The sequence below is a fragment of the Eleginops maclovinus genome, chromosome 9, assembly GCF_036324505.1.
Source record: "Eleginops maclovinus isolate JMC-PN-2008 ecotype Puerto Natales chromosome 9, JC_Emac_rtc_rv5, whole genome shotgun sequence".
Classification (NCBI taxonomy): Eukaryota; Metazoa; Chordata; class Actinopteri; order Perciformes; family Eleginopidae; genus Eleginops; species Eleginops maclovinus.
Genome location: NC_086357.1, coordinates 8613185 through 8901542, shown reverse-complemented (window position 1 = coordinate 8901542; position 288358 = coordinate 8613185). Strand labels below are relative to the sequence as shown.

The following is a 288358-nucleotide window of genomic DNA, read 5'->3' as shown; positions in this document are numbered from 1 at the left end:
ATCCAAGGTGCAGGATCACCAAGTCTGCTGGCGGTATGTGAAAGGTGAGCATTGCTTCTAAAACAGCTTGGACAAAAGGGTCAGGGATGCAGTCTGGCCTGCACGTGCGCAATAACTGTGGTCGATGTTGGACATGTGCATCCCAACACTGCAGCTTCTGCAACCCGCAACATTCAAGCAAACCTCTATGGCTAAACCCTCCACTGAACAAGTTATATGGAAAGAAATTATTGTTTTAGTGGGTTAATATGGAGGCCACCTACACACCTGCCCAGAGGAATGTTTTATCAGTATTGCATGTGGGGGGTACCACCAATGGCATCACTTACATACCTATGATTCCAGCCGGGGATGTGGCCAGTGGTGCAGAAACCTCCACAGGTTGAGGAACAGTCAACACAGGAGAAATCTTTCCTGGTGCAGCAGTTTTCTCTCCTCGTAGAAACCTGCATCTGTGCATTTCATCTGTAACATATAAAAAAAAGAAATATAACTGAAAGTGAGGAGTAAAGTAACTGACACTTGCATGCTTGCCTGCATATCATCTGCAGATCTGTTTATTTGACAAGAATTTCCAGATGGAAATGAACACCTTTGCTTTTTCTTATCGGAACAGAATGAGCATGAGCGAAGAATAGTCCTCAGTAATTTATTATAAAGGGATTAAAAGTGTTGAACGTGTGTGCAGCTCTCTGTCGCACTCTCTCTCTTTCTCTGTTTTTCTCTCTCTCTCTCTCTTCTCTCTCTCTCTCTCTCTCTCTCTCTCTCTCTCTCTCTCTCTCTCTCTCTCTCTCTCTCTCTCTCTCTCTCTCTCTCTCTCTCTTCAGACTGGATGTAGCGGTCCCTCATATCGGGGCTCTCCGTTTACATTATTCATACGGAGGAGGGTGTGACTTGTTGGCTCTTTTTTCCGCCTGTATAAAACGGGAAGTTCGCGTAAAAGAAAATACAGATGGAGAAGGCTAGCCGGCTCGCTGTGTCACAGAGAGTCCCCTTAAGCCGACGTGACAACTCACATACTGTCCCTTTGTGACCAGCTTCATAGGCAGAATGCCCGGTATCTGCGTGCTTTGTCTGGCCGCCGCGCTAGCTGCGTTCACCCGGCTGGCAGGCACAGTGGGGCCGGTGGTCCGCTGCGAGCCGTGCGAAGCCAGGGCGCTCCTGCAGTGCACGCCGCTGCCCAAGGACTGCACCGAGCGGCTGAGGGAGCCCGGCTGCGGCTGCTGCATGACGTGCGCTCTCGGTGAGGGACAGGCGTGTGGAGTGTACACAGCGCGCTGTGGCTCCGGCTTGACCTGCCAGCCCCAGCCGGGGGAGAGCCGACCCCTGCAAGCTCTGCTGCAGGGACGGGGAGTGTGCTCCAGCGCCGCGTCCAAAAAACTCAACAGCATTCTCATTCCAACGCAAAAACAAGGTAGGTGTTTTCTTTATATTTTAAATAGTTTGGGAATTATACTGTTGTCTTTTTCTGTGCGTGCGTAATTACTGGGTGTTGTGTTGTTGCGCTCTCTCCATGAGTGGTTCTCTATGCGGGGTTCCATGCGCATGTACGAAAAGAAAGTGCGTAGTATTGATAGTGGAAGTGATAAAGACTCGCATACTGAAGATGCAATGCACAAATATGCGCAAAATCCATTCTGTGGGCTGTTTTGCAGCCTGCCACAACGTAAATCAGCACTTTAGTCGTGGGGTTTTAGAGGGGAGGCTTGACATTGCACAGTGACGTGTTCGCCTGTGTTTAACAGATCCCATAGGCTCTTGAAAGTTTTAGTGGATAACACCAGCGGGGTTGGACGTTTACGCAGCAATGTATCGTTGCTTTCCCACAAGGAGGAAACCTTTTCCCATTTGTGCACTGATTTTGATATTGATGCGTTATATGTAAAATACAATGTAAGGAATTAAAAGATTGTCGTGCAGAATGTTTGTTTAACAGTAAGGATAACACTGCTCCATGACTCTGAGCAGGCACAGTACACACACACACACACACACACACACACACACACACACACACACACACACACACACACACACACACACACACACACACACACACACACACACACACACACACACAGGCTCCTTCAAACCAATAGTTAAGGAATGCCACATACATTCAGTAAGTATACAGTATTTAGCTGAGGCTGAGCCCAGACCATGTCCTTGTCTTCTGTAATGTCCTTTTTTTCCTTCAAGGAAAGCTCATGGATTTGTGTACACGGCATGAAAATATGTGCTGCTGCTTTCCTGGTCCAGAATGTTGGCCAAAACATCTCGACTGTGTGGCAAAAGAGTAAGGGAGGGGGCAATGTCCCTGAACTCCCTATAAGCAACCAATACACTCAATCAGGTCTTAATCATTGAACTCAAAATGCTCATGTGGTCAATGCATAGCTCTTTCTCTGCTAATATTTAGAGACCTTTTATATTTGCATGGTGTTTTGTGTGAATGGATGCATGCTGCTCGAACTGGTGAAACGGCACACATGCCACCTACATGTGAATACACATTTTTGTGTGTTTAGGCACTGCTGACGTCAGGCCTCCAGGAGCCTCTGTGTGTTTTCTTCTTCCTGGTTATTTGTTTTGGCCACAGTAGCATGCGGTGTGCTAGCACACATTGTCATACACTCACACATGCTTATGCATCCACTAGCACGCACACGCACACACACACACACACACACACACACACACACACACACACACACACACACACACACACACACACACACACACACACACACACACACACACACACTTCAGTCCTGCTTTTTCATTTCCTGACATAGCCTGCATATTTAACTTCCTCTCTCATCCTCTCCTGTCAGTTAATATGCATTTTTAGTCTTTCATTAAACACAAAAATAATATTATTTCCAATTCAATAGCAAAAAGATGCAATTTAATGCACTGTTATGGCTTGACAAGCAGAAGACAATAAAAGTCAGCCGTGAGACAGGTTTCAATATGGATTAAATGCATACCCTTTTCTAGTAACTCCCCTGTTGAAGAAATGTGGGAAATGATCCCAAGCGCCCCTGATGGCGAGAGTGTGTAAGTACAGCCCAGTGGTTTACACCACCATCAGTCCCCAGCTCCAGTGCAGCCTCTCCTCCCAGACATTAACAAGCTCTCCTCACCGCAGTTTGTGCTGTTTACCCCTGTGCCATTATACAAACAAATTGCGTAATGTGTTTATCTAAAACGCCCCAGACTTCCTAGAAATGTTATATAAAAGTTTATATTGACAATAAAAATTAATGCTTGCAGGAATCTTAAAAAGGGCTCAATATTTTTGTCCTTGTTTATGGAAGTTTATGGACATTTTTTGAAGGGTTCCGAAAACCCATGTGACCCAGGTTTAAAGAGCATGTGTTGGTCTCTGACGTCGCCTTGTTTTAGTTGATGCTGTTGTTGACATTCATGTTGTTATCCCAAATTCTGGAGAGTCTGGGAGACTGTAGAGCCCCACCAAGTCACTAATTGATCAGGTGGTCACAGAGAAAGGGTGGGCTGCCAGCCTGCCTGCCCACACGAGCTACACCCCTAAATGTCCGTCCACCACCCTCACCGCAGCTCTCGAACACAAAATCTGCTTTGAGTTACAATTTAAAACTGTGTTTGGGTGTGTGTGAACCACTGCATGTGTGTTCCCATCATCCTTCTGCCACTTCAGGACGTCTCCAAGCTCAGTTAGCTCCTCCATCTTTGGCCTTGTGATGATGTCACCCAGCGGGCGGCACATTGCGTGTAGTTTGGTCAACTCCTATATAAGGTAGGAGTGTTTAGAGCCCCCTCCTCTGTTCCCAATCGGTCAGATGGTCCCCACTCTGTCTTTAACGATTTGACAGTAATCTTTGCCAAAGGCTAATAATATATCTGCTCCCTCATCTCCCACTTTATCTCTTACTGCCCTAACCTCGTCCTCTTTTAGCCACAATCCCTTATTTCACCACCCTACAGATAAAAACGCATCCATATCATGTTATTCTCCCAAGTGTCCTTAAAAAGTCTTGTTCAGCCTCTGTGACTATATCATTTGGTCTGCATGTTGTGGAAATTTGTGGATATGAAATCGTCATGTTTCTGTTTATTTTCTTGGCTTCAGCTCTGGCTCCAAACAGCCCACAAAGCAATGAGCTAACTTTTTTCTCTTTTAAACATGCCTATCTTAGGCACTCAAGATTCTCTGTTGGATAAAGAGACGCAGGCTTTTATCATCCTCTAGAACAATGTTTTATTGGAATAGTAAAGTTAAATCATTGCTGAGGGGATGCTGTTAAGGAAAAGAGTCACAAAATAGAGATTTATTGGAAGGATTTAAGGTTTTCGGAAACCTTATTTTGCTCTCATAATACAAAAAGATGTTATTATTTTTTTCTGAATCAACACCAATAAGGACAGTTGTACCTCTTTTTTCAAACCTGGTCTGGATTGACAATATTACTACTAAAACTGCTAAAAACACTTTTTTAGGCTTTTCGTACATGCGCATATATATATTTTTGTTTTTATTTTTGTGAAACAAGTGATTCTACTTTTCCAGCAAATAGGAAAGATAAAAGTATTTAGGCAGTATGTGGAGTCCACACTGGCGTAACACAAGCACTTGGGGCCCCCCTGCAGGTACTTAGACTGGGGCCCCCCACCGCCACCTGCCACGGCCTCCTTACTACTAGCCTACTCCTACTTCTCTCTCTTTATATATATATCCTAATATATATATAGGCCTGTGTGTGTGTGTTTTGATTGCATAAAATAGTGAAAAAGATGCTGCAACTCAGCCCCTGACATCCCATGCCCATTTAATCCATAGGCCTATATAGATGTTTTGTTAACCCATTAATATTCTGTACACAGAGTAGGCTATCCAATCCATTTATTACATATAATTCTAACAATGAAACAGTCAGCAACAACAGTCAGCAATAAAAGTAACATTAATGATGATAAACAGAGCATTTACATCTTTGGATACGAGTATATGTGGGCACTCCTCCTAGCGCACCTATGAGCGAAGTCTCTAACCACACCGTTTAAATCTAACTTGCGAGCGCGCCTGTTCTCTATAGAAATGATGGCTAGGCCCCGTAGCCTATCTTGCGACATAGTGCTTCGCAAGTATGTTTTTATCAATTTTAGTTTAGAAAACGACCTCTCTGCTGTTGCAACGGTTACGGGTATGGTCAAGAACAATTTTATAGCTGTGGCAACGTCAGGCAGACTGGACAATATGGAACTGTGTTTCACAAAGAGAGTGCGTGCCAAATCTTGTACCCCACCACGTTCAATTTCTTTTAGAGCGGGTAGTAATGCGCTTCTAAATGACAGGATCTGATCAGGAAAATCAGCAGATAAGTCGTCATTATATTGCGCAGCCAGAGTACTTGCTGATGCATATAACTCACCATCGGATTTCGAGATGAGTTCCTCGGGGCGTAAAAACCCAAACCTTCGTGCCACTTCTCGCATGCTTTCAAACCTGCGACCCACCTGCGCAACGACTATGTCTAAAGTGGCGTAGAAGACCGACACTTTAAAATTCTCCTCTGCATTCGTAAGCCTTTCGTCCTCACACAATTCGTCGAAATAGGTTTTCGTACGCCTGTTGCGTTTCTCGGGAAATACAGGAGAGATACCCCACAATTTGGCCAGGTCTTGGGCAGCTTCTTTGAGGCTGTCATATTCACCTCTGAGTGACGCAAGGCTGTCAGACGCACTTGAGAGATACTGGCTTGCCTGTAGTATGTCCACGTTTTGTTTTTGGAGATGTTGGGAAACAATGTGGACTGACTCAAGAATTTTACCCTGTATGACCGTTTGAAACACAAATTCAAAATTTTCCATGCTGGCTTTGAGACCAGTGGCCTCCGCGCGTTCTTTGGGTTTTTTGGACAGCAGGGATATTTTAGTGAGCGCTTTCATTACGTCTGGGTAACGAAACCGAAGGGCGCGCACCGCATCATTTCTGGATGCCCAACGTGTCGGGCATAGACGTTTAAGAGTTGGCTGCCCTGCCACTTTGAACTGCACTTCCAAAATTTCCCAACGTTTAATGCTTGCGCTGAAGAAGTCATACAGTTTCTCTACTGTATCGTAGTACGCTCTCACCTTTGCCACATTCTGGCACGCATCGTTTAAAACTAGATTTAGATTGTGAGAAGCGCAATGAACGTACATTGCATTTGGTTCCCTATCCGAGATTCTTTTTTGTAAGCCAGAGTAGACCCCGCTCATTGTGGCTGCGCCATCGTATCCCTGTCCTCTGCATTTATTGACCGAGATTCCTTTCATCTCTAACAGCTCGAGAATAATTTTTTCTAAGCCGTGTGCGCTTTGGTCGTGGACTGAATGGAAACCCATGAAACTCTCGTGAATTTGCACGTCTGAGGGCACATCATTGTCATCTTTAGGAATCGTGACATAGCGGAGCACTTGGCTTAGCTGATCCACTTTGGAAATGTCTTGTGTTGTGTCTAATATGACCGAATAAAATTCTGCCTCATGGATTTCTTTCACTATTTCGTCTAAGACAGTTTGTGCCATGATTGAGATCATCTCGTTTTGAATTTTTGGGCTTAAGTATTTGATTTTACTTTTACTTCTGATCAACTTCTCCAACACGGGGTCGTAACGCGCAAGGAGTTCGATGTGGGCCAGAAAGTTTCCATTATTGATTTCTCCTAGTTTCTCGTGGTGCGCACGGAAAGCGGAGTTACAGGACGCAAGGGTTAATGTAACGTCAGCAATCCTTTTTAAAACATCTGACCAAAAACTAACCTCACTTTTGAAATCAGATGAAATCCTTTCGTCGATGGTTACATTTTGCTGCCATGTATCATACACAACACAGGCTGACAAGTGGCAACGGGCATGTTCGTGCTCTCTGATCTTCCGCGAAAGACCTTGCCAGTCATTAATCCCGGTTGTCCATGCCAAATTATGGCCCACAGACGTTCTGTCACCAAACAACCAACAACACTGGCAATACACACGATCCATTTTAGGAGAGTAACACAACCATTTGCGTGATATCTGTGTACCTTTCTTGGACACACGGTTATAGTACTCTTTAGAAAAGCACCTGCCTCTAGCATCCCTCGGATAGGGGCCTTCGTATTTGCATGGCCCCTGCTTTATAATCGATCTCTTAACATCACTGTCAGAGATGTCAACAGGGAAATTAGCCCTGTCACTAGGGTAAGGATCAGAAGGCCTATCAACAGCGCATTCAAGATCAGAAGAAGTCCCACTCCCAACATTCTCGCTGTCCCGGATTTCTTCTTCAGGCCCCGTAATGGTCTCTCCCTCAGTTGAAGAAGAGTCAACGGCACATCCAGAGACATCTTCCTCACCTGCGGCTGCGGTACACGCATCTCTGTCATCAGCAGCCATCTGATGCACGGCATCTCCTCCCTCATCCGATGCACCTGTGATTTCAGCGTCTTTTCAGGCTCTTTATTTAATTGCCACAGGCTATTTACTGCTTTTCAATAATAAAAAACAACAACTTTGATGCTTTGTCTTTATGAAGAAGAGTCAACGGCACAGCCAGAGCCTCACCTGCGGTATGCCTATCTCTGCCATCAGCAGCCACCCGATGCACGGCATCTTCCTCATCCGATGCAGAAGGGCATGCGCCTGTGATTTCAGCGTCTGTCTGATGCGCAGCGATCCCTCCCTCCTCGTCTGCTGCTAACCCTTTGAAGAGTCCGATTGCATTTCAGAACTTATTTTGGGTTCTCACGGCCATGTCACAAATTCTCCGCAAGTTTTTAACACAGACGCCTACGAGGGAGCTGTAGGGGCCTACATGTTAGCTTAAGACATTTCTGGACGGATGGATGAAAATCCAATTCCCTTGCGTTTTAAATGAGAGAAACAATTAGACGTTTTACTTAAGTATTTTTTTCTCTTTGTTTAATTGTCACATGTTATTTACTTCTTTTCAATACAAAACGTAACTTTGATGCTTAGCTTGCATGGAGGCTAGTGGAGGCTAGAGGCTGCCTCAGGCCACTGCCTCGTTTTACTGTAACTGCGCTAGTTTTTTTTTTCCACGACCCTACCTGATTGTGCATCCTGAAGTGGAGAGTTAGGCTGCACTCTCCCAAAAACAGATGAAATTTTGGGCAGTGTGGATGTAAATTCATCTCTTTTCTTTTTGTTTTGTCGCTTTTGAGCACCACTTTTTTCTCTGGTGCGCTTCATTTCTGCGGTGAAATGGCGCGTAATATTAGATCGCATATTTCGTGCATTGAATCATATCGGGAGACGAACACGGGCCCCCCCTAGCGGCCCGGGAAAGCTGTATACAACACAGCTACTGCTTTTACAATGAGCTTACAGCTAAAAAAAAAGAATGGAGAGTATTTGAATAACTTGTACTAGTAGACACAAACGAAGAATAATTAGAAGTGAGAATGAAACAGTGACTCATTTTCACAGTTTTTTTTAACTATACATGTTTATCTATACATTTATCTAAATATGATCAGTTTAGTAAGCGATGAGGCTGATGCATTCAATAGCTAGCTAGTATCAACCTCGAACTCATCAGACTAATATTACCTCAGTCTAAGACAAGTAAATACAAGACAAGCTAGCAAGTTTGCTGGCAAACTAGGCATGAAAAGTGAGATGACGAACGATAAAACATTTTAAAATACGTTTCTTCAGACTTTCATAAACAGAAAACACATCTGATTACCATCTTTGTTACTTGTGCACAAAATAGCTTTCACCCACAGACGCGGGAGCTTGCTTTGGAGGTTGCGAAAGTCACGAAGTGACAGACATTTCCATAAGCGGTAACGCGAAAATTAGCTTTTTTGAACGTCCCATACAGACCAATAATTAAATGTTACATATCTCTGAACATAAAAGTGCCATGGGTTTACAATCCATTCAAATGTCGTTGATCTGGCGATGTCTTACCAATTTAGAGAACGATGAGGCTGTGCTAGTTATAAACCAACACTTCTGCGACATACGAAGACTTTAGCTAGTCAGAGCAAACAGGAGGATACTAATATTACTATTTTGAATAGGTATTTTTTATTTAGACTTTTCTTACATCACTGCCATACAAACGTGATGATTTGTCATCATTGGTGCACAAAAATACGGTCTCATCCTGTGAGAAGAGATGTGTCTGCTCTGATTGCTAGCCACGACGGCATCTGAAACACTGTAATCTTCAGGCGATCAGTCACAGTCAGTAGCGAGGTTTAGCTAAGAAATACTTCAGAAAAGTCAATGACAACACACCCAATTTCCGGGTTTCAAAATAAAAGTAAGTTGTTCATGTATCCACTGGCGCAGTATTATTTCATGTAGTGTCTTTCAAAATTGCGGCCGGCCGCGGCCGCTCTAGTAGAAATCTAACATGCTGTCGGCGGCCGCTTTGGGGTATAGAGGTAGGGGGCCCGTTCTCATATGAGGGGGGCCGGGGCCCCCCCGCCTCGCGGGGGCTGCGGGGGTATACTTTACGCCAGTGGGAGTCCAATGTAATCTAAATTTGACAAATGTAGGCTAAATAGTTGTTTTAGGGACTCGCTCTAGGGTTATGTAGTGTAACTGCCTCAAGGACAGGAGGATATTAAGCTAAATGTCATAGGATCTGATGCTAATTTGGGCATTGTTCAGTACCAAGCATTTGAAAGCTGATGATTCACCTTTACCGTTTCAGATAACGCTGGAAATCAGGTAGAAGAAGGCTGTTTCAACGCAACCGCGACGGTGACGCCTGGCATGGCGACCGTGAAGGGTGGGCACAGTCGGGGGTCGATTGACAGCAGGCCTCCGCTGCACAACAAGCTAATCCAGAAAGATCAGAACAAGAAGACTCAAAGCTTCAAGGTGGAATCGGTTTCAGGGGGAGCCAACATGGATATTCACAACTTCTCCCTGGAGAACAAGAGGGAGACCGAGTATGTAAGTCACACTAAGAGGCAATGAAATGTCTGTAAAGTGTTGCTACTTGAATGATAAACAGTAGCAGTAGATGTTCTTAGAGACCTGCTACAACATTTAAAAGTCACACATTTGAATATAAACTTTATAGTGTTGGCCTTTTGAAAACAGAAATCATGAACATTATTACACAAAAACATTGAAAAAAGAGCGTCCTTAAAAAATCCATAGCGTTATCTTTTAATGTTATTTGCTAACTAACTAGTTAGCTCCCATCCTAACGTTACAGTACAATGCATTGTGTATCAAGAATGGACTTTGAACAATCAACAACAGTAATATAAATACAAGTTTAGTTGCGATATGATAACTGAAACAATATAAAGCACATAACGTTACCTAAAGAACAGAGAGTCGCAGAGAGACTGAGGGCAGATCGGTGATTTGCTAGCTAGTTAGCGTTAGCTGTCGAGCTACTATTTAGCAATATTTATCTCGACACATTTTATACAAAAACACATATAATTAATAAAGGGGGTCGTTACAAGTCATGAGCATCACATTGTCTAATAAACAAGTGTCTGATACAACATAACCTTGCTTCCTTGTTTGCTAGACTAGTAACCTCAGTGACGTTAGCTTGAAGTAATTATCATATTCGGACAATGCCAGCCAGCATTGGCTTGTTAGCATGTAGGCTAACTTGTGGCCGACTTTCATCGATTTTCTTTTATATTTGACAAGTTCTAGTTCTTTACCTGAAGTTTAGCAAGCCGCTTTTAATAATATTTGTTGTTGGCAGTGCAGCCTAGTGGGCGTCAGGATACAGAGACACCCCCATTATCTTTGACCTGACATGCATTGATTATAACCTATGCACTGCATGTGACAGTATTAATATAAAGGTAAACCAGATTAAACCATCATTAAAAAAAGCTGTGAAATGTTGCCACTGCTATACTATTTCTTACATCTAGTCTTTCTTTAAATCACCCAACGGCACTTAAATTGTTCAGAAACCTATATTCAAAATTGTTCAAGGCTGTCATTAAACAATTATCAGCTATCTCTATAAACATTGTCTAAAACATAATTAATACATATGACAGTTTTGACTTGAATTACTGTAGTAGAAAAAGCCCAGGTGCAACCAATTATACTAATGACCATGGGTGAATGATACCAGGAACCTGAAATCGAGGTAGTTAATGAAAAATATAAATTATTCATTTGATTATTTACACCTGTACATCTTTGGATATTGCATTTTATTTAGGTTATTGGGTCACAATTTCTTTTCAAAACAGTTTCTCGACTTAAAACTATTCCTGATCCAAAATCAATACTCAGTTCAATACAGAAGGATGCTTGATACAGGATGTAGGTTGTGTGGCATGAAAGCAGAATCAAATTTTAAATTTGATAAAGTTATTAGAACTGAATGCAATAAAGTAAACACTAAACAATCTAAACTTCCACAAATAAACACCTATAAACTATCTCTAAATTAGTGTCTTAAATTTATAATATCTAGTTCCAGAAGAAAAAAAAAATCTTCTCTGAATCTGTAACTCCTGTAATCTGTAATTCCAAAGCAAACTAAATGCTGCACACAGTTTCTACTTAGCGTATAGGTTTGTTGTCCATCAGTATCAATATCTAGGTTATTTTACTTTTTTTTAAAGGGTTTTGAAGTTGATGTATGCAAGATCTTCTTAGAGGATAGTCCCAGTTCCTCTTTTTAGCACCAACCTCTGTCAGTAGGCATTACACCATATGCTATTTGCAGAAAGCAACCTTCATTTGGCGAGAATGCATACAGCTGTCATCCTGTGGTAGATGATTTGAATGTAGCCTTCAAAAACATACAAACAGTAAGGGGAATCTCAATAAAACATTGCTCTGCAGACCAATTTGTGGTAAAATACTCCACAGAGTACCGTTTTAAGTTATTAACTATCATTTTTAAACAACATCATTTTCTAAAAATATTAAGCCTGTACAAAAAAATAGGATAATCACTGCAAACCAAAGCTACCAAAATTACCAGACACAATTTGGGGACTTAAAAATATATACTATAATGGAAACTTATATATCTCAAATGTTTGATTGAAATCCAGACACCTACATTCTGTTCATCATATATTATATACTGTGTAAAAAGATGTTAAACATTAAATCAACTTAAAGGGAGAGGTAATTGGACATTCTTATATCACTATGAACTGCTATAATTGCATGAACACTCATGTTCTTCATGTTTGTGATGGTGTAAGGATGAGTGTGTAACAGTGGCGTCCCCGGGGTGTGTTTGCCGTGTTGCTAGGGGCCGTGTCGGCGGGAGATGGAGAGTATCCTGAGCGATCTCAAAATCAGCAACGTGCTCAACCCGAGAGGTTTCCGCATACCCAACTGTGACAGAAAGGGTTTCTACAAGAAAAAACAGGTGAGTGGCTCTCTATACTGTTTTATATGTCCTTTTCACACACACATTTCAACACACACACACCTGCTGACATGGAAGTAGACCCACCGCATGCCTGAACACTTCCAAAGAATCCTCAGCGACTCATCCCACCCACCCACCCACCCACACATGCACAATGCCCCTTTTTTTTGCAGTACAGGTTGCCTTGACAGCCACATCAACACTATATTATCAGAATGGCTAATAACCATGTATTACTCTCCGGTAAATGCACTGCAGCCGTCTGACTCATGCCTCACAGGAAATGAAGTCGGTCAGGTGTGTTTGTGGGTGTGTGGTGTGGGAGAGTGTGGGGGGTAGGGATGTAAGAATGCGGTCTGGGAGTGTGTGTGGCACGGTAGATGTGGCAGCAGGGGAGTGTATGTATGGCGCTTGTTTGATGGCGGTAGTTTTGGTGAGGGTGTGTAGGTGTGGGGTGCTGTTGGTGAGGTAAAAAAAACAAACAGGCTGTCACTGGTTTAGTTTTTCTTGTCCGTTGTACAGCAGACTTGGGCCACCCAAGGCCTGCTCATTTGTAAGACTGGGGGGAAAAAACGTGAAGCTAAAATTCATTTGGAGAAGATTGGTTGGTGATGTGCTGACATGGGGGGAGGAGGGGTGAGGCTGGGAAGGTGAAGGGTGAATTGGAGGTGTTGTGGGACATTACTTTGACTTGAGGCATGTCAAATTGATACCACCGTCCCATTTCCTGAGATTGGGAGTCTTATCGGAGGGCTTCCGTGGAGATAGAGCCCGTTCTGAGAAACGCATGAGTCACCAAATAAAATAAACCCACAAGCACCATGACTCAGAGACCAACTCGAACAATAACACACACAAAGACACACACACAAATCATTGCTCTTTTCCAGTCTCAAAAGTGAGGCTTCGTTGTTACTTTTTATTAAAATCAGAATCTTCTTCTGTTCCTGGATTACATCAACAAATACCTACAAAGAAAGTGTCAGTTCTGTTCTAAGCGTGTGTGTGTGTGTGTGTGTGTGTGTGTGTGTGTGTGTGTGTCTGTTAATGTGTGTGTGTGTGCAGCAGTGTGCCAGCCCTTGTCGCCCTTTTCTCAAAGGGTTCGGTGGGGTGCGGGGTGTTGTGTTAAATCCATCCGAGGGGATGTGCCTTCACGGTGTGTTGCAGAGATTTATGACCGGAAACACAGCGAAGAGGAGACCGTGTGAACCGTCTAGGGTGACAATACTGTGAAAAGAAGGGAGCAAGGGGGGAGGGGGAGGTTGGAAGGAGGGATGAGGGGGTGGATGGTGGGTGAAGGACTTTGCAGAAGAAAAAAGGGGCATAACCATACACATGATACACAGGATGCCTCAGTATCTTAAAGTGAAACCACGCCCGAAATCTTTTAATACTCAGGCACTGTTGAAAGGTGGCTGGTAAGAGATGGTAGGTTCATCTTTCATGGGGACCTTTTTAACCAAATTGTACCGGGAATTAAACTGGGAACTAACCAAGGGGTTCCAGGAAGGAAGGATCAACAGGAATTAAAATGAGAACTATACATAAATCCCTTTGTGCTTTCCTGATAACAGATTAGATAACGGTAAATAAAGGTTAAGTGTTTCACAGACGAAGGAACAATACCATATATTCATTCTGGCAGAAAAGAAAAATGTGTTGCTTGTTTCCTACAGTCAGGAATTTGGATGCATTTCTATCACTTTAACAAAACTTACTGCACATGGTAAATTTAGCAACAACCTTCTATTGCTTTTATATTGATCTGATCATACGCATACATTTGTTGGTCTTTGATCGGGAGACGAGTATAAGTTCAGCAAACTCTGAAACATTAGTTGCTGGTCAACCAGACAGTACTAACTTCCAAAAGAGTACATTTCTAAGATAATAAACTAGAAATAGGTTCATCTGGTCAAAATCCAGAAAAACGCAAGAGTTCGTATAAGGTTTTTGGGTTCCTGGAAAAGATAGGCTGCATATTAGATGAATGATAGATTCAAGTTGTGATTCCCAGAAAAAGAAAAAGCACAAGCACACCACATCTGCAGCCATATTTGGCAGCCATCGCTCAGTGGGTAAATGGGTGTCTATCAATCAGAGGGTCAGGGGGTCAGAGGTTCTATCGTCTGCCCATAAGCATGTATACAATATTGAAGTGAATGTAAGTCATTTTGGATAAAAGTGTCAGACTCTCTGCATACCCTGCTGTCATTTGTAGCCTTCCCATTTGGCACTTGTGACTATGTGCGCATTATCTGGGTTAACTAAGAAAATGTAGGTTAGAAGCAAAACATGCCACAATTATGTCAAAAGTTGTTGCAACAAATTCTGCGTTGAACACATTTTCAAATATTTTCTTCTAAAAAGTAAATATTTTCCCGAGTACCACATTAGGACACCAAGAGGTTTAGTCCTCCATAGAAAAAAACTCATGATTTGGTATCAAACATTTGGAGATTCCTCTAACAATCCCATTTTCATTCAATGACTGACAAGCATTTTTGTACTGGAAACTACCCAGAAACCCACACATACGTCCTCTGAATGCCCTCAGTCTTTGGATTGCTGTTTCAGACACTTAAATAAATCTCAACGCAGCAGACATATTTGTTTGTCACGCCTGCTTCGTCAATGGTACGCGTCACATTCAATTAAATAGTATTTATTTAGGTCCATAAGGGGGAATTTGGAAAGGCATCTAGAGCAGTACTGCGAAAATATAAGAAAGTTATAAAGATAAGTAAACAGGCAAGAGATGATTGAATAGTATGATATGAGATGAAATCATAATGTGATCTAATCAGCCTGTTGATGGCAATATTTCATCTTAAAGCTTTTATCTGCCAGAACTGATGACACGCTGATATGTTCCTAAGACTACTCTTGGACCACTATTAAAATCCATCATAATGTACATGACAGAAAAATGTATCAACATTTAAGAGCCACTTTTTTAAGACTAGTGGGTATTTTATTTATTGTTTTACCAGAAAGATGGATTTGTGGTAAAATATTGTTTTAAGAGGTCAACTATCATGACAAGCAGGTACGTGTGTGTGCTTTCCAGTGTGTACGTTGCTAGTAATATGAGTGCTGTAGGAGAAGGTTGGCTGAGCAGTGTGAGCCCTACCTCGGCTACAGGGAAACCTATTTTTAGCAGCAGTTATATGAATTGGCCCAGTATCCCAGTTCAGGCCAAGCATGCCCAACACTGACCCACTCATTACACCTCTCAAAGTCTCACACTCACTCTCACTTCTCCTCCCTCTCACGCACTGTCACTTTCAGGCTCTTATTCATGATTTCACCCACCCATCATTGCCCCCATTGTGGCTCGCCTACAGTCCTCCACCCGTCTTTTCTTCTGCCTCCCTTCTCCATCATTCTGTCCATCCTGCCTTCCGCCCACCTGGCTTTCTCCTTCCTTGTTTGGCCAGGAATTACCCTGCAGAGGTTTGTGAATGGAACGACAGTGTCTGTGTGTGTTTTGAGAGGAGGAGTAGGAAGAGGAATAGGCAGTGGGTTAAGGATGCTAGCCAGGTGCCTGTATACCCTTTATGCCTCCTCCCTGGTGACAGTGGCAGGCCCATAAGGAGTGACTTATTGAGCGTGACTCAGAAGAATCTGTGGAAACGTACACACCGACCACAATGGCTTTATAATAACTGGCCAACCTTCAGGGACCCAGACAGCTATTTTCACTCTGTCTCTCTCCCTCGTTCTGTTCCCTCCCCGGATTTCTAATCCACATCGGCTTCCCTCTCACTTGGGGATGTGGAGTCTTTTTTTTTTTGTTGAGCTTTGGTTGTTACATAATATTGAGAGTAGTATTTTTTATTGTCACAATGAGTTTACAGACATATGTCAGTGTATGAGTTGAGTTTTGATACCCCATCATGTAATGTCGCTTCAGCTAATCATCACTTTTATTATTGCCTAATTTATCATTTATTTTCATTTAATCATCGATCAAGATTATATTTTCAAGAAGCAAGGGTTATTGTAACAACATGTCTGTATCTGACAAAAATAAATACAGTTGTAGGAATATTTGACTATGTATTTTAAGACTATAGTGTATAAATGGTTAAATCGATGCCTGTCAAAAGTTGGGAGGCTCCTTATTATGATACGATATACTTTATTGTCTCTGTAAGGAAATTTGTTCTGGACTTGGTCTGCAGCTCCACAAAAGAAACAACAAAATAATATATACATAGTACCGGATAAAACCTACATATACTCAGTTTGCACATACAAAGACAGACCTACGGACATTGGCAATGGCGACCTATGGCACAAACCAAATGGCCAAGCTTAATGGACATTGGCATTTGGCAATGAGTGTTTGTAACTGTTCAGCCTGCTTTGAGGAACCCTAATTTTAATTAAACAATATTAATGTTGAAATCTAGTTTTTTGTTCTCAGTTGGTAACAAAGGTATTCAATTCTAAATAACAAGGCGCGCATATTCACATTACAGAAGCTTTAACATGCTAATACGTGTTGTACCATCTTTTTTTGCAAGTCTGGTTTATATTGATTCTTTTTGCTCCTATTTTAAAGTTTGTATAGCTCCATTCTTCTAAAACAAACAAATTATTCTGGAGCTTAATTCACTGGGACTCTCAATAAACAATCTTCTTTTTTAGAAAAGTAATATCCTGCAGCGACTCCCAATGCAGTTAAACACACACACACACGCAAACAGATGCGCCCTATTTTACACAAATTCATATATATGTGCACCCATACACACACACACATACACACACACACACACACGCACACAAACACGCTGCATTTTATGAGCTTGTGTTTATCCTGTGGTCAGCCGAGGCTCTTTTTAATGTCCGTGAAGCCCAGCGGCGCTGCTATTAGCTATAAAGGCCGGCATCACAAGAGCACGCATTCATACGCACAACACACACGCATACACACACACCCCATAAAGGTAGCATTATGAATGTGCGCTGTGGATGAAATGGGCTCTTTTAGCGAATGCAATGTGGACAACGCAGGGACAGTGTTGGGGTTGTAAAGATGAGAATATGGGGCCCAAGCCTGAGCTGACCCCTGAGCTGAGGTTCATGTTCTACGCTTTTCAGATCAGTTTGATATCCCTCCAAAAAACCTGTGTTTCCAGTGTCAACTACTCACTTTGCTTTTGAAGGTGCTTTGAAAAGATTTGCGTCGTGTTTCGAGGTCACTCGTGAAACAGTTTCATAACATAAAGAAACAGCTGGGATTTTTCTAGAAAAATATAGTACGAGGGCCCTAATGTCATTTCCGGTCAACATTATGGCCCCGTCCACTTTACTGCAAAAATAATGCATTAGAGCGAGGCGGAAAATAATAGTTTCTTCATGTTTAAAAGCTGCTGAGTCACATATTGCACTTCAAACAACAAATAAATCCTGAGCTACAGTTTCTTTTCTTCCTCTACAGAAAAAAAGGAGAGCAAAAGAAAAAATCCAATTCAGAAATCACAGTTTCAGTGTAAGCCTGCTGCCTGCCACTCATCCCCCGGCAGACCCACTGGACATCAATCCACTTATTTATTCAGAGCTCAGTAAAAACAAAACTGTCCATGCCGTCTGACGCTCTATTCGACAAAATGTTCATATATGTGGAGGAATTATACAGTTTTTAACGAACAGAAATATTGTTTTCTCGCATCACTTTAACATTTTACGTCGGAAATCAGGATTTTGGTATGAGGGCGCACGCCGAAAGTAAGATGGCGCAGCGCCACTGTTAATCAGTTTGGACAAAACATAGAAATATGTAAAACGTCTGTTGTGACTGCAGTATGATTCCTGTGTAATTTTGATGCCAAATAAAAGTGTCAAGAAAGTATAGTACAAAATTCCAAAGAAAAAAATGAGTTACATGATTGATTGTTAACATTTAATTGTTTATCTATTGTGCAATTGGATCAATGATGGGATCCCTTGTTGCCTTAACTTAAACACCAGGATTACTGTCTTTATGTATATTAAAGAGGCCCTATTATGCTTTTAGGGATTTTCCTTTCCTGTACTCTGTTATATATGTTTTTGTGCATGTATTTTGTCTGTAAAGGCTAAAAGTTCATTGCATAAGTAATGATTACAACTGTCAGTCTTCGATATATACAAAGTGAAATCTAGTCCTCAACCGGAGGTTTGGCTGTCTTTGTCATTGTTCTTCAGTGTGTTGTGTATGTGTGTGTGTATGTGTGTGTGTGTGTGTGTGTGTGTGTGTGTGTGTGTGTGTGTGTAGTTTGTAGATAATGGGTAGTAAAGAAAGGATTGCTTGTGATGACTGCTAATAGTTCACAGATGATAGAGAGACAGAGCGGAAATTCAAAGGTAGCCAAGCAACAGGGGAATGCGAACGTTTTGCTCTTCCTCTCCCTTCCGCCTCTCCTTTTGGCTTTTCAACCCTCCTGTATACACACACACACACACACACACACACACACACACACACACACATATACACACACACACACAAACACATACACCAGGCAGGACTCCATCATCATTAACCAGAGCAAAAGGAACACAATGTTAAGCTCCTCTCTGCGGTCGCGTCCACTGGGTCAGGGCTAAAATAGAAGCTGGCCGCAGACTCAGACGATGGCACCGTGCGGGGGATAGAGGGAGGAGAGGAGGGAGAAAGAAAAACCAAGTAAGACAGAAGATTAGGAGGAGGAAGAGAGGTAAGAAAAATGAAAAGAATCTCTCGATTGATGTGTGTTGGTGTGCGAGAACGGGGTGTGTCGGGCTGCGTACTTGCCCCCAGACTTCTGCAGTAGTTGTTGGTGAGGTATTTTAATAGGCCTCAGTCTCTATAAAGCTGCCTTTGATCATGCACTCAGGACACACGTGGATATAGACTGTGCCGGAAACAGGCACCTGGTCACACTCTAAAGCCTGTCTTTCTGTCTCTGTGTCATTACAATGCTGTATGAAGTTTGGGCTTGGCTCTTGGAATTCCAATTTCAAGAATGACTTTGAAATTTAAGTTGACTTTCAGATTTATTTTGAGGTGTCTACTCCCACGTCTGATAAGCTGTGTAGACATTATAGTTCTTAATACAACCTACTGCATGTAAAAAGTGCTACATATCCTACACCTGGTTACCCAAGATGCATAGTCCCCACTTCTGTGCTGTCAGTATGTTGGTAATCACTGCTCTGTTGTTTGATTTACTCCGTGTGAAACCTCAAATTGTTTTATACATTAAAGCAAAGTTTATTGCGCTTTACAGATGTTATACTTAGACATGAGACTCTTATGCAACTCTGGTCAATACCATGGATTGAAAGCAATGTTGACTGCTGCTGGAAGATGCAACAGAAATGGCAGTTTCTAATGTTGAGTTCATCAATGTAGACCAAAACACCAGCGGCTTATTGACACATCATCGCAAATCACCATGTGTCGGTAAAACGTACTTATGCAAACTTCGTTGTGCTACATCCGAGCTGGTTTGATTCAAGAATCCTACTGCCCACAGGAAGTTTCCTTAAGCAAGACACTGAACCACATTGCTCCCAATGCATGTAAAAAATGTAAATGAAGCACTATAGCCCAAGCATCTTGAAAAACAATGTAACACAAGGATCTGACACGATTCACACAACCGCAAGGGGTCATTGAAAATAGTGTACTGATGTGACTCCCAAAACTACCCTGACTTCAGGCAGTCATTGGTTTCGCTTCATTTCTGTACATTATGAAAATGAGGAGCACTCTATCAACTAGCTTGAACTGATCCATCGCATTGACCAATAAGTCTGCATTAACTCTGGTTAGTGTTAAAAAGTTATTGCATGGTAATGTAGATTAAGTTAGGATTGATTTGAAATCGCTCCACTGCCTTACCTCGCAACAATTATGTATCATGGACAAAGGGCAGTGTAGTGTGAGCATTCAGTACAACTCAAGCCAGTTTCAAGAGTCTGCTAAATGATTGTCATAGTAAACAGAAGTGAATGGCTGCTTCTGAGGCCAAGTGGTTTTTAGTAAATTGGTTTGAATGGGTCCTTTATACCTCCAAAGTAAGCACTTACACCCCATAGCCATTGTTGCGATTGAAATGCAGTGTTCTTGTGTACAGAGCCAAACAAACAGTAAATACTATATACACACTTATGGACTGCCCCCTGTGGGACATGTGATATCACTGCACACTTGTATGTGCTCCTGGGGGGTATGTATATATACCGTAGATACAACTGTTGTTTGTGTGCACCTACATGTTTGCTGATGTGTGTTTATGCGTGCACATGCACCCGCGCTCGTGCACGTGCGGCCAATAATCAGCACCAGATGATTTTGAGTGTCTGCCAGTTTCCCAGAATAGCAGCGACGGTTTCCTTGCAGCCCTCCGACTGGCCTTGGCAAATATTTTAGCAACTCCTTGTTTACCTTCGCTCTCACTCACTGAGTGTGTTCCTCATTGCCCCGCACCGCTCTATCGAAAGAAAGAATCTGCTTTTTCATCGTTTACCCCCACTGGTCAGGAGCACATGGGCCTGATAAATAAACAGCTCACAGAGGGGACAAAGTTGCACCACGTGGACGCCTAGCAGAGGCTCTATCACTTTATATCTTGATATATTTTTACCATCATCTTTCACATTGTGAGCAGCTGTATCATCTGCACTTTAAAGTTCCTGCACATAAAAGCTGGGAGGCAGCTCTAGGCAGCAGGGCATTCCTCAGCATGATCGATGTGATATCTACTTATTAAAGTTCTGCTGAGGCACGACTTGGCCCCTTGACAAGCATCCAAAACCTTGAAAGCCAACACAGAGAGCAATAAAGCCATGTTGAAGGCTGCGTTGATAAAGCTGTGTCAGGGTTATTCCTCACCTTGGAAACACTAATCTGTTTTCACATGTGTCTCAAAGTGATAAGTCCTCTGCTTCTTGCCAGTTCCTTCTCTCCCTGCATTCTCAAAACTCAAGATAAAAGTAATGTTTGTCCAACTGTCTGTGCAAACCTTCTTGTTGAAGGCTCCACACGTTAATCTCGTGTTGATGAAAAGCAAACAAGAAGGACTAATTGTTTTTCCTCCTCTTTATCTTGCAGTGCCGTCCATCAAAAGGCAGGAGGCGGGGCTACTGCTGGTGCGTGGACAAATACGGGCAGTCTCTTCCCGGCTACGACGGCAGGGAGCGGGGCGAGACGCAGTGCTACAACCTGGAGAGCAAGTGAGAGGACAGAGGGACGACAAGTGGACGGAGGGAGAAAGACAGAGAACAAGCAGGGTGGGGGGGAGAAAGAGCCTAATTTGCTCTCGCATGTAGTTTTATGTAAACATTTTGAAGGGGGCTCTTGAAGGATTTTAGGTCCCATTTCTGTCAGAGAGCTCGGGGGAGGAAAGTGTGGAGCACAAGCCTTCTGTCCATCACAGCTATCTGTCCTGTGCTTTTTAAGGAACCTTTATTCTTTTCTTTAAAGCAAAAAGCTGAGAGAGCAGGGGGAGAAGGAGAGAATTCTACCATCACGACTTTTCCACTCACTTTAAACAGGATGACCCGAAAAAAAAGAAAAATGCAGCACCACCTTTTCTATTGTGTGTCTGTGAGTGTGAGTCAGTGTGTGTCTTAATGTGTGAGCACCCGCATAACATACGTGTGCACAGCTGCATGTCTGTGGCGTGTGAGTATGTGAGTTCCCAAAAGTGTTTTATTTCTGTAAATAACAGTCTTGAGATCCAAGCCCTCCCTCTGCTCCATTAAACAATGCAGAAGAAAATAAAAATGCTCTCTGGCTCAGGGTCCATTTTGAAGTGAAGGATTATGGGATTGGCTTCTTATCTAGCAGCAAGGGTCCTTCTTGTTGCCTTTGAATTGCCCTGCTATAGGGAAGAGAATAGAGGCAAACAATGCAGTTACAGTGCCTTGAAAACTGACCTTCCCATGCCTCCCCTCCCCTTCACCCCCTGTAGTCGTCCAATAAAGGAAAACTTCACTGAAGAGCTACCTTTTGAGAATCAAATACTCCTTCACCACAGTATAACAGCAGATTTAATGCATGATCCTATATGAACAAATCAGGTGAAAGAATTTGGAACATACTGAGGGCTCCCATCAGCAAGTGGATTAAGATGCAATATGTGCCAAAATATAACCACGTCTGCAGACATCTGATTTGCTGACCACATCACTGATATTTTTTTTCATAAATGGCCGCAAAAACAACAATCTAAAACAAAAAAGTGCATTACTTTTCCTAGCATCTGCTAACTTAATGCCAACAAGACGCAACACAGTGATGCTACGGATACGGCTAAACGGATACTGTTTGCTCAAAATAACCTCACCTGACAGCTTAGATGCACACTTTGGATTGACAAATAAAGCAGAAGCAAAAAATGGTAATTCAGCCTGACCATCAGAGGCACAGCCTTCAATGTCATTGGTAACGGGCATCGACTATACATCACAATGCCAATCCAATGCTGCAGGAATTAGTCCTAGACCAGGGAATGAATTACCATTTTAGCCTTCCCCGGGTTTCCTTGTCTTGAAATCGAGATAAGATCGGTCAGATTCTCGAAATAAGGTCCATACAAGATACGAGATCCATGCACCACTGTATTGAGTCTACTGTAACTAAGGCGAGTATTTCAAACTCAAAAAGGATGGATAGGTGAAATGCCCACATGCCACCCTGCAGGGATAAGTCTTCTGTCTCTTTCCCACCACCCACTTTCCAGTCCCTGCCCCTCTGTTCCTCTAGCCTTGTGTCCCATGTTCTTCCTCGTCCTTGTCCCATGTCTATCATCCAGCTCCGGTGCTGAGTTCCTCCGATCCTAGGTGTCTTTACCCCCTATGTAAAGCTGTGCCCTTGTCTGTGTGCCTGATCCTGTCTCCGACCCACTAACCCGAGCTGTTAGTCCCCACTCCAGCACCCTGCCACACCTTTTCCTGTCAGTGGTGCATCCTGGTGTAGTCTTGTTTAAACGGGGCAAGCCTGGTGTGACCGGCCCACCCCGCCGCAGGTGCCAGCTGCCCCTATGCTACAAGCACAAGCACTTAAAGCACTTTAGCTGCGCCGCTACTCGTCAATGCATGCAGTTAAAGACAATTGGACCTATCTGCATCTGCATACCTTTCCTTCAAGGTAATGTCAGATGAATCAGTGTGATACTGTAAGAAAACAATAATAACCCAGGGAGGAAGGGGGGGAATAGGAAAAAAAGCTACACCAGGACTTCTGACAGCAAACTTTGCAAACACCCCCTCAGAATTTGTTCCATTCAATGCAACTATTTTCTTTTTTTTTGTTGTTGTTTTCGTAACTTTGGGGAAAAAAACATGCTTGTATGATCATATGCCAACAAATCTCCACAAGGTGGACACAGCACCAAATATGCATTCACACAAGTGGTAGGGGGTCTGAGGGAGGAGGCGGGGTCCTCCCCGAGGAGCTTCCTGCCCGATGCTCTCCCACATCCTGTGTAAAGACTTGAAAAGTGGAGAGAGTGCCGACAAAGAATGCTCGCCCAGTAGCTTGGTAGCATTACATCGGCCGTACACCTCCTTTAATAGAGCGCAGCAACTTAACAACCAACTGTTGGTGCTATATCCCATCTATTCAAAGACTTGATGTAGGGGAGGAACATACATAAAAATATGTTTAAGCTATTCCCTCCCTAATATTTGTAAGTGTGTCTTTTTATATATATTATATATATTATTATTATTATTATTTCCTGGCCAGCTAATGTGTCTGACTAGACATCATGTACAGTACTGAAAAATAAAAATTATTTATCTAAGAAAGAATTATAAGCTGATCCAAACTAGGTTTTCTTATGAACAATTCAGTGACTCACCGATTGCACAGCAAAGTCTATTTGATTCAGTGTATTTTGGGGAATATAATCACTAATGAATGTTTTATTTTGTAATGAACCTTTTTCCTTCTGTTGCTCAGCAGGGTCATTTGTAAGCTCTGTGCCCAGCAGGCGAGGTTTCAGCCTCAGGCAGAATCTGTTTCAGTCAGGCACTCAGGTCTCTGGTCATCTTAGTTCACGGCTTCTTTAGGCCAGTGAACCTCTCACCTCTCCGTCAGTCACTTCTCTCCATGCACACCCAGCCATCCCGCCTCAGTCTGTCAGTGCAGAGCCAGTCTCACACTTCTGCAACGTCACTTTCTTTATCATCATTTTGTTTCTCCCTGCTGGTCACGTTAAGAATCTCTCTGTTCACGGGTAAATGTATTTTTGTTTTGTTTTTCATTTCAAGTTTATCCTTCAAAGAGTTTTTTTGATTCAAGCTTTTCATGATACTAAACTAGAAATCAAACAGCTATTGTTTTCCGAGGAAGAAAATGATTTTGATTCAAGATATAATTTGTATTTAATGTCTTTTTTTAAATAAAAAGTGAACACATTTTAACATGGCGTCTCTGATGTTTGTTTTTGTCCCTGCATGACTTTTTAAAATCTCTTAAAGGTTTGATTGCATGACTCCTGTTGAAGTCCTTGAATGCAATCAGTCTTCCCTCAGTCTTGGAATGTGTCAATAAGGATAAAGCAGAGGTTCAATTTGTAAAGAATAAAAATAAATCTGGTGGTGCCATGCAGGCTGGCAGTGGGCACGAGAGGTTGAGGCGAATTCCTGTGCCCGACCAAGGCAAACACAGAGCGGGTCAAAAGGCAGCACCGTGCTGCATGTCCCTGCGAACTGCCTAAAGTTAGACAAAGACCTCCACTTTAGATCCCCGTGATAACACTGCACAAAAACACACCCAATATAGAAAGATGTGGTGCATGGGTGCATCTGAACGCAGACTTTCATAATCATGTCCTGATGAAACTGTTGTGATGTTTATGGTTTTTGCCACCTATGGATGTTTGTGCAAACCTGCCTGAGGTGAAAGAGAGGCCAGAGAGCACATAGCTGAGGTTAATGTTTTTATTAAATATATCACCTTTTTTTCTTCTTTACATTACATCTCAATTACAAAAGTGTACATACACGTGTGTGAGCAGTTAGTCACTTTGGAATAGACTCACATAAACAATAATTCTCTCTCCAACAGCAGCATGTAGGTTGAGCAGAGACGCGCTCTTTGTGGTCATGTGTTCTTGGTCAGAGAGAACAGCGACATGAAGTAAAATAGCAAGTCTTTTTTTGACATGTATACATCAACACAACTGACGGCAGACACATAAATATCAGAGGTAGGTTAATGTAGAAATACCCGTGTGAGAGGCGGCCCATGGGAGGCACCGCCTGTCATGCTAACTGCAACCCGACGGAACCATGGGAAATGTTTTCTGAGTACTGTTTAAGGTCTGAGAGTTTTGCATTCACTGACAAGAGCTGATCGTGTGTCACATAAGAAAATATAAAAAGACAATAACAACAACCAAAAAAGTCCATAACAATGGCAACAATGTGAGAATGAATCATAAAAACAACATTTAGAAATACTTCTAAATGACTTTTGGTCACTCAGTGCTTTTGTTCTTGCTTGGTTTGTCACAAACCAAACCTCCAGACAACTCCTTTAAGGGTAGAGCGAGCTCAACTCAGCAGTGGAGTTCCTCAGGGCCAAGACACATATATACACTTTATACACCCATAAAAATAATAATATAATAATAACAATAAGGCAAAAAAACAATATAAATACTAATAAAATAATTACAAATAACAAATGAAATAATGTTGAAATAAATAAGGCTGAAGAATAGAAGTAAATGCAACAATATTAAAATCTTTCAGAAAAACAAAAATAGATTTTTTTTTTCTCTTTGGGACAGGTGTTTTAAGAGGAGGGAGGGAGGGGGGGAGGGGTTTTTGGGTGGCTTGGATCCAAAAACCCAACAATGACAGTGTACCTGAATTAAACACCACCATGGACAGGATCAATAAATAAACAGCTATCAAAAAATGGAACAAAAATCAGTGGCTTAATTCTTCTTATAGGTTTTTTGTTGGTGAGATCTTCATCAGTGGGTGATCTCTTTAAGGGCACTCGGCTTCAGCAGGCAGGTCGGTGGAACCTAAAATCTTCTTTCCGTTCCAGGAGTTCACACACCAGCATCGACCCCTCTGTCCGTCCAGAGAGGATTCACACTGCAGGAGAAACACAAAATCCTCTTTAATTCAACTGCCCATGTGTCTCTCTCTCTCTCACACACATACACACACACACACACACACACACACACACACACACACACACACACACACACACACACACACACACACACACACACACACACACACACACACACACACCGAACACACAAGTGCAGTCATGCAGCACTAAATGGGTGACATCACACTCCAACAAAACACACATTGTGGAGGTGCTAAACAAATCCCTACCTGCATCACACACACTCATGTTTTAAACTGTGGTTGACATAATCTTGGCTCACACACAACTTTGCGGAGTCATACACACACTCACACACTACATTTTGCTGAATGTACCAACCTGTTTGGGTTTGTAGAGCCCGTGTTTGTCACAGTTGGGGAGGTAGAATCTGGTTAACTTGTCTCCTAACTTCTGCTGGGATTTGGCAATTTTATCCAAGGCTCTCTGAAGCTCAACATGACAGGGCCCCTGTGGAGAGGAAACAGGCAAGGGAAGGGTTAACCAAGTGCCAACACACAAATGATAATGCTTTAAGCACGTGGGCTGACATCAATATAAAACTTGTAATAACATGCACCCCCACTCTCTCTCTACCTCATCTCCTCAAACAGCACACGAGCTCCCCCGTGTGGTGCACGAGTTATTTCCCCCCTCTAAACGTCCCCAAAACTTTTAGCAACATATTGCACACAGGGGAATTTCACGGAATTACAACAATGGTACTGGTGCTGGGCTCTCACCTGTTCCACCAGTTTCTTGCGGATGGCTACGAGTTTTGCTTTCATGCTCTCCTGAGCGTCGGCAGCACCCCTCGGGTCGTAGGGCTTACTGTGGCCGGGGAGGTAGTGGCTGGAGCTGGGGTCCGAGACGATGGCTGCGTTGTCCATCTTAGTCTCTGGCTCTCCCTGATCTGAGGAAGAAAATTAAATAAATCAAGCGGCACTGAGTGGATGTAACTGTTATCAGACTTTGGGGATTGTGATAATCAGGATTTTGACGTGGTGCTGCACATAATGTGAATCATATAGGCCTACCTTGTGTCTGGGGCTCGGGGGTCGGCTCCTGCTCAGTGCTCTCCGTGCACACGGCTTGTCCCCGGGTGAGGGAGTGCAGCGGCCGGGGGTCGCCGGGTCTCGGGGTGCACCTCAGTCCGGAGCCGCACGGCGCCGTGTAGATCCCGCACAGCTCCTCAGTCTTCAGGGCACAGGCGAGGCAGCATCCACAGCCGGGTTCCCGCAACACCTCGGAGCATCCGGGCGCCACCGCTGGACACTGGCTCAGCTTCTCCGGAGAACACGGGGCGCATCGGATCGGCTCTGGCCCCACCACCGGGGACCCCAGCGTCCCTGTGGCCAGCACGGAGCACAGCGCTGCCACGATGTACTTCAAATGTAATCCAGCCATGGTCAACACAGTGAGCTGGATATTAAATATAGAATATAAAAATGTAGAGCAAGGTAGAGAGGTTGAATCAAAGGTAAAGAAGCCGGATTCCCACGGTTCTTGCTCAGTTGCGTCTTGCGTTTGATTTTGGGAAAATGTCTAACTGTCCGTTGCGCGCAGCCGTATTTATAGCCGGGTAGTGTTTGACGCATCCGCGTTATGAATGATTTCTGAAAAGAAGGTGTGATGATACGATGGGCTGTGATTGGCCCGCCTATGTCCGGTAGGGCAGCTCATTTGAATACACCACTCACGTCAATATTTATTTTGGAACAGGCAGTGCTTGCACGTATCTCAGGCGAGTGACGACACCACTGTTTGATGTTGCAGTCAAGGACCCTCTTTTCTCACCCGGGTGATATCCCAAACTACTTTACCCAGCTTTGCCAGTTTACAGGAACAACTCAGGCTGGCACTTTCTTACTGTTTGTTTCCAGCATTGGAAACGGTCATAGGTGCACACTCGGGGGATTTTAATCGATATCATGGGTGAAGCAGCTCCTTGTTTTCCCTACGGACACAAACAAGCTCCTCTTTTGAGGAACACTGTTATCCATTCATTACGGGTTTGTTCTGTACGACCTTCTTACACAACTTTGGGGGAAACTAGTAATGAGCGCAAATTACGCACACCCACGATGCAAGCCCACTAAGAGAGCCTCCAAATGCATTCGTGCATTACAGAGGACATTAGAAAACCAACTTTTTTCGAAAAAGCGGCATAAATGAGAGTCGCCGTTTAGTCAAAGGGCTCGGGACTCAGTAGGGACTCTGTGGTATGTGATCCCTCTCTGCCCCACGCGTGCGCGCTCGGCCAGAAGCCGGCTTTGGACTCAGTCCAGGAGATGTCCCGTTGTAATTACCCGTTTCCTGGGATAATAATAGACCAGAGCTATGAATGGGGGCTGCGCTGACATGACCACAGACACGTCCCTATGCCTGGCCACTCTCTGGGGGCTTTATTGGTCCCCCCCACGCGGGACAACGTGCACATTTTTACGGCCTGCTGCAAAGCATTCGGTGTCCTGACCCAGTCCCTTCTTTCATATAATGATGCAAAACAGAATGAAAACTCTATTATGAAAGCAACTTCTTCTATTTTCACATTTTCAGTAATTAGAGCGATTTTTTTCTGATACTACGAGTGAAATCAGCTCCGTGCAATTGCTTTATAGTATTGCATCATCTGTCAACTGGTTTTAACAGTCACTCTCACGTGATGCCCAGATTTGTATTCCTCAAAGCCCCGTGCTAAATAAAGCCTATAGTGTAATCTGATGTGGCGTGAGAGCATTTCCTAGTGCCACTGTCACACATTGACATATTCATCTGTGTGTTAGGATGAATTCAGTCCAATAACACAATATAAATTAAGTAGACCTTTTACTCAAGTACAGGTACTCATTTGGCTTTGTCTGCAACTTTGTACGTGTATTACACCATGAATCAGAGGAAAACATTATATTATTAAGTGTGGAAGCTGCTTGAAATGTTCAAAATAAGTCAAACCTGAAATTAGTTTTACGATTAAGATACTTTATTTAGTCTTTTAACACATATTACTTCAGTTCTTTTTAAACATTTCATTATATCTTGGGGCCAAACAGACAAAAATAAAGTATGATAAGAAAAATGTCTGTACGTCTGTATGTCAGACAATACAAGGACCACAATCTAGTGTTTGTATGACCTCATAAAAAGTTAAATATTAAACAAACAAACTATGTAAAATAATATTTCATATCGAAGACATTTAATGACCACAATGTCAGACTTTCTTTATTTAAAAAACTCACTTTGAACATTGAGAGAAGTGTGCTTGCACGTTAATGTATCAATCATATTAATAAAACAATATAGTATTATAATATTAATAATTATTACTTTTATACCTTAAGTTGGAGGTAAAACTGCTGTTTGGCAGTACCTTAAACATCTCTGCACATTGACTACATTTACTTTAGCGACTAACTAACTTTTAGATCAACTTATAGTTATAGTAAGTGAAATGTAGTCGTGTACACATCTAAAGTACACAACTACATTAAATAAAAATGCCGTTCAGTGCTTGAACTTATCTTATTTGCTGTTACATTACAGCAAATACACATTGTGTGCTAATTGCTACACATAAACGTTTAGACTTAGACTTATAATACTTGTAGACTTTTAGTTAGGAAGGATTGTGATAGTATGTATACCCGCTTTGGTAATATTTGAGTTAAAAATGAGTCACTTCTTCTACCACCGGTTTGACGGGCTAGAGTGTATTTTCTATTAAAGGTCAATAACAAAATTTTCTGTTGTAGAAGAACAAAGTCTGTTGAAAAAATGTGGGAGATGAGGAGGTTGCCTGGCATTATCACATGTTCTGAACTACCTCACATTCCATTACAGGTGTGTCTTTATGGCTGTACCATTCCATGGAGGAATATTTTATACACGTTGTCCCCAAAACTGTCTGTCTATACAACATGTCCTGAGCCAAACCAGCGGAACATCTGAGGTCGAAGGGTTTTTAATGAATCCCATCTATTTATAATTCTTGTGATGAATCCACATGTGCTGCCAATACAGCATGTCCAACAGGATGTCCACATTTTAGTTTTTTCTCTCTCTCACTCAACTGGAAGGCCACAACGGCCTCATTCTCATTGTGAAAAAAAAAAGGAGTTGACAGCAGAAGGAAGAGGTACTACTATTTCACTTAAATACTCCATTACATTTCAAAACCAATGGAAATATTATACTTTGCTGCATTTATTTGATATGTATTAGGACTCTAGTATACAAATTAATAATATAAAAATGGTGAAGGAAATATGTGGATCCCTAAAGTTGAGTAAAATGTGCATTATTTTATTATTTTTATCCTACATTACACGTTAAATTCATAGTACAAGACTGGATTCAAAGTGTTTATCTTAAGGTACCATGTGAAAAAGAATGCTAGATTTACACTATTTCAGAATTGAACAAATGTGAAGTTATAAAGAGTACTTTTTAGTCATACAACACTTTAGTAAATGTAATAAGTTACTTTGAACCACTGTGTTCTGCAATCTGCTTTCTTTTATGTAATAGTGAAATAAATGTTGGTGTTAATACAGTAAAACAAGTAAACATTGAATTACTTACACCAGTAAATTAGAGTCAGAGACTAATAGTTCCTTCTTTGAATGTACCTTCTCATATTGGTATTGCAATTTTTGTAAGGTTTGATTTTTGAAACTGTTTTTTCATTTTCTGCACCAAAAACTGAAGCATTCTTTGAATATTAAACACTACTTTGCAATTAACACCATTCTGATTGTAATTTGGAAATACTTTGAAGTTTTAAGTTAAAATTGTATACTGGCATTGATGTGTTTTCCTGATGCAATATGTTTGTCTTAGGCTGCCCTGAGTTGAACTGTTTTTATAGGACCTACTCTGCGTCCTTGTGAGGGAAATGTTGACTCCAGTGCTGCCGGGAGCTAAACATTTATTTTCATTGCATCCAATGTACAGTTCCACTTTTATAGACATTACTGTGTAAAGTCTGTCATGATATGACCTTACTGTTGAATGACTGTTGATGTATAGTCTGTGTAATAAGCAGGTATACGCCAAGACAGCTAGGCATGAGGTGTCAAAACATGTGTAGTGTTCTCATGGAGGAGCCCCTTGCTGTCAGATCAGAGAGGCAGAGTTATCTGAGGTCAGGGACAGACCTACTTTTATCTAAAAACATGTACACGGCGGGATCAATCAGAACACCAAACCCAAACACGAGATCCACAAAGCTCTTGGAAAGCTGCTGAAGGGTTTGTGTTTTGGAGAGTGATGATAAGGGAAGGGGAGGGGGGTTGTTTCCATCCCTTTCAGATGTCACATGATGGAGATCAAACAGCGCTTGGCATTGAACGTCCCAACGCTGGAATGTTTACCTTTGACAAGAGCACTGGGAAAAACAGTCTTGTTGTCTCAGGAGCGGCTCACACCCACACACAAAATCCCACCCTCCATGTTCCATTTATGGGGATTTAAACCTTGCCCTTTGCGTCAAAAGGGGGGGCATCTTCGACAGACGAGCTCAGAAAAACAGGGTTGTTTGAAATCACGCCCACCGAAAGAATGCACACCTGCGTTAATACTACACAAGCCCAGAGGCTCTCTGAGGTTAATGGATGAATGTATGTCATAAGGAGAGGTTCAACTTCTAGTGTTACACTTAACCGAGGTGAGTCAGGTGATACATATGCTCTCAGTCAGCAAAATGGAATTGAGCCTCATTCATTTCATTTTTACTATCTGTAGTTTTCCTACTGTGACTAGTCAAAGTTATTTAGAAAAAAGGCCACTGGCAGGGAAGAGAGTTACTGCTGGATAGGAGGGAGCGGCTGGATTAAGCACTCATGTGACTGGGACAGGTGGAAAAGTTGGAGGGCATCCGGTGGACAGGTAGAGAATAGCAATAAAGGGGGAAGTGGAAAAGTGGAAGGCTAAAGATTTGATTTAACCTGAGATTTTGTAGTTGAACCATTGAAGTGTTATATTTAATGGACAACATTATAAAAAATAAACACAATACTTTCGCCACACACTTTGAAAGAAAACACACATACAATTCTCATGCTTCAGGACACACATTGGACAGCTGGTGGCAGGGGGGCAACGTCCAAGCCTAAAAGCCTGCATTATCTATAATATCCACTAGGGGGCGACTACTCTGGTTACAAAAGTAAGTCAGATTTTATGGAAGTTGATGAAAAGAGGAACCTTCTTCTTACTTGATTTTACTTTCTCAGTCAAAAAAAAATCTTAATTAGTTTAAGTGTTCTTCAATACATTATTGTGTTCATATTCTAAATGATAGTCCCATTTAGAGTTAAATAGAGTACAAAGAAGAAAATGCTTTTACACTGAAAAAACTGAAAAGTTGACTTCAATAAACTGTATTAGGTTACTTGAAAGCAATACTATTAAGTCAAACCTAATATTTGGTATTCAAGTGTAATGGTATTGCTTTAACCTAACCTAATTAAGTTATGTGTAATCTGTTGACATAATACATTTTAATCAAAGTCAACATTTCCTTTTTTCACTGTAGGCGGGGCTAACTTATGACTTTCAGGTCTGTACCATATGGTTTTGTCCAGTTTTATTTTTTTAATTGTTTTTTTCTTAGAAATTAAACCTTTCCGAAACGTGGCTTAATTTCTTGTTGGGTTTCTTTTAGCATTTTGCATGTCTAAAAATTGCTACGCCCTCTCTTGACACTTCTAGCATAGCTTTGTGTGTTTACAGAAAGACTGTACAGTGCAGTTTGAACAGCTTAATGTTTAAGGACTTAATATACATTGAAATACATCATGTAGAGTGAGATTGATGTACATGTGAGGCTGGGAGCTCTGAGTGAACCAGTGTTGTCTTCGGTCCCGGGACACGTAATGTCCTCTCCCAGGGTCTTGAATCAGCGGCCAGGAATGTGATGTGAGTGGGCACAATGACGCTAATCCCCAGCAAAGTTGTTCTTTTTCCTCTCCTCTCCCTCTCACAAGATTTCTTTAATCGGATAATCCATGTCTTATTGAACAGGCAACGTAGAACATAAAACATGGATCGAGGTCTGGGAGAAAAACACTGAAACATAGCCAGGGTTAGTTAAGGTGTAAGAGTCTCGAAAAACTCTGAAATTGTGAATGGTAAAATGGATTTATTTGTTAGACACCAGCGTCCCTACATGATGCATGATGCTTCACATGTGTCTGTATGTTTTTGGAATAAGAGTATATGTTTGCGTGATTGTGATTGTACACTTGTGTGTGGGAAACCCAGGAAATCCAGGCTCCCATGCACCAGCATCTATTGTGTTTAGTTTCCTCCTCTCTTTTTCTAAATGTTTGTGTGTGTGTGTGTGTGTGTGTGTGTGTGTGTGTGTGTGTGTGTGTGTGTGTGTGTGTGTGTGTGTGTGTGTGTGTGTGTGTGTGTGTGTGTGTGTGTGTGTGTGTGTGTGTTTAGCTGCAGTGCTTCCCTCTTTCATTGTGGCTCTAATGAGAAATAGGAGGAAGTCCAAGCCAGAGGATTGCACTTGGCAAAGTTAACTGGAAACAATCTGGTGATTAGGTCAAGGTGTTGGTAGGGTTTACCATTATTATGTATCATGCAGGAAAATTAAGATCTCTAATCATACACACTGTTACTTCCCCCTCCCTCCTCCTCCCCTTTCCGCCCATCACATGTGTGTCTGAAGATATTTGCCTTGCTCACAATAGAACAGTCTGTCCAGAACATACACATCAAAGGATTCTGTGCAGTAAATGAAATCTGAAAGCTCTATACAGAGAGGGAAAGCTTAAGTCGCCACTCTGTAATGTTGACTGGATTGACTCTCTCTTTGGCTCCACTTCAGTTCACTTTCAACTTCATTGTCCCCAAGAGGGGCAGATAATTGTGTATCATGAAATTGCACAGATCATAACAAGCACATAACGAAGTTCAGATTTTTTAAGGCACCATAAAGGTCAGTTTACCAAAAATCACAGAAACACAATCTTGTGGTGACTTTTGCTACACATTTGATGGCGTCCTGCTGTGTGGATACTTATAGTTTTATGTGCTTGAATTTGAGACTTTCTATTTACTTTTTAAACTAAACTTTTTCTGCAATCCAGACCTGACAAAGCAAAATAAAAACAGTTTTAGATTTAAATACTTTGAATTCCACAGATGCCCCAATTGTAATGGGATGGAATTAGATATCTCAAAACCGGGACAAACTAACCCCAGATTATATTTGTTATGAAATTCTAACAGGCCTGAGGGAAAAAAAAGCTTTTATGTAATTTTAGCAAAGGGATGTCCTATGTCTGTCTACACATGTCAGTCTTTAGGTAAAATCATTGTTCTGTTAGTATAATTTTCAAAGGGTTTATCGCTTTACCTCAGGTCACCGTGATCTGCTCTGCTGAGGAGGTTATTATGACATTTTCTGCGTGTTTTAAGGTGTTTTCTCTCAGCACGTCACATTCCATCTGCGTGGACGTTCAGAAGAGACCAAACATGCAGAAGCTGTAGCAGAAGGTTATTAAGGGTCACTGCTGTTCATGCAAAACATGGAGTTCATTGACCCTGTGTGTATGTGTGCTGACGTACAAGATGGAGAATAACACTGTTCCACTTGGGAAATCTTTGAGGAAAAACAATCTTATGGGAGGATGTTTTTTTCTCAACTAATCAGAAAAGAGCAGAGTTTTGGTTTTCGGAGATCTCCAGAAGACTTATGTGTTGACCTCACTTTTAAATAAACTCTGTTGCAAAACCAAATTTCTCGGAAAAACATTTTGGGTTCTGTATTCTGGAAGCATTTGAGTGCTTAATCCATGCATATGGATTTGATCAAATCTAAAATACTTCAGGAGGATGAGTCATGTGATTTACCCATAAACTGTGTTCTGCACCTGACAGTCTGAAAGGCTTGGGAGCCAAAAGTGAAGCTAATACCTATGAAACTGCAGCTGATGTAGGACTATCCAGAATACATGTTTTCTGCATCGTGGGTTTGTAAAAAATATCCAAAAGCTCGTAATTTTATTAGTATTACTAGCTCAGAAATTATTTAGGGAGTGTTTGTAAATATAATGCGTTGCTTTACTCTAAGTTCAGAGCAGTGGTATTGAAAGTTGTCGATGGTAATGTTTTCTCAAATCACACACAGCTATGCGGCCCCCATGGGAAGTCATGGCAGTAACCGTGAGCAGTAACTAGCTAGCTAGTTAGCAACGATCGTTTGCGGTACCAAATCATTACAGACTGCTCAATAAACCCTATAACATCAATAAGGGTTCTTTTTTGGCACAAGTATAGTGGTGTGTTACTTTAATAGTTAAAAAAAAAAGCCACATGCATAATATTTATTTGCAGAACTGGAGAAACCACGCTGGTCTCATTGCTTAGCTGGTTCTTAAATCAAGATGGCTATTATTGAGTGCAAGTGTTCAGTGTACCACGCACATTTTAGTACCTTCCGAGTACTTAGGCCTATAGTGGGACACCCTTTTGCACTCAAAACAACAAGTGTAAGTTAAGAAGTACACAATTTGAGACACGCAAATCAATTAAACCTTGTTAGCCTACCTAAAGTTTGAAACACTCTAAATTACGAAGGGTCCTGTTTGAGCCAAAGTACAGCCTCAAGCTGAGTGACTGCTATCTAACACACCCTATAGCGCTGGACTTAAATCTGTAGTAAATCATTAGTTTGAAACTTGCCGGTAGTTATTTCACAATGTGGAAACATTTTAAAACAACCAGTAAACTTGGCACTCATAATCAACTTTGGACTGGTTTTGTTTGGCGGATGCTTTTGACCTGATTTTTAAAGTAACTTTGTTTCAAGTGTGTTAGACTAGAGCTGTCACTTCGTCTAAAAATTAGTTTCTGTTCATTTATGGTCCCTCCACTAACGATTTAGAGACAAAAGTTGGTCGTGCAGTGGGTCAGACAGATTGATTATTTAAGATTGTTGCATGTTTGATTGGAATTTTGAATTTCCTATAGAATAATAATTAGATGATGATGACCAAAGCTACAGTCACCAATAAAAAGGATTTATTTATAAAGCCGTTAGTTACTTTCAATTTTATAAAGGTTTTCTGTTGTGGTACCAAAAAGCCTCTTGTAGATTTGAGTGGCAGAAATTGTTTGACAGTTCAGGAACTCAGAGAGCAGGGCTTCTTTATTTTCCTGGTGAGAGAGTCCTGTTTGTTCTCAAGTACATGCTGCAGACTTAACACGTGTTCAGCTGAAAGTTTACCACTCCTTTGGCCTCACTCACACACAAAAATGCACTTACTTAAACACAGATACAAACAGAGATAATCAAACAGGCGTGCAACTGAAAAATGAACATATACAAAGTCTTGCAAAAACACAACCCCACTGCATAAGTGTGCAGTGGGGTTGTGTTTTTCCTCCCACGCTCAAGTGTCCAAATTCCAGTAGGTTTTTACAGTAAGGGATGTTATGACACACGGGATCATTGGGTAAGCAGTGCGAGGGAGGAGCGGGGGCAGTTAAACTATCGCTAACCCCCCGGTCAATTGGCTGCTTCACCACCCCGAACTCCCCTCGTCAGCCCCTGACTCAAGCTGCTGATGGACGGCAGTTCAGCTGCAACACAGCTAAAAACAAGGCCCATTTCCGCTCGCTTATCTAGTGTGTGTGAGTGTACGTTGTCACTTCTGAACCGGGCGTGTTTGATTATATCTTAAAATCCAGCAGGTGGTAAACACACACACACACACACGCATGCACACACACACACACACACACACACACACACACACACACACACACACACACACACACACACACACACACACACACACACACACACACACACACACACACACACACACACACACACAAACATTCGCTGAACATTTATGGACATCCTCTGAAGTGATTGCACACAATCAGCATGAATCACAAAGCTATTAAATGAACAAGAAGGAGGCCGACTGGTTTATCATTTACTCATTGAAAAACACAACCCCGTGGTTTCGTGTCAGGGCAAGATCTTGTTGTGTTGCCATGACGACCTGTCAATCAGGATGCTCCATATGCCACAGCACTTCCAGCTGCTTTTCTATACACACACCAGCAGCAAACAACCCCACACACAGTTTCACATCACTGATGAATGTTTGGAAGTCGGTTCTTCCTGCTACAGGACTTAAAAAACCCCTTCGCACTCAGCGCGACACAAAACAGACACAATGATAAGACCTAACGTTTGTTTTGCTTTCTTTTTCCTTAAAAAAAACCCTGTTTGCTTGTTAGATTCCTTTGTTGGGGGCTGAAGTGAGACAGAAATATGTATAACACACTGAGGTACTGACACATTTCTCACACTCCTGACTCCTCCAGTGTATAGAAAAGACTAATCAGAGAAATAAAATAATTACTTGTTTTGTACCAGAATGTTCAGCTTTTTTTCCTGTTTTTCAATCAACAGTCATTGTTCCTTTTAACTAACTTAACCAGAGCAGAAGTTGTTTTAGAAGGCACTGGGGAGAGGATTGACTCATTTTCTAGTTTTTTTAAAGGACGGATCAGTCACGTAGTCATGAATGATCTGCGTTTTATGGTTATTTTATTGCATTATTGTTTTGTATCCTTTTTTATATTTATTCAGTGTTGTGTTCTGTATGAAAGAACTTAGGATATAAATACTGTGGTGTGTGCCATTGGTCCATAATATGTAGTCGCCATTAAACATATTTAAGTGATTGTACAGGTAGAATAGAGTAACAGTTTAATTCTATTTATCCGCTGAATTAGAGACGTCTCTTTACCAAAGTAAAAATATTTTTGGACTCAAGGGCGGACCCAGAGATTCTCATTCCCAGATGTCATATCTAAGTTAAATTGTTTTAAAATCTGCAGACTTGTTTTTGTACAATCTTTTTACAAACAGAGGAGTTGCCCTCATAATGAAGGTTTAAGGTCGTTCTACATTATAATGAAACTGTGCCATTTGTTTTACTTTAAAAGGGCTGTATCAGGCATATACTATAGCCTAGTTCTTATTTCCACCATTAGGTCTTTGAAGTTTACAGTACGATAGTAGCTCAGTCTGCAGGAACTTGGCCTGGGAACCAAGGCATGCAGGTTCAAGTCCCAGAATGGTCCAAGAACAGAGTGTGGACAGATACTTTAAGTGGTGCCAGTTCACTTCCTGATACATTAGCTGCCCACTACTCTGGTTAAACACGTGTGACCATTTAAAAGTGTATTTGATTCAAATTCTCCATTTGCATTGATGATGTTTGAGGACTGTTGCAAGCGTTTTCTGTTTAATGTTTTGTGTAGGAAAGTTTAAATAGCCGTGACTGGTAAACCTTTTGCAAACCAAACATGTTTCTATCCAGTTTGAAAGGATTTCACAATGTGCTGTTCCTCTCACACACTCAGGCACTAACAGTGATGTGACGGGCGACGTTAATTAACCGGGGTTAAGAGCGGGACATCAACAGGTGTGATTAATTACACGAATGATGAGCCAACTGCAGCCATGATTAATGTGACTGACTACACCTGTGCTTTATCGACTACTTAGTGTCAAACTGTTAGGTAGGAAAAAAATGCTAGTTGACATACTTAACCAGAGATCTGTTTTGGAGTGGAGATCACATTTGTGAGACAGGTGGTTAATGTGTCTTTTGTCAAGCAAGCAAATGCCCAACTGCTGTCTCTTTTATCACATTTAAGGTCAAACTTGATACATCAACTTGAGCCGTTTCGAAAAGTTGATTTTACAATAGGTTTTTACAGTTTTTTTACACACTCAATTGTTGAAATGTGTCTTTCTACCTCAAAGGAGTTATCTTAAATCTCTTCCAAAAATCACATTTTAATAAACCTGCCTTTTTGCAGTTAATGTTTAAATGTACCATGTCATTGTTATCTTCTTCACTATATTGTGGCTAACTATTTTGTTTTTGAACTCCTATTTTGAACATGTGCCCCTTATCAATCTTTACTTGCACTGACCAACAGCGGTGGTAGTTTTTTTATCTACATGTATGTACAGTATCTGCTGTCCAAACACACACACACACACACACACACACACACACACACACACACACACACACACACACACACACACACACACACACACACACACACACACACACACACACACACACACACACACACATAACACCAGCAGGAGGCTTCTTCAACAACAGACTGACATTGACCCCGGTGTTGTTCCAAACTTACATCAGCCCCTCTGTTTTTGTACTGTTACATAACTATACAACCAGGTTTGATGGCCTCTCGGTGTGTGTGTGTGTGTGTGTGTGTGTGTGTGTGTGTGTGTGTGTGTGTGTGTGTGTGTGTGTGTGTGTGTGTGTGTGTGTGTGTGTGTGTGTGTGTGTGTGTGTGTGTGTGATAACAAACACAGAAAGAGTGCTTTTTACTCTAGAGGACACATCCCCCTGCTGGCTTTATTTTTGTAATCATAATACGTCAATATCATCGCAGTGCAAACACTTAGTATAAAATATCATCTTTAACAAAAGGTACATTCACATAAAACATCTCAATAAATACATCTTCAACAAAAGAACTTAACAAATATCGGGTCATTCATAGTATATCTCTGAAAAAGACTCTACAATGTACAATAATAACAAGTAATACCTACATATAACAATTGAAACCCGTATCATACAGTATGAAAATATCCAATTTACAGGAAAAATATTGTACACAACTCCTTTCCATCAATTATTTAAAGCAAGTGTATAAAAATCCTCGTATTTAATCTCTTTACAAACTCAAAATAAGCATTCAAGCTACTACATAGTAAATCTATTTTAAATATGATAAATAGTACAACAACATCATTTCAGTTCAGGTTACGGTGTTAAATAAATCTCTCCAAAAAACGACACTTTCCATCATTTGATCATTGAGTTACAAATCTGCTCAAGAACAGCTGTAAAAATACAGGCATTCAACAAAAGGAAATCGACAATATCGTAGCCACACATTCAGTTGTGCTACAGCTCAACACCTAAAACTTTGATATGTTTATGAAAATAGGTTGGCACATTTGAAAACCAGCTACCTGTTGACTACAGCAGGAGCGGGGAGGAGGAGAAGGAGGAGGTGGGACCCCCGTCCTGTTGTCAAACCACCCTGAAAAAGTCCTTTAAAAGGTTTCGCACACTAAGCTCATTAAGAAGATACGGGTCAAAAAAAGCACCTTACATTCAAGAGGACAGCTACCGTTAGCGCATGCATGAGGACTACACTAAAACAGAGTCACCGTGTGACCGCTGCTCGGCCTGTATGAATGTTCCATCAAAGCATGCATGTAAGAGCCACAGGCTTGCAGGCAGTGCATGCTAGAACAGATTAAAGGATAGTTAATGGCTGTGGTAAGCCGTACTGTGAGTTGCATGCTATACCATGAAATAAATCATCTAGATTTGTATGAGGAGGCCAGACACAGAGGTTTGGGTGTCTCCTCATAAACAGCAGTTTTCTTCTCTCAACCAAAGCAGCTTTAAGTTCATAAAAAAAAGTAGAACAGGATTTTTAAAAACAATAGAACATATTTCTTAATATCAAGCACGCAGAAAAAATGTTTCTCTTTTTTTAAATAGAATCCCACGAGAAAGGAATCACACTCACACAATACAGAAAAAAAGGATTTTCTAAGTCATGCTTCAACTCCACGGAGATACACACTGGTGTGGCTAGCTATGCACACTCTATTGGCTACATACACTATTAGGTCAAACTAGGATCCAGCTGGCTACATGCAAGGGGCTGAAAGAGGAGACAAACCGCTTTTATTGCTACACTTTGACGAGGAAGAATCTGGAAGTCAGGCATCACAGGGAAACAGACAGCGGACAGGACTGAGGTGCAGCAGTGGCATCATGCACTTAAAGACACTGAGCGGCTCGGCTCAGGAAATCAAGAGTTTACCTCATGTGCCATCCGAGGGTACAGGTGGAGGGGGCTCAAACGTCCAGGAAATGATTGAAGGCAATGCCCTGTCGTATTTTGGCGAGTTTATACCTTCAACTGCCATTTACAATTATACATTTGGCTTCATCCACTTTAAAAACATATATCTCTTGGACTACAATGCCCCTGTAATTAAGTCATCTGAGTTGGTTTCCAATAAATCAATCGAAAAGGCAACAAAAAGATGGCAAGAAAATCTTTGTGAGGAGTGCTTGCTAAGGCAACAGCACTGATTTGGTTTGATACTGAGAGAAAAGGGTCAGCTAAAGTTGTTAAAGGAATTTGAATATGTGCTTGTCGTTGCGAGAGGCTTGCGTGCTACACTAACAATTGTGCAATTGTTTTTATTTTGATGCTTATTTAGTTTGTTAAAGTTGCTGAAACAGTTCTGGGAGTCGACCCTAACATCGTGAAGACACCCCTTGGCCTTTGATTGGTCACAAAGCAACGTGGCAAAACTCTCCCTGGATCCTGTTCACGACACCCCGCAGCGTGAAACAACAAACAGGTTTCGAGTGAGGAGAGAGAGTCTGTTCGAGACTCCAGTCGTAAACGCAGTGCAGGCCTCCCATTGTACGGTCAGTGTCTGAGATACCTCCCACAGACAGTAGAAGAAGAGTCGAGGTCAGCTGGTGTTATTCCTCTTTTTAATTAACTCTTCATTCTATCTCGCCATTTTTCACCTCCACTTTTTTTTTCTGTATTTCCACTATCACCATGGAGACAGCATCCATCACAGCATTGCCGTGGGGACAGAGGGCAGGTACCTTGTGATGCTGGTGGAGGTGGTCGGCTTGGCCATGCCGGGGTTCGGGGTCCTGGTGGTGGCGTAGGTGGTAACAGTGGGGGCGGGGCCCAGCCTGGTGCACACGCTGCCTGGGTTGAGCCCACTGGATCGGCGGTCAACGTTGGTTTGAGACGGCTTGCTGCCATGCCTGCGGCCTTCCAGGAAGTAGGTGAGCATCTGACCCTTGCCCTTCACGCTGACCTGGCCCCGGCAGACAAAGTCGTAGTGGTCCGTGATGAGACGATGGACGTCTTCTGTCACCTGGAGAGGAAACATTGAAGAGGAGGCGAATCAGCAAAAATGATCTCAAATACGGTACAATGCTTTCACCCAAAGCAACGTAAAGAACGACTTGATATTTAAGAAAAAAACACTTTATTTATGACTAAAAGATAAGAAGATTGCATCTGTTTACCAAATGTAGCACTACATCTAGTGGTAAATCTCACTTTTCTTATTTGTCATTTCCTCGCTCCTCGTTCCTCGGTCTCACGGGAAGTTGACTTTTGTGCGCCATCTTAAAAGGCTTCCCATTTGTGCCCGAGGACTGAGGATCGAGAAGCGAGGTGCGATAACCGAGGAACCACCAGATCATCCTCTGGTGAAATCCTCAGCCACTCTCCCTGCCCCCTTACAGTGTATCCGTCACTGATCGGACACTGCAGCGCATGCACTGATCTGATGCTTCTTAGCATGAGAGCAGTTTAACAGTGGAATGAAGACATTAAACTCAAGGGAATCACTCTTCAGTTTGTACAGTGTTTTGTTTAAATGAATGTATCATATCTGAACAACAAAATGGAAAAAATCAGTTTATTTATTTTGAACCTTTTTCATGATCCCCAATTCCTTTTTATTATGAACACAATACAACTGAAAGAGACAGATTTAATATCTGTCCAACGGAACAGCTTTTTCGTTTTACATTTTCAAGAATGGCTTTTATCTTTTTTTGAAAATGAGTTCTTATTTCATGAAATGTATTGGGTCTACAACAAATGGATGTCGCTTCACGTGACACTCAGAGGGAAGGACGTCCCATTGCTCTTAAAACTAATTTCCTTGCTTCCTTTTTCTTTGCGTGGTTTCCTTGCATCTCACTGTGCATCCCTGGTGGGAGGGACTAATGCACAAGGAAAAGATGCAAGTGAGGGACGCAGGGATGCAAGTTAAGAGAAGTGAGATCTACCCTAAAGAGGTTATCTCAGCTTAGCTTGGCATAAAGACTGGAAACATGTGTAAACAGCTAGCCTTGCTTTGTCCAAATCTCAATTAATAACAGTTCATCCACCCACTCAGCACTTCTGTGGTGTACCAGACTGTGTCACATATGGTGTGAGACATTGGTACAAAACATTGTGACTTCCCCTTAAACAATCAGACTTTAGAAAGCTACAAAGAGGTCTTCTGACAGGAAATAGTTGCAAATAAAAACTGAACTGACATGTTCCTACTGCCGCAAATTGTAGTCTGTCTTTCGGTTATTAATCGTATGCTTTTTGTCCAGGTCTCTCTTGAGCCTTTTTTGCTGGGGATATTAAGGAATATTAGAGGACCACAGTGTACCTGTATCTTTCCTTGAACTCCAGTGCTGTCCATCCTGCTGGCTACGTTCACTGTGTTTCCCCAGATGTCATACTGAGGTCTTCTGGCTCCAATGACTCCTGCCACCACTGGACCCACATTGATACCTGGACAACAACATGAAGGGGGTGAAAGACACATACAGAAGTCTTTTTTATTAACACACAGTTTTAGGCCGGTTTAAACTGATGTGTATGTATATTAAATGTTTGGTTAGGATTTTAAAATGTCAGCACTGATTTTAGGGTTTCTGATTAGACACAAACACTGGTTTCCTGGGTGAAAGTCACACAAACCAAATGCAGTAACATTGAATGAGAATGTATTTTAAAGCGGATCAAAGGTTGAATGCTAAATTACACATATGTGTACAGTGTTACTCATTACATGACTGATGTCCATGCAAAATCGATGTTGTTGCTTCATCTTTACAGTCACAGTTCTGCAGGTTATAGACATTGGAAAGCACCATGGCACACGCTTAGTTGAAACTAGGCCAAACTTTATTGTTATCCACTTTCTGGAAATGCAGCAATACGCAAATCACAAAAAGTTGCGTTTCTGCAATGGGGGTTCGGCCAAGCACGCACACACACATATGGAGCCCCGCAGTCCGCAGACAGGATGGCACTGTGTACACCAGACTACGCTGGGATTAAACAAGTGCTCCTGCCGCAGGCTCCCCACAGGATACCCAACACAATGGAACCCAGAACTTCAGGTCTTGATGTGACGAGCTTCCTGCAGGGAACGCTCTTTCTGTGATGCACTTCCCTTCAAAACTTACCGGCACTGAGCGTCAGTGGTGCCCAGTGCAATAGGTCAAAAGCTCCAGCGCCAATGTTTATGTAGACCAGTGTGTTGGTGCATGTTTGTGTGTTTCAGCTCACCCACTCTCAGGACAAAGTCGTTGTAGGACTGGTAGTTGATGGCATCCAGGACGTCAAACATTTCGATGGCGAAATCTGAAACCGTGCATAAATGTGAAGTGATGGACTTCTTCACCTGTGAATCAGAAAACACACAGACATATCAGGAAAACACACATTTATGCACATACAAGCATGTTCACAGCCAAGGTAGGAAGTGATATGACCCTTCAGATGTGTTTCCCTAATGTGATTATACACACACAAAAGCACGTACCAGTTGTTTTCTTTCAAAAGTGGAATCACCTTTGAAAAAGTTCAGAAAGGGCTCTTATGTTTGTCAGCTTTGCAGGATTTAAAGCATTTTTACGAATGTGAAATATGCCGATGCCACAGAAGCTTGTAAATCCTCACGGAAGATTTGTGGCTTGAAACGTGACAGCATTGTAAATATTAATACACAGGAAATAGCTAGCTGCATATACTAGGCCTCTCAATGCGGCCGAGTGTACTTGAAACCTTTTTGAAATGTGCACAGTCCCTGCAAACACTAGGGGAAAGTTAGAACAGGATCTTAATATTGCTACGACAGGTGTACCTTGGAGGCAGTTGTAGGAACCAGCCCTACTGCAGCCATGTATGTACTGCCAATTGTCTTGATTTTCTCGATATCCCTGTAGCACTCCTTGTCCATCAGCTGGAAGGTGGGAAAAAAACATAAAAACAAGGGGGAAGCATACTACTGTTACTAATTTCAAATTGGAGTAAAGTTTCAGTTTGTATCATAGGTTGTCTTGGCAAAATGTAATATTTTGGCGGGTTTGAGTAAATGAATGCTTCATGATGCTGATTATAGATTCAAGCAGGCCAAAAGTCATCTGTAAGTAATTCCTTAATTTGGAGGACTTTCCCACCAGCAACCATTGCTTATTATGGTATGCTGCGTTGATAAACACAGTATGTTTCTGACCGTTGTGGCCACAATGTAATCTTTAAAAATGATGTTATGGAGGTTATATTGCACCAGAGCTTTACCCAAGATTCTCAAAAGGCCAACATGGGGAAAAGATATACATAAAAACTGATTTACGAGGCATCATCAAGAATGTACTCACCTCATCAAAGTCAGCGATGATCTCATTGAGCAGCCGGAGGCACTCGACGCCCATGTTGTTCCCGTCCAGCTCGATGTAGAAGTCATTGAAGTTGGCAATAGAGGCAAACAGCACTCCGACCTGAGCGTAGGACTGGTAGTACAGATCCTGGAGGGGAAAAACAATTATTCAAAACTGTGGGAAGCATTAATTAAATTATCTGTTTGAGGTTTTGGTCTCTGATAAGTTTGTAACCTTGAAAAGTTTTATTTTTGAATTTAAAACAAATTCTCCTGAGGACAAAACTCAAAGTGCTCTGTGGACTATCGAGACTAACAGAGAAAGATACAATGCTTTTTTTTTAATGTCTTTTTCAAGTGCTGTCACACACAATTGTATTCAATATAATTGTACATGGCTCAGTCCAGAACTCAACATTTAAACCTGTTAAAAACTACATACGGCCCTGCCTTTATAGGCAGTCTTTCCTATGGTAATTGTAATGAAAACCCCTGGAGCACGGCGTCGAAACACAATGAGACATGGAAGAGCTGGAACTTGATGTCAAACACTGAAGATTTATTTGAATCTGGCCCGAGGATGGACAAAGACTTTTGCTGCAGACACAAAGAGACACAGACAGGCCTAACCAAAGCTGAAGATTTCTCACCCAGTCGCATGTATTTAGCTCTATCAGCTGACGCCAACAAGCAGGAATAAGGAGACAAAACACTGAGAGCACAGCAGGCCAAGGTCACAGGCCTGTGCACAGTGAGGGCAGTAAAACTGAAAAACTAGGTCATAGTAATGGGCCTAGAAACATATTTCCTTAACAGTAATTAGGTCTCTTTAGGTCAATAATTATGTGTTTTCCATGTGTTCTTTTGCAGAATTATAGTTGTGTTATTCTTTTACATTGGATTCATACAATATTTTTTTGCAATATATTTGACATCCAATTTCATACTGTGGTGGACATTGTTTTAACTACTTGCAGTTGTAAGAAAAGAACATAAAAGACGGATGCATTGCAGCTGACTGTTCAGATATAAAAATGATATAAAGCGCTTCATTTTCACATTGTCTGTGAGAGCAAATTCAGTAAATTATCAAGAAATACAAAATAAAAGAACCAAAGAGAACTGGGACCTCTTTGGTTTCATTTAAGTCACTAAGTCCAGCTGCAGACAAAAGGCACTGTAGTTCCCGATGCAAGAAAAACAAATATTCTTTTATTATGTTGGAGCAGTGAAACTATGGATTCCTGGCAGCAGAGTCCCACTGCGCTGTGTTATGAATACAGTGTACGATGAACTTTAGCCCAGAGAAAAGAGAGGAAGCCTTTCTATACACTGTATCTGTGAGCCCTCACCAATGTGCCGGAAACTTACTTCCTGACTTCCTGCTCCCAGTGTTTACTAGTCTCAGCCTCAGATGATCCCTGCACCGTCTGATGCACAGCCCTCCAATTGTTGAGGGATAAGGACCACCTACTTTATCTTTTTGTTATTATTAGCAAATCACATGACAGGTCCTAAACTAACAATGCAGTTAACCTTATAACCAGCAGTGTGTGTTTGTGTGTGTGGCCTAAGCCTATGACTGATGCCTCCATGGACATAGAGCTGCAGTGTCGTCCAGAAAACTATTTAAAACTAAAAGCGACAAATTTGAATGAGAAAATAAATATCTGTTGGGATGGAGTCATGCAAGAGGCTATTTGTGGGTACACAGTAGACTTGATTTAATCTCATCAAGTGTTCATTGATGATAACAGAAAGCCAAAACAAAGCTGCTTTCATGTTTTAAGTGTTGATATACTGGTCATTTCAGCCCAGGATTAAATACTTTGGAATATTTGATATACAAACTAGGGATATAGAGTTTCAATCCGAAGGTTTGTGTTGAAAAGAAGCTGTCTATGTGCATTATGGGAAATGTAGGATCTGGCATTTTTAGGAGCTTGACCCACATTTGGGACTGAACAGCTCAACCTCTGCTGCCTCTGTTTCGACCACTCTCACAGCTCCCAAAACTTACAATATTAAATCCCTGGCTTAAATATGTTGCAGTTTTCTAAAAGAAGTACAAAGTTTTCTTGCAGGTGCAAATGTTGCATCATTAAAAAGAACCTTGTGGTCAATGTTCTTGTACTTCTTGAGCTCATTATGCTACCATAGTTCTGAGGTTTCTTTTTCGTTGAATTAGGGCGTGCCAATTAAAGCTGTTTACTAATCTTAGTTATCTTCTATTTACACAAAATGTGCAATCAATGCTTTGTACAATACAAACAAGTATCCCCTTGCAAATTAATGTAACCCTGTATGATAAAAATTCACAATTTTGTTTATATTTGGTAATGCTATAAGCAGACTTTAGAATATACCATCATAGATAGAGAACCAAAAGAAAAATGATTTTTGGAGTTTGCCACATTTTTGACACAAGGATTTAAAAAATGAATACAAATGTAATGCATATTTTATCTTTTAACAGTAAAATGTGGGTCTGATTTTTTGCCTTGTGAAAAAAACTAATTCTGTAGCATGGACAATCTGTACACAGCTTTAGAGTTTACAACTGAGCTTGTACTCATGAGGGGCTTTGAATGTCCTGAAAAGATGTATGTTTTCATCACTTCTTTAGAAGAGGGGGCCGAGGAAAGAACCAGAGATCAGTGGAGGGGATGTTCATCACTCAGTGGACGCAGACACACAGGGCTGTCAGCTCACACCTCCACTCTAACACATGGCCAGGTCAGGCATCGCCCTTGTCCCAAACAGCTGGAATATTTTCCCACATTAATACTCAAACACTTGCTGGGCATATGTCTTTTCAATATGGGAAGTTCAAACATAAAGCTTGTAACTGTCAATTGGTTGAAAACATACAGATTTTAAACACCTAGTTTTAAAACAGTAGACGCTGGCAGTATTAACTGGCTTTAGGACCAGTGATCATGCATAGCATTACTCTGTGCATAACTTCAGAATTCAGTGGTACTGTGGGTACTGATATACAGTTAGTACTCCTTAAATCTGGAGCTGGGGATCACTATCTGCATCAGGCCATGTACAATATTTATATCATATCTAGTGGGTTTTAGCACTCCAAAATACACAAACCAGCATGCCAGCATGCTATTTGTGATGCTTGTATTAAAGGTATTACAATATGTTATAGAATATAGAATGTATAGTGTTATGATATTGCTCTCTCATCATTATTGAATGTTTGAATTTGCTCATATTGGGTTTTCGTTGTTAATGAATTAATATACAATATGTTGTAGCTCATAAACAGTTAGAGCTTTCATTATTCATATATTTTTGACTTAATGTATGTTTTTGTTTTATCTGAAAACCAGGTTAAAAAAGAACAACTTGGCCCCGGCCGTGGGGCAACTGGCTGGGGCACCTGCACCGTACGCCGGCGACCCGGGTTCGATTTCCGACCCGTGGTCCTTTCCGGATCCCACCCCGACTCTCTCTCCCACTTTCCTGTCACTCTCCACTGTCCTATCCGATTAAAGGCAAAAAGCCCCCAAAAAATATCCTTAAAAAAAAAAAAGAGCAACTTCCTTGTTTATTGGGAAACAACAGGATGTTTTTGCTTGAATCAAACACGTTAACCCTGTAAAGACTAACGCTCCTTCATGTTGGACGAGTAGTGGCATGTCTGTGATGCTCACCATGTTCCTGGGGTTCGACATGAGGAAGTGCTGAGCCACATGAGCCGGCAGCAGGTTGAACAGGATCCTCTTGTTGTCCAGCTTCACTTTCTCCATGTCCCCTCTCTCCTCCTCGGCCTGGACGCCAGCAATAAATAGAAATCAAAGAAATATGAGTTGTTATGGAAGCATACAGGATGACAGGTAGATCCAAATTGAAACTGATGCTCTATTTTCTAAATACAATGAACCTTTATTGTGGCTCTAAGCTCAGAGGCAGATGTAATTGCCTATCCTTATCACTAGAGGGAGATAATGATTTGCAAACAAGACAACATTCACTGTCATTCTTAAAATAGAAACATATACCCTGTGAGGATCCACACAAGACTATGCAAACATGCAATTCAAACACACACTGAATTAATTGTGTATTATATAAAGCTTTTCCTAAATACAACCGAATCCTAAACTCTTTTCCATTGCAGTTCAGTGAGAATATTTCAACCTGTTTTGATCACAAATCATCTTGTTTTTTGGTGCATTTTTGCGGGGTATTTTTGTTAATTGTTTACATAGAGATGGGTATATATCCAAATAAAAACAAACACATGAATACATTCCACAAGAGATCAGAACTAACAGGTAGTTGCATATTTTGGCTTCATCAGTTATTTAATATGTTATGTTCTGACACAGCGAGGAGCATCTGTATAAAATGAACAATTATCTGCACCAACTGTATGATTATGCCTACACATATAAACAAGGTCTAAATTAACATTCTAATGTCAAGTTGACCAAAGGATTTTAACAGGGAACTACTTTTATCAAGACTCCATGTTTCCCCTGCCAATAACATTAAAAAAATAATTATAATTATAATAAAAAGAGAGCTTAATAGATATTAGATTCTTATGTAGCTAACAATATTGATATTTAAAAGACATTTAAAATGAAAATAAATAATGGCTGACATTTTTTATCTGCATCTTGAAACAAGGAAATAATATAATGCTGCAGTAGAATTAAGAATAATAAGACGTGATTTTAGAAAAACCAGTTCATTTGCCTTGGAAAACAGCTACAATATTCTTATTGGCATAAAATATATACAACCTTTTTTACAAGTATATTTTAAGTGTTTAGTTTATAGTGCACTTTATATTTGAGATTGTTTTTTTTACTTCAGATATCGAACCTTACCAAAAACACAATTTGGGGTTGAGTGTCTTGCTCAATGAAAACATTGAGCTGTAGCAGAACTAAGGATTAAAAAAAGCCAAATAACCAGCCAATCTGAGCTACTGTCATCCCTTGAATATTACGTTACATCGTATTTACAGAAAAACACTGGACATTTTTCATCAGGAATAACCCCTCATAGATGCAAGAAGATTAATATTGAAGTGCTCATGAGCCCCATGTGTGCACATACAAACCTGTATGCAAGTATGAGTAGTAACATAGGTGCTCCCTTTACAAACAGACATACCTGAGTGGCCCAGAGATAGTCGAGCCGCAGCTTCAGGTCCAGCTGTCTTGAATGAAGAGCCAGAGCACCAGAAAACAATAAGGCAGCCAACACAGGATCGTAGCCTCGTGTGTGGAGAAAACCTCCTCTGAAACACACACACACACACACACACACACACACACACACACACACACACACACACACACACACACACACACACACACACACACACACACACACACACACACACACACACACACACACACACACACACAAAATGAGTTTTCTGAGGTTTCTTAGGCTAATAAAAAATGAAAATATGAACATATTCAAAATTGGATTAAACAATGAATCTACACATGCAGCTCAAGTCTAACCCCACAGCTTGGCGATAGCCGCTGGTTTCCATGACAATGGTGTAGGTGACAGAGAGGAGGAGGAGCAGGAGGATCTTGGGGAGCGAGGACACCCGGAGGTAAGGGACAAGAGTGAGGGTGCCCGCCACACAGGACAGCAGGCCGTAGGACATGTTGGAGCAGGCTCTGTCCGCCGCGGTGCTGTTGGTGTCAGCGAGGACCTCCTCCACTGTGATGCTAAAGTTTGTCACCACTCTGCCCCAAGGAACACAAACCACCTGGAGGAGAGGAAAGAAAAAGTTGGTGGGTTATTGTTTGCACAAACCATGTCACTATTGGGTTGAGTTTCAAAATGTTACACAACTGATTTTGCAATAAACAAAGAAATCATAAATTGTAAAAGGCTATCAATTGATATATAAAGAAGTTACAAAGTTTGAGTCTGCAATAGCACATGGCTGTTAAATGAATTAGCGATTGGAGTTTAAAAAAAGAAAATAGACCCTTTTCTGCTGCACTATATTACAATCGTTACTAAAACTCATGGAAGTCAATGTTAGCATTCTAACAAGCTAACTAAAACTAAAATTGTGTAAAATGGTACCTAAACATGTGAGCACTGTGATTGTTTATTTCTTTATTATGGTCCCCATTAGCACTAGCATAAATATTGGCTACCTACCAAGTATAGGCACACAAAGCACAGCAAACCAGCATTGTGAGCATGGTCGCATGCTAACGTTAGCAACTAGCTTTAAAAGTAATGCTGTGGCTTACATTTTGTTCTTCAGGCTCTGGGCTAAAAAAAAACGAATATTATACAAGCCAATATCAAATAATTATCAAAGACTAGCAGGGGCTGTCCCTTCCCTACACCCCTGCTGCAACACCTTCTCTTATATATAATTTTACACTTAGAGTAGTCACACACCCACACACAGAAACACACACACAGTTGAGCCTGACAGAGTTCTGGGGATGATGCTGACATCAACCAATTTGCGTTTAAAATATTTTAATGAGTATTTTACAGTTGAACAATAAATGTTTTTATTCTTCTGAGACTCTGCGGCACCATCTGCTCGGCTGTGACTCTGCCAACTCATCACAGCAGAGACTTGAAATGACAATTAAATCGTGACACTGTTTCTAACGCAAATGGTTTGTTCTCTATAATGCAGTAGGAGGTTTAAGCAATTGTCAGCAATTCATACATATTTTGTAATACAATAACATGCACACTCATGGTTTTGATTATTATGGGGGTATGACATTTACATGAAATCTGGAGAAACCTGGTTTTTCACGTCCACTGTACATCATCTTATAGGTATTTAATCATCTACAATTGACAAGTCATGTCTCTGATTAAGATTTTAATTTAGGTTGATAAATAATTGAGTAAATGTTAAATAAACACTTTATGAAACTACTTTAAATAGTTGAAAACGAACAAAAAAACTTATATTTGATCAAGTTAATCCTGATCTTTGTTAAATACTATTTTTATCAAACAAAAAAGTAACTTTACCTAAGGTCCATTCACTTTCATGTTTTGGAGCTTTGACTGCATGTCTTGGTCTTCCTTAGAGAATACATTTAACATTATTATTTCTCAGTGGTGGAAAGTCATTAAGTAAGTAAGTAGTTTACATATTTGTACTTTACTTGAGTATTTCCACTTCTGCTTCTTTTTATTTATACTTCTACTTTAAACTTTCGGAGGCAAAATGTCCTTCATTAATTTTAACACTCATAGGTACTAGTTACTTTGTACACAATAAACAAATGATATGCTGATAAGGTATGCAGTACTGTACTACTAATCTACACAGTATGTAATTATTCTGAAACGGATCATTGTGCATACTTTTATGTTTTGTACTTTAACTACATTTTGATGATAATACTTGTGTACTTCTACTTTTTGAAATCTACTATATCTATCCACTTAAAAGACAAAACAGTGAAATCTAACTCAAGTTTTTGTTCTTTCTGTCATTGCCGTGTTGTCAAGGTCACACATTCACACTCAATTTTCTTCTTTATTTTGTTTCAACCCAGTTTGTCATCGTAAAGTCCTTTGAATTGACTATCCTGCGAATTTTTTGTTGTTAAATTTGATATACTGTAGACAACTACACACTTACCACACAGGCCTGGGTAACAGAGTATGTGAGCAGAGCGAGGAAGACACACAGCACCGTTCGGATCTGGATGTTGAGGCAGCCCGGTTGGCACTAAAACCAGAGGAAGCAGAAAAAAGGGAGGTTAGAAAATAGAAGGGGCAAGGAAATAAAGCACCTGTTTATCTACCTCAATAGCAGTTAATTTGGACACATCATTAGCCAGGAGTGGAAATTAAATGAATGTGTTTTGTGGTATGGCTCTTACGCGCAGGTCCATTAGAGGAAACGCTTAAAGGACATGATGACAGTTCAATGTAGCATAACACAGTGTCATATAAAGGGTATGAAGAAGAAGAACAAGATGGCACGGTCCGTCGAACCAACCTGGCAAATATGCAGTATGTTATGAAGTACTAAGATCTTTCATAAAAGTAAAATTGGAAATACTCAGTTTTAAATGACAGTTCTGCATTTAAGTAGCTAATTTAAGATGTTTATCAAAAAAAGTAAATTAAATAGTACAATATTCCCTTCTGAAATGTAGCGGAGTAGTAAACATAAGTATTCCTTATGCCTTGTTATAAACTGCGTAAAGAAAAGCTGACTAAACATTCACTGAGTTTTCTTAAATCTTTATCTAATAATCTTTTGTTTTCCAGAAGTAAGTTTAACCAGGAAGTTGAGTTTAGAATAAAGTGTCACATAAAGTCTTTGTGACTTTGATCGTACAATTTCTGATTTAAAAGTTGAGAATGAACAGTCTAAATGTTCTGTTTGGGTAATGTAGTGCAGAGACAATTAATAGATAACTCAGGTTTCAGAAAACTAATGGGCCAGAATATTGATCATCATTTACAAGTTTAAGTCAATGTTGTAGTCGTAGTGTTATCTTCCTGGTTGAAGCTACGATCCTCCATCTTGGTACTAGAACACTAAATGTGAAAAACACGGAAATTAGATAGTATCTAGTTCAAAAAGACGTCATCACTGTACTACTCCATAAACAGTATGAAGTCTCTGAGCAGCACCCTGTAGGAGGAGGTGTAGGAGTCCTACCTGAACACTGGTGAGATGCAGATACATGACACAGGCCACGTGGAAACACACACACAGCACCAGCAGCAGCAGCACCAGCATCCCCCTGAGAGAGCAGAGGAGAGACCAGAGTGAGAAGGGCTTTCCCACTTTTCCACCGACTGCAGTAAAAACACCTTCCTTTTTAATTGTCACACTACACCAGAGCACGATCAATCCAATTACAAAAAATGGACAAAATGCAAATGTGGAGGAGTGTGTGTGTTGGTGTGTACATACTGTGGGATCATTAGCAAATAGATAAGGCCAAACAGCGCAGCAAGGATCAGAGAGAGAACCACCGCACTGATGAAATGGTCGTCATACACCTGGTGATACTAAGAAAGGAAAGATCAGAGAGGAAAAGCCAACATAAGAAGCTTTTCTCCATTCTTTTATGTGTATCTGGTTCTAGGTAAGAGTAGGTCAAACATCCTTCTCCATGGAGAATCATCACCATGTTTTAACACCAAAAGTGGGACACTCTAAGAACATTGTTTCAAATGTAGAGTGTGGTTGATCCCTTGTTGTGATCAGCACTTTTTGCCCATGACAAAAATGTTCTTCTTGATAAAAACTAACATTGTAAGTGTTTGGCAACCTTTGCAAAAGAACAAAAGTGAAAGAACTTTTTCAAATGGAGTTTAAATGTTAAAAATGTGTCCTCTGTGGAGATAAAACTCCAGTAAAACTGTCTGGCCGGAACATCTCAAGGCGTATTGAGGAGTTTAACATCTGTAGGCTTAAAACTGGGGGTTATATCAACATATTGACCCAGGGAAACATGTGTTGCACAAAAAATACAGTATTTGAAAGATAAACAGTCATGTTCTTTTTGCATTGTGGCTTGAACATGCTTCTCAAGGCTGCAGCAAATGGGCATGGGGAACAAATGCATGGTGATTTTGGGTCGCTTCTCAAGCCATAGTAAAAGACTAGGACCACAACATTGAACATTTAGCAGCAAATACTTTGACCTTCATGACAATTAGTAAATCCAAATATAGCATGATGATTAACACAACACCATTCTGGGGGGGAAATGGAAGGGAAGTCAAGTTATGTGAGGCTTAATATGGTCCTGTTGGTGGCAACGATGGATCTTTTTTTAAATGCGTGTAGGGTTTTAATTATTGTGGTACCACTTTTAATGTAAAGATCGCGCACACACACACAAACCCATCCCTATTCTGTGTCTCCTTTATGACTCTACCCACGCAGACACAGGAGAAAGATATCACGTGTGCCGCTCAGACGTTCCCAAATCATTATCTGCACCCCCCCCTGAGAGGGTGGGTAGATTCCTCTCTCTCTCTCTCTCTCTCTCTCTCACACACACACACACACACACACACACACACACGCACACACACATACACACACATGCGTGGGAGGGAGGGAGAAACGGGATAAATTAGAAATTAAAGGCTGTGTAGGGTGTGTATGTGAGAGAAAAAGAGCGGGTGGGGGGCTGCAGTCACGAAGCATGATTTTGTGTGATGAGGAAAGTATGCCTGTGTAAAAAACCCAAGTTTCTGTGCAGATGTTCAGTTAGGGATTCCTCACCCTGCGCTCCCTGTCTCTGCTCCTGTAGAACAGGGTGATGTAGTTGAGGTCTGTTGTCTCGGACTCGGTCTGCCGCGCCTCGATGAGCCGCCCGATGTAGCGGTTGACTCGTGTTCCTGGGGAGTGCTGCACGGCGGCGGCTGAGAAAGAAGTCCGACTCCTCAGCTTCTCTGGTGCAGTCCGCAGGGCTCTCCGCTGTCAGACAACAAGAAGACAACACAATCAGTCTCTGCAGAGGCAAGGCCTGTCTGGTGTGTGACAGTTGGCTGGTGTGAGGAATACCAATGCAGATTTTGAGAGTTCAGCTTTTCACCACTGTTAGAATCTTCACAAAAATCCCTGGAAACCAGTGGAAAAGCATCTGTGAGGCTGCAATGCATCAAACAACTAAATTGTGTGATGTAATTAGGACAGATAACCTAACACATCATCATCCTCAGTCGTGTAGCTTTACCTCTGTACGTCTTTCCCTCTTTGAAGATTAAGAGCTAAACTGTTGGATAAAGTAAGTTCAAGTTAATTCATATAGTGCTTTCAAAACACATCTGTGTGTACACTAAATATATACAATACAAACAAAAAAGAGAGCCTTTTTATGACATTTCGTAGTACTACTCGTAGCTACTGTACAAGGTTTGGCTACAGTACACTGACAAAAAATGCATTCATCAAGAAAAATAAAACAAGTCTGTAATAAAGGGGACCAAATCAATCTTAATTCTAAAGCAAGGATATGTCTCAATGGACAAAAATAAACTAAATAAATCCATGTTATAAAGTTAAGAAAAAAAGGAACTTCATAACCTGTGGAACCTGAACCTTGGTCTGAGGTCATACTGTAACAACTTATATGGTGTTGTTGACTTAAATATGATAACAGACTTGGAGCTAATGCAAGGAATGTAGGCCTATGGTGCCTTTACACATTTATGTTAACAAGTTAGAACATAAATGCATGGACACATTTCGTCTGGTTGGAAAGAGATAGTCCTAATTGTTCCTAATTGTTGATAAATGAAAAAAGTACATATAATTAATCCAGCCATTTAGGATATATCAGATCCTTGACACAGCATTAATTTAAAAACACTTTCTTTACTGACATGTAGCCTATTTGTCCTAATTCATTAAATGAATATCTGTTCAAATTAACTGTCCCTGTAAGCAACCAGTGAACAGAGCCCTGTGAAAATAGTGACGATAAATGTAATCAAATACACCTGTGTATGAGAGCTCACACCTGGCTAGTTCAACTGACAGGAATAAGGCTATAAAAGGCTAACTAGACTAGCATCAGTATTTTATGCTTTCAACGCTTCTGCTTACATTATTTTTTCTTTTATAGGAACAGCAGCAATGTGAGTATATATCATTTAGCTTATTCTGACTATTAAAACAAGCTGTAGCCTTAGGTGCTTTAGACAAAGCTGAAAGTGTCTTGTGGTAAACAAGAGGGCATGTTTACCTGTTTAAGTTAGAGAGATGACAAGCATCTGAATTAACTTCTCGTAGTTAATTTAACATGCCACAACACTAAAGTTTCAGGCAGTAATTATATAGGAAAAAAATGCAGGAAGATCCCCCTGTTGCTTCAATGCTTTGTATTTTAAAGTAATGGCCATTTTGGGTTTGATATAATCTCATGGTGTTTCCAGGGGAGATGCTTTTATGAATTTGGCTTGATGCCATAAACAAAATAAGGCCAAAGTTAAAAATAAACACAATTATGAGACAACACATTACTCAGAGTAGCACATTAGAAGGACAAAAACGTAATTTCTTATTCCTAAAGCTGTCAGTGCTGTTCACCAGGGACATAATGTAAGACTGTTTTAAGAAACCATACAGAATGTTATTATATGTGCACTATCTGTCATAAAGCAAGCACATGGTGTACTTTCTTTTATAGTTAAAGTAGTACCAGTAGCTATTTTTAGAGGGGTTGTCAGTTCTCAGTCTTACTTATAGGTATTTGACAGTTACAGAATTATAATTAGAGCGTGAAGTATTTTTAAAATGTACACCTGCTTCTACAATATTAAATGAAAAAGGCAGCACTTTCATTTAATCATCCAGCCTCTCTGAACATGACACTATGGTTATATAATTACTGTTCTTGTTCTACAGTTTGTACATCCATCTTCACAAGTAATTTGGTTTCATTTAAATCCTTAAAGTCGGAAGGTGTTTTTCATTAAAGGGTTCCAGGAGCTTGTTTAAACTTGCAACAGCATAAAGTAGATTGCTGCACTCAGGAGGAAACAAGGAAACAATGCTTTTGACACAGTTTGAATCAAGCTGCTTTGTACAAAAAGGTAAACAAACAAAAAAAGAATTTTTGGATTAAAGAAGTTTGAAAAAGCACTATTTTGCAAGGCAGTCCCATCCAGTACTTCCAAAAGGGATGTGCCACTCATCTAATCTGGCAAAATGCATAACTTTCATGTGAAGCATTTGGAGCCATATATAGTGCACAACAGTTGCCCCTTATATTACAAATTACTATTCACAATATTAAATAATATCACAATACCTGCCACAAAATGTATGGATAATTTAGGAGGTCCTAGCAGATATTGAAGCACTTCTCCAGCAGTTTACAGATTGAACCGCAGCACTACATTAAAGAGCTGCAGAGTCTTGCTTCATATAGAAAATCTTTATTTTAATTTAACTTTCAACAACTAAACGAGGAGTTTTTAGTTTTATTTTTCAGGTCATGAAAAGCCTCTATTTAGATTATTTATTTTTTAAAGATTAAATATTATTCTGACCAAATGAAATGCTGTGTCATAAATCTGTTACAAAATGCTGTGTTACAATGCTAGGATTTTGGCTAGTTGGACGGATTAGGCTAGCATGCTATTTCTGACAGGCGGACCCTGTGATGCCACAACACCAATCATCAATCACCAAATCACATCACAACAAGGAACCAACCAGCAGCACTGTGATTGCTGCGGGAAAGCAAATATACTCACAGAGATAATGAGAAACATATGAATAAGCAGTAGTGTTCATTATTGATTCATCAGTGCATTATTTGATGGATTCATCTATTAATTGTTAACTCCATATAATGTCAGATAATAGTAAAAAGTGTTCATCCCAGTTTCTTAAAGTCCAAAGGGATGTCTTTAAAATCAAACATAATTGCTACTTTAATGTGATGTAACACAGAGAAAAGAAGGAAATCTCTAAATTTAAGAGATCTGAAACATATTTGACATATTGTTTTTGACTCAACTATTTTAAAGAGTTGGTATTTATTTTTGTGATTTATTTTTAGTCGCTACAGCTCTCCATATACACAAATGTACACACACTAGCAATGACTTTAAAATATAAGTTGCTCATGATATCTATTGCACCCAACAAGCACTGCAGGCATACTGTAGGACTCAATGTTTCGAAATCTAGAAATCCAGATTACAGTGTTGTGTGTGTGTGTGGCAGATTAGGAATCCGAGCAGGATTTCTCCTCATCACAAATGGACATACAAACCCATTAAAGGGATTTCTCCCACTACGTAACCCAGATATATTCATATCTACTCTTTACAGTAGTAGTACCCACGTGCATGCACATTAGAAAATAATGGTTTGTATGCGATACAGACTCTAAATACCTTGTCGTCATCATCGCAGGACATGACGTTGGAGAAGGGGATCTCGGCCTTGAACATCTTCCTACAGTGCATCAGCTGCACCAGCAGATAGCACACCGTCTTGAACTTCATCCTCTTGGCTGGTTTGATGTCTGACAGAATAAGACCTGGGAAGATCTTGAAATGAGGAAGAAGAAAATTAGATGATCAGTAAAACATAGAAACACTTAGTAGGTACATAAAACATTTTAAGGTTTTCATTATCTCCTGGAAACATATATTATTTCATAACATATTGTAAAGAATTCTCCATTCACGGTGAAAACTTAAACCATGGCTATTTTCCACTCACCAAAACGGCTTCCTATACTTTAAGGGTATGTATATGTCTTTATGAAAATGTTCACCGACCAAAAAGCTGCATGCAAACAGCTACATAATGTTGTGTATTGCATCTTAGAAGGCAATGTGATGTATGCTAATGATGTTTAGCTTTTTATTGCAAATCAGTTAGTATTTAGAATGTAAAGCCTACTTAAGCTTCACATGTGTTAGGAAGTTGTTTGGCATTATGTTTTGTTTGTCATGTTAGCCATTGCTCACATGTTAGAATTAACTTTGAACTAAAGCTAAAGCTGAAAAGCGCTCACTAATTTGTTTCAAGTAAACCTGATAAATGTTTAGGTTGGACAAGTGAAAATGTTGCAAAGACCGGAGAAAAGAACGACCTGATGAGAACTCCAATTTTAACGTGCTTTGGCAGAATTGTCTCATTCATATAAATAAATAGGTTTGAGTGGGATTTTTACAGTGAGTGTGCAAAGTGAGTGTGTGTGCGTGCGTGCGTGCGTGCGTACAAATACTGAGCTGCGGATTTAAAATGCTATGAGCAGGCACACTCAGCTCTCAGGCATATGTACAGTAGATAGTGATATTATGCCAGCTTAACATGTGGCCTCCCTACCTCCCTCTCTGCCTCAGAGGATTAACTATTATAACACTGATAGATGTGTCATCTCTCCAGTAAGAGAGAAGACCTGCAAAACCAGAGATGACAGTGGCGTACTTTGCGTCTGTGTGATGGCACGATGAAAAAGGTTTCAATTTGATGTTTCTGTAGGAAGGCATGTCTCTCGTGTCCGAGGCCCGGCTCCACCTCGTAGTCTCCATTCAAACACTCCAGGGTGGTCTTTGTGATGTGCACCTTGCTGAGAGCACAAGCAGAGCAGAGGACGCAAGGCAGTTAGCAATGAAAGTCTGATACTAAGGTCTCAAATCGTTATCCCCTCATTATTTTCCTCCGCATAAAAGCCCTTCAGCTGGCTCAAGATTCTTCACAGCAGAGAAATGTTCATGCTAACGACTTATTTAATCTGGTAACCAGTCCTAAAATCGTATTACTTCACTTGAAACAAGACCAAATTGAGCCAATGCAGTGACCTAATTTCACTGCTTTTTAAATGTAAATCAGCTTGTTACTGTACATGAGATGTCCCGAATGAAGGATTTATTTAACACCAGTGGTCTGCTTTACTCTAATCTGCGGTCTTTAAAAAGAAATAATCATGATGCTGCATCAAAGAGATGTAATTCAATGCAGATAACAGTTTTAAGAGCAAATGTGATATGTCAAATACATCATCAAAACATTCTAAATTTGGCCAAAGCCCAAAGATATCTCATATAGTGTTATTGCATTTCCCCAACACATTACATTCTGACTTCTCATAAGTACATAAAAAGATCCCATAGCTGTATCTCATAAAAAGAAAACATATGCTTATGACAACCTTACTCTAGATAACAACATCTGTATCTGAACAAGCTCATAATTAAGAAAACCGTCTTATATTGGATAAAGATCTTGTAATTATGAGATGTTCATGGTGATGCTATGTCATTACACTGCCTCGTAATTATAAGATAGCATCTCCAGTTTTTCTTTCTTTGGTAAATGCAATGTGCCTCTGTGGTTTTATACATTTTTATTAGGTTGCAACTACATAAACAACATCTGACAGGTGGCTAAATTCATTTCAGTTTTTGGTGTTTTCTGTGAATTTGTTATATATTTGTTTTATCAATATAAAAGTGATTAAAAAAAAACATGTAGTGTTCCTAAGGGTCATATGCAGAATGTAAACATTTCCCTGCTGTTACTGCTGTGAACAGATGCATACCATCATAAGCCTGTATTCTAGCACTGTTGCTGGGATACTGTGTGTGTGTGTGTGTGTGTGTGTGTGTGTGTGTGTGTGTGTGTGTGTGTGTGTGTGTGTGTGTGTGTGTGTGTGTGTGTGTGTGTGTGTGTGTGTGTGTGTGTGTGTGTGTGTACTGTGCCTGCTCAGAATCCAGTTTCAGTGGGTGTAAGAGTCAGCACTGACCCAGGCAGCCCTCCAGCCTCCATCACATTTGCCAGTGTGACATCATTTGACCAGACGTCATACTGCCATTTCCTGAGGCCCAGCACGCCACACAGCACCCGTCCTGTGTGCAGACCCACACGCATGTTCAGATCCACCTCCGTCGCCTCCACCACTGACCTGCAGGAAGGTGGAGGGGGGGAGAAGTTTAATCTCAAAACCAAGAAAATGTAAGGTTTGCAAGATCAAAAAAACAAATGACATTCCATCAGCTTCAGTGCAAATTAGCAAAATGCTAGCATGCTAACAAACTAAACTAAGATTGTGAACAAGGAACTACCTAACTTATAATTTTAAAAGTGTTGGCTGTCAACTGACTAATTATTTATGACTATACTAGATTTTTTATGTTTGAGGTTGAATATATCACTTTTTTTAAATGTGTATGTGGCATCACACACTCTCATAGTCATTACTCTCCTAAAAAAGGGACTTAATACCCTTTGAGCTAAGTGGTAGACACTACTAAAGCTATTGTTTAAGCTAAGGTTGCAGTACTTTCTTGCGTACTGAAATTAAAACCACTCTGGAAAGTATACACTGTGTGCCTGTATGTGTTCAGACCACCCTCAGTGCCCTGTGTGTTGCTACAAAGAAGAAAGAGCATGACTTTTCTTCTCCAGTAAATCACTACAAAAAGCTCGTCGTCACCAGTGAAAGGTCAACCACTTCAGACGATGTTTGTGTTTATGTTTACAGGGTGACGGAGAAGAAAATTTGGCCTGCCCATCAGACTGAAGGAGGGATGTCACACACAGGCACACAGGGAACCCAGAGAGGTATGAGTGTGTGCAGCTGCACCTGTCTGCTGAGATAAAAGACTCCAACAGCAGCTTCCATCCACTCACACAGAGTAGCAGGGAAAGAACATGACAGGTGGGGACTCACACGAGGAAAAGAGGTAAAGGCTCTGGGTGTCTGTTGGGGGAATGGGGGAGGGGCTATGCATGTGTGTCTTTGTGATTGCAAAATTGTCACAAATTGAATTTGTCTCAGTTTGCAGACTCACAGGGATGTTTCCCACATTGCTTTGTTGTGTCCAAAAAACAAAAAAAGGGTACCTCTTGCTGCTGAACCAGTCGTACTTCATGAATGACAAATTAATGTGTTCTGCATTCATATTGAGTAAACTTGTTTTGTAAAGCATGACCAATTGTAAATTGTACTCTGTCAATTTTTTTATTGATGTTTACACTAAGTGCTGTAATCGCAAAAAAAATGTTGTATTTTTGTTGTTGTTCATTTTAAATATCTTTTAATTGTAATTATAAATGAGAGTAAATGTTTAGCTGTCTACGCAAAATCAGGACCTAAGAATTGCCTTGATAAATGTGTCTATCAAAAGTATTTTCACAAGACAGCAACTTAACAGTGGTCTAAAAATCGAAAAGTGTCTGTCTGTCTGTCTGTCTGTCTGTCTGTCTGTCTGTCTGTCTGTCTGTCTGTCTGTCTGTCTGTCTGTCTGTCTGTCTGTCTGTCTGTCTGTCTGTCTGTCTGTCTGTCTGTCTGTCTGTGTGTGTGTGTGTGTGTGTGACTCACGCGATCGTGTCAATCATGTCCAGTCCCATCTCCACACAGCAGTGAGCATGGTCTGCTTTGGGTTGGGTCAGTCCTGACACACAGTAGTAACAGTCCCCGAGGATTTTTATCCTCCTGCAGTGATTCTCCTACAGACACAATTAGACGGACACATTCTTGTTGTTGTCGTATACAGAGAATGTTAGTTTTACTACTAGTACACAGTAGAGTCACAGCTGCTAACGCATTGGCTGTTTTGGTGGTAATGTTTGTCGGTCAATACAACACTTTGCTGAAATATCTGAATTGCCCTGAAAGTGTCCAGGATCAATTGCTAAATCAGATGTTCGCTTACATTTTCCCTCTCACAACATCATCAGGTTAATATTTCAATTTGTTTAAAGGGGCTATTTATGATCTAATATCTGCAAAAGATTCATTTTCAACATCAGCTAGCTTTAAGTTTAGTGAAGCGTGACTACATGCAAAACTAAGATGTTGAACAGGGTAATAATTTATACCTGCTTAACATAAGCATGTCAGCACTGATATGATGAGTTTGTCAGCATTATGACATTAGCAGCCTCAAAGAGTTTCTAGCATGGCTGTAGATTGTTAGCCCTGAACCCATCGTTCCCTCAAATACTTTATTTTGAAGCAAACTTCCCCAAAATAATTGATGAACAAATTCTGTGTTCAACATAGCCTATGCTTGCGTTCCTCTAATTTTGTGTGCTTTTATGTACCATCTTTAATCTCAATGTAGTGCTTTATGTAAAGTTGATATGCCAGGCTGAACACCCATGATGTGCGTTCTGCTGGTTTCCTTTTTTTTCTTTTAACGCCTCCAGGCTTCAACTGGTAACCCTGTGTTTAACGTCAGAAAGCTATGAACTGTGGGAAGCTCCCTTTCTGCAAAGTCTGCAGAAATGCGGCCTTACAGAAAGCATGCATAAAGGGCTGTCCACGAGAGAGTCCTCAAGCCCTTGACAATTTGACAGTGGGCCAACCCTAAGCACTCATGGACTTTGGCACTGACAGTGATTCTGTGTGTATATTAGATTTGGGTCGCAGTATCGTGTTTGTCAGTAGATCTTACAGTCCATCATTGAAAGTAGTCAAATTCTCTGGATCTGGATCACAGACCATTGCTATGTTTTAAACTTTTTCTTGCTGGTGAAAAGCAAAATGAGTTTAGGGCAACCGTCTGAAATCGTGACTTGGGCCATTTCCACATGTAGTGGTGGAAAGTTGCTCGCACTTAACATAAAGAAAGAGCTTACTTTTATTCCTGTTACATGATAACTGTATGTACAGACACAGCAGGGATGCCTCATCTGCATCTCTGCTTGTGTAAATCAGAAGTATGTACTTGCGCAACCATGTGTGTGTTTGCAGTTGAGGCCAACTCTAATTGCTCCGACATGCTATTGAAGTAGAATCCCTCCCACACATTCCCAGACAGATCCGCTATTTGTCACATAGCACATTGTGCACAAACTCCACAAACTAAGACACAAACACCAATACCTTTATGACACACACACACACACACACACACACACACACACACACACACACACACACACACACACACACACACACACACACACACACACACACACACACACATACACACACACAACCCCAGTTACATGCATACATGCTGTACAGGTACCTCGGTTTAGTCGCACATGCAGGGTTTCCATTTGGCGCTGTATCACTCATAGTCATCTAAAAATTGTAATGGTAGACCCTACAAAGCTTAGCCTGCAGGCACCCTCTGAGTGACTAACACACGCACATACACACATGCACACACACACACACACAAACGTACACTCACATATACAAAGGCTTCATGACAACTGCCGTGTAAGAGCCAGGGATGAGAAGACAGGAGACGGGGGTGCTCTGGTTTTCTGCTCACGGGAGCAGAACGATTCTGGCGTGGGAGGATATGAGAATTCAGAACGTGGATGATTATCCCAGCACTAGGAAAAGGAATGGAGTGTGTGTGTGTGTGTGTGTGTGTGTGTGTGTGTGTGTGTGTGTGTGTGTGTGTGTGTGTGTGTGTGTGTGTGTGTGTGTGTGTGTGTGTGTGTGTGTGTGTGTATGTGTGTGCGTGTGAACAGAAATGAGAGAGAAATGATCAGCTGACAGAAAGCCATGTCTCTGGAGAAAGGTATCATTGTGTTCCCGGACACACGCTGAGGATTTTAAACCAGCTGATTGGGGACAGTTGGTCTAATTGGTGGAAAAATCAATGTTCTCAATTTGCCGTGTCTCGCTACAGCTAGTGAAATTTCAGGGTTAAGCGAGGCCTGCGTCTGTTATGGTTATGTTTAGGTTGAGCCTTGGGGTGATAAATGTGTTGTGTAGCGTACAGCAGTCAGACAGCTCAGTAGTTGTGACAGAGCCTGTTTGAAAGTGAATTTCTCTCTCGCTAACACGACAGGGTATAAATCTCAATTAGGATGCAGCTGCAGCCACACACACATACACACACAGGCAGACACATGCGCAAAATATATCCTCACAAGGTTTTCCTTATAATGGCTTTGTGAGTGCCGGAGCACTGATAGCAGGCCACAGATCGCCTTGTATCTTGCTCTGTCGGCCCCCCTCTTCTCTCTAACTCTCACCCCGCATTAAGCCATGACTGATTGCTGAGATGCAGAATGAACTCAAGAGTGATAATCCTGCTGAGCATGTGACTGTTGTGTGTGCATATGTGTGCGTGTGCATGCAGAAAGAGAGAGTAAACTATCTGAAGAGATATCTTGGCTGGGAGAAGAAGAGTTCAGTCGAGTGGCACGCTGAACGCTGAGTGGGAACACGATGTAACCGACATTATGGAAACAATTAACTTTTGTTTATCATCAGAAATAAGATCTATTTCATGATCAAACCATTATATTATGTTAAATTAGATGTGAACATCTGACATACATCTGACATACATATGTCAGATGTATGTCAGATGAAACCATGTGCATAACAAACTCTGCAGCTAGCTGAAGACACACGTCCACAACGTATAAAGTTGATGCTGTTGATGATCGCAAACAATTACACATCCACAATCATTATTAAAGATGCAATAATGGATGTTTTGACACAATGGAGCTGAAACTGAGAGGGAACATTATACAACATTTTACATTTCCACTGGGGTTGTGTTTGTTGCTACCTCATGAATGTAGTCCAAATTCAATTCTACTTATAGCTCTGGTTTGGTCTCCACCAACTCCTGAGATGTTACACTTTAGCTGCTTATTGTTCTGCTTTCTCAAGCAGTCAATCCTTTTGATTGGCGAAGGTTACATTCTACCCTATGTTCTCGACAAAACAATCTGAACTCTATGGCTACTTAGTTGCTCACTGCATTTATTAGTGGATTGAGCTTGCTCAGAGAAAGATCAAGGAAAGTATCTTTTATGTTCTCAGGGCTACACTTGACTGCAGGTCACATTATGATAACAACTTAGGCAACTCCATCTGCGGATGAACACCATGACATGTGCAAGTAGACATCAGAAATAGTACTTCACCACAGGGGTTATAAACTGTGTGTGTATTAGTGTGTATGTGCATGTGTTGAGGCAGTCTTAAGCCGACTGTAATGCGAATGATAGAACTTTGTGTGTGTGTGTGTGTGTGTGTGTGTGTGTGTGTGTGTGTGTGTGTGTGTGTGTGTGTGTGTGTGTGTGTGTGTGTGTGTGTGTGTGTGTGTGTGTGTGTGTGTGTGTGTGTGTGTGTGTGTGTGTGTGTGTCTCATGCAGTATTAATACAATAGTAGTCTAGCGGCAGATAACCTATCACTCATGTAATCTCTTTTTCCCATAAACAACACCACACAGGCTTATTGACTCCAATGTGTGCAACAATTCACACAAAAGCTCCTTATATCAAGTGCAGTAGTCCCAGTAGTGCTCCTACACACACTAACAAACACACACCACCTCCTCAGGTCTTATCTCCGCTCTGTCAAAGAATCAGTTCACTCATCTCTCCCTCTCTTCCAGTTCATTCTCGTTCTTGACCTTCATCTCCTCCTCCTCCTTCTCCTCCTCCTTCTCAGTCCATCCAGCTTGACTTGCACCATTGGATCAATATATGGCTTGGCATAATAAATCAGCTGCAGAACTTAACAAAGCATTTCATGTCCTAGCAGGCCTTTTTTGTTTCAGACTGTTCTCAAACTTCTGATAGCATTGCACTGTAATTCATATAATGTATATCCCACAAAAGCAATCTGCTGTTTGTGTCCCCTATGAAACCAGGATTGATTACTTGTCACATAACTTCCAAAGTAAAGAAGGGCCTTTTTCCTTCTGTGGTTTTTAACTTAAACCACAGAAGGAGCTTTATTATGCTTTTTTTAGTTTTTCATTTGTTACATACACATGTTTATGCATGTGAATGGTCTGCAAAGGCTACAATCCGTCATAAGTTCACACCAGAGGGAGTTTCTCTCCCACACACTCCCCCTCTGCCTGACACACCTCCATTGTACTCCTTTGTTTACTTCTGTAACATAGTGACATCACTACGTAATACTCATACTTTTATCGGCTGGAGCTCCAACACATTGTACGTGATTGGCTGGTGGTGATTGAAGGGGCGGGACATGTCGTTGATCAATCACAACAGAGCCGGACAGCTAACCAATCAGAGCAGACTGGTCTCTGGTTTCAGAAAGAGGGTGAAAAGAGGTGCTGCAGCACATGCATTATAAGAAAAGTAAAGAGCTTTTTGAATATGAAAGCTTGTAGAAATGTCACAGTAGAGGGACAACTGAAATTATGAAACCGGAAAATTAGCATAATAGGGCCCCTTTAATGTCAAAGTATTTTCCTGTGAAGACAGAAGTTTATTTTGAAACGACTGAAGGACAGCAATGCCAAGACTCCACCGATACGTTGTAAATATTTATACCTGTGTATGAATCAGCTTATACATTTTAAAACATGCAAAAGAGAAGAAGTTGTTGGCACTGAAAATCTTTTATATCAGGCTCCCTTGAACAATGTACAATGAATATGTCTAAAAACAAAATTACATTTGTAAAAATGTCAAATAAGAAAAATTACAATGTAAAACATAAAGTAAGAAAGTGCAGTAATCCCAAAGATGGTTTAAGTCATCTCAGTACGTGGTTATATTACTCCTACAGCCACATTTAAAGCCGCTTTAATCAATATTTTAATACAAACAATAGCTGAAATGACTGTGTAATGTGAAACGGGGTTTCTTGCTAACTCTGCAGTTCCCTTCAGTCCACTGCTGTGGTTTTAGTGCCTTCAAATTTATAGCTGTCAGCATTCTCGTTAGCAGGCAGCTGTTTCATCATAAAACTGTGCAGCGAACCCCCTTTACACTACATTAAATATTACAGTGTGGAATAAAATGTAAGAGTTTGGAATCAAATCCTGAGAAGACTATTTGTATAATAATTCAAACCACCTGTACATGTTTATCTATTTTAATTACCTATCAATCATTGGAGATGCGTCACTTGAGAAAAAGGCTATCATTGAAGCATCTAGAAGCACCCTGATCACAATGTGCTTGATTATCCACTTATTTTCATATTTTAATTATGAAGCACATCCACTAAGGGGTAGCAGCGGGGGATGGGAGAGCACTTACTGTTGCCAGCTCATCAAACTTCCCGAAGAGTTCGTTGAGCAGCTTGACCAGTTCCTGAGCAGTACACTGAGAAGCCAAGCTGGTGAAACCCACGATGTCTGCAAACAGGATGCTGTCAGAAGGAAGACAAGGAGGAGTTATTATCTGATGTCAAGAGCTCTATATGTCCTGACAGCAGATTTCCTCATGTCCTCAAGGAAGGAAACTACTCTTATTCTTCTCCCTTTTTCTGAAAACAAAATACCCACAGGTCACACTGAAGCAGAGAAATTAACTAATGGCGATCAAAAGCGAAGCAAGAGTACCATAATTGAATCCCTGATAAGAGGAATCGTCTTCTCGGCCAAGCTCTAAATCAATTACAGGTCTGAATTGCCTGCTGCTGTAGTGGGGATGAGGATGGTGTTGAAAGCTACTTAGCCCCTCATTAATTTGCTCAGATGGCAACCAAACAAGGTGTTATGGATCTTATTGACATTCAGTCTAAACATAAAAACCAAAAATCACTGCTCCCAGTGGAGTAACGCATCAAGGATAAAGCCGTGTGCAGAGCTGGGTAGGATTTGTTGATACTGATATCACAACAATATTTATTGCTGCTGTTTTACTTTAGACAATTTCCCTAAAAAAACCTTCCTGAATTTTCTGATCTGAGAAACTGTTTAAAGGATGTCTACATTTTAACTCAATGCCCATCAATGCCTTCTCCAAAGATTTTATCCGCATCTCAAAGCCTCTTTTAGCAGATGGAGACACCACAGTTGGTATTTCCATGACAACAGAGCAAACACTATGAAATTTGTGGGATGCAATTGAAACTGTGGAACGAGCTTATAAGTGGAACATTTTGTGGGTCAGCATAAGGAAGGTTTGAGCTACCACTTTGGACTAGAAATAAATATTTTAACAAAGTAGTGAAATCTTTTTCTCAATATCTACAGCTTCACAAGTGTAATTTGAAGAGTAAGATTATAGTTTACGTATATATAGATCCCCACTTAAGTAGATTTCCATCTAGTGGCATCAACAAGTCAACATGTTAATGACTTCAGTACTTTATGACCAAATACCAGCCAATGTTACATGCTAAACTAAAATCCTGATACCACACACTATACCGTCCATGGCTGCTACTTTTGGAACGAAAGCATTGTCGGGCCAAATTTGTTTTTGTTTATCCATCAAATCCAACCTCCTCCAATGACAAAATAGTTTTGCTTTGCTCTTGACAGACAAGAGTCATAATTCCCAAGGGCCATTAGAAGGCCATTAAAGGGCCTTATGGGCGGTGGGGGCAAAATTCGAATGGATTTGACTTGGGAACCGGAAGGTCACCGGTTCAAGTCCCTGCAAGATCAAGTGCTACCAAGTTGTCCCTGAGCCAGGCACCGTTTCCTATACTGCTCCTCAGGCACTGTACATATGGCAGCCCATTGCTCCTAACACTAGGACGGGTTGAATGCAGAATGTACATTTCCCCTCAGTTTGATGATTAAGGGTTCCTTATTCTTCTACAGGTCTTTCTCAGGTGTTTACGTTGCGTGTTGGAAGTATTTGAAGAAGTTGAAGGTCTCAACACCAGCAGTTATGCATGGAGTTTGCCTCAGTAAATGGTCTGTAATTTGCAACATTCTGCTTGAAAAAAGGGGCTATTTGATCAAAGAGTAGGTTAACAAGATGTATCCCAGAGATCTTTGCTCACTTTACATTTTGCATTAATTGGAGTTTGGGAATCATTTTGGTCGATGCTATACAAGTACTGATGTTTGAAACCCAGTAGTGTGAAAAGAGAGGAGCATCGTGATAGAGTTGCCATGCTCTTTTTTTTTCAGTGCGGTATAGTTGCTCAGGAGCCTGATGTATGCAAAGCCAGGATCACGACTGCTGCTCGACAAAAGAGCTCTGTTGTGTGATTTGTCTCTGAATGGCGGTGTTCTGCAGGTTGTGCTGCTGTGTGGTCGGTGAAGAAGAAGAAGAACAAGAAGAAGAAGAACAAGAACAAGAACAAGAAGAACAAGAAGAACAAGAACAAGAACAAGAACAAGAACAAGAACAAGAACAAGAACAAGAATAACAAGAACAAGAAGAAGAAGAAGAAGAAGAAGGGGATAAGAGGGCAGAAAGGTGGTGGTGGTGGGAAGGGGTAGGCGGGGGAGAGCAGACCGGTGGCGAAGCTAAATAGGTATGCGATCAAACGTTCTCAGGGCCACTTCAAAGAAGGGCCAGATCGGGGAGATGTCACGCCCCTCCTCTGCAAAATAAAGCTTTTTTTCTATCCCCATGTGCTTACGGGTACACGTGTGTGTTTGTAGCGGCTCCTTGGAGACAGGCGGGAGCTGGCTCGCTGGGTGCAGAAGCATGATGTTTGGCCAAGTGCCAATGCAGCAGCAAGGCTGGTGAGCGGGCGGCGATGTTCCCGAGCAGCGTGGGAGCCGAGCGGATAGACAGACATAGAGAGAGGGAGAGTGGTCTCTTGACAGGAGTGCTGTTGACATGCTACCTAGCCCTACACTCCCACACTCAGCAGCAGTGGTACAGCTCTCCATGTCTCATCTCTGCCTTGTTGGATTGTAATCAGCTCAAAGTCAGGCCAGGTTCTCATGCTCTGTAATGTTGTTTTCATTACAAGTGCAATAGAGGTGGCTGCTGAAAAGGCTGATCATTCACAGGGATAGGGCTGCCCAAAAATGATTGTTTTAAGTATTAATCATCTTTAGTTCAGGACTTTAACAAATCACCTGATTAACTAGTTATTCATTATATTAAAAAAAAAATATATATATATATATATATATATACAACTTACAATAATTTAAATCTGAGAAAAAACTGCAAAAATAGAACGAGAATGATATCCTTCTTTCAAATAAATAAATGGCAAATCAGGGAAAGATTATACAGTCAATACATTGTTTTGTCTATAAGATGTCTGGAAATATGCGAAAAAAGTTTTCCAGAGCTCAAAGTAATATCTTCAAAGTCTGTGTTTTGTCCATAACCCAAACATTTTCAGATGTAAAGGCTATATAAATCAGAGAGGAGTAAGTCCTTGGACGCTATAAACAACACGTGTTTGGCTTTAGGATCACCAACGTCTTGTTAACATCCGATATATATTCTGAGGTTACCCACTGACAAAAGCGGCCTGCTGTAAGAGTAAATCAGAACAGTAAAGTTCTATCAAAACAGCTACACAACAATGTGCTGAAACTGTAAAGCTCCATAATGCTAATGGAAAAGCCAAGAGGATGTGATGAAATATGTGGTAAAATGTCACCAACGTGCTTCATAGTTTTGATATAGCCTCAACGTTACCTCCACTGGTGGAAAACTCCTGAAAACCAGTAGATGTATCTTTAGAAAATACCTCCTTAAAGCATCTAAAAATACACTTAACAGTCACTGCTTTACAGCATTTCTAAATTCACAAATATATCTCCAACAACACCAGAAATGGCTAATGAGGAGCTTTTCTAGTCTACAGGTGTCGGCAACAGCGCTCCGTCCTTCTCCCTTTAACCTTTAAGTAGTTTAATTGCGTCTGCCTTAATGGCTAACTTTAATAGCTCTTCTTCTATTCTTGACCCTGACGTCACAGACGGTGGCAATAGGATCAAAACACTCCGCATACCTCAGCGGTCCACAGTTGTCATGACACCCCCGTACCTGACATTGTCATGACGTTGGATGTAGATCTTGTGAAAAATCCGCTCAGGCGGCTTCAGAAAGTCCTCCTTCATCTCCATAGCAACATTCCTGGGCAGTAGGCTCATCAGAAGACGCTCCTAAGAAGGGAAGGGTTAAAACAGAAGAAGAAGAAGAAGAAGAAGAAGAAGAAGAAGAAGAAGAAGAAGAAGAAGAAGAAGAAGAAGAAGAAGAAGAAGAAGAAGGAGGAGGAGGAGGAGGAGGAGGAGGAGGAGGAGGAGGAGGAGGAGGAGGAGAAGAACAGTTAGAACTTTGAACTGAACATATTGAATGTTTGTATTCATGCAGCATGAAAAAAACAAATGAAGTATACTCCTTTGTCTATGACATATGTTAAGTGATTATTCAATAAACCTAGGAGTCATTTTGGTTGCATCAGTTGAATGTTGAAGTTGTTTGTTGGCCGTCGTATAGCTCAGTGGGTAGAGCTGGCAGCCATATAGGCCTACCAGGTTCAAATCCGGCCTGAGTCCCGCATCTTCCCCTCTGTCTCCCCATTTCTCCAACTGCTCAAACAGGATTTCTTTGATATTCTTTGTTTAATAACATTGTAAAGTTTATTACAGCTTTGACGCGTCCATAAATTACCATAACATACCATTGCAATTCAACTTTATCGAGGAATTTGGTCACAGGTGTTGTGATATTTCATTTTCTTCATATTTCCTATCCCTAGTATCTGATTGTTGGCAAACTAAAGACACTAACTCGTCATTCAGGAAAGTATGATGGGTATTTTCACACAATTTTCCAACATTTTATGACTAACAAAGAAAATATTGAGCTGATTCATCATCTAACATGAATATCATCCCTGAACCCAAACATACTCCATTTACAGTTGTATAAAACAAAACAAAAATCCTCAGAGAACAAGATTAGAAATAAAAAAACATTTGCCATTTTTGCATTCTAGCTTTATATGTACCTAAATTGAAATCTATAGTGTAGTTGAAATAAGTGGGACATCTGAAAATGGGTGATTTTGCCAAACATAGTAAGGTTAGGTTTAGCTACCCGAATGCATACTGTGGCCTTTAGCATTAAAACAGGTCCATCCACCTGTCTGACTTACACAACTTTACAAAAATCTGCATGACCTCATTCCTATAGGAAATACTGGAATAAACCCTTTAATCTATGAAACTCAAACTGAAGTTTATTTGGAATTTCAGTCTGAGGAGTATCGTTCATGAATAATCAAAATGAGTCCTTCCTGCACTTGTCTGAAGTAGTGACTAACCAGATCAGCATATTTGTTTCTGTGTGTGTGAAAGGTCTCAGTTGCAGCAGCATTAAGTACTCTTGAAACTCTTGCAGGATGTCAAACGGTTGTGATTGCACAATGAATCATCAGGCGGCTCTGCTGAAAAGTTGTTGAAAAGCAGGATATAAAAGCACCCGGGGCTCTCCGGTGTCTCCCTCCGACACTTTCACATAACACGTCCATTCACACAACTGCTCCTCAGCCATCAATGAGGAGCGAAAAGCAATTTTTAGAAACAGCCATCACAGTTACCGATAAAGGCTGTGTTTGTCCATATGTGCTTGAGCTTTACCTAAATGTGTGTGTGTGTGTGTGTGTGTGTGTGTGTGTGTGTGTGTGTGTGTGTGTGTGTGTGTGTGTGTGTGTGTGTGTGTGTGTGTGTGAGGTGTAAAAAATCAGGGTAATCTCAGTTTAATGTGTTGTTGTCTTAATAAAAAATAATTGAACCTGCTTTATTAAGCTCATCCATTCCTCCTTTCTGACCGTGTTATATTTCCCATTTCTCCGATCTGTCCCAGGCTTAATTCACTGTGTGCTCTGTTAGATTCTGCCTCTCCTCATAGCGGTTTATTATTAATGAGCTCACTTTCAACCTCATTAAAAATTAATATTCCTTGTCTTCGAGCTTTACAACAGAGGGGAATTCCCACAAAAACTTCATTGAAAAACTGAACTGAGGGAATCCAGTTTGTTTGGACAAAGTATAATACGAAAGCTTAGTCAGGAAAAATGAAGTGTTTTTTTTCTTTAGGCTTACTGACAACACAAAAACACAGAAGATTCGTAACATTTGTTTACGAAATTCAAACCAAGTTTTAAAAAGGTAAATATATCAATGAAAACAGAAGGCAACAGGAAGGCAAGAAAGAGTCTACTCCTACTTCTGTTAGTGATATACTAGATATGTGGATAAGAATCTAATTGATGTTTATGAATTGTTTATATTGTAATAATGTTTTGGGGGGATAAGTTGAAATGCTAATATTTGGTTTTAACGTGTGGTATGTTTAAGCATTAAAGTTTATTTTTAAAGTTATGAAAGTCACAGTCGTTCAAAAAAATGTCTTTATTCAATGTTCACTAGCTTTTTGTACGTGATTTACGGTCTTCAGCGTACAAAAGTACGAAACCCATTAAACACTGTAAAAAATAAGACAAATCACTGAAGTTCCACATAGAGATAAGACTTTTGGGGCAAATTAGTTACGTTTACTTTTTTTTCAAACCTATTTTAATCTTTGACCAGTAGTTTTGGGCACATAAGCATAATAGTATCCAACTAAACCATAGACTGGGGAAAAGGATTTGTACTGTACACTTTGTCCTCATCAGCTCAATGGCTGCTTAAATTACTCGAAAAAAAGATCATAAGTAGACCTTAAACTGGGACTGATTTTTAAAACTAGGTCTATTGTGAACTTTTGATGGTCGAACACAACACAGCAGTGCTAAAAATGGAGCCATAAACATAAGGAAACGAAGACTGCGATATGGTTCAGAAAAAGCTAAAGCTTTGTGGTGGGGTTGATTTGTTGCAGTCACATTGGCCAACTTTTTGTATCCTTAGCACTTATTAGAGATGTCACTGTTTGAGCAATAGAGAAGGAAACTACGCATTGCCTCTGCGCTGTGAGATTACTATTGAACTGAGGAGTCAATTCACCACCCAGACATTCAGCGCATAGCCCTCACATGTGCAGGAATCAATAAATCCTATGGATCCGGCTCAAAGCACAGACCCGCGCAAACATCCGAGTGATAACCAGACCTGTTTGACGGTTGAAATTCAAATCCGAGACGTTGTTTTTGTTTTGTCTCTGTGGACAGCAAACTGGTTGTTGGCTGGCTGTTGATAAATCCCAATCAGGCTTCTGTTTGTGTTTCACTCACCCAGATAAACTGTGACCTTTACTGGAGTGGGGAGGCCATGAAAGCAATCTGCTTGTGTAATTACCTGTCAGAAGGGAGCCTGTTACTGCTGGGGGAAACACAGCATATCATCATCCAATCTACAAAGCGCAGGTGGGAAGTGTGCGCTCACCAGTGTTGTGTAGAACGAAGGTGAGGCGTGTTCGGAGGCATATTACACACGTGGGGTAATTAATTCTCTATGTGGTGTAGGTGTGTTCATAACAAAGTGTTTTGTGTGTTTAAGTTGCCTCATTGTTGCTTTATTAAGTCGCTCCGTGAGTGTGTGTGCACGGAGAGGGGGTGGAAAGTGTGGCGCTGTTGCATGTGCCACAGTAATTGTTCTTTCCTTAAATAGCTGCTGTCATAGTAACTGTGTGCCTGTGGGCAGGTTGTTAGAATACATTGGCACCTGAAACCTTAAAAAAAAAAAAACTTTGATGAACATATGGGTTTAAGATGAGGTGTCGATGCATCACATCTCACTCTGTTTTTATGCATCCGTGGTTTTTGTGGTTATTTTGTGCTAATTCACCTGCTTCTCGTTCTCATCCTCCAGCCGCAGCCTCTCCTCGATGCAGTTGCGGGCTTGCAGGAAGACTTTCCTCTGGGTGCGTTCGGTGAGAATCCTCACAAACACCCCGGACAAGTTGACGCTGGTGAACAGCACCGCGTTGGCCACCAGCTGCACACAAACAAGAACAGACATGCCACATAAAGCTGTCAGCATCTGCATACTGCATGTGAGCCGGAGGGAACACACATGTCCATATGTGCATTTCTGTATGCAATCATACATCCTGGCTGGATTAGACCCCACAATCCTTGATTAATCCATAGGATGGATTAAATGGCAGACATCCAGGCCAGCAACATTGATTACAACATCACTCATACTGTAGGTGCGACTTAAAGAACAAAAGCCACACAGTGGAATGGCTGGCAGATAAAGTGCATTATTGATTAATGATCAAAGACTATTGATCGTCGCAAACAGTTCATTTGGAGGATGAGCTGTGGAGCCAATCTGTGACGTTGATTCCTCAGGGGTCAGAGGTGAAAGATCGGAGAAGAAACACTCTCATCCGAACCAGCAAGATGGATGACACAACAAAATACCACTTCACTCTGGTTGATTGACAGGAAAAAACTAATTTGAAGTTAATTTCTTCAGTTTTAATTGTAATGTTTCAGAAGGATTAATGTTCTCGGGTTGAACTATCGAATGAAATCTGTTCAGTAAATAGACATAGCTTGTCTTATGCCAAAAATTGTTGTGAACTACTCTATTATTGGACTAGCAATCTGGAGATGTTACATAACCTGGATACTTACTAATTGAATGATCCCTTTTACCTACGAGCTCTGGCACAAGGACCAGCACTAAGTTGTGTTTCAGCACTGGCAGCTGGACAGCTCCTTGTCTGCTTCATTACTGAAAAGTGAAACGTTATGCTGCTTTCACTGGTACACAGTATCCTGAGGCTAACATCGGTCATTGATGCTGTTTTTTTTTTAACACCAGGGTACACTGCATCATGCCATGAGCATGCTGTTTCTTGGCACAACTTCACATTCATACTTTAAAGCCCAGCTGAGCCCTTCCAACTTGCTCAAGGGTACTTGGACTGCACTTTTTGAAAGAAATGGAAGCTTAACAAACCCCCTACTTAATGTGATTCTGTCTCAAGTGAAAGAGCTAAGCTTTAGTCAACAGAGTTGGGGGAGTAAGTGAAGGACAAAGCGGGTTGCAGGTGCTGCGCTTACCGGTCTCCACAGTTTTTGTTTCCTCCCCGTGAACGATGTCGCGATCACAATGAAGTGAGACGTCGCCAGCATCACCCCGAACAGCACCGCGAGCAGCGTCCGCACCGGCAGCAGCACGTAAGCCACGAGGGTGACGAGCATGAGCTGCCACACGCCTTGCTCAGGGGCAGCGGCGCTCATCAGCTCCGACGTGCCGAGCGCCAGCGGGAAGGGGCAGCAGAGCAGCGCAAAGGTGAAGCTGAAGAGCAGCGCCAGCTTCGCGATCTGTTGCAGCTGCGTCACCTGCAGGTACTTGACGTTGGTGACGATGAACAGCGACAGGAAGACCACGCAGTGCACCGGGTAGGAGCCCTTGGACAAGGTGAGGCGCGGGCTGGAGAGCAGCTCCACCAGGGACAGTGACGATGCGGCCACGATGAGCACAGCCAGCGCCTTGAGGGTGGCGGTCTGCTCCAGCTTCAGGTTGTAGTTCTGGAAGAGTGCCTCCAGCTCCTGGCTGTTGAATTCGTCCTCGCAGGCGACGGCGCCCAGGCGTGCACCGGCCGGGCAGTGACTCTTCCTCCGCCGGGTCTTGGCTCTTTCAACTGGCATCCCTTCCATGTTCCGGCCATTCATGAAGCGGGGATTTTGCGCACGAGCCGCTCAACTTTTCGGTTTCTGTCCTCCTCCGCTCGGGAATCGAACCGGCACCCTCTCCCAGTTCATGTGTCCTGGATGTCCGAGGGTCGGGCTCGGTGTCAGAGGAGGGGGAGAGGGTGGCAGTGGAGACAGCAGAGCAACGCTCGCGCCCTATCCACAGGTTGACGATTGTTAGTGTGTCGTCAGGAAAGTAGCCCGACCAATGTGCAGCACGCGCCCCTCTCTCTCTCTCTCTCTCTCTCTCTCTCTCTCTCTCTCTCTCTCTCTCTCTCTCTCTCTCTCTCTCTCTCTCTCTCTCTCTTTCTCGGACCACCCGCGGTGCTTCACGCCGGTTTACGGGTGATCCTGCTCCATCCGACGCGCTTGTGATCAAAATCAAAACTGCTCACCAAGAGGCTCGGGGAACAGTCCTTCCAAAAAATAAATAAATAATTGACAAATCTTCCCGGGTTTACTTTCTACCCCTCTTCCTCTCCCCACTGAGACGCGCAAACACACAAAGCCTACAGTAAATATTAAATACTCCCATGTGCTTCTCCTGCTTTAATTTGGTTTAGTGAAATGTCAGTGGTTATGTGAAGACAGCAGCAAAACAGCGCTGGTGATTTCCCCTCACAGTGTCTGCAGTCAGAGCTGATGTAGTTCCCGGCTAAAAATAGCCCAGCTGCACCGGTGGATGGTCCAATATAGCAACAATTTGGTCTTTCCCGCATCTCTACCCCTCATATATGTTATTGCACAGTCAAGTGCTCAATTCAAGGAGAGGATTTGCAGAAAAAAAAACACTAGAGAGGGAAGGTAATAGTCTGAAGGCTAAATAAAGCACTCTCTTACCCAATGTACTGTGAAAATGTAAGAATGATGACTTGCATGTTAAAATGTGATGTACCATTGTTATAAATGAGGGCATGCTTTGTACATATTTGCATATTTTGAGCATGCATTTTTGGGATGTTGTGTGCATTTCTTGTATTATGCTGTTGATGTGGCTTTAAGTTTAAATTAAAACACCTACAAGAATGAATCTGGTTGCATACATCATATCCTTATAGAGAAAAAATGCTCATCAGTGGAGAGTGTAACTCAGTATCTCGAACCAAGAGCAGACTATAAATATGCAAGTGACAACTTCAACAAAAATCACTCAAAAGAACTGTGGATTAAAACATGGGAAATGAGGGAGGGATAAATGGTCCTCAAAATAGCAGCAGCTGCAGCAGCAAAATGCAATAATTGGCATTGAAAAAAGTCAAAAAACATGTTATATAAGGATATAATGAGCAGGCATATTCAGGATAACCAAAAATATGCTTGTAAAAAATTGAAATGAGTCATACAAAATGGCTAGTTTATGTGCATTAGTTTTTTTTTTAAACATATATTTCAGTTTAAGAAGTCCTTGAAGTAGAAATTAATTAGTTGTAATAAATACAAATAGGCCTCTATTATAATAGGTGTATTAACATGCTATATTAATGTAGGAAAACATGGAGAAAAGATAATGATATGTGTGAAATGCATAGGAGATTAAAATCAAGATGGAAACAAAATATATATACTGTCATTAAGTAATAGTTTACAGCTAATTACTTGAGGATGAAGATGTTTTTACAGTAATTCCTGCTTCTCTCCGCTTTACGTCAGTGTTAATTGTGTGATCGGACAAGAGGTCAAAAATAACATGCTATCAAAGTGATCAACAGCTTCTCTTTAGCGCACATACAAACGTATAGGAGACAAAAGCAAGTATTTTCGTAGCCTGACCGGTGACCTTGCTTTTTGTGGCTGAGTGTTTCTCAGATCGTGAAGATCTCTGAGGTAATCAATGAAGCGGCTCATCAATGAAGAAGTCAATGTGAAGCACTTTGAGCCCTCCTAACAAAAAAGTCACTACATCCACACAGTCAATTACTATGTGGTCAATCTACTATCGTCCAACTTGTTTTTAAATCGATGAGTGGCAGGGGCTGGATCACAACGGTGAGAAGAAAGACAGTCTGACCTCAAAACAACCATTAGCACTATTTGGTCACTTTCAAGGGTTTATCATTCCAATAAGCAGCCATGATTTACAAGTTAAAATGTGTAAGAAATCATTTGAACAAAAGTAAACAACAATAACAGATAATTTTTCACAAAACTAACATTACTGTGTTAGCTCAAAAAAACACAGCCCACATGAAAATGATTCAGCATGGGAACAAACCTTATTTTATCCATAGCACTCACTAAAGCTCTCTGCTAAAGTACTTTGAACTGATATTTCAACCTCTGCGGTCTGAAAACAATAACAGCTTTGCTTCTCTCTGTTCTGCTTATATCGCAGACATGTCTGAGCTAGACGCAACCTTTGACCCCATCAACTGTTTTGTTGGTCTGATGTGTTTAACTTGTGAAGGTCCAGAATAATGGGAAAGGGAGTTCCTAAGTGAAATATTATATTAACAATATCAGGTTATAATGAAAACATAACTTCTATCCCTATGTAAACATGAACAAACTATGTACTGTAACATGAGGCCAAGGTTATTTCCCTTTTGACAAAGTAACGTGATTTTAAGTGGCTTTTTGTAATTTCTTTAAAAGAACCGAAGCTCTTGTTTTACTTAAGCCCTCTTTTTCTGCGTATTACATTATAAGTGTGCGATGAATGTATAAACCTAAAGCAGAAAATAGGCGTTTTGTTTGAACCAGATTAAAGTTGTGCTGATGCTCTGAACCAATATACATCCTGCATATATTTAGATTCCTTCTTTTTCCTCCAGAAGCCTCATTAAAATGATTGAAGTTAATTCTTGACTTTGAAAAAAAAAGTTTAAACAGTCCCAATACAGTAGCTGGAAATGGATTAATTTGTTAAAGTTGTAATGCACTTCTATTTCCATGTCAGTAATGAACTTGAACTACATATGATGCTTGTGCGTGTAAGGGAATATTTTGCTTAGGTGTTTAACCTTTGACCTACTTCATTCTTTTCTCCTTCCTCTGTCTCTATTCCCATGGCATAGTCCTTTGGCCTTGGGGCTGCTGTAATCTCCCTTAAGGAGGGGCAGCTTGAGCACTTTGTTGTTGACAGTTTCTAACCGAGCACACGCTGATATGAGCTAATTTATTGTTTAGGGACATCTAGTAGCCCTTCTTGTCTGGAAAGTAGGTACCCTGACATACATTATTTTCTCATGCTCGACAGCTTTACTTAGATTGAGGATCCATATTTTTCTAGTCTCGCTGATGTAGAATGTTGATTATACACTCTGAACTAGTTAAAACCTCGTATTGTAGTAGAGATCTTCAGAATTGGTCGGGCAACCGCTCTGTCAACTCGTGGCCAGTGTTGGGCAAGTTAATTCCAAAATGTAATACAGAACATATGACTTATTACTGTCTTTTTAAAGTAATAAGGTACATTTCATTATTACTGTCTCCGATATGTAATGCGTTACACTACTTTTTGTTACTTTCACAAAAATAACTCATTAATTAAAGCTATCTATCTATCTGGCAGTTCATGCTGAAAATTAACAAAAGAGCTAGAAATTAAATTCATGCTGGATATTAATCTCATGCTCCGTTTAAGTGGGCTGAATAATATTCGATACCGGTAACATGACGTCACTGTTTGTCATTAATAACATGTTAGTGGAGCTTCTGCGCGGCCCTGTAACCTGCTGTATATGAACGAGTCTCTATTGCAAAGTTAGCTCACCTTGTCGTTGGTGTGTTAACGAGGATTTTGCTGACAAGCTTTCTAAAAGCCGGCGATTCCACAGAGGACAGAGCATATCTTCAACACTCTGCCACGAGTCTCTGAACTTCAAGCAGTATAGCAGACGGAGAGAAAGTTACCTTCTGTTGTTTCGGCCTGCGCGCACTCGTGTCTTTTTCTTTTCTTTTCTCCGAGCCTGCAGCTCTCAATCGCGAATCTGTTTCTGCAGCTCTCTAAACCAATAGTAAACAGGCTTACTGAGTTACTATTCTACCTGCACACTCATTTCTCTGGTGTCGGAATGTCTCGTGATGTTTGTGAATTCTTAAAAAAAACAAAACACCACATCATTTCGGATTAAAATGTGTTGTAACTGCGTTACTGAGAATTGTAACGGGTATTATATTGCCAAAATGTCAGAAGTAATGCGTGTTACTGCAAAACATTACTGTATCTCTGTTACTTTTGTAACGCGTTACACCCAACATTGCTCGTGGCTGCAGCACATGTCTTGTCAATTCTCTGGCCTTTAACTTCATAATAAGCCTTCAGTGTTTGCCATTAAAGTTCCAGCTCTCCCGTATGTCTCTCTGAGTTTCATTTCCATTGCTCCAGAAGTTTCCATCACAGTGCATCCACATATACTGTACTGTATGGGTTTAGCTTTATTTGAAGGGGTGTGCATAACCATACTTGACACCTCTCAGGACCATGAATGAGTCTTTATGAATGATGGTTTCTATTTTCATTACATTTCTTTTGGCCAACTATATAATATTTAGTTAGGGGTGATTAACAAATTACTCAAGGATTCATTCATGTTAATGACAGGGGTCAATTCATTGTGATGAGAGAGTTATGACAATGTTCTGTCGGCCTTATGCACATCCCTTCAAATACATTTTTACCATCTCTTTGGGCAGCAAGGTATTGAAAATAAATAAACAAAAATGTTGTGTGGACTGTGTGCAGGACTTCTTTCAGACTGGGCCTATGTAATATTTGAAATATTTAGGGAGGATACATACAGCCCTTCCAATTTGGACTCAACAAATTTCTGTTTAAAATGACATTGTCTCTCTGATATGCTTCTACAAACTGAGGAGGCAGGTTCCAGCAATGACTACGTTTATCTCATGTCTTCAGCCTCATTAGATTGTGTTTGTAGGACCAAACTTTATTAGTGTCTAATTTAAATGCGCTAAATTTCTCTCCAAGAACATCTCTTATCTGTGGAAAGAATCATCAGCTGATTTCAATCTGGTTTATAACTCTATAATTGAACGTTAAACAGCTTTAAGTTGTTATGGAATATCAAATAGAGCATTATGTCATATCCACAGCAGCTCATTTCCAAGAGTCTCATTTGTCCTGTTTAGCATCATACCTGTGAAGTCAAGTGAAATATAGTGAAGTGATACGGCAGCCAGGCAGTTCTCTCTCTCTCTGACCCTCTCTCCTGAAGTAAGTGACAGCTACAGATTTTTCGGACCATCCTTCCTGCCAGTTTGCCTTGACAGTCCCCCGTTGCCGTGGCAACAGAGGCAGTAAGGCTTGCAGTTGTGACTGATACGCTGCTTAGGTGTTTCCCAATCTGACACCCTCTCTCTCTGTCTGTCTCTCTTTCTGACTTTCTTTCAGGTGCTTAGAAATGATGAGAGCAGCTGATGTGTTTGTATCTGTCTGCGCTGCGGCGACACAGCACCCTGCCCTGTCGGCTCGTCACGCTCACTCAAATTTCTCCAAATTGAGGCTCTGACATCAAGGTTGTGCAGATGAAAGCTTCTGAGGTGAGTAAACCACACAAAAACATGCAAAGACACAAGGTGGTTGAGTGAAGGAGGGGGTAGACATTGTGATAACTCTTTGTGGTATAACGTTGTGTGTGGGCATGTGTCTAGTAGGTAAATCCTTAAATTGGTTAAAAAAAGAGATCTAAAAAAAAGTTGGAAAATGTCAGACCAAGTCTAGCAGCGGCCTCAAAATTCCAGCTTTTATTTGTCAGGCCTCCAGCTCTAATAATCCCAGCCAGGTGATTTTGTGTGTGTGTAAGTGTGTAGGACGGCAGCCAGTTGGCAGGGAGACATAGAGACAGATAAACGGGACCTTAGCAGACTGAGATCCTCAGCACATAAATAGGAGCCCTCCACCGGGGCGATCCACTGCTGCTGCAGTGTTGTTTGTATTCATGAATAAGCTTGCTTGCTGCCATTCATACAAACACAATTAGCTCTCTGGTTCTGGAGGACAGGCTTAGATGAACACAGAACCTAGCTCTCATGCATAAAACACTGATATCCCTACAGCTGCCAAAGGACCTCATGAACCGCATTGTCTACACAACTGCTGTGCATAGCTTAATAGCTTTGTTCTTACACGATCTTAGCATGTTTAACACCCAGAAAAGGTGTTAGGAAAGGAAAGGAAACCCACATGTAAAAAAACCTTTAAAGCTGTTCTTGACACCTCTTCACTGTTGCTTTAATGTATTTTTAAAGTGCACAACTACTGGCAGATTGTAAGTATACTTCCTTATGCACAAGATGAGAGAGGCACAAAAAGAGTGTCTAGGCTGTGTGGTAAAGTGTGTGTGTGTGTGTGTGTGTGTGTGTGTGTGTGTGTGTGTGTGTGTGTGTGTGTGTGTGTGTGTGTGTGTGTGTGTGTGTGTGTGTGTGTGTGTGTGTGTGTGTGTGTGTGTGTGTGTGTGTGTGTGGTATCTTTGGTTGCAGTGAATGTGTGGGAATGCTATTGAGAGATATTTTTAATTCTGTATGTCAGCTCCTCTCATCTCTCTCAGCAAGATATGTCGAAGGGAAGCTGAAGAACATTTCCAGTGCAACTATTATTTAAACACACACTCACACACTCGTGCAAAATACATGCACTTTCAAAACTCTTTCATATGGCACCAGTTGTGTTAAAAGAAGCCTGCCAGATTGTCGGCGCTTTTTATCAATTTCCCTCGGAGTGCCTGAGAGGGAATTGTACATGAACACTATTAAATATGAATATGATCCTGATTGGATGAAATTCCAGATGAATCCAAATGACTGATAAAGTCTTCTGCAAAAAAAACCCAACCTTGAATCTGATACCAATGGTGATGAAAAGGGCCCATGCTCACCGCTTATGAGAAGAAATAAACATCTTCTGGTGTTTGAAATAAAAAGGAAGCTTTTAATTCTCCCGACACCTCCGAGCCACAGTGACTTAATAATACTTTACCATACGGTAGAGAATGACTATAACGATTCCCTGTGGTGCGACATTCGTCAACCTAATGACTTCCATGCCTCTGCTTTTAGTGAATAAAGTCACTGTGGACTGCAAAGTGGGATTAAAGTCATGCCAGTGGAGTACACCGCAGGATTTCTCTCAGGGAAAAAGGTAAATGGATTTTGCTCACAATCTTACTGTCAGTGAATCTTGAGAACAAAAGCAATCTCGCTGGGTATATGTGGCTACCCCTTTAGCATGAAAGCTACTATTTGACTTGCCAGACATGACAGATCTACAAATATCTAAACTATTAAAATGATGTTCTCAAACCTCTGTTGACTAGTACATTATTAGAGTCACGGCTGATGAACATTTGGAATGGATCCCTTGGGCGAGTCACAGGAAGATTAAAATGATTCCACAAATGATTTGGTAGAAATGTGCGTCTGAAAAGGGAAATATGTCAGACAGCTAGGTGACAAATCAAACCTATAAACACATACACATTATGTATGTATTCATATTATAAAAGTATGAAAAGTGCCTTTTAGGTTAGATAGCTTCACTAAGGGCTTATTAAGTTTGGTAGTTCAAATTATGCTGCATACTATCACACATTATTATTTTAATGAAAGGGGCTTTTAGTACTTACATACTTAAAGTGCTTTTTATTGCCTAAACTCTAATACTTTTAGTTGGTACATTAGCATTTTTGTAGTGTAATATTGCAGCTTTTAGTAAAACATTTGAATACTTCTTCCACTTTTGATAACCACCATGTTGTGGCAGATATTAGCTACCACCTATATACTACAAATGAATTGGGAAAACTTTAGTCTGCTAGAATCCACCTAATTTAGTGTCTTCACAGCGGGTGTACCTTAAAATAGATGAAATGATTAGCAATATGCTACACCCGGTTTAACTCAAACAAGACACTGAAACTTTGAAGTTGATGTTGATCTAACATGATTTATGTTAAGTGATGCGTTTGTTCACAGCTGGTGAACTTCAGATACTGGTCAAATCAGATGCTGTATTTTCTTTAAAGTTACTTAACACAGTTGGGAAAAAGCCATGCTTGTTTGGAAAGCCTGTCTGTAAGCACCTTAAAGTAGAAGGTCTAAGTGCACAGATAGCGGTACAAAAAAACTAAATAAATCATTAATCAGGTGCAGATGTTTAGAAAACAGTCTGCTTGTTTTTTCTAATGATCACAATTGTTTGTCCTTACAATGGTGGCACCTGATTAGCAATATGGATCATTTTGGAGAAAATTGGCAAAACACATACTTCTACAGTTCAGTTGAGAGAGACAAATATCCCTTTTTATATGGAATCTCAATATTTTAGAACAGTACAACAGCACAATGTTTAAAAACAAAACTAACATAAATCCTAAATCAAGAGCATCATGAACACCAGACTATATGTTAAAAAAAACAGGTAAGCAGGCTGGTATGAATCAGGTGGAGATTCAAGCAAATTGAAATTCAAAGGATTGGACTGTCAAAAATTAGTATCACTATTGTTGTCCTATTTCTTTTGGTTCCCTTAAAAAATATGAAATTAAAAGGTCAATCATTTCAAAACTGTGTGGTGTTAACAGCTTTTCAATAAAGGTGTGAAATGGCACTTTAAACAATATTTCCAATTAATTACTATTCTATTTTAATGCCATTATTTACTCACCAAAACACTGCATTGCTTAACATCTGAAAAACATGGCGACATCGCTACATCAAAATCTGACAAGGAAAGAAACTGGATTGTTAGGACGATCAAGTGGATGAAACCCTCTTTATTGGTCAAATGCACACAGTGAAATCTGTCCTCTGTATTTAACCCATCCTAGGATTAACCCAGTACTAGTAGCAGTGGGCAGCTATTGTACAGCGCCCAGGGAGCAATGCGAGGGGGGGTGCTGCTCAAGGCACGCACCATGGCAGGGCCCAGGAGGTGAACTGGGACCTCTCCAAGTAGCAGTCCACATTCAAGTCTGTTCAGGGACTTGAACCGGCGACCCTACGATTCCCAGTCCAAGCCCCTACTGACTGAACCACTGCCAGACCCTGAAAAACACATGTTGTTCTTATTATGCAGCAGTACACAAATACACAAATAAAACAAACGAGGTATATTTAATAAGGTAAGAATCTTTCTACCTCGTAGAGAGTTTTTAAAATTGAAACAGCCAAAGCATTTTTCCTCACAAACTGTTAAGAGAAGTCTAGATCAATAGTTGAATTTTTCAGATGAGTGAGAAGGATATGGTGGATCAATGCTGGATCGCCGGACAGAGAAACGCTTGGTGACCACATTCTCGGGTCAACTTCCCAACTTGACACATCAAATATTCAGCAGCGGGTCGGTGACACTGACTGAAAGCTCAGGACAAAAAACACAAACCACCAGGTGCTGTGTGTGTGTGTGTTTCACACTTAAAACTCGAGCTATCTCCCTACAGATTATAGCTGCACTCGTTAAATATTAAAGCAGCAATTAATTATTGATCCCAATCAATGTTTGCAGATCAGAGCTCTCAGCTGGCATAGGAGGAGCTAATGAGTGGGGGCTGAAAAGACAGCAGCACTATACAGCAGCAAATAGCCTCCGGGGGGCTGAGGATTAACCGGTAGCTCGGAAGTTGCCGGCCAACATTTAATGTATTTCCTATATTCCTATTTCATTGGAATTAATCCAATTCACCCAATCCCAATCTGACAGAGTTTGCATTTATTTGTTTGTTCAAATCCTTTTCCCTGTAATCTTCTTCCAAATGATATAATCCAATTCAGGAATACTTTTACAAGCAAAAAACTGATCAAAATCCAGCCTCAAATAACAAACTTTCAAGTAAATGTGGTGGAGGGGCCTCTTTTTTTGTGGATGTGAAAAAATAAAGTGTTATTTTAAGATTAGGGAAAGATTGCTAAAGTCCCTATATCAAACAATCATTGCGAATCTGTAACACCACTCACACTCAAGTATCCACATGAAAGTAACCTCTAATCATATAAACCCAGGCTGGGTGAAACAGAAACAGATCATTTTGTTGATTGAACAGATGGAAAACGTACTACTCTACTGAACTCAACCTGAACAAAGCTAACAAAAGTCAGAAGCTTCACCTCTTAGTCACTGTTTCATTTCAAATCTAATGTGCTGGAAAACACCACAAAAAATGTCTCCTCATCCACCTGCTGTATTCCTCTGTCTGCTTTTCCTGAGCACATGCACAAACACATTGAGACACTCTCGGGTAGAGCAGCTGTGAGCCCCACATCTGATTATGTTATGACACCAGGCAGGAAACACAAGTGGAAGCGTGCCTCATCTGAGTGTAAAATACACAGAGGACGAGGCTGCTCCATCAAAGTAACTGACATAACTAGTTTACATCAGTGCTGCTTTACTGTGCACAGGGAACCAAATTCACAGATTAGCGCAGTGGAAACTTGCAATCTATAAATTGGTTTGTTTATGTAGTAGAATTGTTATTGCAGCCAGCTGGTTTGCCAGCCTTAGTTGTATCTGGGCGTCTCTGAACCCCGGGGGCTACAGCTGATGATTAGCATTTACATAATGAGCTAAATGTTAGCTGCTGCCTTAAACTGCTACTTCTCAGCTGTAGGGGGCAAGCTGACCTCAACATAAACAATCAGGACAGCTTGGGGATCAGGACAATGTTGAAGTTCAAAATATTTGAAATATGTATGAATTCTATTTTTAGTGAAGTCTTTTTAAAGAAGAAGTCTGGTGATATTCCGTTTTTCATCCAAGGTAACAAGAATTGATGCAGCAATGTTCATGAACATGAACACACAAACAATGTTTGTTTATTTATTATATTCAATCCCAGACACACTGTCCTGCTGCCACAAATACTATATACTATTTAGTTTGCTTAAAAATGGCCCTATCATGCTTTTTAGGGGTTTCTCTGTCCTGTAGTGTGTTATATAGGTTTTTGTGCATGTTACCCAAAGTAGAGGGAGTTCTCCCCCCACCCTCCCGACTGAAAAACTTCCATTTGACTCTAACATAGACACATCACTATGTAACACGTGCGCCTCTATTGGCTGACACTCAAACACATTGTACGTGAGATCTCTAAGCAGTTGACCAATCACAACAGAGCTGGCCAACTAACCAATCAGAGCAGACTGGGCTCTGGTTATAGACAGAGGGTGAAAACAGGTGCTGCAGCACAGGCAGTATGAGGAAAATAAAGAGCTTTTTGAATGTTAAAGCATGGAGACATGTCACAGTAGAGGCAGACCTGAAAATGAGCAGAATAGGGACGCTTTAATAAATTATTGAGTAGAAATATTTACTTTTAACACTCAATGGATTCAAAAGTTTTAGGATGAGAATCGCAGACAAGGTGGCGAAGTCAACACTTTTAGAGGGCAGATTGTTGGTTTTGGACTTTTGAAGGGATTTGTTGACAATAACAAACACATGGACTATCACCGACCTTGGCCAGGGTCACCCAGACCTAACTCTAAATTATTGCTATAGTGTCTGGTGTGTTGTGGACATTAAAACAATAATTTGCAGTGTCTGAATATTTCCTAGCTGGGACTAATTGCCAGGTAACCCATGGAGACTCCAGAAAGTCTCCAAGAAATAGTCCTACACTAAATAATTGGCACAAGCACGATATTACCAAAAAATAAAGGCTTTTGGCATCAACAATGTATTTACTGTACAGACAACTTCCAGCAAGAAAGGGCATCCATGTAAAACTATTCTTTAACAACCCAGATTCTCAGAAAGAAAGGAAACAGTACATCCCATGTCCTCCATTTCTTTTTGTGCTCTATACAACACACAAATTCTCCTCCTCGTCTTCGACTTCCTCTCTGTCGCAATCTGTCCTCTGAAAACACAGACAGCTTGCCTGTCCGCCTGGAATACACATTTGGATCTGCTTGTCACTTTACATCTCCATTGTCTTTGTGTCCCCTCTCTTCTCCCCACCTCTCCCCATGCTCATAATCTCTCTGTGTCCATCTTGACCCCTCTTATATGAGAGCACGCTCACAGATAGACATGTCCTGCTTTCAATTCTTCAGGCTGGGGACCAGGGGGATGACCGGCTCTAAATCTAAAGAGTGGGGGCTATAAAGGTAAACAGTGGCACGCAGAGCAGCTTAAGAGGCTATAAATAGAGCGATGGAGCAACAGAGGGAGCAAGCAAAGCGCGAGCGAGAAAGCGTTGCTTACGGAATAAAAATTGCTCCCGACAGTCAGGGATTAGTGCTTCCCTGGAGGATTTTCACTCCAAAGCCCAATCTGGGACGATTGGGAAGAGCACCAGCCTCAGTCATCTTAATTCAGTTAAACCCTGCCCAGCACGGACAACATAGATGCTTGTGTGCACGGAATTGTACTGAATTTGACATTTTATATACACACGCATGCCTAGTGGGTAGGAGCATAAGGTGAAGAAGAATGAGTGGGGGGTGTTTGAAGAAAAAATGGCAAAATGTAAAGCTGTGTGTTTTGTTTTGGTATAATTGAAAAACACAAACACACAAACACACCGACACCGACACCGACACCGACACCGACACACACCGACACACACCGACACACACACACACACACACACACACACACACACACACACACACACACACACACACACACACACACACACACACACACACACACACACACACCGTGAGCCTCATTACCAGCAGATTACTCAGCACCTGATCCTGCTAAGCTTGTTAAACAACACTGTTCTGCATCACACACACACACACACACACACACACACACACACACACACACACACACACACACACACACACACACACACACACACACACACACACACACACACACACACACACACACACACACACACACACACACACACACACACACAGACATACACACACAGAGTGAGGAGCTAAGAATAACTTTTGGCATACAGAACAAAACAGCGGAAAATATCCTTGACAGAAGAAATGGCTGGTGTCACTGATGGCACTGACAATGAATATGAAAGACACTACTTTCTGTCATTTTCTAATGTTATTTATAGATATTTGGTCACTGCGACACAAGAACATCAACACAACAGAGACTGTCAGATACACCGCCATGTTTAGCCCAGTAATGGCCGAACACAAGACATTGCTCATTCACAACTTGGTGTTGCAGTGTGAGCAGAAAATGATGCAGAAACAGGGACGTTTATATCACTTCTTTTGCCTATTACAACTTGTTGTTGGTCCTGTCAGGTGGAAGACTATACTCGATTTTATGTTGCCAAAAAAGCAACTTCTGATTTAATGGAAAGACATGAAGCCTTGCCGTAATATCACCTTATGAAGTTGTTTTTGCAGAATGTTTACATTTTCAGCAGAGATCCCCATCCCATTGTGTTTGTGTCCAACTGAGGAATATTTGTCCTAAAGTAATTCTCCTTTTAGCTCTAGTTTGGTCTCCACCAAAATACAGTATCTCTTGAACTTTCTCTGATTGGTTATGCTAACATTCTCACTTGTTTGTGGATACAGGAACAATGCTAACTCAACTCTTACATGGTGGTGCTCGTTAAACTAAATCATACTGTGCGCGTGCGCCTGAATTTCAGTCTGGGGTGAACTTCATTGTAGGGTTTTAAAGTGATGACATTGAGAAAATTAAGAAAGACATCAGGACATTTAGATAAGGATGTATAAGCAAGGAGAATTTCTGAAGAGAAAAAACATTTGTTGAAAGTATGGAAAATTATGAAAATAATGCATTTTTGTAAAGATATGATATTTAACAAATTAAGAATAAACAAATGTTTAAATAATGGTGGCATTTATAAAACGTACAGATATTTTGTCAGGTCCCACCCTCTTCAAAGTACCATTTGGTGGTAAAGATACAAGAAGACATACTCACTCATGCGCATGCTGTATATCCTACAAATTCATACTACAGATCCTCTGGTTGAAGTTGTTTCTTATCTATAGAACATAAAAAGTACACGTTTCCTTGATCAAAGTTAATTAACTTTCACAGTTTTTCACTGAATGAATTAAATATGATGTTCCAGTTTATGAAGAAGTTGGCAAAGATTCTCTATTGAATAAACGAGATGTTAGACACAAATTATTCTCACACACACACACACACACACACACACACACACACACACACACACACACACACACACACACACACACACACACACACACACACACACACACACACACACACACTTTTAAATATGACTCTATATATAGTAATTTCTACAACTTTTTCCACGATCCACTGTTTCTTTGCATCTTATTTTCTCACCTTTTAACAACCCTAACGGCTACAGAAATACAGTAAGTCAAACATGCGGCCTGAGGTGATAATTCTGAACAAATACTTTTAAATGTTTGTATAAAGTAAAGCTGACAAACTCCTGGGAAATCAGCTACACCCTCCAAGTCACAAGGACAAACACGGGCCCCTGTCCGTTAGAGGTCACATGTGGGCTTGTAGCTCATAAAGCTGGTGACGAGAGGGACTGCGGAGGCGGGGGAATGTTACCCTACTGACGTGGTCGCTGGTAACACTGTGACATTGACGGACATATTGACCGTAACCTCGCTCTGGCCTTGGCTGACGAGGACGTCGTAATTCTTCTCTTCATTACAACCGTTGTAGGTTCACACCTGCGGCTGACTGATGGACAGAGGGGGAAAACGTATAGCTTCACTTATACCTAACCATGTGACACATTTTTTTAAATTAATATAGCATTTTTTAAATTGATTGTCGTGGCGTAATTATTCGTTTATAGAAATATTGGACAATCCTGGAAGAAAAAGGGTGCAGACAGTCTGGGTTTTCTTTACACTTTTCAAATCTTGGTGGCCTCAAGGCGGCATAGTTTGTGCACGTGTTGTTTTTTTTCCTCTTACTAGAAGTGACTAAGTTCAAACGCAGGTCAGGGAAAGGCCTGAAGAAAGGGAAGGAATACCAAAATGAAAAACAATATATTAAATTATATTAAAAAGTCCTGCATTGGAAGGAAGTGATTCTTCATCGGACCGTATGCTGCCCTGTTAAGTGTGAATTGAAGTCCAACAATAATAATTATCAACCTGTTCGAGGTTGGCTAGTATTGGGGACGAACTCTCCTTACTTCTGGCCGTTGAAATGATACATCCGTGGTTATGTCCACTGAATTTAGCAGGAGTCATCAAACCTTGGAAATGCATTTTTGCACATCCAGGTTCTCTTGTTTCAAAGATTGTAGTTTAAATATCTTTTTGGTTGGAGTCCTGAAAACAATTTATAGAAAAATACAAGCGTAAGAGATTCCAACACTCTGTAAATCAAGTAGATAAACATCAGTAGCTACTCCTCTTTGAAATTTAGAAGCTTAAGTGTCTTAAAATAGACAGTCACTGATAATTGGCTGTATGAGACTACAGACACCATCCGAGACATTACATCTAATCAGACTTAACACGATGAAACCTGTCCACTCTGCGGCAAGTATATTTACTGCTTATTTGGGGTTAATTTGTTAAGTTAAATGAGCTCAATTCTACTACTTTAATTACTGTACAGTAAATGTAATGCTACAGCTAGCTTATTTTAGCATTTAGACTGAAAGCAGTGGGGAAACTGTCCCCTAGCTTTTCACAAAGGATAAAAAACCTGGCTTCCAACTCCTATAAAGCTCACAAATGAACACATTAAACCTTGTTTGCATACATTTCGAAAATAAAATAAGCGCAAAGACTACATTTTACCGGAGTTTATTCATGAAAAATTGCTTTTAAATAATCATTCTCCCAAATTAGCCAAATATGCGAATACAGTACAGTACAGTTTTCGAGGACAATAGGGGTGGTATATTTACAGATAAAGTGTTTGTATTTTCAGACTCATTACATTCTGACCTACATTTTCCTTACATTGCTTTTCTTTTCCACCTTATTTTTCTCTTGGTCTCTCACTGACAGGCCTAGCTGGCAGTACGACTCAGATTGGTGTGAAATCTCCGCCTAACAGGCGGGAAATTGGCTCTGTTATTTTTGGAGCAGAGTCATGGGGGACCGTCGGACCATCATCCTCTCTCTAATGAGCAGGTGATGGAGGCGTAGCTGTGGAGGGAGAGGGGGAGAGATTCACAGCATCTCAAACACACATGGCAGATGAGAGCGAAAAAGAGGCTGAGAGAAAGCAGAAGAAAGAGAAAGAAAGGAATGAGATATATGTGATGAGATTAGGTGTTACGCTAACATGAAAATCAACATCAGATTAGCCCAATATTAATTAGCTCTCGTGACATCCGTCGCTCCTGCAAATGAGCCCTCACAGAGCTAACCTGTGCACAGTGTGTGTTTCAATAAGTGCTGAGATGATTGAAGCCTGTTGGGTGTTGCTGAGGAGGAAGGAGCAGATTCCATCTTTAGCATGTCGCATATAACGAGGAACATATAGATAGAGCAATGGTTCCTACGCTTTTTTCTATAAAAAAGGGCTACCCCTTATGGACATCCCCTGTTACATCTCCAAATGGATATTAAAGACTATTAAAAAGTCTTGGTAAGAAATTTTAAAAAGAAAACAATATTTGAAAATGAATCTATGCCATTTTTCATATGGCTTATAAAAATGCTACTTACTAAAATACAATATCCAAATTATACATTGGTCTTGGCAAATTTAAAACAAACCCATACTCAACAGAGGGTGATTTCACAATACCACTGGAATAACGGGCCTGTCCCTCCTGGGGACAATTCAGCTGGAGGAATGTGACTGCATTTGTCTTTACTGCTGCTCAAAAGACTAACTACTCTAATCACACTGCCTGCTGGAGTTCTTGTAGGAGCGTAGTGGCAAACCACTTTCCCATTTTCTGGAATTGTCCCTCCGTGGCTTCATGTAGGTCGACAGTAGCCTTAAGGCAGATTTTAAAACGAAAATTCATTTTAATTTCAAAATGAAGTACCTTGGTGATCTAGAAGGGCGAGATAAATACTTTTAGATTATTTGAAGATAAGTTAAACTTTTGTTCAAGTCTGTAATAAAACAATACTCGCATGCAGATCCGTAGTAAACGACAAAATAAGTGGAACGTTCAAGCCCCTCTGGAGGGATCAGCACGTTTATGACCACTATTGGCAGGATTGAATCCATTACGAATCACTGGGGAAAAATGTGTTGAATAAATGAACCTCAATTTGATAACGAAAAAAAAATCTAATACATTTTGAATTAGATCACTGGCCGATACACAAATTGCAACACCAATTTGTGGATAATTTATATTGTTTTAAATTAGCTTAGCATCTCAACAATCTTTCGATATAGCCCCTGGTAGTCAGCTCCAGAACCACTGGTTGGGAATCACTGCAATAAATTAAAAGTCCCATAATGCACCATCCCATCTTCAGTTAGCAGAACAACGCCTACAACAGAGAACATAAAGAGGAATTAACATTAATAAACACTCCTACACTACTGCCATCACCAGCACACTGCAGTGTTAAACTCTGATCCTTTGTGATTCAGACATGCATATTCAGAGGAAGCTCTGCGGAGACACCATTCAGTTTTCAAGACTGCATATTTATTCATTTCATATGCATATGCAGTTTAAAATCACCTCCAAACCTCAATATACATGTGACAAATCCTTCGTCTCCTCATGACTCAGGGAGTGCACAGTCACTGGTTTCCCTGGTTTTAATGGAGCTTACTGACGCCCACTGGAAGGCATCATACAGTTTTCACCACGGTCCATAAATTCAGACAACACTGATATAATATACACACACAAACACACACACATCACATATCTGGCAGAGCCCACAGATCCTTCAGAGCTGTAGGTGTACTGGCTTTCAAAGCAGAAGCTAAACACTGCCCCCTACAGTCTGATGTGCAGTAGTCATTCCATGTAAAAGGATTGATAAAGTTGGCGTGTTCATATTTAATCCATATATTTAGCTATTTATCAATGTGACTGTCTTTTTAACATTTCCTTTTATAAACAGCACAGTTCATCATTTTGCTACGAGTCAGGTTTCACAATTGTAACTCTTCATCCAAAATTCTGCAAATCCAAAGTCAGCACAAAGCACTGGTGTGATTTAGCGTGTTAGCATTAATTGCTACATTGTTGAAATTCAATGTTGGAAAAAATGTCCTCCATCAGTTTGAAAGTACCAATGAAATCTTTAAAAAAAAGTAAAAGTCCTGCCTTCAATTATACCAAAAATGATAAATTCTACTTAAAATACCAAAAGTAGTCATTATGCAATATGGCCCATTTTGGAACATAGATCTTAAATAATTGTATTATAAACATTAACGATTTAATGTGTTTATCACTTTAATGTTGAACTTGATTAAGGTGGGGTTTATGTGAATATACTGCTGGGTAGCTTACCTTATAATAATTCATCATAATGTATAAGTTGATTTATATGTTATTTGAAAAAAAACAGAATCTGCAAAGTAATTAGTATTTAAATCAATAAAATGCATGTAGTGGATTAAAAGCATTTCCCACAAAAAGTAGTGAAGTAAAAGCACGAAGTAGCTTAATGTGACTTTAAAACTTTACTAAAGTACAGTACTTGGGTAAATGTACTGCTGTATTGCTGTTATTTTTCCTGAACCCTGTCTCCTCACATTATATTATTATTTTTGGTACCAATAAAGTCCTCCAGTGTTACACAGTGTAGTCTTTGTGCAGCTGATGTCCAGGACTCATTTTTGTTCAGTCTCGTGGCGTTCCAGAGCAGGGGGTAAGGTTGTCCCACAGGGGCCGTGGAAATGGAACCTTACACAAACAGAGAACAAGAAACTTGCTGTGAATTCAATCAGTGATTACTAATGATGTGTGTGTCTGAATTTGTGACAGCAAATGAAACACACTTGAAGCGCATTGTGGCCGGCGTGTTCTCCATGTTGAATTCGGCCACATGGACTCCTCTGGCTGCCACCTGAGGAGCAAACATGGCTGCTGGATACACAACGGATGATGTGCCAACCTGCAGGGGGAGATTTTATTGAAAATATATTTTAAAAAGTGAATAATTCTTATTGTATATATTCATATTTTCTGACATTTGCGCGTTTCTCTGTCATTTGCAAATTTCACCTGCTTTGTTTAATAAAAGTGTACAGCTTTTATCATTTTCAAAAGGGATATATTGCTTTATTATTTTTTCAAATAATAAAGCAATAATGTTAGACATAAATTCTCGGAACAACTAGTCATGTTTTTAAACTATTTTTATGACATATATAAAACATTTATAAAAGTTAGATTAAAGTGGCAAGTACATTAGTTAATTTGGCAGTGGTATTGATGAACAATAGTTTTACACACACACACACACACACACACACACACACACACACACACACACACACACACACACACACACCACGAGGCAGAGGTCACAGCTGTCCAACACTTCCTCTGCACGGGAGAGGATGTCTGAGTCCAGAGTCTCTCCAAACCAAACCACAGCTGGTCTCAGGAGACCGTGACAGCCTTTCTGCTCACACCTGAAACACACACACACTTTGTCAAGACAAATAACCTCATTTGAAAAGAGTGCAGCTTGAGAACAAAAAAATCATGTGTGTCTCTTACCTGGGCAGCTGTTGAACAGGGATCTGGGCGTCCTCTGTGTCGGGGTCTGGAGCTCTGAGGATGCAGATTGTTAGTTTAAAAAAAAAAAGGGTGATTACACCAAAATACAACTTAAACTCTGCCTTTCAAAGCATGTTTCTTATTCTTATTATGAGAACATTGCTAGTACTATGGCTGTCTTTTTAAAATGTTTTGCCTTAGATATTGACACAATAACAACAAGAATATCGGATGAAAGACAGAGAAACAGAGAAAAATGAAGATTGTCTGAAGATGAACATATTATCACTTAAATTATTATGAATTTAATTAACTTATTCGTATTCATCGCTTCAAAGCAGGCACACCTTACCTACCGTATACGATTTAAAATGTACATACCAGTTTTAACATGATCTGTTATGATAATTATGTTGAACTCTAGCCCAGGACTTGCGTCATTGTATCCACGAAAGGGACTAAATTGATTTGTAGAACATTTCAGCTTTTAAAAAACATCCATTTTAAATGTCAGATAAGTGACAAGTGACATTTCATTGCGTTCACTGATTTCCCTTTTCACCGCCTCATCAGGTGTTATTTAGCTGCTGACATCTGCCAGGCTGAAATGGGACTTTTTTTTTTCTCTGGCATTTAGTGCTCAAATGATTATGATCAATATCTCTTCGGACACATTTTTCATATTGTTGAGGAAAACAGTCCAATGATCCAAACAACCCCAGATAAAGCCTCTTACCCTTTGCCCTTCAGAGCGGCACAGATGGGGCTATGGTAATTGGTGGCTTCATGACTGCAGCTCATACAGCGTGTTTTAAACAGGCTTCCTGGATTAACAACACAAGAGACAACAGAACAGCGCGCAGACAAATTGTCAATGGATTACTTAAAAGACAGAAAATTACTCAACACATTTTTTAAATTAATTGATTTTTGTAATATGTCAACTACAAATGCCGCATATTAGGGAGTCCAGCTTCTCCAGTCCACTGAACCTAAAACCCTAGACTTTTTTTGTAATGTGTTGTTATTTTATGGACTCGTAAACATTAATTACCGTTTGAAAATAATAAGTGGATCAACCATTATTGGAGAAAAATCAAGTGAAAAGATGGAAGGACAAATAATAAAAAAATATATTCACTTAGTTAATTACCCAATAAAATGTCAGATTAGACTGAAAAGTGACCATTTCCCAACATTGGAGGGGCTCAAATGTTCTGTTTGGTAACTTATAGCTAAAACCAGTTAATGTTTGCCCTTTGAAATGTTTTAAGTACAAATACATATGAATTTTTAATTATGCAGTAGAATAGTTAGTATAGATTACTGAATCCATGCTGGCATTAGGTGTCTTGAGGGTGTTCTACTTGCCGTGAAGTTCCAGGATGTTTTTGGATCCGGCATGGCGGTGGAGCTCGTCAATATTTTGAGTAATTACTGTCACGTTGCGCCCCTGTTTGCTAAGTCGCTCTTCACACTCTGCAATGGCCAGGTGGGCGGGATTGGGATCTTTTGTTAGCATGACCTCACGGCGGTAATGGTAAAACTCCCAAACACGGGAGGGGTTCCTAGAGAAGGCCTCTGGAGTGGCAAGTTGCTAAAACATGAGAATAAAGTGAATGTGAATAAAGGTTTGATAGTACTGACAAAAAGTATCTGCTGATCAATTATTCCCTGGGAAAAAAACATTACCACCAAAAGAACTTCACATTGTTTTTGCTTGTTAAAAATTAAGGCTAAATAATGGAAAGTCAATGTTGTGTTTTAAGATTATTGACGACTCTGACAATGGCACAAACAAACTTTTTCTATATTGCAGTTTTTCGCCAATTCAATACAAAGTCATGATGTAGGATACCAAGTTTCATATCTTTAGATGGGCTGTAAGCTTCACAACAGATAAAAACATAAGGGGCTAGTTGGTCACATATATGATTAACAGATAAAAGATGTTCTCATGTCTCCTGCCCTAGCAATAGTGGACTCAGAAAACATAAAAACTGATGGAGGAAATGTATGTTCAATTGCAAGGGAATATGTACACTTAAAACTAATGCATTCTAATACAACAGTCCTGCATTGAATAGTTTTCAGTTTTGGTTGAAAAAGAGATGCTGAACATTATGATATTTCTGTAAGCTGCACTTGTGTTGCTGACATAATGATTTGCATTATGACGTTAGGTGTGTCATCCAAGTTTATATCAATATGGAAGGCTAAATAGCAGAAACACCTCTATGATTTACTAGTGTACTTGAATACCTGTGCTTCCCATTTTCTCCAGTAGCCTCCTGCTCCTCTGAAGGTGGGGACTCCACTCTCTGCACTCACCCCTGCTCCGGTGATGATAGCTATATTTTTTGCCGTGGAGAAAGTCTTCCTGAAAGCTGCCAGGTCTGCACAAAACAAGCACAGAAACTTAACTCAATGCATAACAAACTAAACTATGGTTACATGGATTTGTGGATGATTAAAACATAAATAACTCATCAGGATGAGAATGTTACAAAAGCTGTGAAAAAATAAACACTACCTGAACTAGGTCTCGCCATGATTTGCCAGCCCCTCTGTATTTTCAGGTGTCCATGCAGGGGAGGGTTTAATAAACCTCTGCAGGTGAGCTGGAGCACAATCATTCGGTTTGGCTTCTAAGAAAGAACAATATGACACTATTCACAATAGAAATTGTGCCTAATATGTTATCAAAATTAAAATGTTTGCATAAAACGCTTTAAACTTCAAATCCTTTCAAACTTAATCAAACTTTAACAAAATGAGCAATGAGTTTTATATCAGATATGTCAATTCCGGCTGCCATCTTTATTTGGATGAACACAAGAAAACAATATATTTTTGTTTTTCGCTGCTTTTCCAACAGAGGATGTTTCGATGAAGCTTCAAATGCATTTAAAATTCATGTATGTTTCATCAAATGGCCACATGGAGGGTTTCTTCAGAATTTGACTAGTTTATATCTCTCACTAAAACATCTGCTTGTGTCTGTCTCAAATGTAAAAACGACCAGTGACTAGCTCACAGCGACTTCATGTGATCAATAAGGAAAATATGACGTTTATAAGGCTAAAAGGTTATCTGAGTTAACATGAAGAAGCACACTGCTAGCCGGCTACTTCATTGTATTTATGACAGTGAATGTAATACATTTCGCAATACAATACTATACGAAAGCTGTCATGCACAATAAGCAGGGACCTTCCTGAGTCTGTTAGCTGGCATTAAATTATGCTAGCTAAGCTAACAGCCTGTCAACATGTAGAATGGAAGTTAACAGGCTAACAGGCTAGCAGTTGTATCCAAAGAAACAGCCACGGCTTCCCAACCGTGTCAATAGGCTGTGAAGATTTAAATGGCGTGCACATGTTTTATATTTCCCTGAACGAGTTGAGCAACAACCTGTTAGATGAGTAGGTTGCTAACTAACTAGCTACCTGAAGCCAGGACCGTCAGCTGGAGGAAGCAGGAACTGTTTGCTCTGCAGTTTGCTCTGCATCTGAACTTAGTGGATTGGTTTGGCTGTTAGGAAATGAACCTATGAAGAGGGACAGCGAGTTAAATAACAACCCACGGAAACAGGATATGACCAGCAGAGGGAGCATTTGTACCACAGTAGTATTTCACTGCATGTCTTATTTATGTTGTGAAGGGATCATACACAAAAAGTAAAGTCAGTGCAAAAAGTAAAAACACAGGCCCATTGTTTATTTATTATATTTGTGTTTGATTATTACTTTGATATTGCAGCTGGTAAGGTTTGGGCTATATATTTTTGCACAAGTGATCATTTTTTATACATTTATCTGAATATCTTTTTATTTTTATGAATCAGTTTATTATTCTGTCAAATAACAATGACACAACGCTAAGACAAGTTCCCAGACTCAAAATTGACATAAAATTGCACATTTGTTTAATAAACCTTCTAAAACCTAAAGGTATTATGGTTGCAATGATATAAAACAGAGACAATAAACGCATCCTAATATTCAAGAAACGGAAATAGCTTTGCATCATAATTGCCATTTTAATCAAACATTGATATTCATTACATTTCTGTCATTTACTTGTGTTCATTAATTGTACATTAACTTAATTTTTCCTATGACACACAGAAAAGTTTAATTTGTTTATAAAAATAGAATCAGAACACCTTATTTATCCTGGGAAATTGGGGTTTGTGTCAGTTGCTCCATTTTAGAATGAAAAGAATAAGAATACGAATATTTATACATGAAGTTGAAGAAAGAATGTTCAAAAGGAAATCTCATCAATCGAATTAGATATAAACATAAAAAGTAAATGTAAAAATATAAAAATATAAAATCATAAATTACATTTTAAAATGTGGTAAAAGTGGGATTTTTTTTAATGGGACAATGTGTTCTGATTTGGAACTTGATCAGCATGTCCAGAACCAGAGGACAATAAATAAGAAAGATGCTCATCCATCCTACCACCTCTCTCTCCCCTTCTCCCCTCCCTCCTCAGCCATACAACGGCGCGCCCCCCTCCCACACCGTCTACCCGGGCGGGTGCACGAGTAGCTGCTGCTGCGGCGCCGTCTCTCTCGCAGTCCCGCCGGTCGCAAGTGGAAGTTGCCCGGCTGGCCGAACATGGCGGCGGCCCCGGAGGAGGAGGTAGACCGCAGACCGATCCGGAGGGTCCGTTCCAAGAGTGACACGCCTTACATTAACGAGGCGAGGATCTCTCTGCACCTGGAGACAGGTAGGCAGCCACGGATGCTGTTCTCTTCTTGTCTGGGTGTGTTAGCAGGGGGGGCTAAGGTAGGGACTTGGTGTGAGAAATTGCTTCATCGAGTATAGTGACAGTTCCCACGCCGCAGAAGCAGCAGCATGACTTTGGGCTTTCATTGTGCAGCTCTGACCGTATACCCATGGTGCCTAGCTACACCTGGTTTGATGGTAACCTCACAGTGACTCACGCACCGGGAGATAAGCCGTGAAGAATTTTCCTCCAAGGCTGGCTATTATTTTGCATGTGTGTTAGGTATGGGAAAGCTAATTAACCCTTTATTGGACTATTGATGGCTATTGCTCCATCCAGACTCCGCCTTGATCGTCGGCTGCAGTAAAATGCATGCAAACTTGGCCGCCTCTGGCTACTCATTTAAAATGCAGTTGTTGATGGTATTGCATTTTGGAGAAGGGTTAGGAATGGCATGCGAAATATTTGCCGAATGTGGTGGCCTTATACAATCCTAGTTTGTGTGCACAAAAACACGGGCAGATAAGTTATTGTTTCCTTTGTTGCCATGGTCACAATGGGTACGCTGTCACGAAGCCTTGATAAGCGGAATGGATTTAGGGCTAGATCTATTCATTTTATTGTTTTCCTGTTTTATGTTATAACAAGATGATCCTGCTTTGACAATCCCTCCTGGTCCCTGAGGGAGGTTTCTTTAATATCGCATCAGTGCGGAGCTGTCCACTGCCCTTCGGTGCTGAAAATGCCACCGAGCAGAACACGCGCACAGAGCCCGGAGGATCTGCATGGAATCGGCATTCCTCTATTGCTGATCATCCACGTTACATATATGAGAGATGTTTCTCTTCTTTTAATGAGCTACTGCATTTGGATTATGGTCGACCCTCCCCCAGAATTGGCCGATGTGACAAATCCCAGTCACATGGTGTATGTAGCCTGGCAGGCTAGGCTAGACTTAGGTCTAAATTTCCTTTATCCGACTGATGCCAACTGTAGAGAATTACCCTTCCTGGCTATTCTTCGCCTTTACTTAAAATCCCACAAACGTAAAAAAAAATGTAACATCTACTCTGTGTTTAGCACTATACTCAAATGCATAGGTTAATGTGTAAGATGAACTAATTTTATTTAGAGCTACTCTTGTTTTTGCCTGCACATTTGAGAAATGTATGTGGAAAAATCAGCCTAACATAGATGCTAATGAGCTCAGAAATTACTCACATGCTTCCTCCTTTCTTTTTTTTTTGCCGGTTTAGACCTTTATGACTCATGGTACAGACCCACCTACTTATAATCTCTCTCAGCTGCCCTCTCCTTGGCCTTCAATACTCTCCCTCTCCATTTTGTTCTTTAAATGCAACACCTTCTCTTAGCAGGGTATCAGAGCCTCCCCAGTTTGAGTAACATTATTCTTTCTTGGAGCTTTGTGTCAGGCATGGCTTGAATCGGCAGGAGGTGGTGGTGTTGGTGGTGGTGGTAGGGGGGACTCTGCTATGTCTTGCTCACAGTGCTGCTCCTGGCTACTAGCTGAAAAACAGAGTCAGGCTGCAGCTGCTCAAGGCTGATGTGGCATCATGCAGAGTGCAGTGGGCACTGCCAGCTTTGCTAAGAGAGGGATATTTGTCGTCAAATCTTCTATTTCCTTGCTTTTTCCTCCCCCCAGAAACATTTATTTTGGTGTAATCTTGCATTTTTTCTTCAGCCATCTGCCCGCCCACTCCCTTGATTCCCCTTGACTTCATATGTGTGTGTTTGTCTGCTGTTGTTTTGCATAAATCCAGCCCACACTTTTCTTAGACGCGTGTCACCATTTATATGTGACAAATATCAATGCCATCTTCAGTGTGCATGTGTGTGTGCTGGTGTTAATATGCATGCTTGCCTGGTGTACGTGTGTGTGGGAGGCTGTTTGCATATGAGTCTTGGATTTAGTAAACAAGACTTTATCACCCAGGCTTTTGGCAGCTCTCTTGAGCTCGACCTTCCTCAGCCACATTCAGTGCTGAACTAATTTGCCATGAATGAACAATTATCACTCTTCTACTTGCTCTTGTTGGACATTAAGCCTTAATTGACCTGATTTATTTGTATTACAAATAGTCAGGTGAGAATAATTGGACATTTATTGGCAAGAACTTGCATTTGTTACCCTCCTAAACCCAAATGTTGTCTTCCCATTTTCCCTTAAGTGGCTATGAAGGTAACAACAGAATCACACTTATAATGTATCTTCTTGTACCATTATTTCATATGATCTATATTTAGATTTTTTAACTTAAAAATACCACGTTCATTCTCTGTTTTCTACCTACAGTCAATATTAATTCATTTTAACCCCAACCTCAATTCTCCCTTAGCCTTACCAAAAATAATTTCACAAAAAACCATGCACATGTAGGTTTGGCAACTGATCCTAACCAGACTCACATCACAGTGATATCAATCATTTTTAAAGCAGTCCTTAATAGGGATTTTAGATGCAGAATGGGGTGGCTGATCAGAAAACACTCATTTTGGGATCCACTGTCAAACAAACAAATTAGTTGTTAATTTTGGTAGAGATTGAAAAGCTGCATCAATCTATTTGCATACACTAGGAGAAAGATGAATGATTAATTTGCTGGCAAACATTTGCCTTCTGCACACACAATTTGAGTCTGATTTTCACTTTCCTTCTCGCTCTGTCCTCCAAAGCCTGTCTCTTTAGCTACTAGACATTCCACTCTTTCCCCAAGAGAGTTTCTAATTTTGTTTGTCCACTGTTTTGGGCAGGACAGGCAGAGTAGTCAGAGTCAGAGCTTGTTCTTTAATAAAAATATTCTTCCTGTTGTGGTTAATGATAACATATCGCCCAATGTATCTGCCCCGAGAACTAACCAATATGTTTTAGCTTGTATACATTCCTACTTTTGCCAATAAAAAATGCACTTCAGGAATTGCACTACTGTTTTGGTTCTGGTCTTCTTCCTCATGTTTTTTGTGTGGAGCATAAAGGACTAAGCCACAACAGCATTTTGTTGTGTAACTCGGTGTTGCATAATGACAATTAATGATCTTTGAGGCCTTTAAAACATCTGCCTGTTTCCAAAAACAAAGCTGATGAGATGGGATGACTGATGTGAAACCAAAAAAAGAAGTAAAAAATCTCAGTAGTGCTCACAGTTGGGAGAAAAATACTCTGTGGGTTTCAATGTATGCAGTTCACGCCAATTAATGACACCAGATCCATTTCAAAGGCTGTCTTTTGGCATTCCTGTTGCGCTCCATTGTTTAAAACCAGTCCAGATCCGAGGCAGCACCGCTCTGCTCCTGCAGTGTAAATCCAGGTCAGCTCAGTTAGAGCTAAGCCCTTCTTACAAAGACCAAGACGCAGGCATTACCACGCTCTCATTCAAACACAGAGAACTCTAATAAAGACCTGAATGAGAGACAGAGACAGAGCTAGGTAGGAGGACAACTTGGCAGGATGGAGGATTTTAAATTATGGCAACATGAAGACTGGTACAGTGAGCTGTCGCGAATATGGTGGGAACACTGCACAAACACACTACCTCTCACAATCAGAGTGATACTCTTTTGTCTTTCTCTGATACACATACTTTAAAACAGCTTTCTGCATACATTATCTGAGGCCTTGAGCAGCAGGAAGGCAGAAATACCTGGGCAGAATACAAAAAGGGAGACAGGGAGGAATCTTTAAATGCAGAGGAGTACTTCCTGTCTCCCTGCCACCCAACAAAAACTCCCTCACTCTTCCTCAGCTGGCACACGGGTTCATCCATTCAGCTCAGACAAGCTAACCATTGTCCCAAAGAGAAAAACCTGAGCCAGGGAAGAAAGTGACAATGAAGAGAGTGGAAAAGTCTCTGGTGTGATGTCACAGTGCAGGAGCATGTATAAGTGGGGATTAAAAGGAAAACACTTGGCACAGTTCAGTTTTATTGGTGTTGAAATGGCGATGACAGAAGATTCTAGGTCATAAAGAGATTCACAGTGTCTGTATGTTGATACATCTGGTTCATCATACTCAAAGGAAGTTTAATTCTTATTTATAATTTGGTTGTACCCACTTTCCCTTTTCCAGAATTCTCACAATGTTTTTGCAAACCTCACACCACATACTATGAAATACAGTAGTATGTAATCTATTGTAATAATCCACTGCATTCACTGCAATATATGTGCAAACAGGTGGCAATCAAATCAATGAAATTTTCTAGTAAACAAAGGTTGTGTTTACATTCAGCCTTACTTACCAAAACGCACTTTATCTGATGTGTTGATGCAATTCCTTCCTTGTAAAACATTAGCAAAACTAAAGAACATTTTCCCCATGCATTGTTTACATCCATGTTAACTTGCCAGCAGTTTTCCTCAATGCCTTTTTTGACTTGTTTGGTTGATGTTACTTTTGCCTTTTTCTTTTCACTAACACAATGAATCTTCCCATAATAGTACAATCTCTGAATATTTTTAAAGCCTTCAAACAATGTGTCTGAACATAATGCTCTCTTCATCCAGATGCCAGAGAGGGCAAAATAGATCAGGATAAAACCAGTCGCACATGAAGAGAGGACCTTTAACATTCCTGGAATTGGATTGAGGACTTTCTTTTTTTTTTACGGGTGGAATTTCCATCATCTTTGACGCCCATCCCTGGGCCAAACACCTTAATGTATCCCAATTCAGTGTGGATCTGCTGTAACAGCTGTCAATCAAGAAAACACATCCCCACCATGTCATTTTTTAAGCCTTAATACATTTTAATGAAACAATAAATATGCTACACTTAAAATGTATTTTTAAAAATAGATTACAAAATAAAACAGCACTCTAACCCTTTACCATTTTTGACATAGAACTTTACTTTACAACTTTAAACTAATCCTCCTCATCATAATTTACATCTTTATCTCCACAAAGATTTTTGTTATATTTATGAACAAAACAAATACAAGTTCTTACACGTCTTGCAGCTTGTTATTGTGAATGCAGTATTATCCTTATTTTTGGCCGACTCTGTTTTCCTCCAGCTTGTTTAGTAGGTCGTCCGAGGGCTGTTCATATTTGTTTTAAATGTGCCTCCCTGTGATTCATCCCTGGGCACTTCAGCTGCGGGCGGTAGCTGCAGGAGCTGTCCTCAGGACTGAACAAGAAAAATACACAACCACACCACAGAATGCACGCAGAGATATCAGGCAGTCGATTTGTTTTTGTTTTTTTCTCAAAGACGAAGTATGTATCTGCTGCTCAGGGTGATTAAAACAACAAAAAAACGATGGGCAAACAACCACCACTACCGATAAAAATCTATCTCATGTGACTCACATTCATAGTCAAGCTAACGTATTGACATGCTAACTTATCATTTAATGAGTCTAATGGCAATACAGCTACTGTAGCTAACTTAAGCCAACCTAGCTCGAGGGGTAGCCCGGCTTTGAAATCCATTCTTTAAACAATGTATTTTTTAAATAAGTTTATTAGCATGGTAAACGCTAATGGGTGTTATGAACGCATTAGCTTAGTGGTCGGCATGTGCCACAGGTTGAAGTAACACTTACAGTAGTAAGCTGGATCGATACTTAAATATCACACTGTATCTCTAGATGAGTGAGTGATTGTTTAAAATAATGAAAATCTAAATCCGTAGTACTGTTATTCAAAATAATTGTGTGACATTGTTTAATTATTACTTATCCTCATGACATGTGTAGCTATTTTGGCCTAATTCATTCATATCATCCTGTGTTTCTCTTTGTTTATAGCAAATAGAAGAGGCAAAACGACAAGTGACCAATGAAATGCACCGATACCTTGATTACAGGTTTTCTGGGTTAAAACATTTTAAATAATGTAAGAACACATTTTTAGACATTGTAATGCGAAATGCTACATATTATACCTTTTAAGTATGCAGTATTTCTGTATGGTGAAGGCCACATACAGGAGACAGAGAGAGAGAGAGAGAGGGAGAGGAGAGGGGTGACTCATATCCCGGTGATATGCCAAGTCTCATATTCACACATTAGCAGGAAGGTACACACACACACACACACACACACACACACACACACACACACACACACACACACACACACACACACACACACACACACACACACACACACACACACACACATACACAAACAAGCACACACACAAGCTCCTACAGGCTCTACTGTTCTGTCACTTTGTATTAAGTCAGCACGCAGCGGGTCCAGTCACAGAGAGGAGGGGGAAGGAAAGGGGAAAGGGAGGGACGGACGGTGCTGAAAAGTGAATGGCAGTGAGCGAAAAGGAGATAAAAAAACTGTATGAAGACGAGAAAATATTGAACTTTGTGTTGCCTTCAAACTCATAGACTTGTTTTGTCTTTCCTCATCTCTTCATAATTCATTCAGCGTTTTAGCTGTGTGTTTGATGCTGTTTTGATACTAAAAATATCTCCAAACAGGCGGAGAAAGAAAAAGAGACCAAACCAGACCGCAGCTCGTGTTGTTATAAGAAAGGTCTAAATCAACATATTTCCCATTTTTACTTAACCTGTTCAGTTTTATCTATATTGTCCTAAATCTCACTTGTCCCTCTGTCAATAGACCCTTGATTTGGACGGACTTCTTTTTTTAAGGAAGCGCTACAGAGGATGAAGAGTATTAAAATGTCTTTGATTTCCTTAGAGTACTTTCACTCTTCAGCCCTAGATTTTGACACAAGTTATACTTGTTATATGTGTAAGGTAGAGGGCTGCCAGGAGACCTTATTCACATACAAACTAGAAGTGAGAATCGTTTTATAAGGAGTTTCAGTCATCACTTTCAGACCTGTAGGAAACACTGATGCTTCTGTAGCTCGCTGTCTCCTAATGGGCAAGTGTCAATCATAGCAACACATTAAATAAACCAAAATGAATGTATCAGTTGTTAATTGGTTAATCTATCCATAACTGTTCCACCACTTATCTTGATCAGGAACATGTTAATTGTTTGAGTAAAACACAAGGAAGGCTTGTATACGGCTGTGAAATATTGACAGAAATGGTCAATATGTGTGGATAATTTCCAACAGACCCAAGTAATTAATAAAAAATGTTAGGCCTCTTTGTTCCTACAGGTTTTCCATTAGTCTTTGACCTCTATGACGGTGAAAAGGGATTACATTGAATTAATAGGTGTTAGGAATAAGGACACACCGGCGAGACATCATAGACAGTTTGGATGTTTATGTAATTTGCCTCTTCTGAAGTGACGATAATAATGATTATTGAATGATAATTTTGTCCATTTTAGTGTAGTTTATCCACTGGCTATACAGCTAACTATCTAGAAAACACTGCATCATGTGAAGCCTCTTCCATCCACTCGTAACAATTAACTTCTGTCACCAACAAACACCCAGAGCTTCAAATTTGACAAAGCAAGTCCTTCGGCACTAAAGCAGGCCAGCATCTTAATCAGGGAGTCAGTGGGTGGACAGATGAGCTAATGGGAAAACAGAGGTTAAAGTAGCAGAGTGATGAATATTAAATGGAAAAGGGAGTCTGTTTCGGACTCCAAACAGCCGGTCTCCACCTCTCCCATCTCAGTGGCAGAGTAGCGCATTAACTTTGCACACTAAATCTTTGTCAGGACTGTAGTCTCGGTTCGGGGCCGAAATTAGCAGCATCATCATCATCAGAGGCCGGAGGATGATTAATATTTTTTCACTAATGGAGATAGAAGCGCAGATGGGATGAGTTGGTGATATGTGGGGTAATGGATGGTTATCAGATATAGAGAAGAGGGAGGGTTATCGTTAATCAAACAGACAGTAATGACCATGGATTAAACCTCTTAACAGAGGAGGAACATAGTTTGGGGTTGAGATTTTAGTCCCTATCCCAAAATGAAGGAGGTGAATGGAATTTCATATGTAAACCCTCTACAAATAAATACAATTCTTTGGAAAACTCAGTGAATCTTTGAAAAAACAGTGAGGTGTTTTTTTCAGGATACTTGAAAGGCAAGTACTTTAGTAGGTAGTAATTTCTATGAAAATAGTACCCAGCGTGGTACCAGCTAACACTAATGCTAACTAGCTAGCTAGCTCAGCTTGTTTAGCAATGTGCATTCACAATTCACGTTAGCTGGGATATAAATTGTGTTCCTTATTTTGACTAGCGAAAAACCAGTTTAAAACAAATAATTCTTAAAAAATAAACAGCCACGTGTTAAGTACTACCTAACACGTATACTCTGATAGTGACTCGGTTGTAGTAACACTTTGGTAGCCAATTGTCAATCCAAGGTAGCAACACACTGAAACATGCCCTGCTTTATCATGTATTTAACTCTAAATGATACCATGATTTCCCAACCAATCATCATGCTGTATTAATGAGACTTTGAATTGAAATTGAGACAATACAAACTTTAGGAACATTTTTACTGAGGTAGTAACGAGGATAAGGGAGAAGTCGTGTCATTTTCTTATAAACTTCTGTATAATCTGACTATTTTTTGCCTCTGGTTAATACACCACTTGCAGGCCATTAGAAAAAAAGCAACATTAGGAAGGTAACATAAATTAATATAGTGAGGATCCTATTCAGGGGCACTAAAAAGCTAATCAAATGCAAAACCATGTTCATCCTTAAAAACAATCCCATGTACTGTACAAATATTCTACTCTGTCATTTATGTGTTGTCTCCTGATCAAACTGCAAGAGTCAGTAAACAGAAGTATTCTGGCAGACTGGACCACCATGGAGATGTGACTCATTGCTCAGGCAGATGAAATTGATTCAAGACATCTCCGATAAGAACATCTGATGGTTTGCTGTGTGCAGCTGTGGTAAGCTGAGAAGTGGACGCTTCATGAGAAAGACACGCCTAGAAGATAGATGCTGTTGGACAGGATGATTTATGGTGAGACAGACGTAAAGAGCTCAGTTGCTCACAGATAGAAAATAATGTGACAGCTGTGCACACCACAGGCCATCTCAGTGACGATGTGCTGACATCTATGATGTGACAAGCACACCTGTGGTCTCATGTGTGTGCTTGCATTTGTATTTCTGTCTGTTCGTGTGTGTTTGAGGTCACCAGCACATTGAGCTGTAACTTGCCAACCCTTTGTGCCCCCTTTTAAAAAAAACAGCCTTCCTGAGGACTGAAGATAAATGACCCCCCATCCCTACTGCACTTTTATTTCTTGTGGCTCTTTTTAAGAGAATTTAGGGTTTCAAAACTAGATTAACAAAGCAGGGGCTAGGTTGAAATGAGAGTTTTTGTAGTATGAGTGAAAATGACAGAAAAAAACTATACTGCCATGTAAGCATTTTTATTTTAAATAATGTTATGGTTTGAAAGAATACAAGTTTAATATTACCTCAGTCATGACTGCATTGATTTATGCTCCAGCATTTAAATTAATCTTCTTGTGTGCTACTTATCAACTCACTTTGGACCATTATTATTTGATGACATACGGTACATAACAAGGTATCGCTTCATGAGACATGTTAGGATATACTGCAGTATGCTATACTATACTGGGAGCTTAAACCTTTAATCTTAATGTTTTAGTTAAACTTTCGTCTATGTGAATAAAACTCCAAGGTTATTTTAAATAAAGGGGCTTTATAAATGCAGTCCATTTACAGTACCTACATATTAATATTGACAGATGTAAATGGACTACAGTCTACCAACCACTGAAAGCGTTCATCAAAGTTATCTCAGCTTGGGTTTTCTGTTTCAAATAGGGCATGTGGCAATTAAACCTCAGGAAGTCTCTGAAGATTAAAGGCAAACAGATCTCAAAGTATGGGTATCTTGCCCTCTGCTGCTTTGATGCAAGTAGTCTCTTTCTCATAAATCCCCCAAACTTAATGCAATATTTTGTCATTCTACATAGAGTTGGTTTATGTGCCCTTAGCAGCTCTGTGAGGCTCTACTCAAGCATTCAGTTTGAGCTAAATGCTAACATGCATACTACTACATTATTAAAGTGAAGCAGATGCAATGTTTTCCACGCTCCTGTCCTTTTTTAACAGTTGATCCGACACAAAATCAGAGCTGAGGCTGACGGGAAAGAGATTACATAGGAATTGAGGTAAAAGTAGAAATGATATAAGCAAAATGTGCTACTTCCTGTAAGTTAAGTGTACAATAATCAGTGCTCTTCTTTGTCACGTAATATGAATCATACCTGCAAGCATATACCACCCTGGTTCCTAGACACAAACTATAGGCCTAAGCCTGTGTATAAGAGAGGGAGACTATAGATGTATTGATCGGCCCTACACCAGCAGTGCTCAGCTCTCACATCTCCTCCTTGGAGTAAGACACAACAGTGAATGGTACAATGATTCAGGCCAGTCATCAGAATAGGAACTGTGATGAGTTTAACTCTTTAACTGCCTTCTGTAAAGCAACTTTGTGTGAGTAGTATCATAATTGTCCCTCCAGTGCTGGTTGTTACTGTAATCTGAAGGCCTCATACTCACTCCTTACAGGATACTTGTCCACTAAACTGCTCCCCTTTCATCTTGTGATACAAAACCTTTCATATTGAAATGAAAGCCTTTGTGACTCATCATCTGCAGTGGGGAAAATGCAGCATATGCTTACTGTATGATCGTACTGTTACATAAAAGATATCAACACACACATTGTATGTAACTGAAACGTTTAAAAACAAGCCTTAAACACACACTCGGAGGCTTTGTGTGCTTGTGCGCCCCAGCTCAGTGTTGTATCATGGAGGAGATAACAGAGTCGGTCATGATGAGACGCATACTCCTCCTCACCAGTGTGCACCCCGCGGCTCAGTCTGTCACCATTTGTAGACACTGACTAATTAATTCCCTCCTTATTACTAGTGAGTGAGCTCCACCTGCTGTCAGAAACATCTAACTGCAACCTCTGACCCTTTGTTGGCCTCTGCAGAAAAAATAACTAACAATGTCTCACAAGTATATCGGGTTGTTCAGTCAGTTGTTCTATTATGACTTTCCAAATTTGACTTGCTTTTATCCCTCCAGAATCTGGAAGCTGGTACTGCATTTTTAATCTAGCTGATAGCATGAGATGCAGTAAAGAAATGTTTCAACATGTGGATTGAAGCGGTGTTTATACTAGCATAGATAACAATGAGAAGGATGTTAAAATGAAGTGTAGCAAAACAAATTAATCTACTATTTTTCACCCTTGCGTTCCTTCTTTTTCCTGGAGTACATAATAGTAAATACAAAACAAACGTCGGACTTCTTACTCCTCAGAAGTGTGAACTCATTGCTTCTGTCTCAGGTTATCCTCATTGGTTTCCAATAAAGCCCAGAGTTGATTTTAAGATCCTATTGATTCCTGTTAAGACTTGCTGTGTGCGTGTGACCTCGTATAATTGAGCTTTTAACCCCACATGAGTCAGAGTACAATTTAAGGTAAAATGTCTTTAACTGATGTGAATCAATACTTTTTAAGAAATGTTATTTCTGCTATTCTTCCAATATTATATTTGTATTTATTTACCAGGAACACTTTTAAATTTAAAAAGAATGTATAATACTTATGAAAAAAATAAGGGTGACAACTTTGTTCTTTTGGTAAGTCTTTTTGTTAGAAAGAAATCTGTAAGATCTTTTGATTAAGGGATCGAAACTACAAGCATTAATGTAATTGTTTTTCTTTCAGATTAATCATTAAAACGACTTTCAAATTTCCTTTAGTAATCTTTGGTACATACTGTAACTCAGTAGTGTTACCATTAATCCTTTATTTATGCACTTTCTTTTTAGATATTTTACTATTTATGTGCGAAGCAAAATTGTGTTTTTTTGTATTTCAGTTTTTTTCTTGCCAGTTTCCTACATATTCCATCCGAAATGTTTTTTTTTTTATGTGCCATGCCATCTTTTTTTTCAAAATCCCTCTGTATTCCTTATCCCCCGGTGCTTCAATCTCATTGGCTATCACTGCGAGGTTGAAGCGCAATGGCGATCCATCATTGGCTGAATCTGTAAAGGATCTAAAGTGCAGCCAACGAGACAGACTAAAACCGGAAAACAAGGAGGCCTTCAAATTAAAGTGTTAGATACATTATAAATAGACGATGTGTCAACATGGGATTATTCACATTGGCTAATGACTAACATATATTTCCTCGTTATTAACGTTGAGTGCTTTAAATGTACAATTGTATCATTAGACTTACACAATTCTCTTTAAGAGCAATTGAGGGTGGGGGAATGAGCAGAGACCCATAACAGCAGCACTGACCTTAGTTATTGTTACCTTTATATGTAAATCTAAATGAATGAATCGGGAATTCATTTTAAATTGAATTCGCAGAATAACAATGATAGGACAACAACTGTCTAATAGTTGATGGTTTGCACTGCCACATCCATTTTTGTGATTAAGCTTTTCAAAAAAAAGTTGTATTTTTATCTCTTTGCAGATTGTTATTGCAGATGGTAATCTCCTGCTCTAGGACAAGAAAGTTAGTCCACCCATAAATATTCTATGACTTCTTTTGGATTGCCATTTCAATGTAGGCTACATTAAACTACAACAAATAAACAGACACTAAAAAACAATGCTTTGGAGAATGTAATCATTTCTGCTGGACTGTTGGGCCTGTTTTCAGTCAGCTGTAGCGTGTACATAATGGTGTATATGTAGTAACAGTTTATTTAAAGTTGAAAAAGTGCTTTTATTTTGTTTGCTAAAACCGGAAGTCGTTTTTATGATGGCTGACTTGTTAGTAGAGGACAAAGCAGCCAACCAGTTGAAATCCCTCTCCACCGGAGCAGAGCACAGGGCGAGAGGGTCCTGCACTGCTGTACAGCTGAAATATGGCGGGCCGTAGAGGCGACGTGATGTGTTCATGGTCCGGATCTGCTGCCAGCGAAAATCCATTTTCAGCGGCGTCCGAGGAGCAGAAACCGAGGAAGAGAAGCAGACCTTTCTGCCTGACCAGGATGAAGTCCCGCAACATCTCCTGCAAACAGCTCCAGCATCAGCCCGTCGTGCACAACAACAACATGCCTTTCATGATCCACTGCCAGATTGGGAAAGAGATCAAACACATCTGCAGCAACTGCCGGGGAGCCGAGCAGCGGCACGGTGAGAAGACACCTTTCAGCTTGCTAGGGTGAAAGGGGAATATTAGAAGGAGGTTTTACTCTTCTGGTTTTAAAATGATGATTGTCATATGCCGGTGGCCGCTCCCTGACTGCCGGGGGGAGATCTTTTCCACAGTACCGGGAGCAGCACTCAGATTAACGTTAGCCCTGAACGTTGCTTGTAAGTAACTGTATTCTCTCAATAGTCACCTTTAATGTGCTTTCTGTTTTTTCAAAAGTTGTTTTGTTATTTAATTAAGTTAATGTTACTGTGGAGCAAGATTTATTTTTGTGTCGTTATTTGGTCCACTTTGGTCCATCCTCCGCAAGTAGGGATGAAAATGATAGTGATCCAATTTCTATTTAATTGGAAAAAGAAAGCTGTCCCCAGTCTTAATACTGTCATGCAAAAGATTATTGAAACTGCAGTGCTGGGTACAGATCACAATTGTTAGAAAACGTATTAAATTCAAAATATTTCAGTATTAGTTACAGTTCCACTCTCCCCCACATTTCAACCAGCCAATTTAAGTAACTTAATTACTTAATTGACCAAGAAGTCAATGCGCTGAACATATTGGCCGTCATTTTTATTGCCCATGAATCACTCTTTTTTTATATTAACTAATTATTATTTTTTGTCAATAAAAAGGTCAGATATTAGCCCCACTCAAGCTTGTGGTGACATCTTAAAAATCTGTTTTGTCCAACCAACAGCATCCCAAAGATGTTCATTTTATAAATATTCAAAATTAAACAGCTGGAGCAAAGGATGGATGGTATGTTTGCTATAAAAATGGCACAAACTATTATTAGATTATCAACAATGCCGGCAATAACTTCTCTGTTAATGGACTAATCAATGTCGTTGCAGCACTAGCTAGTGTCGTCATGCTCGCAGTATCCATGGCTACCCTGACGAGCAGGTTGTAAAATATTGTCCAGTCAATCAAGCATGATTTAATTTGAAAATGTGTTTCCAGTATTATTGCGGGTCAACAGATCAATACAGTCACGAAGGAGATTGCTTATAATGAACTGTTGATAAAAGATTTTAAGATATGATTATTATAATCTTGTCTTCCAAAACTACACCCAGTCAATTTAAAAGTCACAATCCTACAGGACCTTAGTTGGGGCTGCAACTAATGGTTATTTCTATTTATTCTTTCTTCTTTAAAATGTAAAAATAATGTGCAAATTAACAGTTCCCAGTGCCAAAGGTAACATCTTCAAATGGCTTGTTTTGTCTGAAAAACATACTAAAGCCCACATATTTTTAAATTCATATCATTTAAAGAGGGAAAAGAAGCAAAAAGTGACATTATAGAACCAGAAAACAGTACATATATCATACATTATGTGAATATACAGTTGTAAAATTAGCTGACATTTCCTTTTAAAGAAATTGTGTGGAACTAGCAGTGTCATACTCAATCTTAGTGAACTGTTAAGCTATAGATGCTAATTTTATTTCATTAAATGACAAGTTGATATGATTTGAAAATTCTTCACACTGTTTTCCACCTCAGATAAATACAGACATGTTTATTATTTATCACCTCGTCAACTCAAAACCCAGTATTGATTTATAACAGCTCATTCCCAATAATAAGATTGTTAAAAAAACAAAATAATGAAAAACATGAATGCAACTGAATGAGTCAGAGTGGATTACGGCCTTGGCAGCATGTCTGTTGTTCTTCTGCTCTGAGCTTGTTGTTGAGTCAGTTTTGTTGTGAAGCAGTGGTAAGAAAAACAGTCCCGGGGTCTGACTGAAAGAATGTTTCCCTGCGGTGTGAGTCTGAGCCCCCTGACTCACTGCTGCTGTCACTCCACAGCTGGGAGGCTAGCAACACAGACAGGAGGTCTTTCTCATTTGTGCTATTTGCTCCTTGCTCCATGACTATCCGGCTTGTGACCCACACAATTTTTAAGGAAAATCCAACTCCAAAATTGGATCTCGAGGAAGAGAGGATGCTTAAACTAGGAATTGAGCAAAACCTAGGGAAACCTTAAGTCCGTTTTAAAGAGGACATATAATGCAGATTTTCAGGATCATATTTGTATTTTGTACCTCTACTGTGACATGTTTACATGCTTTAATGTGCAGCATCAATTATTTTCACACTCTGTCTGAAACCAGAGCCCATTCTGCTCTGATTGGTTTGCTGTCCGTCTCTGTATATGGTCATTATGTTACAGAAGAAAAGATAGGAGTCCAATAGAGGTAGCAGGCAGGAGGGGAGTGTGTGGTAGAGAAACTCCGTCTGGAGGACATGTTGTGATTTTAGCCTTTGCAGACCATTTACATGCACAACAAGACTTATATAACACACTACATGAAAGGGGAAACCACAAAAAGCATAATAGGGCCCCTTTCAGAGACAAAGATCAGTAGGACTAAAAACAATGCCCCCTCAAAACACCTCAGAAATGACAACATCTCATCTCCCTGGAGGATCAACGCTTGAAACACATTTCAAATGTTTTAAACCCACTTGACCTGAAGAGACTTCATTTTTAAATATTGTATTTTTTTTTTTTTGCTTTAACAAATGCAACTCTTTTCTTATGTGTCCAGGGAAGGTTTGTGTGTGCTGTCTGCTGATATTCACTCAGGGGTGCTATACAGATCTGCCACAGGGACAGTTGAGGAGGGGTGGGTTTGGGGTAGATGATGTTGTTGTTGAAGGGCCTCTCAATGGTGGTTACAGATTTGAACTGACATCCCACTTGTAACAAGGCCACCTCAGGGCTGACATCTCCTCCTGTCTGCAGCTGCTTACTGCTTCACTTTGATTTGTTTTGACCGTCCAGTCTAACCAAGCATTCAGTGTTGCCATCTCTCAGTACTTGACAGTTGTTGAAACTCAGAGCTGCAAATACATTTTGGACTGATCCAAATAACTATTGATTCAAAACCCAGCCACAACAGAAGTCAATTTGTCTTATTGGTGTCTAATTATTATTCTGTTAGTTAGAAGGCTGTTGCAAAAACCATTTGACAGATTTAATTGACACTCATTTCCCTGGTACAGGAACACTTTAGTAATCTTAGGTGCATACAGTAACTCAGTAGTGTTACCATTAATCCATTTCTTTATGCACTTTATTTTTAGAATTTTACTATTTAAGCGCGAAGCAAAATAGTGTTTTTTTGTATTTCTGTTTTTTTCATGCCAGTTTCCTACATATTCTATCCCAAGCTTATTAAGGTTGATACAAGACATAGAGGAGTAAGCCAAGTTGCAGCTTTTTTTTGATATGCCATGCCATCTTTTTCCAATTGACCGCCATGTTCTTGAAGCCATTACATATTTTAAATACATTTCCTTTTAAAAACAAGGTTACCATTCCATATTTGTTGGTATTTTTAAGTGGCAAAACAGCACAGAAGAGACAGTTTTTCTTTGAAATATGCTGATGTTTTATGTGAATACGTTTTCTTTTCTGAAATCCAAAATCAACATGTATATTTGGTTGCATTTCAGATTTTAGGATTGCATTTAGTTATTTTTTCTGCACACCTAATGAACCACTGTAATGAGTTAAGTATTTCGACTTTAATGTCGCATTCACACCAGCCTTGTTTAGTACGGTTAAATCGAACCCTGGAATGTTGAACCCCTTGGTGTGGTTTGTTTGGGTGGGTGTGAACGCAGTCCGAGACCTCTGATGTGAACCGACTCTGCTTCCCGAAAGGAGGTGATCTAGGGCCGCTTGCTTGTGAATTCAGGATCGGTTCATCACTGGTGTGAACGCAGTGAAAAACGAACAAACTTCCGTATTGTGTGCAACAAAGAAGCAAACTGTTAGGTGTGAATGTGAATACTGTATGTTCTCTTAACTTCAGTGTGCATATACGTCAAGGTACAGCAATGTACTTTTCATATTCCTTTTCATTAATGTAGACACTGCTTGCAAAGATGGTTGAACCTGTTTCTGCGATCTATTTGTCTGTGTTTGTGTAAACGTGTCTGTTGATGCTTGTCTGTGTTTACATCCAGAACTGCCAGCTAAAATGCTTGCTTCCTGTTTTATTATTCATCGCGTCTGGCACAGGCCTTCTGCCTTCATTGCTTATAGTCCGTCTCGTACAGCAGAATGTTGCGTGTAATGGGAAAGGTAATTCAAATGAAAAACAGCCCCCAGTGTGATTACTTTCAAACAACTCCCTGTAGGGCCAAGAACCACAGTTCAGAGACAGAGAGTAAAATGGAGGAGGGAGAGAATTGAAATAAAGAAGTAGAAATTTGTCATGGATATTTATTGTGACACATGTTGTTTACACACTGTTCATGTCCTGCTTTACTATCTATTTTTAGTTCCTCTCTGTCAGGGCGGTTTTTTCTTAATTTTGCTCATTGAGGCTTCTCTGAGGTAGTGTTCTCCTGCTGTCTAACTGTAATGAAGAGCAATCCAAATAAGCTTTACCTGACTTGATTATGCACGGGCCCCTGGGAGAATGTGTCCCTTGACATTTGAATAACAGACCAAGTGATCATCTGTGTTCATTAACTGTGGATTTCCGAATCAGAATACTTTATTCAGCCTGGGTCTTGTGACAGTAGCTGAAAACAAACAACTTAAATACAAATATTTGAATAAACATAAGAGGTTAGAGTAAAAATGTGCATTTAAACATACATATTATATTAAATACAACTTTGCAAATTTGTGCCATTTAAAGATGAACTACTATACATTTGAATACAAATATTAAATCCGATCATTTGTTAAATGTGCAATAAAAGACCAAAATTATATTAAATACAAATATGTATATAGATGAGAAAAATAAAGGAAAAAATGTGCAATAAAAAGATAAAATACAATAAAGTAACACTATTTATACAAACATTTTTAACTTAAATGTGCACATTGTACAAAACATAAATCTAATAATATAATAATATATATCAATATGTAAAAATGTTTATATTTCAATATATGCAGAAGTGTGTTTTATAGATAGAATGTATTGCACGGTTAAAGAGGGTTATAGCTGCTGCCTTATACATCTTGGGTTTATCTAACCAACTGTCCTCTAATTTTAAAATGGCTATACGAGGATTATTGCAGTTTAAAGATTAAAGCAGTAGGTAGACTAGATTTACGTGTCAAGGGAAATATAACAGTGTTCGATTGATTTCTTGTCACATGAGGAGTAATTAGATGAAATACAGCAGGAGGGCATCTTGGATTATTACCCTATAAGGGCTGCAACTACAGATTATTTCTATTAACGATTGGACAATTAATCGCTTGGTCTTGATTTTTGTTCCATCAGTTAATCGTTGAAGCTATATATTTTTTGTGAATTATATGAAAAATACCAGATAGTCTGGTACTGATAATAAAGTCTGCTGTAAATGGGTCATGGATAAAAGAGAAGTGACCTCCACTCAAGTCCAAAACATATTTTTGTTAGTGTTGTTTACCTGCTTATGGATGACCTTGATGTTCCCGTTGTGTGTTCCAGCTGAGGAGGTGGAGAGGCTGGCAGCCATGCGCTCTGATTCGCTGGTCCCGGGCACACACACACCTCCCATCCGGCGGCGGAGCAAATTCGCCACCCTGGGACGTCTGTTCAAGCCCTGGAAATGGAGGAAGAAGAAAAGTGAAAAGTTCAAGCAGACCTCTGCCGGTGAGAAGCAAAACATTTCATCACCCCGTTCCCCACCGCCCCTTCCCTGTAGTATCTGCTTCACTCAGTCACAGTCGATAAATGTCTCCCCGTGGTGCCTCTCAACAGGAGCATGATGGATGGAGCTGCAGAGCGGGGGGTAACATAGGGGCCACAGCAGTGATCTATTATGTTTGATTATGGTTATGTAAGGCTGGTAAAGCTCCAGGAGGCTTCTGATAAGCCTATCTTGGTTTTTACTACATGGCCTGGTTCTAAAATGACCTTTTTATTAAGTTAGATGTACACATTGTATAAATGATGTACATGTTACACAGTAATGGACACCACAGGTTGTTTAGAATAACACTAAGATAGCAATAAAAACAAATGTCTAAAATATACATACAAATGAACTCAAAATGAAATAAAAAATGAACACAGATCTAAGTAGTACTATAAAGTAGGATATTGTATACACATTAGGTGTTGGAGAAATGGTTCAAGTCCAGTAGTGCAATAGAAGCGGTGGATAAGAGAGTTATCTGCCAGCCAGAGGGGAATTATTGTACAGGGTTATTGCATTGGGTAGGAATGTTCTCCTGTACCTGTCCTTGTGACAGCGGAGCTGGAGCTGTCTGTTGGAGAAGGAGCTCCGCTGTCCTTCCAGCTGCAGGTGGAGAGGGTGGGTGGGGTTATCCATGATGTACAACAGTTTGTTCAGAGTCCTCGTCTCCACCACAGCTTCAAAACTGTCCAGTTTGATGATAAACTCTCTTTTTCCCCCCCAATTTTACGTCTATATAACTTAAAAAAACTTAAATAAAAGCTAAATATCTCAACTAACATGGCATTTAACAACATCTTATTATTGCAAATACTTAAGTTTTTTATTTGAATGTTTTTTTTACCTGAGATTTCAATTTTTTTATGAAGTATATCATAATAAAAAAAAACAGTGTTACAAACACCTTAACGGGAGGACATTAATAAAATCTCATAAATTTAAAAAATAATACACAATAGAGGCATATTCACAAAACACCATGGAAAACCAAAGACAGAATCTGAACAATCATCTAGTTTAACATTTAAATGACTACATGATTTTAAGTTAAGTCACGTAATGAAAGTAATCTTCTACTAATTTTCTGGTTAATATTTGTGCGTCTACTGTGGAATGTTTCCATGCTTTAAAGTTCAAAAAGGTCTTTATTTTTATCATAGTGTCTGTGCTGCAACACCTCTTTTCACCCTCTGTCTGAAACCAGAGCCCAGTCTGCTCTGATTGGTTAGCTGGCCAGCGCTGTTGTGATAGGCAGTGTTGTGGGTAACGCGTTACTAAGTAACTAAGTAACGCGTTAGAGTACTCTAATTACTTTTATCGAGTAACGAGTAACGTAACGCGTTAGTTTCGTGCGTTCGGTAATCAGTAACTTAGTTATTTAAAAAAAAAAAAAGTAATCCGTTAAAATCCCGACTGCAGCCTGCTTTTTGTCAGACAGTTCTGTGCCACCTGCGGATGTGTCAGCGGAGGCGCAGCGCTGTGATGCGTCTGTGCCCTGCTGCTGACCTACATTACCTGTGCGTGTGTGAGCGTCTCGAACCCCCGGGTAGATGGCAGAGAGGTCAGCGTTTTAATCGTGGAAGTACGCACATTATTTTCAATTCACCAGCGAAAAGGACAAGAACAACATAACGGTAAAATGCACTCTCTGTGTTGTTGAAAAACGTTTCGAAAGTCTTCTTTTGCTACGGTTCAATCACTACTTTGAAGAGTATGTGAGTTTAGGCCTGTGATACTTGAATAGTATTTTCATAGTTCAGCTATTAGGCTATATTTGTAATTTGCCTGCTGTGTGCCAGTGAGCGATTTTATTGTTCGTTTTATTCGGTATTTTTGTTAGATCGTTGATTGGTCGTTAATTTAAGCGCACGTAAATGTATGCACTTTCATAACTGCATCATATCGGCTACCTGGGCTGGTACCAAACGTTAGGCAACTCCTGAATTTTGATCACATGTTCTGTGATTTAAAAAAAATAACAAATAAAATGCTATGTGGCATATAACTGACTGTCTTTCTTGTTATTGTTATCCTGCAGAGTTAATTTGGTTGGATGATGTTATTGATTGTCAGGACGTCTCGGTGCATTTAAAGTAGGCTGTTTGTCTGCGTCTGTTAAGCTGCAGCATGTGCGAGGCGCTGCAAACGGCTTTTAATTTTCGGTAACGCAGGAGTACTCTAACGCGTTACTTTTATTAATAGGTAACGCTGTAACGTAACTGATTACTTTTAATTGATAGTAACGTTGTAACCTAATTAACTAGTTTCCAAAGTAACTATACCCAACACTGGTGATAGGTCAACCTCTTAGCGATGTTTCGGTAATGTCCCGCCCCGTAGCCTATCACGTATAATGTGTTGAAGAGCTAGTCTATAGATGCGTGAGTGTTACACAGTGATGTCACTTTGTTATAGAAGTAAACAAAGGAGTCCAAAGGAGGCATCTCTGTATCTCTACTTACTCTACAGATTAAAATGATCATTATAAAATATGATGTTAATACATGATGATGTATTATAATGGATGAAACTGTCTTTGAAGTCATTTTGATTTATCTATGAATATATTTGTTTAAAATCCACTAAAAGTAATGTTTTCAAATGGCCAGAGTACTTTTGATACTTAATGAATGATTTGAAGACCATACACTCTGTAAAAGCTAATTCACACAAAATCCATTTGCTTTATACTGTTGTAACTAACTTTTTGACATAAGGCTGCACAGTTTTTCTCAGTGATGCAAACAGCTGTGAAGGTGCAGTTGACTGTTGATTCACTGCAGCAACACATTAGCTTGAAGTGGCTGTTGTCAGTGGGCCACTGTGTTGTCTCTTCACAAAGATTATCTTGATGTTCTGAGGAAATGTGGATGTTAGTTCATATGTCTGTATGTTCTCATCTGCAATCTGCGTCAGTAGTGATCCGTGAATCAGAAGAAAGACTTTGATTAGCTCGTGGAGATGGAAGCTGTTGTTGTTTCTCAGCTGGTGGAACGCTCTTTACATCCTGTTGTCGGAGAGACATAAACACGCAGCAGAGAGGCTTCCTGCGGACAAGCTGTTCTCCCAGCTGTCTCTGCAGGGCGCTTCCCCTTTCTGTATGCTAATAAAACACAGTATACATTTTATAACACACACAAACACACACACACAGGTAGATGCATGGTGTGAGCACCATGTGTACAGGTGCAATGAAGTGTATGGGTTATTGAAATATAATGTATTTATATGGGTCTGGGGGATATGAAGGGTTTGCTGCAAGTAAAACAATCATCTTTAAAATTCACAAAATGTTAAATTCAACATAAACATAAAAGTGAGGAGTTGCCTTTTGATGCACTAGGAAGTAATTGCATGAATGGTGCAAGAGAAATAAAAACACTTTGTTTGCCGCCTTGTGTTGATTATTTAGCAAAAATATAGATAAAAATGTCCTTGTAAAGTTTCTTCCTCCGTTAATATATCACATATTAGCGAGATACGTATGAAGACAATTTTTTTACATCATATTGACGAACACAGTATGAAGCAGCAATGTAGAGACAACTAAACACGATCTTAAAATATATTTTAAGATCCCTACCTGCCCCTAATCCAAGTCACCACTGGTAGTACACAGTTATTGTTATGCATTGACCTGCTATTTCTTCAGATTTACACAAATCTTTTTATTACTACCATTACTACTACCTTTAGCATTAACCTGAGGTCTTTTGGTAATTGGCTGATTGTTATCACCAGGTGTTTTTATGTGGATCATTTTCCCATGTCATTCATTCAGTTAATTAAATGAAAAGTACTCCAGGTATAAAAAAACTCAGAGGCAAGAATGATTAATGAGCGTCTGAGATAAAAATAAAATGCCTCCTGGACAGATACTGTCAGAAAAAAAAAATCATTCAATTTATAATTATGATACTGAACATTCCTTGAACTACACGGATACACTGAAAAAAATATGGAAAAAAACAAAGGTGATGGGGGTGAAATGCTATAGTTATAAAGATATGAAGAGGTGGTGAGGAAAAAAAAGAAAAAATAATGTACATTTTCAGTTTCCAACCAATACAGGATGTCAAGAAATATGCAATCCATCTCCAACACTTTATCGTATTAAAATGAAATGCCAGGATAATAAAACAAATAGTGGTTTTAACTTACTCTCATTCTCAGACCCAACCCCTGAATATACAGTGTCACTGTTATGTTGATCTTCTATAAAATGTAAAAAACATGGACAGAAATAAAGGAGACAAAGTTCAGATGCCAGGGTTGTATCTTAAACTGTACGTAGTCATACAGACGTAATGTTTGGTCCAAACAAAAAAATCAGCTGCCACTTCACTCACACTGATGACGCTCTGAGTGCAGTGCAGTCGGCCTGAGGTCTTTTTTAATATTTATTTATCTGTTCAACGTCATGTCTTTTCTTCTCCCTCAGTGTTGGAGAGGAAAATGTCCACTCGCCAGAGCAGAGAGGAACTCATCAAGAAAGGAGTGCTGAAAGAAGTTTATGAGAAAGGTGAGGGCAAAGCATAAAGATGGGATTCACGTGTGAAATAGTTTGAAATGCAAAGACAGGCAGGTGATTAATCCATGTGTTCAATTTATTTTTGACAATTTAGAATTTGTAAAAATAAGACAGCTTTTCCAGATTTGATTAGTTTTACTTCGTCTCATATCCTTTTTTTAATAAGTTGTGTCCGAGCAATAACTCAGTGTTGTGATTTAAAATTAGATGTTTTTTTTTACATTTATGTCGATATGGTAACCTTATACGAGGCGCATTTCAGAGAAAATTGGTTGTTATTTACATCTCTATAAAGGATTAAAAACATGATTTATACTTGCTACGGCTGCAACGTGCTAATATTTTCATTATTGATAATCCAGAATTTCCCAAAAGCCCAAAGATATAGTCGTGACATTGCATTTGGGCTTTTGGTTCAACGAAACAATCAATTAATAATCAATGAATTAGAGAATAGCAGACAATCCTCACATTTAATGCGCTGGTTCCAGTAGGTCTTTGTTTTTGTACGTGATAATTTACTGCAATGATTAAGTGATTATAGAAACTTCTGGTAGTTGGTCTTTAATTTTTAATCCAACCTGTGTCATCCATATATTTATTTATTAATCATAAACCAATAGACAGTAAGCTGCCGCCCCTGTTTCTGAAATTCTACCTGTCTTCTATTTCCCGTTTTTTGAGTATCTTCCTCCTGTATCCCGCTCTCTCTCTGCACAGACGGCTCTTCCCCGGCGCTACGTCAGGAGGTGAAGATGGAGAACGGGCGTTCCCCGCTGCTGGGCTCAGGCCCGTCAGAGTCTGAAGGTACTGAGCACATGGAAGGAGCCACTGCAGCTGTAGGTAGGAAAGAGAGACTCGCCACCCTCGTTGCCTCGTCTCTCACCTCATATTGTAGCATCTCACTGATCTTATTTATTTCTACTTCCTATCCTCAGGCTCTCTGGAGTTTCAGTTGCCAGGTGATGGTGCGGGTCAACAGGACCATGCTCAGAAGTCCACTAAGAAGTCTACTGTGTATCTGGCTGACAGCGCCGAATCATCACCACTGTTAAGACCTCCTACGCTACACAAACAACCTCCTGCACTACCGCCCAAACCCTTCACCAGGCTACCTAATCACATAACAGGTACGTTGCTCTTCGTGCACGCTCATATCTGCGTGTATATGTGTCCATGTCTAATCCTCTCACATCCCTCCTCTGTGCGCAGATGGCACCCCGGTGAAGTTGCCGTGCATGTCGGCCAAGTTATCTCCTCCTCTACCTCCAAAGAAGTTTGTGATCTCAGTACCTGCAGGGAGCATGGAGCCCACTCTGCTCGCCTTCCAGAAGTGCCCCCCTCCCAGCCATGCTCCAATGGGCGGGTATTCCCAGCAGTATGGGGCGCTCCACCCCCCCAGGCGGATCATAGAGGAGCTCAACAAGACCCTGGCCCTCACCATGCAGAGGTTTGAGAGGTGAGGATCAAATGGAAAGTTAAAATCCTTGACTTACACTGCAGAAAAATATAGCTGTGCCTGTGTGCGTGCGTTTGAACAAAATATACAGTGGGGCAAAAAAGTAGTTAGTCAGCCACCAATTGTGCAAGTTCTCCCATTTAAAAAGATGAGAGAGGCCTGTAATTTTTATCATAGGTATACCTCAACCATGAGAGACAAAATGAGAAAAAAAAATCCAGGAAATCACATTGTCTGATTTTTAAAGAATTTATTTTCAAATGATTGTGGAAAATAAGTATTTGGACAATAACAAAAGTTCATCTCAATACTTTGTTATATACCCTTTGTTGGCAATGACAGAGGTCCAACGTTTTCTGTAAGTCTTCACAAGGTTTTCACACACTGTTATACACGCTGGTATTTTGGCCCATTCCTCCATGCAGATCTCCTCTAAAGCAGTGATGTTTTGGGGCTGTCACTGGGCAACACGGACTTTCAACTCCCTCCAAAGATTTTCTATGGGGTTGAGATCTGGAGACTGGCTAGGCCACTCCAGGACCTTGAAATGCTTCTTACGAAGCCACTCCTTCGTTGCCCTGGCGGTGTGTTTGGGATCATTGTCATGCTGAAAGACCCAGCCACGCTTCATCTTCAGTGCCCTTGCTGATGGAAGGAGGTTTTCACTCAAAATCTCACGATACATGGCCCCATTCATTCTTTCCTTTACACGGATCAGTCGTCCTGGTCCCTTTGCAGAAAAACAGCCCCAAAGCATGATGTTTCCACCCCCATGCTTCACAGTAGGTATGGTGTTCTTTGGATGCAACTCTGCATTCTTTCTCCTCCAAACACGACGAGTTGAGTTTTTACCAAAAAGTTCTATTTTGGTTTCATCTGACCATATGACATTCTCCCAATCCTCTTCTGGATCATCCAAATGCCCTCTAGCAAACTTCAGACGGGCCTGGACATGTACTGGCTTAAGCAGGGGGACACGTCTGTAACTGCAGGATTTAAGTCCCTGGCGGCGTAGTGTGTTACTGATGGTAGCCTCTGTTACTTTGGTCCCAGCTCTCTGCAGGTCATTCACTAGGTCCCCGCGTGTGGTTCTGGGATTTTTGCTCACCGTTCTTGTGATCATTTTGACCCCACGGGGTGAGATCTTGCGTGGAGCCCCAGATCGAGGGAGATTAGCAGTGGTCTTGTATGTCTTACATTTTCTAATAATTGCTCCCACAGTTGATTTCTTCACACCAAGCTGCTTACCTATTGCAGATTCAGTTTTCCCAGCCTGGTGCAGGTCTACAATTTAGTCTCTGGTCTCCTTTGACAGCTCTTTGGTCTTGGCCATAGTGGAGTTTGGAGTATGACTGTTTGAGGTTGTGGACAGGTGTCTTTTATACTGATAACAAGTTCAAAAAGGTGCCATTAATACAGGTAACGAGTGGAGGACAGAGGAGCCTCTTAAAGAAGAACTTACAGGTCTGTGAGAGCCAGAAATCTTGCTTGTTTGTAGGTGACCAAATACTTATTTTACCGAGGAATTTACCAATTAATTCATTAAAAATCCTACAAAGTGATTTCCTGGATTGTTTCCCCCATTCTGTCTCTCATAGTTGAAGTGTACCTATGATGAAAATTACAGGCATGTCTCATCTTTTTAAATGGGAGAACTTGCACAATTGGTGGCTGACTAAATACTTTTTTGCCCCACTGTACATTTGAGTGCAGCTTTTACTTTGAAATCTCTTTTTAAAATTGTCATTGCCAAAGTTTCACAATAAAAACGTAAGTTCCTTTTCATCACGCTTGGTTACGGCTCAGCGATGTACCAATATTTTATTGAAAAAATAGACTAGATATTGGGTTTGGTTTTTCCTATCCTTATAGGGCATTATTGTTACCTGTTCCAGGTTCAAAATGCTGCTTTACAGTAGAAGTATAAGATTTTTTAATTTGATTTTTTTTACCCACTTCATCATAATATCTAATTACTGATGATTTTCAAAAATGTCAGTGTATAAATATTTGGGGAAAGCACTGATACTCAACTATACAATATCGATATCTTGGTAATAATAATAATATCTTCCCCAGCTCTACCCTTGCTCTGTTATTAATTAATGGACCCATGAAGCTCACCCCCCCCCCTCCTTTCACCAGCTCACTCCTCCATCATCCATCAATATGATTGGTTATCTGTCTACTTGTACATTCGCTACCAACCAGCCTCTACTCTAGGCAGGTTTGTGGGAACGGTTCCTGCAAAGCTTTTTTAGGATATATAGCTGTTTGTTTTCTTTTGATTAGGGCCTGAGCAACGACAGAGTCGGAGCAGCGAAACCTAACGAACTCCTCTTACAGATTTAATCCGATCCACTTCAAATTTGATCAGTAATCAGGGCGGTGGTGGCAAGGTCTGTAGGGACTTGGCTTGGGAAACGGAAGGTCACTGTTCAAGTCCCAGAGAGACCAAGTGATACTGAGGTGTCCCTGAGCAAGGCAACGTTCCTTACACTGCTCCCCGGTCGCCGTACATGTATGGCAGCCCACTGTTCATAATACTAGGATGGGTCAAATGCAGAATGTCATTTTTCCCTCTGTGGGATGATTAAGGGTTCCTTCTAACTCTTTTTGTTTTTCTTTTTCTTCTTCTTCTTAAAAACGTAAGACCATTAGGATTAAATTCTTTAAAAGCTTTCTGTTACACGGAATGCAACTTGTGCTTGATAAGAGTCAGGGCCTGATGATATTTACAGCTCTATTATGAGCCCGAGTCATAGCGCCACCTGCTATCAACAGGAAGTCAGCCTTTTGTGACAACCATCATCCAATTTAAATGAAAATGACAATGTTCAGTCTACACGTGGTAAAGTGCAAAATACAGTTTTTTAAGCGTGGGTTATCGAGCGCAACATATAGGACACCAAAGGTAGGGTGCCACTTGCCACGTGGTTGATTCGGTGGCACACACACAGGTAACAGAAAGCGTTTAGAAAATATAGGGTTCAACAGATCTTTCTTCAACAAACAATGCAGTTATCACGGCATTTCCCTGCTGCATTAACTGCCATTCTGTAAGGACTCGAATGTACGAGGGCTTCTTCATTGCTGCTTGCAGCTTTAATTTTACACTGTTATAACCTTAACTGCTTTGCTTACCTCCTCCGACTGAGCGACCAAATGGTTAATGTTCCGTTCGTCTGTTTTCAGACTTCAAGGCCAATGATAAATCTACAGACACGCATGATTCATGGTTCCATGGGCTGTTCACCACGTGTCACACTCGTCCGTATAGCTGCTGTTATTTCACACCTTCACGCAACATTGACCTTTGCCCTTTCCCATCAACCTGCAGCTCCATGATGCACGCTGTTCCCACGGTCATGTTCGAGTGCGACGACGACAAAGAAAACCTCCGCAACGAGGCGGTCTACGAGGACCTGCCCGAGGAAGATGAGGAGGAAGAAGATGAGGAGGAGGAAGACGAAGATGACGAGGACGAAGAAGACGAAGATGACGAGGAAGATGATGATGATACATTGTTTACAAGTAAGCTATTTTTTAAATGTATTTGGAAGTCTACCACCTTTCATTGTTAGTTTTAGCTCACATTATTCAAACACATCACACTAAGCTTTGAACCAATAATACTGTAACCAGAAATGCTTTTACAACGTCAATTTGAATCATTAAACAGCAAGCATAATGTATTGTGTGTGCATATGCATGTTTGAGTGTGTGTGTGTGTGTAAACATATTTCCAAGTGCACTCGTCGCAAATAACTTGAAGCACTCTGAGCTGCAGTTAGTTACCATTGATGTGAATTATTCATAGCACAGCCGCAATGTGTTTATGGTTTATTTAGGGTATTTATTTTACACAATAATATAAACACAACATATAATGTATAGGGAAAGAAAAAATGTGCTAGTGAAAACAAAAACCAACAACAGGTTTATAAATAAGTGTCACTGGTAGGGAAAAGGTCAAACAATATGAGCAATTGATTGATTGTGGATAACATGCAACAGACTGTCAACAGTTGATTTGTTTTTCACCAACCTGTAAAATATCAGTTTTATTAGTTGCTGAATGTTCGCATATGTTAGCCAGTTAGATGCTCACTGTTTTTATCAAAGCTTGTTGTAGCGTTATCACCAATTCAAAGCTAATACATTGAATAATACTTGATGAATTCATGTACAGTATATATGAGACCTGAACAGACAGGGAGCAGAACAGTTTTTGGTGTGCAAATTAAGTGCAATTTAACAGCGCAAATTAGGATAGTATACTGCTGAAATATCAATTAAGTGTTGTTATTTTAAAGGTTTTTTTCTACTGCTTATTATTTTGGATTTTGTCATCAACCCAGCTCTACAGTATATTGGCGTTTCTGAATTTTGAATCCCACTACAGGGCTGTAAAACCCCAAATAATGGGCTAAAGAGGCTAAAAAGCCACATTGATTTACTTCCAAAAAATGACAAGACTTATACGTTTCTGCTTTCTTTGACGAAATAAAAAACAGTAAATGGAAATAAATAACAACAGTGGTAAACAACCAACGCAATGATGTTAGTGACTTGAAGGAAATCTATACGTGAGTACTGATACACCTCATCCATTTTGCTCTATTGTAGGCACACTGGCCATGAAGGTGTTACGAAAGGACTCTTTAGCCATCAAGCTGAGTAACCGTCCAACGAAGAGGGACCTGGAGGACAAAAACATCCTGCCCATGCAGTCGGACCAAGAGAGATACGAGTCTCGACAACAAACGGCTACCAAACTGACCAGGTGAGCTGCTAGAAACACACATGCAGAGACTCTCCTTCCACTGTTCTATGAGATATCACACTCACTTAGTCATGTGACCAACATCACTCCACACGCAGGTCCGGGCACCCGCAGAGTGCTTTAACCCATGTTAGCTGTGATAGATGCGACCTGGCTGCTAAAGGGAGCAGATGATGGATGGTGAGTCATAATGCAGGGAGGGAGGGAGAGAGAGAGGGAGAGAGAGAGAGAGGCAGGGATAGAGAAGGTGAGGGAGAGAGAGCGAGAGAGAGGGAAGCAGCCACGAGACAATTGAAAATTGATAGTGGGGAATAGTTTTTTGTGAAATAAGCCAGTTAAGATACAAGAACTTTTCCCAATCGAAGCACATAACATTATCTCTAATCATTCATAATGGTACATTGTTAGAACTCCGCAAAAAACAACATTTACTTACACAAAATAGCTGAATACTTTAATATACATCTTGTTCAAGTGTGCAGTATAAGGAAGTGGGGGAAAAAAATACACCTGCTCAAAACAAAAATAAAATGATAATGAGACATTGGTGTTCAACTCATGATTTGTATTGATTATTTTTATTTTTTATATTACATTTTAGAGCATACTGACGCAGGAAATCTTCAGACTGAAAGAAAACGCATACCTACATACAGCATATCTTTACTTCTCTTTTCTTCTCACTCTCTATAAATCATCCTACCGACTGTTTGACTCGCTGCTCCACCTTAGAGATGGATACAGTTGCCTTATAAATCCACAAAATACAACCTCGTAAAAAATGACGTCCCATGCACAGTCAGCTTCTCTACCTGTTTAAGATGCTGCATAAATCTCGTACAGTCATGATTATCTGACACGTCTTTATTTTTTCAGACGATTAAGTCAACGGCCGACAGCAGAGGAACTGGAACAGAGGAATATCCTCAAACGTAAGTACATTTACACACCGTAAGATCAACTTTTATTAGTATTAATAATAATCCCAGTGTGTGATGACCCTCGCGTTCTCCTTCCTTCCAGCTCGAAACGATCTGGAGGAGCAGGAGGAGAAGCGGGAGATCAAGAAGCATTTGTCCAAAAAGGTAAGACAGAGGTGGAGATAGACACCTCAGTGTACATGATGGGGGGGGTTATCTATTTATGACCCTTGCTAGAAATATCAATGTGGTTGCTGTGGTGACCAAACTACCACCCTTCAGATTGTTGCCCATTCTAAAAGGATAATATTGTTATGTCGCATCACTCTGTTATTGTGTGTGTTACCGTGTGTGTGTCACCATTTCACAAAGGATATGTATTGATGGATGAAGCCACTTATCCGCTACATAGATTTTATGTCTCTGTGGTTATAAAAATGAGAATTTGTGTCTCAAAAATGATTTAAATAGTCATTTTTTAAATAATCTCCCCTATGGTTCTGTCTAAATAGGATATCTTTGAAACTATAGATTAAAGAGAATGTTTAAGAGATTTATAAAAATAAATCTCTTAAACATTCTCTTTAATCTATCTATATATATATACTGTATATATGTAATAATATGTGTAGTAAATCTAGAGGCTGTTTAAAAAGGTCAACATTATTGTACAATAAAATAAAGATGAAAGAAGTATGCAACATCTGAGTGCACATTTATTTATTATTTAACTTGTACAAAGAAAGAAATACGATTCACTTTATTCTTAGATTTTATTTATTTTGAAAACATAATTATATTCACACAATGGTTTTCCCTTTCTTTTTTTTATTCAGCCTAGGTATATTTCAATCAGTAGAGACTTCATCTCTTGTTTAAAGAACATTTATTGACACATGCGCCATATGATAGAAATGTTAATAGTCTTTGGCGATAAGACCCCGATCCTGATTTCGTATATATCTTAAGGGGGAAGTGCAGCCATGACTATAATAGGAAAAAATATCTGGAGGTGTGATGAGGTGTGGTCTTTGGATTAGCTGGGCGCTGCATGTGATGACTAGAGGGGGGTGGGGTGGAGGCAGGCCGCAGCATAAAGAACTGAAATCACAGCTGACTGCAGGAGAGAGGAGAACGATTTAAAGTTTTGAAGCACGATGATAGCCTGCTGGAGAATGGGTTGAAATGTGATTGGTTAAAAGAGATCACCCATGATGAGCCGATTATATGTAGCTGTGGAGTGAATGAACGTAGACCCTCCTCCCTTCTTTCTCTTTGCACCCTGTAGCTCAGCCAAAGGCCCACAGTGGAGGAGCTGAGGGAGGCGAAGATCTTGATCCGCTTCAGTGACTACGTGGAGGTTGCTGAGGCTCAGGACTACGACCGCAGAGCAGACAAGCCATGGACCCGGCTAACGGCTGCTGACAAGGTTAACCTAACAAACGTGTACAAGAAAACCAGCTAATCATTTACTCCCAGTTGTCTGTGCATACCGTCTATACTGTGGTTAAATAAGTGTTTCGGTGTGTGTTGTTCAGGCTGCCATCAGGAAGGAGCTGAATGAGTTCAAAAGCACAGAGATGGAGGTGCACGAGTCAAGCCGTCATCTGACGAGGTAAGACAGGTTAGGGTTTATGCTGTTCTCCATGTTTAATGTGACACTATTTCAGGATACACAAAAAAGTCATTGTAAAGTCATTCCCAAAAATGACACATAATACTCTAGTAAGCCTTAACAATCATTATATAGTATGTGATAAATATGTCTTTTTTCTGGTATTTGAACATACTTTACTATTATTTCAATTCATGATATTTTATATAACCTTTTTTTTCAATCAATCAAATCAACATATTACACTTTTATTTTTTACAATTTATGATTTATTTCAACCTACAGTTTAAAATGTTTTCACATACTATACATTTAAATGTTTTTGAAATACATACTATTTAAAATTCATAGTAACTTAACCAGACTATCATGGTGAAAAACAAAAGCATTTCTATGAAGTTACTCATTCTCTTTGTGGTTTCTCTGCAGGTTTCATCGGCCGTAAGATGGATCAGTCCGACCTGTGCTTCTCTACTCACACACCAAGCCTCAAGTGTTCGGACTGCCACCTGCTGCTCTCTCACTGACGGACTGTACCTGAACACAGCGTGTGCTGCGGCCGTCACCGGAAACACTTCAAAGTACAAATGGATCAAACTCTCACCTGGATCTCCTCAGTGGAGATTTTACACACTTCTTGATATTCAAAAGGGTTTCATTTATTTTAAGATGAAGCCGCAACTTGTTTACTTTGCAGCACTTTTGTTTCTGAACAAGGCGCTTGAAATCAAACACAGAATCTGTGCCAAGGAGGTGAAGATAGGACTTTATTTATCTTTTTTACACATGGATTGTTTACTTGCCTTTCACCATAATGTCACTCTCCTTAACTGGACTGTATATCTTTGGCTTGTGTTGGCACTGTATTATTCCACATGAAACATCTCAATGATCGTTTCTCATTTTGCCAGAGGAATTAGAATCTGTAGGCAGCTGCATCTTAAGCCAAAACCCAAAATATACCCATAATTCTCTTTGCAAGAAGGAAACAGAAAAAGTAACCCAACACAAACACACATCAACTGAGCAATAACCTCACAGCCTCATTGCTTCATGTGTTAACGGGCTGCATCCAAGAGCTCAAAAATGTTCTCACACTTTTGATCCCCACTTTAAGCCAAAGCAACTTGACTTGCTGTTGACGGTGCGATCTTGAATGCATCAAAGAATGACTGCTGTTGAGAGTTCAGTAACTTACTGTGTCACTGTGCCTACAGTATTGTTTACAGGGATTTGAAAGTTGCCAAAATAACTTGTTTAGTTTGATACAGACTATCTGTCGACACAGTAACATGTTGCAGAATTACAAGAAACCAGGCTTTTTCTTCTTTCATGATTTCCTTTTTTATTGTCTGAGACCAATCTCTGGTGGTACAGAAAATGTAAACCCTGCCAGCTTACTTTTCATGGTTTACAGTCCACATTAGCTCAATGTATTGCCAGTTTTTACCTTATTATGGGGAGGAGTTGATCGTCGTGTCTGAGTGAGTGTGTCTAAGTACGAGCATCGGTAATATTACTGTCTCTTGTACGTTTAAAACTGTTCTCAGAATTCTAAGACTTGTAAATAGCAAAGAAAGTAAACAAGACTTTTCAAATGTTTTTTTGTAAAGCAGAAAAACTGCATGTGGGTATTAATTTATTGTCTTCTATGATGTATGCTGTTTCTTAAAGAAAGAAACTTATTAAATAAATAAGTTTATGAACTCTGCCTTTTTTCTTAACTTATTTTGTGCATCCACTCTGTATAGCAGCTGTTTTAAGTGACCTTTCCATAAACGGTTGATCGTATTCTTTGGGGAGGGCTGTCTTTAATTGGATTGGCTCCCCAGTCTTCGGGCTTATTAAAAGTAGCCAATGATGAGTTTTCTGTTCAGTCATGCAGAGACAAATCCATAGACTCAGTGGAGTTAAGAGTTTGTGCTTCATCTTGGGACAGCACCTCTCCAGGCCCAGATTTGTGCAGCTATACAGCGTGCATCGGAGTGCCGCAGTATTTGTGCCACAAGTCGATGGCTTTAGTCACAATGGCGTCTGTGTTCTCCTGCGGTATCTAAAAGAGGAAAAACACGTGGTGAGGTTTTACAAGGTGACCTAAAAGAGGACAGTGCACTTCTCTTTGGTGTTGCGCTGTGGTTTACTCACATTGCACAGGAACTTCACCACGCCTTCAGGCCGTGGGATTCCCATCAACATGATCTTGTAGCTGAGCAGAATCTCCAGGGCCACGAACACCAGGATCTTACAGGAGCCGCTGATCACCTTGTCCCACACCCTGACAATAATCAGAGGGCTCGGATCATTCAAAGTAGGAAGAATTTAAGGTCAAGCTTTAAAAAAATTCTCCTCGTGGAATTAACAAACAGGTGAGTGAAGAAAAACGAGACCTTTTTAAAGCAGGTGCCAAATTAGGTAGTAATGTGCTGAGGACTTTACTAAACATTTGTACTCTTAAGTACAATTTTGAGGTACTTTTTCTTTGTATTCAGAGGCAGATATTGAATTTCTGGGCTACTTATTTTTAGGGGTACATTATTATAGCTTAAGCTCCCCGGCAGTAGAAAACAAGGTTAAAATTGTCCCCACGCTTTTTTAGCTGCAACTATAAAGTACACAATAATGCAACAATAATTCTAACCGAATAATATGATGTATATTATTGTATTATAAATTCTGCATAAAACGTATTAACCTACCTAAGTATATTTTGAGGCTTGTTTTACTTGATTAGGAATTTGAGTACAGTAGTTTTTAACTATTGAGCTGCTAATTTCACTTCAAATATACAGTATAGTATACAGTAAAGTACTTCAACCAATAGAAATAATTTTGAATTCACAAGCTTAAGGTTCTTTAGATGTTATGATTATTAATGCAATATATATACTGTTTATTTGATTATAGGTCCAACTACCCGGCAGTATACATTTGTTGAAAACAGGTCCACCTTTACCAGCTGTACCATTAAGCGATGAACACATTATTGGATTTATAATCTTAATCAATGCATAACACACAAATGTGCACCTTTTTAAGTATATATTGTTGTTTACTTTTACTTGTAACAGATCACTGTTAAACTGTATCATTGCCACTTTTACTTAAAAGATCGGAATAGGTTCACCACTGGAAATTTGGTTCAAAGACCTTTCAGCAAAGACTTAAATTTGAACAGTCAGGTTTTGCACTTATCAGACTGCTGAGGATGGAAAAGCATGTGTGTTAGCCTGGTGAAAGTGTGCAGACGTCCGGTGTGCGATGTGGGCAGTGAACGCACCTCTGCAGGCTGGACTCGGGCAGGCAGCCGGCGAAGCAGCGTCTGAACCAGAGGCTGTAGGGCAGCTGAGCGAGTGCCCCGCTGTTTTTCAGGTGGTTCAGCAGCCGAGGCTCCTCCTGACTCAGGTAATGCTCCAGGCTCTTCGGCTGCAACAGGAGGAGAAAACAAAACCTTAATTTATCACGAAGCTGGTATAAAAAAAGTCAAATTTAATAAAGTAAATGTGTGCATGTTTCAATTTTTTGAAACAAACGTTTTACTTTATACATTAAACGTAACACTCACAAGGTGGGGTACAGAGTCTCCAAACTTTGTGTTGAACTGATGGATGAAACACTTGATGAGCCAGTAACAGTCAATAGGATTTTCTGCGATCTCCTCCATGGCTCGACTGATGGAGAGGAAGTCCTCGTTCTCCTCGTCCTGAGAGGAGAAAGGAACACACCCCGTCATTATTATAACATATCACAACATCATTCTCAAACACACGTTTTAAGAGATAGCAGGCGCCTTATTACTCAATATATGGACATTTTTCTCTAAGTGCGCTTCATCTTACCGGGGCGGAGGTCTCGGAGCACCGTGGAAGCAGCTGGGTCTCCAGCTGGGACATGCGCAGGTAGACGTGGGTGGAGGGTGTGGAAGTGTTGATGTATCTCATCACCTCCAGAGCCTCAAAGATGTCCCGGTACTGCTCCTTCCTGTAGCCTCCTACCAGAGTGTGAGAGTCACTGTGGGGGGGTAAGATCCCTGCAGGAAAAAGGTTTGGCATTATCAGTATAACATGCACTTATGGTAGTGCGAGCCATTACTGTGATATGTGTTTGTGTTAGTCTTACCTAGCAACACCTTCCACACATGGATCCTGTACATAGAGGGGAGGGGGAACCTCTGACTGAAGGTGCTCAGCTTTTCTAGATCTGTTAGGTACATGAGAAAAAACAATGGTATAAAAACAAGGACTGACTTACAGAAACCAGATCCCAACCACAAATATAACTGAACTAGGCTAGACCTGGCGTCCCATCCAGGATTTTGGCTCCCCCAGGAGAAATCAGCGTTATTATTGTCAATGTGCAGGTCATAGAGGTATATTAAAACAATGTGTAGGCCCGAACATATTTCAAATGTAAGAAGCTGTGAAGAGAAGAAACGTTATGTATGAGACAGGCGTGACAAAACAGCCTATCAGAATAAACGCAGGTCTTTGAACTAACTGTGTGTGTGTGGACCCGGTTTCGGAGCAGCAGGCCTATATAGTACAATATGAATTGTGATGTAAAAATATTCACGCTCTGCCATATCTCCTCTTCTGCCTGTGTCTCTCAGGGCTGACCACCAGGCTCACACACACACAGTTAGTTCAAAGAGCTGCGTTTATTCTGATAGGCTGTTATGTCACGCCTGTCTCATACATAAAGTTTCTTTTCTTCACCGCTTCTTGCATTTAAAATATGTTCGGGCCTACACATTGTCTTAATATACATCTATGACCTGCACATTGACAATAATAACGCTGATTTCTCTCTCTCATATATATATATACAGTGGGGCAAAAAAGTATTTAGTCAGCCACCAATTGTGCAAGTTCTCCCATTTAAAAAGATGAGAGAGGCCTGTAATTTTCATCATAGGTATACCTCAACTATGAGAGACAGAACGGGAAAAAAAAATCCAGAAAATCACATTGTAGGATTTTTAAAGAATTGATTTCAGATTATTGTGGAAAATAAGTATTTGGTCAATAACAAAAGTTCATCTCAATACTTTGTTGTATACCCTTTGTTGGTAATGACAGAGGTCAAACGATTTCTGTAAGTCTTCACAAGGTTTCCACACTGTTGCTGGTATTTTGGCTCATTCCTCCATGCAGATCTCCTCTAAAGCACTGATGTTTTGGGGCTGTCGCTGGGCAACACGGACTTTCAACTCCCTCCAAAGATTTTCTATGGGGTTGAGATCTGGAGACTGGTTAGGCCACTCCAGGACCTGGAAATGCTTCTTACGAAGCCACTCCTTCGTTGCCCTGGCGCTGTGTTTGGGATCATTGTCATGCTGAAAGACCCAGCCACGCTTCATCTTCAGTGCCCTTGCTGATGGAAGGAGGTTTTCACTCAAAATCTCACGACACATGGCCCCATTCATTCTTTCCTTTACACGGATCAGTCGTCCTGGTCCCTTTGCAGAAAAACAGCCCCAAAGCATGATGTTCCCACCCCCATGCTTCACAGTAGGTATGGTGTTCTTTGGATGCAACTCTGCATTCTTTCTCCTCCAAACACGACGAGTTGAGTTTTTACCAAAAAGTTCTATTTTGGTTTCATCTGACCATATGACATTCTCCCAATCCTCTTCTGGATCATCCAAATGCCCTCTAGCAAACTTCAGACGGGCCTGGACATGTACTGGCTTAAGCAGGGGGACACGTCTGGAACTGCAGGATTTAAGTCCCTGGCGGCGTAGTGTGTTACTGATGGTAGCCTCTGTTACTTTGGTCCCAGCTCTCTGCAGGTCATTCACTAGGTCCCCCCGTGTGGTTCTGGGATTTTTGCTCACCGTTCTTGTGATCATTTTGACCCCACGGGGTGAGATCTTGCATGGAGCCCCAGATCGAGGGAGATTAGCAGTGGTCTTGTATGTCTTCCATTTTCTAATAATTGCTCCCACAGGTGATTTCTTCACACCAAGCTGCTTACCTATTGCACATTCAGTTTTCCCAGCCTGGTGCAGGTCTACAATTTAGTCTCTGGTCTCCTTTGACAGCTCTTTGGTCTTGGCCATAGTGGAGTTTGGAGTATGACTGTTTGAGGTTGTGGACAGGTGTCTTTTATACTGATAACGAGTTCAAAAAGGTGCCATTAATACAGGTAACGAGTGGAAGACAGAGGAGCCTCTTAAAGAAGAAGTTACAGGTCTGTGAGAGCCAGAAATCTTGCTTGTTTGTAGGTGACCAAATACTTATTTTACAGAGGAATTTACAATGAATTCATTAAAAATCCTACAATGTGATTTCCTGGATTTTGTTTCTCATTCTGTCTCTCATAGTTGAAGTGTACCTATGATAAAAATGACAGGCATCTCTCATCTTTTTAAATGGGAGAACTTGCACAATTGGTGGCTGACTAAATACTTTTTTGCCCCACTGTATATATATATATATATATATATATATGTATATATATATATATATATATATATATATATATTAAATTATATTAAAACCATCATTGAATGCTTATTTCTCATTGCAAGAAGCAGAATATAGCAGACCATCCTTAAACATCATCCACGTCCCTCAGCTGAAACTAAGAGGGGCGGATTTGACAGTGCACTCTTTTTAATAATAAAGTCCTTTATATTAACTAAATATAAATTATAAACAATAGCTGCATCATCAGAAATATTCTGGATTATTTTTCAAATTAATACCAGTTTGACTTTTTTTTCATGGGGCTTGCAAAATAGATACAATAACTTATTTCCTCAACATTTTGTTCTACTCGCTCTCGTTGTTCCTGTATAATGACAAAGGATCCTATTCTATTCTTTTGCGCAACAATACATGAAATGAAAAAAAAGAAAATTTTAATTTTTGGGACATTCACTTGGTGACGGTTCAAATAGTGTTTGGAATAGTTTGGGTATAGAGGTGAAAAGGTTAGTCTGGTCGATATGCACTCTTCTGAATGCAGCAATGTCAGCAAGCATGTGAGCAATGTTTAAACACTAATATTGAACTGTTACCTACCAAGCGGATTATCCTTGAGCAGTATTTCCAGAGACTTCTTCTCCTCCACTCCTCTGAAGCCCACTTTCTCATAATATGCGGAGCGAAAATTTCTCTGGGGGTCGTCAGCCATTCTTTCACCTGGTCAATGACACCTAGACAACATTTCCAAAAACCTTTAGCGGGCACATTTACATGACATTGTCAGTGGCATATTAAAGAGGCAAAAAAATGAAACAGTCCAATACATTTAATGTATTTCTTACTGTTATTTATTTTGAGAGCAAGTGGTGGAGTGAATCAAGTACATATACTTACATACTTTACGTAAGTACTAATGTGAGGTACTTTTACTTTAAACTTTTATCCAACAACTACAGGGGGAAATCAAAGGGAAATGTACTTTTTATTGAACTACATTCATTCGTCATCTCTAGTCACTTAATACACGCAAGCATGAATATGATGACACATTTAATGGTCCCTACTTCACATAATATGCGAGACTGTGCTGTATTTTCTATGTATTATTTAATTCGTTTAATTACTTAGTGGTAGGGGATATGTTTCCAAATGTTTTACTTGTACTGGTAACTACGTGCAATGTTTTTATTTACAGAGTGGTATTATTTTAACTAAGTGAAGTGTCTGAAGAGCAGGGGGTGAATATTTCTTTATGCTAATACACTATGTTAGCGAATGTGCAGTTGATGATAATTCAGGGATACAAACATAGAGTACTCCTACCTTGCACAGGTGTGCTCAGACGACTGTAAAGGTTAGCTTTCCACTAGTAAGCTAACTTCATAGCTTCAGGTACCGAGCTAACGTTAACGCTAGCTATAGATACCCACAAGTACGAAGCGTTTGTATCTGTAACATTATCGACAAGATACATATGTTTTTAGACATTTAAGCGGACGCTGTCGTAGCACTGCAGATAAATGCTTCATGTCCAAAAGTCACGTTTAGGACTGCTAGCTACATGCTAACCATAGTTGTTGTTATCAGGACACTTCCGGTTAGCCCTGTCGAAATAAAACGCGAGATGCCTTTAATGATCCCGCGAGAGTTTCGCAAACCAGAGTTACCCTTACGATTTGGAGAAGACAGGAATGCAATCCTTTCTCGGGACATATCTACAATAAAAAACATGTCTTTACACTTATAGTGTATGGTCTAAACCTGTCAAGCAAATCATAAAGCTCCCAAATACATATTTTAAAGGTATTTTCAGAGCAAAGCACGCATTTTCTTGACCATGTCCACGTCCCACCACTGAAGGGGGCTCATAGGGCATCATTGAACCTAAGGGTTTAGTTTTGTTGTACTTAACTTCTGGATTCATGCTAATACGAACATACCTTTTAAACAATTTTTACCAAATGAAATAAAAGAGTACATCTCCAGGGGCGTAGCCAGGACATTATTTCTGGGGGGGCCAGCTCTGGCCAGTCTTTTATTTGGGGTGGCACTTGATTGTCAAAAACTACTATTTTAAAACTCACGCACTGCATCACTCAGAGCAGCAGTTTTTCTAACAGCTCATCTAGCCATAAACAATGGATTGAACCTTCTTATGGACACTAATGATGTCTTACTGTTACTGATAATCCCATGTTATTGGAATGGGTGCTTAGATAATGTGCGAGTGCGATGTGTCATGATTATGTGAGGGGGTTCAGGACTTTAACATGAGAAGGGGAAGCTTTTAGTGCAAATGACAGAAAGACACGATATGAATTGTCATTTTAGGCGATCATTTATTAAAGTAAACTGTAGCCTTTTAAGTGCAATATTCATTTTATTTGCGATAATAAACATATGTATATATAAAGAGTAAAAAATAAACGTCACACACACACATGTCCCATAAAACATAAAGAAAAACAAATATCAACAATGTGTAAAATGTACATTGAATTGTGTGTGTGTGTGTGTGTGTGTGTGTGTGTGTGTGTGTGTGTGTGTGTGTGTGTGTGTGTGTGTGTGTGTGTGTGTGTGTGTGTGTGAGAACATGTACATTGAACTGTTTCACTACAAACAGTGTGTGTGTGTGTGTGTGTGTGTGTGTGTGTGTGTGTGTGTGTGTGTGTGTGTGTGTGTGTGTGTGTGTGTGTGTGTGTGAGTGAGTGAGTGAGTGAGTGAGTGAGTGAGTGAGTGAGTGAGTGAGTGAGTGTAGGTAGATCCATGTAAATAATTTGACAATTGTCTTTTTTGTAATTCTTGAGAACATATCTGAGAGTGTCTGTCTGGGAAGCTGACCAGATAAGTCTAAATAGAACAGACATGTACTAACATTGCAATACCCATGTCACATAATACACTTTAGGAAAAACAAAAGAATGTTGGGGCTGTTAATGATGCAGAATTGGCAGGTATAACAGACAGATGCTGGTTACTTAGCTGTTAGTTTACAGCAGCTGTATTCTTCGGTTGTGATGATTTCTAGCAAATCGATCAACAAACTCATCTAAATTTAAAGACGCTGCCCTCCTGTGTTCTATGCTCAACACCCCTAGATCACTCAGCCTATCCTCTCCCATTGTAGTTCTCAGGTGTGTTTTGACAAGCTTCAAGCAGGAAAAACTGCGTTCACAAGCAGCTGTGCTGACAGGTATTGCCAATGCAATTTTACAAAGCCTGGAGAAAACATCAAAGACATCCTGGTATGGTTCAATAAAAGCTGCCAGCTCTACAATTGTAGGTGGTCTCTGCATCCCTTGCTTTATCTTACGATCTAAAACTCTTTTAATTTGGTAGAGCTCATGCTCAAGGTCCACAAGGTCACACCCATACAATTTGGCAAATGCAAAAAGGCTATCTTTGTCACAGAAGCTTCTGCTACTTGGATTTAAAGCTTGTATTCCACGCATTATGTCACAATTCTGATTGGAGAATCTGTTCCTGAGCTCAATGAGCATCCGGTCCAATACCAGATTAAAGATTCCTGTCCTGTAATAATCTTTGCCATCGCCTGTTTCTTGTCTGCCCACAGTAGACAGAACATGGTATCCCTGTAGCTTTGAACTTAGTGTTCTCTTACGTTTTGGAGCAGTGTCTACAGAGACATCACATTGCTTTGCAAGCTCCAAAACAGTGTCCCACAAATCACCAAACACCTGCTGCTCACTCCTGTAAGATTCAAAAGTACTAATAAGTGCCTCCACAAGATCCACTGCTTTGGCCAAATCAAGAGAGGAAGACTGGAGCATGTCTGACAGTAATTTTGCATCTCCCAGAAGTTTCTTAAATATGGCAAGAAACACAATGAACTGGAAATCAATCTGAGGCAAAAGGCCTCTGGCACCTACTGACCTCTCGCCACTGTTCTCATCACCCAGTTCCTCAAGAACTTTCACAACTGCTGGCAACCTATCCCACAAATTACGGCAAGCATAATATCTGGAGGCCCACCGTGTGTCACTCAACATTTGCAACTCTCTGGGTGCACCTGCATACATCTCCTGTTGCACCTGTAACCATTTGGGATGCACTGCCGATCCAGACATGTAGACGTACAGCTGTTTTAATAAGGAAAAGAAGCAATCAGCCTCTGGGATCCCTCTCACAGTGTCCACCAGCACCAGATTAAGGCAATGCGCATTACAGTGAACGTAGAAAGCCAGCTTCGCTACTTCCTTAATTCGGGCCTGCACACCACTGTGCTTGCCACTCATGACTGCAGCCCCGTCATAAGACTGCCCAACAAGGTTAGTCTTATATTCTAGACCATATTTGGACAAGAGGTGAATTATTTTTATTGTCAAGCTCTCCGCATCTAGCTTCTCTGCTACCTCGAATTCCAGAAAACTTTCAAGGATTTCACCATTGTAATAGTATCTCAAAACAAAAGACATTTGTTCCATTTTTTTTTTGTCTTTAGTCTCATCCACAAGTATGCTAAAAGCACCACTTTCCTTGACTTCTTTGATTATTGATGTGCGCACCATCTCTGCTAAGCATGACAAAATCTCATTTTGTATGTCAGGACTTGTATATTTAGCATTCCTGGGACCATCCATCTTTTTCAAAATCTTGTCGTCATGGTTTGCTATGATATTCAACATACCCAAAAAGTTCCCTTTCCTGCTTGAGGCCTCAGATTCACGATGCCCTCACAGAGCAATGTTCTCGGTTGCACAATGAAGAACCACTTCAGCAAGAGTTTTGATGTACCCCCTGTTCTCTTCAACAGTTTTGTTGTACTCTTTATTTAATTGCCCCATTAGAGATCCCTGATTTTTTTCTGCAATTTGGTATTCTTTCCATGCTAGCATGGCATTCTTGTGATGCTCAGATCTACTATGTGCAGCATACCCTCCGTCTGTATAGGTAGCTTTCTTCCAGTTTTTGAAACCGGAACCTGAATTAAACGTAGACTCATGGCCAGGTAAGCTGAAATGCCTGCAGGCAAAGCAAAAGGTGGAGTCTTCACATATTGAGTACTCCAACCAGGGGTGAACTTCATACCACTCACCCTTGAAGCTCCTGCTTCTGTCTCCCTGGAGTGTCTTGGGGAAATTAACTTTAGGTTGAGCTGGAGCTTCACCCCTGGACTTGGAAATGTCTGTAAAACACCAAAGAATCCCATTAATATCAGCTTTTAACATAAATGCTATCCACTTCCAATTACATGTTGTTCTTTAGTTGTTTTTTAAGACTAAACATGCAATCATTAACATTTTACAGATTTAATAAATACATGTTTATTATATGGCCAGCCTTTAAATTATTGTTGTTTGCCATAACCCGACCGAACATGTCCCATTATTCAGCTACTGATAACCACTCACCTGGAGGGCAGACTTTGTAATTAAATTCTCTTCTCCTAGTATCAGTCTCCTCCTCCTGCTCTGTCTCTGTCAACTTGTCTGCTGAATATTCACTGCCACTTGCTTCCCTTTCTGTACTTGTCATGCTTTCGCAACTAGCTCCTTCTGTTTCCCTTTCTCTGTCTGCAACATTCTCTGTCGTGCTAGCTTGCTGGTCTCTGGTGCTGGCAAAAAAAGCGCTGATTTTTCTGTCTCCCCCTGAGGCACTTATCCTTTTCATTGTGTCCTTTTTAAAGAAAAGTTTTACACAACATTAACTTTAGATTGCTTTTATTCCATTTCAAGTGTAAACTAGCGACAGTGCGTTATCTATGACTTAGTGACACCTGGGAATGGACTTAAGCTAACTAGCTAGCGATAGCTCGCTAGCCATAGATCATTTTACAAGTTTGCAAAAATAACAACAGCAGCCTTACTCAACTCACTCTGCCACAAATCCTTAATGTCGAGACATCATTACACATTTAATTGAGTGTGAAGATAACTAAATGATCTTATCATTTCAATGATCCTTTCAAGTATCACCAACTTACTCACCTGTTAGTTACAGTGGTATATCCAGCGCGTTCGTCTCCAGTGCTAGTCTCTCCACTGAAGCGCTGTCAGAATGCAGGCAAGTTGGAGGGGGCGTGGCCCAACATGTTGCGAATATGGGGCTTGTAGCAGAAGTGACGAATGACAATATAAAACGACTTGATAAAAAAAAAATACTAATGCATTTATTTCAGCTTTATACCATTTCTGTTCATGAGGGTTTGTTGTATTTTTTTTTTTTTTTTCGTGCCGTGAGGTTGGGGGGGCCGGCAGGGTGGCCATACTCTGACCAATGGTGGCCGTGGCCCCCCCTGGCCACCACGTGGCCACGCCCCTGTACATCTCCAAGAGGTGATTTCAAGTAAATATGTGTTCTTTCTGCTATTTCTCCTTAAAAAGTATAATTGAATTGGGAAACCCTACGGATGGGAACAATGCACTTATTTGACACAAAGCAAGGACTACATGCATGTCACTCAGTCACTACCAGATTTAGTTTGAGAAAAGCTAAGGTTGCTAACGGTAATAACCTTAGGAAGTAAACATTTATTCAATTTAACCAATTTGACCCAATCAGAAATTTAAAAATATATACCACAGGGAGTTTGGACAAGCATTATACAGCTTTAGTGGCATCTTTTACTTTACATTCATCAACTTGTAATAATCTTTGTATTTTTGAACACAAATCTTTTTTTATCTTAATTTTTTGTTATTGTATTATTTTTGTATTTTACCTTCTATGTTTGTTTCTTGACTTGGCAGTACTTTATTCTTAAATTTCTCTTGCTCCAAAACATCAAAGCAAATGTCTTGCATGAGAAAACAATCTGGGTGATAAACTATATTCTTTTATATAAAAAGTGTTGTGTGAAAACACACATTGAATAAGAACAGACATGACTCCATATGAGCAAAATACAATTGTTAGCTTTTATTTTGAGATATTGGGAAACTGTTATAAAACCAAAGTACCAAAGACAAAAACACCAAGGGCTGACAACTGCCAAAAAAATACTTAAGCCAATACATTTAACCAAACCTTGCATCCCTGCCTCCACAAAATAGGTATTTCAAAAATAAATGTATACAGAACGTTATCATATTACTGATGCAAAGCTTAAAAAGAAATTTTCACATATGTGTATAAAGAATATGACAATCATTTCTAAGCCTATTTTAGGGGCCCTGTCAATTTTATAATTTTTTAAATATCCAAATACCTTCAGAGGCCGAATAATACTACACATGTATCAATTATACTGTCAATTTCTACAAAAAAATATCTTGATAGTATTAATTTGAACAATAAATTGAACAGAAGCACAAAGGCATAGCAACAACAGAGCTAAATCTAAAAAAAAAGGGCAAAGAACGAAAAGAACATTTCAAGGAAAGTAGTTTTGAATTTTTCTCCTCATAGACAACACACACTAACTTTTTTAAACAATCAGTGTAGTTTTAACAAACTGACTCATTTGCAGTTTATAGCACTTGATCTTTAATAAGTAGATCTCGGGGAAAGTGTATTGAAGATTGTACGAGTCTGGTTAGAAGTTGATGAGGTGGTTGATGAGGAGAGGGGGGAGCCTAGGTCCACACTACTCCGACGGGAACCTCGTTGTGAGCCACTCCTGGAGCCAGAAGTGGATCCTGGGGCAGAGGAGGCATTGTAGGGACTGCTAATTCCTCTGGAAGACTCAGATGATGCCTGGAGCATTTTCATCCCATTGCCTTCCTCCACCAGACAATTATCCAGAGCCTCCTTGTAAGAGATCTTAAGTTTGGTCTTTGGGCAGGTCATGTTCTTTGTGTGGTTTCTGATGTCTTGGAGATTCTGAGCTGCTCTTACATCCAGCCAACCCATTTTGATGGCGTCTTCCATGGTTCTTCGGCAGCCCATTTCTGGGTCATAAACCCCCCCAGTGGCAACCTGGTATTCCAAGAACCTATGCCCAGCCTCATATGGCAGCCACATCTCCTTCACGGCCTGAGCAGCCGACATCTTCTTCTTTGTCTTTACATCCTCAAAGCCAAAGTAGGCTTTTTGGGCAGGCTTGAGCTTATGGGCCATGTCGTCATTTATTATGCCCTGCCGGGTAGCCTCTTGGATGCTAAGCCTACGGCCATTTGTGGGATCAATTATTCCTCCAGTGCAGGCCTGAGCTTCCAGCAGCCTCTGGCCAGTGATGGAATCCACCAGACCACGATTTAGAGCCTCTGTGATGGATATCTTCTCTAATGTATCAGTGTGAAATATGGCACCCACAGGTTCCTGTTCACCCACAGATTCAGCAACAGAGGCTAAGGTGACAGAAACACTAGATATTCCCCTTAGAGAGTCAGGTGAGTCACGAGCTGCACTGCTGGTTGAAGCGCTTCGCTCTGAAAATGTTGTGGTTCTTGTTGTGGTCATCTTGGCGAAAGTAGGTGATAAGGGCCTTGACGGGACTGATGGTGAAGAAGATGATTTCCCTGACAGTGACGCTGAGGATGTTTTTAAGGTTGAAGATGATGTAGTCGCACATGTATATTTGCCTGCTGATTTTTTGAAGTTGATGAGGATCTTGATGATGATCTATGTTTGGTTTTGTTGCTGATGATGTCTGCAAATTGTGTAAGCGTGATTTTACGCGATCTGTAATCGTCTATATCGGACTGATCAATCATTCGCTTTTCAATCAGCTCAGTTATATTATAATTTCTTTCAGACTTCTTGTCAATGATAACAAACTTCTCAGAACCATCTGGAGCAGTGGTAGTTATCTCTTCCCACTCACACTCCTGCTCAGACAGCTCCAGGAAGGTGTCACGTTCAATATAACCTTTGTCATATGCTTCACGTATTGTCATCTCTTTATTTGTCTCTGGATCCACAATAATCACTCTCCTCTTTCGTGTGGTGTTACTCAGAGTTGACTCCATCAGTTCCTTGTTCAATAAGGGCAAAACGATGAGGCCTGTCTTCCTATCTGTGATACAGCGTTTCTTAAGCTCCAGATAGGGTATGTTTTCTTCTGTGTTGGGATCAAAGTAGCCCTTTGTGTAACCACTCTGATCAGTCAGGGTCTTGTTCATTTGTTCATTAAAGTAACCTCTCTTGCAGGCTACTTTAACATCAATACGATGGCTGTGTTCAGGATCAATGATTCCACCGCTGGCAATCTGGGCGTCTAGTAGATTGATCCCATGATCTTTCTCCACTAGACTTCTCTCTATGGCCTGAAAGAGGGAGATGATTTTGTCTGTACCCGGCAGTTTGTAACCAGTCACAGCCCTCTCTGCTGATAGCAGGTTGTCTTTAAACTCTGGCCCAAACAGTTTTTTATTGTAGGCATCAGTTACAGTAAGATATTGATTGTTGACAGGATCAACTATAAACCCGGAGGCAGCCTGGGCCTCAAGCAGTTCCAAGGCGGTCCCAGGTTGCAACAGTCCTGCTTTCATGGCCTGATAGACCGACATCACCTTATCACTGGCCTCATCATAAATTCCTGCTATGCATGTGGAACCTCTCAGGTAGGAGCGCAGGCGGTCTTCAATGTCCTTGCACGTCAATCTGCCCTCCCCCAGTTTGTCCACATCCGACTGATCTAATAGGTTTGCATCCACTAGATCTATGACGGACACCTCACCTCTGAGCCCCGGGACAGTTTTTGGCTTCTTAGGCTCAGGGAGGAGCAAGAGACCTGTGCTTGGATCAGCTTTGCATTTTTTCTTCAGAGATACATATGTAGTTGCTTGTTGGGTGTCTGGGTCCAGATAACACTTAGGAGACTTATTTAGGGCCTGATAGAGGTCCGCATCTATGAGATCTCTATCCATAGCAATATCTTTGGGAAAGAATACACTGAGAGCAGGGTCCAAAATACCCCCAACAGACTCTTGAGCCTGTAGTATACGTAGAGCTGTGTCCTTGTCAATTAATCCCTTCTTCATGGCCTGGCCTGCTGACAGGAGCTTGCCACTGTTTGGGTCTCTGTAACCTATAGCAGCAGCTTCAGCTGCAAACAACCTTGATGCAGCCTCCTTATCCACTAGTCCTCTAGCACATGCTTCTTTAACTGTCAGTTTTTGATTAGTTTGGGGATCAATTATTTTTCCAGTGGCTGCCTGAGCATCCAGAAGCATGTCAGCGCTGTTGGATGACATCATTTTCTGTTTCTTGGCTTCTGTAAAAGACATTTTTCTTAAAGGTCCAGCTGCAACACCAGCAATTGACCCTGTCCCCTTCAGAAACACCCTTTTATCCACAGACACCTCTTGGACATTTTTCTCCCCCTTTATTAGTTGATTAAATGTTGATTTGTCCAGGATTCCACAATCAAGCAACTGTTGGGCTGTGACAGACTTACGAACACCATCAAAGAGAAGTTTGGAGGGGTCACATTTGTCAGAAACTGGCAAAAGTTGTAGGCTTTCTTGAGGCTCTATCTTGCATTTTTCCTTCAAAGATCCATAGCTGGTATTTTGTTCAGTGTCTGGATCACGGTAACATTCCGGACTCTGGTTTAAAGCTTGACGGAGGTTTTCATCTAAGAGGTTGCGCTTGATAGCTGTATCTTTAGGGAGGAACACACTGAGATTGGGATCTATAATACCTCCCGCAGACTCCTGGGCCTGCAGCAGGCGAAGCCCAATTTTCTTGTCAATGAGACCCTTCTTCATAGCCTCAAACACTGAGAGAAGCTTGTCTGAACTAGGATCCTTAAAGCCAACAGCAGCAGCCTCTGCTACCAATAATTTGTCTCGATCTCTAATGTCAACCACCCCTCTGGCACATGCCTCTTCTACTGTCAGCTTCTGATTTGTTTTCGGGTCAATTATGTAGCCTGTGGCAGCCTGGGCTTCTAACAGCAAATCTGCACTATCTGGTTTCAGGAGCATTTGTTTCTTGGCATCTAAGAAAGACATTTTTCCATCACTTTCAGCTACCACCCCAGCAATGGGTCCAGTACCCTTTAGATAGACCATCTTTTCAATAGACACTTCAAGGACAGTTTTCTCCCCTCTCACAAGCTTATTAAATGTTGGTTTGTCAAGGACTCCACAATCATACAACTGCAGTGCTGAGACTGGCTTGCGGATTCCATCAAACATCAGTTTCGAAGGGTCTTTCCTCTCAGTTATTGGCAGAAGTATCAGGCCTGTGTGGGACTCGGTTTTGCTTCTCTTCTTTAAAGACTCATAGCTGGCCTCGCACTCGGTGTCTGGGTCAATGTAACATGCAGGACTCTGGTTTAGAGCCCGATAGAGGTCCTCATCCAGAAGGTTACGCTTGATAGCTGTATCTTTGGGAAGGAACACACTGAGATTAGGATCTAAAATGCCTCCGGCAGACTCTTGGGCCTGTAGGAGACGAAGCCCAGTCTTCCTATCAATGAGACCCTTCTTCATTGCCTCAAACACTGACAGAGGCTTTGCTGTGCTAGGATCCCGGTAGCCTAAAGCAGCAGCTTCTGCTTTCAAGAGTCTATCTCGGTCCCTTATGTCCACCACTCTTTTGGCACATGCTTCCTCTACTGTCAACTTTTGATTGGTTGAAGGGTCAATGATGTGACCTGTGGCAGCCTGTGCATCCAAGAGCAAATCTGCACTCTCTGAGGGCATGAGCATTTGTTTCTTAGCCTCTGATAAAGACATTTTCCCCATCGGTCCAGCTGCTACCCCAGCAATTGATCCTGTCCCCTTTAAAAACACCTTCTTATCCACAGAGACCTCTGGGACAGTTTTCTCTCCCTTTATTAGTTGGTCGAATGTTGGTTTGTCCAGGACGCCACAATCAAGCAACTGCTGTGCTGTAACTGTCTTACAGACACCATCAAAAGTCAGTTTGGAAGGGTCTTGCTTCTCAGTAATTGGCAAAAGTAGCATACCTGTGTGAGGCTCTATTGTGCATCTTTTTTTCAATGCTTCATAGCTGTCTTCAAGCCCAGTTTCTGGGTCAAGGTAACACTTAGGACTCTGGTTTAGAGCTTTGCGGAGGTTTTCATCCAAAAGTCTGTGCTTGATAGCTGTGTCTTTAGGGAGGAACACACTGAAATTAGGATCTAAAATACCGCCCACAGACTCCTGGGCCTGCAGCAGACGTAGTCCAGCCTTCCTGTCAATAACATCCTTCTTCATGGCTTCAAACACTGAGAGAGGCTTCGCTGTACTATAGTGCTTGTATCCCACAGCAGCAGCTTCAGCTGCCAATAATCTGTCTCTATCCCTAATGTCTACCAACCCTCTGGCACATGCCTCCTCTACAGTTAGTTTCTGATTAGTTTTAGGGTCAATGATGTGGCCTGTGGCAGCTTGGGCTTCTAGTAGCAAATCTGCACTATCTTCACTAATAAGCTTCTGTTTTTTGGCTTCTGAGAAAGATATTTTGCCTCTAGTCCCAGCTACAACCCCAGCAATAGGCCCAGTCCCTTTCAGTGGAACCTTTTTGGCATCAGACAACTCCCGGACAGTTTTCTTTCCCTTTTCTAGATCTTTAAACGTTTGCTTGTCCAGGACATCACAATCCAGCAGCTGCTTGGCTGTGACAGCTTTCCGAACACCATCAAAGGATAGTTTAGAATGATCTAACTTCTCTGGGACAGGAAGCAGAAGAAGGCCTGTGTGTAGTTCTACCTTGCATCTCTTCTTCATTGACATATAGGTTACACCATCCTCACTTTCTGGGTCCAAGTACAGATCAGGCTCCTGATTCAGAGCACGTCTTATGTCATCATTAATTAGGTTACGCTCAATGGCTTTGTCTTTTGGAAGAAACACACTCAGTACGGGATCTAGGATGCCCCCCACAGACTCCTGGGCTTGTAGCAGACGCAATGTTGTGTTCTTGTCAATCAGTCCTTTCTTCATGGCTTGAAATACAGAAAGGGGTTTGCTTGTGCCAGGACCACGATATCCTACAGCTGCACCCTCTGCTGCTAGCAACCTCTCTCTTTCCTCTTCGTCAACCACACCTTGAGCACATGCCTCTTCAACTGTGAACTTTTGATTAGTTCTGGGGTCAATTATGTGGCCTGTTGCGGCCTGTGCATCCAGTAGCAGGTAAACGCAATCTGGTGGCAGCAGATTCTCTTTCTTGGCTTCGGTTAATGTCATTTTGTATAGGGGTCCAATATTAGACCCTGAACCTTTCGGACCTTCAACTACTACCCCAGCTATTGGACCTGTCCCTTTGAGAATAACCTTTTTGTCTTCAGACACCCCAGGGACAGTCTTTTGCCCCTTTACAAGCTGGCTAAATGTTGGTTTGTCCAAGACTGCACAGTCAAGCAACTGGTCTGCTGTGACTGGCTTACGGACTCCCTCAAAAACCAAAGTGGAGGGATCCAAGGTCGCCGTCTCTCTAGCTTTTGCCAGCTGAGTTTCCATGTTTTTTCTGACAATGACCACCTCCCGCAGTTCCTTCTGCATGTCTGACAGCCTACTTTTATACGTCTCATCAAGCTCCCTGAGTTCCCGCATCAGCCTATCGATCTCACTTTTCAAACTGTTCTTTTCACTCTCCATACGATCCTTTTCTGTGTCATATTGCCTTATCATGTCCTGCTTACTTTCATACTGGTCCTTCCAGTAATTTAAATCCTTCTTCACCCTCTCGTTATCCTCTTGTAGACGACGAAGCTCAGAGTCTTTGGACGATTTAATGAGCCTGAGTTCCTCTTCTAGTATTCGGCAGCGATCTCTATCCTTTTCTGATGATTGTAGTTTCCTCAAAAGACTATCTCTCTCTATCTCTATCTCACTGAACTGGGACTCGATGGTATGCATCGTGGTTTTTGTCTGTAGAAAGTAGAAAAAACAGAAAGATTGATAAATACATTGATACATTCACTACATATCCAAAAACATTATTTTATGCATTTTACATCACAGTATACAATCACACAACCAATGACACTTGAATAGGAGAGGTTCAAATCTATATAAAAAAGAAATCAGAAATAATCATGCTTCTATCAAAATTAACTACACACAATTTGTTCTGATGCTTGTTAACCTTAATATTAAAGTTAAATACTATAAAGGTGGACAGCACACATACTTGTTCTATTCATGGAGCATGATACTGAAAGGAGGTCTTACATTTGAGCTCAAAGCCTGAAATGCGCACCAAATGTTTTGGTTCTGTTCTGGTGTAGTTTGTGTCCTTCCTCTATGTTCAATATAAATGGGACAATGTATACTAAACCAAAACTTCCACAGTGTTTAATTTAAAAAAGCAATTGAAGTGAATAAACCAATTTTAAAGATTATGAAAATAGTAAAAATACAAAAATATTAAGTATGTATGCGTTCCTCCAAAATATTATTTGCTTTTTTTTATTACCAAAATATTATGCAAACTTATTCCCTTCTGAAAAAGGTGAAAACGGCACACTGTCTTACAAGAATGGGAAGTCTTACATTACAGTAGTATTTTTTTTTCTCAAATAAAAGAAGATTTTTTCTTTTCAAATTTCATAAGTTATTGATTTTCATTGTAAAATCATCCTTCCCAACCTTGAAGACAAACGGCATTGTATAGAACAACTTTAGATACAAAAAAGAGAGAGCAACTATTTTGATTAACTTGTAAATTTGTAAAACAGCACATGTATTATGGCAATTGATGGTTCCAATCTTGATTTCATGATCCAACAAGAAGAGGTGCCTCTAATACTGTAATACATTGTGGATAATATGAAGAGCAGTGCTGTTTTAACAAGTTTGCAAAAAGTGTCTTAAAGTATATCAAGATGCTAAACAACAATCAAACTATATTAGACCAGAGGACCGGAGGTAATGATGTTATTGTTGTTGCTGATCATCCTGGGCAAAAGAAGAAAAATGCAACAAAGCATGCAGTCTGCACATCTATGCACAGTGTGGGCAGGGAGACAGTTGGTTGGGGAGGGTTGGCAGGCAGAAAGGTGCAATTTATGCTTGCATGAAAGTGACTGACATGCAAATTTATGCAAACACATACAAACATATGTGTTCAAATCAGAGTTTCCAAGTGGGAGGCTTCTACAGAGGAACTAGAGGTGTTCCAGCATGCAAGCGAACATTTGACTTAAGCCACTACTAGCTACTTGATTGATCCAAATTGGGACTCTGATTTGGAAAGCGGAGAGCGGCCCATGACTAAGTGCCAAACTTCCATGTACCTCGGTGGCCTGCTTTCGTATTTTCTCAGTCTCCAGCTTGAGTTTCTCCCTCTCTGAGGAAAGCTCTGAAACCAGGTTGTGGTAATCTACATTGCTGCGCTCACTGGCCTGCAGCTGCAGCTCCAGTGCACTAATCTGGGAGGAGAGCTCATCAGCACTTCCCTGTTGGCTTCTCAGAAGTTCATCTTTGTCATGGCGTGTTGCCCTTAGTTCCTCCTCTAGCTTCAGCCTCTCTTTGGTCTGGGTTTCTGTCGTCACCTTTAGCCTTTGAATCTCAACAGAGTTCTCATTCAGTGCCTTACTCTTCTCTTCTATGGTTTTGTAAAGGCTCTCATTTCTGAGGTTTGCCTCTTTGCCTCTGGCCTGCTCCTGGAGGAGTTGTTGCTGCAGAGTCTTCAGCTCGGTGCTCATATGTGTCATGCGCTCTGCAGATGCTTTGTTTTGTCTCAAGCTTCTCTCTAGTTCCTCCTGCAACCTAAGACGCTCTTCTTCACCCCTCTTTTCTGACGTACTGGCATGTTCTTGGCTCTGGTGTAGAGTGGTAATGGTGCTGACGTATTCTGTCATGGCACTGGTGGTGTTCTCCAGCTCTCTTTCCACTTGCCTTCTTTTGGACACCTCCTCTTGGTTAGCCTTCCTCAGATTCTCCACTTGGCTCTCCAGCCCATCTCTAACATCCTGAATGTCTTTCATTCGTCCCTGTAACCTGCTTAAATTGTGTTCTACTCTGATTCGCTCCCTGCTCTCCTTTTCCAGATCGGAACGGATCTTCTGAAGCTCCTCCTCGCACACCCCCAGCTGGGTAGCAGTCACTGAAGAACTGGTTAGCTTCACCTGCAGCTGGGCCAAAGTCTGCTCAAGCACACCCTGCCCTTCCTCTATAGTTTTCCTCCTGCGGGTCTCCTCCTCCAGACTGTGAGTAATGTAGGCCAACTCGTCATTCTTCTCCTGCAGTCTCTCCATGACCTCTGCCAGCTCCTCTGTATACCGGCTGATTTCCTCATCTCTCTGCCTCATCAGCAGCTCCAACTCACTTTCCAGTTCCCTCCGCCTGCACCCTTCCTCTGTGATGACAGCGCGCTGGCTGTGAGCTTCTTCTTCTGCCCTTCTCCGTTGTTCCTCAGCCTGACTCATAGACATCCTGAGCTTGCTGAGCTGCTCCTCCAGATTCCTCCTCTCTGCCTCCACCCTCTCGTACTGCAGCTGGAGATCTGCTGTATCCTCCTCCCTCTTGGCTGACAGCCTCTGGATGTCAGTGCGGCTGACATGGATCTGGGATTCATAGCTGAGCTTTAAGTTATTGATCTCCGTACTGCATTGGCTCCTTACCTTTGACATCTCCCTCTGAAGCTCTTTGATCCTCGCTGCCTCCTCAGCCAGCTCCCGCCGCAGCTTTTCGATTTCGTGCTCCTTAGTTGACACATTCTTCTCCAACTCCACCTTGGACCAGCTGATCGTCTCGAGCTCCTTCTGCCTCTTCCTCAGCACCAACTCGTACTCCTCCTGCTGTGTAGTGTAACGTTCCTCTGCCAGCTTCTTCTTCCTCTTTTCTTCATCAAGCATATATTGGATGCGAGTCACCTGATCGTTGAGGTCTGCCAGCTGGCTCTGATAGCCGCCTAGGCTGTCCTTGGTGGCATTGCACTGCTGCGTAGTTTTCTGCTTCACCTCCTCCAAGGACAGCAGCTGGTCCTTCGAGCAGGACAACTCCAGCTGGTAACGTGCAACGGCGTCTTCCAGAGATTTATTCTTGGCATGGTAGTCTTGCATGTTCTCTCTCAGCTGGCGAAGTTCTTCTTCCAACAGGTCAATCCTGGTGTTACGAATCTGAAAGCAAGATGAAGCAAAGGTGAATGCAGCGGTAGTTTACAGAACTTAAGACTGGCCCATCATCAGCTAGATGTGGTTTCATGACACAGTTGGCTATTTAAACATTCACAAAAGCAAGGTTACATTTAGCTTAAGGTCAAAATCTTCCAATATCCTGCTCCTTTTAGCGTGGTTCAGATCGCCACATTCTTAGGAGGAAAAATATCGGTGTCTTTAGCTTCTAGAAGCTACAATTTCTACAACAGCTTGACTTGTTCCATCTTAAATGTAAAAATATAATAATACTATAGTGTGCTTTAGGGCTGAGAATAACTGCTGAATTGGGGACAGATTTTTGTGTTCTCTGATAATTAATGCATCTTTAATATTACATTTCCAACACCTTAGTGTTCCCTTGGTGTAACTCAACTTAAACAAACAAACAAACAAACAAACAAACAACCAAACAAACACAGAAAGCAAACATTTTCAGTAAGCCACAATATTTGAAGTTTTTACAAAGAACTATAAATACAACAGTACCTTGAGCTCCTCCATATTTTTCTGCAGCACTCCCAAGAATTTGGAGTAGTCACCGGAATGAGCGAGCAACTCCATATAACGGGTTTGCAGTTGTGTAGCCTGGAAGAGACAAGGCAAACTCATGGATTAATTTCGAAAAAACACAGGTTAAATTCACAGCTCCTGAGATATGTCACTGATCCCTTTTTTAACATTCAATAATAAAAAAGGAAACCATTTTCAGATGAGTCACGATACAATAAATGTTGTTTCAGTTTTTAATGATAGACAACTTTTCCAGTTTTATTACTTCAACATTGAGATCCATCGTTGGCGACTTCAGCATTGTTCTTCTGACGGGGATGTTGAGCAATGTCTCTAAACCAGAGGTGTAAGTGGCCAGGTCTGTCTCATACTCCTGTAAAACAAACATAGTCATGAAATTAAGGATATGAAGAACACTCCAACACAGGGTTTTTTTGTCAGTTGCTTTCAAATTAAGTGATCTGGTGAAATGTAAGACTGCACAAACAATGTACATTTTTTAAATACATCTTTTTTTAAAGGTTAACTTGGGTGCACAGATGTCAAATTTCTCTGCCTATGCTGATGCAGATTTTTGCTGTTTGTATTTTAGTTTTCATCTAAACACATTTTTTGCCTGGGAAGACCAATAATTTTGAAATAAAGAAATAAAAAAATATATATTCTTCTGCCCTTTATAACATTATCTTTGATATTTAACAAAATCTCTCTGCTGAACTTTAGTCTCATCAGCAAAGGATATTTTAAGTTATAAAAGTCAGTGGTTTCATAGTTTTTGATGGTAATAAATACATATTTATTAGTATTTTAATTAAATGATTTAGTTTATGCATTTATAAAAGGCATGGAGAATAAAGCTGAACTTTGACTTTTGTCTTTTCATGTAAACACATGGAGCATATGATAGATTTTTGGATGATGAAAACACTGCTGCCATTACGGTTAAATATGATCGATGTATTTTTACATGGTGAGTCTTTGCGTGTTTGCCTCGGAGTCTTCCCAGCATGTCTGACTAATGCGTTTGGTACATCGCTAATATAATTTCATAACAAATACATCAAGGTCTCCTCACCTTGATTGAGTTCACACAGGCCACGTTGTCCTTCAGCACCCTCTCTACTGTCTCCCTCTTCGCTTTGATTTCTGAGTTCAGAGCCTTTCGGGACACAACAAAATAAAGATGTCAGATGAATCAAAACACATGGACATAGACCCCTATCATAGTTTGTAAGTTAATCAATAGAAACAAAGGGCTGAGCGGGACACCTTCTGTTGGGTAATATGCTCTGTCAGTGCAGGGATGCTTTCTATCTTGGTGGCCTGCAGGTTGTCTTGTTTCTTCCGTGTGGTATCAATCCAGTCAAGAATGGAGGTGCTGGTTTGCTTGTAGTGCTGCAGCTGAGGATGATACACCTGCAAATCCTGGACTCTGTGCAAGAAGGAAAAAAAATGTAAATATAGAAACACATCTTATGCATGTTTTTCAGTATAAAATGAAGTTTATTATGAATTAATGTGAGATACAGAGACAAAAGAGGAATAAGTTCCCGTTTACACAAAACTCTAATCCGTTGCAAGCCACTGTTGGATGATCATCCTGTGACAAGGGCTTAATTTAGAAATTGCAGATTTTCTCAATTAATTTATTAACTGCTGAATGTTTAAAAAGGTCAGGAAGTAATGATAAATGCCCATCAAGAGCTCCAAGAGCCCTCCAGAGGAATCTGGAGGAGCAGCTCAGGTCCAGCCAGCAGGTGATGGCGTTGGTATAAAATAGATATGAAAAGAGAGAGGAAGACATACCTGGTGTCAATCTGAGCTAGGATTCGTTTCCAGCGGTCTGACAGCAGGCCCACCTGCTCACCGTATTTGGACAGCATCATGTCACACCGGTAGAAGGGCCCGCCCACCTGGCCGTTCCAGTGGTTGGCCTGGGCTAACTCCGCCTCCATGGAGGCCAACACTGACTTCTTCTGATCCAGCTCTGCTTTGATTTTCTACACATCATCAGCACAGAAAAAAAGTTCTGTTAAATGTCATCATGATATTTAATGTGCAGTGGTATACTGTCTTAGCTCGCCAGGTATGAAACTGGGTGGTGCAAATTGCAGCTATTGTTGGAAATTCAGAATCAGAATCAGAAACAAGTTCATTGCCAAGTAGGTTAACACATAGAAGGAAAGTGCCTTAGTGTTATGGGGTTAAATTGTAAGGTGTTCCAACAAATACCTTAAGGGTCAACATGTAATCCTCCACCTCACTGGGCGACAGAGAAGTGGTCTCTTTTTCTGTTAGCCTTGCTTCATGAACTTTCACTATATCTTCAGCTTGTGCCACACTCTCTAGCATGTCCCTCAGAGCCTGCAGCCTATGGACAGGAAGAAATACATTGGAAATTATATATTTTGTTGATGTTGTGTGAGATTAATGAGGAGCTTCTTTTACATATTTATTGGTTAAGTAACATATGCAACATTTAAAAAAGCCTCATTAATATACTAAGTAACATGAGAACATCTTAGTCTGGAATCTTTACCACTGCAAGTAAACTGATGAGCTGCTCTCCAGACCGCCCAGTCTCTGGTTGATAATTTCAATCTCACTGCGTAGGAACTGGGCTTTGTCCGGGTCATTCATGCCCTCCAGCTCCTTCAAGATGAGCTCCCTCAGACGTAAGTACTCCTCGTTCATGGAGTGGATATCACGCTGCACAGTCTGCAGGGAAACATCCACACGATTACAATTATTGCAATGAGTGCGTATTTGGAACAACAGTAGGTTACTGTAAAGTTTTAATTCTCTAAACTGTTTTTTTGTATTATTGAGTTTGTGTGTCTACCTCTAACTGAGAGATCTTGAGGCCACAGTCGTGTATCCCGTCGTCTCCGAGGCAGATGTGAACATGCTGACTCAGCGTGCCCTCTGCACCCTCCAGTCTGAGTCTGAGCGCGTGCAGCTCAGATAAACTGCGGGAGGACGAGAAGGAGGAAGAAGAGGACCCTTTCCCCCCCTTCTTCACCACCTCTGCCTTGGTGGCTTTAATGTCTTCCTTCTTAGTAAACCCTTTATTTATCACTTTGACATCGGTTTTCTTCACTTTCTTAATCTCTTCTTTTCTTCTTATTTCTTCAAGTCTCCTGGCCTCCGCCTCTGCTGCAGCCTGTTCTTCTTGCAGCTGCTGCTGCTGCTGCTGCTGCTGCTGTATTAAGATCAGGTACTGTGTGTTTTGCTGTTCCGCTGCTCGTTCTGCTTCTATTTGCCCAGCTGTGAGAAGACACAGATGTTTTTTTTATAATTCGTTGTCGAAAACATAATTCGCTGGTTATTGTGATTAGGGGACTTCAAATTAATAGAGGAGTCCCGAACAGATGGGGCATTTTGAAAATATTTGAATTTTTCTTGAAATAAGTTGTCTTTCATAACCACTGCTTTCATCTGTGTTTAATAATTAATATTTTCATTATAAAAACAAAATGACACAGTTAACTATTAATCAAAACAGAACAGAACAGTTTTCATGCAAAGGAGAGCAAGGTGTATATTTTGAGTAATACTGACTGTAAGCAGGCAGCTGCACCACCAGCTGGTCGTAGTAGGTCTGGGCTCCAGTGAACTGGTTCTCGATGCCCCTCTTGTCCTCATCAGAAAACATCTCAGAGCCATAGCTGCTCACTTTGAACTCCTCATAGCGAGTCTCCAGGCTCTTGATGAGTTGCCGGTATTCCTCAGGACGCATGCGGGACAGCTGAACACACACAAACACAAAATATGTTTGACTTACGTAAAACAACATCAGAAACCAAAATGCAGGGAAATGCACTTCATTTAAAACTTAGTAATGATAATTATAGTTTATGTATGTTTGGAAACTTTCCATTCTGTTGATTCATCACTTACCATGGTCATGGTGAGGGAGTTGATTTTTTGGATATCCATGAGGCAGTACTGCCAGGCGATGAGACTCTTTACGTTGATGTAAAGCTGATTCCAGATTGACAAGATGGCCTCATAGTACTGCTCATTCCTATGGATAACACAAGACATTAACCTATACCTCACAGCAACATTTCTTGCACCTATTTCTCAGCCAAAGAAATGTTTGTAGCCTCTTACTTGTTGGCCATACTGATGCTGAGTGGGTTGGGAGGGGGTACAATCAGGCACACAGAGGGCACCGACATATCCAGGCCTCCCGGGCCTTTTACGTCCCACTTACTGCGCTGACTGTTGTTCTTTAGGATCGCCTCATCTCCCTTACAGATCACCTTCTGTGGAGTCCCAAAAAATACAATTCTTCAATAAAGACACGTCTTAGAAAGCTTTTCTGGGAATACAAGATAGAGCATAATAACAGAAGCTGTAATTGATCTGCATTTGTATATGTCTTCTATTTATAACAGCTTATGTATAATTTTAACTGCGAAAGCACTTTGTAACTTTGTTTTAAAAAGGGCCTTATTATGCTAATTTTTCCGTTTCAAATGTGTATTTTGTGCTTCTTCTGTGACATGTGTACATGCTTGAATGTTCAAAAAGGTCTCTGCACCGATTGGTTAGCTAGCCAGCTCTGTTGTAATTTTTGATTGGTCAACCACGTGATAGGGGTGGGACATCCCTATCACCAACAATGAGTTGGAGTGCTAGCCATTAGAAACGCAAGTGTTACGTATTAATGTATTTCCAAGTAAACAAAGTAGTCCAATCACGTTGTGTCAGGCAGGGGGGTGGGGGGTGGGGGTATGTGGGAGGAAATGGTGATGGGAACTTTGGAATTTTAGCTTTGCAGACCATTTACACACACGACAACCTAGATAATACACTACAAAAAGCATAATAGGGCCCCATTAAAACGTGTTATCTACATAAAAAGTAACTTACTTACTCGTAGATTAGACTTTTGAGGAATATTATTTATAACCAACAGTGTATCGTACTTAAAAAACTGACCTGGTCTTGTTTGAAGTCACACAGGGCTTTGACGATGACTTGCTGGCTGCTCTTCTCATCCGTGTTTCTGGGTTTCAGCCTCACAATGCTCCTGGACTTGTTGACCAGATGTTGAACCTGCCTCTTGTTAGCCATAATGATGTCTTTCTCGCTCTGAAAGAAAATAAAACAAAAACAAGATCAACAACAATAACAATGCAGATTAATCATAATAATTACAAACAGAAGCTGTTCTGTGGTTGGTTCAAACAGAAAAACATAATACTACAAATATAATTCAACACACGATGAAAAAGGGCGGGGAAAATGCATTAAATGAGGCAGGCTGTTTTCTGCAGCAGGACTTAACAGCTTACTCCAAAATAAAGATCACATTTTCAAGATGAGTTTTCTCTACAGAATAAGTGAAATAAAAAAAAAATAACAAGTTGTTTACCTCCAGCCCATTGAGGGTCTCCAGTAGGTCCTCCAGAGAAGTGTTCTTGTCACAGATGAACTTCTTACGGACCGTCTCGTGTTCACTCTGCAGGTTGCTGTACGTCTCATTGGCCTCTTTAAAGAACTAAGACGTATGAAAGGGATAATTAGTATCAATGGACCAAAATGTATCTTTTTTAGTGGATTTTTAAGTTAAGAAAGTGGTATGCAGTAAGGCTTGATTATGCACAATTACTTTTTTTAGCTTTGCAGAAAGATATAGGAAATTATCAGGGGACAAAACAATAACATAAAAAAATATCAACAGCTAACATCGAACCAGTGACTCAACAAGTGGACCCCGTGCCGGTTAAAAATGTAATCACAAGCTTAACACCGTTTCTGAGACTCCTTTTATCTCCATTTTGATCACCACCACCAACTCCTTAGGGAAATACAGTATCAGTCCCTTAAAATATTAAATGTTCACTATGTTTACCAGCTAGGCTTTAAAATTCAGTTTCGTGTTTGCTAGTTGCTTAACATGACACAATTATCAAATGCAAATTTTAAAGCTTATTTCTGTTGCTATTAAGTTGTGTCCTGCTACCTGGTTGTAAGCGGCATTTTCCTTCAGATGTATATCAATGCACTTGGTGATTTGAAGGAGCCAACTCCACTGAGTCTGCAGAGTGTCACTGTAAGCCTGGAAAACACAAACAAAATCAAGAAAAAAGAGAAATATTAGAAAAAGCTCTTGCACACATAAATACATGTAAACACTGTGTTGGTCAAATGATGACGGGGGTGGTCCACACCTCGATCTTGTCTGAAGCCGGATGCTTATTCTTCAGGAGTGAATCCACTTTTCCCTTGAGTTTATTCAAGTCCTTCTCTTTCTCCTCCAGTGCACTCATCAGTTTCTGTTATGTAAGAAGAGTTTCAGTAATCACAGGGGAGACAGAAAACACCGGAATGCAGCTGGACCACTCTGTGGCTCTGCTCTAAGTGGATGACTGACTGCAGCTGCCCAAAAACGAATGTATCACAGATGATTGCTCCCGCATGAAATGCAAATTAAATATGGAACCCAACATACCTAAATATGGAATTCTGTACCATCAATGCAATAAAAACAATCCAATTCTCTCCTGGTACTAGCTGAACTTTTAATCTTTTAATCGTTTTACTAACCGAGTAGCTCTCCTGCTTCTTCGGGATGTAGTTGTCGATGTTCTTGTCTCCCCAGTCAAACATCAGCTCCTCCTCCTCCCGTTCGTTCACCCACATGATCTCACTGGAAATATCCTTTAGGATCATCTTGAGCTCTTGCAACTGCTCTCCTCGACCATTGGACATTTGCTAGCAAGGGAAAAAAGAGCATGTTTAAATATAACAATTTACCTGAAAACACACAACACAAGTAGGAGTATCAACTAGTGTATTGTTGTTTTTTTTCACCTGCAGACTGTCCCATTCCTGATCCAGAGCATGAAGGTTTCCCTTGTCTCCTTTCTTCATCTGATGGAAAAGAACCAAACTCGTTGAGTAGGCAGTGATTTAACAATAACCCACTAATATTATCCCTTGGGAAAACACTGGGGGAATTTGAAAATGGTTTTCAAATGTTTACCTATTCCTTGCAAGAATAGCAATTATTAAGCAAGTTCAAATAAATTGTTTAAAAGACAATAACTTAATTAACTCACAGTGGAAGATACTAGTAAATAAAATGTATGGAATGGAAAAATTAACCATGACAATAAGAAACCAAGTGCATATGTTTGATACAAGATTAGAAACACAGTTATAGAACACAAAACTGTATTAATGACCAGGTGGTGAGATGTGACAATTAATGTTTGTATGAGTATTAATGTTGAATCCATTATGTGTAAGCTATATCCTATAAGATATTGTTAATACATTTTTCTATAATTTCTTTTTGTGACTTGTGGATTATGATGTAGTTATTTTAAGTGTTTCGGGGTTAATTTAGTTTTGTATGCCTTGTAACACAATATTTCCCTCAATGCAATAAAATAAAATAAATGAATATTTAGTTTAGGGTTAGGGTTATATGATATATTTCATACTGTATAGGAAAGTTTCCACAATACATAAAACATAGAAAATCCTGAAAACTCCACATTGAAGATTGACGTTATCTTCATATTTGCAGCTTCGATTTTGAAAATGATTTCTTCAATCTGAGTCCCTCCAGTTGTATCATACATAATTTAAGTAGCTTTACTAAATTAACATCCCTTTTAGTGTTTTCTCTGATGCATCAAAAACAAGTTAAAGGTTATTTAATTCATTTTCAACATGTTGAACATGTAAATGAACATTTATTCATGATTCATGTTATTTCATCTAATTTATCATAGAAAAAAGATACATATCCTATGACTGGGACTTCTGTTTGAAACGATAATACGTTTTGAATTGTTCAGGCAAACTGAACCCACCAGGTCGTCTCTGGCTCGGTCCACCTCTGTAGACCTCTGATTGGAGTTGTGGAAGCTCTGGTGGCTGAGGACCTGCTGCTCGATGGCTGCAGGATTGTCTCCCCAGGGAGCTGTTTCAATCAAACGCTGAAACACAAAAATGTTGTTACATCAGCACACACTGTTTTTCAGACGTGAGAGGGAGTTCCACTCATTGCCTGATATGCACACTCAATGTCACCAGCAGGTGGCGACATGATTTCTTTTTTTGAATTTTATGAGCCTTCTTACCAAACAAAAAACCCTCAGGAATCTACCAGAAGAACATGGTCATAGAACTGAAGACAAAACCAAAAAATCTTTAAAAAAAAAAAAATCTAATTTGTCAGCTTAAGTGTTCTTGTTTACATTCCAGAAAATTACTTGTGTGTCTGATAGCAAAGGAATGCATTCTAGCCAAAATGTATCTTTTAAGTATTAATGAGCATGAAAAGGCTTGAAAAGCATCTTTGACAGTTGACTGACATAGCTTTAAATAAAGTGAACAAACCTAAATCTAAGAAATAAATGCGTAATGGTGCAAATAAAATAAAAATAAATAATCTTATCTAAAATAAACTATGCATATAAAAATACTATAGCACAATTATACTGTATTCTGTGTGGCCAATCAAATGCACAAATGGTCTTTAACCGCTTAGAGATATCCCCCCCTTAGCCTATCACGTGTGTATTGTGAAGCACTAGCCAATAGATGCAAGTGTGTGTGTGTGTGTGTGTGTGTGTGTGTGTGTGTGTGTGTGTGTGTGTGTGTGTGTGTGTGTGTGTGTGTGTGTGTGTGTGTGTGTGTGTGTGTGTGTGTGTGTGTGTGTGTGTGTGTCTGCGGGCAAACCTTGTGCTGTGCAATCCATCCCATAGCATCTTGGTAGCTCCTTCCAGGCTCCTCCCAGCCTCCCGAGCTCCCTCTGTTGCTCCTCTTCCTGTGCATGCTGCCCGACATGGCCATCTGGACTGACTTCAGCTGATCTTTACATATCTCCAATCTACGGGTTAGGAAGAGATATCAGGGATGTAAGATTTCTAAAAAGGTTTATAAGAGGAGGATGAACGAAAGGGAGAAGCATTCCTTACGTCCTCACTACGTTGTCATTGGGTTGTCCAAGTTGTCTCAGGTCCATGGCGCAGTTCCTCATATGCGCTATAGACTCTTTAGCCAGCATCATCAAACGCTCTACATCAGCCGGGGCACCGCCCTGCAAGGCATAACAAAAGCATTTAGGGAGGTGTACAAAAACCACCATGCAGAAGCCGAGAAATATTTATACAGAAGTGTTTCAGTCTACATTAATAATGTGAACATTTGGGGTTTTTGTGTTTGTAAAAGGAGTAATAACTAACAATGTTACCCACTGAAACATTATTGAATACATCTGCCATGTTTTTGTTCATGTTCTTGAAACTTTGTGATGTGCAAAAACAGTTATGATGTCTGTTGGATTATTTTGATATGACAGAGCCATAAATCACACACCTGGTTAATGCAATAAACAATTGGTTTATCATTAACTTTGCAGAAAAACTAACTATAAAAAACAGAAGCCAAAAGCCTATCATTATCAGCCTGGATCCTTTTACATGTTCTGACACATTAAAGGCTCATCGAGTTTTTTTCGACAACATTCCTGTCAATCTTTCCACATCTATCAAATCTAACAGAATGAGCTCTGACTCAGAAGGGATTGTATTTCACTTCTGAAGGAAAACAGCCACAGTAACATAATAAAAACCAGCCATGACTCACAGTCTGAAGGGCGTATTCCGCTTTCTTCAGGTACTCCTGGCACTGGTTCTGCAGCAGCATGGCCCTATGGTGGATGTTGCTGAAGCCACAGCAGGGGGCAGGAGAGTTAAACTTGTCACCATCATCTCAGAGGAAATATATGTAATAAATGTACATCCACCAACAGTTTGGATCAGCGCTCACCAACTTTTGTATAATGTAACGTAAGGAGAAGTGAGCATTTTCAACAATCTGCGATTTTCAAAGATACATTTTGATTATTTTTTTCCCCACTAAGACCACACAGTTTTGATGCCATGTCCTTTGCATCACATGTGGCTATGTCTGAGTATGTGTTAGTAGTTTGTATGACGAAAACATTGAAAACTGGTATTATTTAATTGTGAACACTACATATTTATTAGAAATGTGCACTTGTGAGCTGTTATGAGCTGGTAATGAATAGCTTTATGATAAAAACTGTATTATTATCATCATCACATGCAGAGGTTATATTAATAATAAAAAGACTTAAGATAAGATAAAATAAGATAAGATAAGATAAGACATACTTTATCAATCCCAAACTGTGATTTTTTTTGTTGCATCAGCAAGGCATTGCACAAAATTTCAAATTAAAAGAGTAGAAATAAATAGTTCTAAAATATAAACACCTCAAAATAGAAATAGAAATAAACCAGCATTACAGAGTAAAGAAATATAAAGTTGACCCTGAAGATAAAAAATCTATAAACTGTCTGACAAATAAACACTATTGAATGGCCAATTTTCAGTTAACACAATACAAAGCAGGATATTAATTGGTCTTTATTTAGTGCAAGGAATGGAATATTAAATTAAATATAATTTGCACACTTCCAAAAAGATAAAAGCAGTTCAATGCAAAAACTGCAATAAAAAAAAGACAAGACTGAGGACAATGATGTACCTGCCAAAATTCAACTGATATATGCCGCCCAGTCAGTTTCATGAAATAGATTTCTGAAGAATTGTGTGGATATTAATTTGAAAAACACCACCACCAGTTGTTTTTATCATAAGGCCTACACACAACCTGCTAATAAATATCAGAAACTCCATGATATTAATTCTTAACAAATAACTAACCGAGAAACTATTCATTGTGTCAACATCTTGGGACTGTGTCAGCCAGATGCCCTTTCTGCACTTTCTCAAAGTACCACTGTGCCATATTTCCCCTGTGGGTGATAGTGTGGAAGGTCTGAAACTGACACACATGTTTCTGGAACAAGTGTAGCTATTGCAGCAGAGGGAACGTAGCTGCTCAAAAAGAGCCATAAATTAAACTCAGTAATTTGCTGCAGGGAAGGAAGATTCTCTGCATTTCTTTTAAATCAGCAGCTTTAAATCATGATTGAGACATTGCAGTGCAGCTGGGTTTTATTATCTTGGTGTGTTATCAATGCAATAAAGAGTCCGCTGAAATGGGTCACTCCTTCAACAAACAAACTGAGGGCACACCTTCTTTGGATTTATATTGATGACTTTGTAAAATATGAATTCACCAATAACTGTTCCAAAATGCATTGAAACCGTAGTTATCTGAAAGATCAGATTTGTAAAATATACAGAATGATGACCCTTTAATCATGATCCCTGCACCTATTATCATGCATTTGTTGGGAAAATGTGTTTATCCTGCGAATGGCAGGACTTGGAAAGGAATGTATACTGGGACAAAAGAGCCTGTCATCATCAATATTTAATGCCAACCAGCTTGCAGGCTTACATGCCTCCTCCCTGCAGAGAGGGCCACATAATGATCCCCTGCTGAACAGAAACTGGCAACAGGTGACTGTGAGGAAAGTGCAAATAAAAAATAAAATAAACAAGAAAATAAAGCCATACCTCGATCCGCCTCCCATTCCGCCTGCCATGCCGCTTGCCATGCCGCTTGCCATGCCGCTTGCCATGCCGCCTCCCATGCCGCTTGCCATTCCGCCTCCCATGCCGCTTGCCATTCCGCCTCCGCCTCCCATGCCGCCTGACATGCCGCCTCCTGCAGAGCTCATCATGGTTCCTGAATGTCCGCCTTTTATTACCATACCACTGGACATTGTGCCTCCCGACATCATTGCTCCACTAGGTATACCGCCTCCAGAGGACTTTGAAAAGGTGTAGGTGTTGTATCCTTCCAGGTAGGGATCGTATCCATTACCGCCTCCGTGCACGACCTCGCTGCGTGCGTAATTGCCAGTCAAGTCACCTCTGGAGCCAAAACTCTGGCCCTGGTACAGGCGATTCTGGGACCCGTAATGACTCATTCTAGCAGTGATATGCTCACCCTAACCCTACTGGGGGAAAGTCATCAGGAAGTTATTCTCTCTGTGCTCTAGCCCCAGTCCCTTGGTCTCTCCGGTTCAGACTGCAGTCAGGCGTCAGGGAAGGATCGTTTTTGGATGCTGGTGACCACACCTCTCTGTCCCTCCCCAACCAGCTGAGCCAAAAAACGTTTCTCCTCAGTGCCACTCCCCTCCAAACGCAGCTGGAGGCAGAGTGTGTTTGTGTTCTTGCATTTGGTTCTTTGTGGGGACCATTTTTACATTTTGGAACACCTTATTACATGTAATTGCTTTCTCTCTTTTTAAGCCACAGCTGTAACCGTCTAAGATCAGATGCAGTGGAATTTTAATAAGAAACAATCACCAAGGTTCATGTTTTCAAACGTTTACCTTACTTTTACTTCTTTAACTGTGTTTTCTACTGAGAAAAAAATGCTCACACACTCACACATACTACTTGAACACTTGCCTTCAGACATTAGGTCGGACGTAGAGTACAAACAAGTGTGACAGCTGCTCCTGGTTGACAGCAGTTGGTTGAATTTATTATCATAGTTTGACATTATGTTCAAATAAGATAAATGGAGAAAGACACACTTATGACAACTCCTGACTGATGCTACAATTATGTCCTATATTTTGTTAAGTTTGTCCTTCTTCTGTGTTATATAATGTGTTATGCAAATGCAAAGTTACAGTTTAATTCACAGATATCTTTTTAGCAGCATGTGCTTACTGAAATTGTCCAAAGTCAATTTTCTTGATAATCGTTATTCAGTGTTGAATGTATCCCGAAATAGTGACATTATGAGTCTGATTTTGCCGAGGAATTCAGAAATTGCAATTACACACAAAGTATTTCCTGACCTTAAACAGTTATGGAGTTTACACTGAGATCACAGATATTGTTTGGTATCCAGTTTTTGTATGTCTGCATGCACTGTTACCTCCTACCACTGCTTAAAATTAGCCGGCAGCATGGAAAATCTTGTGCAAAAAGTGCTGAAATGTGTTTTTAAATATGAAACCACCATAGACTTTAGAGTCATACTACACCAGAGTGTTTGAAGCCAACGCACACTTTAACAAGCTCCCCCCTTAATTCTCGTCTCACCAGATGCAAATCTATTTCTGATATACTGGATTTCTACAAAGGCTTGATGGAATGTAATGCCTTTTTTTTTAGTTCGGAGTAAGAAGGAAAGTCAGGCTGCATACACAGATGATAAAAGATCCAGTATTTGAGTCAAGATCAATCATGTCTGACACCTAACAAGTATGTCTTGGCCCAGAAGCAGCGCATCTGCAGGCCAGTATTTCATACAACAGTTGCAATTGGAAACATTTCCATCAGGAGACACACGCTGCAGTTTCAAAAACATAAATATGCCAAAACACATGCAAATGAAGAAAAATCTTCACTATCTTGACAACTCACGTGCATCATTTATTTAAAAATGTATTAACAAAATGCTGCAAATTAAAAACACGGCAAAAAGCTCAAAACTCAACAAAATCAGTATTTTGGGTCGTTGTAGCATGTTTGGCCACCGTACAGATGCACTCCACTAGCACAAATCATTTTGAAAATAATAAAAAGAATGAGAACAGGTTTGCTTGATTCAAGTCCTTACAGTTCAAGGACAATCTCCCTACACCATCTTCCCAAAAAAATTCACCAGCTACTGAGGAATGTAGCAGGTGGTCGTGTGTGTGTATGTGTGTGTGTGTGTGTGTGTTATAGTGTGGGATCTGGAGGAGTGTGTATCAGCGTGCAAGAGTGAAAGTATGTGAGAGAAGATAAGTAGGGGCAGATAGGGTTATGTTAGGGTTCATAATTTATTGCCAACATTTGTTTGCCAATCCCATAATTGTAAACTTGTTTTGGATGACTTGGTGCATAGGAATTTTTACCCATAATATCCTGGCATATGAGGATGAAACCAGCAGCTCTGCACTTTTATTACTATGATTGACTTAGTCTTGCAGCTTTTGTACTTGATATGAGTGATTCATGCAGAAAGTAAACTGACTAACATTTTCTCAGGGATCATATGGTCCCACCTTACCATAATTGTTTTGCCCGTGGCGGATGACAGTCAAGAACATGCCTTTACATAACATGCTGTACATTAACTCACACTGATACACACCTTTCACCAAAACAGCATTCCACCCCTGCTCTTCCCCTTTTTGTAAACCTACACTTTGTTTCCTCATTTTCGGTTGCATAAGACGTAGTGAACTTTAAAATTAAGGGTTTGCATGAGCATAATTTAGTAGGTTAATTTCACTTCTGAGGACACACTCAGTTAAGGCAGAAGAAGAAGATCCAGTGTTGTGCAATGTTATGCAAAAAAGCCTTCGGAACCTTTGAATAAAACACATTTACTAGATTTAGTCTTTTTTATGCTCGGCTAGAATGCATTTATTATTTCAGGGTGTGTATCTGAGGCGTTGTCCCTGTGTTCCCACCCTCTCATCTCTGTTCATTCCTGATCTCTGCAGACACGATGAGGCTTGCACATTTCAATAGGTTTGTCAAAGATGCATGACTATAGATTGTTGTGTGATGGTGCTTTTGTGCAGAAAATCTAAAAGCAGGTAAATTAAATTGACTTAATCTGGATCATGTCCAGGCACCTCATCTAAGTCTATAGTTTCAGGGAAAGTCATTCATACCAAATAAATGCCCTCTTATCTTCCCATCAAGTTCTTAAATTTGATAATGTTAAGCCCTTTATTTCACTGAAGTGAATCAAAACCCTGCTCCAAGATGAATAGGTCAATAAGGAGAAACCTATTTGGGAGATATGAGAATTCCCCCAACATTTACTCTAAAGCAACACTTAATTGTTAGGTTGCACTGAAAAGTTTTTAAAAAATCAGCAACTGTAAAGATATATTTTCACTAAACAGAGTAGATATTTAATTAAAGGAGGCCTATTTCACTCATATTCAGGTTCAGATTTGTATTGTGTGCCTCTGCTGTGACATGTTTACATGCTCTAATGATGAAAAAGTGGCGTTTCTGCTATAATTGGTTAGCTAGCCAGCTCTGTTGTAATTGGTAAACAGTTGAAGCACTAGCCAACGCTAGCCAATAGAAGCATAAGTGCATAGTGATGTCACTAGGAGGGAACTTTTGGATCTTAGTTTTTGCAAATCATTTACATCCAGACAAATAACACACTACAGGAAAGGGAAAAAGCCAAAATGCATGATAGGACATACTTCCTGAATTCAAAAGTACCAGAATTAAGTTAAATACCAAATCTAAGTACTCATTATGCATACTAAATAATAGTGTATACTATACTATTTGATTATAACTAATTATTAATTAATATGTACATCACTTCGATGTTGCAGCTGGTAAAGATTACTTTACACAGTGCTAGTTTTTAATTCCCCAGTTGTGTTTTTATATATATATATATATAAACACAACTGAGAAATTATATAAGACATTTTCTTTTTGATTGTCTTAATTTTTAATCATCTAAATCTGCAGTAAGTAGTACATAACTGTAGACTAAATACAGATGTAGCACAGTAAAATGTATTAGTTATTTTCCCTTTACGACATTAAATGATTATAGCATCACAGACTTGAATTGTTTGCATGATTTATAACAATATTCATGAGTAAAAAAATGTATGGCATAGAGCACTTTGAGCCGTTATGACCGTTTAGATTGAGTTTCAAATGTTTTACGCCCTCCAATCACTTTCAACTACACTTTATCCCACAGGGGAGCTGAGAGAGAAACTCCTGGGCGAGAACAAGATCCACACCCATGAACACACCCATGATCGGCTGGATCAAGATAGGAGTGCATTTACTAATCCTATTAATCAAAGGATTCCCCTTATTCTAACACACACACACACACACACACACACACACACACACACACACACACACACACACACACACACACACACACACACACACACACACACACACACACACACACACACACACACACACACACACACACACACACACACACACACACACACACACACACACACACGTTAGCTTTGCTGGGCTGACTCAGGCGTGGCTGCATGTACAGACAGCTCATCTCTTTTTTCTTTCACACTCTATAAGAGGAGGAAACCTTTAATTGTTTTGTTTTATTTTTCTTCTGTCTGAAGCGTTGTCTCATCTTGTCAGGTCCTTGTCTTGAACAATGTCTGTATGTGTATGTTTCAGTCGAGGGAAAGTTTTTAGTCATTAAGCGAAAAGATTAAAAGTGGTTGTGACTCCCGATGAGAGGAGCTGGTGTTCAGGGTGTGGCTGCCTGTCAAGCATTGTTCTCTGGATTTAGAGGAGAGCGGGAACATGAAGAACCCAAGGTTCATGACTAAATGATTGTTTGGTTGAAACCTTTGAGCCATGAACAGTGTCTTATCGCAGTCAAAACCAAACCACTTTCTGATGTTTTAACGTTAATGTGAAAAAGTCAAAAGATAACAAACACTTCACTGTCATAGTTCACACACCAAGGCAAAACGAATGCCAAATATCTGTTATGATTAAACCTTGTTGATGGAAAACACATAACTGACTAAACGAAGAGCCAGTTATACCCTGACATGGGTGTGGCCCTCAAGTGTCTTCTCTGCTCAACACCCTCGGGGCAAATGGCATGTCGAGCTAAACTCCATGCCTGTACCTGTACAAACAGGTGGTGCAGAGGACAGATGCAAAGACAAAAAATTATGTCCATAAATAAGGAATACCATATCGGCAAGCTTGAAAGAATGTTGAAAAATTCAACGTTTGTGACTTGTCAAGTTCAGGTAGCGACTTAAGTCCTGTATGAAGATGTATCCTCTTTTAAGAATCCTTTTAAAATAACACATAAATCATAAGGAGGAAAAAAAACACCTAAAAAGACACTAAAGGTCCTTGCAGCTACAAAGACATGCAATACCTATCGCCTCGCAAAACATGGCAGAAGCTGCTGAGCAACTGCAAAGTGTCCTTTATATGTGACTTATTATGTTTTATTTAAATGCATTTGCCTGTGTAATTATAATTTGTTTGTGGACATAGAAAACATTTGCTTAAACTTTAAATGTTCTGATAGTAACTCTGCGGTTGAAGTTAGGGTGGAGCTGAGAACATGGCAACCAGCAACCAAAAGAGGCACACACACTTAGGACTTTTAATCTAGAGGGCTTGATATGAGTGCAAAGCAGAGTGAATCATAGGGAGTGAAACGGGAGGAAGGAGGATTTTTATTTGTGTGTTTGCACCTGTGCAGGTGTGTATGTGTGTGCAGGTGTGTGTGTGCAAGTGTGAGTGTGACAGAGAATAAGCATTTGAGAAATACAAGACTCATTCATTGCCTGAGGGACTTTGCATCAAATGTGAAAGAAGTGTCTGTGCTGGGAAACAGTGAGAACTGAGAGGAGCTCAGTGTGTTCAGTTTAAACATGACTGCCCGCATCTCCCACCTTTCTTTGATATCATGCTTATATTAAACCTACAAACAAACAGGATGCTGTTGTACTAAAGGATATCTCACAAATAGAGAATATGTGCATGTACTTTGTGCAGTGCTATCTTCTTGAGGACAGTAGGACAGGAGAGCAGGCTGTTGTAGCTCACTGATCCTGTGACAGTGGCATACCTGTGCAGCAGGGTGACATGGATATGCCTCCTGGGGGTGTGGAGAGAGAGCCAGGGAGGGGGTGAATGGGTGGGAGGGGCTTTCATTCGTCACATGACACCAGAAACAATCTGGGTCACTGATCTCATGGACACAAGCAATGCTGCTCCACCTGATCATGGTACAGAGGACATCCTTGACTCCAGGCCTGTTTTTGGAGCACAGGTTGTCTCTAATGTAACTTTATTTGGAAGACTTAAAGTACCATGGAAGTGTTTTTTGCATGTTTGGGCCTATTCTACGGTGGCTGACACATTGCAAACACATAACAACAGCCCAAAATACTTCCATTAGTGCATCAGTGACAGTTGGCTTTAACTAACGCTTGGTATATGTTGTCAAATTTGGGAAGATCTTTCTTAATTTGCATGTGTTAGGGCCAATGTTTTTTGAAATTGATATGGTTTTTGAAATTGAAGCGCATGTCACCAACTCATACCATTCACTACTGGTCATATATGTTAGTTATCTGTTTTCCAAAGTATGGTTGGATGCATCTTACCAGAACTTTGTGTGATTCCACTTTTTCTCTGGCTGAGGATGAAGACAGTAAATCATTCTTAATGGACAACAGTGTATTAATCTCCCCGCAGAGTCTACATTTCATGAGTGACTATAAACAGTTAAGTTGTGTCAAACCCTACATTTCAATTTTCCTAATGATGATAAAATTATCAGCATGGAATGTTTTTATCTTCACATCTAACTATTGGAAAGAATGCGAATAAGCAAGTTTTCTCTAAGGTTTGGAACGATTAGAGCAGCTATGTGAAGCAACTAACCATCAACAATACATCCTGTTCATTTTGATGTATTAGTTAAATAACCATTAACTAATTCAACTTAAATGTTTCAGATTCAGTTTATGTACGCCTAATTTAATTATCTTTAATGTAATTTATCTTTTTTTGTATTTTTGTTTGTGTGAAGGGAGTTTGAAGCCTTCAGATTCCTGAGCCAGCTGTGGTATGTGCAATACATTGGGTGGGGTCGAAAAACTATAACAGATGACACACACGAACACAGCCTGTTCCTCCTCCGTGTTAAACCTTAATTAATCTACGAGGACAAGGAGGAAGGAGATCAGCACAAACCGTCAACTCTCTGCTACACCGTCAGCCCCTGAACACCAGCTCTGTGTCATTCAGGGCATCGGGATTAAACTGTAATTGGTTCACACACACACACACACACACACACACACACACACACACACACACACACACACACACACACACACACACACACACACACACACACACACACACACACACACACACACACACACACACACACACACACACACACACACACACACACACACACACACACACACACACACACACACACACACACACACACACACACACACACACACACACACACACACACAGGGGGAAGTGTGTCACTCTTGCATCTCAAGATCACTCGCTCAGTCTTTTGGGAGCAGTTGCAGCCACAACACGCTCAACATATATATATATATATATATATATATATATATAAAAAACATTTCAATCTCACTTCCTTGCTTTTTTGCACCTTCAACAAACATTTGTTTGGCATTTACTTTATTTTCTTGTTTGTTTTGTTAATGCTAGTAATAAAGGCAAACACAATTACTAGGGGGTCTATTGTGATCGTTTGACGCCCCCGTGCGGCTATGAGGTGGCATTACATTCAAAATAACTGACATCCTCCTACTCTCTCTGCAAACCAGTAACTAATAGGCCTATTTATATGACGGTTATGAATGAAAATATGACGCAAAACCTCCGTGGGACTGTCAGCAAACGCATCAACACGAGCCGCCTGGTAAAATAAAATCCGCCGCAATATGCACAATTTCAAATTTGATCTTCAATCATCCTGTGTCGATGTGAATGACTGAATCATAACAAGCTTAATATTAAGTGGAGTAGGCAGAGTCTGCACAAAGGGGATCATTGTTGCCTGCAGATGCCCGTCAGTGGTGCAGTCGCCCTTTGAACGCTCCCCAATCGCAGCGCATAGCGCGACCGATGGAGGGCGGGGCTTGCCTCCCTCTCCCAGCCCCGCTTCAGCACCGTGTTCCATTGACAAGACGGCGACACAGCGAACAGCGTAGTCCACCACGTATCTGGACTCAGCCCCGTTACAGTGGACCGGTGATGACTTGGGGCTCGGATATTCTGCACTTGAGGAACTAAGTAATGCACACATCCAGGAGGTCCCCGTTTGGGCAGGTATAAGACCTGTGGCGCTCATGGAAGAAGAAGCAGCAGATGTTTAGTGGACCCAAGGGTGGCTCCATATTCTACTTCTACACCACCAGCAGGCCTGGCCCAGTTGAGCTCCACATGGATGGATCCCGCTTTAGGAGCTGAACTCATGGAATACAAAGCCCGTGCTGGTGAGCATGCATGCCTGTCCGAGCCCTCTCCTCTGCGGGAGCCTCTCCTCCTGACATCGCTCCTCTACTCGGACATCCCCTGGTCACTTCAAGCCCCCTTGCCATGAGGACCTCTGCTCGGTGATTCGGTGCATCTGCACGCCTGCACGGACCGGACACCCTACTATTTTTGGATCGTGCTTTTGTTTGCTACACAGGATTTATCTGAGCTGAGGCTTCCTTTGTGTCAAAGGGCTTAACGCAGAGTGCGCGGACCGCGGCAGAGCGGGGGCTTTTGCTTCACCCGCTGTTGCGCACAGCTGCTGTCTTTGTGGCAGCGCGGTGATGGCAGCCGGCCGGCCGGAAGCGCAGGACCACCCGCCCGAGAACGGCTTCACCCCGCTAGAGCACCCGGTGCCTCGGCTGCTGCCGCACATCGACGGCTCGGTGCTGCCGTCCCTGGGGGGCTTCGGGAAGCATCAGAAGCAGCTCGTGGTCCTGACCTGGATCCCTGCATTGTTCATCGGCTTTAGCCAGTTTTCGGATTATTTCCTCCTGGCTCAGCCCCATGGCACGTGCTTGCAACCCCTCACCAACGAGAGTAACTGGACCGCGGGACCCCCGCCGGTCACCGTCCCTGGTGGCGCGCCCGCGTGGCAACTCAAAGGAAACGGCACCGGGGAGGGAAACGGCGACAGCAGCGGTATGCTGTGCGCGTGCAAGGAGTGGAGGCTCGAGCTGCAGACGGGACTTAGTCAGAATGTGGTTACCAAGGTAACGACGGAGATAGAGCAGCAGTGTTATCTGGCAGAGAAGACAGCTCTCTGCTATTCATCATCATCTTCATCACTGCCACTCAGTTCACAGCAGAGGCTGATTTACCAACAGATTATTGACAATTTACCCACTGACCTCAATGTGTGTGTGTGTGTGTGTGTGTGTGTGTGTGTGTGTGTGTGTGTGTGTGTGTGTGTGTGTGTGTGTGTGTGTGTGTGTTTTTGGCTGGAAGATTTGGTTGAAATTAGTATCACGTTATACTTATTAGATTATTATCAACATTTCCACATCACAAATTGGTCAATTATAACCAACATATGCATTACATTACATAGCACTTCAATTGTGCAAGGCTGTTTTAGCAACTTGGCAAATTGGGAAAGTGTCCACAGCCAGAGAGCCAGCACTAAACCGATACAGCTTTTCATATCGATACTGAGTACTGAGTTTTCATCCTTGACTTAGTGAATATTTATAACAATTTATAATGGCATTGAAAGAGGAACCATATTAAATATGGCCAATATACGCATCTAAGGTTCTGTGCATCTTTGCCCAGAACTCCAGGAGCCCTGATAGCTCCAGATTTAGCTGGTTTGTGTTAAAATAACAGCATTTTTTGGTGAATAGCCCACATTAAAGCACTGACCTAATAAGGGTCTTCATGTGCCTTAAAACCGAATTCAATCCATATCCTAAAGAGGGCCCTTGTGTCAAAATCCAGATTTTAAACCTTTATTAGTTCACTCGTGTGATAATATGAGCCCTAGCAAGTTAATCTTTTCATGGGCTTGTATACGGATGGGATTTAATGAGATTTTACCAATGCTGATTCCATTATCAATTTGTTTTATAGGATTCCTCATAAATTGTTTGTTGGAAACAACCTACCTACAGGTTTGTTATGGTCAATTTTCTTTTATTGCTTGATCTCTAAACAGAATATAGCAGGGCACCTGGGTTGAGGGAATGCAGTAGTCGCCTGTAGGGTATCAATAACATGAAATTGCTGCCCTGTTAACCAATGTTTCCAAATATGAATAGTCATTTGAATGAAATAGTCATTTTGCAAATATTACAACTTACACTGTTGTTATTACTTTTTTAAATGCAGATGTTTTGTGCATTTTTTCCCTTGAGCCTTTACTCCACTCCTTAACAAACTGAAACAGGATACAGGGTGTGCATGTCGTTGCTTCCTTGTTGATGTTCAACTTTTGTAAAGCACAGATAAGAGCCCTTGATAGTTACAGAAGCAAGCGAGTATGGAGAACCGGTTCTCAACATTTACCAAATACTATCCCAATTGTAAATATAAACTTTTTTGGACACAGTATGTTAAAAGATATAAAAAGTTACGGTCATCACTGTAGGCGACTGTTCTACAGAGAGTTGTTTAGTTATCACCCACCTATAGCCTGCTGTGTGCATGACTGCTATCTGTTTTCTCAGATAACACTGGTGCTAATAGCCCGTACTTAATAAACCCATACTGGCTGAGTTCTCCACATCACCACCGGCCATTTCACAACCAAAACCATCAGTCATATCCTATAATCATCTCCTCCTTTGCTCCCCTGCACAGTGGGACGCTCAGCTGGAGTTGTGTAAATCCCTGTTAAACACCAACACTATTTTCACACACAGCTGAATTGCTCTTCTGCGCTCTTACTGATGTTCTCGGGCTCGTAAACATGGCGCACACATCGTGCTTCCACATGTGTCCCTGGCTGAGTTTCAGAGCCTGAGAACTGTGGTGGTGTGTTCACTGACCCATGTGCTTTAAAGGCAAGACTGCAAAGCCATTGATTTCTGTTATTATAGACACGCGCACACATTCACACACCAAATCACTGTGTAAGAGATTTTGACAGACTCGAAAGGGAAAAGCCCAAATTTTGTAGTGTTTCTGTCCTCCGATGAGGATGTTTAATTCTCTTATATCAGGTTGTGGCTGGTTTTCTCTGAAAAGTTCCCTAACGTTCCTCTCTCTCTGCGTTTGTCTCTCGTTGCAGTGGAACCTGGTGTGTGACTCAGCCTGGAAGGTGCACATTGCCAAGTTCTCTTTGCTGGTGGGCTCCATATTTGGCTACCTAGTGATGGGTGTCATGGCTGACTGGTAAGCTTCCTTTTATGTGTTTTTTGTGCCTTTATATAGCTTCTGATAGTTATATTCCTTGCAGATAACTTATTTTATTTACGTAAACTATGACATTTGAGATGAATACCTTCATCACAATACAATGGTGGTTAATTAAATGTTATTTATGATCTAGAGTCTAGATCACAGACCAGCTAGTAGAGTAGTAGGGTTGTTAACTTTTAGTTTAGATTCTAGACTAAAAGTTAACAACCCTACTAGCTGGTCTGTGATGCTGTCTTTTGGTACAGTGGTTAGACTGTATAGAGCTAAATGCTAACATTAGCATTCTAACAGACTTTAGCACGTGTTTTCTATGTTTGCCATATTGTCATCAGTTAAGCAAGTGTTTGTTCATAAAAGAAGGTATTTCTCAAACTAAAACCTCCAACTGATGATGGCTGATACTAAATTTCAAATCATTAAAGTCATGCAAATCATGGTCTCTGGGGACATGAAGGTCTCTACGAAAGTCCTAAAAATCTTAACAATTGTTGCTAAGACATTTGACAATGAATAAGAACGTTTTGTGACATTACTTTTTGTAGATGTGGATGTATTTAACTGAAGCAGCTGAAGGTGGTAGAGGAAATGTCAAGAGATAAACAAAAGGAGTTTTCCTCTTGAGACCATGAATATCTGAGCTAAATTGAATGGCAATCCAACTGATTTTGGTTGACATCATATCGGTGTGGATGGATTGGCTGCCTTACAGTGCAACTCCTGGAGACACGTGATGTGGCCACAAAATTTCAACGGCAACAATTGACCTCATGCAAAAAAGTGTATTCTTATCCAAAACCTTCTTTCCCTTACTTATTTCAATTATCCTTATCAATCCGTCTTCTCCACAGTTGTCACTATCAACACGAAACATTTATTTGGTAGAAAAGATATATATAAAAAACATCAAGGAGTTACCTGGAGATTGTTTTGTCGCTACCAAATTATTATTTTTTGAGTCAGAGCACCTTAAACTAAATCTCACCATCAAAACCACATCTAACCACATGGCTGGGTGAAAAAATATGTTTATTTGTCATTTAATGATCTGACCCTTTAAGGCACACTGTCAGTTAAAATGTATTGCGGCCGTGTCTGAAGGCCTGTGAACCCCCTGAGGTGCCTCGTGGGAAAAAAAAGTCCCTGTATTGTGATTGGGATCAGTAACCATGGAAACAATGTAAAGAAATGTGCAGCCCAAACAGTCCTCAGCTCTGACCTGACCCATTGACCTAATGAACCCCCTTGTAGCAGGATGTCTACAGCGTCTGAAGCAAACAAAGAGGGGGGTGATCCCTTTCACAATAAATGCTTATTTTTGTTCTTAGTTTGTGGCGGATTTGAAACACTTTGCTACATCTATCTGTTTCTTGCTTCTCTCTGTTTCTAAGGTTTGGTCGACACCCAGTGTTGATTATCTCGGTGCTTTTCATGCTGGTGTTTGGTCTGAGTGTTGCCTTCTCTGTAAACGTGACCATGTTCAGCACCTTGCGCTTCTTTGAGGGTTTCTGCTTGGCGGGCCTCGCTCTCTCCCTCTACGTGCTCAGTAAGTATACGCTTTCTCCTTATGCCTGTCTGCTTTTTATTTCTGCTTTCCCACTCCTGTCTTTCCTAATTTATGCTCTGTCATTTCTTGTTTTTCATTCAAATGGCTCATTAATGCACTAATAGTACTTTAGGGATTCCTGGAATGGACATAGAGGACAAGTTTTTGTTTCCCATCTCTTACAAAACTTTAGAGAAAAAGGCTTGTGTCTCGCCAGTAGCAACAACAATTCCTATGAACTGAATCTCATTAACTTTACCCTCACATACGTAATGTTTTACCTTAAATATTGTCATAATACTCATAGGTGGTCACAGTTAACTCACAAACATTTTGAGGGGTGTAGTGTTTGTAGGTATCTAACTTATACAAATTGTAGGAGCCAAAAAGCTTAGTTAGCCTGTTTTTATCATTATTATTATTGTTTACATTGCACACAATCGTAATTGGTCACTTCTGGCAATTGTTACATGGGTGTGGTTTATAGTTTTAAGTGCACCTGTTGTGTGTACTTGGTTTTTGGGAAGGCAAAGAGGGTGAGCCCTGTTCAGATATGTTCTGTCGACTCAATTTTAGCAATTAAGATTTTCATTTACCTTACCTTACTCTATAGGGAATTTAGATAATATTTTAATATTACCTGCTATATTTCTTAATGTTTGTGGTGCAAATTGGTGCAGAGACAGTCGGTCTGTTTTTCCCTCTCCATGTGAAATATCTTTCTCTACAGTAATGCATTCTGTGACTTTGCATAATAGCCATTGGACAATGAGATCTTAATGACCCAAACTCGCTGATAGCATTTTTATTCCTCCTCACCCTCAACCCCCTGCTGCATTCCCCACTCTCCGTGCTGCCGTCTCCCATCTTTCTCACCCGCTGCAGTCCTCCTTTCCCTGTCAGGCCAGTAGGGGATTAGTCATACATTATGCGTGAAGCAACGGCAGACTGTGAGCCTGGGCGGTGGGGCGGGTTTTGTCCCTCTCAGCGGGGACTCCTGATAAATCTCTACTGAAATGCTTGAAAAAACAAACAAACAAAATGGACGCCTCCGAGCCTTGAATGTAACTCCTGAGAGTTACATTTGTGATGTATTCAAAGGCAAATGAAATGCTAAGAATACTAATAGTGTTTTGAGGCTTTTCATGTCACAGGTAGTTGTGAATGTGAGCGTGTAATTGATTTATTGTCCATTTGGCACCTTTTCTAGTATACAACTGTGACAACTTTAAGTGCTTTACAAAAAAAGCAAGCATTTAGCCATAAGATATGACAGGCTTAATAAAATAAGGAGAATATTTAGCTGTAATTTTTATGGCCACAATTGAGATTTAAATTGCACTAAGTGTATGTAAACTTGATCTTCAGCCCTGTATTCATGTTCACTTTACTGTAAACCGGGAGCACATTTCCTCTTCTCCCTCTACAGTATATATGTCTCTTTAGCACATTCAGTCATGCACACACTTTTCCTTTTTTACCGTCTGTTTGTCAAATAACAATATCTGGATGCGAGGCAATTTTTCTATATATTACTTTGTGTTTGCTCAGTGTTGACAATAATGGGGTATAGGTAACTGTATGTGTGTGTTGGTCTCTACTGTCTGTGTGAGCAAGCAGATTGTATGCATGCACTTTGAAGTGCAAAAAAACGTATTTGTGTGAGCTTGTGTGTGAGGTGTTTGTTGGTTGTGTGAGGTGTAGATGAATACAGTAGGAGGTAAAATCAGCTCTCTGCCACAGAACGAGTCGCTTTGAAGTAAACTCGCACTATGAGAGCAATTAATACACACTGCCATTGCATCTACAGTAAAGAAACATGTAGAATAACGGCACACACATTTGAATTCCAATAAACACATTCTGGAAGGCTGAATACAAATGGTTCGAACATATGAGCTGTGAGGCGATGCAACACACTTTTCCCCTTGTTTAAACTAAAAAAACACAGATGTGGAGTGGAATATGAAACTTCTCATCACAGTACCTTGTTTCTGCTTTCATTGTTTGCCTGGAGAGAAATCAGTCACTCTTCAGGAGGGAAACAGTCTGTTGGTATTTTGGCAGTCACACATTGTTTTGTTGGCTCTATAGTCCAGATTTGAAATGATAAAATGACTAGTCGAAGTGATTTCACGCTTTAATTTGACTAAGTTTACCACTAACACTGCTGCTCTTTTTACACAACCCAGTAATTTGTTACAAGTAAAAATAATTAATTGAATTCGACACTTTAAAAGGGTAATCAACATTTTGGTGGAGGTGGAGCAGGTTTTAACTCCTTAACCAACTACTGCAGAGTATCACACTTTATAAACCAAATGTTTGTCAAATCTTAAATATTTTAAAGTTGTGTAAAAGTACCTCCAAATTGTACTCAAGTACTGTTTTGGATTCAATGTACTTAGAAACTTTTCATTACTGTAAAAGAAGCAACCAAGGAATGTTTACATCTGAATCATATCAACGGTGTTATGGTCAAAAGTAATTTGAAAGTAGGATAGACTACTTTCACACGAGATACTATTATTTTCTACAAAAAGGACACATTTCAGTAGTTATAAGCCTTTTTCTATATGCATAATAAGATTGTACTCACTTTGCTTCCAGTATCCCATCCAAGTACTAGACATGGCCGACCTCATCGTAAGCCTCTGAGATCATGGCATACTTATGGTTATAGCGCTGTAAGATCTGGGCTGACATCTGTGGATAAGACAACATTGTTAAAAATAATTCCTACAGGGCAAAAAAAAGGAGCAATCAGTCAAAAACAAAGGTTGTAAACAAGACAGCAGCGCCAATCCTATCAAGCAAAAACATCGCTGTAACAAATCAACCTCTTTGTTCAACCTTGACAGATTTTATATTGTTGTTTTCTTGTTAATGTTGGTCCTTGGTTGCCTCCTATGTATCTTTAAACTTTATCCATCTGCGTTGTGCTAAAAATTGGGGGTTGGGTGGGTGTTTACAGAAAGAGACACAGATGGTAGCACCCATTAGGGATGGTTGAAACCCTAAAATTAAGTTTAAAGCCAGCACTTAGCATCGCAGTGTGCTAGACTGCTGAAGCGAGAAGCAGATCAGACGAATAAACATGCAAGGAGCACCGATTTGCTGTATTATGGGTGATTGTCCGGTATGCGTGTGTACTGTATGTGCATGTGCTACATCTTATCGTTCCCATTTCTGTGCAGAAATACTATTTCTGCCTTCCTCTCTTATTTTCTTCGGTCACTGTAAACGCAGCACAGCATCTCTATTTCTAAATCCAGCAGCTCTCTGGCGTTTTTCATTTTCCCTCTATGCTTCCCTCGACTCTCTTCTGCCCCATTCATCCCTTCTCCTCCTCCTCCTCCTCTCTTTCTCAGTACCATTTCATTACTACCAGCACTCTCGCCCTCACTTTCACATTTTCTCGAGGCTCATTTAAAATCTCTCATCGTTCGGTTATCTCTCTGCAGCACGCAGCCAATAATAAACTCCTCTTGAGCTGCCAGCATAATCTTAGGTTTGCAAATATAAATGTGTTGATGTGTGTGTTATGTGCATATTGTTAAATCCACTCTGCACAGGTTTGTAAGTTTGTCATTTAGCACGTACCTCAGGTCCATCCTCTTGGAGGTGGTAGGAAAGAGCTTTTGTGGCCTGGTACCTTGTCTGTTCTTTATCTGCCCATCATCCAAACTAATCTGGAAAACACAATCATAGTTATACTTGAGAAGTGCTGTTAGCAATTATTAAAAACAAAACTTTAAGGAATATTAAAAATCTAACTTTTGACAAACATAATATTCTCTGATGGCTTTAAAAGCTGCTTTGTCGTAGCACACAACAGACGTAGTCAGTTTGGATTCACAGCAGTTCCAACGATTTCTGAAAGCCTCAATCATACATAGAAACTTCTCAAACCATTGCGTTGAACAATAAGCTTAATATGTTCCCAACAATCATTCTTTTAACATATAATGGCTAACAATTATACTTCATGTGGATCCTTAGAGGCCTGTTTGACCTAGAATCATAGGTCATCTTGTAATTGGTCATCACAAGGTAGCCGTGCACCAAAGCATACACTACTTTATAGTCTACTTTAATGGGACCGTCATTTGCATGAACAACATGCTGTATTAAAGATTACATGCAACTAGCATTTGAGCCCATCAACTCGCAGAAAGAGTATTTTTCTGGGTCAGGGGTAGGAATATTTTTTCTTAGATTTCTATACAATCATATTTCTTTACACAACTTACTGGCCATATGAAAGTTTTAGACAGATCTGAATTAGTGCAACTCTTTCACCCTTGAGATTTCAGATAGAAGTAGTGCATTAAGCTTAAACTACTTAGTTCACCTGATCACCAATAGTATTGACTGGAATGTTTGACTTGGGAAAATCCTGGAACAAAAAAAAAAAAGATATGGCATCACAGGGCAGAGAAATTGTGTCTCTTAATAGTCTTCGAGCTAAGACTTAGTAAGACTTGTCAGTTGACATGAAAATTCCCTTCAAGGACAAAAAACCAAGAGGAGTACAATGTGCTGCATAGATTTCTAAACATGTGTATCATTTTTTTCTTACCAAATTCTGTCAACATTTAAATTCAATGGAAATACTTCCTATAAATACCAGCTCACTGGAGTAGCTGCAGAAAGCTTATACCATTTTGAGAGCCGTATTTCAAGCCATTTGGGAGTGAGAATGGGGTACTCAAGAGATTTAAGTGAGCGCAGTTAGCATGCACCCAGAGGAATGAAGCTGCAGTTGCTTTTACACCGACGACACAAGGTTAACATCTTTATGTCGTCCGTTTTGTCTATGCTCTTCAGAGACTTTTAGGTAATGACAGATGTGCAATATATATAAGCAAGTGTGTGTGTGTGTGTGTGTGTGTGTGTGTGTGTGTGTGTGTGTGTGTGTGTGTGTGTGTGTGTGTGTGTGTGTGTTTGTGTTTTTATGAGCTAGGGGGACGGCTACTGCTGAGTCAGCCTGGGAGAAGTACTGTGCCCTTGTCAAACATCCTCTCTGTTCCCGTCCCTGCCTCTCTATGAAGTCATCCGCCTTAAGCAGCTGCTGAAGACTTTGTCATTATTTATGCATTTAACCAAAACATAGTGACAAATACTCATTATCAGCCATTTAAGGCAACATATTGAATTTGTTTTTTTCCAAAGGAAAGTCCAGTCACAAAGGTACTCAAATTATCAGTGATATAAAACAGGTCTATGACATGTCAGAAAATAGTGAACAATTAACATCCAGGTTTTTCAAACTCAAAAAGTTTAGTTTTTCAATTAAAGGCAGGAAATCTTAATATTTGAGGCTAAAAACAGCATTTAAAAAAGAAAAGAAAATCAGCATAGAACCGGTTAGTCAACTAATCGTTGCAGCAATGCACTTGTCATTAATTCATTTGTGGATTGACACCCATATTCATTCTTTCCCTAAATCTTAAGTGTATATCACCACCTGCACCCTTCCTATCCACATGGTACACACATACAGACTGTGGTTCTCGTTCTGAATTCATGCTGTTAGAAAGCCAATTGTCCCTGCACCCTGTTCTCATGCCCCAGGCAAGGTTAGCGAGAGAGCAGCAGACAACAGAAAGTGTGGTGCTGCTGTCAGCCATTTGTCATCAAAGATTAGTATGGCCATTAGATCAGATGCTTTTTGTTGCATTCTCTTTGTTTTTAGCCTCCCTTTCTTCCATTGTATCTTTTTGTTTTTCACTGCCCTCTGAAACTGCTCAGATGGTGGGACAGTGGAGAAGCTGCTTAGTGAAAGAAGGGTGGGAGGAGGAGGGAGGGGGTAAGAGGGTGGGTAGGAGTGGGGGATGGTGGCTTTACAAAGGGTGAGGGAGCCACTTCAGCCCTGATGCGAAAGAGGGGAGGGGAGGAGATCAGCCCACAGGGGGGGGCAGTGAGATAATCGGCACAAGGAGAACTATTCTCCCACTCAGCTGGAACAAAAGGTCTGTGCCAGTTCTTGTGTGTGTGTGTGTGTGTGTGTGTGTGTGTGTGTGTGTGTGTGTGTGTGTGTGTGTGTGTGTGTGTGTGTGTGTGTGTGTGTGTGTGTGTGTGTGTTGATATCCCAGTAGAGTCAGCGAGATCAGAAACCTCCCCAGAGAGTTGGGGAGTGGTTTTTTGTTTTCCAAGGTAGGTTTAGAGATCAATTGCAATGCCAAAGTACAGGGTATTTCTCTAGTTGTGTGTGTGTGTGTGTGTGTGTGTGTGTGTGTGTGTGTGTGTGTGTGTGTGTGTGTGTGTGTGTGTGTGTGTGTGTGTGTGTGTGTGTGTGTGTGTGTGTGCGTGTGCCTCTGCTTTGACACTGCTGTGTTGTTTGTCAGAAAGGACGACAGCGGTGGAAATACAGTAAATGTGCACAAGCCACCCACTTTGGTTGTTAGAAAACAATCAAGCGGCTGTTATCAGTTGTTATCAGATGTACAGATTTGAGGTGGAATAGCCCTACTCTCTCTCTTAGGCATTATCATGTCCCGGGAAGCATATTCTATTTCTGTCCCGTCTGAATCAGTAAACTGTTTGTGGGAAAAACAGCGATTTAATGGGCTGATAAAATTCCACGTGTGAACTGGCACTGTAATAACATGATTTTGCGTTACTTGTAATACTACACATTCATGTTATTGTAGTTGCCTTTACATTTCAGTAGAAAACATGTACAATTTTGTGTTGCTAAAATAACTTTTGGTTTGTATTATGAAGCCTAGAGTTGAATAATGGTCGTTTCGGGTAGAAAACACAACACATACAGTAGAGTGTAATATGTTTTTAGAGTTATCATGTTTTAGTTTCTGCGGGTTGAAAGTTACCGTCCTTTTTGGGTTTTCCCTTTTCATGTTCTGCCAAGGCTAAAATGCCAAAGATCCCATCATAGGGAGTTTCTCGCCCCCCCCACCAACACATTGCACGTGATTGGCTAACAGGCGGGATAACTCTGGTTTATTGCTGGTCATTATTACATTTCATTGCCTATTTCCTTGTCTCTATTCTAATTGAAATATTTGGATCTGGTTTTTACATGGTCTGTGTGTTGAGTGGAGGTGGCTTCTCCAATCCTGTTTTGTATAGTGACAATAATAAGACCAGGACCATGAATTACAACTAGGGATTTGAAAGCGAAGCTGTGACATTATTATACATACATTCACCACAGTTTACAGATCAACATCCTACGAGACCTACAATGCATGTGCTATACACACAGTTTTTCCTGTAATATAATGAAGGATTATTACCAAAAATGAGCTTCTGAGTTTTTTCTACATTGGGGTATAACCACTAACACTAACAGCTGATGGACGGACAGACTTTCTTTCTCCTTTGATGTGTAAAGAGAGGATAAAAGAGAGAAGGCCGGTTAGGTATTACGGGTCAGTGAAATTTCCTTTATCTGTTTTGGTTTCCGCAGGGAGGGCTTTTGAAAATATGAACTAAAAACGTACATCTTTGGCCTTAGAGAACAGAGATGAAGAGTTTTCTAGTCATACCTTCATTTTTTCTCTGTCCGTCTCCTGTAACTTAATCATTTTCCTGTCTTTCTGTTACGTGGAAATCTTTGTCATCTTTCTCTCTTGCTCTCCTTCCCCCCTCTCTGTGTGTGTTTTCTCTGCCTCCCTCTTGCTAGTCTTTATTCCTCTGGTGATTCCGCTGATGAATAGGGGGACTTTTCCGTTTCCTTAATGGGGGGAAAGTAATTTGTATTCTGCTCCTCTCTTCCTACTTTCTCCTCTCCCTACCTCCCATTCCATTTCCTCCCCCTCCTCTTTCTCTTCTTGTCCACAAAAAGATGCGGCTGTACATGAGGCCAGGTTAGCAAGTCTCCCCCCCCCCCCCCGCTTTCCCTCCCTTCCACAATGGTCACCTTCAAAAAGACCTTGCCATATGGGCCAGGCCATCTGGACTGTACCATGTCACAGGCAGTAGGGGAGGGGATGAGGAGGGAAATTAAAGGATACAGTAAAACTCTCTGAGCAGATGAACCCCTTCAGTAGCCTTGACGTGAAGTGCATCCTAAGTTTATAACGAGGTCTGGTGGTAAATCAGTGTGTTCTCATGGGAAGGATCAGTAATAGGAGTCTTCAATAATTCAGAAAGAAAGGAAATTCAATACAGGCCTCTCCATTAAACAAACACACACATCACACTGTTCCAGGCCATAAAGGCTGCTGGTTAGTTCTGTGGGTAATCACAGACACACGTAAGGCTTATACATAATTTACTTTTCTCTTCTGGTGCACACGCACTACAAGAATCTGTATTTTCTGTGAGACTAAATCTCCCCCTTTCCCTACTCTCTCCGTCTTTTTTAGGAATCGAGCTTTGTTTGCCAGCCTGGCGCTTCTCCATGACCATGGTGGCCAGTTTTCTGATGGTGGCCGGGCAGCTGCTGATGCCAGGAGTGGCTGCTCTGTGCCGCAATTGGCCAGATCGGGATGACTGGCAGGTCCTGCAGATTGTCATAATCAGCCCCTTCGTTCTGATGCTGCCCTACGTCTGGTGAGTCTCGCCCTCTGAGGAAATCCACAGCGGGTGGATGGAAGATTCTTCCCTGCCTGAGCCAGGCGACGGCTTGTACAGTACACACTGCTCTCCACAGTACAGCGCAGCCTCTGCTTCAACTTACAAACAATACTCTCTTTCTTCTATTGTTTTTCTTCTTCCTCGCTTTCTGTCCGTTTCTTGTTCTGGCTCTTACAAATCTGCTCTCATCCTTCTTTGTGTGCTCTCTTCCTTTCAATTGCTCTGCAGGCTTTTCCCCGAGTCGTTGCGCTGGTTGCTGGCCACCCAGCACTACAGGCGATCCAAAACCATGATGCTGCGTATCGCTAGGAAGAACCAGGTTAACATTACAACGGAGCCCAGTGGAGTTCTCACAGGTGAAGGACAATAAACAAGATGAGTTGAACCAAAATCCATTGAATCCTAGGAATCTATGCACCACGTTGCCCTTAATCACTTTGTTATGCAACTTATTTTCGATCGTCATCCACGATATGTGATGAAACCCACATGCAACGGACACAATGACTTTGACTTGCATACAACGACTCATAGATCTTCTTTACATACATGCAAGCATGTAGTTATCAAGGAGCATTTCCAACTGATTCCATGACGAAATGCCATTGCAATCACCCACATACAGCAATTGCAATCACCCACATACTGTACATGATCTTCAATTAAGTCTGACTTCTGTAGAAGGTTCCCACTAATGAGCATTTTCATTAGAGTTTAATTCATTTTCCAGAAAAATGCCAGCAAATAGTTCTTTCTAGGGACATGCAGAAAATAAATGTGTTAGATTTTCTTCACTAAGATCTCTCCCTGCTCATACTACATGTCTTGGTGATTGATTAAGTGTTTCTGCCTCTCTCTGCAGCCGAGCAGACAGATAAATGATGAGAGTGGCCAAAGGGATGTGCTATATCTATCCCCACTGCACGTTAGCTTCTCCGTGCAGCAGGTCCCTTAGTGGCTGGCCTCTCATTACCTTCTGAAAGGAAAGGTCTCAAGGTGTGCGTTTCATGTTTCCTACCAGAGCTGGAGCAGGAGCTGCACAAGAAGCCCCAGAGGACCTGCATTGTCAAGATGATGAGCACCAGGAACCTGTGGAAAAACATTGTGGTGCTGTGTGTCAACTCGTAAGTGTGTCATGGCCGGTCTCCTTTTCTGATCAAAGCCAACATCTGTGGTGTTGAGAGAGTATGAGTTACACAAGCTCATCCCGGAGAGGGAAATGTAGACATGCACGTGGGTGTAAACCTCAACTGGCTCTTGGCAGGCGCATGTCTCAGGTTCCTCCTCAATGTCCGCTTGTCATTGTGTCTTATTTTTCGTCTGTGCAGGCTGACAGGTTATGGGATTCACCACTGCTTCGCCCGCAGTATGATGGACCCGGAGGCCCAGCCAACTGCTCTGTGTCATGCAGACTATTACACTATGGCTGGCATCGCCGTGGCAACCTGCCTGGCTGTCTGCCCCGCAGTGGGGTTGATGGGTCGGCGTGGAGGGCTGCTCACCTTCATGATCATAACAGCCCTGGCATCGCTACTACAGCTGGGATTACTCAACCGTGAGTAATCACAAAATGCATTGAAAGATTCAAAGGTCCTACTGTCATATGCACAGATGATACAGTGTAGTTATGGCAACGACAATCGGTAGTCCAGAGCTCCTCCAACATGGCAACATAGTATACAATAAAAAACAATCAGACAATTAAAAAAATATATATATATTGCAGAATAGAGTAGGATAAAATAGTGCAGATTATGTTGCAATGAGGTCCAATGAGCAAGTAATGCAGATGAAGTCAACTATATACATGTCAGAAAAAACAATGAATACAATCAGCTAAATAGCAGAGACTTAGCTGACATGGCTAGAATCTCACCTGTACGGTTCATTATGATAAAACTCACTTAAATGTGGGTGTTTGTTTTTTGTAACAATGACTGTTTGAATTCAGGCAAATAAAAACAAAGGCAACTTGTCGTTTTTAGCTGGAAATCATTGATTTTGATGCCTCAAATTACATCAGCATATTTCACACATCAGCTGTAGATAGCTAGCTAAATGACAGTAAATAAGTTAAAGGAGCCCCTTTGTGTTCTTTTATGACCTACATATGCAGTACAGGGGGTAAACTGTTCTGATTTATTCTAAAGGGCTCTTGAGTCAGCACCGTGCTGCCCTTTGTGCTTGAAAATGAATTGATTTCCTCTTTTCTTTTTCTCCAATGCTTGCCAATGTAATCCAGTATTTGGGAAGTACGGCCTTCGCCACGACACAGGTACAGTCACATCTAGTTGTTTTGTGATACTGTAGTGTAAACACGTGTCTTGTCTATTGTTAAATGAGCTGTTGGTATTGTTTCATGTTGATGTTTCTGTTAAACTTACATTATCTTGTCCTCTTCTTTTCAGTTCTGCGTGATACCCTGAACAGAAAATTCTCGGTGGCTTTCTCCATCATCGGCATGTTCTCCTCTCACGCAGTCAGCACACTCAGCATATTCTTTTGTGCTGAAATTACTCCAACTGTCATCAGGTGAGCCTGGATGGTCATAAAAATAAAATACAACATTTAAGGGAGTCTTCTGCTGTAGGCGAGCTCAAGGCTGTGTCTGATATCATTTCTCATTAGCTCTATTGGCAAATTATTACTCTGTGGCAAATTACGTACTACATACAATTTTCAAGTAGGTTCGAGTATGTTGTGTGTAGAATTCAATTAAATCAACAGTGTGATGCCAAAGCTTAACCTATTTCTGTCAGCATTAATGAGCACACAGGTTTTCCTGTTGGTACAAAATGTTGTTGTACATTTAAAAAAATGTTTAAACATACTTGACAATTACTATATAACCCATACTGGCTATTACACCAACATATGGAATCGCTGGGCAGAGTTCTTGTTCTCATGTTGCTTATTGGCTCCATCTTGTGGTGCAGTTTTGACGGACAGGTGAGTTAGTTCCCACAAAGGGCTCGTATGCTTCAGACTAACTGGTTTGTACAAAGGCGTCTAAAAGTGTTCATCTCTATAAGTTGCCACATATTGGTGGAGGGCTGAAAATACTGCCGCTATAGAGAAGGAAACAATGGTGTTGCACACACAGAAAGAGTATGAGAATGGAAAAAGAGAATGTCTGATAATCACTGTTAATATTGTTACTGAAAGTAATACCTTTTTATAAATATGAGATGGCAAGGAAACGGCACCAATGTGTTTTAACATAAACACTTTACAAATATGTGTTACTTGTTCTTGAAATAAGAAAAGGGGACTCTTTTTCAGTGCAGTAGTTCCCTTTACTGTGCTCAAAAAGAAACTTGACTTATAAAGTCCAGGTTGATGCTGATTAAAATTAATAAGGGGCCTTGACCAATATAAAAAATAAGTGACAACACAAGAGACAAGTTCATGAAAAGATTGTCAGTTTTGAAAATGTACAAAAAATGTCAGACAAGGGAGAAGGGAGGTTTCAGGGTGTGTTTGATGGATCAACGGTTGTATGTTTTTAGTCCCGGCACATTACCTTGGTAACAGATTCTTCGGTCTTTGTGCAGGGGTGGAGGACTTGGCCTGGTCCTGGCCAGTGCTGGCTTTGGCATGCTCACCGCACCCATCATGGAGCTCCACAACCAGAAAGGCTACTTCCTGCATCACGTGATCTTCGCCTGCTGCACCCTGCTGTGCATCATCTGCCTGCTGCTGCTGCCCGAGCCGCGGGGCCAGCCTCTACCGGAAAGCATGGCGGATGGAGAATCCTTCACACGTCAGACGCTGCTCCACCCGGGAGAGCAGCACCTGCTTCTCGCCAAGACTGACGGGGACTACTCCCGAGTCCACGACACGCCACTACACCTCACAACCACTGGGGGCGCTACGGTGGCAGCAGCAACCGCTCTGGCAGCGGTGCCTGCCTCCTACGCCCTGGCCACTGGCGGGGAGGTGATTGGAAATCATGCCATAGCCAATGGAGTGTGAGCAATAGTAATGGTTGACTACTGAGATTACTATTGCTCAAGCATTAACCTGAACTGAAAACATTCGAGGAAGAAAATAACTTTTCGGATGAACCAGATGAACTCTTTAACGCTGAGATTTGAGATGGTGACGATAATACATTTGTGTAGTTTGTAGTGACTATGATTCATTCAGGAGTTGCCAAAAATATTGTACTGGACGAAGTTTACCTGAAGTCAGTGTGTGTTGAATAATATGAAAGTCTTCAGTTGTGATTTGTCTTGCTCTTTGGTCCGCTTTGTCGAGAATGATTTACAGGTGAAAGAGGCAGCAAGGCAAGTGGAAAAGGGCAAAGTGGAGCAGACTAGCTTTCAATAACGTGTGCTCTGTGACTTTTCTGTTTGACGTTTTGACTCGTTGAGAGAGGATCTCACTGCATCTTATAATTCTTTATAAGTTATTTTTGCACTAAATGTCAGAGACACAATCAAGTGTTTGTGATTTTCAGCCAACACGTTGGAGACCCAGGGATTGGCTAAACCACTACCACTGTTTTTTTGCATGAAAAGGGCACAAATTGTTTTACATGTACTTTTCTTCTTATTTGAGATCCCTTTGCTAAAAGTCCAACATGGCACTTTATCCTCAGAGATGAGGTCGGTGTGGGCACTGATTTTTTAAACAGAGCATTACTGCTTCTGGTGTGGGTGTATGATGGTTTTCTCTTGTGCGGGGAACAGCCGGAGACCTCTGCAGACTAAGTGTAGCCTGTAGCGACTGCTGAACAAATCTGAGTGTTGAACGGACATAAGTGTGCACATGTCTTATGACGCGTCTCAGCATTTTAATGGCTTTATCATGAAGGCTCTGTTGTTTTTAACTAAACAGAGAATGTATTTCAAGAAAACCAGTATTTATTTTTGTCATGCTGCCAAGGGCAATTTTGTTGCTTGAAATACCTCCTTAACTAGCAAATATATTTCCACTCCAACTCACTCCTTGTTCTCTGTACCGTGGTAATGTTGTATTCCTGCTCCTAGGATGTGTTACTCTAGCCAGAAAGCACAATGTTTTACAGTTTTTTGAAGTAAACGTTTGTGAAGATTAGAATAGAGCAGTGTGTTCTGCACAGACCTGGCCTAGTTGTTATTAGTGTACATTTACACACTTTACTACATAAGTATCCCTTAAGCCTGCATTAAAATGTAAGGTATGTGTACATGTACCACTCTTTCATAATGTTTGGACCATCGACTTTTATAGGATATAAGCGCATTGAATAGATACACCTTTTTTTTCATCCAAATATACCTGAATCCTACATTTTTTAAATCACATTTAGTGCACAGCATGTATTTGAACACCCTGTATGGTTTGCTAGTTCGTATGTTTTCGACAGTTAAACACTCGGAGAAAAAAAAGTAACTCAAGTACTAATGCTGTTTTCTAAGTGTTATTTTTTTAATATGATGCATTTGTACAAAAAGCCATAGGCCTACATGTTTTGATAATAAACCACTTAATTTATTATGTCAATAAAAGAACACTTGATGTGAATGTCTGTCGTTCGTGTTTTGGAGTGCAATTACAGTATGGGGAGAAAGTATGCAAGTCCGAAGAAGAAGAACGAAGAAGAGCACCTGCTGTTTCATGTTGCCCTTCTTCCTACATGTCCTCAGTTCTACACAAAACAAGAGTCCAAGAGTTCAGAAGTGTTCAGGATGAAGCTCCAGCTCCTTTTTGATCCTGTTCTCCACCAAAAGACTGAAGTTGTTGTCTGTCATCGGGAGACTGTAACTCACGTACACTTGCTTTTTGGTTTTCTTTGCTGCGAAACAGACACAAACAGACAATACTTTCACTTTTAGTTTAGATAACACACTAAATGGTTTGATATAGTATGCAGAATGGCAGCTAATAGAATTCTTTTTGAGTCAAATTGTTTTGTTTTTTGCTGATTTACTTATTGCCAAGTACAAAGTGGTACTTTAGCATGAAACTACATAGAGAACTGACAAATGAATAAACCTATCGATTAGCTGAAAAAGTCTTATGATTGGACCCAGTCATTGTTTAGCATGTTTTAGCCAGATACCAAACATTTACAAAAGCGTGCCAAAGGACTTCTGTGTTTATCCACACATTTAAAGAATCTATTGGTTTTCAAAGTTGATTCAGGTTGGTATGGAGAACAACCTGTTAAGACTTGAAACTCACTTTACATCTGGAACCTAGCATAGTGAATATCATTATCGCTTTTACTTTTGTTAAACTTGTGTATCGTTTTATGGTTACATAGTACATTTACCCAAGTGCTTTACTTAAGTAAGACTAACACAGGATATTTGAATAATCTATAATAAAATAACTGGAAAAAGCCATTCTGTAAAATACTTTTGATACATTTCGCTGATAATACTGTACACTTATTCGAGGAGCATTCAGAATGTAGGACTTAACAGCGCCCTCCAGAATTATTGGCACCCTTTTGGAGAAAATGAGCAAAACAAGTTGATAAAAATGTCTTTATTGTTTTTCCTCATTATATTTCATTCAAAATATTAACAAAAATCTAACCTTTTTACTGAAGTAAAATTATTAAAAAATAGATAATAATGTTGACTTTAAATAAATATTTTTCTCCAAAACATGCGTGCCACAATTATTGGCACCCCTTCATTTAATATTTTGTGCAGCCTCCTTTAGCCAGGATTACAGTTCTGAGTCTCCTCCTGTAATGCCTGATGAGGTTGGTGAACACATGGCACGGGATCTGAGACCATTCCTCCATACAGAATGTCTCCAGATCCTTCAGTTCCGAGGTTGATGCTTGTGGACTTTCCTCTTCAGCTCCTCCCACACATTTTCAATGGGATGTAGGTCTGGGGACTGTGATGGTCATGGTAATATCTTTATTTGGTGGTCAGTAAACCCTTTTTGAGAAGATTTTGAGGTGTGCTTTGGATCGTTGTCCTGCTGGAAGGTCCAACCATGGCCCATCTTAAGCTTCCGAGCAGAGGCTGTTAGGTTTTCATTTAATATCTGCTGGTATTTGATAGAGTCTATGATGCCATGTATCCTAACAAGATGTCCAGGGCCTTTGGAAGAAAAAACAGCCCCACAACATCAAAGATCCACCCCCATACTTAACAGTGGGTAAGAGGTGCTTTTCTGTATGGCTATCTTTCTGTCTACGCCAAACCCACCTTTGACGTTTGTTGTCAAAAAGCCCTATTTTGGTCTCATCTGACCATATAACCCTGTCCCATTCGAAGTCCCAGTTACGTTTGGCAAACTGTAGACGCTTTAGTTTGTTGTTAATTGAAAGCAATATTTTTTTCCTGGCAACCCTCCCAAACAACTTGTGGTGATGAAGGTGGCGTCTGATGGTCGTTTTCCAGGCTGATTCTTAACATCTCCTGTTGCTTGATGCTTCTTAATTTTTGCCCTGATAGTGGAAATGGGCATTTTCAACTGTTTCGAGATTTTATTATATCCATTTCCTAATTTGTGCAGCTCAACAACTTTTCGCAGATCATCACTGTGTTCTCTGGTCTTTCACATAGTGATGAATGACAAAGGGAATTTTGGCCTGTGTCACCTCATATTTATACCCCAGTGAAACCGGAAGTCATGGTTGACCTCTAACAGTTCCTAATCAAACAGGTGAACCTAAAAATGTAAGTTATGACTGGAAATATACTTCAATTAGATCTTAATCAAATGATTTTTTAGGGGTGCCAATAATTGTGGCACACATGTTTTAGAGAGAAATATTTATCTAAAGTCCACATTTGTTTTTCTTTTAATAATTGTATTAAAGGGAAAAGGTTAGATTTTTGTTAATATTTTGAATGAAATATTATGAGGAAAACAATAAAGACAGTTTTTGCATCTTGTTTTGCTTATTTTTACTAAAAGGGTGCCAATAATTCTGGAGGGCGCTGTATTTCCACTTTTCCTTAGGATCTAAGTACTTCTTCCACCACTGCATAGCAGAAACCTTTTTAAATCAACTTAGACTTGAAACTATAACAAAACAGCGGGATTGAGAACTGTTAACACTTAATTGAATCAAAAGCAGTTTCAAGTATGGGATCAAATAAAAAGACAATACATTCATACAAAGTAAAACATTATTACCCAATCTCTGTGCCAAGGAATTTGCAGCAGTATTAGATGGGTCCCCCATGACTAATGTAGATAAAGGCATGGAATCCTGCAGACAAAAAAACAATGAGTACAACAGCATTTAGGCTCAATGCAAGACAAAATAATTAGATCTCTGACATAACAAAGAATGCTAGACTAAACTATTGGATGTGTCAGCTTCGTCTCCTTTTTTGTGCTGTAGTCAGAACTGTACTTTAGGCAGCAGATGTATTATAGTATTTAAATACTTTACAAAACTGAAGGAACAATCATAAAATCAATCATTTATAATGCTTTAAAAAATCTGTCCTTATATTTACAATTAAATTAACTGCACACAAAGGCCTCACCGTACTATACTCCCAGACATACACTGCACAGTAAAATTATAGTAATACGATATAGAAAGTACAAAAGAAAAGTATAAAGATTGTCTTTATAGAAAGAGTATAATATTATTTGTTAAATGAAGTGAATAAAAACATATGTATATTTCCCTCTGAGATTTAGCGTAGAATTAGTATAACGTACGCTCAAGTAGAGTGCAGGTAGTGTGTACTTAAGTAGTGTACTTGAGTACATGTACTCAGTTACATTGCACCCCTGTTTACCAAGTTGTCTTCACTCACATATTTGCTGCTCATTGAGACCGCCAGGTTGGACAGAACCGGACTCGAACCGACCCACAGGAAGAACCCGCCGCTCAGCCTCATTACGTGAAAGTGTATGGACTGCTCCAAAATCTTCTCCGAAAAATTATGCACCGTAATGGCCTCAAAGACTCCTCCGTTTTGTGTCTCAGTCATCTTTTTAGTTCAAGTCTATCTAGCATTGACTAACAAACAATTAAACTCGTGCTAGCTGCAAACTGAAACAGCTAGTTCCGGGTGTTAAAAAAACGGCAGACCAAATTAATCGATCAGCAATGTTCTGATTTGCAGCACCAGCACAACCGATCGTGAGCATAAAACAACAGACAACAAACTGTCAGTGGTGGAGAGGATTTAAGCTTAAAGATAATCGATAACAAATAAAGTACCAGAAAATTGTGATTAAGAACAGTAAATACATTCAAATTATATTCCAGCACTGCTAATTGTGTAAATTAAAATTAATTAATTTTTAAAAAATGAGCTTCATTGATGCTAAATAATCATTATAAAATCATTTAAACAACTTGATATCAACCAAGTTAGCAAGCGATTGTTATTGCCTTTTCTTGCGTTTATTATGCTAATACTTTGAGTTAATGAACTTCAAATGTTACTGAAATAAAATAAAAATCTTAACTTTAGTTTTGCATTGGTGAAGCTATTGATATGGCTGTATAATTTAGCTTTGCATTAGTTTTTGATTTCCAAAGGAAGCGGCTACAGAAATGTTACTTTATCCTAACAAAATCTTTGTTAAGGCCAAAGCTAGCAGCTAATGTTACAGCCTTTCCCCCCCTAAATAACATAGCTTTAAATAAGCAACAATTACAAAATAACTTTTGTTCATCAAACATTTATTTACAGAAATGTTAAATTAAAATATGAAACAGTTTTACAATTAATGCCTCATGAAAACCAAGTAGAAATTAAATAATCAACTACAAAATCAAATATTTTGGTGTAAATATGCAATGATGTATATGCAACTCTGGTTCTTCTCCACAAAATGATCAGTGGTTATTTAGTGTTAACTGATGGATCAGTCTTCCAGAAAGTCCTCCACCAGCTTGTTGAATTCATCAGCGTACCTCAGGTGCAGATTGTGTTTACCCTCTGGCATCAGGTGTAATCTAAATTAGGGACGAAAAAACACATTTTATTTCTTAATTTTAGGTTATTGTGTTATTATTGTTTTAAAATGTATGTGTGTAGCATCTCACTGTGATCCCTTGATGAGTTTGAGCAGGTATTGTGGGTGGAAGTTGGGCACCATGGGGTCTTTCTCTCCATGAATGATTAGGGTTGGGCAGCTGATCAGGGGCAAAAGCTCCATGCAGATACTCCCTGACAAGAGGACAGTAAAGTTAAGATCTTGACTTTGCTTTTACTACAACAAAACAAATTAAGGAAAAATGTTCAATCTTTTCTTTGTGCACAAATTAGTATTTGCTGCATGGTTTTCCATATACTTGTGTCCTGAATCTACAACAACATGGTTCCAGTACCTTCAGGTCTTTTAGCATACTGTGCAATCCCATCTACCCAGGCCTTCCAGGTGTTAGCGAAGACATCTGCTCCGTACACCTCCTCCATGGGCTGCCTCATCCTCGCACTCCACCTGGAGACGTCACGGACCGCTGTGTGTTTTCAACAGAAACGTATCCACACTTGAAAACACACAGTAGACACAGTTACCAAAGACAATGATGAGTAGAGAATGTGTACCCTCGTAAAGCTCCAGGTCCTGCTGGGAAACAAAGGCGTTTGATCCCCATACAACCATCCTGCTGATCATGTTGGGGTTCTTAGCTGCGGCAATCATGGCGGTGATTCCGCCGTCACTCCACCCTAGGAGAGAGAATTTGCCAAAGCCCAGTGCCTGCCAATTTTAAAAAAAATGACTACATATTCCTGTAGTCTCTACTGTATTATATGCAACAAATACAGAAATGACAGTGGAATGCAAAAGGTAAAACAAGAAAATAATGATTGCTAAACAAAGATTTAATTAACTGTGTGTTTGATTTCAATATTATCCTCTGTGTCAGAAACAGGGAGAATGCATCAAATGTGAACGTTAAAGCGTAGTTGTTAGTTATAAAATATAAAAAGGGGTAAGTTTCCATTTCCATTTTACTTTTTTTAATTGTATACACTGAACTAAAATGTATAAATCCTTGTTCTGAGATGTATACACGCATCTTTCTTCCAAACATTTGATCGTACAGGCTTCTCAGTAAAATTTGCAATTCAGGTGGTAATAATTATCAGGAGGATCAACAGACCTTCATCAGATCCACTGCGTCCTGTGCATCCCTCTCAAAAAAGTCAGATGGGAAGTCTCTGTCTGGGGGGCGTGACTTTCCATAGCCACGGGGATCCCATCCCACTACAGTGAAGTGCTCCTTATTCAGATATTTCAATTGGGGTCCAAAATCAGTCCGAGTGCACCCTGTGGTGGAACATAAAATAAAAATATTGTACATGTAGACGATTTGAGGCAGAGATGAGAAGAAGAAAGTTGTTGTATTTACCCAGAGCGCCAGGAAGCAACAGCACAGCGTGTTTCCCGCTGCCTGTCTTCTCGTAGAACAGATCCACTCCATTAACATGCTGCCTGCCTGAGGCCATCGCTGAGCTGCAGGGAAACACACAGGTAGACTGACTCAGTAATGGTCATGGTGATGGATAACAATGGAATAGCTATTTCTGTCTGGTAAAAACATTTGCTTTCCTTGACAGTCACAGAAAATCACAAATATGAATTACAGCAATCATATAGTTCCTCTTGGGAGGTAGCTGTACAGAATAACATAAAAACACTGTGTCCTTTTTGTTTTTCATTGAACTTGAGAAAGGCGTGATCAGTGGTTTGATACATGCTCAGCACCATACACCATTACTCACAATGACAGCTTTCTTCTAAATGTTCTTGTGATTTTGACAGCATATTTCTGCATGACATTGTTGTGTAATTGTTCTCTGTCCTCGTTTGGGCATTGTTACAGCTAAGTTGACTCTAATGTAAATGATTTTCTGTCCTTGTATCTCAGCTTGCGACACTAGTTCATTGTGATCATGCTGTTAAATACAAGTGTTGCTGTGAGGAGGGCCTTTGACATGTCAGGAAGGGGAATAAATACAATGTTGCACAGATAAATGCGATGGAGTACAAAAACGTGACAAAAGAAAGTCAAACAGCAAAATGCTTCAGTTCAGACGAAGTCTTGCTGATTTGAGCAGGTACTATGTGAAAATGTCGAGTTTGATCATTTGCTGTAGGCATTTGGCAGGACAACTTCCACTTACAGTAGAGCATGTATATTCAACAGTCCTGATAAAAAAACTCAGTGTTAAATATACATGTTCTACTGTAAAGTGTATTTTGTATCGATATTTATTAATTGTTTTAAATATGCCTATTACATTATAGGAGTGCTAAAAATAAATTAATAATAATAATAATAATAATAATAATAATAATAATTATTATTATTATTATAATTGTACAAAAACAACAACAACAATAATAATAATAATAATAATAATAATAATTATTATTATTGTTGTTGTTGTTGTACAATTGCAGCATTATGATTTCTTGCGTACTCTGTATTTTACAGTGGACATAATGCGCCATCTAGTGGCTTTACATAAAACAAGCCTTAAGAGAAAGTCTGCTGAAAAGACAAGACGATGTTGAGTTGCAAACATAGGTTGTAAAAATGTCATGTTTTCAAACTGCAACGCGAGTTGCATGTGGATATTAACATTCAAATATCTAACATAATTCACTTACCAGTACGACTGGGAAGCTGTCACGGCTCTGTTTATGTCCGTTCTGTGTTTAAAGAAACGTCCTCCCAGTAAAAACAACGCCATTCCTCACGACTCCAGACCGAGCAGGTCTCCGCTTCAGGTCTAAAAGATATACACTGGTTAAAGATTGAACAAAGTCTCTTTCTGGCTGCAGTCATGCATTCCTGCACTGCACGTTTGTTGGGAGTAAACAGGAAGCTGCAGTCAGTTCGGCACTTTCCACGTAGTCCTTACTGACATTTTTAAAAATAGGCGAAAGTACGAAAACGAAACGAAGACAGTATAACGGGAAGGTTATGTTACATACAATAATTCATTAAAACCAAAGTTTACAGATCCTTGAATTTTTGTTAGACAGCGACAAAAGACAGTTGTTATTTTCAGACAAGAATTTCCACGTAAATATTAAAGCCTAATATATTAATGAATTATTAATTTAACACTGGACAAAGTTAACTTACTAAATCAACTCTTCCATATTTTGAGTTATCTGTTTGCATGTACAATTGAGTTTAACTTTGTATGGGCTATACCAGAATACATATTTTTATTTTATTTTTTAATTTGATGATATAGATACCACCACAAACATGTTACCACTAAGTGACATTCAGGCCAAATAGTGCCCAGAAATATAAAGCCCTAGACCGTTAATAATCAAACTGTAAACATTCCCAAAGAAAAGGGAATACAACAACACATAATGGAGATTTGATAGCACCTGCATTGATTTTGTGCTGGGGGTAACCAACAAAATGAAATATTTATGCCTGAGGTCATTTTTACTTTTCTTGTTTTAAAGGATGATTTAATCTTCATCATACCAACTTTAGTGTCTATGGAACAAAGCTCCCATCCCCTCCTCCCACATACATACACACAGTGATTCACTGACAGAGGTGCTATTTATACAGCATTTCCAATGTTTGCTGTGTCTGTTTAAGAATGGGTTTGGCCCCACTGCTATAGATGAGTTGTTCAGACCTAATTCTCTGAGGCAGATAGGCAGACAGCTTTTTGTAAACGCCTCCACTCTCCTTTGCCTGTCAGTGAGTCTGACATGTTTGCCACACACTGAACCGCACACAGTAACACAACAAAGGGTGAAAAAGCGGGGCTAAAAATACCTCAATGATTGCAGAGGCATTTATTGAAGATGATTTACTGGAAATGCAGTGTCATGTAATTTGAAGTGAATATTCGCTGAGAATTTCAAATAAATTGGGAATCGATTACAAGATATAACTTACTAAGTGTATTAGCAATTCTCATGAAATTAAATAAAGGTAATGAAGTATCTAGCTGATAAAACAATGATAATGTGAGAATTGTCCGTGTTTTATTTAATATTTTATGTCTTTGAGGTTTTAGATGGAAGTATTAGTGTGTCAACTGTTAAGTCCCACCACTCAAGTCTGAAATAAATCAGCAACTATTGGATGGATTTCCATGTTGTTTGGTACAGATATTTATGATCCCAAAAAGACCAACCTATTGACTTGGGTGTTGAATGCCATGGCATGTGGTCCATTCCCTGACCCTGACCTCTTGAGGTTTGGTCAAAGCTTTCACTTTCACTGACTTTAGTTTATCTTCAACATAGGTTTGCACAAACATTTGATACAGGAATATAAATTTGTATGTTGCGAGAAACTTCACGTTAAATGGAAATATATTAACAGTTTTTCAACTGAGAAAAGACACATTAGTTAAAGCCCCTAAACATATGGTCTCAAATGTTCCTCATTCAATGTACAATGTCAATATTTTGTAAAAATCATTGTTGGATCTTTAGTTTTTTCAGGGCGTTCATGCTAAGGAATTTGAAGCAATGAGTCACTTCATAAATACCTTGTGAATATTATGTGGAGATTTATTATGACTGATATGTAATTTGAGCTTCATTCAGAAGGGCTCCTTGTAGGGTAAAGTACCTCAGCAGATAGTGATAGCCGTGCCTAAGCCACTGTTGGATCTGTTATCCTCTGCCCTCTGGCCCTCAACCATCTTTGTCTGTATGGTATGTGCCCATCCACAGTCCCATGACCCAACTCCTCGTCTAAATATAGATACCCGCGTAGCACTGCTAAGGTCACATTACGTCATCCCAAGTGGCACATTCTCAATCAAGCTTCAGTCGTTGCACAAGCTTTGGATGCAACAAACCCTTTATGATATCCTCTGTCACAAAAAAAGTCATGAGGGGTGGCTTGATAACGATGGGATACATTAACGGTGACCTTCTCGGCGGAGGGCTTGACCGGAGCTAAAGATTTGTGTAGCACCACGACTTTAAATATCTGGTGGAAAAAATAGAACATTTTTCTCTAATATTGATGTGCTTTTTTATTGAGACTTTTTGCTGACATGGGTAATGGAATTAATAAGGTACAGTATCAGAACTCTACATGAAAACGATTCACCTTTATGACCTTTTACAGCCTTGTCTAAATTAATTGACTCAATTTCTAACTGTCTATAGGTTCTGCCTCATCTGTATCTCGGAAATATCAAAGGTAAGATGTCCTAACTACTGTTATTTGAGCCTAGAAATTTATTTAATTTCAGGATAATGTAGTAGAGTGTGTTTCAGTTCCTCATATAGAGGGGCATGTGGTGAGATGCTACACTGAGCTCAGTTTCTATATAGTGGAGAGGTCACAGTGTAGGGCAGAATGATTGAAGTAGTATATTTTGATGAAAAAAACACCCAATTGCACACTTTTTGTAAGCAGCTGGAGGAAAGAAATGTAGGGCTGCTGAGTACGTGAGGTTTAATGTGGGAGGGGATGCCCCTGCAGCGTGGGGTTGTCCCCATAGCAAACTGTATCCACATTTTTCCATTTGTTTTTGTTTCTTCTATATATGTGCATGCTTGTAATGGCGACTGCAAAATAAACTATCTTAAAAATCTATACAATTTAAAGTGAACATGACAAGTTCAGGGAACCACTGTTAAATACAAAAGATGACACACTTGCTCGGCATATTTACATCATATGAAACCATATGTATAGGTAACAGCAAGTGTGAGAATGTATGAAGAACACGTAAGTTGTTCCAACATCTTACAGTGTAAGAAGTCCCCCGATCTGTCCTAAAATGACAACACAGTAACCACAGAACCAGTGAAGTTGAGAAGGGTTAGTTTAAAGTTCTCAGGCTGGCAAGAAAACTAAAGAATTACTTGATTGTATGTCTTAAACACTATATAAAAGCCTACCAAAAACCCTAGACTGTCTTCATTGTATAAACTTGGGCACAAGATTGCTTAAGAATATTCATTAATAAAAAATATATACATAACGACCCAATTCGCTGTTTTATAGATCTTAACCACATCTAATTTGTGTTATAAGCTGAGATGGGAGTTGCTAAACTAGTTATGTTAGCTTGCACAGCAATGTGCAGTAGCGGGGTTTCTTATTCTGCATAGACCTTATTGTTGGATTAGGATACTGCCTATTTTGTGTATTGTAGTTGAATTGGCAATATTGCACGAATCAAAATAGATATGTAAAGATAACAGCTGGGAAAATATCAATAAGTAACTATAGTTTTAACATTAGCTGAGGATATCTCACCAGCTAACATTAGCTTATTAGCTCTCTTGCTTCTATTTCGCCTTTTTTTTCTATTTACTGCTAATTTTACCTGGTGTTTTCACAGAAATCCTTCATTTCTATGGCATTAACATTATTTTATGTGGTAAAACACCTTTAAATCTTGGGCATGTAGTGACTGTGTTTCTGGCTTCATTGGGCAGCCTCACTGGCATGTTCTCAGCAGAGACAGTTGTTGGCCTTTATGTAACCTGTGAACATATTTATCTCATGACCAACACACTTGTGATCTTGTCTCTTTATGACCTTCAAGCCATCAATTTACAGTTACACAATCAGATTGTGTTTCCTTTGCAGTTTGCATATGGATTTATATTGCAGCCTTCTCGTTTATTCATCTATTTTTCAATTCATATTAGTTCAGGTTTTTTTTGGTTTTGCAATTTATACAAAATGATATATGTGTGGAATTGGGGTTAGTAAAATGAATATTGCTGACAGGAAGGCTCAAATTCAATGCTTGTGTAAGGGTTGCATTAGCATCCTGCAAACTTGCAAAGCATGAGAAAAACTTGCTCAAGACACATCTGTCCAAGGTAGAAAACATTTGGCTTCCTTTTAAAGAACAAAATTTGATTAAAACAATTACTGTTTCTTGCTTCTGAGCCAAGCTGTTGAACTGTTTTAGAAACATTGGTTTTCCGGTTTTTCTTTCAGTTCAAAAAAAGGGGCCATTTAAGGCCCTCTTTGCTTGGGAGAGATCAGGGGAGGGGGGTTGTTGTTGTTGGGTAGAAACAACTTTATTTAGATCGGATCAGACATAGGGTGATTTGGGATTGGAAGTAAGGCATATTTAAGATGTCTGATTTCTTTGTGCCCTGCAGATGCACAAGACCAGGAGCTGTTGGCGAAGCACAACATCACACATATCCTGTCCATCCACGACACAGCAGCACCCATCCTTGAGGTGAGCTGTCTTCTCTGTGTCTTACCTCGGCCTATGTGACCCTCTGACCCCAACATTAATGCAGGCTATAGGTTAAACCTCTACTGAATTATCTCAGGCTCTATTTCCTCCTAAGAGCCCATGCTACTTGTTCTGAATGAAATACATGATACCACTTTCTAAATTATTATTTTCATCAGGGCTTCAGCCTACAACATTTTCTTTCTTTTAACCTTTAAATTCATTTTCCAATGGCTTAATTAAAGCGAAAAATATCCATCACAATTTTACAAAATCTGAGGCGACTCAGCTCACTCACTTGAGTAACATGAAGCAGCGTTTTTGTGAAATATGTATTAAAAGGTAAATGACTGACTGATGTACTACTTGTTTCAGCTGTAATGCATTATAAACTTGTTATCCTCAGATCTATGACCTTTAACCACATGATTCTTTTTATGAGAGTCCATCATATTTGCATTTGAAAAGGATAAATATGAGACAAAGAGTGTGGTGCAAGATACTCTACTCAAAAGTCATATTTTTGTTGAAATAGACCACTTCAATTAATGTGAAAGTCAGATGGTCTTTTCAATTTTGCACGGAAAGTCCTTTTATCTTGTATCAGTCAGAAGACCTGGAATTCACCAGGTTTCTCTAAATAAGCAGTTTTCTGGTTCACTTCAATATTGTGTAGGACCCCAATGAATATTTGAAAATTAGTTTGCCAATTTCAGTCTGTAATGCAGCTGTCGTGCAGATGCAAACCACCAAAATGGGAGATTTTTTTTCACACAAGATGCTTTTAACTCAGCATCTTGTAGTCCCATACAGTCTTGAAAGTGCAACTGTATTTATTTAAAAAAAAAAAAAAGGGTGCTGACTCTTCACAGCTGCATCTGGACGTTGCGATTTGTGTATGAAGGGGAGAAAGGTGTTTCTTTTTGTATGTACATGAGCGTGTGAATGTTGAGAAAGAAACGATTCTACTGTGAGAACCTAGAAATGTTGGTAGAAATGTGCTTTCACTGACTCTCTTTGAATGCAGAAATAAGAATATATCAATTGAAAAATCGCTAAATCTTATCTTAGAGTCATACAGTTTTCTTCAGAGATTTTATTATTTAAGAAAAGTCACCAACGATCCATTTAGGTTTGAATTTAATCGTCCTTTCAAATTGAATGACATTTCCAATTCTCTCCGTCTCTGTCTGACTTGTTTTTGAAAATCCTGATTTCCAGTGTTTGCTTTCACAACTTTCATCTTTTCTTGTTGAAAGCGAGCATGAAAAGTTATCTGAGATTTCTGTACACTTTCCCCATCCATGCGAGTATCATTGAACTCTGAAGAGAAACAGCAACTTGTATTACAGTATCACTACACAAACTGGTCAACCACCAACACTTTTATAAAGGATTTAAGATTGAAATCAAGTCTGAGTCTCTGAATTGTGCTACTCAACTATTCAGCAGCTCTTAACAAATTTTTGATTATGATCGCTAGATTGCTCTCACATTCATTAGCTATTTTTAGTTTTGTGGCATAATGATGACTCAGGTCTGTTTTTACCAGTTTAGCCCAAATGGCCAGATGGGATGGTGTATTTGCATACCTAACAGTCAAACTGCTGACAGATTGATTTCTTGGAAGAAACTGTGAAGGTTCCTGAGAGAGGAAAGTAGAATTTGCAATTTGTCTGATTTTAAAAACACTGAGTCATGGTCTTGATGAGTTTTAAGAGCAATGCCGCAATGAAGGACTTCTCAGTATTTGTTTGCATAACCTTACAATTACACTTACATAAGAGTTGCATGCTTGGTCAATATGTACACCTCTGTTAGTGTCAATGTGTTTGTGTGTGTGTGTGTGTGTGTGTGTGTGTGTGTGTGTGTGTGTGTGTGTGTGTGTGTGTGTGTGTGTGTGTGTGTGTGTGTGTGTGTGTGTGTGTGTGTGTGTGTGTGTGTGTGTGTGTGTGTGTGTGTGTGTGTGTGTGTGTGTGTGTGTTTGTGTGTGAGTGGGTGGGTGGGTGTGTGTGTGTGTGTTTGTGTGGTTGGTGTGTGTGCAAGCTAACCTGTCTGGAGCACATCCAGAGCTCGCTGTGTCCCAGAGGACTCAGGGGTTTTTGCAGCGGTTCAGTCATAACCGGACAAGGTAGTTTCTGTCCACTGCATGTACCATCAGCTGCCAGGTGCATCGTACAAAAACACACACATCAACACACGTACACACATGAATATCATTAAGACGTGACCTACCATACCAGCAGGGTCAGAGGCACAAAGTTTCAGAGGCCGTCTCATACATTGAAAAACAGGAAGTGTCTTAGACCCCCGAGTTCAAACAGATGACATATATAATTAAATGTTTAAATATAAAATCGAAATGCACATCTGAAAAAATAAACAATTTGACGTTGCTAAGTCTAAACTCCTCCCCCTTTGCCTTTAGGAGATGACATACCTGTGCATATCTGCTGCTGACAGCAGGCTGCAAAACCTGTGAGTACTTAGATGATATATACATATATACACACATTTTATATACTTAGTTCACTGTATTTGAAAGTAATTCAATTTTGGATCTGATGTATCTTCTATATGATGGATTGTGTAATAGAAAATAAAAGTCAGACAAGAGTTAGGTCAATTCTCTTTTTGATGTATTTTGTTTAATGTCTTATGAATTAAATTATTTGATATATAAGTACTCTTATTCAGAACATTGTGTAGTACACATGCAGTCTTATTACTGAATAAGTTCTGTATCTAAAATATATACCAAGTGTATAATGTCTTATGCTTGGTGAGCAGGTGCAGTAGTCAATATTTGATGGAATAACAACTGCAGAATAGATTATCGCTACTTAATTAGGTGGAATTTTCAATTGGAATTTAATTTTAGTAAGGATATACCGTTTAAATGTATTTTGATATATTGTGTTATATGTGGTAATGCTATCAGGGTTCAGTACTTCAGAGACAGCATCATGTTTATCCATGAATCCCGACTGAAAGGAGAGGGCTGCCTTGTCCACTGGTGAGTAAAAAAACAATCAACTATAATCTGTCATTATGTTTAGTATACATGACCTTAAAACCACATTTTAAAACAATTATCTGTTTGTTTGATCAAACATGATGCAGAATTCTTTGATTTAACTTTGGAAAATAATAGATTTATTTTAAGTCTTTGTTGTTTGGGTACCCTCCATTCATATTTTTATTGAAAAATATTTGAATCATAGTTTTCTTTCAAAGCCAATGGTACAAAACTGGTGTTGTTTAGAGGATGTTGGAAGCACGGATTTCAGCCCTAATTAATTATAAAATTAGGAATATTTGCCTCAAGTGGAATCTTCTATATTGTATTAACCCATGTTTTTCATTTTAATTTAACCAAACAACATATTGTTTTGTTTATGCTTGTGATATAAATCTCATCAACATTCTCATATCCAGCACTAAACCACAGTGTTAAAGCAAAAGGGGTTTCACTACTTTATAAAGGGAATTTGAACCTGTGTGCTCTCAGTGTGGCAGGAGTGTCCCGCAGTGTGACCCTGGTGGTGGCCTACATCATGACGGCGACAGGACGCGGCTGGGTTGAGTCTTTGGCAGCGGTGAGAACGGCTCGGCCGTGTGCGGGGCCAAACCTGGGCTTCCTCCGTCAGTTGGAGGAGTTTGAAAATACAGAACTGTCAGAAGTGAGTAACACCTCGCTAGTGTTATAATAATTAACATTACATAGTTTAAAATGATAAATGTTCTCTCTATACATGTATTACTTTAGATTGTGGCGGCAGCTGTCATTACTAGGTGTGACTATATAGTGTTAATATAGTGTACCCATGCACAAGGGATTAACGGTACCCCACCCATTTAAAGTTAGTGGTTGGTTTGTCCCATCTGGGCAATTGAACATGGAGGTGCAACATGGCGGGCTCTGTATGAAGGACCTGTTCCCTATGTATATAGGAAGGGCTCGTTCTAAGGTAACAACAACATGATGGCCTTAGTCTAAGTGATTATACAGTAACACATACATACTAATGAAAAGTATATTCAATTTTTGCCAATAGATCCCACTAAATCCCAAGCACTACTCCTTTAACACCTGGCTGAACATTATTTAATTGCCCTCACTGGTTGTAAGTTCCAAGCTTGTTCCACATTCTTTTGGGCATTTTTGCCTTTTTTTATTTTGACATGAAGAGGCAAATAGTAAGCAGAGGGAGAGACAGGGGTGTGACATGAAAATAAAAGTCTGAGGTCCCATGTTTCACTTGACAGTTGCAACACCACACACTTCTGATCACACCCCGTTGGCTGTGGTCAGCAGTGAGCACTGATGCACCTGTAACCCCACCCCTCAGTGCTGTCACTGTGTACTGACACACCCTTCAGTACACTTGTACCTCACTGCAGCTAGGTGAGGTCTCAAAAAACACAATTTTCTGCCCTATAGCGGAAAATAAAAATGGCACATGTATAAAAACAAGCCAGGCATGTTTTTATTATTTTAGAAATCTGAAAAGTGAGTTAGGAGCAGGTTCAGATGCTGTAAAACAATCTGATAAGGACTTCAATTGAACCACACTAACCCCATTAAAATCAATTGCCTAAACAACTACGACTGAAATCCACCTTTAAAGACTCCTCTCTGTCTCAGTTTTCCCTCAATGTGAAAAACTTTCCAACTCTTTTATTCTGTCACTGCTGTCAGTTATTCATCTGACTCACTCCTGAACTCCCCTTTTCTGCTTTCCCCCTACAGTATCGTGCCTGGTGGAAGGACCGATACGGGAAGAACTCCTTCAACGATGATGAAGAGGTGGAAAACCTTTTAAATCGGAAATTAAATGGTGGCAGCAGCAACGATACCTTTACAACCAGCATTTCTCCACTGGGCAAAAGTAACACATGAGAGTCTCATCTTTCCTGAACTCAAGCAGCTGGGGGACTGTGCTTGGACCATTAAAACCACTAAGACCAGCTGTTTGCTTCAATCACGGGTCCTTCAGAGAGAAGCTACAGCAGAGACACGTTATGTGTTACATCTCATGTTGACGAAGGAGTCATGTGTGTGGGGGGGAATTTTTTTCGGCCATTATCTCAGTCCGCCCTTGTCGTGTCATGTCCTTGCCTCAAACTGTCAAAACAAGATGCAAGAGCAGCCAAGCATGACACCAAGGAAATGTATGTACATACAGTCCACAGTGTGAACATGTTTAACAGCTGTCTCTCCCCCTGTTAGTTACGTTATGCTGTGTCTTCTACTTGAAAAATGAGTATTATTTGTTCTGTATAAACCGTTTCAAAGCTGAAGAATACTGTCTTCCAGTCAAACAGTATCAGAAGCTGTCTTTATTGCAGTTTTACTTACAAATGTTTATTTGTGTTTGTACTTTACACAGTAGCCTATCTCAATGCCATTATAAGAAGGATTAACATTAAGAGCCTGATTTGAATTGTAATGTCTAATGTTTAATAGTGAATGATTCTCAACCATTTAGGCTCCACGTTATGTGAATTTACATTGTATGTAATAAACCATTAACCTTAAAATGTTTTACATGTTGTGTATTTCTTTATCTATTTAGGGAAATGGTTCCTATCTTGCGAGCAGGGGAAAAGGATCAGAAGGGCATACAAAACGTATTTCTGCTTCACAAAATGTGAACATGTTAAGACTCATTTGTGGTTCACTGGATCCTTGTAGGCATTTCAGGCCTTTTATGATATATATAAAGAAAATAGTTAGCCTTTGTTGGAACTTGTTTCAACTGGTCAGTGATAGAAGAGTTTTCTGGATACTTTACTTAATTTAAGGCGTTAATAGAATGGAAAATACTCTACTACAATAAGACATCCTGATGCACCCATGTGTAATGAACATTTTAATGTTAATATAGTACAACTAATTTAGTTTTATATATAGCAATCATTGCATTTTATCAGGATTATTATTAAGTAGGATGACTTTAGCTGTATAACAAATGTAGTAAAGTACAAAGTCACTTCTCTGTGAGCTTTTTTTGGAACTAGCTCTCTTCACATTGTTTCTTTATCTTTTTTGCTTGTGTGGCCATTTGGGCAGCATCTCTGCATTAAAAGTTGCTACACAAATGAAGTTATTACAAGTACAACTTTCTCAACAACTGTAAATATTTTTTGAGTAAATCTAATAAACTGGGGGCAGAAGCCAAAGTGGAACAATGAAACCACAGTACATTTACTCAAGTTCTGAAACATTTTGAGGAACCTTATAGGTTGATTGTAGCTTCATTTTAAAGGGAAATGTGTCTCTATGTATTATGATCTGACATATATAATTATTTACACAGCAGATTACAAGATTACACGAGAAAATATATGCTGAGTTCATAAAATATGTTACACTATAACAATATTTCTTATTGGCAGTGTAATGTAACTAAGTACATTTACTCAAATGCTGTACTTAAGTGAAAAAAGGGAGGTACAAGTAATTTACTTGAGCATTTTTGAATTATGCTACTTTATACTTTTATTCAACTTCAAATTGTGGGAAATGTTGTTCTTTATACTCATTACATTTATTTCACATTTTTAGTTACCAGCTTCTTTTGGTTATAATTTAGGTTATTAACACAACATTTAAATCAAATAATATGTTATATCATATATTATTATAGGTTAAGCTACCCAATGGTGTATACGGTGATTAAAATTAACCCCACCTTTACCAAGTGCAAAGGTGGGGTTTATTGAACACAATACTTAATCAATAATTATAATACAATAATGTAATATATATAGGGCTTAAATTGCCCATTCTGCAAAATGTGTAGTTAACTCTGGTACTTCAAGTATAATTTAATGCCAATACTTTTGTACTTTTACAAGTACAATTTTGAATGCAGGAGAGTATTTTCACACTGGCTAATTGCTCATTTTACTTAAGTACTTCTCACGCCCCTGCTTATCGGTTATTGTGTCAGTAATAATGATTAAAGAGTATATTATATATCATTTTCTACAACATTGATAGTAGTCAATACTGCAAAAGAAAAAACGTTTTGAAACTTTCGAGTTCAATTAGATTTTGTAGTTGAAAGGAGGTTTTTGAATGCAGGACTTAGGTTTGTGTTAACATTTCGTAAAGTCTTCCTCTGTCACAAAGGTTGGAATGGGTGATTTACAGGGTTAAAAAAGATTTGCTATTTTTATCAATTTCCTATAAAGCTTATTGTAAACCTCTAAGAACGTTTTGGACTGGAATGTGTTTGTGTTGTGTTGAGTTACTCAACGTATTTTACAGTAACTGTTTCTGTGTAATAGTGCATTCTAGCTAAATTACATAGTTTTTAATAATCCTATCTAATAGCGGTATCATTTGTTCTATAATCTTCTTGTCGCAGCAAACGGATATTTTTCCACTTTACTTCTGCAGCAGGATCACTCCAGCTACTTTTCGTAAAGCTTTATCGTTTCAAAGAATTGTTTTCGTCTCCGTGCCACGATTTTCCGTGCATGCGGGTGTGTGACACTTCTGAGTGACTGACGCCGGCAGGGTTTCCCCCCGGTGTGTTACTGGAGATCCGCCGCTGTGTGCAGATAAGCTTCGCAGTAGAGAGAGAGAGAGAGAGAGAGAGAGAGAGAGAGAGAGAGAGAGAGAGAGAGAGAGAGAGAGAGAGAGAGAGAGAGAGAGAGAGAGAGAGAGAGAGAGGCGGGCGGGCAGCAGGTGCGTCCTCTCAGCATCCCCGGCTTTGTCCCCGCCCCCCGCCGCGCGCTATAGGCTTAGGATTTAAGCGGGCCCCTCCGTAATGATGAGAGCTTTCTGAGACTGATTGATTTCAAAACTTGACGGGTTTCGAGTTTCACAGGTAAGAGCAGCTCACTCTCAGGCCAAGTTAGTAGAATAAACTCCTCTGCATTACTTTCACAACACAATACAGCACATTGCATTGTGTTACAGGAGTTTACAGTGGACGTGTGTGTGTTTGGACAGAGATGAACGCAGAGGTGGATTACGGATGCTCGGTGAGCAGCGGGAACGGGAAGCTGCGGCAGTGGCTCATCGAGCAGGTGGACTGCGGCAAGTACCAGGGGCTGGTATGGGAGAACGACGAGAAGAGCATCTTCAGGATCCCCTGGAAACACGCCGGGAAACAGGACTACAATCGTGATGAGGATGCCGCGCTTTTCAAGGTAAGAGCCATCCTCTGCTGTAAATCCAGCAAAAATTGAACATGATTTTCAGAATTACAGTAGGAAAATAGTTCTGAAAAGTTTTCAAAAGATGATTTTAATGCATTTAAAGTCTTAAAAAAGGGACTATGAGCAATAACATATTGTCCATTTGATTTTTTTTTTTTTTATCATTATGGTTATTTTCATAGTAGGCAACAATTCATTAAAACTAAATCGTTAACATTTTGCAATTTTGTGTGTATGCAATATTTCCGGAACGATTAATTTAAAAGTCTGACAATAACTTTGTTAATTGTTATTTTGTTTTTTAAATTTCTGAAAATAGCCTTGTCAAAATTACTCGACACAAGTTCCCAGAGTCATATGACTTATTTTAAATAGTTGTTTTTGTATGAACAAAAAGATGATCAAAAGATAATCTGCTTAATTTTCAAGCTTTAAGGCTTTGAAAAACAGAAATTCGTCACACTTGAGATATTGAAATGTGCTGATTAAGTATGGCCAACTCAATTAATTGACTAACTATTAACTCTCTACGCTAATAAACGTTCTTCTTGAGAGGGCTCTATAACACAACACACAGTGTAGTTTGTAGAACTATTTTTCTCTTACCTTCTCAGGCTGATCTTTTTTAAGGTTTTTTGAATTTGTCCCGGTTACCTGTGTGCAGGCCTGGGCGCTGTTTAAAGGAAAGTTTCGGGAGGGGATCGATAAGGCAGACCCCCCGACCTGGAAGACTCGCCTCCGCTGCGCCCTCAACAAGAGCAACGACTTCGAGGAGATGGTGGAGAGGAGCCAGCTGGACATCTCTGACCCCTACAAAGTGTACCGTGTCATCCCTGAGGGCGCCAAGAAAAGTCAGTCCCACTTCCAACACCTCACATTACATGGCAATGCAGCATAAAGATTAAAAGTGTAAAAGTTAACCACCTGTTTAAACTTTTTGGTAGTGATAAATGTGGTTATTGTAAACTGTTTTTTTTAAACAAAGTTGGAAGTTCTTTGCAGTGATAGATAAAGGTCGATGACTCCTCAGTGCAGTAATAAAACTTTTGAAGAGTCAAAAAGCCAAACCACCAGTGAAGGTCATGCTGAATGATGTCATCGGATGTGGATTTTTTTCTGTAGCCTGTGTGTTTATATGTTTCTTTTCTTCCATCTTGTCTTCAGGACCCCGGCAGGAGGACAGTCCTTTGAGTCCAACTAGCTATCAGGTCCACTCCCCCTACCCGACACTGCAGACCCAGGTGATTTTCATATGGAAATGAGTAGGCTTGAGAGACAGAAGAAGGGAGGGAGAGGTTTGATGTGCAGCAGAAAAAGTGAATGAGAGCATACTTTGCATGCTCGACTAAACTTAGCTGCACCAGATGCCAGGTTTATGAGTTTCATCCCAAAGTCTCACTGAAGCTGCAGTCCAGTGCTGTGGAAAATAAAGATATTACAAATAGAACATAACAAAGGAAGAGGAGTGGTCCTGTTGGTCTGTGTTGCAAATTTACAATAATTTGACATTGTAGGCGGTGCATATCTAGCTTGTCAAAAACAAGCCAACATAAGGTGCTTTTAATTTTATAGGGAGTATATGACCTATTTGTTTGAATTTACCAAGCACAATATCACCTTCAGAAAACTTTGAATAAAAAAACCAAACATTATTTTTGACCAAAGTGCATACTGTCAGCTATACAATTCCTCTAGACAAATATAACATTCTTATATACATATAAACATTTTTTTAATGTTTCCCCAAAAAGTTAATGTTTTATTTAATGAGTGGCTCATGATATACCAGATCTGATTATTAACTTTGCATGTTAAACTGATGTTTGTGTGTGTGTAGATGCCACAGTACATGCCCACACCAGAGGGTGGGTGGAGAGATTACTGCCAGGAGCCGTCCTCGCTGCCTGACTTGCCCTTCCCTCAGTGTCCCTGTCCCCCACGCAGCCTGCCATGGCAGGGCCCGTCCATGGAGAATGGTAAGATACTCCACATTCAGATGTAAGCTTCGCCATTCAGAGTGTGCCTTTCTGTGTGTTGATCTCCTGTCTGTTCCTCTGTGTGTGCAGGATACCAGCTCAGAGCCTCCATTTACTCGTACGGCCCTGCTGATAGCCAGCCCACGCCTTTCACACTGGATGCCGGCATCAGATCAGCAGAGGCGCTCTCAGGTAAACAATCACTTTCACTTCACTTTTTTAATCTGAAATTAGTAGTGCTGTTGGTCCAGAAGAAGACCTACATTAAGCTAAATATGATTTCAATGTGACTTCATACCTTATTTAGCCTGAGAATCTTTTTAATCAAGCCACAAATGAGGACAAAACAGTTAATACATTGTTGCTATTTACACCTGGAGGTAAATATATGCAGAATGTGTGTTTGTATGTACAAGACTGTAGCCTACTTTGTTTAAAGGAACCCTATTATGCTTATTTTGGATGTGGCCCGTAAAATGATCAGTTATAGATTCAAAGGCGACAAACCGCACTTCTTTAGAACTTTGACAAAAACAAAACGTGAAAATATTAAAGGTGAAAAGCCTCTGTCTTCTTCTCCTCCATTCAGACCTCCGCCTGCATGTGTCTATATATTTCCGGGATGCTCTGGTAAGGGAGGTGACCACCTCCAGTCCGGAGGGCTGCCACATCACTTCCTGCTCCCCAGAGGAGAAGCACTACCTGTCGTCAGGAGGACCGGAGGTGGTGCTTCTCCCTGTGGACAGCCTCTCAGCCCAGAGGAGGGCAGATGAGTGTCCCCCGAGTCCCCCATCAACCTCAGAAAAGGGAGTTTTTCTGTGGATGGGCCCAGACGGACTCTACGCTCGCAGGCTGTGTCTGGGCAGAGTGTATTGGCAGGGAGGACTGTCCCAGTACGGAGACAAGCTCAACAAACTGGAGAGAGAAGTCACCTGTAAACTCCTCCACACACAGGACTACCTGACAGGTGAGACAGGGAAGGGCTGCAACTATCTTCATAATCATTTAATCTGGGGGATTTGTTTGAGTGTTATGATCTATAAAAAGTAGGGGAAAATGCAATCAGTTTTTCCTTTAGGTCACAAGCTGTCCACATAAAAACATAATTCAACTTACACCAGATAGTCACATGTAAGAAGCTAGAATTCAATGCCATGCTCTGCAAAATTAAATGTAATAATAATATAGTTCATAAGAGGCACAAACTGGAGCTGAAGATAAACTTAGATCAGTAAGGCAGCAGTGCAGACTTGAACTTGAAACGTTTTTGATTGTCTGTTAGTCTGAATTGTCTTTGAGGAAAAACTACAGCTCATTTACTGTAAATAACGTGCTTGAAGCCATCTAACAACAAAACATAAGACAGACTACCCCAAAAGTCAACATTACTGCGGTAGACAAAGCTGTTCAAGTAGTTTTTCATGATGAGATGGCAGTCACATCAATTTTTCAAAGACTCATCCTCCCACCCACATGCTAAGCCAGCCCCAGCTGTGTAGAAGCCTGACAGCTAAGTGTATTTGCATACATGGTGTGACCAGGACTTTCCATTCAAATCACCCCAAAGGTCATGCCTCTTCAACTGAAACTCTCCTGAATTCTTGTGAATCCATCAATTCAGATGTATTTTGTGTCAACTGATTATAATTTGATCTTGTCTCTTCTGTGCCTTTCAGAGCTTCAGAGTTACGGGCTCCATGGTCGGCCTCTACCTCGCTTCCAGGTCCTGCTGAGTTTTGGAGATGACTTCCTGGACGCGCAGAGGCAAAGACAGAGCCTCACAGTCCAGGTGAGTTCCATGGCACTTCCATATTACTTTCATTTTTGCCATTTTTAACTTTTAAAATGTGATCTGAAAAGTGAAAATAGGATTTGAAAGTCAGTCAGAAGTTCTTTAAAGTCATAATGTTTCCAAAACTTTGAATTCAGTTTCTGCAGCGATTCAACAATAGCCCAGTTCCAGATCTCTCAACGCTACCTCCACATCTGTAATATTTCTCTAGTAAAATGAAGGAACAATTTAGTTTGAGTATCAGGTTGATTTCACACACCACTGAAAGATTCTAACCTGCTTTTTGTTCAGATGACACTGAAGATTTAAAACCCAGAGAAACAACCCAAAAAGTAGAGCTTACGTTACAGACCAATAATCAGACCTCATCACTCAGTGTGAAATTAAAGCGTATTACTACTTGGGAGGGATTAGTTGACTATATAATAAAAAATAGAATTTTATGGAATTATCAGGGAAATAATGGGCAGATTTATTCATAAGCAGAACAGTTACTCGATGCAGCCCTTATGTGGATTTAAGATTAGTTATTTCTTTAACAATTTAACTTACAACAAGCAACCTACCAAGCAATTGTATGGTGTTCTAGAGAAGTCCCCATTCCATTATCCAGGGAAACAGCACACAATGAGCACAACACCAGAGCAAATCACAGGGTCTCTGAAAGAATATGAGACGTGGACAGTTTTCAGAGGCCTGAACTACTGTATATTAATGTAAATGTGTTACAAAACAGGATAGGTTACGCTCCATAGCCCCTTTTGTGGAGATTCTACGCTCTGAAACATGAGTGTGAACATTTTGCAAGATAGGTTCACTTTTTTACAGTATTTTGTCAAAAAAATGCAACATTTAAGACCAATAGTTCTAGTTGAAAGCTCAGGTTGAATTGGACTTTAGACATTTTTTGCCAATCCTGTATTAAAAGTTATGACACATTCTAAAACAAAGAGAACGAGGCTCTTGTAGACTTGAATTCTCTACAATTTTTGACTTTCAAAACCTACCTTTTGGGATTTTTTAATTTTTATACTAATTTTAGCTCATAGAAACTATGAGCAGTATAAAATTGTGACAGTTTACTAACCTGTCTGACCGTCCTGTTTGTCAGGTGGAGCCGCTGTTTGCCAGGCAGCTCCTGTACTACGCCCAGCAGATGGGCGGCCACTACTACCGCAGTTACGAGCATCCCGGAGTCACAGACCACATAAACGCCCCTGAGGACTACCAGAGGACCATCACACATCATCTCCACAGCAGCAGCCTGCAGGAGTGACCTCTGTGGGTTCAGTGACTGTTGAAAACTTCAAGATGCAGCTCTGACCTTTGACATAGGAGACGAGGAAACTGAGACTGGAGGACAAACTTGGACAGTGTTATACATGAAGATTAAGGACATTTAGTGACAGTGTTTGCCATCTGTGTGTGTGTGTGTGTGTGTGTGTGTGTGTGTGTTGCATTTTCTCTATCCCCTTTCATTTTTTATGGCACCATGAATATTTTCCATACTGACTATGCAAGAAAACTGACAGCTTAGGCGATTGTACTTGTAAAAATACGTGATGAAATGTAGTGCCTCATATAAATAGATAGTTTAACATTTTGGGAAATGTATTTTCTTGTCAAACTGAGAACATTCTGGAGTCTGTACAGTGAACACATAAAGCTGGAGCCAGCTAGCTATTAGCTTAGCTTAGTAGAACCAATGAAAACAGGAAATTGGTTAGCTACTAGCAACTTTCTAAAACTCACAAGTCATCATTTTCGTTTTTATTTGTTTATTCTGAAAAACAATGAAGTTCAAAAACATGAAATTTACCATTTTGTGGGGTTTTGAGTCAGACTACGTTTTTACACCTGTTTTACTGTATACTTACAAAACCTTATAAGGTAATGTCCCATATCAGTGCTTTAAAGGTGCTGAGAGGCAGATATTTTAACACTTAAATGAGCGAGGGTATTCATTTGTAGTCTTTATGCTAAGCTGAGCTAGGCTAAGCTAATCTTTTGCAGTAGTTTCATATTTGATGTACAGATGTGAGAATGGTGAGGATTTTTTCGTTTCATTTTTATTTTGAATTTTTTTTGTATTGTTAGGAGACACTATCACCACCATTTACTGAATTATGATTATTGGGCTTGGCTGTTTGTATGAGAAACTCAGGGAACTGATTTTATGATTTGAGATAAGCTTTTACCACTTAATTTTAAATATTTCATATTTTTTTAATTATAATGTAACTGGCGTACATACATTTTAAGAAAGAGTTACTGTAAATTGAATGTTTGTTGCTTTTTTTGCCTTAATGAACACATTCCTGTTTTTTAAAGAAAAATAAATGGCTTAAGTACAAAAGAGTTCCGACCTCTGTTCATAACTGTGAGCTCTATGAGGGCAACATGAGTACTACGTTCGCTGCTTCTGAACAGGAAGTGTGGTTTCGGGTGCAGGAAGAGGCTGGTTGATCAAACACGTCTCTATCACAAACATGTATGATGACATCACGAGGGGAGGATAGAGAGGAAGAGGTTGGCCACGTTTTCCACGCTGCGCTGGAGAGAAGGCCTTCCTGATTATTGCTCACAAATTAAAGTGTGTTTCCACTTTCATGGAAAACAATCACAAGAAGCCACAGTACATTTGTCACCGCGACAATATCATTTACAAGAAGAGCAGGGAGGATGTCATCACTTGAATAGGTTACCTTAGAAAAACAACTGAGACGTTTTAATTTGAAAACCACGTAGTGACTCTTCACACACAGGCTTTATGATCAGGGCTGCAATTTAAGATTATCTTTTAGTTATGAGTAACAATTATGTTTTTGGATGACGTGATTATTGCTAAATCCATAACATGTAAGAAAATAGTAAATAAAGGAACTACTACAACTCTCAAGTGCCACAGATGTCTACAAATGGCTTGATTTTCAAGTCAAATATCAATGTTTTTATGATATAAAACACACAGAGAAGACAAATAGTGAGAATATTGCAAACCCTATACTTACATTTAAATAAATCAAGAAATGTATGGCAACATTAAATAAGTAAACATTAAAAAAAATGAAGCTCAGATATTTCTAAAAAACATTATTGTCCAGATCTTTTGTTATCCACCACTGATTTTAAAGAGTCTGCCTTCACTGTAGGAGACGACCAACCTGCTTCAGCACTACATGTAGAAAACATTCAACTTTCCATGGCAGAACATCAGTGACGTCACCTGCTTCAAGGTTCCACTTGTTGTGTGTTCAGAGATGGTCTTCTGCGTACCTTGACTGTAACGAGAGGTTATTTGAGTTACTGTTGCCTTTCTATCATCTTGAAGCAGTCCGGCCTGTCTCCTCTGACCTCTGGCATCAACAAGGCATTTCTGCCCAGTGAAAAGTCGCTCACTGGATATTTCCCCTTTTTCGGACCATTCTCTGTAAACCTTAGAAATGTTTGTAAATCCCAGTAGATCAGCAGTTTTTGAAATACCAATAACCATGTCACGTTCAAAGTCCCTTAAACCACCTTTCTTCCCAATTCTAATGCTCTGTTTGAACTTCACCAAGTCGCTTTGACCATGGCTACATGCCTCAATGCATTGAGTTGTAGGTGTACCTAATAAAGTGGCCAGTGAGTGAGTGTATAAATAAATATATACACAAAAACAGCCCCACACCATGATGTTCCCACCTCCAAACTTCACTGTTGGTATGGTGTTTCTAGGGTGATGTGCAGTGCCATTTGACCTCCAAACATGGTGTGTATTATGGATTCCAAAGAGTTCAATTTTGAAGTCATCTGACCAGACTATATTCTCCCAGTATTTCACAGGCTTGTCTAAATGTTGTGCAGCACACTTTAAACGAGCTTCAACATGCTTTCTCTTCAGCAATGGAGTCTTGCGTGGTGAGCGTGCGTACAGGCCATGGCGGTTGAGTGCATTAGTTATTGTTTTCTTTGGAACAATTGTACCTGCTAATTCCAGGTCTTTCCGGAGGTCTCCACAAGTGGTCCTTGGCTCTGGGACTTCTGATAATTATTTTCACTCCTCTGTCAGAAATCTTGCGAGGAGCACCTGGTCGTGGCTGGTTTATGGTGAAATGTTGTTCTTTCCACTTCTGGATTATGGCTCCAACAGTGCTCACTGGAACATTCAGAAGTTTAGAAATCCTTCTGTAACCAATGCCGTCAGTATGTTCTGCAACAATAAGGTTGCGAAGGTCTTGACAGAGCTCTTTGCTTTTACCCATCATGAGATCTTTCTTGTGTGACACCTTGGTAATGAGAGACCTTTTTATAGGCCATCAGTTGGGACTGAACCAGCTGATATTAATTTGCACTGAGGGGCAGGATTACTTTCTAATCACTGATAGATTTCAGCTGGTGTCTTGGCTTTCCATGCCTTTTTGCATCTCCCTTTCTTCATGTGTTCGATACTTTTTCCCCTGTGTCATTCCATTTTAATACACATAACTTAATTGATGGACATCTATGGTTTGATTTCTTAGCATGTGTGGATTGCATAGGTTATTACCGACATCTGATGAAACTTTCATGTCAATAGCACCTTTAGAAATATATTTACTGAGAAAAATTGTGACGTATTCAATACTTATTTTACCCGCTGTATATATATATATATATATATATATATTTTTATTATGTACAATTTTCGGGCTGGCCTCAGCCCCCAATGTTACTAGATCCAGACAATGCAAAACATTATCGAACCCCTTGCAGTTTTTCTACTATATAGATTATTTCATGCATCTGTTTTACTGAAAAACATGTACTAATGTAGTAATATATATATAATATTAACAAATGCAGTTGTAAGAACTTTTAAGTACTATAATACTATATATTAAGTACTATACATCAATTAACACTTATTATATCTGCTTATGACTACATTAAGATATTAATTACCATTTCCTTTTTAAGGTACTGCTTAGACGTGCAAAATACTTAAGTATTTCTCAAGAAAGTGATAGAAATAAATGAATGCTTTGTATGTGTTTCTTGCTGATCTTGTTATTGTCTGCTCTTTGTGCAGCTGCATTAATTCAACAAAAAACTGTCAATAACAGTAACTGTGAGCTCAACCTAAAAGTCCACATTGAGTATGTGTCACATTTCTCCATTCCTTTTAATTACCCACTCACTCTAAAAAAAACCAAGTCAGATCAAAGTCTAAAATATGTTTTGAAGGCATGGAGAATTGGAGAACAAAACAATACAAAAAACTCCCCCTTCTCACCTCTGTTACTGTAAACAGAAAGCGGATAAGGGTTTAGGCTTTGAAATTATTTTGTGAATGAATCCGTGGGAGGGCAGAGAGCTAAGTTTAGCCCTCAGAGAATCAAAACAACTGCTGTCTGCCCTGCCTGGCTTTCCCCTAAACGCAGATGGGAAACCAAGACAGAGAAAAGGTGTGTGGGGCATGAATGAAGACAATAACATTTACTTGTACACCTTAAATGTAAAGGTGGAGCACCTACATTCAAAGGTGGAGATCAAATGGGTCATCAGCAAGTCCAACTCCTCCCCAGATAACCTTATGTCTTTGTCAAAGTCTCTCATGTGAGCCGTGGGCGTGCCGCTGTCTGTCTCCTCTGCCTCAGTGACTAAACCTACCGCAACCGTGAGTCTCTACACGCCACTATAACACTTTCTGTTGCCATCATCTTCCTCCTGGATTAAATTACACCCTGTTCTGATGAGGTTGCTGCCCTTGAATAACGGCTATATCGCACCCCCCTCCCTCCACCCTGCACACGCCCTGTCCTCTTCCAGAAAGCATGAGTTAACCGGTGAGCCTGAGCTCCAGAGATGAATGGGTTCAAAGCCCTGGTTTGAACCGAGGTGCAAACAGACCAACTGTCTTCAAATATGAACCGATACAAAATTATTCTTTAGGGTTTTCTCACCACAATATGTGTGCCTGCCACACACCCATAGCTCAACAGAAACTGTAGAAAGAAGAAATTTGAAGACACCGATCACCAATTGATGCTGAAAATACTTTGTATCAAAAATGACTTGTGAGGAAGTTAACCGGGTCATAATTCCCTCTTTAACACCTATTTCTGTGAAAACTGTTCATAGCAGTTCCTCTCCAAAATTAAAACTTATCAACTACATTTGAACACATAATACATAATAACATTATATATTATGCCTTTGACAAGTCATTTAATAGGTGCGCTATTATGCTTTTTGGGGTTTTCCCTTTCCTGTAGTGTGTTATAATAGTTATTCAAGGCATTTATTGGGGTGGAGTGTCTTGCCCAAGGACACAGCATGTTGACTGCAGTGGGGCTTAAGGCCGGATTGAATTGGACTAGCCAACTGCGCCACAGCAGCAGCGTAGGCTAAAATTCCAGAGTTTCCTCCAGAGGGAGTTTCTCTCCCCCTCCCCACCGCCTGAAACGGCTTGATTGGACTCCTTTCTTTACGTCTGCAAAATAATGACATCACTGTGTAACACTCACCCTTCTATTGGGAAGCGCTCCAACACATTGTACGTGTCAGGCTAAGGGGCGGGACAACTCTAAGCAGATGACAAATCAGAACAGAGAACAGAGGGTTCAGACAGAGGGTGAAAAGAGGTGCTGCAGCACAGGCAGTAGGAGAAAAATAAAGACTATTTTGAACATTAAAGCATGTAAACATGTCACAGTAGAGGAACAATATGTCCTCTTTATTAAATAGAGCTTAAATGCACCATAAGCAACTCTACAGAACCTACGTTCGTCGGCAGCTAACAGATGAAGTTAACATTAAATATGACTTTATGTGGAAATCAACATATCTGGTTGATTCCCACACAGGTTTGCTGTTTACAATGTTGCATTCAGAGAAAGATTATGGGGTGTCTCCTGGATGCGTTGATAATGAGTGTACTACATTCAGTTTTCCATTGTCTCTGTCAAGACTGGACTGGACTCCATTCTCGAGTCCTGATGGTACCGTAGAAAAACAAGAACAGTATTTTTGTTACAATTATTCACAATGACTTTGTTTCACGGACATCCAAACTAGCGGAACTATAGCAAAAAAACCAACATAACATTTGTCCCCTTAGTGTCACGTAAACCGGTAACACTAAGGGGATTTTTAAGCATGCTTGATCTGCTGATAAAGAGTTAGAAATGGTCAGAATGAAAACAATATTTTAACCATATTTTGTATTTATTGGGTAGTGGAGATGGCACAGCATTAACGCATCAAAACCTATTTTAAATCAGAGAACAAATATTTCAGTCTGAGACAGAAGTGACTCTATCATGGTTACAGTCTAGTAAACCAGTACTTTCTTGAAAGTACTACATTAACCCCTTGCATTCTACATGTTGAGTAGCCATATGTGATTAGCATAACCAGTAAGACTGGGACTGTCCTACACAGTAACAATGAAATCAACTCATTTCATGTCTTTGTGATAAGATGAACATTGGTGAAGCAGTAGTAGGAAGTGACACTGAAATAGAGCGATGAGTAAACAAGTGAAGTGATCAGTAAAAAGACACGGCTATAGTTCATAAGCTGAACACACATAGATAAGATAAGGAAGATGGATAGTTAGAGTGAAAGGAGTTTATCTCTTAACAGGCTGGATGCAGGAGGGCTGGAAGCAGGTGAGCTGGAGCTGCATGCTGCTCTTAAACTTGTTCAGCAGCTCTTCCAACAACCTGGCGGGAGAAAAAAAAACATGTCCAATGAATATTTAAAGCACAATGTAAATGTGTAAAGAAAAAAAGATACATTTTATAAGTAACCCACTTCTTATCGGCTCCGCTGTGTAGCTGAGGAAGGGCGTCCAAAGCCAGTTTGAAGCTGGCACTAGAAACAAGACGCCCAGTTAAAAAAATTATGAAAAAACAACACATTTATCAACAAGAGAAACCAAAAAAATACAGTTATAAATCTAAGCATGCACACACCTCCCCACATGTATGCATACACACACATATACGGGGTCACCACAGTGCGTGCTCACAGCAGAACCAGATTACTTTCACTTCCTTTCCATAGCCCACCAAGTAACATAAATAGGGATTGTAGTGAGGGATGTGCGACTGCTAAGATTTATGTGTGACAGTAGCTACCATAAATCACTGGGCAAATGTGGACGGGTGTGTGTTGTACTTACTTGCTTTCAGAGTTTAGGTACGCACCAATGGCGTCTCTCAGAGCACAGAGTTCAAGGCGAGCCTGAGGGTGATGGGGAGGGGGGGTTTATAGAAAAAAAGAACCTCAAATGAACATCTCTAACTGTCAGCAGTTGGTAGCTTGAAGTGAAATATGGGATTATCAGAAAAAGGGCAAAGGGTAAATCCCCAAGCGAGTTTGAGGGTCCACTTATGAGTCAGGGTCTTACTATGAGTGATAAACGGCTCTATAACTGTGTGTATGTGTTTGCGGTGAGAGTGTGTACCTGCAGAGCTCCGTTCTTGCTGAAAGATGACACACATTGCATAAGACGACACATCTCGTCTGCAACTGACTCGACAATTTTAGACAGAACCCGAGGAACCAGGTCCTTAGACACTGTGAAGACCTGAGACAGAGATGGAAGCATGACAAGTGCTGGTTAGTTCAGGGTTTGATCAAAGTAGAATCAACAAGAAAAGGTGGTTTGTACCTCAGCATGGACTGTGATGATGTTGACCAGAGCTTCCTTCAGGTAGTTTCTTACACCTGAGGGAGAAAAGGGCAGGACATGAACATACATCCAGATACAAGTGAGGACCTTAAGATAAGAGCTAACTGAACGCAGTATTTCCATGCAGATACACATTAGGCTTGAACACAGCCAACAGGGGAAATATAGCAAGTCAGAAAACTGAGAGTGTCAATCTAGTAGTGATACCAAAACAAAGGAGTTTTTTGCCATCTTAAAAACGTGTACACGGGGAAACCCAATAACCGAGTGAACGCCATATCGAATGCCCTGATCAGCAGGTGTTATGTTTGATTCCTTGCTGGGTATCATTCCCCGACTCTCTCTCCACTGTCACTGAGAAATAAAAGACATACATTTTTGTATTTCTGTTTCTCATTAGTGTAAAAAAAAAAAAAAAGCTTTGGGATTTAATGGCATAACATATGGCACACAATTGTTTCTTTGTTTTGTTACTGCCTGTAAAACATACACATCATACATAATTTATTTTTGATAAAAAGGACCCTATTATGCTCTTTTTCAGGTTTCATAATTATACTTTGTGCCTCTACTGTGACATGTTTACATGTTTAATGTTCAAAAAGCTCTTTATTTCTCTCTCTCTTTTCACCCTCTGTCTGAAACCAGAGCCCAGTTTGCTCTGATTGGTTAGCTGGTCGGCTCTGTTGTGATTGGTCACAAGTGTGTGGGATCATTTAGATTTTAGCCTTTGCAGACCATTTACATGCAGAACAACCTTTACAACACACAACTGGAAGGAAGAACCCTAAAAAGCATAAAAGGGCCACCACCACTGTTTCTCTCTACTTTACTTCTACACCGATTTCAAAATCTTTGGATTAGGAAGAAACTAGCGCTGCCCTCGACTAAAGATTTTTCTACTCAACTAATAGTCTTCAATTCAGGTGATTAGTCGACTGATCGTCACGTATATGATAAATTATGATTTAAAAAAAAAAGAAGTTTCAAAGGCTGAAGAACCAGGATGGTAAGTTGTGCTTCACATGAAATGTAAAATAAAACTCTAATAATTAACCGTTGAAATATAAATTAAATTGTACATGTAGAAAGCGCTTGAGAGTCACAGCGCACCGCACGGACAGAGCGGTTCGCCCGTCAGGGGTACAAACAGCAGAAGCTTCGGTAAGGATTCTTAATGTGTGTGTAAAAAGCAGCGAGGACACACACTGAGCATTTAGTTCTAGTTTCTATAATCCATATCTGAATACAACAACCCAATAAATACTACACTAAATACAGTGACAAATATAAAAATCACTCCGCACATTACGCCCTGATCATGAAATGAAAGATTGAATTGATCGCTTTTGGAGCTCAGAATGATCATATATTATAGGTTTATATATGTTGATACAAAGCTAGACTATTGCCTGACTCACTGCTGCTGTTTTCCTCCGAGTCTGAGCAAGGAACACACGTTGTCGGGGATAATAAAGCTTGGTTATAATGGCGTGGATACGGAGGCACCTTTTTTCCAGCGGAGTTTGCATGTCACCCTTGGGGCTTGTCCCTTACATGCTCAGAAGGATCGCACACTTTGGATATCCTGCCTGACAAAATTAACTTAAGGACCAGGCACAGCTCTGAATGAAGTCTGAGGAGGTTCCGCAGCGTGCAGATGGACTTTTTTTCGACTAATCGGTAAATGAAAAATTAGTAGACGACTAATGATTAGTTGACCAATGGGGGGCAGCCCTAGTAGAAACTATTTTAGGATTTGAATCAGCGAGAGGAAAGTAGCTGTCCACTGAAAGTAACTTATGTTTTCTACAGCACTCTGCCCACACCACTTTCATGTTTCATTTTACTAGATAACAATCTGGTATTGTATATATACTGAATATACAACAGTACGTGGCGAAAGGAAGTGGCTGTTCAGAGAAACCTTTAGGTTTTACTGATAAACGATTTTTATCAGAAATATTGAGGCCACAGTCATTCGTGATGGCAATGTCACTAAGTGGATTTTTTTTCATTCCTTCATGTTATGTTTGCCTCTTAAAATAGTGACAGGCTGCACTCAAAGATCAAAATAATGCAAATAGATGGAACTGGAAGTGTATTATCTTGACTTTAAACATCTCTGTAACTTTTTAAAATCTAACATTTAATACCCTCAAACAACCAGAAGCAACAGCAGACCGAAAGTAGTGAAACTGGATTTTGAATGCCTTGCTGCGGCACCCACACACCAAATGCAACAAGTGAAAGTATCATATCCTAGAACTGCGGTTTGGATTCCAAATGTTCCTGTTTCACATGCGGCCCAAACACACACCAGCAGGAACAAACCAGAGCCAGCCCTACTTTCGTTCATTACAGCCTTTTGTGTGATGATCTGCTGCCCACCTAGAAACACTCACAGATTGCCTCACATCCTGTGCTAAGGTAAACCACATATATGCATTTAAGTTTCACCTGGGTTTGCTGCATTTGGTGAGAAGAAAGTTAAATTCATGTGCACACCCACAGCACAACACAAAGGCCAGGAGACTTTTAGGGGGCCCAGCAGAGAGATCACAGGGGTGTTTACCGTAAGCCTTCAAAGAGTCGTACTTTACACACACCACACAACAACCACAACAACAAAGGTCAAACCAGAGACGTCGGGGTTCTCCTCACCCAGTACTGTTATGGGCTAATTTCTGATATTGATAGGGTCAGATTGTGGTTGCTGCCAGGGATTTCTCCCTGTCATCTTAGACACCCACTCCAGGTGTTATCATGGCGGGGCGGTGTAGTACCTGTAGGTGTTTGGCAGTCCCTCCAGTCGAAGTATCCAGCGTAGATCCCTGGCTCCAGAGAGCCAGCGATCGGGTCGGCACGTCTCTCGATGTAAGCCTCAAACAGTTTTCGGTCCAGCCCTCGAACCGCGTCCACACTCACCTGGAACACAGAGAAAAAGTAATGTTACTAAAACAAAATGGAGATAAACATTATAGATACACAATGTGTCTTTATGGTGCAGCAGTTTCTCAGACTGTATGGTGGTTGGTTTAAATCCTGATCGGACCGAGGATAGTTGCTAGTTTGTGTCCTTGAGCAAGAAACCAAACCCCCACCTTCTCTGGGCGCCTCTTCCTCACATGGACACCTCTCCAATAATGTGTTTCCTGTTTGGGCATGTGTGTTTTTTGGGCTTATGTGTGTGATGTTTAAAACAAATTTCCCCTCTGGGATTGAGATTAATATTAGTGTATGTCTCATTATTTTTATCGCCAAGTCTAGGCACGCGGTAAAACTGTAGCAATAAATATACAGTGGGGAGAACAAGTATTTGATACACTGCCGATTTTGCAGGTTTTCCCACTTACAAAGCATGTAGAAGTCTGTAATTTTTATCATAGGTACTCTTCAACTGTGAGTGAAGGAATCTAATACAAAAATCAAGAAAATCCCATTGTATGATTTTAAGTAATAAATTTGCATTTTATTGCATGACATAAGTATTTGATACATCAGAAAAACAGAACTTAATATTTGGTACAGAAACCTTTGTTTGCAATTACAGAGATCAGACGTTTCCTGTAGTTCTTGACCAGGTTTGCACACACTGCAGCAGGGATTTTGTCCCACTCCTCCATACAGATCTTCTCCAGATCCTTCAGGTTTCAGGGCTGTCGCTGGGCAATACAGACTTTCAGCTCCCTCCAAAGATTTTTTATTGTGTTCAGGTCTGGAGACTGACTAGGCCATTCCAGGACCTTGAGATGCTTCTTACGGAGCCACTCCTTAGTTGCCCTGGCTGTGTGTTTTGGGTCGTTGTCATGCTGGAAGACCCAGCCACGACCCATCTTCAATGCTCTTACTGAGGGAAGGAGGTTGTTGGCCAAGATCTCACGATACATGGCCCCATCAATCCTCCCCTCAATACGCTGCAGTCGTCCTGTCCCCTTTGCAGAAAAGCATCCCCAAAGAATGATGTTTCCACCTCCATGCTTCATGGTTGGGATGGTGTTCTTGGGGTTGTACTCATCCTTGTTGTTCCTCCAAACACGGCGAGTGGAGCTTAGACCAAAAAGCTCTATATTTGTCTCATCAGACCACATGACCTTCTCCCATTCCTCCTCTGGATCATTCAGATGGTCATTGGCAAACTTCAGATGGGCCAGGACATGCGCTGGCTTGAGCAGGGGGACCTTGCGTGCGCTGCAGGATTTTAATCCATAACAGCATAGTGTGTTACTAATGGTTTTCTTTGAGACTGTGGTCCCAGCTCTCTTCAGGTCATTGACCAGGTCCTGCCGTGTAGTTCTGGGCTGATCCCTCACCTTCCTCATGATCATTGATGCCCCACGAGGTGAGATCTTGCATGGAGCCCCAGACCGAGGGAGATTGACCGTCATCTTGAACTTCTTCCATTTTCTAGTAATTGCGCCAACAGTTGTTGCCTTCTCACCACGCTGCTTGCCTATTGTCCTGTAGCCCATCCCAGCCTTGTGCAGGTCTACAATTTTATCCCTGATGTCCTTACACAGCTCTCTGGTCTTGGCCATTGTGGAGAGGTTGGAGTCTGTTTGATTGAGTGTGTGGACAGGTCTCTTTTATACAGGTAATACGTTCAAACAGGTGCAGTTAATACCAGTAATGAGTGGAGAACAGGAGGGCTTCTTAAAGAAACACTAACAGGTCTGTGAGAGCCGGAATTCTTACTGGTTGGTAGGTGATCAAATACTTATGTCATGCAGTAAAATGCAAATTAATTACTTAAAAATCATACAATGTGATTTTCTGGATTTTAGATTCCGTCTCTCACAGTTGAAGAGTACCTATGATAAAAATGACAGACCTCTACATGCTTTGTAAGTGGGAAAACCTGCAAAATCGGCAGTGTATCAAATACTTGTTCTCCCCACTGTATGCTACAAATAGAAACTCATACTCAACCTCTGTATGATTATCGTTTTGGTCTTGCTTTAGTTACATGTCTTTAAATGTATTTTACAATCTGTCAACATATAACAGATGTGTGTGTATGGCTTGATATGATATCATAAATAGTGTTTCGGTTCTGTGATTTCATTCTTCTCAAAATCAAAAGTGTTCTTTTTTTGCTCGTGCTTCAATATTATAATAATTTTCATGAAAATCGAGCGTGTATTTTTTCCATAAAAGTGATGTTCATCAGAGAAACAAACCCACTGAATAATTGTTTACTTCCAGTGGGGATATAGATGGGTTGACTTAGGCCCTCTTTAGAGAGCTATTATGCCTTAGCCGGCAAAGAAATGTACAACTTTCTCTCATTTACCTACTCTTACACGCGCTGATAAACAAGTACAATGGTTGAATAAAGCATTCTCACAATATAAGAAAAGGATGCAAAATCATATATAACAAAGAATAAAATGTGAATGCTATCAACCATGAACCACCCAAAATGTGTAAGATATATTTCTTATTTGTATTTTTGATTGTTGAATTAACATCTGTATCTGCTTGGAATTAGAATAGTCTTTGTCATGTTTTGGTAACATCATCTCTGTTTGTTTCCTATAAACTTTTTCTTTTGTAGCTATGCAATGGGAGATGCTTTAAGTGCATATCCTTAATGTGAAATGTAACTGCTTTAAAGCTACCTTTATTTACAGAGTTAATTGTACAGCTGCACCATACATTGAAGTAGCAGTTTGATAGATGCATGATGGGGAATTCTTATTTTTAAAACTTCTGTGATTACTAATATATGAAATATGTCTTGGTCTTGCAATACTAGTAATTGCTCTCTATAATAATAGATCAGTTAATTGTTCAGAGGAAATCGAGTTCACTAGTTATTACTGGAAAACCAACTGAACACTTCATTGCTTTGTGAATCAGCCATGAGTCATTGTGAGCATGTGTGTGAGTGTGAAGAAGAGAAAGCAGTGAACTGAAGCGAGCTTCCAAGACAATGACCTTTACTTTTTTTTTTTAAGAAAAGAGTCATATCTAGAGAGTGTCTTTGATGTAAATGACAACCAGACACACTTCTTATCAGCATTGTGACACACATTGAGGACTCTTTTGGAAGGAAATGGAGTTTTAACTGACCCGTATGATCTTCTCGGTACCCGTGAGGCCGTGTTTCTCGAAGTGGTTTGCCAGGTTCAGGAAGGTGTGTTTCTCCAGGTACTGGCAGTTACTGAGGATGATCAGTAAACGCTGCTCCTATACAGACAAAAACACATGTTGGTTCCTTTATACTTGCAAGGACTCTCATAGACATAATGCAATCCCTAGACCCTGATCACAACAATAACAGCTACATGCTGTTACATGCCAAAACCCTAGCCCTAAGTTTAACTCTAGGTCTAACCCAACCCTTAAAACTTAAATGGGCGACCACATGCATTTCTTTTGCTATTTTATTCTGTATCTATTCTTAATTTACATAATTTCCTGACTTTTTGTTCAAATGATGAACCACAGTGCACCCAATTTACATACAGTTCCTGATAAACCCATTACTACCCCTTAATACACCCATATAAAACCGATGTTGAACCCATGTAATACCCATGTTACACCATTGTTATACCCATTTAAAATATTTTTTAAACTCATATTACACTCTTTTCATACCGATCTTAGACAGTTAATAGACCTTTTTATCTGATTATTTATAGGCTATAGATAAGTATATGTATGAGCGATAATCCCTGTTGTATACCCTTATCTGGGCAATGTATCCCCCAGGATAAAGAAAACAGCCCTTTGAAGTGAGGACTGAAAAGAGTCCTTCTTTTCATTAAATGTCCTCAAGTGACCTTAGTTGACTTCAATGCGCTGATTTTGCACAAATGTTCTAACCTTTGTAAACTTTCCCCAATTGCTAAAATTAACTCACTTAGGAAAAAAACCTCTCTTTTTGCACTTATGTCGTAAATTCCCCAAATCTCCTAAAATGTCCTGCCTGTCCAAAGTATCCTTACTTTTCAAACTTTTCCAAATTTTTGCCAAACATCTTCGTTTTCCAAAACTGCCTTTGCTTCACTTTGCTGAAATGTCCTCACTTTCCAGTATGTCCTCAAGCTCAAGGTCTACATTGGCGCTCACAAAAAGATAGCCGAAACACACAATATTAAACATAAATGACTAGACAAGAGCAAACGATCACTGAAAGATGGATAACAGAAAAAACACAAATCATGTTAGCATTTGTGCCGGTTATTTTGAACATTTAGCAAAACTACAGGCGAGACGGGAGAATTTGAACGTAAACTGATAACTTTCTAGTACTTTTCCACGATTCTATGTGGAGGTTTCCAGTCTTCAAGGTAGCCAAACAATAGTTATCATATCATGATTGCCACCACTCTGGACAGCCACACTTATTCGATTCCGTCTGTCTTACCCCCTTGCACATATTTGGGCAGGGGAAACCCCACACACACCATGCTCCATTTCCCTTTACCAGAAGCACCCTACGCCCTGCTCTTCCTCCTCCTCGTCCTCCCCTCGCTTTAACCCCCTTCACTAACATCTCAAAGTAGTTACAGGAAATGAGGACGTATATGCTTCTTGTCCACAACCAGGAAACAGCCTGATAACATTTGGTGGTTTGAGTGAGTGAGACACTCGTTGGTCCTGTTGTGTAAAGGAGAGTGGGCCCACGCTTGGTGACGTTGCCAGATGTGGGATTTCAGGTGTATTAACCCCAAACAGTTTAAAGGAAATAATAAAAAACTTGTCACGCTTACAGATGTTGGGCAGAAGCCCTCGTGAATTCCAGTAAATCGATCCGGCGAGGAGAGGTCCACTGAAATGTTGCTGCACACACAGAAATATTAGTTTAACATGTTTGTTTTCAGAGGCAAGCACACTATTATATATCATCCCAATACTTACTGAGATGCATCAATGTCTCCATCAGTTTTAGTGCTCAGGTGCTCCAAACAATTTATGAAAACCTGCATAGAAAATAAACACAATAATGAAAAACAGGTGCCATACTCATATCGTACTGTAGGCGATAAAGAGTAAGATCCAAAGTAAACATACAAGATGTGTTTCCATGGATAGTGGATATCGCATGGTGCATTTACACAGTGAACACTACAGTCTTGTAAGTGTACTGCATGTCACACCGTGTTTGTAGAATATTTTCGTAGATAATTCCATTACTGAGGACAATTTGCAAAACAGATATTTCCACAGTTATAATGTATATTCAATCCAATGCCTTCTATGTGAATTTGTATATACTTATTACTTATTATACCTAGTGTCAGTGTTTAAAAATATTTTATTATATTTGTATCTTATTGTATCTTTTAAAAATGTTTAACTCACGTACAGTGGGGCAAAAAAGTATTTAGTCAGCCACCAATTGTGCAAGTTCTCCCATTTAAAAAGATGAGAGAGGCCTGTAATTTTTATCATAGGTATACCTCAACTATGAGAGACAAAATGAGAAAAATAAATCCAGGAAATCACATTGTAGGATTTTTAAAGAATTAATTGGTAAATTCCTCTGTAAAATAAGTATTTGGTCACCTACAAACAAGCAAGATTTCTGGCTCTCACAGACCTGTAACTTCTTCTTTAAGAGGCTCCTCTGTCCTCCACTCGTTACCTGTATTAATGGCACCTTTTTGAACTTGTTATCAGTATAAAAGACACCTGTCCACAACCTCAAACAGTCATACTCCAAACTCCACTATGGCCAAGACCAAAGAGCTGTCAAAGGAGACCAGAGACAACATTGTAGACCTGCACCAGGCTGGGAAAACTGAATCTGCAATAGGTAAGCAGCTTGGTATGAAGAAATCAACTGTGGGAGCAATTATTAGAAAATGGAAGACATACAAGACCACTGCTAATCTCCCTCGATCTGGGGCTCCACGCAAGATCTCACCCCGTGGGGTCAAAATGATCACAAGAACGGTGAGCAAAAATCCCAGAACCACACGGGGGGACCTAGTGAATGACCTGCAGAGAGCTGGGACCAAAGTAACAGAGGCTACCATCAGTAACACACTACGCCACCAGGGACTTAAATCCTGCAGTTCCAGACGTGTCCCCCTGCTTAAGCCAGTACATGTCCAGGCCCGTCTGAAGTTTGCTAGAGGGCATTTGGATGATCCAGAAGAGGATTGGGAGAATGTCATATGGTCAGATGAAACCAAAATAGAACTTTTTGGTAAAAACTCAACTCGTCGTGTTTGGAGGAGAAAGAATGCAGAGTTGCATCCAAAGAACACCATACCTACTGTGAAGCATGGGGGTGGAAACATCATGCTTTGGGGCTGTTTTTCTGCAAAGGGACCAGGACGACTGATCCGTGTAAAGGAAAGAATGAATGGGGCCATGTATCGTGAGATTTTGAGTGAAAACCTCCTTCCATCAGCAAGGGCACTGAAGATGAAGCGTGGCTGGGTCTTTCAGCATGACAATGATCCCAAACACACCGCCAGGGCAACGAAGGAGTGGCTTCGTAAGAAGCATTTCAAGGTCCTGGAGTGGCCTAGCCAGTCTCCAGATCTCAACCCCATAGAAAATCTTTGGAGGGAGTTGAAAGTCCGTGTTGCCCAGCGACAGCCCCAAAACATCACTGCTTTAGAGGAGATCTGCATGGAGGAATGGGCCAAAATACCAGCAACAGTGTGTGAAAACCTTGTGAAGACTTACAGAAAGCATTTGACCTCTGTCATTGCCAACACAGGGTATATAACAAAGTATTGAGATGAACTTTTGTTATTGACCAAATACTTATTTTCCACAATAATTTGAAAATAAAATCTTTAAAAATCAGACAATGTGATTTTCTGGATAAAATTACATTTATGAATGAAGCTTTAAAGCTGAAAAATATCCAGTACAGCCCTAGTGAGATGCCACAAATAAAATCTTGGTGACAACCTGTGCCAGACTTAATGATAATCAGTTTAGCTCTATAATGTGAATAGAAAATACATTGATGCAAGTCAGGAAAAGATGCAACACAGTATTTTTTGTGGGATTTCCGTCCTACTTAATAGACACTTTGACTCAGTGTGTGGGTGTTAAACCTCTAAATTGGATGTACATTTTAAAATATGGACCTTTCTGCTGAATATCCGTCATTTTTAAGAGCTTCTGCTATTTTGTCCACTGCTTCTTTAATTTATTGTCAACCAAATATTTCAGTAGTGTTCTCTCAATTGGCCGAAGATTGCACAGTAGGAAGAAGTGTAAACTGCATAACAGGCTTTCAGGTTTATTTATAAACCCAGTGCATTAAATCGGCTTCACATAATTAATGTGACGGTCAAAACATCCATAATTTAACCATATTTGTTCTTGTGGCTGCCGGCTGATTGAGCTTACCTTCATGATGCCCATACTGAGCTCTGTGGCCTGATCCTGGACCTGGTCCAAGTGCAGCACCTGAGAAGACACACAGTGAAGCACATCACAAGAGTGCTAATATCCACTAAATAAAAAATCTTAAAAATCAGACATTGTGTTATGTGAGTGTTTAATTGGCATGATAAGTAATGTGATCTGCTATTCCTATTTTTTTATTGTCCCTATGAGGAAAACAGAGCAGTATCATGACAGTTTCTTTGTCTGAGCACCTTCTCTTAAGGTTTCTTTATTCATCATAGGACAATAGTGACTAAAATCATAATCAGGACTGCTTTGCACGCTGATTATTCTCCATCTGTGGGAACTAAATGGGCACCTAAAATGAATAACTACCACAAATGCAAATACTAAAGACACACAATCAGAGTTTGTTTGCAGTTAAATGTTCTTCAATACAGCTGCAGTCAGGATTGCAGAGGATATACAGTACTATATTGAATTTGAGGAAATTGCTTCAGTTATTCCTCTTCTTTGACCCATCATGAGTGGAGCAACGGAGCAAACACAATGAGTATGAGCTCTTCAAAGTGTGATAGAAACAAATGATTACGGCTAAATTGATTTACAAAGCATCATTGATAACTTATTAGTTACTTGAGTAGGCCAAAGTTATAAATATTAGATAGTATTTGCTTGCAGATTGCAGGTGATTTTCTCACATTGATTTCTCCTGGTTTGATCTCCAGCGGCTCTTTCAGGGACTGCAGCATCAGGATCATGCACTGCTCAAACTGGGAAGGCTGCAAAAACACATGAGGGGGAGAGAAGATAGTTTACAAAAGCTGCCTCCTGAGAAGAGGCTAACATTGTAATCTGAACACAAGTAAGGATGCAAATACATTGGAAAAAAAGTCACGAAAACATATTGGAGACACATTATACTATCATTATTGGTCTAATGGAAAACTGCTCTATACACAAATACTTAAAAATGAATGGAAAACAAACCAATGATCTTGTTTTTGAACAAAAAAAGGAACTGACTAAGCTACTGACAAGAGATAAATAAGTGTTATTTAATTTGAAATACTCATATTGGTGTGTATCTTTGATTGTGCAGCAGACATTTTTCTCATTATGATCCTGCTTTATGTAACAACACATCCTCACCAGGCTGGTAATTCCCTCATTATCCACAACCCAGTCCTCCTTCTCAGCGAGCCTCTTGACATCTGAGGGTACAAAAAGCACAGATATAAATCTTAAAATAGAAAAAATACTGAACTTTTCTCTACAGTTTCACAGACTGCCAGACAAAAAACCTTTTGATATCAATTCACAAAGGGGCAACAGAATCAAACATTTAAACACAATTTCTGAGTGAAAACCACAGGATGATATAAAAATAAAACGTTTCTTGACACCACAATTTGATGAGTGTGTGCGGAAAGTTAAGTGAAAACCAGTCACTCTTCTCAAAATGACCATGACTAAACCACAAGTGAAACCGAGCATGTCTGGGTTTAGTCTCATAACACTTTCTCCGTTACAATCCTGGAAGTTGTGTGAGGTAAAAGGTGACAGTTATAGTCAATGACCTCCAAATACTCCAAATAGAGGAAGACAGCAAGGACAGATCTTTGTGGGTTTTGCAAAAGATTGATAATATAAATCTTCAGTTTGATTTATTTTACCGTGTCCCAATTCCACACAGCAACATATTTTATACAGGTTTCACTATCAGTGGTGGTAGAAGTACTCAGATCTTGTACTTGAGTAAAAGTAGAAGTACCAGAGTGTAGGAATACTGTTACAAGAAAAAAGTCCTGCATTCAAAAAGCTACTTAAGTAAAAGTACAAAAGTATTAGCATCAAAATATACTTAAAGTACCAAAAGTAAAACTGCTCCTTCTGCAGATTGGTCCATTTCAAAATAATATCTCTGATATGTTTTATAATTATTGATCATTAAGGTGTACTCACAGCTGGTAAAGGTGCAGCTAGTTTGAATGAATTTACTCCAGGTGAACTAAAGTCTGATTTAAGGGTTGATTATATTTCACATCATTAATCCAAATCTGTTAAGTAACTAAAGGGAATAAATACATTTAGTGGAGTGAAAGTACACTATTTACCTCTGAATTGTATTGGAGTAGAAGTACAAAGTAGCAAAGGATTGAAATACTCAAGTAAAGTACCTCAAAAATTGTACTTACTAATTAGTGACTTTACACAACTGTTTACTACCTATTTATATAATACTACATACTAATTGTTAAAAGTATACAGTTTTTTTGCCGTTAGTACATAACACACTAATGTTCTTTACCATTTAGTGCAAACAGGACATAAAACCATACAGTGGGGCAAAAAAGTATTTAGTCAGCCACCAATTGTGCAAGTTCTCCCATTTAAAAAGATGAGAGAGGCCTGTAATTTTTATCATAGGTATACTTCAACTATGAGAGACAAAATGAGAAAAAAAAAATACAGAAAATCACATTGTAGGATTTTTAAAGAATTAATTGGTAAATTCCTCGGTAAAATAAGTATTTGGTCACCTACAAACAAGCAAGATTTCTGGCTCTCACAGACCTGTAACTTCTTCTTTAAGAGGCTCCTCTGTCCTCCACTCGTTACCGGTATTAATGGCACCTTTTTGAACTCGTTATCAGTATAAAAGACACCTGTCCACAACCTCAAACAGTCATACTCCAAACTCCACTATGGCCAAGACCAAAGAGCTGTCAAAGGATACCAGAGACAAAATTGTAGACCTGCACCAGGCTGGGAAAACTGAATCTGCAATAGGTAAGCAGCTTGGTGTGAAGAAATCAACTGTGGGAGCAATTATTAGAAAATGGAAGACATACAAGACCACTGCTAATCTCCCTCGATCTGGGGCTCCATGCAAGATCTCACCCCGTGGGGTCAAAATGATCACAAGAACGGTGAGCAAAAATCCCACAACCACACAGGGGGACCTAGTGAATGACCTGCAGAGAGCTGGGACCAAAGTAACAGAGGCTACCATCAGTAACACACTACGCCGCCAGGGACTTAAATCCTGCAGTTCCAGACGTGTCCCCCTGCTTAAGCCAGTACATGTCCAGGCCCGTCTGAAGTTTGCTAGAGGGCATTTGGATGATCCAGAAGAGGATTGGGAGAATGTCATATGGTCAGATGAAACCAAAATCGAACTTTTTGGTAAAAACTCAACTCGTCGTGTTTGGAGGAGAAAGAATGCAGAGTTGCATCCAAAGAACACCATACCTACTGTGAAGCATGGGGGTGGAAACATCATGCTTTGGGGCTGTTTTTCTGCAAAGGGACCAGGACGACTGATCCGTGTAAAGGAAAGAATAAATGGGGCCATGTATCGTGAGATTTTGAGTGAAAACCTCCTTCCATCAGCAAGGGCACTGAAGATGAAGCATGGCTGGGTCTTTCAGCATGACAATGATCCCAAACACACCGCCAGGGCAACGAAGGAGTGGCTTCGTAAGAAGCATTTCAAGGTCCTGGAGTGGCCTAGCCAGTCTCCAGATCTCAACCCCATAGAAAATCTTTGGAGGGAGTTGAAAGTCCGTGTTGCCCAGCGACAGCCCCAAAACATCACTGCTTTAGAGGAGATCTGCATGGAGGAATGGGCCAAAATACCAGCAACAGTGTGTGAAAACCTTGTGAAGACTTACAGAAAACGTTTGACCTCTGTCATTGCCAACAAAGGGTATATAACAAAGTATTTAGATGAACTTTTGTTATTGACCAAATACTTATTTTCCACAATAATGTTTAAATAAATTCTTTAAAAATCCTACAATGTGATTTCCTGGATTTTTTTTTCTCATTCTGTTTCTCATAGTTGAGGTATACCTATGATAAAAATTACAGGCCTCTCTCATCTTTTTAAATGGGAGAACTTGCACAATTGGTGGCTGACTAAATACTTTTTTGCCCCACTGTACATGCATCAACCAAATTGTGACTTCAGTATGACACAGGTAATTAAACTTAACAAAAACTCCAAAATGTATTCTTTGGTTTCCCAAGATCCTCCTGTAATCAACACTTATCCGTACAGTTTTCCAGTGAATTAGTAGGTTGTTTATAATTTGGACAAAGCTCTTGTTTTTATTGTAATGTTTTTCATTTAATACAACAAAAAAACAAATGATAGAGTAATGAGATTGTTTGTATGTAGTGTTGAAACACTTTTTACAAACTAAGGTGACATGGGTGCATAATCAGCAGCATCTTTCTTTATATGCAGTGTAAGAGCCATTTTAATGAGTTCATGTCTGGGTATGAGTCACTGTGTGTGCTATAAAGTGTCGCCGTCTGATTCCCTATGGTACAGGTATTTAAAGTTTATTTTGTGACCTGATCGGGTGTGTCTGAGCCCTGAAGGGCAGAGTAGTACCGCGAGAGCGAACCGAAGATATCGTTTGTTTTGAAATGAAGTATTGAATGGACTTCACTTTCACAAAGCACACAACTGGTCAATAAATGGATTGTACTATTCAGCATCTGACAACGAGCTTAATGATTCATCATCGAAAACAACATCACATAAGGTATCTATAAAAACAGTTAAGAGCGACAGCCAAGTCATCCCTTGGGAGTTAAACCACAACATGAAAGCTTTAATATTGAGCTAAAGCACCTACTGTACATGCAGAATAGTATAGAATAGGGATGGGCAATCGATTAAATTGTCTTAATCGATTGTCGGGAGAATTAACGATCGATTTTCGATTAATCATTCATATTTTTATATTAAAATTCACTATTTATAGGCTATATTAAAAATGCAGTGAACATACCAAAAACACAGCGCGTTTTCCTCATTGAGAGATGTATTACAAGATGGACAACTCTTGTCGCAGTTCAACCGGATCCGTTCAATGGTTGAAGTTGAAAATATGCGCTGCTGTGCTCTTAAGCAGCGGAGCTTGCAGCTAGAAGCCTGTGCTCATGAACCCAACTGACCCTTGTTTTCCCCCAAAATAATAATATAAAAACACAATCATGTTAAACAATAACTTAACCAAAAATATATAATACTTTTAGTCTGACAGGTTTTGCCAAATTCTAACTCAAAACTATCCAAAAAGGCACCGTGTCGAGAAAGAGGGTGAGAGAGAGATTAGCCAACCTAACAATGAATTAGGCTAATTAACAAAGCTTCATAAAAATAACCAGTAACTCCCATACAATTTCAGCACCAGTCTACTGATTTTTGTTGAGCCGACCTGGCAGGCTTTCTGTGAGCAGGACCGCTGAGTTAATTTGTCAGTCATCACTGATGTAGTGGCAGGTGATCGTGATGTAGCTCTCAGCTGTTAAAGTGGTCCAGCAGTCTGTGGTTAGAGCAACTCTTTCAGCTGTGCTCAGTTCTTCTAACAGCTCCTGCTTCCGTTCTTCGTAGTGAGTTTCTATCAGTCTGGTGATGGTACGTCGTGACGGAATGTGATACGCTGGTTCTAATAAGTTTATCAGTTTTCAAAAACCTTCGCCCTCAACAATACTTAAGGGCAGCATATCCATCTCAATGAACTTGCAGATCCCTTGGGTAATTTTCTCTGCTCGTTGTGCATCGCAGCTCCTCCGTGCTAACACCGAGTTGATGTTAGGTTGAGACTGAGAGCAGGATGCACCGCCACTAACCAGGGTCGGATGCGCGTTTTTCAAGTGGTGCATCATTTGAGTCGTGGACGAGTTGTACTTATACACAGCTTCGCAGTGTTGGCAGTGAGTCATTTTTTAAATCAAAATGGTCCCATGCCACACTTCGCCGTGACCTCTCCATGATTACGGTCAGTGCCCGATCCGTTCCCCTCCGGCTACACATGCGCGTAATGACGTACGCGGAAACTCAACGTTTTCCTGCCTGATTTGTCTACATTTTACGGTACGTGACGGCAGCCAGTTAGTTTACCTAACCGGAAATAGCAGGTAGTTCACAGAAACTGTCTGTAGAGTTTATTGCTTGATATTGGCGATCGGAAACCGTTTGTTATTTTCGCGCATGTGCAGCCGGGGGGGAACAGATCGGGCACTGACAATTACTTTTGAAATACACGGAAACTCGCAGGTATCTGAGGATGCCTGTGGCGTTTTTTTTTCAAACATTGCCCCCGTGTGGTAAACGTTTCATTGCTGCCACATAGCGAATTCATTGCATTCCTTCAAGACTCACACTACTCAACAGAACCTGCATTAGTTTTATCGACAACAAATGAATGTCATCGACAAAATTCTTAATGATCAATTAATCGATCGTCGATTAATCATGCCCATCCCTAGTATGGAATAATATGGAATTAAACAAAAAGTTACAAAAATGATTTTATATAATGTCATTAATAATCCTCAGAAATAAAGGAAATTGCAATTGGTGCATCTCCAAATCTGACAAGTGCCACAGGGCATTGCTGATCATTTAGAAATCGTGTTTATTTTTATGAGGATCGCCCACCATCTGAAAGAATGAGCCTTGTTTCTATCCTCTGCTATCCATTACATTTCTAGCTCTCCCAGCCTCCCTTACCCTCTGTGGTGTGCAGCAGAGTCACCATGAGGCAGTGGACTCTCAGCTCCAGCAGCAGATCCTGGATCACCTGCAGCAGGTCGTTAGGGATCTCCAGAGCAGACAGAGCCTCGTGACAAGCCCTGGACGAGAGACAGGAGAGGCAACAGAGAGGGGTCTTTAAATGATGGGCATGAAGTTAAAATAACCCTGCATTTAACCATGTTCAAGCTGCACATAATAACTACGAAATATATTCCAACCTGACGATGTGTATGATCTGTGTGAGCCAGGCTCCAGTCAGCTCCGTCTTGTTCTCCCAGCCTCCGTAAACACTCAGCTCCCCCTGTGGCAGCGTGGTTGGGAGGAGAGCCCCACGAATGAGCTTCACCAGCCGATTAGTCATCTCCTCGATCATTTTCTAAACGTACAGTTAGACGTTCAAACAACAAGCTGTAGGTGCCCATTTTTTGAAAATCAATGCATGAATCAAAGGCTCAAAATACATTGTTTGTAAACAGTCACGACGAAGAAGCATACTTTAAAATCATTCTGTCTCTGTCTGGCATTCTTCTTGGATTTTTCCACCTGCCCAGACTTCTCTCCAGTCTGCAGAAAGAAAGAAACATTTAAAGAGTGGGTTAAAATCATCAGAAAATAGAAATAAGTACATTTGTTGGCTGTTACTTTAAGTGCTTTTGTGAGACCAGTAAAATAACATTTCCTCAAACTTAAAACACAGTTTGCAGGCTCCCTTGGAGTTTTGTTAAAGATTAAATAAGTTGTGTGGTTGTATTAGAGGTCCAAAAAGGGAAGCCCTCAAAGATATATTAATTCATGTTTGTCATAAAAAGCTGCTGTGGAAAAATGTTTTATTTTTTCAGCTTTGTCCAAACAATGGGTTTTCTACCACACACAATAATGGAAACTCCACAGTAATATAAACCTTCAGAAATGACTGGTTGCTGTGGATTTTAGAAGATACCATTTTTTGGGTTGGAGGGAGAAATAAACATGATATAAAAACATGTGAAAAAAGCTTTTTGCTATTTGCGTCAAACCATCGGTTGTGTTTTGTATACATATGTCTGATTCTATATATTTCTGTCACTGTGGAAGCTTCTCAGGTCTTTACCTCACTGAAAAGACTTCCGTTAACATAAGAGATCCAGAGCTTCCAGAAGTTGGGCAACTGACCGATCACCACATCGGACAGCTTCTCCACAAACTGCACCTGCTGCGGGGTTTCAAAGCGCCAGGCTGGAAAACACACACACACACACACACACACACACACACACACACACACACACACACACACACACACACACACACACACACACACACACACACACACACACACACACACACACACACACTGTAATATACAAACCTCAGAGACACACAGTGCTTTTACAGGGGGGTGATGGGGGAGTTAAAGGATGAAGGAGCAAACCGCAAAACGCCTGAAAATATCACACAGTGTTTCTGTAATTAAAAAATGTAAAGATCAAGTTATTTAACTTCCAGGCACAGCGGCTGATTGTACTGTTTATCGGATGTAGACACAATGTTTGACTCTGTGATTCCCCTAAGCACAAAGTGTTACACACACACAAACAAACAAATGCAGACAGGGAAGCCCCTCTCAAGCACCAAGTGTGTGTGTGTGTGTTTGTGTGTGTGAGTGTGGGTGAGTATTGTGGCTGCGGTGCTCACTGCTGGGCCGCGGTGTTCGCAGGCTGCCCCCCCGCTGTAGAGACGCAGTGTGACCAAGCCTGCCGAGGGCCGACGGACGGGTATCCCCCTCTGAATCCAGTGCTCCGACACCCACTGAGAGACACAACGAAAGGAGGAGAGAGGTGAGAAATGGGGGTGAAAAGAACACATAGTTCAGATATCAAATAAGCCATTTTTCAAAATTCCACATTCCTCAACAAGCTCTGCGGGCTTTCACACCAAACAATCCTCCCTGGCCCCTCTCTGCCCTTTCTTTATTTGTGTTCTGATCCGTCTCTGCCGTGGCCCACAGCTGAGAGAATGCGCCCTTGTTTCCAGGGTGAGGAAACGGAGCCGTGGGCTTTGAGAGCGCAGGGTTGAAAGGGGTTTACTTTGGCCAAACCGGGCTCAGCTATTTCTCTGGCGAGCACCAGGGATCCACTAGATGGCAACAGGGAGCTTTGCAAAAGTGACGAATGAGAAAGACCTTCTACAACCTCACATTCCTATCTCATCGAACGAAATACATTTACTGCAATGAATCTGAGATATTTTAACAAAAGAACGGGCTGAATTCGACAAATGAAAGTGAAACAAACTATCAAACTATGAAAATGAAACTTAAAGGCAGGTTCGTGCAACACTGCAACACGCCTACATGTAGCTTGTCTAAACGAAGGGAGACTGATGGCTACATTTCCAAAACATGTGTCTGACACACACACACACACACACACACACACACACACACACACACACACACACACACACACACACACACACACACACACACACACACACACACACACACACACACACACACACACACACACACACACACACACACACACACACACACACACACACACACACACACAGATAAGTGTTCTGGTGAGTCACCAGCTGAGGGTAGTGTCTAAGCAAGTATTGAGAAACCCCCAAGTGAAGAAGCGAACGCAGCCTAGAAAATGTAAGGAAATTCTCGATTGAGTCAGATTGTCTGTAAACACGTGAAGCTTTCTCACATCACACACTCCACGTTGACACACATGGAGCTGTGCAGTGTGTGATGTTTTCCTCTCTTTCACAGGGATGCGAGCTGTTGTTGATCCAGGTGTCAGCTGAACCCCCGGAGTCCTCAGAATGCACAAGTGTGTGTGTGTGTGTGTGTGTGTGTGTGTGTGTGTGTGTGTGTGTGTGTGTGTGTGTGTGTGTGTGTGTGTGTGTGATCGTTTAGGTGTGTGTGGGGCTGCTTTATGCCATCAAATTGTTCATAATGTTGTTTGTTGTTAAAAGTCTGAAGGTTAAAATATGGGAAGCGCTGGGTATGTGTTGAAGATGTAACGACTAAACGCCTCGGCTCACTTCCTCATCAGGTCTGATGCTTCGCTACAGGTTTGGAGAAGTTCCTGTTCCCCAAGGGGTCACTGACCTTGACCACACACACACACACACACACACACACACACACACACACACACACACACACACACACACACACACACACACACACACACACACACACACACACACACACACACACACACACACACACACACACACACACTCTTTCTAAACACACACACCTAACTGACTCCTGTCTGAATGTAGTTTATTTTCCTTGCTACAGAATATAGGATATACATTTTCACTGGTTTCCATTTTAAACCTGAATTAAAGAACTCCAGGCTTCAACGTTTGTCACGATTTTCAATGGAAAACCAACATTTTTTATAGTAAATAGTTACAGTTCATTTAAGGTGTTGACAGCTGAGGAAATATTTTGTGAAAGCAACACAATTCCCAGTATTTGCCCTGCAAACTATATTTAAATGTTTAGAATTTTCAGCCTTTGTCTTGCATTAAAAACATTTTTTATCTTAGGTTCACTAGCTCTTTCAGAATAAACTAATAATCTGTCCGTTGAGTAATATAAATAATCATCCTGTAAATATTTTGGGGGAGAAGCAAATCTTTACAGGGGCCCTATAATGCTTATTTTCAGGTTCATATATGTATTCCGTGTCTCTACTGAAACATGTTTACATGCTTTAACGTTCAAAAAGTGCTTTATTTTTCTTATACTGCCAGTGCTCTTTCCACGCTCTGTCTAAAACCAGAGCCCAGTCTGCTTTGATTGGTTAGCTGGCCGGCTCTGTTGTGATTGTTCAACTGCATAGATATCCCTCCCCTTAGCATATCACGTACAATGTGTTGGAGCGCTATATAAGAGTGCTATTGATGTCACCATGTTACAGAATTGAACAAAGGGGTCCACTGGAGGCGTTTCGGGCAGGGGGGGTGTGTGGTAGAGAAACTCCCCTCTGGAGGGAACTTTGGGATTTTAGCCTTTACCGACCATTTACATGCACGCAAATCAATATAACACACTAGAAAACCCCAAAAAGCATAATAGGGACCCTTTAAATTAAAAAATACACCACCCTGCTCTGATACACATGCAATCACCTAACTGAAGTGTATTAATTAACACGTTCACCCTAGAGTGGTCCTGAGTCTGAAATCACAACCGCATGTTTCCCAGTCCAAAGTACGAACACTAGAATCCCCGTAATTGCTCACTGACAAACCCATTTTCCTACGAGTAAAATGTCCTGCTAATTGTATTGATATTGGCAGATAGAGCGCAGTTGGGGAAATTAGAATACTGCAGTTTATAATTTAAAGGGGCAGAGTCAGATTGCAGCACCGGGGCACGATGGGACTGTTTAGACATACGGAAGCAACTTGTGCTGTTATGCTTCGTCACAGGAACGCTGGAACTTCAGGCTTTTTGGTTCAATAGAGATGGATGGGTCTATTTCGCGTTTCTGGCAATTCATGGGGTAATTAATGGAATCATAACTCCCCCAGAACGGCCTATGACCTCATATTTTTAGACTCGGAAACGCAGGAGAGAGAAGAGAAATGACATCACTTACTGCAGACATGAATAATCCATCACACAGGACTAATCCCTGCCACGTGTGATGCTGACAATAGCATAAAAGATGGCTTATAAATACACTGAGCTGCTGAATGTGATACGAGAAGGAAGAGGAGGAATGGAGGGGAGGCTGTGGGATACCGGTAAGGGGGGAGGAAGAGTGGGGTTGGGGGAATGTAGTGTATGTGGTTTTTTATGATAGTGGCTGTTTCAAGGGCTGCCTTGGTGGAGGGATGTTTCAAGAGGAATGGGTTTCGTACTTGGGCGAGAGGTGAGCAGCGGATGGTAAATAGCTACCAGGTGTGTGTGTGCGGGGGGAGATAGAGGGGCTCTCTGTGAGGTGTGACAGCAGAGGGGACAGGAGACAGCTGGCTGCGGGAAAAATTACAAGAATAGAAATGAACATTGGCACACCTTCATGTGTATTTTTTGCCATTATGTAGAGGAAAATGATTCTGACCAGAAAAAAAACAGGGTTGGTCCATTGTTTAAACACTTTTAGGAGTTTTGGGCCAAAAGTTGTGCTGTCTTATCGCTATTATTTGTAGTTAGCACCCAAATCATGTCCCGAAGATACCTCACAAACAATTTGAAACAACTTTTTTCGTTATCAGCTGATACTAATTAAAACGTCATTAAATATTACCGTTTTTTGTGCCTCATCAGCCTGACAACTTGGCACTATAAAGGCCAACACCATCCAGCCATTGCCGGGTTGTTACAGAGCCATTCAGTCAGCCAACAGAAAGGAGCAGGCTCTAAACATGTGGAACCCTGACAAACGCTTATTAGAACATTGAGTCCAGTTCTCTAAAATAAGCAGAGTCACTTTTTTGCACAAGCAAGGCGAGTGACCTGACATTTTGCGTTGCTTCACTTATGGACAAGTATTGTTTTTCACAAACCAAGAAACTATCAAGACGCCAAGGAAAAGCAGAGAAGACTGCTAACATGGATGCTGATCTTTTTTTTTTTGCTGATGTTTTGATGAGTAACACAATATGTAAACAGAATTGTGTTTATTTATGAGAAAAAATCTTCACAGGGTTACTTAAAAACCTACATTTACATTTTCCTCCCAAGCGGCCTCGTGTGGTTGTGCGAATGATGAGTGTCCTCTCTCCGCGGCAGAGACAGAGGTAACGTGACGTCATTTGCAACACCACAGAAAGTCTAAGGTGGTTGAGGTTCAAACTCAGACCCTATGACCTCAACAATGGTGACTGCAACTCATGTCCATCTGCATGTAACAGTAACTTAGGTTTCTTTTATAAAAAAGGTTCTTTCACCCTTTACTCTAAGGTGCTGGAAAGGAGGGTCCGGCCGATTGTCAAACCTCAGATTGAAGAGGAACAATGCGGTTTTCGTCCTGGTCGTGGAACGACGGACCAGCTTTTCACTCTCGCAAGGATCCTGGAGGGGGCCTGGGAGTACGCTCATCCGGTCTACATGTGCTTTGTGGATTTGGAGAAGGCGTATGACCGGGTTCCCAGGGAGATACTGTGGGAGGTGCTGCGGGAGTATGGGGTGAGGGGGTCTCTGCTCAGGGCCATCCAATCTCTGTACTCTCAAAGCGAGAGCTGTGTCCGGGTCCTCGGCAGCACGTCGGACCGATTTCCGGTGAGGGTTGGCCTCCGCCAGGGCTGCGCTTTGTCACCAATCCTGTTTGTGATATTCATGGACAGGATTTCAAGGCGTAGTCGTGGGGGAGGGGGTTTGCAGTTCGGTGGGCTAAGGATTGCACCACTGCTTTTTGCAGATGATGTGGTCCTAATGGCTTCATCGGTCTGTGACCTTCAGCACTCACTGGTTCGGTTCGCGGCCGAGTGTGAAGCGGCTGGGATGAGGATCAGCACCTCCAAATCTGAGGCCATGGTTCTCAGCAGGAAACCGATGGACTGTCCACTCCAGGTAGGGAATGAAGCCTTACCCCAAGTTAAGGGGTTCAAGTATCTCGGGGTCTTGTTCTCGAGTGAGGGAACAATGGAGTGTGAGATTGGCCGGAGAATCGGAGCAGCGGGAGAGGTACTACAGTCGCTTTACCGCACCGTTGTGACGAAAAGAGAGCTGAGCCAGAAGGCAAAGCTCTCTGTCTACCGGGCCATGTTCGTTGCTACCCTCACCTACGGTCATGAAGGATGGGTCATGACCGAAAGAACGAGATCGCGGATACAAGCGGACAAAATGGGATTCCTCACCAGGGTGGCTGGCATCTCCCTTAGGGATAAGGTGAGAAGTTCAGTCATCCGGGAGGGACTCGGAGTAGAACCGCTGCTCCTTCGCGTTGAAAGGAGCCAGTTGAGGTGGTTCGGGCACCTAGTGGGGATGCCACCTGGGCGCCTCCCTAGGGAGGTGTTCCAGGCACGTCCAGCTGGGAAGAGACCGAGGGGTAGACCTAGGACCAGGTGGAGGGATTATATCTCTTCGCTGGCCTGGGAGCGCCTTGAAATCCCCCAGTCAGAGCTGGTTGATGTGGCCAGGGAAAGGAAAGTTTGGGGCTCTCTGCTGGAGCTGTTACCTCCGCGACCCTGACGGATAAGCGGGAGAAGATGGATGGATGGATGGATGTTCTTTCACCCTTATTCAAATCGTTTAAGGTGCCTGAACATAAACAGAGCTTTACCATAGATGTGGCACATCAGGAAACAGCCATGATTCTTATAACATATGACATGTTATGCGTTTTAGGTGTAAGGACTATGCAGTCATTGCTGTTTATACAGTGTCAGAATTGTAATGTTAATATAATAGTGTTTTAAAGAAGGTTATATATGTCTTTTACTGGTGTATTAAGGTATATAAACCAACATTAAAGGTTCTTTTTTTCGCAAATAAACAATTTTTAAGTTTGGTTGCCTTTACTTTGCATGCAACTTCACTCCCTGCCACATGCTGCTGAGGAATGCACGAGTGCACAGACGGGGGGGCCATCCCTGACATGATAATCAAGATGATAGTTAGCTGTGGAGAGCCAAGGAGCACAGCAACCCCCCGATCCATCAAGCCTGAGCCCCGGAAACCACTGTTACCCTTAGCATTAGACATGTTTACGTTCCAGCTGCAGTATGTGAAGCAGCCACCCACTCACAATGTATTTGCACGGGTGTATTTGGGTGTGTGAGTACGGGTGTAAGAGTGTGTGTGTGGTGTAAGCGTAGTTTGCGAGTCGCTGTTCTTCCCTGACGGTTTCACGTTCACATTTTTCTGCTGGCTGATTTAACAGAGGAATGGCTTAATTGGGGTTAATTGTTCCAATCCATCTGTGAAGCTGTATGTGAGCGAGAAAAAAAGGGTTTGTATGTGTGCGTGTGCAGTAACATGTCAAGCTCTGAAACCCAAATCCAAAGCCAATGCTCCCTCACTTTCATCTTATTCATACATTCATGAAAAAATAAACATGCAAGCCTGGAGAAGAGGAGGGGAGGGGAGGGAGGGTGGTGACGGAGAGGGGGAATGCAGGCTGAGAGTATGATGTAGAAGCAGCTGGATTTCTCTTCTCCCTGCTACCTTCAGACTCATATGACATCCACCAGCCGTTTGATTGGAAATGCTAAATAGGGGCTTTTTATCTTCATGTGTAAAAACGGCCAGTCATTTGTGTGTGAGTTACTCACCTCTCTGGCCACTGATGAACTCATTCCTGCAGTTTTGCATCAGCTGCAGGATCCACTTGTGCTGAGCGTAGATGCACTGCCATGCTGGGTCGCCTGGAGCATGAAGGTCCGACAGGTACCTAGACATGCATAACACATTTAGATTCAAAGCCTTTAATATACGGAGGCCCTGAGAGGCAAGTGAGGAAAGTAAAAAGGTGATCCAAGTGATCTTATTTGTTGTCTCCTGGATTTATGACTGAAGAATAGGTGAAAGAAGATGGGGTTTTTTTCAGGCTCATTGTTTATAAATTGCTTATATTTTTTGGGTCTGTCAAATGGGTGAAAAACGTGTTTGACAGGTGAAAAAAGAACTGTGCGTTAGCAAGTCTCCTAATGTTTAGGTTTAGGGTGTTAAAGTTAAATTAAAACTCACCTGAAAGAACATGAATGCTTTTAGTTGTATTTACATACAACATAGGTCAATGGGGTAATACAGCCTCTTGTGGACATAATGAGTATTACAACAAAACAACACTACATTACACATGACAAATAAAGACGGACAAATAATAAAATTATTTCAACTGGCAAAACTTTTTCCCAATCTGGTTTCAAGTATGAACAAAAAGTCACTTTAAAATGTTTTGTTCAGTTAACAATTTTCCTCAAGTCTTTTACAAAAAAAAGTCACTTTTTCACAACTTTTTTTTCTTGAACTGTTTTACACATTAAAAAAAATTATTTAACCAATTTTATTTTTTGGCAAACGTTTTTTAACACCGGTCCTAATTTATTTAAACTTTCTTTGCCCCTCAGGTCTTCCATACAATGCTGGCTTATAGGTACAGTAGATAACGTCAAACACCAATCTCAGGAAGATCTTGACACTCAATGTGGTTGGCAATACTCAGTGACCTCTGTGCTGTCAGATTACTCTCACTCTCTCAACTGTCACCTGGCTCCATCTACTGTCATCCTCTGAATCAGCAGCTCATTTGGTTCTCATTAGGTGGCATCTTTCAGAAGATTGAGCAAGACCCACAGGCACAAACACACACATGCACACTAGCGCCCACCATCAAAGGCAAGAGTAAACAGGAGCTGAGTGGGCGTTCAGAGCCGTGCCTGACGCAGCAAGATGAAAGATGTTGCTGTTTGGTTAAGAACTGGTCTCTGTGATCCTGACAGGTTGGTCTGAACAATAATAAATCGGGGGATACCACAAGTATGAAACGGCAGAAGGATAGAGGGGGGAGAAACGCAGCAAAATAGAAACAGGTAAAGAGAACGGGAAAGCACAAAGCTAAATGTGAACAGTCAGAGTAAAAGGGAAACATTTGATGGAGGACGAGGTTCTGGTAAACGATGTCAAGTCAAAGAAATCAAAAGGAGTGTAATGATGGAGGATACATGTTTAGAAATGGTGTGACGTGTCAACAAACCAAAAACTGCCGGATAGTGTTTTAAAAAAAACCTCTTTCACATTAATAAATGAATCAATTATTCAAAAACAAATCAAAGAGCACAACTGTGGGGAAAACAAACTGATGGTATTAAATGGCCATTGCTGTATTATGAAGACGTAAAGAGACCTGATGTATCTCTTCTGGTCGTGCAGCGTTGACGGGGTCTGCAGCAGTTTCTCCAGCAAGAGACTCCTCAGAGCTCCGATCCTCGTCTCCACCTCAGCGTACACTAGAGCGGAGTAACAGAACAAAGCGTTGTGATATGGTTTCTACTTCATATGATTCATTTGTTGAGTCAAAAACTCAAATGAAATGTTTACCTTTTTTGAAAACAGGGACTTCGGTATTGCCAAAGAGAGATTTGGCCTTCTCATAGTCGTTGATCACCACGTCGTAATCACCCTGAGGGAGAAAAGTTAATTAAATGCAGCACAAGCAGCTTTTATTTCATTTCAACATATTTATTGTGAAAGAAAATTATATTTAAGCCTCTCTTGCTCTACCCTCTGGATGACCGGCATCTAACTGAGCCTCAAACAAATGTGCATACTGACGGGGATGAATGCAACCGTCTAACGGGAAAACTGTATGAAATACTTTGAATTAATCACTACTAATTGTATCCAATATCTGTGCTAAAAGTAAAAGTAAAAGATACAAAGACACTTAAGTGTTTCCATATTTGTTATGTATTATCTAGGCCCTGGTTTTGATGGATTTTTATACATTTATGCATCTGCTGTAAGCAACCACCAGTTTCCTGAAAAAGGACTTAAAATGAAGTAAGGTGAAGGTACTTGCAGATGGACGTACTAAGGCAAGGGAAGCTTCTTGTGTGAGATATTACGTTTTATGATGATTGCTCTGGTTAAATAATAATCAAAGAATATATTTAAAGATGTATATGTTTGCTATGATTGCTAAATTAACACAAGATTAGTTCCATCAACACCAATAGGAAAATAATAGCCTCACAAAAAACCAGATCTAAAGGCTATAGTATGCTATAGTAGGGGAGTTCTGAGACTGCAGAACAGATTATCACCTCCTCCACCACCCAGAGAGCTGAGGGCTTTTCCTTCTTGACCAAAGATAATATCTCATATCATACTACACACAGCTTGAATAACAGCATTACAACTGAAGAGGTGGGGAAAGGGATGCTATATATATTTTCTACTAGGAACTTTATATTCATACATGACCTGGTGACTCTATTATAAATTTGTACATACGTGCTGCTTGAGAATTAGGGTTATGAATCTTTAGATATTTAATGACTCAATTCGGATGGGGGTCACAATCCAGGACATAGGGGAGCATGTTTTTTTAGGATCTACTCTAATCTGCTGTGCGCTGACAAAACTGTGTGGCAAATAAAGGCACAAAGTTGAGTAAAGTTGACTTAAAATTTAGTTAAAAGTGTTAAATCATTTGAAAAAGGTATAACAACTAATTGTATTAATGTAAACACTCAAAGGCAAACCTATGAAAAAAAGATGCATTTATTCATGCTTAAGTTGCATAAATAAAACCTACAAACTAAATACTTTAAGTATTTCTTAATATTAGTGACTTTAAGTATAAGTACATAAGGTATACAATTAAATAAAATGCTGCCTGAGCATAAATACAATTAGTACGCTTAGGCAAGCTGCCTTTTTATTTCTCACAGACTTGGCAATACATATTTTTTTATTGTACAATGGGATTTTCTGTCACTTTTCTACAAATTACACAATAATATGGGTGTGTAGGTTTACTGTCCATCAGTTGCAATATCTAGGATCTTTTGAAGGAAAAAACATTTAAGAAATACTAAATTGTGAGTCCTATTTCTTACATTAACCGTTTTCTCCCATCCTTAATGTGGATAGTACCTTTTGGATATTGCGTTCAATGTTGAGTGGCAGGTTGAAGAGAAACTTGAAACGCTGAAGGACGTTGAGTGCATTGCGTGTGGAGTCAGCTTTGTCTTTCCGCCCCAAGACCTCCTGGAAAAGAGTATCTGCAGTATTGCTCGCTCCTACGAGGAAACACAGAGAGCGAAAGAATGAGAGAGAGCCAAGAGGCAGGAGCAAATCAGAAACTGGGATACTATATAAATAAATGCTGATACCACATTTCCCTTTTAATGTCAGTCTCTGGTTTTCCTTCTGCTCTTTGTGTCTGACACAGAAGAGGCTGAGCTGCTAAGGAGAAAGTGACAGCTATCTGCTAGTCGGACAGTTTATTGGGACCTTTGTGCGACTAACGGGCTTCGTGGGTGGCCTTGGATGTGTCGTCAGATAGAAAGGAAAATAGTTTCTTCTAATCATAACAAAACCCCACCCCCATAGCAAAACCCCTGAAGGATTAACAGCATGGGATCCAACGGAGGAATTTTTCAAATTGTTTCACTTGCCAATCGTAGTTGTCATCAAACTAACATTCTATTTTGTGATTGGAGTTTTTAGGGGTGAACGGTGGCCTGGGCCCTACCAGTCTGGGGATGTGGGGATGAAAGCTACGTCCGGCTTGGAGGTTTATTTACACTAGACTCCGGGAAAAGGACCTGCTTATTGACCCTCCATTAGAGGAGCCACATTATCATGTATGAGATGAGAGGGGGGGGGGAACACGCGATCTGCTGGCAATAAATGGGAAGCTCTACAAAGGCATAAAAAGATTAATTAATGGATGGCAAATCATGGTGTGTTAAGTTTTGCAGCACAAAGCCTGTGTCAGAATCACTTCAAACAGTTCAGTTTTATTTGAGTATTTTAAAATAATGCCAAGGACTAACTGTAACATTGTCAAAAATGTAACCCTAGAGCGATTTTCATTCGCAAAAAGAAATTAATAAGCGAAATTACAAACACTCGCTTTTGAATGCAATGATGTCTTAGACCATTTGCATGAACACAAACACACACCTTAATTCCAAATTGTAGGCTTCTAGGGCAAAAAATGTGGGCACTATGGGGGGTTACATTATAAAAGTGACCCGATGTCAAGGTCCATGGCCCTTACTAGCTTTTTCAATGGTCAGCAAATGGTAAAAGATCACTTCTATTCACTACTGACATCTAATATCATCGTTTATAGATAACAGGAATAAAAACCTCCCCCAATGATGTTGTCACCTGATGCAAGGGGGGCAAGCTTCATTGGATGAGAACGATTGAAGGATACACTTTAACTAAGCGTTGAGATTATTTTATAAAATGTAAAAGTTTTGTTCTTAAAATAATCAATATATAATAATTAATAACCCGTAAAATGTCCCCCTCTGAATTCTATTTTAGGAATAAAGGTACACTTTTTGTTAACATTAACACAAATATAAGACATTTAAAATGTGAAACTAGCCGAAAGGGTTGATGATTTATAAGTTATGACAGAAACTATATTATAAAATGGTAAAGAGTGTACAATAAGAGATTTTCAACATAACTTGCTAATGCATTAGGTTGTTTTTTTTACTAACATAAATCAATGTGTTCCTTATTAATTTAATACTCACATTTTCATACAACTCCATCAGACTGGAAAACAATTAAACAACTTAAAAGATTGCAGAATTTATCATATCACATCCTCTGAACTCTAATCTGATTTTATCAAACCAGCTTTTTATACATTACATACAGATTTCATAGACATCGACTATCAATGCATTTATTGACTCATCAAATGGGGCTTTTAGGTGCTTTCCAGGTGTGTTTTGGGGAAATATCCCAAAAACTGAACCTGTATAATTGCAATTTCTCTTGGTGCTTGACTCTAAATGAAAGATGCTTACTGTTGAGAATGTTTTCTAGTCGTTGGGTCATGGATCCCTCCACTCTCTCTGTGCCATCAGACTCCAGCCTCTGGTGGATCGCTGAAACACAGAAGTCAGTTTTATTCTGTATTTTAAAAGGCTGTGATGGAAAATACACATTAAAAAAACCCTCTGAAATAAAACATCTGAGAAAGTAGAAGGATTAGCATTATGTTGATGTAGGAAGTAATGTAAAAGAAATGGTTCTCTACAGTATAAAGCGACTCACATCCAGTCTCCTGAGACTTTTTCAATTTCAGGAACTGAAGGTAAAACAATAAACAGGCCCTACCCCAGTGATAGATGGGAGATAAACTCGCCGGTTCTCCGCCTATAGATGCTGCTATTGAACCTAGCCCCCCCTCCTTTGGCCTGTTCCCACGCAGTAAACGACGTGACCCTTTCCCAGCGGTACTGTACTGGATCAATTCACCTAAGCACGGCCATTAACAGCACGGTTTTGTGGTCTTGGGACATTTGGAGCCCTTTGACCTTGAGGTAATGAGAATCTAAAATGTTTCAACTCTCTAAAAAATAACATTTGGGAGAGCAGAGCAGGAGGTCTGGATGCCAAAAATGACTTTAGGGGGGAGGAAAATCTCTGATGGCTTGTATTCATCACTTAGCATGAAGAGCTTGATGCGGGAGAGGGACTTTGAAAAGAGGGAATGAGGGGAGAAAACAGAGAGAGCAAAAAAAGAGGCAGTGGTGTGGCTACCCCAGTGAATAAATAAATGGTGAGCAGTATTGGGCAGCCGGGCGCTGAGAGCTGCAGTGTGGGTTTATTGACAGAGTGGAAGGGAGGTGGAGACGGCTTAGGAGACCTTCTCGTGCATACTTGGGGAACGATTCAAATATGCAACGGGCAGACATCTCAAGAATGAAGTTAAGAGACAGAAACATGGGAGGAAAAAAAAAGAAAAAATCCAATAATTTCTCTCTTTTTTTCACGTCCCTGCCTTCCTTCTTCTCTTAGTTCTTTAAATGTTAGAAGAGCTTGGACACAGCAGAGGGAGCGGGAGGCAAAGTGAAGGGGGGGGAGTTCTGTAAATAAATATGTGGGCCCATTCTGACAGACAGAAGCCTCAAGGCTGGGATTGAGGTATTTCTAAAACACGCTGTTCAAACATGCCATTGCTTAATCAGTACGGACGGCGCTGGCCTTTTCGTGGACCTCTCGCTGCTTGCTGACCGGTAGAAAATGCGGCAGGTTCGGATAAAGGCACGTAGACTTGGGAGTGTGTATGGGAGAGCGCAGGATTGATAGGGCTGAACACACAGGAAGACACACACACTGCAGGTCTGCTTCACATCTCCGCAATACCCCCCCCCTGCCCTGCTGCCAGCTGTGTGTCCTCTGCATCTGTCACACACTGAAGGGCCCATGACGTCATGGCTAACCTAAACATCAGGTCAGAGTCCGGATAACACACGCAGCCAGGACTTGAGGAAGAGCTGCAGCTCCCGCTTTCACTTCCTGGATCCGTTTGAGGGAAGACGGAAAAAAATGAATAAGAATAAAAATACAGTGTCCCTGGATTCTAAAGCTGGAGATGTTTTGACTCCTGCCGGGGCTGGGGGGCTCAGGGAATAGGCCCTGGGAATATGGCATTTTTGGAACACGGTAGCCGTTCCGTTTCCTGCATCACTGGGAGACTTCCTGTTCACACAACAATGAAAAACCTCAAATTTCCACATTTTTAGTAGAAACAACCCTGGACCCCCTGACAGACAGTCCGTCAGTCAATCAGCCGGAGAAGCTCTTTCCAAGAGCAGGGCTCTGTCTGTCACTGAGGCTCCATGCACGCATCTTTCAACAGCCTGTGGTGGTTCACATGGAGGGTTTACCGAAAAAAATCCCTCATGCAAACAACTTCAATATTTGATCAAACTAAATATCAGCCAATCGGACCACTCCAAAACACTATGTGGACTCAAAACTCGCAAAACTACTTGATATAATTCCTTCAGGAATTCCATGTGTAGTAGCTTGAAACATTATTTGACTTAATAACCATAAGATAGCTTTCTACCCCCAGTAAATAGAAACTCCTCACAGGTAAAAAAAATCTGAATTTCCTGCTTTATCTAAGTTTTGAACACAATAACTTTGGCTTTGGACTGATAAAACCTTTTCTAGACCAAACAATTAATCGATTAAAATACCTAAAACATGAAATCAGTCTTGATAACCTGTGAGTGATGCTGCATAATTCATTTTGGTAAAAGGCTAGAACACAGAACTATGTATAGAAATCTAATACACCCAGATTCAGGGTTCAATTCCCGCTGATGCAAACTATGCAATTATAATTCTTTACCTTCAATTATGTCTACAGTTTAGCATTGTTCCCCATGTTCGTCAGTAATAATATACATTTTATTAATATCATCTTTCAGAGTTTTTTCTTTCCTTTAAGTTTTTGGATTGTTTGGTTTACTTAAAAGCTGCAATAGCCTCCCTTTGGATCTTAGAACAGCAAGCTTAATTGGGGATTTTGAAAGAAAATTGAGGACATATCTTTTTAATTTGGGTTCATTTTAGTTGTATCATGTTTTATTGTTTTAAGGGTCTGTGATATAACTCTTTTTGTTTGTTTATAACTTGTTTTTATTGCATTCCTCCATCTTTATTTTGTATCAGTAAAGAACTTTGGGCTGCATCTTGCATGAAAGCTGCTATATAAATAAAGCTCATTATTATTAATAAAATAACAATATTTTGAATCATATCTACTATGCTAATACAGAACTTGAGTCTTTACCCATTTATGTAAAGATATTTTTAAACAGATAAATAGAACAGAAGGACTGAATTGTGAAATGAGATTGAAAAAGAAACTGTATTGAGGAATAAGTCTGTGATTGGCATGGGTTCCTTTGCTTTAATAAAAAACGTCATGCACTGCTAGTTCCATATCAATGCTGATCTGTGTGTAGCTGATTGATTGAACCATACAGATCTTTTGAGGCCCTTTTGAAGCTCTTAGAAAACAACCCAAGCGTTGAGAGCTGGCCCGAACTCCAAGTCTTGTTTCTGCATTTGCTGGCATTCTCTAACAGATCGCTCTGTCATTAACAACATTTGTGGTTGTTATATGCAAAACTCTGCAGTTCATAGTTCATTAGAAAGAGACATGGGATTTTGTTTTGCTATTTCAGTTGGATTTGGTTAGCTGTACTTAAGAGCAATTAAGAAGCAATTAGTGGGGACACGAAATAGAGGGAGGTAGGGAAACCCCACGGATATTGAAGTCAGAGTCCTGCTGTTTGCTCTAAATATTTTCTAAACGCCTCATTTCTTTCCCCCGTTTTGGCTTCTCTGCCTTGTTTCCACCTTGCCGGCAGCAGCGCACTTGCATTAAAAAGTAACTCCAGACTTCTATTAAAGTCATCAATAAAAATCTCACATGCAAGCAGGAGTGAAAATAAACAGGAGAGGAGGGCGAAATGTCTTGATGGTGATTGAGGGTGCTGGAAGCTCTGCAGCTAATGTTAACACACAAAGGGAACACACAAGCACCCTGTTAATTTTACAGCTAATTTCTTAAAACACGTTCACAACCCTGGTGAGGTTCATTTGGAATAACTAATAACAACAGAGACCTGCCAAGCGCCGCTGAGAGACAAAGAAAGGATTCACAGTTGCTCAGACAGCAGCTGTGCTAACCAGGCCTGGCAGCGTGCTGGCTGGCTGCGAGCAGCGTGTCTGCTGGTATGTCGGTTTGGCTGACCATGCAGAGTATACAGAATATCTCCACTTGAGCTATCCATTTGGGGCCACCACTTCATTTTATTCTGACTGAGAGCCAAATGTTGGCCAAGAAAGGATGTTGCAGTGCTGTAATGAGTCATGGTGAGAAAGCAGCCGTCGGGAAGTTTAAAAATGAACTTTAAGTCAAGCTGCTGTTCTGGATATAAGAGTGTTTTTAGTGGAAATTACTTTTGAAAAGTGGGAGTTGTATGATAGGCGTGGATAAAGTGAGCCATGTTGTTACATAGCTTCTGTTCATTTATGATAAAGTCTATTCCATGTTGTTTGTAGCTTTATTGTTGATGAGCTAGCAAGTCGGTTAGCATTCATTTAGTGTGTGTCTTGTAGAGTTAAACAGAGCCTTTAATGCCACCATTAATTATGTTGAGTTGCCACAAAGACTCCTTACTCATTAAAGGGGGAAATTAAGTGAAAAGCACAGAAAAAAATATTATAGGAGACTATTATGCAAATTCTTTGGATCATATTTGTATTTTGTGGCTATACTGTGACATGTTTACATGCTTTAATGTTCAAAAAGCTCTTTATTGTTCTTTGCTGAAGCACCTCTTTTCACCCTCTGTCTGAAACCAGAGTCCAGTCTGCTCTGATTGGTTAGCTGCCTGGCTCTGTTGTGATTGGTTAATCGCTTCCAGATGTCCAGCCCCTTAGCCTATCGCGTTCAATATGTTGGAATGATAGTGAATAGAAGCGCAACTTTTAAGTAGTGTGTCACAATGTAACGGAAGTAAACAAAGGAGTCAAATGAGAGGTTTCAGGCAAGGGGGATGACTGGTTGGAGAGAAACCTTGGGATTTTAGCCTTTGCAGACCATTTAAATGCACAAAACCACTATAGGAAAGGGAAATCCCAAAAAAGCCTAATAGGGCCCTTTTAATATCAAAATGGAAACGCTAGAAAACGCTCACATGAAAACACCATCAGACCAGCTACAAAGATGTGAGTTTTACAAACAGGAATAACTGATTTTTCCTGGTGCTTAGTTAGGGTCAGGTCAAGATTCAATACCAAATAGTTGCATATTTAGATATCCAGCAGACACAATGTTGCTCTCCTCCGAATGATATGACAGAATTAAATAAAACACTTGGTGTTTGATGAGCTTTACATTATTTACTGTTTTAAATATATGTGTTAGACATGCATTGCCTGCCCACCTTGTTCAGCTCAAAGTGTTCCTAATCAACAAAATAGGTGATCCAAATTAAATGGGGCATTTTTGAACCATTTTATATAAAGGTCAACAAGGTACATGAAGCATCATCATTGGTTCACGGGTCACATAAGTCCATCCATACTGTATTGCTTCCTCCTCCTGTAGAGACTGTACATTTCCCATTAGGGGCAGCGGGCACACAGTAGGCACGCTCAGTCTGAACGTGAGAATGACTGCGCATTGTTCCCATTGGTCTTATTGGGTCTGTTATCGGCACTATCAGTCCTAATACTCTGGCCCGCATTGTGTTGGGCTGCTCCGTTTATTTAGATTTAGCCACTAACAATGAAAACATTGCCTCTCTCCCAACCGGGGCACAAACATACGAAAAGCAATAATAATAATGATGGAGGCAGAAAAGTGTATGTATAAATAGTAAGGGGAAGTAACTGAGCGGCTATGGTGGGAGGAGAGAGTAAACAGACAAAAGTATGAATGATGAGGCGAACAATTGATTTGAAGTACCTGGCAGAGCGACAGCAGTCAGTCTCTGCTACCTTGAAATAATTTTGGCATCTGTAGCTCTATGCGTGTTTGTGTGTGAGATTGTGTGCGACAGGTGAGAGCTGATCTTATTTTGATTAACGTAAATTAGTCATGTTGAGGTTGGGTTGTGTAACCATAGTACTAAGTGGAGGGGTTTTGACACGGCAGCCAAATTAGCCTCTTTAATCAACCGCGTGTGGAAAAGTCCCAAGACACGCATGCTTTCCAAGAAATCAAAAGCTTGTTTATGAGCAGAGATGAAGAGTGATGATGTGAAAAGGTTGTGCAGGCCATTTGGTACGATTCCACTGCACACAGAAATGTGTTAATCCCTCTCACCTGCCAGAGCGTCCTGGGCCTCAAAGAACGTACTGAGGCCTCCTTTCACATACGCCAGACTCCCCTCGTTCTTCTTAGTAGCCTGCTTCTTCAGATTGTTGGCCGCGATCTTCAAGTGCTCAAAACTGAGGGGAAATAAAATGATGACGATCATATTGATGCCAACAAGCTGTGATTGTTGTCAATCATTTTGTCATTATTCTAGTTAAATGAGCAACTGTTTAGTCTATGAAATATCTCAAAATCTTGAAAAATGCTTCTGACAGGAGTCCAAGATCACACAAACCGCTCCTAATTACAATATTAGAGAGAAAAGCATCAGATTGCCATATTTGAATAAAAGCCAGAACTCGTAAATCAACTATTTGACTGGATAACAATAAAGTATTATTCAAATATTGTTGATGTTTTCTGGGACTGAATTTCCACAACGATTGGTCATCTAATGCCTTCAGCACTACATTACAATGATCGCATTTTGCTCGCAAGTTTTTATCGATGAAACACAATCACACACATAATTTTTGGCCAGTGTGAGTACGTGTGTAAGTTTCCCAAGTGAGGTTTCCTTCGCAGGAAGAAACAGTCACCCTGCGAGGTCCAAACAGAGGCCCCTGGTCAGGCTGGATCCTGGGGGTCTGGGTTACTGGAAGGCTAAGCAGGGGGAAAGGAAACCAGGAGAGTCCAAAATAACTCTCCTCTGCCCTGACATGACAGTCGACTGGGCTCGGGGCTTCTGGGTCAGCAGGCTGCCTTGTTGTCTACATACCTAACTGCTCTGTGAAGGGGCCAAGGGACCATGTGAAGATTCAGCCGTAACCTCAATGCGATAATCATAAAACCAGGTGGCGTGAAAGCTTTCAGTTTTGTGCCATCCATTCAATTTGTATACTTCAATTTCTTTTAAAATGTTGGCATGTCTGACCAATGGTCAAAAGATACATATATGCAGTTAACTAATGAAGAAGAGAATAAACAAAATAGAGAAGCTATCTTTCAATTATTAAAAGGAATGCAAATGAAAGTACTGTTAATCAACAGTAATTTAATCGGCTAATTGCAGTACTATTGGGATCTATAATCCTCTATTGGGCTTGGTATAAAAAGGGAATGTGTCTTTTTTCGCAACACTACTAAAAGAATCAAATCACCATTATACATCATGCGTGTACTTAGCCACAGGGAATTGTTCCTCAATCTCTGTTTTGCCTTGTCACTATTACAGTTGAGGACACGAATATGATGCAAGCCAGCTTAATACATACTATATAAAACCTAGTTTTTTCTTGTTGAAAAATATAGTATGAGGGCGCTAGCGTCACTTCCGGCCTATATTACAACCCCGCCTACTTTCTGGCAAAAATAATGCATTCGAGCGAAGCGGGAAATAATAGTTTCTTCATGTCTTAAATCTGCTGAGTCATATATTGCACCTCAATCAACAAATAAATCCTGAGTTATGGCTTGTTTACTTACTCTTCAGAAAAAAGGACAGTAAAAGAAAAAATCTAATTCTGCAATCGAGTGGCAGGTCCATCGGCAGACCAACCGGACATCTATCCGCAATATATTCGGAGCTCCGTAAAAACAAAGCTGTGTCGTCTGCCTGATGCTCTATTCGACAAAGTTTGCATATTTTTGGATTAATTATACAGTTTTTAACAAACAAAAATATTGTTTTCTGGCATCACTTTAACATTTTACAAGGAAAATCTGCATTTTGGTATGAGGGAGCAGCTCCTCTGTTACCCAGTTTGGACAAAACCCTGAAACCATTGAGAGCTCTTTTGTTAGGGACTGTGTTTTGGCAAGAATCTTGCAATAAAATACATATCATGATACAGGGGTGAGGATTCATTATATATCATAACTCATTTGTGTTATGCAATAAGAACAGTGTGATCTGCATTTATCACAGCAGTCCCTGTAACATACAACAACCTTGCACTTTTTATTATTTAATTATTTAAAGCATTGATTGACTTCTTTGCATGGGGGGGTGATGACATGAGGACCTACCTGGAGCCTGTGTGGTTCTCTATGAGGTACCAGGTTGCGGAGAAGTTCTCACTGGTGAAGTCTCCACTCATTCCTGGAAATGTCAGCTCGATGTCTTTCTGTGGGATCTTGCCTCTGAAATAAGACAGTTAAACAAAGATGAACACAGAAGAAAGGCAACGTTAAAAATATATAGTGCTGCAAAGTATAAATAGTAGGTTAAATCCTGGACTGCAATTATACTCAAACAGGGACAAATACAAGTATTCATACATGACAACAGACAGTGATTGAGGCAAAGTAATTGTGTATATTGTGAGTAAATGTTTTGAATGTGCTGCTGGGGTCGGTGTTTTCCAGCAGGGGGCACTGTGCCGCCAGAAAGGCCGCAGGCTGGGAGAGCTTGGCGTGGGAAGTGCAGTGTATGACGCCTGGGTGCCCCTGGAGGACCGAGTACTCATTAGGGAAGTTTGATCTCTGCTAATGACCCGTGGCCTACACAAACCAACCCCCCCCCACCCCATCACCACCCACTCTGCAGATACACACAAACTGACGTACGGGCACTACAGTAAGAAGTTCTTAGATCTGTGAAACTGCAAAAAAAACCATAATGTGGTTAAGATGGGAAACTGGAAGGAATTGCGTAATGTATCTATACTATACAGGCCCTTTTTGGTGTGATTTAAACTACTCATTGCTTTTGTGTGTGATGAAACTCATGTACAAGAACAATTCTGAATGTAGAAGATCAGTGTTTTATGAAGGGAATACAGGTCAATACACAAAATGCGTCTTGTCTTGCTAACAGTTTAGCTCACTACATAGCACTGACAAACTGATGATGACATGGATAGCTGTCTAACACTAAGCTAAATTGAATTGAGAATATCAACCTTGGATGGCTCCTAGAGACAGTCCGAGTCAACATTTACTTTACATTTAACGATCATTGGAGTCCTTCTCTGCACCTTTAAATAAAGTGTTAAGATGAATTTAAATGAGGCTAGCTGAGTGCCCTCTTCAGTTTCCTTGTATTATTCAATGCCACTTGAAGGCTCTTACGTGTTTTCAGTTTGCAGAAGACACTAAGTGAACAAGCTCTTTGCCTGAACACATTTTTGTCATCAGCTACAAAATCTGTTACTTAAATGGTTTCCTTATCCTGGGGGATACAGTCATTTGACAGGCTGTGTCTATGTGTAAAATGGGTGTAATAATAATAATAATATAATATATTCATAATAATAAGCTTTATTTATATAGCACCTTTCATGCAGGATGCAGCCCAAAGTGCTCAACAGATACAAAATAAAGATGGAGCAATATAATTAAAAGCAAGTTATAAACAAACAGAAAGTAACACAGAACCATAAAACAATAAAACAGGAAAACAACTAAAATCAACCAAAATTAAAATGATAGGTTTTCAATTTACTTGGAGTTTGCTCCATATAATAGCGGCATAGCTAAAGTGTAATATAGGTCAAACATTGATGTGACATGGGTGTAATATTGGTCTAACAACAGTGAAACGTGGGTATGATATGGGTGTAATATGGGTGTATGATGGTGTAACATGATTGTAATAGGGGTGAATTAATGTGTTATTTGGATGTAGCAACAGTGTAATTAAGGTTCAATATGGGTGTAATGATGGTGATACATAGGTATAACAACATTCTAGTATGGGTGTAACATGGGTGTAATAATAGTATATCTTTTCATTTATATTTTCTAAGCATAAATGAAAAGTAAAAAATTAAACAATGTGTTATCCCAATTCTTGGGAGTAAGTGTCACATGTTGTATCTAGGTTCAGAGGGAGAAAAACTCCACTTACGCTACCCAACAGACCTTATGGTGTGTCATTATTGCCATCGTTTCATAGTTAAGCATGTGGAAATATTTAGTAACAACTAAACTCCACGGACAGACGTTATATTTAGGCCAAGTATGACGCTACAAACAGCTGGTGCAAACATCTACAGCTCAGCAGTGACATCACCGTGCAAAGATGCGCCCAGGAGTGATGCTCTCCTACTTATAAACAGTTTCTCCGATTAGATGTTTTAAGTAGTATTTAATCCTAAAATTCATACAAATCAGATCAACACACTCCTGTCAGAAAGAATTACGATGACATTTTATTCTGGATGCTACCCAGAGAGACGAGAGAGTGGTCCGGCCTGTTTATGGGGGTCTCGTCTCTGGCCACGAGCGGTCACTTGCCCCTGGCCCCTCTAAGCCAAACAAACACTAACCCAGAAATGCCAGAACTTTACTACACAAACTGTATATCACAACTGGTGCACTCCCCGCCAGGCGCGTGGGAGGCCGCACTGCGCTGCCCGCTCCCAGGCCGTATACAAACATGTGTGCGGGTCGCTGCCTTAGTTCTTTCCAAATCCCTTTTTATCATCCGCCGTCCTCTCTGCTTTATACACAATTATTCTGTTTCCACTCCCTGTGAGCAGCGGTTCAGCCATTGCTGTGTTGGCATAATATTTCAAACGGCCGCATATGGGGAGAGTTTGTTTCTGTTTAGGGATGTAAACCATGACTCGATGACTAGAGCGCGTGTGTTTATGGCGGTGTGATTGTGCCGAGGGATTTGTGTGTGTGTGCGTTTGTGTGTGTCCGTACTTGTCTATGTCGATGCCCAGTGGATTGCTGGGTCGCAGGGAGAGGGGGGAGATGCCTTTGTTGCGGTCGGTCCTCATGTCGTAGTAGTTCATCTCATCCACCCACACAGCAGACTGGTCCAGGATACCTGCGGGACAGGAGAGGCGTGTCAAACGTCAACGGGTTTAACAACGCATCCCAGATGTGCCCTCACACACACCCAAATCTAAACTCACTAGAACATGCAGATTAATGCAGAAGAATATATTACACTTTACATTTAATTTACTTTGTGTTTAAGCTATGTTTCTAAATATCAAAATGAAATTCTGTCTACTTTACTCTGTGCATGTGTCCAATTATATTAGATCAGAATAGATACGATTATATACGGCATACCTTATTGATCCCAAATTGGGAAAAAGTGGTGTTACAGCAGCATGTTTAAAAATATAATAATATAGTGAAATACAAAATAAAAATGAAAAGTAAATATATACATAAACAGTAGAAAGATATGTATCTATGCAGTATCTTTTCAGTACACAATGTCAAATATACAAAAAAGATCATTTTTTTAAACGGTACACTGCAAATTAATTGCAAATACTTTTTGGAGATAAAAATGTTAACGTTTACATCTTTACATCTTAGTAGGCTGTGGTAAAGAGTAATCGAAACACAGGTGGAATTTGACACTGACAGCACACGTTGCATTTAGTAAATAAATTCAACAAGCGATTTGAGAAACACGTTCTCTGGGGATGAAAGGAATAGAATAGGAAAGGCTTAAATGTAGTTAGCAGAGTAAAAACGGTTCTGACTCTTCAAAGGTTCATTTCGTTTTTTCTGGAAAAAACTTTTAAAAATTGCATGAGAAATCATAATTGTGTTGTGTTTTTTCTCTACCGTGTGAGTGTGTAGATGTCGAACTTGTTCAGTCAATGTACTTGTTTTACCGGTCAATTTATGGGCTATAATTTAATTACGAGAATAATAAAGAATGATATACAGTAAGTTTCCAATAACCGGTCCATATTTGACAGCCCTGATATGCACGTGTATAATAGACAGAAACATACATCTCTGGAAAAAATTAAGAGACCACTGTAGCATTATCAGTTTCTCTGGTTTTACTATTTATAGAGATGTCTTTGAGTTAAATGATTTTTCTTTTTTTTTTATTGTATTCTATAAACTACTGACAACATTTCTCTTTGTTGGAATTCAACAGACACTGGAATAGCTGCCATACACGTAGAGATAAAGATTTAAGAAAAGTTTGGAGTGGTCTCTTAATTTTTTTTCGGAGCTGCACATCTGAAGATGCACACAGTTCATCAGTGGCTAATAATCTGTGTAGTCAGATATAATGGAATTAGGTTGTTTAAACCTAAATAAACATTGTTCGCCCATTTTAGAGGTGAGGAGGTGTGCTCATCAGATTACGGTGAACTAGGTTTTCTATTTGCATGAATGTTTTTGCAGAATTTCTTCCTGTATATTTCTCTAGTAACTTATGTGTTGCCATGGTGGTGAACACTTATTTTTATATGCTTGTTTTGGTAGCACTTTATAATAACCATTCCCTATAAATGGTCAATTAATGGCTTATTAATGAACAACTAATGGCTTATTTAAGTATTTAGAAATGATATAATGATAGTTAGTTAATTATTGTTAACCGTTACTAAGCTATTTATTGCAAGTACTTTGCAAACCATTTACAATATTTTGTCAGATGGCCATTATAAAGTTGCAGCTGGTGATAGTTACACCATATTGATTGCTAATGAGTAATTTGTAGAGTGTATATTAGTTATATATTAGCTAGCTCATGGTCTAGCTACAAATGCTAACAGGAGTGACAGCGCGTCTGACTGACTGGGAGGTCGCACAACGCTCGGAGAGGTACGTATCATCTCGTCTCACTTCTGAGAAGAACATATTTCATTGGTAAAGTACGGTGGACTGTTTCTTTAAAGGGCCTATGTCCAGTTTGTTGTGCTATTGTTCTCTGTCTCTCACTCTCACACACACACGCGCACATTTATTAAAGGAGGGTTGTTATTTGTGTCAAGACCTCAATATTTTTTACTTGTTTTTTATTATTTTTAATCGGCGAGTCATGTTTTGGTTACTTGCCATATGTTTGTCTTAACTTCACTTTAAGTTCAATAAATGTCTGAACCTGACCGTGAAATCAGCTCTTATGTCTGTTAATACTATTAATCTATCATTTTTAGTGTCATTTGCAATTTAACCCATTGATTTATATTTTGCAATTGCAGTTCTCATCGATGGCAACTTTAGAATAGCCATCTTGACAGTGTTAATAGATGGTTTACAGACAACATACTTTCAATAACTTCACATCGATGGCAACTTTAGAATAGCCATCTTGACAGTGTTTATAGATGGTTTACAGACAACATACTTTTAATGAATTCCCATCGGTGGCAACTTTAGAATGACCATCTTGGTAATTCTTATAGATAACTAATATACACTCTACAAATTACTCATTAGCAATCAATATGGTGTAACTATCACCAGCTGCAACTTTATAATGGCCATCTGACAAAATATTGTAAATGGTTTGCAAAGTACTTGCAATAAATAGCTTAGTAACGGTTAACAATAATTAACTAACTATCATTATATCATTTCTAAATACTTAAATAAGCCATTAGTTGTTCATTAATAAGCCATTAATTGACCATTTATAGGGAATGGTTATTATAAAGTGCTACCCTTGTTTTTTGTCTATTTGATAGTGATTTTTAATTCAACCCACTGTACTGTACCTCAGATGTTACTTTCCTACAGGTTCTGCAATTTTGGCTTGTCATTTATAGGAGAGATTATTTATTTGATTATTTCGTAACTTTTTGGGAAATATAAACTATGTTAATCAAGCAGAACCCTGGTTTCCTCCTTCTTTATTTGAAAAATCGTACAATAGGATTGTTTGCCTTTTTCTTTTTTGAATCTTGAGATGGGGGTGAAAGTGAATATGTCACCTTGAGCTCTGGGACTTTTTGACATATACTTCCCAGCATGCTTTTGACATGTTATAGACTAAAGAGTTAAGAATTTAAAAAGGAAAAGAAATTTATCTAAATCACCAAGATAAATATTTGTTAGCTGCAGCCGGAGTTGCAACTTTTTGTCCAGGCTGGCGAATGAAATGTCTTACCGATCCTCTCTGGCCTGAGCAGTTTGAAAGACACAGTGGAGGTGCCGAGACCCCCGGACTTGGTGGTGACGATGATCTCTCCCTTGTCATCTTTGGCAGGACCCACGCGGCACACTATCTTGCTGGCCGACATCCACTCGGCTGTCAGCAGGCAGTTATGGCCGCAGATCGACAGACCTGAGAGGGAAGAGCGGAGGGGTAAAAGGTGAAAAGGGTGGGAGATACAGCCACAGTGTGACAGCACAAATAAACACCGTGTAGCACCGACACACACGCAGACAATCTGAAACAAGAGGAGCTCACTCAGACTGAATTGGCGTCTATCAGCGAGTTTAGTCAAACTGTCACCAGGGGGTCAAAGCTCAAGTTGGGGTCATGGTGGGCGTGGGTGGCCATGACCTTCCTTCCTCTCACTCAGCTGCTTTAAGCTAACGTGTGTCACTTCAGCACTAAGTGGCCCATTACTGGCACAATGTGCACTCTGCCCCTCACATCTGTCGTGCTCTTTTTAAAAACCCTCTTTGGACACTAGAAGACAGACACAGGATTACCGTTCCAGCAGAGGGGATTCACAAAGCGTCCCTTCAAACACGATGAAAGCCTGTGAGAGCTGATTAACAAATAGCCCATAAAAGCGTGAATAATATGCCAATTAGGGCCCCATTTCCTGCCTCTGTTCTTTACCCGCCACTTTGTTTGAAAACATAAGCACTCACACACATTTGTGCATATCTAATTGTCGAATTCCAGGCCCCGGGGACACTCATGGTCAGAAATAGCACTGTATCACTGGCCAGAGTCTGGCTTTCCAAGCTTGGAGCGGTGTGTGAGTCCTCTGCACTGCCCCCCTACCTCCAGTCAAACCAAAGAAGTAAAGTAGAGGAGGAATTGGCGGACATGAGGGGAAATATCGGCATGGGAAGAGTGTGACGTTCAAACACATAATCAGAACAAGATGGAGATAGTCCATCTGTGTGGCTCTTAAAAAACACAAACTAACAACATCTTTACTTCTTGAGTTTCTCAAACTAGGCATACAGTATCTAAATATTTACAGAAACAAGAAGGCTGTGTGTTGCACACAGAGTTGGTAGGACTGTCAAAGACGAGGCACATTTGAATTACATAACAGGATAATATCTTATTATTTCATTTTGATGAGTTTATTTTGTCTTATATGCTGGAAGATTCAGTTTTTTTATTAATTATTTATATGTTCAATAAAAACATAAATGAAGTAACTCAAATCATTGTTGCATAACCAAAGAAATGTAACAGATTTTTGCTTTGTGTCAGCGGAATTTTAACTAACTTCTCAGGAGAACTGAACTGCCTTCAGATAATACTTATAAAATATATAGTTTATACAGTCAGTCTAAATGAAATTATTGCTACGTATTTAAAGGTGTAAAATATAAAACAATTATTCTCTACGAAAATGCTTGACATTCAACTTACTTAATTTGAGACAGTATTTTTTACTGAACTTATTAAATTGTTATGGAAATAAAAGCTGAATAGTGATGAAATTATTATTCCAGGGGAGGATAAGAATCAGGCGTCCTGTCCACTTACGTATCATATAAACAAAAATAAACGTTACACCAGCTTGTTTAAAAAAAAAAGGGGGCCTGCTGAGGTCTGTTGATGGGTTTGTTAATAAAACCAGTCAATACGACTGAAGTTACAAAAATAACGCTGCTATATTCACTTAAAATCAGTGTCCCTCTTTTATAACAAAACCAACCACAGAGAAATAAAAACTATAAAAATCATCACCTAAGATTTATCATAACCGATAAAACAAATAATTGTTAATTCCACATGTATTATATAACTGTGGGCAGAAAAATATCTGCATACTGTGTATTTATCTTGACTTATTAATACCTACATAATTAATTAGAAATATGAAAACACAACATTGTCATGAAAACCAATATTACTGAAGAGAATTAAAGGAATTAAATAAACTAATAGATTTTACCAAGTCAGAGCTGTGTGTGCGGTTAGTTATAAAAGTGTTACCGATGAGGTCGGCTGGGCCCGTGCCCAGGTTCTCTCCACGGATGGTGACTTTGGTCCAAGCCGCACCCTCTTTGGGCGAGATGCCCGTGACCAGCGGGGGCAGACGGGCGCGAGACATGGTGGCTTGAGGCAGATGATCAACACCTGGATGTTGAAATAGAAAAGCAGAGGAAGCATGCATTAGAGGCTGACAATATTGAGTTGTTTTCTGAGGTTTTCTGATAGAAAACCAGTATTCCCAAAGAAACAACAAGTTCTGCATTAATATATCATACGTACTAATATACCACTGTTTATATTTTAAAATACATGTTATATTGACGTTCAATTCTCATATTTTTACTTTAAATTCTTACATGTATATAAATATTATTATTATATTTTATTTTATATATTTTATAAGAAATGTGACCTTAACTTCCTATGTTTGTATACATTTCTTTATTTTATTGTCTCGTTTTTGCACATTCTTACTTCAACTACTAATGTTTTAATAAATATTTTATGCTTTTTGTATTTTATTCTACATTTTTCCCCAGGATGAAGTATTCTGATAATCTCTATTTTATAAGAACATTATTATATCCTCAGGTTGCAATTACATTTTCTTACATATAGAGTTAATTAAACCTCAAACAACACACTGATATTTCAGTTACTATATGAACATCTAATAATGAAACCATTCATAATACAATAACCAGAGTATCAATGTAAGTCTAGCAAAAGAAACTGAATTATTAAGTGATTAATCATCAGTCAATTGTTTACAATTGTTATATAAGTTGCAGACTGAAAAAAAAAAATCAAAGCAGTGAAAATAATCACTTATTAGCAATGACTCTAGAAGCGGAAATAAATGATGTGGATGAAACACTATAGGATAAGTATTTCTGTAAAAAACGGCAAAGCATTGTCAAACCGGGACATTCAAAACTTTTACTAAATTGTGCCATCTGCAGTAAACAATACTGCCACATCTTAAAAAATGGGACATAAGAAGAATTTTTATATAAACATGAACCACGACCCCGTAGAGAAAATAAATATGGTATATATATATTTTTTATTCCCCCGCAGCTTTGACTAAATCAACAGACAGCCAGATATTAGGGTTTTAGAACTGACTCGGGACAGCAAAATTGGAGCAAATTTGGCTGGCAGCTCGTGTTAATTTCCCGCCCTGTAGGTCTCCAAACAATGTATGCATTGCAGCAGTTATCTCTCAGATAATAGGAAAAATATAGAAGGGAGCCAAGAGCAAAGGAGCAGACAGAGAGCAGGGAGGAAAGGAAGAATGTAAACCTCGCAGCGAAGGATAAATAAACCTGGCCTCCCCAATCATTCCACATAAGCCCACACAATGCAGTGCAGATTATGGTACCAGCGAAGGAGCACCCATGGAAATCAGTTCATGTTGTGGCTGATCAAATGAAGGGAGGGAAAGAGTCCAAATGCAAAAATGAAAGGATGTATTTCAGCAGCACAGATGTTTGTTAATAAATTACTGCCAGGTCTGAAAAAGGCTGACCAATCTGGACTCTCTGAAGCAGCTTGAGAGAGGCTTCCGCCCTTTTGCTTCGCAGCCAAAACACGCTCTCCACAAACAATGCAGGAGTTCACACGGACTGGACCTGCAGCAAGTTCACGGTGGTAACTTGCTTAGTTTCAGACGCAATTGTCCACTTGTTGGAGTCCATTTGAATTTGGCGCAGAGGGTGGATTTAAAGGTCCGAACCCAGGGAAGGCAATTGACACCTTTTGTAAAGTTATATGGTCACCAGTTAGCCCCTGCGTGTAGGCGTAACATTTTCAACAAAATCTCTCAGCGACCAAGTTCATCTTCCAATTGTTTGGTAAGGCCAGCGTTCTAAAACCAAATCATTCTCAAGTAACAACAGAAAAAAAAAAGGCAAATCTAGTAAAAGCAGAGTTTTAGTTTGATAAATTATAGAAATGAAGTCAGTCAACTTAAAATTAAAATCAATCAAAAAGATTTAAACATTTCTGCTGGAATTATGTATGTTCTATCAACCTCAGAAATTGTGAACTATCATTTTTATAAAAAGCAGTAAACAATTGTTAATGAATCAATCCTCTTGGTAAATTCATTGGCTCCTATAGTCTTAGTCTGAGAAGATTTCCCTTTTCATTTGTTGTTTTCATATTAAATATCTATAATTGTATTTATATTTTCATCCGTTTGTCAGAAGAAACAAGATATTTAAAAGACACCATCTTGGGCTTATGCCTTCTTGGCACTTTATTGACTGAATAATTCATTAGTTAGTCTAGACATTCCTTAATGGATAATAAAATCAGGTTTGCACGAGCCCTCTGACACCATATATAACTATCTCATGCCACAGGGTGAGCTAAAATAAACATCAATGACAACATGGTGGGCTTTACACTCAGTGGCCACTTGATTATGTACATATACAATCTAATACACCCATTCTGACGCAAGTGTTACGTATCATTTTTTAACTTTTGTTTAACAGTATGTTCAGTTTTGTTTTTAAGGGCTGTAGTTGTTCATTCAGAATTTGTTTCAGCATTAGGATGGAACATTACATTCACACTTTACATTGTACATTATACATTTATATTTTAATACATATTCCATTCATTGCATCTTATGTCAGTTTATAGATTATTTATCTTTATAGTTAACTGTATATATATTTTTTTTTTCTCTCTAATGCCAGTTTATTTGTATTTGTATTTCTTCGTTTGTCTACACTTCAGCATTGTTTATTTCTTCTTTTTATTTCTAATTTCTTTCTTTCCGTGTATTCTATTATGCTGCTGCAACACAAACATTTCCCAGTTTGGGATTATATACATTATATACAGTGATCAGAATGATTTTTTTACCTGTAATGAGTCCATTACAAAACCACCTTTAACCTTCAATAATACAATGTTATGTAATGTGTAACTTTTCAACAATGTCAATAAAAATGTGTATAAACTTTTTGAAGCAGCCAAATGTATATCAGAGATGCAGTGCAGACATTATGTCAATTCCACAAAGGCCTCTTAGTGTAGGCCTTTTAGGAGATGCACACATCTTTCAGAAATCTTTTTATAAATACTTGCCATTTATTTTAAAAAGTGTTCAATAGCAAACTTTTATTTTAAATAGGGTGGAACATTTTTTATTGTGGGTCTAGAGCCAAAAGTAGGTACGTAACTTCTGGATAATGAGGATTATTATTGTCTTTAAATTGACTAATTAACCAAGCAGGGTAAGGGCTAGGGTTCAGAGATAAATACTGAACATTTGAGTTCCACCAGCACATCATTTATACATATTTGGATCATTGTAACCCAAAGATCTTCAGATTTCCTTCAGATGTTTCTTATTGTGTTGTTGAAATGTTTTGAAAAGGGTAAATACGATAATTGTTCAAGAACAAAAAAGGTAAATCATAAAAAGCTGAACAAGTATAAACCTCCGAGAGAAGAAACCTTTCCTGGGAAACATTTCTGCCACAAGGCCCCCCCTTCATCACCTGACATCCCTGGAGTTAACAAGAAAACTCCAACGGGATTTACCTCATGTTGTTGCTGCTGCCCTGCGCTTGTCAGAGGAAATAGACGGGCTATAGGTCTGACATGACGAACATAAGAGGTTAACAGGACTAAAACAAGAGCTGCGTATATCCTTCATCAATCCCACATGTTTAGAGTGGGAGTGGTGGAGGGCCAGAGGACAAGATCTTCATTTTGTACAATTCTGATTCCAGGACCGTTTCTAGATTACCCCCACCCCCCTTTTCCTCTCAGCTTGGATATACACGTGCACAAACACACAGATAGCCGGCCCCCACATACATGCACTTACACACATACATACACGCTGGGCAGAATGACAGCTCAGCTAGGTTGCGTGCGAGGGGCCCGAACTGGTGTTGTGTGGTCTGTGTGTATGTGGAAGGATCTGCGGAGAGGTCTGGGCAGTGTGTGTATATGTGTGTGTGTGTGTGTGTATATGTGTGTGTGTGTGTGTGTGTGTGTGTGTGTGTGTGTGTGTGTGTGTGTGTGTGTGTGTGTGGTCTGGGTGTGTGGTCTCTGGCGCGGGCCTGGGGAGAGCCTGCTGACGGCTGGGATGAGAAAAGAGCCGGTGTGTTTACTTTACTCTGGGGGCTGTGCATGGACACGGGAACACTGCCCAGACCCCTCTCTATAACACCGGCGCGCACACACACACACCACGCACGCGCGCGCGCGCAACAAGTCACGCAGAACCTGAGCGGACACAAGGCAAAGTCACACACCACCACACATGTAAACTAGGCAACAGAAACTATGACTTTACACAGACCGGAGACAAACTGAGGGAATTTTTCCTTTAAGTAGCATGAAGAGCAAAACAAAAGAAACGTTTCTGAAGCTCCAGCTGGAAACTCATGAGGAAGGCAGTTTTCCACAAGAGGCATGAAGATTTCCACCTCTAGGGGGCGTCAGAGGAGAGTACACCCCACTGTCTTCCAACATGTGTCAAGCCATGTCTTACTGTGAAGGCTAAATTTAATCGATGACAACACACAACCAGATTTAGCCCCCTTTTCTCTCGCTTGATTCTCTTCCAACCGTGTTGCTGTTAGCCCCCAGCCCCAACCCCACTCTCTCTCTCTCTTTCTCTGGTAATAGGGCTAAAAAGGCAGGTTTGTTTTCCTTGGAGGCTCACTTACAAACAGCAGGTTTGGCTCTAATCTGTGTGGTAGCTGTGGAGGTCTGAGGCTTGGGATCTTCTTGCAGCGCCTGCTAATAAGTGAGAACCCCTCCTTGGCGCTGTGCTGCAGTACGCAGACATAAAGGAAAGACTTTACATTAAAGTTCTCAACAAATCTTTTCGTAACATCAAACAATGTCATTTTGAAACGCCACACGCAGTACAGCCAATATATGCTGTGCTCAATAGTCTGGGCTAGAAGCTAGCTTAGTTGAAAGATGTCTGATATTGACTTGCGTGCCATGTAGAAGACCACATTTTATAGATTAGGAAATGTGGATGATCTTACCCTGCGCCTGGGGTTACTTTTCGGATAACATTGAAAACCATTGGATATTCACAATTATTATTAGGGCTTATAAAATGAATCGAGCTTGTGTGATATTGTAGTCCAACACACGCTGATGCAATAAATAATTGACTGGCCTGCAGGGAAATTACAGTTAAAAAAAACCAACAGGCTTACTGCATTTTCAATTGGTTGTCGATTGGGATACATAGTGCTGTTCAGTATTTGCTGCTACTTTGGATAAAAATGAAAATAAAGATTCAATGATATGTTTAAATTAGAATCTGAGAATAGCCTTAAAATAAAATGTTATTGCCATTAATTAAGTTTCATTGTAAAACATTTACTAATTTACCAGCGTTTCAAAGGGGAGACTTCCATTCTCATCAAACACATTTTGACAATTTCAGCAAATATCTCCTCACAGGCCGAAAAAAGATCTGGTGTTTATACACAGCCCTGACTCTGTCAATGGGACAAAAACCAAGTGGATCAAACCAATCCATAAGAGCAGAATTATTTTAACATTTGAAGCTTCTATTGCGTTTTTTCCAATAAAGCAGTAACGTTTTTGAAAGACTAAACAAACGTGGATTGAAGCAGATTACAGAAAACAGGAATGATCACATTTTTTTTTTTAAATAAATGTTCACTTTTTTCGAATGAGGACTATGACAATTACAGAGATGAGGACTGAATGTGTTTTTTGTTTATGTTTGTGAGAGAGAGAGAGAGAGAGAGAGAGATTGACTTTTGCACAGAATGTTTCTGTTAGTTATTAATAATAATACAACATGCAGATGATAATGTCCTGAGAGGAAGAGGCTATTTGTTTGGGTGTTTAACACAACTAGTCTAACCTCCCCCTCTTCCTTAAGTTACCGTTTGCTCCGAATCGTGTATTAGTATAGAGAATTTTGCTAAAAACTAGCTTATCAGCAGGAATGAAGTACAGCAGAAGTAAATTAACATTTGCAAGAACATGTAGCTGATTCATAATAATAATAATTATATAATATCTTTATTTTTCTTGGCAATCAGTTGCAGATAGCAGCTTGTTTAATGTGAGGATGTATTGCTTATCTCAGCTGTTTATCTTTGTAAATTTAGCATTTGGGTCTTTAGACATCGGAGACATCACTTTCGGCTCTGAGAAAGATGTATGAACACCTGTTTGACGGTTAATAGACATAAAGAAAAACTGTTGGATTAATATTAATTTATTTTATCTAAGACTATATCCAGGTTTATACTATATTCCTCGTCAAATAAAGGGAACTTTGTTGCATTACACAACCCTAGTGTTCCTATTTCTTGTATGTCTCCACTCTCCAGAAGGTTAAAACATCTGTTGAGTACAAAAGGAATTTTAATCATCCTCCAAAAAATGTTCCAAAATTGCCAGCGGGTTAAAACCCTGCAAGCCCTCCAAACTCTGACCTTTGGATTTCCACAACTTCAAAACATGACAAACTCTCTGCAGCTCCACCGACATGTGTATCCCGCTTACCTGCCGCACTATGTCAACACGCAGCCACATGACTATCTCATGAATAAGGCGTTCATACATTAGATCACACTGCTGAGTTGAAAGGTGACTCGCATATGGCAGTGATTGGCAAGTGTGTGTGTGTGTGTAAGAGAGAGTGTGATGGGTTTAGGAGGCACAAAGGGACCCATTTAGACAGCTCATCACCCTCTGCCCCTCCGTCTCCCATCAGCCATCTCACTACCCTGCGACACACAGCATTTCACTCCGTGCTCCCCAACATTACACAAACACCAGATTCCATCAAAGATCCCCCTCTCGACTCCTCTGAATGGACAGAGCGGGCCAAACATGGCCCCGCCTGAGATGACTGGTGTGATCACACAGCCTGGGCGAGGCTCTGAACAATCCTCCACAGTGTTCGCTCACACCCGCGCCACCACATGCATCTAAGATGTGGAGAAAGCAATGTAGCCAAATTAGCCATAATGTGTGTCAACTGTATCATATTTCAAATAAATGGATTGTAAATGAACTGTGCAGGTTCTGTTGGAGAACAGATGCCGCCTGCGTCTGATAGAGCTGTGTAATGAAGTGATGATGTATTTTTGTAGGCCGACCCGGAACTAGCATCGTAAGGGCTCCGTCAACAAAAGCCAATGTTATTTTTCCATTGGATTTTGGAAAAATGCAGAAAATCGGACCTGTGGCTAAGACATATTTATGACACGTTTTGTTATCCTGAATAATATTTACCAAAAGCCACTACTTTCATAATAGTTAGTAAATGCAATATCCAGAAGTAAATAGCTAAGGCTGTAAACAAACTACCTCATGGTCGAATTACTTCAAGAAAACATCGCTAAGCTAAAGGCGTTTGGGGTGATGAGGTTTAGGAGTCTCATACGCCACTCCTTTGGAACCACCGCTTTAAACACGTTACAAGTACATGCTCAAAACATTTACAAGTATGATTTTTTACTTACATATTTTAAGTTATAGAACAAAACAAGAACATCTTGTAAGCTTGAGTTAACCACCCAACTTTTTTCAGGCATGAAATCTAAAATTATATCAGAAAAAATGTACTATGAAATGAGGGAACCCAGAAGTGCTAAAATAATAACTCATTCAAGGTTTAGAACCAATTCCTGCAACACTTTGCGTCCACTCCTTATTTTTCCACAATGACTCAGCATCTCCTGCGGTCCCAGCGTTCACTGAGTGTATTTCGTGACAGGGAAAAAGGACAGAGCGATCAAATGCGCGCCTCTGGCTCACTATCCGACCATCATGATGGCTGCCCACAAGCTTTGTTATCTTTAGGGCTGTCTGTTTGTTTGTTTGTCAGTCTCAAGTGCTTTTGCAGATTTAGGCTAACGAAGTGAAGTCCCCAATTTCCCATATAAAAATCCTGGAACAACAAACAGAAATATGAAGTGTAGGCCTGCAGATGCAGGAAGATGTTTTCAGAGGATTAAGAGACTGGAGACAGATTGCTTTGCCCAAATCATGTGGCGAAATGGAGAGATTTGAACCTTCATGAGCCGGGGTATAACACTACTGCTATACATAAAAAACACATCAGCAGCGTGAGAACCATCTTCACAATCAGGAATTATACTGAAATACTGCTAGTCACAAAACAACCCCCCCCCCTTTTATTTTGGCTTCTAACTAGTTATCTTTCTTTATTCTAATTGATCGATTAATTATATTTTCTATCGATCCATTGCTTTTAGGGATGCAGAAAATGTGGAGATTACATTGTAGATCTAAATGTTTGTTTTATAAAGCATCAGATACCAGAAAATACTGACAAATGCCCATCACAAATTCACAGAGCTCCAACTAATGTCTTCAGTATTTCTTTATTTTTGGTCCATAACCCTCCAAATATTCCTTTACTATCATAGATGATTAAAATTAAAATAAGTGAACTTTGGCACTAGCTGATTAACTTAAAAAACTGTTGCACAATAGTGATACGTGAATTGGGAGTGAAAATAAAGAAAGTTAACGGGGACTTCCTACGGTCCAATCCCTAAATCCTAATTCAAGGAAGCAGCAAATCTTGGACCAGTAAACTTTATAAATGCGTTAATGTCAATAATAAATTATCAATACTATTGTTGTTTTTGACTCATTATCATAATTTTAGGCTGTAATTAACAACCATTTTACTTATCAAATGATCAGTTGGTCATAAAATAAAAAAAGGCCTCATGTGGGGCGTAAATAATGGGTTAAATAGTCTGTCAAACAATCTAAACGCCCTTAATTTCTTGCAATTGAGAAGCAAAAAACAATTAAAAGCTAATAAAAAAATTCTGCTAATTAATCACTTAATTGAGTGTCAAATTGTGTCACTCTATTATAACTCAGCTTCACTCTTTCAATAAGTCTGCTTTTGGCAGGGATCTACATTAAACAAGCCGAGCTCTGCTGGGACCATGTTCCCAGCCCAGAGCACCTCTGTCTGTGCGGGTCTGACTGGGTCACAGAAACCATACTGTGAAAACCAGTGGCCCAACAAGACTGTCAGCAGGGAGGAGGCTACCAGGTGGGGCAGACTGCGGAGAGCAGAAGGGGGTGAGGGAGAAGTGCCGCTTCACAAACAAGGCTTGGCCTGACCCCCGCCGCTCGATTAACCCCGAGGTCTGCGGAGCAGCGGCGCTGAGGAAAAAGCCTCGAAAAACACAACCCACCACATTCCACCAAAGCAAACAAGCAGGGCCACCCACATTTTTCAATTACAGCCCCATTCTGGGGGGGTGGGGCAGGAAATGGATCAGTGTAGCGTTGCCCCCCGCCATCCCACAGCCAAGCAGTGCTGACTTTTGGGAAGAGAGGGAGATACACAGTAGGCTCTCACTGAGAGCATGGATGTCGACACACATGATGGAGGAGCTCAATGACAACTTATTCCTGCGACATGGCGCCTGCCTGTAACCGACCTGTCAATCAATTACTCTCATTCACTCACTCACACAATCAATCAGTTGAACAAACACACATGGTAAGGGTACTGTTTCCTCTAAAAAGCCTATTTAAAGGAAGACTGTTACAACAATATTTGACCAAAGTACACAAGAGTAGTGATTATAGAGGCTTAGAGACTGTTCTGTTTGAACGGTGTCTATCACAACAGGGAGGACTCAAGGTTTTTTAAGTAAGTAATATCTTAGCCTAACCATAGCTGAAAGAGTACTGTCTTGGATTTTGGAGTAACATAGGCTTGAAAACAAAAGAAGTTGAGCTCAGGTTATTGCTGCTTCCTGCGACTACATTTGGTTTCTATATACAGTCAGGCACTTTTAGGGCATAACACTAAAATTAAATCTGATCAGCCTTACATTTTGCAACCCATGCAACACAGGAGTACATACAATTATCTGTACGATACGTCATTTTATCATCAACACTGCGATATGACAAAATCCAATTGCAGGATGTGTGGTGTGGTAAATAAACTCAAACACAAGTTCTTTGCTACTTGGTAGAAAATAAAAACGTTTTTTTTGTGTTTAGCATTAGTGTTGTGATGTGTTGGTTTCTGCAAGTGTTTCGGCACATGCCTCCATATATTACCTACAGTGGGTAGACCTGCCATGGTTTCATAATGAACCAAAAATATTTTTATATTTTATTTTTATATTTTATTTTATATTTTATATGTATGGGGTCCACATTTTTCATATGAATTGTCAATGAGAGCACATCATTTGTGTGAGGTGCTCAAAGTTCTTTGTATTTGACATCTTAATTTTGCTTTTAAAGAGCACCAGAGTGATGCCTTAAAACATTTTGTTTTACATATTATATATCATTTTCTTTAAATCCTAATTTCACTTATATCGCAGAAAATCTATACATATCGTAATGTCGCAATATCTCGCAGCCCTTTTTTTTTTAAAACAAAAAATGTGTGTTTCAGACTTTTTATACATAAAAGAATCAAGTGATTAATCAAAAGAATTATGAGCAGATGTATATTATATTATTATTGATTGGCTGCAGCCCCTTTCAAAGTAAGGAAGTGACGTAGAAACTAAAAACTCTTGTAACTTAGCTAGATTATAAAAATGTATCGAAGCGCATAAACACAAACTATAGAGATATTTTCTAATACGTTTTTTTTCTACAGTTACAAATATATCTCCTGGAGTCCTTATATTGACATGTCAACACAACACAACTTTACGCCCTGAACATATGTTACACTTAAACATACCTATAATTCCTTAAGGGGAAGACTGATATTCAGTTTACAGAACATTTTTTAAATAATATCCATGATAAACAAATCATTTTGTATGACGTCAGTGGCAGTGATACAAGGTTGAAAACTGTTTTACTTGCAATGAAGTTGTTTACCAGGACATAAAGTGAACAATATAATAAATCAATAATTGTTCATCTAAAAGCTATAAAGCAGTCAAAAGTACTGAAACATCTATTTTACAGTAATGTAATGTTTATTTTCACCAACATGCCTTTCTGAGTCACATGAGGTCACTAGATTTGATCATTTCTTTCTTTTCACTCTTTCCCATCTGTACATGAAACGTTTTTCCAAGTCTAAACAAGGTGTTGAGTCTGCTTCGTTCTCTTTGTTTTTATAGAGCACTTCAATGGCAATCATTATCTCTGTGTAAGGGCAGTTATTAAACGTATTTACATTAGAATAGATTGAACAGTGTTTATAGAAGTTGGGAGAGAAATCATACCACCTGGCAATGAGTAACCCCTGCAGGGTCTCTCAAACATTCAACACATTACTGATTTTTTTCAGTTTCAAGTGATCACAAGGACATTTTAATTGCTTTACTCAGTATGCGTGACCAGTTCAGTTAGTTTTATATGACAGACATTCACTCAGGTCTTTTTACTCAGCTAAACACGTTTTGCTCACTGATGAGTCAATAGAGGTTCATTTACAGCCTCCGTGTCATGTGACATGGTGGCTCAAAACCAATACCAGATAATTTTACAAGTAGGAAAACATGTTTTTATTTAATGTTTCATTTTTATTTAATCCCAATTCATATTTTGACAATTCATGTTGTTTTTGAGGATTCAGCTGTTTCTCTATTGAAAAGTCTCATTTGCCCACATGTCACATATTACAACTATTGCACTGGCTATTTACTTGAGTATTCATAGGGGATTTTTATCAAAATATGAAATAGAAAAATAACCTTAACCTAATCAAAAATGAGCTGCATCCTACTGGGTTGCCAGTGTAGTAAAAGGTTGCCCAGGATTCTCTGTGTTCCAAGACTTTTCATATAAAAAAATGCAGATTCCTTAAAACATAATAATTTTTAAAGTATTTAAGTCCCATCAAAATAGGTGTTTCTTATGTGTTTAGTGTAGTAATAATATATATTATGGTACTACGTGGAGACAAACAAAATAGAGCAAAAGGTGTAAAAGCGAGGTGAAGAGAGATACCTCTATTGTACATTTTCAAAATAAAGCATTTATTCCACAAGCCAGATTTTCCAGCCGCTTTTGCTTCCATGGAAATGTAATGATACACACCAAACAACCCACCAGTGATGTTAGAGAAAGGAATATCTGCTTTGTTGACATATTTTTCATCTGACGTTAGCTTAGGCTAACGTTAACCTGTGTTTGCTAGCAAGCACTTCGTTATTCCGGAAAGGTTTACTCTGGCTGTCATTTGTATTCATTGTAATATTACAAACCACTTACATTATCACATTTGCTACCACAATGACTTTGACTCTACCTTTAACATTTAGGAGGAAAACAGGATAGAGAAAATGTAACTTACAGTTTACAGCTGTAGCACCGCAACGACCGTTTCCTGTATCATGTGACTACTTCCGGCTTTCCGTTCAAAGCGACCGCCTTCAAAATAAAATAAAACAAAATAAAACATTATAAATGTCTGATAATGATTTTTGAGGTGTTCTACTCCTCATGACAGTATTATACATTTGAACATTTTTGATGTTTGAGTTGATGTTTTGATTTGATTTGATCGGTGTCCTACTTTTAACTATGAATCTCTGAAACTCTGAAAGAAAAAAGAATAATGGAAATAATGATATCAGTAAGCTATTTATATAAAATGATAGAGTAACTTAAACATTGCATTTGCTACCCTTTTTACATTCTCTTATCTGTAATGAAATGTACACAGTCCAATATCAC

At 40.2% G+C, this 288358-nt stretch overlaps 13 protein-coding genes across 16 annotated transcripts; 5 read left to right on the top strand and 8 right to left on the bottom strand.

Annotated features, from left to right (window-relative positions):
* The first annotated feature begins 890 nt into the window (after positions 1-890).
* Positions 891-24784, top strand: igfbp3 (insulin-like growth factor binding protein 3). Of its 2 annotated transcripts, none has more exons than XM_063891695.1 (4): positions 891-1414; positions 9698-9942; positions 12251-12370; positions 21465-24784. In XM_063891695.1, exons 1-4 carry the CDS (start codon positions 1051-1053, stop codon positions 21588-21590), a joined length of 855 nt encoding a protein of 284 aa, XP_063747765.1. In that variant the 5' UTR covers positions 891-1050; the 3' UTR covers positions 21591-24784. The 2 variants fall into 2 exon arrangements, with proteins under 2 accessions (XP_063747765.1, XP_063747764.1); XM_063891694.1 differs by lacking the exon at positions 21465-24784 and adding an exon at positions 17826-18380.
* Positions 24785-25289: 505 nt separating this feature from the next.
* On the bottom strand, positions 25290-28071 carry igfbp1a (insulin-like growth factor binding protein 1a). The gene is made up of 4 exons (XM_063891855.1): positions 27536-28071; positions 27242-27411; positions 26841-26969; positions 25290-26473 (listed from the first exon to the last, which is right to left on the bottom strand). Exons 1-4 carry the CDS (start codon positions 27903-27905, stop codon positions 26363-26365), a joined length of 780 nt encoding a protein of 259 aa, XP_063747925.1. The 5' UTR covers positions 27906-28071; the 3' UTR covers positions 25290-26362.
* Positions 28072-39970: 11899 nt separating this feature from the next.
* On the bottom strand, positions 39971-78552 carry LOC134869993 (adenylate cyclase type 1-like). The gene is made up of 20 exons (XM_063891986.1): positions 77938-78552; positions 76706-76855; positions 72957-73075; positions 69291-69402; positions 63657-63784; positions 62079-62237; positions 60761-60902; positions 59716-59871; positions 56087-56281; positions 54761-54858; positions 54503-54587; positions 53468-53557; positions 51339-51595; positions 50980-51106; positions 49506-49622; positions 45836-45982; positions 45319-45417; positions 44742-44856; positions 43834-43958; positions 39971-42528 (listed from the first exon to the last, which is right to left on the bottom strand). Exons 1-20 carry the CDS (start codon positions 78550-78552, stop codon positions 42214-42216), a joined length of 3351 nt encoding a protein of 1116 aa, XP_063748056.1. The 3' UTR covers positions 39971-42213.
* Positions 78553-96076: 17524 nt separating this feature from the next.
* On the bottom strand, positions 96077-101718 carry LOC134870051 (NAD-dependent protein deacylase sirtuin-5A, mitochondrial-like). The gene is made up of 9 exons (XM_063892051.1): positions 101588-101718; positions 100672-100786; positions 100401-100534; positions 99506-99735; positions 98875-98958; positions 98139-98192; positions 97927-98050; positions 97412-97527; positions 96077-97316 (listed from the first exon to the last, which is right to left on the bottom strand). The coding sequence occupies exons 2-9, from the start codon at positions 100772-100774 to the stop codon at positions 97244-97246; spliced, it is 918 nt and encodes a 305-aa protein (XP_063748121.1). The 5' UTR covers positions 100775-100786; positions 101588-101718; the 3' UTR covers positions 96077-97243.
* Positions 101719-102721: 1003 nt separating this feature from the next.
* Positions 102722-136693, top strand: phactr1 (phosphatase and actin regulator 1). 2 transcript variants are annotated; one of them, XM_063891645.1, is made up of 13 exons: positions 102722-102881; positions 121475-121639; positions 126127-126207; positions 126937-127059; positions 127155-127346; positions 127429-127675; positions 131016-131209; positions 132305-132461; positions 133338-133393; positions 133485-133546; positions 134670-134810; positions 134920-134996; positions 135426-136692. In XM_063891645.1, exons 1-13 carry the CDS (start codon positions 102770-102772, stop codon positions 135439-135441), a joined length of 1623 nt encoding a protein of 540 aa, XP_063747715.1. In that variant the 5' UTR covers positions 102722-102769; the 3' UTR covers positions 135442-136692. The 2 variants fall into 2 exon arrangements, with proteins under 2 accessions (XP_063747715.1, XP_063747714.1); XM_063891644.1 differs by lacking the exon at positions 102722-102881 and adding an exon at positions 115647-115990 and having other exon boundaries at positions 135426-136693.
* tbc1d7 (TBC1 domain family, member 7) lies at positions 135736-143039 on the bottom strand. The gene is made up of 8 exons (XM_063891647.1): positions 142748-143039; positions 142022-142155; positions 139113-139193; positions 138833-139023; positions 138559-138696; positions 138274-138419; positions 137142-137271; positions 135736-137049 (listed from the first exon to the last, which is right to left on the bottom strand). Exons 2-8 carry the CDS (start codon positions 142131-142133, stop codon positions 136963-136965), a joined length of 885 nt encoding a protein of 294 aa, XP_063747717.1. The 5' UTR covers positions 142134-142155; positions 142748-143039; the 3' UTR covers positions 135736-136962.
* Positions 143040-148279: 5240 nt separating this feature from the next.
* Positions 148280-170895, bottom strand: LOC134869466 (desmoplakin-A-like). The gene is given in 25 exon segments (XM_063891111.1): positions 148280-149916; positions 149919-155154; positions 156522-158348; positions 158874-158972; positions 159163-159270; positions 159973-160056; positions 160167-160329; positions 160704-160897; positions 161130-161268; positions 161437-161615; positions 161740-162164; positions 162459-162645; positions 162798-162924; positions 163014-163168; positions 163848-164000; positions 164284-164409; positions 164875-164970; positions 165083-165187; positions 165459-165626; positions 165726-165785; positions 166736-166861; positions 167607-167757; positions 167846-167967; positions 168516-168594; positions 170385-170895. Coding segments are annotated over 25 exon segments (11571 nt in total). The 5' UTR covers positions 170801-170895; the 3' UTR covers positions 148280-148870.
* A 7704-nt stretch (positions 170896-178599) lies between these two features.
* Positions 178600-197400, top strand: LOC134870036 (solute carrier family 22 member 23). Its single transcript, XM_063892035.1, has 10 exons — positions 178600-179650; positions 181669-181772; positions 183188-183342; positions 191679-191865; positions 192118-192245; positions 192911-193013; positions 193218-193444; positions 194132-194164; positions 194298-194421; positions 195444-197400. Exons 1-10 carry the CDS (start codon positions 179222-179224, stop codon positions 195862-195864), a joined length of 1911 nt encoding a protein of 636 aa, XP_063748105.1. The 5' UTR covers positions 178600-179221; the 3' UTR covers positions 195865-197400.
* psmg4 (proteasome (prosome, macropain) assembly chaperone 4) lies at positions 197284-200925 on the bottom strand. Its single transcript, XM_063892036.1, has 3 exons — positions 200625-200925; positions 199987-200062; positions 197284-197671 (listed from the first exon to the last, which is right to left on the bottom strand). Exons 1-3 carry the CDS (start codon positions 200799-200801, stop codon positions 197550-197552), a joined length of 375 nt encoding a protein of 124 aa, XP_063748106.1. The 5' UTR covers positions 200802-200925; the 3' UTR covers positions 197284-197549.
* Positions 200926-201485: 560 nt separating this feature from the next.
* Positions 201486-204685, bottom strand: bphl (biphenyl hydrolase like). The gene is made up of 7 exons (XM_063891687.1): positions 204448-204685; positions 203183-203286; positions 202934-203100; positions 202374-202527; positions 202154-202285; positions 201869-201992; positions 201486-201778 (listed from the first exon to the last, which is right to left on the bottom strand). Exons 1-7 carry the CDS (start codon positions 204528-204530, stop codon positions 201688-201690), a joined length of 855 nt encoding a protein of 284 aa, XP_063747757.1. The 5' UTR covers positions 204531-204685; the 3' UTR covers positions 201486-201687.
* Positions 204686-206593: 1908 nt separating this feature from the next.
* On the top strand, positions 206594-214545 carry LOC134869183 (dual specificity protein phosphatase 22-B-like). The gene is made up of 7 exons (XM_063890639.1): positions 206594-206855; positions 206950-206983; positions 208915-208997; positions 211426-211475; positions 211939-212013; positions 212509-212680; positions 213751-214545. Exons 1-7 carry the CDS (start codon positions 206835-206837, stop codon positions 213898-213900), a joined length of 585 nt encoding a protein of 194 aa, XP_063746709.1. The 5' UTR covers positions 206594-206834; the 3' UTR covers positions 213901-214545.
* Positions 214546-216779: 2234 nt separating this feature from the next.
* LOC134870032 (interferon regulatory factor 4-like) lies at positions 216780-222761 on the top strand. Of its 2 annotated transcripts, none has more exons than XM_063892030.1 (9): positions 216780-216841; positions 216967-217166; positions 217840-218026; positions 218340-218416; positions 219013-219151; positions 219242-219343; positions 219741-220118; positions 220828-220940; positions 222055-222761. In XM_063892030.1, exons 2-9 carry the CDS (start codon positions 216969-216971, stop codon positions 222217-222219), a joined length of 1359 nt encoding a protein of 452 aa, XP_063748100.1. In that variant the 5' UTR covers positions 216780-216841; positions 216967-216968; the 3' UTR covers positions 222220-222761. The 2 variants fall into 2 exon arrangements, with proteins under 2 accessions (XP_063748100.1, XP_063748101.1); XM_063892031.1 differs by having other exon boundaries at positions 216796-216841; positions 216934-217166.
* A 5351-nt stretch (positions 222762-228112) lies between these two features.
* exoc2 (exocyst complex component 2) lies at positions 228113-288114 on the bottom strand. The gene is made up of 28 exons (XM_063891987.1): positions 287976-288114; positions 275651-275794; positions 273623-273799; positions 270445-270571; positions 267820-267933; positions 265801-265925; positions 259964-260044; positions 258060-258205; positions 256500-256581; positions 256306-256408; positions 254732-254850; positions 248171-248284; positions 247587-247711; positions 246992-247060; positions 246715-246872; positions 246473-246594; positions 241090-241151; positions 240639-240719; positions 239938-239997; positions 237478-237539; positions 237330-237399; positions 235681-235797; positions 232392-232533; positions 229585-229640; positions 229378-229500; positions 229093-229154; positions 228723-228782; positions 228113-228631 (listed from the first exon to the last, which is right to left on the bottom strand). The coding sequence occupies exons 2-28, from the start codon at positions 275766-275768 to the stop codon at positions 228538-228540; spliced, it is 2769 nt and encodes a 922-aa protein (XP_063748057.1). The 5' UTR covers positions 275769-275794; positions 287976-288114; the 3' UTR covers positions 228113-228537.
* Positions 288115-288358: the final 244 nt, after the last annotated feature.

Bases quoted from the DNA above. Each gene is read 5' to 3' on its own strand.
- igfbp1a (XM_063891855.1), bottom strand. From the start codon at position 27,905: ATGGCTGGATTACATTTGAAGTACATCGTGGCAGCGCTGTGCTCCGTG. The intron at 26,970-27,241 runs GTGAGAGCCCAG...TCCTCTCCACAG, and splicing joins GCAAGAAACTGGTGGAACAG to GGGCCCTGTCATGTTGAGCT. The intron at 26,474-26,840 runs GTTGGTACATTC...TTTCTCCTGCAG, and splicing joins GGCTCTACAAACCCAAACAG to TGTGAATCCTCTCTGGACGG.
- igfbp3 (XM_063891694.1), top strand. From the start codon at position 1,051: ATGCCCGGTATCTGCGTGCTTTGTCTGGCCGCCGCGCTAGCTGCGTTC. The intron at 1,415-9,697 runs GTAGGTGTTTTC...TTACCGTTTCAG, and splicing joins CATTCCAACGCAAAAACAAG to ATAACGCTGGAAATCAGGTA. The intron at 12,371-17,825 runs GTGAGTGGCTCT...CTTCCTCTACAG, and splicing joins GTTTCTACAAGAAAAAACAG to AAAAAAAGGAGAGCAAAAGA.
- psmg4 (XM_063892036.1), bottom strand. From the start codon at position 200,801: ATGACTGAGACACAAAACGGAGGAGTCTTTGAGGCCATTACGGTGCAT. The intron at 200,063-200,624 runs GTGAGTGAAGAC...TTTTGTCTGCAG, and splicing joins TCTCAATGAGCAGCAAATAT to GATTCCATGCCTTTATCTAC. The intron at 197,672-199,986 runs GTAATAATGTTT...TCTGTTTCGCAG, and splicing joins TTCCTTGGCACAGAGATTGG to CAAAGAAAACCAAAAAGCAA.
- bphl (XM_063891687.1), bottom strand. From the start codon at position 204,530: ATGGCGTTGTTTTTACTGGGAGGACGTTTCTTTAAACACAGAACGGAC. The intron at 202,528-202,933 runs GTCTGTTGATCC...TAAAATTGGCAG, and splicing joins ACGCAGTGGATCTGATGAAG to GCACTGGGCTTTGGCAAATT. The intron at 201,779-201,868 runs GTGAGATGCTAC...TCCCTAATTTAG, and splicing joins AAACTCATCAAGGGATCACA to ATTACACCTGATGCCAGAGG.
- LOC134870032 (XM_063892030.1), top strand. From the start codon at position 216,969: ATGAACGCAGAGGTGGATTACGGATGCTCGGTGAGCAGCGGGAACGGG. The intron at 219,344-219,740 runs GTAAACAATCAC...TCCTCCATTCAG, and splicing joins ATCAGCAGAGGCGCTCTCAG to ACCTCCGCCTGCATGTGTCT. The intron at 220,119-220,827 runs GTGAGACAGGGA...TGTGCCTTTCAG, and splicing joins CACACAGGACTACCTGACAG to AGCTTCAGAGTTACGGGCTC.
- exoc2 (XM_063891987.1), bottom strand. From the start codon at position 275,768: ATGTCTCGCGCCCGTCTGCCCCCGCTGGTCACGGGCATCTCGCCCAAA. The intron at 229,501-229,584 runs GTACAAACCACC...TCTCTGTCTCAG, and splicing joins TCATCACAGTCCATGCTGAG to GTCTTCACAGTGTCTAAGGA. The intron at 228,632-228,722 runs GTGGGTTACTTA...TTCTCCCGCCAG, and splicing joins CACAGCGGAGCCGATAAGAA to GTTGTTGGAAGAGCTGCTGA.
- LOC134869993 (XM_063891986.1), bottom strand. From the start codon at position 78,552: ATGAATGGCCGGAACATGGAAGGGATGCCAGTTGAAAGAGCCAAGACC. The intron at 45,418-45,835 runs GTGAGTACATTC...CCCACCTTCCAG, and splicing joins TCATCGCTGACTTTGATGAG to CTGATGGACAAGGAGTGCTA. The intron at 42,529-43,833 runs GTACACTGTGGT...TTTCCTCTCCAG, and splicing joins GAGTTCAAGGAAAGATACAG to GTGACAGAAGACGTCCATCG.
- LOC134870036 (XM_063892035.1), top strand. From the start codon at position 179,222: ATGGCAGCCGGCCGGCCGGAAGCGCAGGACCACCCGCCCGAGAACGGC. The intron at 192,246-192,910 runs GTGAAGGACAAT...GTTTCCTACCAG, and splicing joins GCCCAGTGGAGTTCTCACAG to AGCTGGAGCAGGAGCTGCAC. The intron at 194,165-194,297 runs GTACAGTCACAT...TCTTCTTTTCAG, and splicing joins CGGCCTTCGCCACGACACAG to TTCTGCGTGATACCCTGAAC.
- tbc1d7 (XM_063891647.1), bottom strand. From the start codon at position 142,133: ATGGCTGACGACCCCCAGAGAAATTTTCGCTCCGCATATTATGAGAAA. The intron at 137,272-138,273 runs GTGCGTTCACTG...GATTATTGTCAG, and splicing joins CCCGAGTCCAGCCTGCAGAG to GGTGTGGGACAAGGTGATCA. The intron at 137,050-137,141 runs GTGAGTAAACCA...TTCCTCTTTTAG, and splicing joins TGGTGAAGTTCCTGTGCAAT to ATACCGCAGGAGAACACAGA.
- phactr1 (XM_063891644.1), top strand. From the start codon at position 115,720: ATGGCGGGCCGTAGAGGCGACGTGATGTGTTCATGGTCCGGATCTGCT. The intron at 127,060-127,154 runs GTAGGAAAGAGA...TCCTATCCTCAG, and splicing joins AGGAGCCACTGCAGCTGTAG to GCTCTCTGGAGTTTCAGTTG. The intron at 132,462-133,337 runs GTGAGCTGCTAG...TTATTTTTTCAG, and splicing joins ACGGCTACCAAACTGACCAG to ACGATTAAGTCAACGGCCGA.
- LOC134870051 (XM_063892051.1), bottom strand. From the start codon at position 100,774: ATGATTGTGCTCCAGCTCACCTGCAGAGGTTTATTAAACCCTCCCCTG. The intron at 100,535-100,671 runs GTAGTGTTTATT...TGTTTTGTGCAG, and splicing joins CATGGCGAGACCTAGTTCAG to ACCTGGCAGCTTTCAGGAAG. The intron at 98,051-98,138 runs GTAAGAGACACA...TGTGTGTTTCAG, and splicing joins CCTGTTCAACAGCTGCCCAG to GTGTGAGCAGAAAGGCTGTC.
- LOC134869183 (XM_063890639.1), top strand. From the start codon at position 206,835: ATGGGTAATGGAATTAATAAG. The intron at 206,856-206,949 runs GTACAGTATCAG...AACTGTCTATAG, and splicing joins TGGGTAATGGAATTAATAAG to GTTCTGCCTCATCTGTATCT. The intron at 211,476-211,938 runs GTGAGTACTTAG...TAATGCTATCAG, and splicing joins GACAGCAGGCTGCAAAACCT to GGTTCAGTACTTCAGAGACA.